A 288,358-nucleotide genomic window follows, 5' to 3' on the forward strand; every position below is an offset into this window, starting at 1 on the left:
ATGAGAGTGCCCTAAGAACTAGTGGAGCTTCTAGACACATACCTCTTCTAGTATTTTCTTCTTTTTTCATACCGAGACTCCTAAGTCCTAAAAAATAAGCTAATTCATTTATAGACAGGCTTTCTGAAGGGTTGTCTGAGGAAGACTGACTGGCTGGCATTGGAACTCTTCAGAAGTTTATGGAAGTCTATGAAGGCTCTGAGTTGGGCTGTAGTGGTTTGTGCACTTCTAAAGTTTGTGACTATAGAAGGATGTACTGGGGAGGGAGTAGTGGAGCTGCCCTGGTCTCTTTAGTAGTCTCCTGTAATTTGCAAGTAGATTTAGAGACTCTGGATTTTTCAGGAAAGGGGGAATAATAATGGAGGCGATGCTAGCTATTTTTGCAGTACAACTACCTTGTGCCATGATCTTGGCTGGTCAGGCCCAAGAGCAGACTTACATTATGGACAGCAGGTACATAATGGTGAGTACAGACTGTCATTTTGACATCTTCAGAACTGCCCTGAGGACCTTTAGTACATGACATTTGCTTACAGCTCCTTTTTCAAATGGTTTTGCTTCTGGTTGGCAGCATAGGAGTAGGAGCTTGAAGTACCAAGCAGAAGTGGGAGATACTGGTAATGTGATCCCTGACATTTGACCGTGGACGATCTGCTAACAGTCCCTATGGGGCCTGCTCTGTACCCACCCACCAGTCCTTGTCTTGTTCCTCTCTGCTGATGGTAGGTTGAAGCTGTCATTTCCCTCGCTGGACTTCCAGCTCTTTATTCACTCTACTGGTCCTATCCCTTTCTATGGACTGAGAGGTGTACCGGAGTTTGCTTGGACAACGAGTGTAGTATAACCTGGAGGTGTAGAGAGGGGATCTGTGTGATGTTCAGAGCTGGTGACTTCAGGTAGGCACGGGAAAAGGGAGAATCAGAGAGGTCCCTCATCCATAATCAATTTTCTGTCTGTACAAAGCCACAGAAAAAAAGCAGTCCTGCCAGAAAAAATGACTTACAAAATTTCAGTTTGTTTTCCATGTGGAGCAAACCAAGGTAATTTTTAAACTGATGCTACAACAGAAGATCTGTGGCTATTTACACGAGTCACCTGTGAATGCTTAGGGATGTCTCAGTTCTTGTCAAATGCATACATTGCATATGGTTTCTGGCATTGCTGGAGAGGTGTGCTTTGCTGGACAGATGAAGCTTGGGTGCTAGAATGGTCTTTCTTTGCTGAACAGCAAAGTAGTCTAACTGGGCTACAGAGAGTGTCTATATTCCTCCTTCCTTTTCCAGTTTCTGAATTGAAATCTGGTAAGCTTAATGGAAACACTATCTATCCCCTTATCTTTGGAGAGATAGGCTATCTGCTCTTTAACCATTTGTTCCACTTATTTTTCACAGTTTTTCCATTTTCACTACTTAGTATAACAGAGTTAAGCACAGATTTCTAAGATTTGCCTTCAAATTCTCAGTCTTCACAGGAATGACTTACAGATGTGATTCACTTGCATCTGTGTAGTTCCATTGTGAAATAGCAGTCTGTCTCCAAGTTTGTGCTATTCCTTTCTAAATTGTTGCTGATTACCTCTGTGGTCTGATTTCATGTTAATTCCTGCAGTCCTGAAGGCTACTGATGGGTAACTTCAGCAGGGCTTTGTGGGGCTCACCTTTTCCTGTGGATGGCCAGGGACAATGAATGACAATGAAAGATTATGCTCTTTTCCAAAGGATTAATCAATCATGATACAAAGTGAATTTATAATTTTTTCCAATTAGATTCTAAACAATTGATAATAGAGCAATTTCATTCTTCAGGTGGGAGACCTCCTAGAAGAATAGAAAGTCTTTGAAAATTTAATTCTCTCTGGGATGGTCTAACACACCACGGACCTTACAAGCTTCCAGGCTTAATGAGCTTTCCTTCCAGCTTGCCAACTCTAATTAAAGGGCAATTCTGTTTCAGTATGTTATTCTATTAGCTTGCATAAAATCATTCACATTTGCATGAGCTTGTCAGACCTCATATTCAAACCTGCCTCGTCTCCTGAATGAAGTAGGAGATTTCCTTTACTTTTACTCTGGCCATCATGGTCTTCTGAATTAATTGTTCAAATTCTTTGCTTCTGAAACTCAAAACCTGACACGTAAGTGCATTTCTCATTAACATGGTGTTTTGCTTGTTCTGGTGTCACGCTGCTACTTTTCTTCATGCTGCATGGTAAGATTGTTTCCTACTCAAAAAAAAAAAAAAGCAAGCCAAAGGATCTGGGAGGCTGTCTTTAAAAAAATGACTGACACGACATAATGGCACAGATGTATTGCTAAAATATTCAGTATTATATATTCTCATATTCACAGAAAAAATCTCATTGAATTTAGGTTATTCTCTTACTTCATTTACATTTTAATGGGCATTAGTATTAGTTATGATTATGACATATAATCCATAAAGATAATACAGAAAATAGAGTCATAGGAAGCCAAGAAAACTCTTCCTATAAACTCTTTGTAAAGATATTGGCCTTTACTTTGAAAAATTGGGTAATAACAATGTAAAACAATTGGCTGTCGTTTTCTTGTTATATATATTTGTTTTCTTTCCTTCCACGATTAAAACATTAACTAGAAATAAAAACAGCAGAATTTGTCATTCCTCTAGTTATTTCCATCCAAAAAATTTTCAGACTACTTTACAAATCATACACTTTTACTCAATTGATATGTAGCTGCTTTGTAGTGAAGTAGGGTGCTTATCCATATAGAACAACTTTGTAGATATGTTTGAGGCAGATACTGCAATATATTGCATCAAATGTCAATTCTAGTGTGATTTTTCATGTAGATAAAGCCTAATTATCCACTTTAATTTTAGCTAGGGCCATTCAGCCATACAGTTAATTTGTTCCTACTGCTTTGTTATATCTGAGTGCTTCACTGGACGTTAATGGATTTAACTTAACAATACCATTGAGATATGGCAGTATGATGATTAATTTTATTATGCAAAGCAGAAATGAGACACTGAGAAACATAAGATCCAAATAAAAATCCATTGAGAAAAGAAAATATTTGATCAGCTTCAGCTGGCCTTGGATCACACCCAGGATTATATATGAGGCCTGGAAGGACTCTATTGTTGGCAAACAGTCTCTTAAGCAAAAAAAAAATTCTATTGTGAAAGGATAATGGGATCTTTAAAGTGATATGCCATGTAGTTTGAAACGCCAAGAACACTGAAATGTCAGTATTTATACTAAACAGTCACCAAGAAAAAAAATAATATCATTAGTAGTTCTCTCCTGAAAGAAAAAAACAATTACACTGGGACAGTTTTTCTTACTATTTTCTAATTGAATAGTAAAGTATTTGAGTTGTGATTACAAACAGAATTACTGTCTCTTAAGCCTTCAGGTGTCTATTATCAGCAAGGAACTCCTACAGTGACTGCACCCATACATCTCTCAGTACAGTTGGTTTCACTGAGAAAAACCATCTCCTCACACCAAGAATTCTTACAGCATCTCTGATAGAATGACTGCAGGATTGTTCTAACATTAGTGCACAAAATACTGTACCACAGGTTGCTGGAAGTGTTAAACTAGCAGTGTATTATATTTCAGCTGGTATGATTTAGCTCTTAGAGAATTTACTATTACATATTGAGCATGACACTAAGAAAATTCTAGAATTTTAGTAATTTTAAGGATTTTTTTCTCTTCTTTGGTATTTGGAATTGTAGTGAGCTTTAGTATAGCCAGCTCCAGCTTCTGTCAGGATTAAAAATCTCCCCAAAGCTCAGTACAATTATATGTATCAGTGAAGACTACAGCAACATCCATTATAAATTCCCTAATGAGAGAGGTCAAACAAACTCAAACCTTCAGCTCGAGGTCTCATTATGTACTATTACTCAAATAAACTCATCTGTTGGGATGCTCAGTAAATAAAAACATTTTAATAATTTTTACTCTTAAGGGGAGAAAAAGGCACAGAAACCTTGATGTTCAACTATATGGGATTTCATAATTCTAATGGATGGATCTGGACCGCTGTAATGACTCGATGATACTGCATAGCATTTTGGTATTTCAGCTTTCATAGAATAGCTGTTCCAGACCTGTTCTTTATGTTACTGCCCGCCTGATGTCTGGAATGAAAGATGACTCCTGGACACAAGGTGCTTCTAAGGCAGTTGATCTAAGAAGCAGCTGGTTAGTGTCTGTTTCTGGTCATCACAGCATGTTTTATGGTGCAGTTGTTCCCATTTGGCCATGTTCTTTAGATGTAGGATTATTTAGCTTTAGTAACCAAACCATCCTGCAGACAAAGCTTTCACCTTCCAGCTCACCTCAGTAGTTCGTTTATTCCTTTCTCTTAAATTTTCCGTTCTGCATGGAGAGTCATTTGACACATCCTTTACATCATAATTCTGGAAATGTCCGAATAGTAGTTTTCCTTTTGGTTTGAATATTTGTATGTTTGCTAAGCAATCAAAATTATTCTAGAGTCAGACACAAAAAAGGCACAACTCTTCCTCATGGTAATCAGTGTGAGAGACCTGAAGAAAGAGCTGTTGGTAGAGTAAGAACAGGTCATTCATGTTCTAACACAAAGCAAATCACCTTGAACTTTCATCTTAAAAGTCAGAAATTGATTTCAGATTGCTCAGCGTATTATTAGACAAAATTCTATAAACTGACCCTTCTAAGAAGGAGACTTTTCGGTCCTGTCTGTTCCAAATCAAGCTCTTACACAAGCACTGAGTTATGAACCTAAATGCTGTCATCTATAAGCAGAATTTCAGCTACGTCTTGTAAGTTATTCCCATATCTCATTATAGTTCTTCAGTTTACATACTAATTTTACTGATTTTTTTTTTTGGCAAAGTCATACTTATTTTCTTTTCTTTTTCCCCTGTGAATTAACATTGCATATGCTGCCAACATATTTGAAAAAATTATTGTGTGGCCTTCTCTCACCTGTGTATATCTTAACCTGCTTAGATTAAAACTCCTTGAAGTGATATTAAAGACTAATGCCAGGCCTTTTTCTTGAAGCAGTCCGAGACTTCGGTAACTTTTTATATTTAATATGTAATAATAAAAATCCATTATCCATTCCAGTTTTGGTAAAACAACACTAATAATGATGAAAGATTATATGATTGCTTTATTTTTGTAAATACCCAGAAGGTTCAAACCCTCTGAAGTCTAAAATCGTTGTGTGCACAAAAGCTATTTTAATATAAATTCCAGCACTCCAAAGAATGGCCTTCTTTCTTTTTTTTTTTTCCATCACAGAAGAGACTGCCTGAAATGAATGAAAAGTACAGTTAGGGTGACTGAGGTCTGAAGTGGCGTGACCCAAGTGTCTGTAGTGAATAAGCTGGCCAAGGCTCCTGCCTTGTACTTTGATCAGCAGGTGAATACAGAATTATCTCATTTCAGCATGCAGGTGTGCTGAGACAGTCTCTTAAATGACTTCATTATGTAAGCTATTAATTAATACCTTGGTAGATAACTGCAACTGGAGAAGCATAGGTTCTTACTGATCTCCTGTGTAATTTCAGGTTTAAACAAATCACAAAATTGTGAGGGGGGGAAAAGAAATCTTTGGCAAAAGCAAAGAAACAGTGAGGTGAAGATTTAGTGTGTTGTAAGCCGGTAGAATCTCTTAGTCTTGGTTCTGTAGATACCAGCTGGGTTTCAAGTGCTAGTAACAGTTCAAGTGGTCTCCAGGGATAGGGCTGCAGTATTTCCCCTATGAACCATAAAGAAAGGGCAATGGATCTGCACAAACCAATTGCTAACAAACAAAATCAACCCACTGACTTCACTCTGGATGTTCCAAACATGAAGAACACAACACACAGGAAGCCCCTACAACTTCATGACAGATGTACATGCAGTGAGTGTTAATTCCTGTCTATGAGAAGGTTTGTAATACTTTTGCCACCAAAGTGGATGATGCTGCACACTGACAGAAGATTTAGGAATTACAGAGAGTTGATTGTAACTGGCTGTGGATGATGTGTCTGTTCATCCCCAGCAGTGACTGGACACATGCTATGCCAGGAAAGCTGTGGTAGAAAGTCCTGTGTCAAGCCCAGCTTTCATCCATTGATGGTGAATTTTGGAGCTGTGTGGATGAGGCTTTCTGGACACAGGCACCTTTCCTCTCTGAATCCTCCAGTTCTGCCCTGTGCTGCCAGGAACTGGGGCACAACCTGACTGAAACTTGCACTTTTATAGGTTTGTATCTTTTAGTGAAACTTGTTTATTCCTTCAAACCGGTGATTAAGTGTTACAAGGGAGGATCCAGCCCAAGGGCATTTCTGTCTTTGTGGGTTTTGTTATAATTCATGGGCCAAACTCATCTGAATACACAGCTCCCAGGTTGCCCTGTCTTATATTAGTTCAACAGCTTTTTCTGTTCTGAAAATCAATTTCTCCTTACGCATAACTCCAAATGTCCTCTAACATTTATAACGACAGACGTGCCACTACTTCAGCAGCTTCCGCATGTCCTTCCTCTCTCCTGGCAGGACTCCTTATGTACCCCCTGTCTCCTGGCACAACTCTGCTTTCGAGAGTTAGCATTCCTTTCACTGCTCTGTTTAGCATTTCCATTTCATCATTAATAAATGTCTGTTGTTCAAGTTCTGTGGTGTCCCATTAATCATCCAACTAAAGTTACCAGGTACTTTTTTTAACTCGATTCAATTTTGTCCCCACTTGCTCGTGCGCTGTCACTTTGACTGTGTTTGAAAAATACCTGGCGTCTGCAGATTATTTTAACCAAAGATTTCTGCACTTTCATCAAATTGGAAGGAATGCAAGTATTAGCAAAATACACTACAAAGTTCTACCAACCTTCACCTTCTTGACTCGAAGAAAATTCAGTTGGAAACCAAAATGTGCAAGATTTTAAAACTTTTAGAAATATTCTTCCAGGTGAGAAGCAAAAATGTAACGAACGAGAACAGATTCATGTGTTTCTCTATTCTCTGACTTCAGTCTGAAAGGAGTTCTTTCATTGAATTACAGATAGATCTTTGTCCCTTTAGAAATAACAGTTGTAGGTTTTCCATATTATCAAAACTTAAAAATTAATTCCAAAGAGGTGAATGATCTAAGTAGTCCACCTAAGAATCTGTAGTCTAATGTAGTGTTTTTCTAGTACATAGTGGAATTTCCTGTATCTGTCTGAATATGTTTTAACTCCAATGGTAAAATTTGAGAACTGACCCCATTTTCACTAAAATTGTTGAAAGTGTAAATCATTGTAAGTAGATGAGTGTAATAGATGCTAAGAATACTGTATTAGTTTTATGTACTTTTATTCCTAGATCTGTTGGTGCCTTCCAGAGTTGGAGATACACAACTACTTTTTAGTAGTCAGTCAACACATGTTAAAAATGCATATAATAAAGCATTGAATTTTTATCCCAAAATCATCATAATAAAATCCAGAAGATAATGGTAACTACTTCTTAAATTGAAGAAAAAGTTAAGATGTAGCAATGTTGAGAATAAAAGGGATAATAATTTTCCTCTGTCCTTTTCTGAATGTTAGAACTCAGCTGATATTCCTGCTAAGAAACAGAAAAATGCTTAAAACTTTCTCATAAATGTCCATTCTTCAGTTGAACTGGAAGTCAAAAGATGCACAAGCTTAATACACTTTGCACCCTTTTGAATTCAGGCACAGAGTAATAAAGAGTAGTCCTTCCTACTCATTTATTGACTTCTTTACTATTAAAAGAATATGTAGATGTTTTTATGAGCTAAATTTAATTCAGAACACTTCTATGGTCTGAATAATGCTAAAGTTTTATGCTTTCCCCAGGAATATAATCTGCTCATGTGTGCCTGAATGTCCTTTTCATATGCATGAGTGCTCACAGTTTGCAGCGTCAACAAATTAATAGTCTACACTGCCTTTTCAAAGTTGAAGCAGAGACACATGAGTCACTTTACTATCAATTCAGGGATTGGGACTGCCAAGTTGCTACCAATAAAGTAATTTCCTAAAACCTTAGCGATCGTGGTCTAAAATTTATCACTGTCTTTGTGTAGCAAAACATCACTTTTAAAAGGCAGAAGAAAAATAATTAGAAATCTAGAGACGTTTAGATGGCAATAGCAGAGCTCCTTGAAGTAATGCAATGTATAGGGAGAAGATATGTTGACAGCGGGGGAAATAACCTCTAATTTTTATGTATTTTATCTAGGATCACTAGGAAGAAACGATTTTAAATGGTGATTCATCTGCAGTATTATAAAATCATATTATGGTTCAAGAAAAACTTAAATTGGATCAATCCCAGATACAGTTAAGGTAAAATTGTCTCTTCATTGACAAAATGTCTGGTAAGAATAAGCCTGTAGGATCCTGCCATGATGCGACTACAAAATGGTTCTTTCATTTAGGCCACTATATTAACAAGGTGTTCTTCAGTTACTGACATTAGAAAAGAAGCATAAATTATATATATATGATTTTTTTCCTGTTAATGTTAACTCTAATTTCAGCCGGAATAGCATTTTCCTAAAGTTATTAAATGCAAAATCTGCCTCCTCAATTTCATCTCTGATAACAGTACGATGTACATCATCTGCTATTTTGAAAGTTTTCAGATATTTGTGGCAGGTCCCTTGCCCTGGTGGCACAGCATCAATATGTCCTTGATACATTGTCTTGCCTAGAGAAGATATAGTCACAAAAGAATATGAGAATCAACCCCTAGTTTATGTTGAAAGGCACTCTACAACCCCCCTGCAAATGTAGCTCTGGGCATATTCTTTCCCTCAACCCAAATGCTATGCTGAGCCTTGGACAAGTTACCTTTGCCTTTCCTAAGGCTAAATATTCCTCAGGGATATTTCTTCCGGCAGCTTTCTGTCTCCTCTGGCAGCCTCCTTCCAGAATCCCTTCAGCTGTAGCTGTGTGCTCTCTTGCTCTGAACTCCATCTCCAACCATATGTAGGTTATCATACCCCAGGGGATCCCTCTCCCTCCAGGAACCGAATATTCTCCACCAGACAGTTCTAGCATCAGCCCTTGGCTGTTTGTACATAATTCTTTCCCGTCCCCAGCTACGTACGTAGCTCCAAGCATTCCCTCTCTTTAATCTTCACACTCACCCTAGGCTGAGCCATAGGGAGCCAGAGGCCTTTGATTCATCCAGAAACAAAATGCTAGTTATCTAAAAATCCCCAATTTCCTTTGGCAACTCTTCTCTGTTGCTATTTCCTTTGTAGCTCGGGGCTTTCCCTTCCTCTCAACCCTAAGCTGAGACTTAGACAAGACACCCTTTGTCTTCTCACTTCCTCACAGAGAAGTCATTCTTGTGTGCTTCATTTTCCTCTCACAGTCCCTCTCTGGCTATATTACATCTGTAGCTTGAGACTTTTTCTTTCACCACCTAACTGTGGGCTGAGCCACTGGTCAAAATTCCCTGCTCCATCCAGCGACTAAACCAGTAGCAGCTCTAATGCTGCTTAGTTTCTGGGGATCTCTGTGGAATATTTTGCAGTACGCTTGTGTTTATGCATGTCTGTGTATAACACACCAGAGATTTAGGAGAACAATATCATAGAAAACATGAACAGTTCAGGGTATTTGCTATCAAGACACTACTAAGAAAATAAAACAAAACACATCTTGCTATACTTTGGAAAACTGAAAGTCATTGTAAATTTTTCCTACATGTCCCCCTGCCTTTTTTTGTTGTTATCATTAGGTCTGTATTGCCAGACAAACTCCACTAAGATTTACTCTGCACATGAGCTCGGTGATGCATCAGTGAAAGCTGTATTAATGTGAGCAGTAAACAGGGGTATGGAAACCTGTTACATGTGAGAAATTGCTACACATGACTCGTTGCTCCCGCTTCTACATCTTAAGTTCACATTAAAAATTACCTTTGCTCTGTTGTTCATGAGACTAGCAGCACAAAATGACAAAAATGTCAGTGAGGCTTGAATAGTTCTGTCAGATTGGCCCCAAGGTAAGAGCTTCTCCTGATCTTCATAAGAGAGGCTGGATTTTAGTTTTCACATCAGCTGCCGTTTATGTGAATTGTGTTTAAACTTGCCCCCTGCTTCAGCCGCAAAATCTGCATTTCACCATTGAGATTGAATCAAGATACTTAGAAAACCTTACAGGAAGGCTGGAAATGTGTTTCATTCTCTGAAACAATTTCTTATAAGAATTTGAAATGGGACAATCTCTAACTACACTGGCATTGATTTCAGTGAGAGACCATATTCAGAACCATCTGGCAATTGCTCTTTATTTACCTAGGAAAAAGGGCTTTAAGACCTGCACAGAGGTAGACATAACGAAGACAGGCCCAGAAAATGTCTAGATTTAGGACATATGTCCTCAGATTCTATATCAGCTGCCTCAGCTGATATATGGTGTATTTTAAGGTATATCCATAGTGCACTTAGGGTTGTGGAGTGCACTCAAGGAGGCAGAAGCCAAACTCACTCCACTAAATTAGGATTCAAAGTTAAGAGCATAAACACTTTAGGTTTGATTAATTCTGGGACACCAAATGAAGGTGATCCAGAAATGCTTCTCTCTCTCCATTAACAGGCTGGAAGACTTTAATGATTATGCTTTTAACTCAGATATGTCTTAGGTGTTTGAGTCCAGAAGCCTGCCTCCTCGTAGAAAATCATGTACAAAGTACTCAATAATTCCTTTTTTTTAATAGGCAACATTTTTTTGTTATTGTTAAGCAAAATTTAACGATGATCAGGAATTGCTTCAGGATATAGTTATTTTGAACTTCCTCATTATTTAAAATAATTTGCTGAGCTACTATGACTGCAATATTTTTCATAAGATTTCTGTGTAAAAAATGAGTTTTGAGGATGAAACGTATTTTTTACAGACACTTCCATGAACTCCTGCAATGACATATTGTATAATGCTGAAATACTGTACGTTCACTCAAGAAGGCTTCTTCCAGGGAATGTGGAATTTCTTCTGGGGGATGAAATGCCTATACTGACTAAACCCTAAAGCTTAAATGCACAATTCTTTCTCTGGGTATGAGGGACTATAACCAAATTTATAAAAGTAAGTTAAAATAAGCTTAGTCAAGCCATTAAAACAGGTCTGTTATTTAGGCACCAAAAATAAATGGTCAGATTTTTCAATACCTTTTCTGTCAAGTGCAGAAGAGTGCCAGACCATTACCCTTGCCCTTTTTTGGGATGTGAGAGTTGTGGGTTGCTATACATCTAGGCAGGAAGGAAATTGTATTTGGCTTATTAAAATCTTGATAAGTGACTATCGTATAAAGGGAGATGTAATATCACCATTTAATTAAAAGAAAATACCCAGTGCTATATTTGTAGGGTTCATGTTCAGAGAGCATATTGAATTGGCATAAGAGAGCTTGTGATGACTGAGGTAGACCTGGGGATCTACAGAAATATAACTTTGGACTTCTGGAGACTTTAATGTAAAACAAACAAACCAACCAAAACAAAGCATCAATAACAGCAAAACCAACCAACCAAACCAACCAAACCAAAACCAAACCAAAACACAATAACAACAACAAAAAACCCCCAGCATTCTTTTGCTTGGCTATTTGGGTGTTCTGTCTAGGTCACTGAATAGAGAAAAGTTGGATTTCAATCCTGAAGGGTACGAAGTACCTCTTAGGTTATTTTCTTGGAATTATTTTGTGAAATGACAGTGTTAAATAGCAATATAACCTGAACTGTCTTCAATCCCGTGGAAAGGTAACTACTATATTCATGACTCTTAAGTGAGCTATGCAAAAATTACATAACAGCTTATATAGCTGATCAATGCAACTGTTTTTCATCCTTCTTTTTATTTTAGTTGGAGAAACATGTTAAAACACATAGACACAAAAAGAGGTTTCCTCAAGTTTTAAAATAATGATCATTTGTTTCCAGATTTAACTGATATAACTGAATAATACCTAATAGAAGCAAATAGAAGAGGACAAGCGAGGTATGATAGCAAACATCTGTGTTCGTGCAATACATTTCATATTAATGAATCCCAGCAGAATCCTCACAGGAAACTCAAACCATCATTCCATGGACTGGGAAAGGTGAATCTCTGTCCAGTAGGCAGAGGAACCGGGAACACTTTATTAAATCAAGAGCATTTCTATCAGAATCTTTCTTCACCAGTTGTACACAGGCACATATGCATGTTTCCACTCTTCTCATATATACGTATTAAAATCCAAAATAAAGTTGATAGATGCTACAATAATTACAGAGAATGCAATGAATTAGGGAATATCACTGGTGATTTTTTTAAGAGTCTGCGTATAGGTTTTTTTAACTTTGGGGCACACATTATGATTGCCTAAGGTCCTTTCTACCCCTATTTTCTATGATTCTACAGTTAAATGCTATTCAAAATACGTTCTAAAAATACAGAAATTTTATATGTGCTTATACAGGTAGTATCTGAGAAGTAGAAAAATCTGTGGATAATAGTACTAAATTATGTCTGAATTGCCCTGGTACTTAACGTAATAAGTACAACTATACACATGCAAGTATATACAACAATAATGCACAATAAGCACACACAAATTAATGTTTTCAGGCAGCTACAAATTTATACTTAAGCTCTTTGTGGCTGACCGATTTGTATAACTTGATACCGTAAATGAGATTTAATGAAAAGGTTGAGGGTTTTTAGCATGTATATATTTCTAAGGGAGTATTTTCAAAATGTTAGATACTATAGTGAGAAGATGAGGAGTGTAGAGCGCTGCTGTTTTGGCACAGTAGATGATACAAGTGGAGTAGACTTATACTTTTTATTTTAAACAGTTAGTGATCTAAGTCGTAACTTTAAAGGAAGTATTAAAAGATCGAGAGAAATCAAGCAGACCTAATCTTCGTGCAAACTAGATGTACTGCAGACAGGTCACTTCATTCATTACATCTGTTTGAAACTATCTAAAAAGCAAGTTCTAAACCAAATTTGTGAACGATTTAAGTTTAAATATGGTGAAGTGAGATTTTTATGCTGTATAAAAACGTGTTTCTAACATCTGTGCTATAATATGTACCTAATGCTGCTGTTGAGATTTTATTCCTCTTTGTTCCCATATGAAAAAGACCACTTTCTTTTCTAATATCATCTTGTAATAGGTCTGGCTTCATTTTATCAGTGTCAGTGTACTAAGCTATAAAATACGTATCCACTTTATCTTTATTATAATGAGGAAAATAATAATAACAGATTCACAGAAATTAAAGTATCTTTTCTCTACTTCTGAACTTAATTTTGTGCTGTTGAAGGTCTTCTATCCTGCAACTCTTGGGAAACACTAGAGAATTTTAACCAGTCAGGTTTTCTCTTCTGATAATTTCTGAAAGAAATAGGAAGTGACTCGTGAAATGTTGATACCCCAACATCATACTAGCAGATCTTATAATGCAGCATAGTCAAATAAACCTTTAAATGAGTGAACAGACACTTATATAAAAATCTTTTCATACAGAAGAAAAATATTATATTTCATGAAAAGATGGGTATGGATTCTGAATGCTAGTGGAGACAATGAATCAGTAAATTGTAGCACCTCATTGCCTGGGGTAAATTTTATTTCATCTCTGACACTGATGGTAAGTGAAACGAGCTTGTTGTTTATATGAGAAGCCATAATGTCATGGGGGTTTTTTTCTGTATTATACCAAAAGAGAGTAAATTGCCAGTGGGTAATTTCTATTTTAAATTCTTTTGTCATCATTTCAACACATGAAGTAGAGCTGAAGATGTTAACTGGTCTGATTCCTGAAAATATTGAAGGAAAACCTTAGTTATGTTGTATATTATAAGGTATACTTTTCAGGTCTTTACCACTCTAATTATTTATTCCCTTTTTTAACTGATGAGGCTCTCAAATGTGGTGAGCTAGGTACATGGGGGTGGGTAGAAGAGAAAACCTGCATGCTAGGTCTCTTATAGCCAGGCAAAACAAAATGCACAAAAATGTGTGTTTGAAACCACACCGTTCTCTGTAGAGCAGAAGAGCTTTTGAGAAATCACCTCCACCCATTTGAGATTCCAAAATCACTCCTTAGAGTAGGCATCTGCAGCCATTCTTACAAACAGATGAACAGGGCTTACTGTTTTGTTTTAAAATGTGGTGAAAGAGTAGTGGTGATGCTATTGTACAGGGTGTTTCAAAAAAAGAACACTAAAATTATTACTCTGCGATGAATCTTGGGTTCATCTTTTTGAAACACCTTGTATTTTGTTGGTAAAATGATTGTCAGACAGGAGGTAAACTTAGTTCCTATGTTTGCCTTTCTTTCCTCTTGGATGACACTGCTTAGCATGCAGGTCTGAGGGAAAGACATCTGCTCGGTAATGGATGGGTCAGTCTCAGGCTGTGGAGAACCTAAGACCAACACTTTCTGGATGGCACTTTAATTATCAGGAGGAGATCTTTTGGAAAGTTAGTGACTGCAACTGCTTTTTACATTGTACATATTTGTTAGGTGCTGAGGGAGAACAAAAAATGAAAGGTTGGGATTTAGAAGGAGAAAAAAAAGAAGATACTTTCTCTATACTTTTATTTCTCCTCTCTGATAACTGTTGAATGTTAACTAAAAGCAGTATATACTGGAGCTTGACCTGTATGCTCGAACATTTCAGTGGTATTTGGCTGTTGAAGTAATAACTAGCAAGAAATACCTAACACTACTGGAAAACTTCAGAAATAAAAGATGTTCTAAAATATAAAAGATATCAGCAGATACCAGGATACTAAACAAAGCAAGTAAAAATCAACAATTTAGACAGGAGATGCTGTATTGACTAAACACTCTGAAAAGAATCAGGGTTTACATTTGCATGTTAAACCTCAGACTGAACCTGTGTTCAAACTTTAAGCTGTTGCTTTTCACATCTTTTAACTGCAGCCTAGTCTTGAGCATATAAGCCCTGAAAACCACCAACCCATCCAAATTCAGATGGGTCCTGAAGATGAGTCCTACAGCAACACAAATGTCCATCAACAAGTTAGTCCAAGGGCTATTTAATCTAGGTGCTTTTGTTCTCAGACGGTTACTGGCTATTTTTGCTGTGAATTGTCTCCTATTTCCTACCAAACTCATTCACAGGGAAACAAAGATTTTTCAGTCTTCCAGTACTTTTCCATCTCTTCACATTTCTTTCAAACGTCTATAAAAGCATTAAAAATCCCTCTCCTTAAACTTGGAACAACCTTTATATAAAATTGACAGTGAAGTGCTGGCTATGTAGCAAAAGACAATCACCTTTCTTTTTAACAAAGAAAAGCTGGTTGAAAAACTTGTAAGTCACTTTTCTCTCCCTCCTCCACACAGATGACTCAGCCTTAACTGATTGTGCTGACCCCTCATACTCATTAAGCTGTGTGTTAACCTGCCATTAAACTGAAGAGCAGAGAGGAGGGTTAGTAGTACACTGAAGGTACTTGTGGATATTGCTACTTCTTCCCTCGGATCTAGATACTTGATTACATCTGTTCGATTGAATGCTTATAGCCTAAGCTAAAACTGTAGCTTAGGAAGCAAAATGTTTTGCCATCTGCCTTGGTGGGCAAAAGCTTTAAAGTTGTCAGGGGGAGGCAAGAAGCAAGGGGAAAGCTCTTCTGAATTTATTTTGAAAAGAAGACCAAAAAATTAATTCAGACCTCCAAGCTGGAGCTAATACTTATGGTATACCTACAGACTGGTTCAGAAATAAATGACTTTGTGAAAATGTCTTAAACTGGTTCACTCTATAGAGATTTCTCAGTGAGTATAGAGGATCATCTATTTATTTGTCCTGTAGAAATTACTGCAACATAGCATTAAGGCAATATTTTCTAGACTTAAAGTATCTCAATATTAGATTAATATTAACATGTTATTTCTGTGTAATAATAGTTTTACAGTCTTTTTGAAGGCTTACAACTCTTGTTGTAAGCCTTATAACATTTGATATTTCGGTATCAGGAAGCCATCTATGTAAATTCACAAAACAGTGAATTGAACTAAATAACAAAGTTCTAGGAAATTTTTGCTGTTTCATCTGCAACCACATTTCTGTGGAGATAAAGACTGTATTTGCCAACTCTACTGTCTTTGAAGGCTGGCTCCAAAATAGTTGTTTCTTACTGCACTCTTTTTCTGTATCTGTGGTGGCTGCACCTCCTTTCCTGCACACCACCCCCAAACAAAAACCTAAACCAAACCAAAAAGCAAGCAACCAGCCAACCAACAACAAAAACAAAGAAACACAAATGAACAAATAAACCAACAAAGTAAAAAAAAAAAGCAACAAAGAAGGAACAAAAAAAACCCCACCGCACCACACACACACACACACACACAAAACCAACCAACCAAAACAAAAACCAAAACAAACCAAGACCACCAGAAACTTCTAGACTGATGGACCACTGTGGTCATGTGTATGCCCCTTGGTCAATAGACAGGGCCCTTGTCCAATGAAATGCCTCAATTGAGAGGAATTTGTAGGCCACTACCATAAATGACCACAAGTTCACATTCAACTTAGGGTATAAATGGAGCCTGCTGGAGATCCACTTTGAGCTGGTCTTCCTCAGACCAGTAGATCTGCAGTCAAAGACTCTCCTTCTTAGATCCAGGATGCCATCTAAGGAAATTTCCCCAAGGATTGATACACCTTGCCTTATTGGTGAGTGACTATATCTTCTGGGTACCTTTGAGAGTCGTCACTTTTTGTGAGTGGATAGATGTGCATTTTGAATCATTATTCTAACGTTTTGGGAATCCCTTGACTCTGAATTGGTTGTGTAGTAATTGAATTCCTAACTGGTATCCAAATGTGTGTTTTATAATGTTGTCAGGGTGCTGAAAGATTTTGAATAAACCCCGTTTCTAGTTGGTGCTCTGCTAAACAATTCTGGTTAGAATAAAGTCTGTTTGGGGCTTATTGCCTGCCTAAACTGTTTTTTGAGTGCTCCCACAATAATATCTCTACTGACTCAGAGCTAAAAGTTTTGTTTTCACATGGTAGTACTGATGAACTGATAGGTAGTATCTTGTCTCTGATACTCTGCCTCTGATACTGAGATTGCAGTGCCTCACACTTTGTCAGAATTCAAATGCTATTGCTACAATAAATAATTCCTGCAGCTGCCTGGAGAGAACCTCATGTCTGGTGAATAACTTGTATTTGAAATTAAACGTAGGTATTAAAGCAAAGACTTCAGTGTCTTTAAAGGCTCATACCTATATCTTCTGTAGTTGACTTCAAAAAGGTAATTTATCTGTTGGTAAATAATTTTCCATCCTTTTTGCCTGTGTTTTGACACCTAAGCTACATTTTCCCTAGCTATCACTTTGAGCACTACAAGTTCTTTCTTTCCAGACAAAAAACTAAGTGCAAACACAGTTCAAGTACCTCGGGGTTAGTGTCTTTCAATTATGATCATGCATTTGTTTGGGGGAGTCCTGAGCCTAGAAGAAATTTATCTTTTGAGATTAGACTCAAAGCTGAACATCACAGTATTTCATTAAGTGTATGTAAAAAAAAATGCTATTGGAAAGTAGTTTCAAATGCAATCTCGGGAATTCACTTTTGTTTTCTGTATAGCATTAATACAGACACAAAATTAGCTGCGAGTATGGAAACGGAGTGGATGTCTTCTATAGAAATTCCTCTGTTTCTTTGAATGAGAGACCTGAACAGGAAAAATCAGGAACTTCTGCAATGAGCAGCATTCATACAACTGCCAACTTGTGTTGTTACATCCGTGTGTATTTGTCTATCTTCTATATATCTTCAATCTATCTTCAATGTGTAGTAGGAAAATAAACATATGACCTCATGTGCAGAGCAAATATCTCATGAAAAACAGATGCAATCACATACATAGTTCAGAAAAAAGTGGCATAACCAAAAGTATCTTCCGATCAAATTCACTCATTATAAAAATAAACTTCTTCTTACTAGAAGAGCAGTCATAGGGCAAATTAAAGGTATAGAAAGTTTTGTTAGAGCTGGCTATAATGGGAACACATAGGAGAATGACCTGTAAAGGAAGTGTCAAATTGAGCATGCAAAAAAGAATTTGTTTTATTCAAGCTTGTAAGGTATTTCTATCAAATTCAAATGGCCTTTGCTTTTGACAACATAGTGTTATTTTAGTCCCAAAAGGCAAAAGCCTTTTATTGATATCCATTATGAACAAGCATTTAAGAAGCAAGAATACAAAATATTTTTTTCCAGAATAAAATGCAATAATGATTTTTAGGGATAAGACTTCTAAGAATTAAAATTTATGAGTGAAAAGAAACAGAGGTGGACCAGATGGGCATGAAAAGTGTTCAGGATGATGCAGATAAGACAGACCTTGTAATCAACAAACTGGATCCTATCAATGTGTATAAATACCTGATGGGAAGATGTAAATTCTCAGTGGTGCCCAGTACCAGGGCAAGAGACAATGGGCACAGATTGAAATACAGGAGCCAAGGAGAAGCTGAAAAAGAAGCTTTGTTTTCTTGGTGTGAGTAGGATTGGATGAACTTATCTGAGAGTTCACTGACACAGAATCACAGAATCACAGAATGTTAGGGATTGGAAGGGACCTCAAAAGATCATCTAGTCCAATCCCCCTGCCAGAGCAGGAACACCTAGGTGAGGTTACACAGGAAGGCGTCCAGGCGGGTTTTGAATGTCTCCAGAGAAGGAGACTCCACAACCTCCCTGGGCAGCCTGTTCCAGTGCTCTGGCACCCTCACTGAGAAGAAGTTTCTTCTCAAATTTAAGTGGAACCTCCTGTGTTCCAGCTTGAACCCATTACCCCTTGTCTTACTGTTGGTTGTCACCGAGAAGAGCCTGGCTCCATCCTCGTGACACCCACCCTTTATATATTTATAAACATTAATGAGGTCACCCCTCAGTCTCCTCTTCTCCAAGCTAAAGAGACCCAGCTCCCTCAGCCTTTCCTCATAAGGGAGATGCTCCACTCCCTTCATCATCTTTGTTGCCCTGTGCTGGACTCTCTCCAGCAGTTCCCTGTCCTTCTTGAACTGAGGGGCCCAGAACTGGACACAATATTCCAGATGAGGTCTCACCAGGGCAGAGTAGAGGGGAAGGAGAACCTCTCTCGACCTACTAACCACTCCCCTTCTAATACACCCCAGGATGCCATTGGCCTTCTTGGCCACAAGGGCACAGTGCTGGCTCATGGTCATGCTGCTGTCCACCAGGACCCGCAGGTCCCTTTCCCCTACACTGCTCTCTAATAGGTCATTCCCCAACCTATACTGGAACCTGGGGTTGTTCCTGCCCAGATGTAAGACTCTACATTTTCCCTTGTTATATTTCATTAAATTTTTCCCTGCCCACCTCTCCAGCCTGTCCAGATCTCGCTGGATGGCAGCACAGCCCTCTGGCGTGTCAGCCACTCCTCCCAGCTTGCTGTCATCAGCAAACTTGCTGATAGTACACTCCATTCCCTCATCCAAGTCGTTGATGAATATATTGAATAGTATTGGTCCCAGAACTGACCCCTGAGGCGCTCCACTAGATACAGGCCTCCAACCAGACTCTCCCCCATTGACCACGACTGACCACCAAAAAGGCAAGCTCATGCAGTCTCTTCCCAGCCCACTGTCAGCTGCCTGCATCTTTTTCTTTGTGCTGGAAGTAGTTTTCAGGCTCTTGAATAAACTAGTAGGTGACAGCATCAGATTGGCTTGGGGCTGGATGAATACCAGGGCAGAGTGCCTGGCAAAGAGAAGGGACTACAATCTCCTTTTGCTTAGCAGCAAGCTATTAGATCTTATTTCAGATGTAGACATAGAAAATTGCAGAGCCTCCTGTCTTTATGAGCAATACAGCCTGTGTGTAGTTTCTCTAGAGAGCCAGTAGCACATCAGGAATCATAAGTTTAGTAGTATAGATTTATGATATTTAAAAGCTTTATATTAAGTACATTTGATTTGATAAGAAGCAGGCCCAACAAAGTAAAAAAGGAATAACAATACAAGGTGAGTCTATCAGTGGCACTCACCAAATATATTTGATCATCACTAGTTAGATGTGAAACAGGGTTATAAATGAATGGCTTTTAAGCATGAATAGAACCTAGATTCAGAAAAATACATAAAGGACACTTGCATGGTGGTCCTGGCACTAAAAAGCAAGAAGTGGGATTACAAAGAGATGAAAGTCACTTAGGAACAGGTAGTAGGTACGGCAGAACAGATCCACAGAAATTAGGTCATGGGATCTGAAAGCTGACATGTGCCTTGAGAAGAAATCCCAGATTCAGAACTTGCAGCACAGCTGAAGGCTCTCTCTGTCCTGAAAGAGTGGGTCCCTAACACTGACTTCTGGGACGGGTTTCCAGTGAAAGGCTCTGTTTGATTGAAAATATATTGTTTTTTCTATTTGGAAAATTTATCAGAAAACAGTGCTTAGCCTGAATGCTAGACTTTGGATGCAATTAAATACATATTTTCTATGTTCAGCTGCTAATCTTAGCTGTAGTTGAAGAAAAAGTAAATCTTGAATTGATCACCTGAAGCTTTCTCCATAGATGAATTCCACTCAAGCACTCCGTGGAAGCTGTGCCTTAGAGATTAAAACGCTGCTCTTCTAACTAACGTTGCCTTAAACAATCAAGTCTGAGGGCTGATATAACCATGTGGTAAGCGCTGGGAAAGTGTTGCTTCTAGTAGGTGCTGATGTTTTTCCACAAGGAAAAAGTACTGAGAAACTTCTAGAAGTAGTTCTGGGTAATCCAGAAATGTCACATTTTGTCATTGACTTCAATTTGGTTTTAGTCAGGTCCCAGGAAATGCAGCATTAGAATAATATTCAGATGCCTCACACACCTGGAACACAGACTTGCTAGTGTCTGTTACTAGCCTCTCATACACATTATTATATTTAATCACTAATACTGGTCCTGCCTCAGTGTTTTCAGTAGAGTGGATGGCACAGTTTATTTCCAAGTATGTGTTCTCTTTTCAAAGGAGAGATATTGCTGAAAGTCAGCTCTGTTTCAATATGGCGTAAATCTATTGTCTTGAATAAATTTACACTGATACAAGCAAATTGTGACAGGAGATGTATAATGCATTTCAAAGTCTTCTTGCACATTTAAGCAAAATTTTCCCCTTTCTCCTGCTTTTGGAAGCTTTCCTATTTTAAGGCTGGAGGAATTGCCGTTGTTCACTACTGGTTCCACCTGCAGAGTGTATTAGTACAGAATCTATTAAAGTTGGTGTTACGGACCATAAAAAAGCATTAATGTAGGCTGAAATAATGGTAAACGAGGTTTCTAAGGCTGACTGCTAGTTTTGATCAACTTCGGAAGTGAGTTTCCTTTTCAGTAGTTTAACTAGATGAAAGGTGGAAGTTACTTAATAAATTGGTCAATGGGAAAGTTTTCCAACCATAACAGTAATTAGTTCTTCTTGGTCAAGAGCTATTTGACTAATCATTAATCTGTCCACTAATGGGTAGACATTCTCTGGCTTATTTTACATAAAATGAGATTAAATAATCACAATGGTCCCATCTAATCTACCATAAATCAATGGGTAGAACTGTTCTCTTAATCATGTCAGAAATAATCTCAATATACTTACAAATAAAATGGCTTTTAATCAGAAAACAGCTTTCCAATGCAACTTTCATTTTTGATTTTGTGAATTTCACTTACTTGTGAAAACAATGTAAACCAAGATAATTTACTGTCCCTTTCTCTAAACCTTTTTCTCTGCATCTACATGGTTCTCAATGCATTTCCAGATTTGCTTTGTAGCTAGGATTTGGAGTTTTCAAGACATATAGAGGAGTCCACACAGAAGACAATGTTATGACTTTTTAGAGCTATTTGCAGCAGCCTTTCAGTGAGGGATCAGAAACATCTACACTGATTGATATGTAGGAAACATTTAAACTTTCCTTCTCTCTGGAACGCTTTTCTTACTTTCACTGCATTATTTTGCTGCTTTATCACACACGTTTTCAGTTTTCTCTCTCCTCCCTGGTTAACTATCAAGCATTCACTACACATTGTCTTCTTTTCTTCCAGAATGTTTCAGTTTATGTATTTGAGCACAGAATGGAAGAATTATAGGTCCCATAAGTTGACTTCAGGCACATTTATTGCTGTTGCACTTACTGAGGATTGGATTCACCACCACAAGGCATGGAAGTGGTTGACATCCTACTGTAAATAATTTCAGTTTAAAGTAATTAGTGTAAATTCTCTACGGCAAGATCCAGATAAGTGAGCAGGAAGAAAATTAATGGAAGAAACAGTGATAAAGTGATGGAAGAGATTAAAAAAAAAAAGATTTTGAAAAATTCTAACTCTTTTGTAGAATCAGAGACAGAAGAGAACATTGGCTTAAATGCACAAGGATGAAATATTTCAAATATACAATAAGAATTCTATCTGTAGAGGATTAAAACAAAAGCATCTATACTACTAAATTAAACATGAAAGACATGTAACTGAAGTTACTATAAAAGAGAAATGCAAAACTATTCATAGGAGCTCATTTTTGTTTGATTGTTTTATTTTTTTAAATTTACTTTGTTCATTTTACTATTCATTCATCCTTTGAAAGTGGGAACAGTCGATTTCTATGGGAAACAGATGTGGTTTTACTTTTTTCTTTCACTCTCTCCCCAGAAATATCTAAAACTTAAGGAAACATTCTATGGAAAAAGGATGGGGGAGGCTCCAGCTAGAGATGGAGAACAAGTTATACCCTTTCTTTTGTTAAAAATTCTCTCTGTATTGGAATTACAAATAGTGGACTTGTTTCTCACTTAAAGGACAGTGGTGACAGGCCTGTGGTAGTCAATATAAATAACACAGTGCAGCAAAGAAACAGGGCCAAAATGAGAGCTTGGATAAAGGAGCTCCAGCTAGTAACTTAGTGGACAGGTCACTCTTAACTTCAAGTCCATGATCTAAAATCTGTCTTCCAAGGACAGTTTTTACATCTTATCTAAATATTGCTTACTGTAAAAAGCATAAATAACTTGCACTCCACTACCTACCTTGCAGTTACTCATTCACTGGAAATAACGGGTCATTGGTTTGTAAAGATTTTCTTCCTTGCAAATACACCAGAAAATCTAACACCTGAAAGACCAAATACCAAAATACCGATAATTTCTTTGAGTCTGAGACTTTGGGGTTTGGGGTGTGAATGGTGGCAGATGTAATTCCAGTAATAAGTTGGTATCTCAGACTTGGATGGGAAATGTAGGACATCAAAGTTTATGGATGAATTCAGTAGTCATAAAAACCAGCAGACCGTAAGGAGCCTGAATTTCTGCACAGCTTTTAATGATGCTGCAGGACAAATCTTCAGCTATTATAAATCAGCCAATCTTATTGTGGAATGAAACAGACACCAAAACTACAAGAAAAGGGTTAATTTGATCTTGCTGTTAGGGATGTACAAGCTCTTCTGGGTTCAATAACATTGTTTGAATACCTATGAACAAGATGATTAAGACGATCAGCTGGCCAGAAAGGGAACCAGATGAAAAATTATTGAGGGCAATTAGTTTATCAGATGGACCAAAGCTGAAAAATACCCAGAAGTCTCAAAAGATTGGGGGACCAAACCCATGTTCTAAGCTGGACAGGAGTCCAAGCAAGACAGCAGTCAAATTAAAAGATACTGTGAGTTAAAAATGAACATCTGAGAGTTGCTGTTGACTTCAGTTAATTCAACGAACACGCATAGTGGGGTTTGAACTGGAACTAGTGGCATTATACTCCTCTTTGTGTTCTTCTCATTGCTGCTGTTTCCTTCACTTACCACTGAATGTCACGTTACACAATATAAGTGCATATTTTACGTTATGAATACATCATCAGTGACTTTAGTCTCATAATACTATGATGAAATGTTTTCTGTATTCAAACATATAAAATAATTTTTGGATGATGTAAAACAGTTTTGCCTAAATTGTTTTTAAAAGACGAGATGGAGGCTGGAAAAATGTCTTATTGCTCTTTAGGATTAAATAGATATAATTTACCCCATAATATAAATTTTGAACTATTTTCTATTTTTCAAGATACCGTTTCCTGCCTGCATATACATCTACTCTATTCTTATAATGGCTTTTTATTTATTTTGAAAGAGCATTTTCTTATCTTGTCATATTAAAGGCTTTTTGCAATACAAATACCTGGATGCCACTAAAATGCTTTAAGAGATTTATGACTATGAAAGCCTTATCTTTCTTTTTAAAGCTCATTTTATTTTTTTGGTGCTGCCTACAGAAGGTAAAATACATGTAGATCTGCCTTTATAGAGTTTAATGGAGTAAAATCAGCATTTACATTCTGTCATTTTATTTTTAGTATACACTAAAATTATTTCTACGTTTGATGGAATCAACAGATTGTTACGTAAAAGTGTTTTGCTTGCTCAAGTTCAGATGTCCCAGTTTGTTCATAATCAGGAATCTGTCTCTATGCTGTGAGATCCACAAGCCTGAAAAGAAAGCACCTGCTACCTTCCTAATTTCAAGAAAAGTGTTCTTTTTGTTAGAACCTATTCTAAAATAAAAATTACTGAGAAAAGACTAATGAAAAGCCGCTCTCAGGTGTTTCTTATTTATGCATTTGTCAATCAGCTGATGCCTGTTTGCTGTATTTACATACCAATATAACAACTTTTTAAAATGCATTATTTCAGCAGTGCCAATAAGACCACAGACTAGTGTGTAAAACACTGTGTAAATCATTTGTTGGACGACCAAGGAAAGATCTTGAGGCTGAATTCATAATTTACTTGGGAGTGTTTATGTCCTACAGAGGAGCAACCATTATGGTTTAGTGGATAATATTTTATATTTGCAACACTCTTGTAAAACCTATTTGATGTTTGCTGCAAGAAACAAATTATGTGAGGGTGTGAAAATCTAAGTTTACATTTGAAGGGGAAAAGGTAACCTGAAGGCATAGTGGCCAAGTCATCTTGGAATAGATTTAAGCGTTATGCCTCTTCTACAAGCTTCCCTGTGTACAGCTTGTGTGCCTGAATGTAAGAGAACCTTGTTCCTGCAGCTGGGAGCTCAATATGTGTGACTGTTCTGCCAGGTATAAATGCTGGCATGCTTTTACTGTAAACGGATTCATTGGAGTTGTAACCCGAGTTTCGAGAATTACTTAGGAACAAATACAGTTAAATTCAGGAATAGATTTTAAAGAGACTATTTTAATGTATAGGTATTACAATTAAAAAAAAATTGCTCTGCCTTTCATGCCTGGAGCACAACAAAGCCTGACTGATTTCTGTGCATGAAGGGAAGAAGAGAAGCAGCAGATAATAGTATCTGAATTACTACTTGGATAAAGTAGGAGAGGAGTAGATGTGAACCATCAGCTTGTGCTTGGCTTCTATCTAATCCCACTGTTTGACAGGAGTACAGATGCAGAGTGCTTTATTGGGTGGACACATTTGCTTGAGAAGGTAACAAGCCACTATGGACTCCTTTTAATCTTTGCTGGCAGTAGCATGGATAGCACTTATCCTAAGAAGAAAAAAGATAGACTTAACAAATATTAAAAGTGCTGAAGAGGGCTGGCATGAATTCCTTCTTTAAAGGGCAAAAGACTGCCCTAAACTATAGCTCCTAGTGTCAGTAGCAAATTGTGGTTTTAAAATGTCTCAGACGTTTTAAAATATAGTGTTCAGTAGGAAATATAAGCAAGTCTTAGCTGCCGGTCTTCCAGGTTGCAATGTGAGTGGATACTTGGGCCTAAAAAGTCATTTTTTGGATATTTTATTGACAGATTACTTTACATATCTAGAAAATAAAAAATTAGCTCTGAAGTTATTATATATAAACCTGGTGATATACCTTAAATAGTAATAAAACTTCTTGAGGTCTTGACCATCAAAGATATTAAAAGCAATCTTTCCTACCTGGTACTTTGTAACTGTTCAGCAAAGACACACATGCCTAGTTTTTCTTAAATATCCAAATAAAATCCTCCAGCCCTTTAATGGTTTCCTTCTTTTCCCTGAATTCCCTCCACAAGTTGGAGTTAGTGAGGTCTTCTGCCTCCTTTTGCCACAAATACACACTTGACGTAAAGCTATGGGAAACTTCAGGGTTCAAGTGCAGGATGACCTTTCTTCATACTAGAAAGAACTGAAGTTGGTATTTATTTTGCGGTCCAGTATCCTTCCAAGATGTTTCAAGTTTCTTTGCTATCAAAAGTTAAAAATGGCAATCTGAATGATATAATCCTATTCACATTTGCACTTAGTAAACCATACAGAAACAAATGAATCAAAAATCTTTTATTTTTTTTTAATACAATAGCAATTTTCACTGTTACTCATTGAGAGAGGAGGTTGTTCCTTTTTATTTTTCTTTTAATTCTTTCATTTTAAAGAAAAAGGGTTCATTGAACAGTTCTATTCACAAAGACAGAACACAATAAAAATTTCATTTAGGAAAATTTAATATACAAATATTTTACATGAGACTATTCAATTATCTTTTCCTATCCTGACAGCTGTCCATTATTCATAGTGTATATGGGTCTGAATTACAACCAAGGATCTGAACAGTTTCAGCCTAGGGAAAGCTGACAGACATGCTTGAATTTTAATGCAAATGTCGTATATTTCTCCAGTGAGTTCCACCAAAGCTAAGATACAACCCGTACTTTTCCAAATTTTAATAAGCTAAGACAATCTATAATCATTTCATAGGAGCTTGGTACCTTAGTGCTTAATGGCTTCATAGTTCTGTAATTCCACATTATGTGTCATCTTCAAAGGTAAGAGGACTGATTGGCCAACGTGAAAACCAAAAGATTCCTTACTTAGCAGTTAACATTATTTTGATACTTTAATAGTTGGTGGATGGGGTATCTCCAGCCCCAGAAGTCTGCAGTCACAAAATCAAGGCCTGTGGCTTTTGAAATTTTCGAACCACGAGTGTGGTAGAGCCATTTGATCCGAGAACCAGACAGCATCTATTCCAAAATAACCCTATAAAATAAATGCGAGGAACTTGAACATGCACCATTTTAGTCTACCAGTTTGCTCTTTTTGTATTGATTGGTAATATATAACATATTAACGGTGTACGTCGAAACCTACAGGAATGCAGTACGTATGTATTGGGGGAAAATTAAAAGGTTGTGTCCTTTTAAAGACAGTTTCACACAGTGCAGTCTGAGACTTACTGGTGGTTTCTCACCAGCAGCACCTCCATACAAACCATCACCCTTTAACAAAAAAGGTCTTGCTGGGCACTGAATTTTTAACTCTTCTGTTAAAGAGCAGAGAAATAACAATATCAGAACAAGAGCAGTTATTTTTCTTCTAGTAGTTTATCAATAGAAATAGTTACTTTGTCAGCCAAATTTTAAAACTGGGTACTAATCTATGAAATAACTGCCCCTTGTCTATGTATCACTGTGCAAATATGCATATTGCTAAATGACCTTTGTGGTTAAATTTAGATGATCACTTAAGGAAAAACTGTCAGTTTCATTTAATTTTTCTGAAGTCTTTGTCAGTGCATTTAAGGATCTCAGTCACCCTGGAGTGTTACCCAAGGTACATGAATAATTAAGGAGAACTTATAATGGAATATTTTGAAGTACCTGTTTAAAAAAAATCCAAAAAGCTAAAATGCATTGATGGCATGTGATTAACAAAACAAACTTGACTAGTTACCTCTTTCGCAGTCCCTGTTGCCTCTTTTTGTTTGAAAGTTGTTCCTGAGTGGTTTTACTAAAACTATGCACTATTAATGCGCAACTATTTTATTACAGATACTGTTTCGTCTGTGTTTACTCTCAGAGACTTGAGTCAAATTTGGGGGCAAATTTTTATGAAGTGACACCTCCTAAGATAAATGATGCTGGGATTTTTTAAAGGTAAATGTTCGTGTAATGAATTGGTTTTACTTCTGTATATGCAAAAAGACAATCCTTTGTGCCTTAGAAAACAGGAAGTCACAGTAAATGTTTTCCTAAGTAATTGAACTTCATTTACCAGGTAGAAATGCAATGCAGTAGTGATATTTACCACATCAGTGATTACAAGGCAATTATAAAATCACACCATCTCATTAAAATTGATGAGAAATGCTATACCTATAAGCGATTTGTTAAAAGTATCGCTGTAGCTGATAATTTTACAAAGTATGAAGTGAGAAAATTAGCAAGCTATGCTTATAGTAAAACCAGGAACATTTACATTCTTCGAAACATTACTTGCTTGTATTTTTTTGAGTGAGAAATCACAGGAAAGAATTTACAATTAAACTGGCTTTTTCCCACTAAAGTTGTAGTAACAGGGCCACTTAAGATCAAGGCCTTCCCTGAAAATAGTTCTGCATATTTCACATTTCTTTTAACAGTTTTTCAACAGCAGCCACTATCCTGATATACTTTTCTTTCTGGTTTAGATTAAAATTTCTATTTTTAAACTGTGCATCTATTTAGATAGGTTTTCTTAAGAAATTATTTAGGGTCTTCCATGATCTTAAATAGACTAAAATTATTCATTACTTCAGCTACAGTTTATTTAAAGTCTGCTGCAGCTCATAGGACTGTTTCTATTGACCGATACTGGCTTAGGCCTTCAGTTAGCTAAGTTTTTTGTGGTGTTATAATTGTTAGGGGTTGCTGAATTCTGTAGCCTTACAGGGGTGAAACTGCTGCAGTTCTCTGTTCCCTGGTCCAGCTTGCAGTGAGTTTGAGCATGTAAGCCTATGAATTTCTATAATGACTGCATTGAAAAAAGGATCACTGCTGAAATTTTTATAGAAAAGAACAATGGTCAAAGCTATATCTAAAAATATTCTGAGTTATGTTTCTATAAATGCACAAATGATTAGCCAAAGGGCAGAAATACTAGCAGTATTACCTAGCCAATATTTAAATTTGGAGTCATTGTAATTATTCACAAAGTTTATATGACAGTTATTGTACAAATTTAAATGACTAGCAAATTGAAGGAAATTGTAGTTTTCTTCTAAAATTCCAAAGCAGAAACAGCAGCTAAACTAAATAGATTATTATTTTAGATGTCTGGTCAGATCTAATACATAGCTAATTAAATTTTCATATCAGATTAAGTAAATTAACTAGAGAAATTAACATAGAAAGTTCAGGAAAATGTAGGGAATGATGCTATCTAATAGTTCCCTTTTAAACTTGTTAAATTTGTTGTTCGTTCAAGAGTTATAAAGGTGACACCTTGTGGTAATCAAGAATTTTGCTCCAGTATTCATTAGCCACCAAAAGGGTGTTTTAAACTGCCTTTTCTATGTATACAAATGAAATAATGTTATAATTGAATCACAGATTTGGCCAGTAATCTTTCACTCTGAAAGATAATCATTATGCATCATATTAATGCTATTTTAGATTCAAAGTATCTTAATTTTTAAAAATTAAGCAATATTCAATTTGATTTTTTTTATCTTGCTCTGACGTTTCTGTAATAATTTTAAATCTTTACAGTACTAAGTGGATTTAAACACTGCTCCTCAAGTTCAGCTGAATGTTACATTTGCTCCTGGTTTAGGTGAACACAGAAAGCACAGAAAACATGAGTAATTGCATCAGATTAAAGAAATTGAGAAAAACTCTAAGAGAAAAGTTGGAAAACAAAACAAAACAAACAAAACCCCTCCCACACACAAAAAACCCAAATAAGTAATTTCTCTGAGTAGGTGGCCAGATAACAGCCAAAAAGCTATTAATATTGGTGAAAACAAAAGTTAAATGGATTCCATCCTAATGAAATTGTTCCCCCAAGAAACAACATAGAAGAATTTGAAATACTGCAGGACATCGAGCAATTTATTAAGGGAGTAACTAAAATGGGACAGAATGATAATCTTCATTCTTACTTTTAAAGCCCTCCATCTACAGGGAGGAAAGATGAAAAATAAAGTTGATGTTGAGTTAAGAACACTGTAACAACCTACTGAAGAAATAACGCAGAAAGGGATAAAGAAAGATCTTTTCAGATTAATATGATTTTAGGACAGGATAGATAAGAATTTTAGTTAAACCTGAGGATGTTTTGTGGTATTCCAGTGCCCCATAATAAATGAGTCTGTAGTTCTATTTGAGAAATATTATCAGGAATTTTTATGTGACAGCATTGCATAGATAGTAGAATGAGTAATACTATAGTAGGTGTAGATACTGATGACTGTTCCAGCAAAACTTACCATTAAATATCACTTAATCCAACAAATGGACAACATCACAGGATGATATGAATATGATTATGAGTTGATACAAATTAATTACATTGGAACGATAAATAAAAGAATATCTTTAAATCTGTGACACAAATTAAGGTGGAATGAAGTGAAAACTTGCAAAGTAGTCAGTTGTACGTATGGTCACACTGTAAAGTCAGATCAGTTTGTTCTTCTTTCAGTGAGGGATTAGGCAGGCACAAGGAACTGCACAGGTGGTTACTGTGGAGCAGCTGACATGCTGGATTTCAGTGCATAATTTATACTTATCCATATACCTGTTCTATGAGGCTCTCAATTTCAAACAGCAATCTTTTTATTCATCAAGGGAGCTAATTAGTAGAATCAACTCGTTAAAGAAGCTCTACAAGACTGAAAATGGATAAAACTATGAGGAGTCAGCATCTCAAGCAAAAGTGATGTGGAGAGAACTCATATAATTGGGTCCAAGCTGATGAAGTGCCAAACAATTAAGCTGATAAAATACATGGATCAGAAAAATCTTCTGATCAGAGAAAAACCATTGTCTCTCAGAGGTCATCTGAGAACTGACAAGATTCAAGGAGAATTACATATTGCCACTATACTAAAATAAAAAAAAGTCTTTTCTACTTCATATTAAAATAAAAATAAGCTATTCACATTCAGTGCCAGAGTCCTATTCCTGCTACCCAAAGAGTGTCCAAACTGACAGGTGTTATGTAGGATACAAAGAAATCAGTCAGCTTCCTAGCAACTAAGGGTAGCGAAGCATCGACCTCATTGTGAAGTTGTAAAATCCAGAATAGGGGGTAGGGTTCAGGGCTGTTAATCATCTTTCTCCAGTGAATAGGCTTAGTGCCTCAAATCTGCTTTTCAAAGGAAAAAAAAAAAACCAAACAGCCACACATTTATAGGAGAGCCAGCACATCCAGGAAGGGAATAGTCTGCACACCTGCTACTGATCTTTGCTTATATGAACTCCCAGCACATTTCAGAACGACTACTCTGATCCAATACAAAGAAGAAATTGGGTAAATGGCATAATTTACAAGAATCCCTAGTGGCTGCAGCCATGGGAGCAGAATAGCAAAGCAGCATCAAATTATGTCCTCTTCAAAGGTCAGTAGGTAAATAGTGATATGGCATTGTCATAAGGCAGGTCTTTGTATTGACTTTCAGCTTTTGACTGTCTGATTCAGCGACCGTCTCACATCAAACCTGGGCAACTGTGCAGCTGTCAGGCATAGAAGTGAATAGGTTGTGCTGTGGACGATAGCAAAGACTAACACACACGCTCACAAATGTATCAAACATGTAAATTGCTGAGAACTCAGGCACTTCTTACACGATTCTGTCACCATCACAAAGGCAGTCACCAGTATCCATTCTGAATAATGATCTTACTTAACATTTCTACTGATGGCTGAAGAATAGAATAGGAAAATTTGAAGCAGACGAATGACAAATACTACTAATAAAACAGCACTGTCAAGAAGAACTGGAGAAAATAGAAATAATACAACTGAGGCAATGAGTATAGAGTTTCAAAGTACAAGGTGGTGTACTGGCATAACAGTGAGGAACAGCCTTGCCATCAAAGCCTCCCAGCAAAGTACAGCAGCTGGAAGCATCTCTGTGCACTAATTAGTCCTGGAGTGACTACCGCTGAGATGCAGCTGCAAAAAAGAAGGCTCAGATATTTCAAACAGGTGAAGTACTTAGCAGCACCAGGAAAAATCTAATTGAAGTCAGGCAGTTTTAAATAGTCTTGGCCTGATGCAACCTACTGTAGGATGCTTAGAGAATAGATGAAATTATTTGAATGTAGTTAAAGGATATCCATGCAGGTTGGGACATCTATCAAAGACTGGAGAAGTCATGTCCTCTTTAAAAAGTGAGTGTGGATATTGTTGGGTAGAAGAAAAAGGGATGGTGTTTGGATTCTAGCTATGAAAAAAGAACAAAATAATAAAAATGTATAAACCTCAAGAATTATGTAGGTAATAGATCTGTGCTACTTTTCAGATATAAATGATGATAATCTAGCTACATTTTTGTGTTAGGCTAACAGATTTACTAGACAACTGAATTGAGTATCTTTTGGTTATTTTCTAGTTCAGGTAACAAATGTGGGTGTGGCGGTCCTTAATTTATCAGACAAACTGTATTTTCTCTTCTTGAATAGAAGTAACTAGATGTTCCATCCTAAATAAACTAATAATCTCAAATTAGGTATCGGTGCTCCTTGGAACAGAAGACAAACTCTTTTTGCTGTAGTTTCTAAGAAGTTTCTCTGAAAAAAGCACTTTGCTATTTTTCCCTATGGGCTGATTTCTATTTTAGTTGATCAACTGTGAACCACACCTCCCAGATGATTTCCAGCATCTGTGTACTGTTTTTTCACAAAGCATAACAAATGCTTGTTTAGACCGTTAGAGGTGTGCTGTTATATGTTGTTCTGCTACAAGTTTAGAGTTAGAAATAGTCTTCAAATATCACATTTGTACTTGCTGCTGGGAAAAATTTTGTGATTCAGGCAGCTGGTATACATGTAGGTTTGAAGCTCAAGATACCAGTAGATCAGTCTGGGGCTCATCTTCTGCATGATTTCCAGCAACTTCAAAGGAATGTGGTTAGTCACTTGAGAGAAAAGAACATTGGAAAGTTCTTTATTTCTTTGTGCTTTTGCTCTTGGAGGTTTTGGCTGCTATATAAACCAGGGTGCACGCTGCTGTAAAAGTTCTTCCCCAAGGTGTTGCTCAGGGTGTTTACAAGCAATTATTTTTCAATTCTGATTTTTAGGCAAGAGTATCATAGAGATGTTTAAAAAAAAAATATTGGAAAATGTGTATGTAGTTTAACTGTAATCCCTATAAAGTCAGATGGGGTACTGTGAAACTCAAAATCCAGCTATAAATTGCTGGTAATATCTAGCTAAACAGAGAAGGAATTTGTCTGGTGCTTGGTAATACCTACTCTGTATCTTAATCTTTTAGTTCCTTCTAACTTCCTAATTATTATACTTGAGCATACTCTATTTGTCATTAGTCTGGGCCAAAGTGAGAACTCCTACCTTAAGTAATGCTGGACTATTTGAACCCAAGTCAACAAAGCTGTCAGCAGAAATGTGATCAAAATCCACTGATTGCTTCATCTGCTCCTCCCCCAGTGTATTAACTTAATTAAAATAATCACAACAGCTAGAATAAAGCTGTAAGTGTGCTATATCTTGTTCAAATAGCATTTGCATTAAATAAACTGTTGGAAGAGGTGGTTGCAAAGTAAAGCCGTGCCAGAACTGGCAAGTTCCATCATTAAGACCCTAGCACAAGCCAACATTGAAAGCGTGAATTATAATATTGTTTTTAAAATAATGCGTGCTATTTTTGCAATGTGCTTGTTCATAGTTCCATTGTCTTTTAGCAAGCAGCCATTCTATAGCTCAGCTTATTCATTATACAGCATATGATCTCATGCTTTATTTATCATATATTATTCAAAATCTGCCTCTAACAGAGTTATTGTTAGTTTCCTTTTCTATAACTGACTTCACCAAACAATGTGTATTTCTTGAATGATCACATACGGTGGTAAAGGAAGAAGCTATTTTGTGGCTGTGGGTCAGAGATGCAAAGGCATTAGTGCCAAATCTACTTGGTGAAGGAACACTTGAGATTTTTTTTCAGACTATGTGTATTTTGTAAGTCCCAAATGGAAAACTCTTTGGTTTCAGGTGTATTTCTGGCTTTTGAGCAATTCTGTAAACTTAGCTATGGGTGTCATTCAGGCAACACAGAATGAACACAACCTAGAACGGTCTAATCTAAATGAACTGCTCAGCACCATGTCAGAACCACTCTCTGATACAGATTCCAAAATTGTCAATATAACATTTTTAAACAGTGAGTTTATTGTGCTTTTCCAGCAAACTCCTACCTCATAGTGTCCCCTATTCCTACTAGTGCAATGAAAGAATTTACTTCGTTGCTAGAAACACTCCAGTCTGTTACTTCTCCCAAACAACTTTGACAACTTCTGTCCCTGTGTGGTTGTTTACAGTTCCACTCTTTTAGTATGATATTACTAGGTCAGCTAAGAACCACTAAGCAACAGTAGGCAGTATTCTCCTTGCATCTAAATACACTCAGCTAAACTGGGTGATTTGGGCCTGTTCTTGGGTTCCCCACAGCTTTGAACATTGATTCCAGCTGCCAGTTAACCACATGCATTTCACTTTTTGATTTCATTTCTCACACATTTTGTACCACATGGAATTTTATACCACACTACCATTTCTGTTGGAACAGATATTTACTATTTTGTGTCCAAGACAGAACTCCAAACATTTGAGTTCCTTCCTCTGAAGCATAGTAATTCCAGACTTCAAAGGAAGGGTCATCAGAATATGTTTTATTCTCTAAAATCTTCAAAATTACAGTTATTTTTGCAATAGCAAAAAACCACTTGAATAACTTGGCTAGAGAACGTAGATTTCTGCCACTGAAAAGTACTATTTAAGGGTATTCTAACAAGCAACATTTCAGCTCACACTGATATTTGAAGCTTGGCAAGCGAAAAGATGAGCTCTTATAATGAAGAGACCTAAGAGAGTCTTCATGACAAACACTGATATCAATCCAAACTATAACTATTCAATGTTACTTTTAGTATTCAGATCCCACCTGCTAATGGAAACACTATCTAAATGAGGACCTTTGATGACAACCAAATGACAGCTGATAAATGAACTTGGCGTTCTGCGTGTGGCTTTCAATATCTTACTGCTGTCATCAGTCTCATGACCTCAGAAAAATACTGTTGCCCAGAAAATAAGATGAAAAGGTAGGAGTTAGGAAAATCAATGAAAATCTTTTACAGGAGACAGGTACAGCTGCATGCTGCAATTCCCATACAATCCTTACTCGGGCAAGCTGCCTAAGGTAAAGATTGCAAAATGGCAGAAGGGTTGCTCACCGCTTTGTAAAGCAAATAAAACATTTGCACGAAGTCATGAGTCGCATTAGGAGGTGGGTGTCAGGGCCCTGTTTTCCCCCTGACCTTCCTGAGGGTTTGGCTGCCTGAGCTCAGGGCAAACTTACAAATAGTGCAGCTGAGGGCTTTGAAAGAAAGAGCAAGAAGGTGCATCCTTGGAGGCTTGCGGCAAGCAACTTTTCCAAGAAGACTGAGCTGGGGCTGGGTCTCCTCCTTCACTTGGGGCTGCTGAAGATCTTGTGGTTGATCCCTGCCTGAGCTATGCTGCAGTCGTATTGTGCCTGTGCCCTGGTGATCCTGATTCCATGTGTCAGCTGGAGCATGGCTCTGCTCTGTCACCACAAGCATCCCTGGTGATGGGGGCTTTGGGCTCCCAGCCCTGCTCCCTCACTGGGGAAGGTGGGACAAGCACTGGCTGGCAAGGTCCTGCTCTGTCACTGTTGCTCTGTGTATGTGTGTGCATCTTTGGGGAAGCGTAGGATGGGAGTGGTGTTTGTCATTTTCCAGAAAAGTTTTTAATACTGTAGACACCCAAAATCTCTGTGATTATAAAACTCTTTGCAGTTCTTATTTTTTCTGCACAGTTCTCAAATCACATCATGGTCTTTTATACTAAGCAAGCTGCCTCTTCCAAACATGCTTGAAAAATAAGTTTTTTGCTCCAGCTCCTATAGGTATTTCTATTACATCAATTTCAGAAATAATAACAACAGATTAACTATTGGTGGGATATACTGCTGAGCCTCTCCCAAAGTTGCAGAAGCTGTTCAATTTCAGTTTTATCAGCTCATGGCTCAACCTCAGCCTGCTGATAGGTTCACTTGCTATAATAGCATGTTTCCATGCTCTTGATAAAGTTGTTTCTGTAATATCATATAGCTGGAAAATTCCACAAGTCCTGTGCTAGTACTTTCAGTGTTGTCTTCCAGTCTACGTATTGGCTTGTACTGTGATTGTACTTCTTAATTCATGAATAATAATTCTAATGGTTTAAGAAAAGCCAAATTTTGTTTGTATAAAAGAGAGTATTTGCCTACTTCCCCTTAAAAATAGATCCAGATTGTATTCATGGGTACTGCTTGTGAACACCCTCAAGCACATCTCCCACAGGAGGGGGAATGTCAGAGAAGTGCCATTACAGAGAAAAATAAACTGTTAGCTCTGCTCTGTTCTAGGGACTGAGCTGTGGTGAAGCAGAAGGGGAAATAAAATCCAGTCACACAGAGAAAATTATCTATGAAACTATTGTTTCCTTTTAAAAAAGGAAACAGTAGTTTCACAGAAAATTTTGAAGCTGTTTCTTCAACAAAAGAAAATTAATATTCCTTTCCTTGAAGAAGTGAATTTGCACCATATGTTTCCATCTGCAGTTCCTCCAGAATACAGATGTGGGTGTAGAACTGCAAATTATCTTTTTTCTGCTGAGATGTTTCAGCCCTGTAGGAGTGTTTGGAGGCAACAGGATGCACGTCACACTTTCAGAAAGTCCTTTCCAGTCCTATTTCCTTCAAGAATTTTTACTCCCTTTTAAAGTCAATAGAAGATAAGTATATAAAACTGAAAACGAAATCTTGAAAATGTTATTTTAAAACTCCATTTTTTAATTAATAGACATTTACCTCCTAGACTCTGTTATTACTTTATAACCTGAAAATACTCTACAAACCTGTAAGTTCCTCAGAGTTGTTTGTTATTTCTGTGACAAGTAGCTCTACAATATACATAGAAAAATAAGACCAAACCAAAAATTATAGCCGACTATTCACAAGAACTTGGAAAGGCTAGAATAATGTTGAGTCTAGAGTATATGCTGAAGCAAGCACATTTTATGCAGTCTAAATACATTCCTATTTTGTTGCAGTGACTTGCAATGAAACAGCTAAGAAAATATTTTTTTTGTGGACATAAATATTATTCTATTAATTCTCATGCCTAAAGGCTAAAGTAGTTTCTCACAATTTAGGATGGGATTACCTCACATAAATGAATTGGGATAAAATGGAGAGGATAGGATTTTTTCTGGTCTAGAATACGACAAGTACACCTAAAAACTGCATATAGAGCAAGGTATTTCTTTGGCTGACAAAATGAAGCTTCATAGCCAGAAGAGACTATGGCTTCATGACTTTCTATGTAATGTTGGAATTAGGATTCTAGAACATTCCTTCAGGCACAACAGTTAACTTGGAGCTAAATCACAGTTTTCTGTGTATATGGAACACCCAGGCCCCACTATGATGCTCCTCTGCAGTGTTTCCCAGGAGTTGTTCCAGGGGTTAACCATCCTCACTTGCAATGACATTTTTTTTCTCTGAATTTCTCTGTGTTCATCTGTTGTGAATTAAACTGAAGAGCTGTATAAGCACTCTTCTAGCTGCTTAACTCATCTCCATCCCTTAAGACAAACAGAGCTTCTCGAGGCTTTTTTTTCTATAGCACATTTTATGTCTTCTACTGCTTTGAGTAATTCTTTTAGTGCTTCTTTCATCTGTCATTCTTGTAACTGTAACTCACTCAGAATCAGGGCTTTGAGCTCAGCTTAGCGCTATAGCAGCATCTCCCTCTAGATGTGGGAGCAATTCAGTTGCATGTTTCCAGCCTCTCTGCCCCACAAAATTACCCTGCAACTCTTTTCCTCGGCACTCACTATTGCACCCCCTTCTGTTATTAGGGTCCACGTGTGCTTCTGTGAACTGTTCTTGTGCACTGTGTGTCGAGATCTCTGGGGAAATACTCAGATGTTCACGCTGATGTCAAAGGAGAAGAGACTTGAGTTGTGTCTCCCTTGTCTAAGTCCTGCCCGGGGAATCTCAAACTCTTTCATATTGTAAGAATGGCCTCTATCCTCTGCTTCTGAATGCACGTATTACCCTATTGAATTTTTCCTTCATTGGTTGAACCTACTTTCCTTGATCGCTCATTGAGCCAACCACAAAATTTATCAGCATTCACTGAATTGGTTTTGTGCCTAGTTCTGTAAAAATATAAATAAATGTAAAATCAGTCCTGGAAAAGTGTGATGAAAGAAAAAGAGCCACTTGGTGATATTCCCTATTTACATTGCATGTTGAGATCGATTTGCTACTCACCTTTTAATCCCATTAGTATGTGTCTCGATGATTTTTATCAAATGAATATATAATTTCATAAAAACGATACCAGTTTAATTTGACAGGATCTATTTTCCATGTACCCATGTTGATTAGCAGTAATTACATTATCCTCCTTTATTTGCTTATTACTTGAATCCCATATCAGGCTTTATATAATTACAACAATCTCTTAATACTGGCAGTATGAGACCTTCCACTGATGACACTCGGATTATCTTCCCCATCATAATGCGAGGTGATTTTTTTCCTCTAAATCAGGGCTGTCAAACTCATTTTCACTGAGGCCACATCAGCCTCTCGGTTGCCTTCAAAGGGCCAAATGTAATGGTAGGACTGTATAAATGTAACTACCCCTGCATATCATAGAATCACAGAATGGTTAGGGTTGGAAGAGACCTCTGGAGATCATATAGGACAACCCAGCTGCTAAAGCAGGTTCACCTGGAGCTAATTGCACAGGAATGTGTCCAGATGGGTCTTCAATGTCTCCAGAGAAGGAGACTCCACAGCCTCTCTGGGCAGCCTGTTACAGTGCTCTGTCACCCTCAAAGTAAAGAAGTTTCTCTTCATATTCAGATGGAACCTTCTATGCTGAAGCCTGTGCCTATTGCCCCTCATCCTACCGTTGGGCACCACTGAAAGGAGTCTGGGCCCATCCTCTTGACATCCACCCTTGAGATATTTATAAACATTGATGAGATCCCCTCTCAGCCTTCTCTTCTCCAGGCTGAACAGACCCAGCTCTCTTAATCTCTATTCATAAGAAAGGTGCTCTTGACCCCTAATCATCTTTGTAGCCTGCCGCTGGACTCCCTCCAGTAATTCCTTATCCTTCTTAAACTGAGGGGCCCGGAACTGAACACAGTACTCCAGATGTGGCCTCACCAGGGCAGAGCAGAGGGGGAGGAGAACCTCCCTTGACATGCTGGTCATACTCTTAGTGCACCTCAAGATACCATTGACCTTCTTGACCATAAGGGCACATTGCTGGCTCATGGTTAACCTGTTGTTGACCAGAACTCCCAAGTCCTTCTCTGCAGTGCTGCTTTCCAGCAGGTCAACCCCTAACCTGTACTGGTGTCTGGGGTTATTCCTCTCCAGGTGCAGGACTCTACACTTGCCCTTGTTGAACGTCATCAGGTTCTTCTCTACCCAGTCCTCCAGCCTGTCCAGGTCTCGCTGAATGGCAGCACGGCCTTCTGGTGTGTCAGCCCTTCCACCCAGTTTGATATCATCAGCAATCTTACTGAGGGTGCACTCAGTCTCTTCAAGGTCATTGATGAACAGGTTGAACAGGACTGGACCTAACACTGACCGCTGGGGAACCCCACTAACTACCCACTAACCACCCACAAACCCCACTAACTGGGGGAACCCCAAACAGACTTTGCACCATTGATCACAACCCTTGGAGCTCTGCCATCCAACCAGTTCGTGATCCATCTCATTTAAATGTAACTACTCCTACATTTATACAGTTCTAAAATTACATTCAACCCTTTGAAGGCAACCGTGAGGCTGATGTGGCCCCCAGTGAAAATGAGTTTGACATCCCTGCTCTAAATATTCCAGATAGATGCTTAAATACCCATTTATACTGTTCACTAAAATGTTATGATAGTGTGAACAAAATAATGAATTGAATAATACCCTGTCTCATGTTTTATTTGTGAAAGACTTGACCAGAAAGTTCAGAATTACTTTAGTCTGAATTGTCACAGCCCTGGTAACTTTTCATACTAAAAAAATCTTTCTGCAATACTTCAGTACAGTAAATTCCTTTGGTAGAAAAAAAAAATGGAATACAGTCCAGTCTTTTTTCTTTATTCCTGAAGATTCTTACATTGTTGTACTGGAAGTTGTCATCTGAAACAGTCAATGACTAAAATTTATGCAGCCTTTATGCAAGCACATATACCATGAGGAAGAGCCCCACCTACTGCACAGACTACAAATTAAACTTACTCTTGAAAGTTTTTCAGATGCACCTCTCAGAAAAAGCAACTGGCCTTAAAGCAAGGGAGTAAGAGGAGGATGGAGGCAATCTTGGTTACCTGTTATCTGCTTCTATCTTTCTTCTAAGAATTTAAGGCTTATCGTGCCATCACTATTTGTCTTTATACATAGTGTAATATCCTTATGCATTCAGTACCTTGAACGTACTTCGAAAATTTGATTTTAATTGTCTAAAAATTGTCAGGTCTCTGGTATGTTTTGCCTACAAAATATAGTTCAGTGAACATAGTTGCCTCTGCTATACATTTAAAAAAGAATTTCCAATATTTTCCACATCTACAGCATACAAGAAAATACTTTTCTATATCTTATTGTAAGTAGACATCCATTTCTGGCATGCAAAATACCAAAGGCAAACCTGTGTAAATAACACAATGAAGAACAAATTCATAAATTGAAGAATAAAGTCACCTGGACATTTTTATCCTCTATGTACTTATTGAGATTAATTTAGTCCAACAATTGTATTGTTTTGTTTCCAATTAATAAACCAGCTTGGCATAGCCTAGGTCTTCAAACTGCTGAAGAACTGATATTCAAGTGAATTTATACTTCTGCTTCTGATTTTGTTTTGCTTTGATTTCATTTTAATAATACAATATGATAAATTTTGCTTTGTTCATCACATTCCTTCATTAATTTTAATGAAGTCATAGCATTTTTTAATAGTGAGAAGCCTTTGAACATAGTGGAAAATCAGTATCTATAGGATAAATGAAAGTCTTTGCAAGGTTCAGTGGTTCTAATTAGAAGACTGAATCTAATACATCCCTTTCCCTGAGTGGTATTGGATTTTATAAATGATTTATAAGATCTGAAAGGGCAAAATAAATGTAAAACACTTATTATTAAGTCTATAGATTTATGTCCTCTGACTTCTTGAAAAGAGTGTCTCAATTTATTTGAATGTATATTAGCTTATCAGGAAATTTACTGCTGTTTCTGGAATAACTGTTTCTTTTTCTGAACAACAACTTTGTTGAAAGTTTTTTTGTTTAAAGATCAGTGAATATTTAATATCCTTTTCTAAGTAGTTTCTTTCCTTTGGAAGATTCTCTTGAAAGCAGATGTTTTTCTGAGATAGGTCTTAAGCATATGATTAAAGGACTGAGGGGCATCCATCTTCTGCCATGTGGTTATCACTAGTCAAGTTGCTACTGTTTTAATGATGATTTTCTCAAATGAAGAAAATAAACTCATTTTTTTTGGTACTGCTATCTGGGGAATGATTTGCTGGACTTTTATCTGGAAGAAATAAATGTAATACTTATATCACTTTAGTATTCACTGAGTAAGATCATTCTGTATTTCAGTGAAATCTTTGAGAGATATATATGGACAGGTGCTTGGGGCGAAGGTGAGAAATATGTGAGTGCTCCAAGATAATGATACTTAATGATTTTGAACTGAGAATTACATATATTCACGTTTTAGTAGTTAATCTTCCTTGATATTTAGTGATTTGGTGTCATAGAAAATTAAGTTAATAGTGAAGAGGCAGAGGCAGAACTCCCATCTGGTTGTAGATGCAAGAGACCTACAATTATATGTAGGAAGCAAAACTTAGAGCATATTACAAAGAAAAAGAGCTGCGGGTTAGATCTTCATCTACTAGTGGTGCACAGTGAGTAATATTGGGTAGGGACATGGTCCTAAATAAAACCGCCCGTATATAAATCTGATTACTGAGTGGGTTTCTTTTCTGTTAAATATTATTTGTCAAGTTTTTATCTTTCATTTAATTGTTTTTAGAAGATGGTGGGGAGGGATGTTAATCTTTCTAAGTTCTGAATCCAGAGTAGCACTTCTATGCCTGATAGAATGTTTTGTACAGAAACAGAGCTATGAGGTGGTTAACACACCTTTTTTCTTATTTTTTCCCTGCAAAACTTCCAAAGGGAAAGTGTCTGCTAGGAAGAAAGAAAATATTTCTTGAACTTTTGGCTGTTAAAATTCAATACTTCGGTTCAAGCTGAACTGTTTATCGTTGAATAATCCATGAAGCATCTTGAATCATCTTTCCTATGTACCTTGAACATCTTTTTTGTAGGGTGGCAGAATTTGGTGTACAGGGAGGATTCATTCCAGTACCAAGTGTTTGAACACGGTGTGAAGATGGAAGGGAACTGCTGCTGACTCATAGCGGTTCATACGACTTATTAAATTCAGCCAGAGTATAAAGTGAGTTGAACTGTCCAAGTGACAGCATCATGCCATGGAAAACTACCTGTGTGTCAATGGTGATGTTAAACTTTTCTGTGTGTAGAAGCAGGGCTGATAGGCTGTATCACATACTCTTAAGAAGTAGCAGAAGGTTGAGCTGCTCAGTAAATTTTTTCCCATGCCAATCTTGGCATCTAGGGTAATTGGGACAGTGCTGGGAGATTACAAGTGTTCAAAATGGAAATATTCTGTGTTTATACTGCAGAATAGTGGGTAATAAGTTCTCCAGACACAAGCTTTAGTTTATACCCTTAAATAGCAGTGGCAGAAAGTTAAGAACAAATGTTGTAGGAAGAGGTATTGTACGTGGATGGGACTGCCATCTGGAGAAGACTTTTTTCACTGCAGTTTTCATTAAAGGTGCTGTGTATTCAAAGAGAAAATTCCAGCAAGAATGAGTTTGTTTCAGAGGCACAACATTTGTAATCGACAACAGTGTCATATGCTGACCTGCTTACAATTGTCCGCCGTGTAAATATGAGTGTTTACATGAAGATTTCAGCTGTTTTTTGAGACTGGCTTGAACAAGAGAATTTGAAGATATGCAAAATAAGGCTGTTACCATCAGAAGGAGGCAGAATTAGACTTGCTTATGGCATTTTCCGTAAAGCAGGTTATTTTCTGCATGAACAAGGAAACTTATTACTCTAACTGCTTTGTTCATTTCTCTCAAAAGAGGAGACAATTTTTAGTTGTTTAGAATAAAAATGCAATAGAATTGCTTGCCATAGATAATATTTGAAATTTGAAAGGCTTCCTTTCCACATTCAAAAATTAAAATAGCAATCAAAAATACATATACATTTAAATTCTTATGCCCAATCAGATATTCAGCCCGTTCTTAAAGTTTTGCATTTTATTTCTTTTTCCCAAATATGTGTATTGAATTCCATCATACCTTTTCTAAGGTCATTTTTTTTATTTTGATGCTCTGCTTAACCTTTGCTGTCTTGGTGTCATGTACTTAGAGTGTATTATTTATTATGTATTTTACTACATTAATGAAAGTGTTTAATAGAATTTGATCCTTGATGGTTTTCTCCTTTTGTTCCCTGTCACATTCCATTTGCTTCATCATCTTAATTTGTATTTATTCTCCTTCTTGCCTTAGGGATTTTTTCCAAGTCAATTATTACCCCTTAGGCACTTCCTTTTCTCTTGGGGATACTCCTCTCTTACTGAGCTCTCCTAAACACAATTGACTGGCTAGCTTTGCATTAGCACTCTACAGTGGATGCTCCTTGATCCACTTTCTTTAATTACAGTTGGGTTTTTTTTATGGTATATGACAAAGTTAATGTTTTACTGTTAGTCTTTACTCTGTTGTTTTAAAGCATATCCAGTATTATGCAATCCTGATGTGCAAAGCCAAACTGCTGTTTTTGTAGTGGTTCTTTGAAATGCAATGTGGGCAAACTGTTCAGGAAAGAAAAAAATTGTTCAGTGCAGGTGTTGCAAGACCAAATGCTAAAAGACAGACCTGATACTATATACAACTTTATTCCATGAGTAGTGTCCTACTTCCCTGAGGGAAATGTTGAATTGAATGAGAGTATTTGCCTGGCTATGTAAGAAGATGTACAAACATAGTGTAGTTCAGCTTTGTTTTTAGAGTGTTTGAACATACAGCTTCACTAAATTTTTTCGAAACTCAGGAATGTCAGACACACAACATATGATCAATGTCCCTCTGGTCTAATTCGACAATGGCCATAATCTACTGCTTCAGGAAAGAATTTCTATGGCATGCTGTGATGACATATTTTCCTAATGCAGAGTTGTTAGTGATACAGTTTGTCCTCAGAAGCGTGGCCTCTGAAGCATCCCCTAACGTAACCCTGGATGATATTCTTATTCATGTGGACATCTTAGGCCTGTGGAGCTTCACTATTGTCTCTGTCAGAGTCTTATTGTGGCAAATATAGTTTAGGGTTTTTTCATTTTTTCCCATCTTCCCCTTAACAAAAAATATCTGTCCTAAAGTGATCCCTTCTTACTATCATGAGTGTTATGAGTACATTAAAAAAAAAAAAAAAATCTGGTTTACTTCTTGCAGACACTATATTTTTCAAGTTTCTAAGTAATATCATGGGAGTGCAAACAAATGTGATTTGAGCTTGCACAAACACATGGAGTTTGCCCAGACCCCCAGTAATTGTTACAGACTGAGATTGTGCTCCACCTCATTACCACTCCCCTGCAAACATGAGGCTTGGATGGACAAAGAATGACCAGAAATTAGGTCTTTAATTGCCAACTGTCTTCAGTGCACTGGAACATCAAATTCCAGAATCTCTAAATTTCAGTTTTCTCAAACTATCAATAGCGTTGTTTTGTTTCAAGGCAAGTCACAAAACCACTCTCCTGTTTCACACTTTTGGAGTTGCTGTAATTCGGGCTATCTAGTAAGACTTAGAGAGGTTTTGTAGGATTTGAGATCCATCAAGTGCTGGTGATTAAATTGGAAATGTAGCTTACAAAGAGAAACTCATTGCAGAAAATAAAATTGGCTGCTATCCCATCTTAATTTTGAGTATAGTAAAAGAAGGAAGTCTGCAACAGATTTTGGAGCCCTGACAGCATCAATTAGGAGCACAAAAAATAAGTCAAAATTGTACTTTAGCAGACTACAAAAATATTGCAAGTGTAAAATTTGCCAGAATAAGCCTTCTGCTGTGGATTATCAACTCATTTGAAAGATTTCACTTGAACTTTTTTGACTTAGAGGTTGCAGACTAAGAGGTAAATTATATTTTTTCAGAGAAAAGGGGAGAACAGCATTCTTTAGTTGATTTTTTTTTTCTTGATTCAAAGTTTAAAATTCATGTGAAAGATAAATTCACCTTCTTTCATATCATACAGACTTTTATGGCAGCATTGTACCTCTATGTTTTTTCCTCTGCTTTATTTTATAATAAGGAACCCTTCTGTAGCCCAGGGGTGGACTTAGAGGGCTGTGGAGACACAACATGTTTTAAACTCCTTTTTGCAGTGTAACAGTGTGGTGGCAAAGAAGAAAAAAATGAATACTTGCCATCCCATTGCATGCCATCATATGTTTTCTAATTCTAAAATCATTATAACAAATGCATAGTTGAAGCACCTCGTGAAAGCATGTTCTCAAAGCATTTTTCTCTGTTACATGTAATCTCTATTCTCCCTGACTCGAGCATGTAGAAGACTGTAATAAACTGTCTGTCGAGGAATCAGCATTTTATCTGGTGTCACTGAGAGATTCTGTACTGTTTCACAGTCAGTAGCTGAACTTTAGCACAAGTGGAAGCAGCTTCTGAGAGCTATTTCCACCATTAGGTTTTTTTTTTTTTAAATAAAAAAATAAGTACTAATGGGTTGTATTGTAACAACAACCATCCTGGTGGCTTCTGGGGACTGCAGATGTACGGTAGTGCAACCGCATCCTGTCCTTCTTCTGCCACAGATATTTTTATTTCATTTCTCTGACCATGAATGGTGGAATCTTCCCTTATTGAACACATTCCATTGCTGAACACAACATTGAACCACTACCGTAAGAAAGATTTGGAGTTGTTTTCCACTTCTGATATTGGAGCCTGTACCAAGATATTACCAAACCTGTTAAAGCTGAAGTAGGGTTAATCAATTATGTGATCTATTTCCAATATTAATTAATCTAAGAATATACTGGTTCCTTGCACTTAATTTAAACTTCTTAACTTTTTTAATCTTAAAAAAAATCAGACTAATATTCTATATAATATAATTTTTTAATATTGCTCTTGCTCACCTATTTTTAGGTAACAGAATGTCCATTTACTGAATGAGTCTTCATATCCCAGACATTTGTTTATCTTCATCATGGACTAACATAATAAATTTATGTGTCAATTTTTTTAAAAAAAATCTTCTTATAGATTAAATAGGAATTAATAGAAATTAGCTCATATTTTTTAAAGTGTTAGATATGGAAATTTAGCTCAGCCAAGCCATATAGCAACATCTAGTGAGCTTTGTGGGCTTTTGAAGATTTTTTTTTTTTCCCATTCATGACTCGAATAATTAATATACAAATAAGTTGTTTAATTGTTTAAGTAGTTCAGAAATAGTTGACAGAAATGGATCAATTCTCATGGAAAAGAGCTGAGTGACCTAATCCAAATTGGATCATGTTTCAGCTGAAGGACGCATTTTTCTGTCCGTTTCGATGTACCAGTAATAATATTTTTGTTTTCTGCTCTGTACATCTCTACACAAAACTGCTAATGATAGTTCTTAAACAGAGTTTTCATATCTTTTACATCAGAGTTTGGTCCTGGCAGGGCCAACCAAGGTATCTAGGGATAACAAAAGGTCTGTGGTAAATACCTGATGTTCCAAGAGTCTCGGCGTGAATGTGGGGAAGAAAGCATTCAAGGAAAAGATGAAAATGTTTAGCTACCTTGACTTTAAACTATGGAAAAACACAGTAACATAAACGCAAATACTGCCTCCAAAAAGTTGTAACTGAAACATTTTCCCCTCCCCCCAAATTAAAATTGATATGGAAATCTAAAATGTAGTATAGAGAATCATTATGTTAGTAATATTTGAATGAAGTATAGGTGTTGATCTATAAATGAGAAAAGACAAAGCTATTTTAAAGCTGTTTTGTATCAAACATTGTGGTAGGCAATTGTGGTAGGTAATTGTGGTAGGCAATTCCCTTCTGAGAGGGACGGAGGGCCCGATATGCAGAGCTGACCCTCAGCATCGGGAAGTTTGTAGCCTACCTGGAGCTCGGATCAGGGACATCGCCAGGGCCCTCCCCAAACTGGTGCGCCCAACGGACTATTACCCCCTACTGATCTTTCAGACAGATGGGGAGGAAGCGGCATCCCGTAGTCTGAGGGGAATGAAGAGAGACTTCAAGGCCTTGGGACAAATGGTGAAAGAGTCTGGGGCTCAAGATATCTTCTCTTCCCTCCTTCCATTTTCGGATGATGATGTGGGACGGAATAGAAAAATTGAGTCCGTAAATGATTGGCTTCGGGACTGGTGCTACAGGCAGGGCTTTGGGTTCTTTGATAACGGCTGGTTTTATAAGACACCAGTCCGGTCAGTGATATGTGGGAAAGGTTTATCCCACAGGGGTAAAAAGATGCTGGGACAGGAATTAGCAGGGCTCATTTGCAGGGCTTTAAACTAGATTTGAAGGGGGATGGGGTTGTAGCTGGGCTTGCATCAGTGGGGCAGCACACTGGAATCAATAAAGACCGGGAGGCCCCCCAGGCCCCTAGGGTGAAATCGGTGTACTCGGCTCGCTCCCTGAAATGCCTGTACACCAATGCGCGCAGCATGGGGAATAAGCAGGAGGAGTTAGAAACTTGCGTTCGGTCAGGAGATTATGATCTGGTGGCAATTACAGAGACATGGTGGGACAGCTCACATGACTGGAATGTGGTCATGGATGGCTATGCCCTTTTCAGGAAAGACAGGCCAGCCAGGCGAGGTGGTGGAGTTGCTCTTTATGTGAGAGAGCAACTGCAATGTATAGAGTACTGTCCAGGTGCGGTTGAGGAGCAAGTTGAGAGTCTGTGGGTGAGAATTAAGGGGCAAGCTGGCAGGGGTGACACTGTTGTGGGAGTCTATTACAGGCCACCAGATCAGGGTGAGGAAGTTGATGAGGCCTTCTATGGGCAGCTGAGCGTGGCCTCACAGTCACAGGCTCTGGTTGTTATGGGGGATTTTAACTACCCTGATGTTTGCTGGAAGGACTACTCAGCCAGCCAGCCTCAGTCTAGGAGGTTCCTCCAGTGCATTGACGATAACTTCCTGATGCAAATGGTGGAGGAGCCGACTAGGAGAGGTGTGCTGCTGGATCTCGTCCTCGCTAACAAGGAGGGTCTGGTCGAAGCAGTAAAGGTGGGGGGCTGCCTTGGTTGCAGTGACCATGAGATGGTGGAGTTCAGAATCTCCTGTGGTGGGAGCAGAATACCGAGCAGAATTGCAACCCTGGACTTCAGCAGGGCCGACTTTGGCCTCTTCAAACAGTTGCTGGAGGGAATCCCGTGGGCAAGGCTGCTTGAAGGTAAAGGCGCCCAAGATAGTTGGTTAACTTTCAGGGACTGCTTCTACCAAGCTCAAGATCAGTGCATCCCGACGCGCAGGAAGTCAAGGAAGGGAGCCAGGAGACCTGCGTGGTTAAACAGGGAACTGCTGGGCAAACTCAAGTGGAAGAGGAGGGTTTACAAATCATGGAAGGAGGGGCTGGCCACTTGGGAAGAATATAAGGCTGTTGTCAGAGGATGTAGGGAGGCAACTAGGAAAGCTAAGGCCTCCTTAGAGTTAAACCTGGCGAGAGGGGTCAAGGACAACAGGAAGAGGTTCTTCAAATACATGGCAGATAAAACTAACACCAGAGGCAATGTAGGCCCACTGATGAACGGGGTGGGTGCCCTGGTGACAGAAGATACAGAGAAGGCAGAATTACTGAATGCCTTCTTTGTCTCTGTCTACTCTGCCGGAGGCTGTCCTGAGGAGCCCCGTACCCCTGAGGCCCCAGAGGAAGGCAGGGCAATGGAGGAGTCTGCCTCAGTTGATGAGGACTGGGTTAGGGAGCAATTAAGCAATCTGGACATCCATAAATCCATGGGTCCAGATGGGATGCACCCGCGGGTGCTGAGGGAGCTGGCTGAAGTCATTGCTGGACCGCTCTCCATCATCTTTGCCAAGTCTTGGGAAACGGGAGAGGTGCCTGAGGACTGGAGGAAAGCAAATGTCACTCCGGTCTTCAAAAAGGGCAAGAAGGAGGACCCGGGCAACTATAGACCGGTCAGCCTCACCTCCATCCCTGGGAAAGTGATGGAACACCTTATCCTTGGTGCCATCTTAAGACATATCAAGGATAAGAGGGTCATCAGGGACAGTCAACATGGCTTCACCAAGGGGAAGTCGTGTTTGACCAACCTCATAGCCTTTTATGAAGACATAACAAGGTGGATTGACGATGGCAGAGCAGTGGATGTGGTCTACCTTGACTTCAGCAAAGCATTTGACACCGTCTCCCACAGCATCCTCACGGCAAAACTGAGGAAGTGTGGACTGGATGATCGGGTAGTGAGGTGGACTGCAAACTGGCTGAAGGAGAGAAGCCAGAGAGTTGTGATCAATGGGGCGGAGTCTGGTTGGAGGCCTGTATCTAGTGGAGTGCCTCAAGGGTCAGTTCTGGGACCAATACTGTTCAATATGTTCATCAATGACTTGGATGAGGGAATTGAGTGTACTATCAGCAAGTTTGCTGATGACACCAAGCTGGGAGGAGTGGCTGACACGCCAGAAGGCTGTGCTGCCATCCAGCGAGATCTGGACAGGCTAGAGAGTTGGGCGGGGAAAAATTTAATGAAATATAACAAGGGGAAATGTAGAGTCTTGCATCTGGGCAGGAACAACCCCAGGTTCCAGTACAGGTTGGGGAATGACCTATTAGAGAGCAGTGTAGGGGAAAGAGACCTGGGGGTCCTGGTGGACAGCAGGATGACCATGAGCCAGCACTGTGCCCTTGTGGCCAAGAAGGCCAATGGCATCCTGGGGTGGATTAGAAGGGGGGTGGTTAGTAGGTCCAGAGAGGTTCTCCTTCCCCTCTACTCTGCCCTGGTGAGACCTCATCTGGAATATTGTGTCCAGTTCTGGGCCCCTCAGTTCAAGAAGGACAGGGAACTGCTGGAGAGAGTCCAGCGCAGGGCCACAAAGATGATTAAGGGAGTGGAGCATCTCCCTTATGAGGAAAGGCTGAGGGAGCTGGGTCTCTTTAGCTTGCAGAAGAGGAGACTGAGGGGTGACCTCATTAATGTTTATAAATATATAAAGGGTGGGTGTCACGAGGATGGAGCTAGGCTCTTCTCGGTGACAACCAACAGTAAGACAAGGGGTAATGGGTTCAAGCTGGAACACAAGAGGTTCCACTTAAATGTGAGAAGAAACTTCTTCTCAGTGAGGGTGACAGAGCACTGGAACAGGCTGCCCAGGGGGGTTGTGGATTCTCCTTCTCTGGAGACATTCAAAACCCACCTGGACGCCTTCCTGTGTAACCTCACCTAAGTTTTCCTGCTCTGGCAGGGGGATTGGACTAGATGATCTTTTGAGGTCCCTTCCAATCCCTAACATTCTGTGATTCTGTGAAACAGATTTTTACGTCTTTTAAAAGAAACAAGGGGTTAAAATATTGCCCCAACTAAATCTTTTAAACATAAAATGGCTAGAATGGCTTTGACAAGCTCATTAAAATTAATATGAACATTTCAATGGTACAGGTTAGCTGTCATAAATTATTCAGGAGAAGAAATTACGCCATTCAACAAAGCATGCATTTTTTATTGAAATACAAGCAAAATTTTAACTACCAGCTGATTTCCGTTTCACCCTGAATTACTACTTTTATCTTTTTGGGGTTTCATAACAAAATCAGTTATGATAAACACACCCTGTATTACAGCATTGTGGATCACTTAACTTTATTACATAGTGTAGCCATGGTTACCAGTCACTGGAAAAGAAAAGAGACAAAAGACTTGACAGCAGTGTATTCTCAGCCATGAAACCATAAATCAGGTTAATTTAATGTCTTTTTAGACATGAACTGGGGCTACTAGTTGCTTGTCATGTTTAGGTGTCTGTATGTGTGTCTGTGCATCTAAACAGTGCATATCATGACAAGGAGTGGCAATAGCCCACTTGCAGGATGAGGTGCATTGAGCAACTGGTATAGAAGGTATGTTGATGACTCCTGTCCAGTCTATATCTGTATATCTAGGAACACAAAAATGGACAGAGAATTCCCCTCCTTGTGACTTCAGTTCTCCACTGTTGGAGAATGCTCTTGTAAAATCTTCCATGAACTTTAAAAAATGCATTCTAAAATGTTTTGGATATTGTCTTCTATTAATCCTGCTGGAAGGTTGTGATGATTAGGAAAGTACTTCTAATTCCTAATCTATATTTATGTATATGTTCAGGAATTAGTACTGCGTTTATCTAACTGAATATAATTTTTTGAAGTCATCCACGGTTTTCCTTTTCTCTGGCTAGAAAAGCTTTTTTTGGTTTCCTTTGGAGATCTCTTCTCCTTTTCTGTGATCTTTTAACTATTCCTTCTCTGCAGAAGGGCTTGGCAGAGAGAATCAGCACTTTAAGTTCATTCTTTTTGAGCATACGTGAGCAGAATGATGCACCATGCTGCAGAGGAGGTCTCCTCAACCTTTTCTAGATTGGCATTGACAGTTTGCTGCCCCCTTAGAAATATTTTCTCAGTATATACTGGGACCGTATTTACTTTTGGCATCACAATGATTAGAAAAACCTGAAGCTCTTGATTAAAACTCACAGTGCTTATACAGTATGTAATGAGTGAAGACTCCCAAGCAAAGTCTGAGGGCAGTAGTTGAGTAGAAATGGTTCAGTAAACCTATAGTAGCTTTGTTGATGTTGCTGACTCGATGTAGTTTTACCTTGTGACCTTCCTTGTTTTGTTCTAAACCACTCAGCTCAGTGAACAGCTTTTTGATAGCATTTGTTTCTGGAAGATTTCAGACGATGGCCAATGCAGTTAAAAAATAGCAGAAGGCTTTCAGTGTTTACTTGCAGACTGACAAAAATCTAAAACTTCTAGGAGTTTCTGTGTGTGTAAACAGAGAGATGAGCTAAAATATTCTTGAAATAATTTGGATTTAGTTTTATAAGTACCATAAAATCTGTTATTGTATCAACTTAATTTAGTGCTTGACAGACATTTTCTGAAAAACTTCCAGATTTTTTGTAGCATCTTGTTTTCTCTGAGGATTGACATTTCATCAGAACTCCATAAGAAAAAAAAAAAGAAAAGAGAGTATAAACTGGCTATCTCCATTAGGGATCATTCCTTCACCTGAAAAGTTTGCTAGTTTTTGAAAATGTTTTGAAGTATATGAAACAGTAAACTCTTCTGATATTGTTATGAGCTAATATAATAATTTCCTCTTTCTAGATGATCTTAACAAAGTATTACTTTTAACACTTAGAAAGAAAGCATTCTTATTTCTGATTGCATAATATCTGCATCTTAAGTGATTTACATCCCTTCGCCTCAAAAGACTCTAAAAGGGGGTAGCTCATTGAGAGACAAGTGAATAATGAACAATCTTTCAGGAATTTCTCTTCCATTATCTTACTGAAATGTCTTTATATATTGATCTCAGGTTTGAAAACACTAGAAATAGGATCTTTGTAGAAGCTCTTCTGCGACATCTGCTGGCTACATTGGCACTGCCAGGATAATGCTGGCATGTAGTAGTAATAGTAGTAATAATAATAATAATAAAAGCCCATCTGGAACCTTTTCACTCTGTTAAACTCTTTCAGCTTCTGCTATGTAATTAGTCTGCTCTGGCTATAATCTAACCAAAGGCCAAAATTAAAATGGTTGATAACATGGATTCCCCATCCCTGGAATTGTTCAAGGCCAGGTTGGATGGGACTTGGAGCAACCTGGTCTAGTAGATGGTATCCCTGCTCATGGCAGAGGAGTTAGAACTAGATGGTCTCTAAGGTCCCTTCCAAGCCAAACCATTCTATGATTTATGGAAGTCATACTATCAAAATTGGACTCCTAAATAGAGTGCAATGATGGTAAAGGTTCTATATGGATTTTAAAGTACTTCAACAAGTTGAAGAGCCATCATTTTTTCACTTAGGTAGCTGCAGCACAAAAGGTCTTAAAAGGAACAATGATGTGGTAGGTTTTCAATGGACAAAAAAAGGTCAGTTAGATCCAGGCATGTAAGAACCTGTATATGGCTTTGGAAAAATCTTCTGTTGAGGCGATGTACCTGCTGTGATATCAAGAATTTATACATGTAGTGAGGACTTCAAAAGCATATGATTTTTTTACTGAAAGACTAAGAATAGGGTCTCAATAGTAATGACAGTGTTGCCTTTCATTTATCTATAGATAAGGACAAAGTCTTACACTTGCATAACATATTATAGAATAATTTTTCTTATATCTATGATACTTTCATTGTTCAGGAAGAAAGGATGAAATGTGGACTCTGCCTCTCTATTTTTGTGAGCTTTACTATGATTTATTACAACATTACAGTAGATTGCTAATTTATAAGCCTTTTGTTAACTTATAATAATATATGAGAAAATTTTTTTCGTATTAGTCTGTATTAACAATGGGAGCTCTTCAAGTTGCCACATTACAAATGAAGTTTTATTAAAACAAGACATTAATAAAGTAATAGAAGGACTAAGGCAATGTTTTTCAGTTTATCAGAATCTTGTAATGATACAGGCTGTTGCAAAAGCTGAGCTGGGTCTTTGGGAGAGGGAATGTTTGGGATTTTTTTTTTTTTCTGTAGATTATGTTGTTGTGACGACTGAGAAAGACCATTTAGTGTTTCCTGGGAGAAGATGAAATACAATATGAGGAAACCACCTTAAAATTGCACTTTCTGTTTTAGAGTTTATCTAGTAATCATATTAATGACTTTTTCTGAAGAAACAGATTATGTCTATTCATAAGGAAACTTGTCATTCATTCTTTTCAGCTTCATAACATTCATTTTGTACGATAATATTCAACTCAATTTCGTATGAGCTGAAAGAGGTGTGTTTGCTCTTTTCCAAATGTCTACACTACCTAGTATTATTAGGAGATGTCCTAAATATAATTTTGGAGCATCATGCAAAGACTTTATTTCTACTGATACCTAAATAATGATTGCATATTTAATGGGTAGGTAGAGTCATTAGAGAAAATATTCTAACATCTCCATGAAAAAGGAGACTTTGAAGGAGTCTCAGAACAGGCTGATACCTGGTATTCGTTATTCACACATACATTCAAGATCTTCTACTGCTTAGAACCAGAGGAATTGCAGATAATGTGTTTCTTTGGTTGACACCTTCTCTGAGATTCACCAGAGATGCTCAAGGAATTTTTGTTGTGGAAACATGGAAATAAAGGAGTGGTTTCAACTGGGCTATTTTCTGCCAGGTTCCTGAGTGCCCCTGCCCATTCAGGGGTTTAGCTTGCTGCACTTAAGATTCACATAAATGAGTTGTTGGAAAGAGCTGGAAGGAACTTCTACTCTGGCCATTTCATTTCACTTGGGAGCAGCTTTTAAGCTGGTATTCTTGTGCTTGAAGATGACTTTGCTACAGATAGTTATTTCTGTGAAAATGGTACTTTTCCCAGTACTATAGAAATGATAAAATAATTCATTTTTACAAGGGGCTTGTTGGATGGGATATTGATTAAATGCCATCTTTTTTTTTTTTTTTAATTAAACCCATTTGTTGTATTCAACAGCCTACTGATCCTGCTTATTGAGCCCTGTTTCACTAAGAGAATTTTTATTTTAAATGTTGAATATGCAAAGTCTGCTTTATACCTTTGCACTTCATCAGCCTCGGATACTGTTGGCAACCTATGCTGTAACAATGACAGAAAAGGAATACTCGTGTTTCTTCCTTTCTTTTTCTGCTTCAGTATTTAAATAATTACCATCTCTACTCAATCAGCCAAGTTGTAGTTGTCTAACTGACTTCTTTACGAGCAACTGGCTTCTGATCTCAGCTCCTTTTCTGTACAGTTGCCTTCTCTGTTCAGAAATAAAACACAGCATCACCTGTTATTTACGAGTAGAAAACATACCCATTCTAAGCAATAAAGCTCAGATTTTTCTCTCAGTACTGCATATTTTTTTCAGCCAATGAAAACACATAGCACAGAAGCAGATTTGTCCCGTACAGAGCCACGAAGATGATTAAGGGAGTGGAGCATCTCCCTTATGAGGAAAGGCTGAGGGAGCTGGGTCTCCTTAGTTTGGAGGAGACTGAGGGGTGACCTTGTTAATGTTTACAAATATATAAAGGGTGGGTGTCACGAGGATGGAGCTAGGCTCTTCTCGGTGACAACCAACAGTAAGACAAGGGGTAATGGGTGCAAACTGGAACACAAGAGGTTCCACTTAAATATGAGAAGAAACTTCTTCTCAGTGAGGGTGACGGAACACTGGAACAGGCTGCCCAGGGAGGCTGTGGAGTCTCCTTCTCTGGAGACATTCAAAACCCGCCTGGACGCCTTCCTGTGTAACCTCACCTAGGTGTTCCTGCTCTGGCAGGGGGATTGGGCTAGATGATCTTTCGAGGTCCCTTCCAACCTCTAACGTTCTGTGATTCTGTGATATAGACCACATTCTTTGCTACAGTTTGATTGCAGTTCAGTGAGTGTAAATCTCACTGAGGGAACCCTTTCGTTTAGGATACAAGATTTGATTGAATGAAAAGCAAATGACAGCTTTGATGCTATATAAGAAACTGGATTTTCCATAGCAATGGTTCAGTCATTTCAGCCTGTGACTGGCACTTGCTGTTTGGAAAGAACCAGACTAGTCAGATATCCTTCCTTCTTTAAGGCTTGAGGGTCATCTCAATTGACAACCCACTGTTCCTCCCTTTTTGACAAGGTCTTTTTGGATTCTGCTACAGCTTGATTTCAATTTACTTTAGCCATGAAGAACTACATTTTGGGATCTTATTGTTGCTGATGTCATAGTTGTGTTGCACAGAAGGCCACATTTTGGTCTGAAACCTGTTTTGTTTGGAGGTTTAGTTTATGTCCTATGAACTTTAGAGGGGACAAAATCCCTTATCTGACCAAAAAAAAAAGAAAAAGAAAAAAGAAAAATGTGTCTGTATATACATCTTTTGATTGAGACCTAACATGAAGGAAAACCCCCATATTCCCTCCTCCTGCCAGAAGTCCCTGAGGCCAGGGAGACCTAGACAAGGAGGGTGCTTCTGTGGACATCTGGTAGACAAAGAAAACAAAGTAGGCAGGAATAAACTTGTTTGTTTTGCAGGCATTCTTCATATAATTTTTTGTTAAAATGTGCACTTAAAATATGCTTTTTGATTAAAACGGGGGTTTTTTTGTGAGCTGAGAAAGTGTGTGCTCAATGTTACCCATGCTCTTCCAGGAATAATGTGGAAGTGGGAACAAGAGGTGTGAAGGTTTCCCAGAGCGGCAAGTGGAGAAACCCCCAGGATGAGGCAGAATTGGTGGAGGACATGAGGAGGGAGAGGAACACAGTAAAAGCACATCACCAACCAGCTCAGCTCTGCGGGGCCACAGCAAGAATAGTTACTAGTTTCAGACTGTAAATAAGAGTTACTGCAAGACAAGAAAAATAACTAGCAGGGCTAAAGCTTACCTCCTCAGAGGAGAACATGATTGTTATATTAGAAATGGTTGTTAATTTTAAAATCTACCTTACTAGTCTTTTCCCAATCTTTAATAAAATACATGGTTTATTTAGTCACTTGATTAGTGTTTGCTACCAATAAAACAGAGCTTTTGACATAAGCAAATTTAATACAATTTTACCATTCCGTTAATGTGAAAAATAATCTCAAATTCCTGGGAAGAGAAAGCTGAATGCAGTTGTTCCTGTTGTATAGATGTTACTGAAATGCCCACAATTCTTGCTGCTTTGCATTAATGTTAATGACAATGTACAGTGTAATTTACTTTTTAGTCATTTAGTTAGGTCTTTAGTTTTTAGCAGTGTTTTATTCACATATTTTTCACCACGTGAAAGGCATTATATTTTTCTTAGACACAGACGCCATCTTGTGGCAGAATGTCAATAGTTGTATTAAAATACTTTTATTCTAGATCAAAAAATGAAGTCAAAATTTTTACAATATTTCCAGTATTATTTGTAGTATCATCATACATTGAAGCAGGATTGTAATATATGCACATTCTGACAAGATCTACTGAGCATGCAGCAGAATCACAGAATGATAGGGATTGGAAGGGACCTCAAAAGATCATCTAGTCCAATCCCTCTGCTGGAGCAGGAACACCTAGGTGAGGTTACACAGGAAGGTGTCCAGGCGGGTTTTGAATGTCTCCAGAGAAGGAGAATCCACAACCTCCCTGGGCAGCCTGTTCCAGTGCTCTGTCACCCTCACTGAGAAGAAGTTTCTTCTCATATTTAAGTGGAACCTCTTGTGTTCCAGCTTGAACCCATTACCCCTCGTCTTACCATTGATTGTCACCGAGAACAGCCTGGCTCCACCCTCATGACACCCACCCTTTATATATTTATAAACATTGATGAGGTCACCCCTCAGTCTCCTCTTCTCCAAGCTAAAGAGACCCAGCTCCCTCAGCCTTTCCTCATGAGGGAGATGCTCCACTCCCTTAATCATCTTTGTTGCCCTGCGCTGGACTCTCTCCAGCAGTTCCCTGTCCTTCTTGAACTGAGGGGCCCAGAACAGGAAACAATATTCCAGATGAGGTCTCACCAGGGCCGAGTAGAGGGGAAGGAGAACCTCTCTCGACCTACTAACCACCCCACTTCTAATACACCCCAGGATGCCATTGGCCTTCTTGGCCACAAGGGCACAGTGCTGGCTCATGGTCATCCTGCTGTCCACCAGGACCCCCAGGGCCCTTTTCCCTACACTGCTCTCTAATAGGTCATTCCCCAACCTATACTGGAACCTGGGGTTGTTCCTGCCCGGATGCAAGACTCTGCACTTTCCCTTGTTATATTTCATCAAATTTTTCCCCGCCCAACTCTCTAGCCTGTCCAGATCTCGCTGGATGGCAGCACAGCCCTCTGGCGTGTCAGCCACTCCTCCCAGCTTGGTGTCATTCAGCAAACTTGCTGATAGTACACTCCATTCCCTCATCCAAGTGGTTGATGAATATGTTGAATAATACTGGTCTTAGTACTGACCCTTGAGGCACTCCACTAGATATAGGCCTCCAAATAGACTCTGTCCCATTGACCACAACTCTCTGGCTTCTTTCCTTCAGCCAGTTCGCAGACCACCTCACTACCTGATCGTCCAGACCATGCTTCCTCAGTTTAGCAGCAAGGATGCTGTGGGAGACGGTGTCAAATGCTTTACTGAAGTCAAGACAGACCACAGCCACTGCTCTGCCATCATGTATCCACCTCGTTATGTCCTCATAAAAGGCTATGAGGTTGGTCAAGCACAACTTCCCCTTGGTGAAGCCATGTTGACTGCCCCTGATGACCCTCTTATCCTTGATATGTCTTAAGATGGCACCAAGGATATGTTGATTCCTAAAGAGAAGGAACTGATGACAAAAGATGTGATAGCAAAATGTGTCAGGGCACTGAGAAAAAGTGTGATAATGTTTTCCACTAATAAGTAGCCAGTTTTGATTAAAAAAAAAAAAAAATCTTTATTTGTAGAAAATAAAAGAAAGTATGATTATGTCACAGTCAAGGACTTAAATTCCTCATATATTCTATCTTGCAATTAAAAACAGATAATCCTACAGGATGAGATTTACTGACTAGAATAATCAAACTAATTAATACAATTCCTCTTTATCTTTCGCAATGCAGTTTTCTCATTTATAGTAGTAATTTGGAAATGTTGCAAATATATGATCACTGAAAAGAAAATATCCAGACTAACACTATGTATCACAATTAAGATTTGTCAGCAAGACATACAGAGATTGTAAATAGTCTAAATACTAATAAAGTCTAGATTAATAACATTTAGATTAATATTTAAATTTTGTATTATTAAAGTGGTGAGGGGAGGGGTTGAAAGAGGAAAATAATTGGTGCATTGAATCCAGAAGAATAACAATACCTAAAAACTAAGTATGCACAGGCGGCCTTGAAGAAAGAGCTGCATCTGTTGCACATTACTGGAACAGCAGGGAAATCGCACAAATGTGACAGCCTGTGTAATCACAAATTGATATTTGTGCATGCAAATACCAGGCAGTCAACTTTGTCCCAGAACTGTGTGATTCACTGGCCCTTGCCAGCTACTTTGAGCTTTTAACAGAAATCTCAGTTTAGCATTTAGAGAAATTTTTGATGTCTTGTATGAAGTGAACTGCAATATAGCAGCAAGTAACAGAAGACTGGAAATTAGAATATTATTTCAGTAGAAATGCAGTTATAAAAGTCCAACCCTTCTATTGCTCTGACTTTTAAAAATTAGGGTAGTCTTACTTTGCATTCTGGAAAGAAATCAACTTTTAGAGACTGGAATATACGGCCAAGGATTGCACAAATACACCTGGTTTATCATCGGTACCTTCAATACAATAACTCAGTATAATGAATAAAAAAAGGAGAAATAATCCTTTTTCCAAATTTCATGGCAACCTTCAAAAGAAAAAAGTTACCGTGATAGATAAAAGTGTGGCAACAAATCCAGTAAATTCTGATTAGATATTCACATATGGTAACACTGAAATCTGCTATGATATTCACAAGGATAAAAAACATTCACTGAGAATATAAAAGTGAGGATTAATTACTAACAAACCTGAAAGTAAGAAGAAATTTCCCCTGTGCATCATAATGATCTATTATGCTTTTGTCTGAAGAATCTGTTAGCTGTTATTACTGGATGTAGAGTAATCCATATATCATGGAATGATTCATATGATTTTGATAAAGCATATTGAATAGTTCCTAGTGTTTAAAGTATGCAGAAATATGATTCTATGTCAACTGAGTATGGTATGTGCAAACAATTGAAGTCCTTAGAAACCTATGCAGACCAGTCTAGAATCCTTCATGTCTATGTTTTCAGTATCTCACTTCTCCACAGAATAAATGCTCACTTTTAGCAAGTAAGGACATTGCTATTATACTTTTCTTTAGTGAAGTAGGTTGCAATGTAACAAGTAAATAAGCAGTCTGATACCTGATTGGTATCCCTGTCACTTGTTCTTCCAAAAATATCACAGAACATTCACACCTTTCAACAAGAAGAGAAATTGGGCTGTTAGTTGCCAGTGATTCTGTCAAGTGAACACTTTATTTTGCCACTTAAACTGAAGTTCTTCTGAAAGATCACTTCTGCCACTCTTCCGCAAATAGCGAGACAGGAGCTGCTGTTTATCAGCCGACCTTGGAAGGGTCTTTTTCCAGCAGCAAAGCAGCTCATAGATCTGGTGTGTTAAATTATCAGGGCACTTCAGCTTAACAAGCTGAAGTATGCTTCGCCGAACAGGTAAGCACAATGCAAGTAATGATGTATTATCTTCTGCAAGCTCTTCTGCAAGCCAATATAGCAGGTTGTCCCACAGGGCCTCTGAAGGACAAAAAATAGTAAATTAAGAGCATTATTCTTCTGCTATGTAAATCTTTCTTTCTTTCGAAAAGCTTTCTAAACCTGGAGGCTCAGTGGGTGAACTCCTCAGCTGAATATGGTTTCGTTTTTATTTTAATATAAACAACATCAGTTCTTATTTCTAATGCAATTTTTGATAACTGTAGTGCGAAATGAAGTTAACTTAGTCAAGAGCAGATACAGCAATGGTCTATAAATTTGGGAACTGCATGGGGAATGCTAGCAATAAAATAAAAGGGTTCGGGTATGTCCTGTGACTAATACATCAGTTATCCTGGAGCTTTCCGGTACAGACTGAATCTCCTTATACAGAGAATTATATGCAGTTCAACTACCTCACCACAACATTTTCTTAGAAGAACGTTTGCATTTCCTGGTAAACAGATCACTTTTTTTTTTTTTCTTTTAATATCTTTTAACACATTAACTACTTGATTCCTGAATGTGGCATTTTAAAATGTCAGTTACAGCTGAAACAAATCTTGACATTTAAAAAAAACCTAGCAAACATAACTATTATTTATATTGATATTACTATTTTATGTTTGTGTTCTTACCTGATGAATCAGAAGAAATTATTTTTGTGCTTTGTGGACGGTTGATCATCTTTTCATGCTATCAAAGAAAATGTGTTGAGGAAAGAGAAATTACTAAAATGATTAAGGGATGAGGCATAGGATATGGGTGGATTGCAGTAAATCCGCATTTAAAATTCTACCTACATACAGGATTTGTGTCATTATTGAAAACCAGTTAACACCATCAGCAGGTAAAAAGCAGTATACACCTATCAAAATAATGAAACTAAGTCTATTTATGCCAGATGGATATTTATTGCATCTTATTAAAAAGTTTATAGTTTATGCAATTTTACAAACGTTTGATCAGCAGTATTATGTCATGACTGGTGAATAGAAACTGTATAGAAAATCCATATGGAACCTTCCTTTGTACATGAAACAGATTTTAATTTTGATTACTGCATTAACTTTGCCTTTCTCTCTCTGTGTTCTTACTACAATTGTGTGCATATCGTCCTATTTCAAGGAAAATAAGAGTTTCTAGGTATGCAGTAGCTGTTCTTAGGTCTATGAATCTGTACCTATAGTTATTCATTTTACATAGTTCAACTTTTGATTATAAATCACTAAAAATCATCAGAATTCAAAAGACAAGTTCCATTAGCAGGTACAGAGTTCTTCCTCTGAACGCTGGAGAGAAAGCAAAAATACTTTGTCCTTTTCTCCCTATGACTGAGAAAGAGGAAAGCCTTGTGGCCTTTATTTTTATTTCCTACTCCATATAGAACAAGAGATTACTTATATAAGCACTAAGCACAAGAAGAGATTAATTTTTATCGAATGAAGTTCAGCTCTTTTTTTTTTGTTAAAAGCTGTAATTTTCCTCGTCTTTTAGTGTTCATGTGACTTTCGTCACACATTCAGTCGTATTACCTGTCAATTTATGCACAGCTTTCCCTGTGAGACTTGCTCCAGGTTTATTCACTGAACTTGTTTTCTCCATTTGTGAATTAAGAGCATGAAACTCTGACTGGATAAATTATTTTATTCTTCCTGCTGGGCATACTGAGCCAGAGCCTTGCTGAGCTTATCTTAAATACATTCCTAATACAGACTTTATATATTGTTCATTATTTGCAGTGTTTCATATACATTGAGCTACATATCCAAAAGCTGAATACAACTGTTACCTCTTCACCTGTGGATTAAACACCTTTTCATGAGCCATCTCGGCCAGCAGTTTAAGTGTGCACAGGATGCACACTAGACACGCTGTGTGGCAGAGCAAAACCATCCTGGGCTGTACTCATCTGTACTCATCTGCAGATCTGTATCTGCCTTGTCTTGCCTCCTTCAACAGCCATTCAGTTACTGGGACATGCCCTACTGAGAATATAGCCTAACGTAGCTGAAAAGCCCTCAAAGGGAGTATAAAGCTCTTCCAGAAGGGGGCATTGTTTTTCTTCCAAGACAGCTTTCTCTAGCTTTGTTTAATTATGCTTTTATATTTAAACTTATTTTCATTCATTAATGAGAATTTAACACCTCAAAGGTCTGTATGAGATTTTCGAAATTATTGTAGATGAACTCAATTACCCACGCATTGCCTTTAACCTGAACCACTTTCTGCTACTTAACGTTAAAATAGTAGTAAAATGATAAGAATTGAGAACGAGTATTGTCTAGAAATAGTGCAATTATATACAATGCCTTAGATCTAAAACATTGAATCTGCGTTTAAAGATTAAATATCTGTGGTGAAGCACTAAATTCACCCACGGTTCAGCTGTGCTGGCATGTGGCCCCACTGTTCTGGCTGACAGCGTATGTAAAATACTCTCAGTGGGCAAAGCAGTTTTCTACTCTGGGAGACTCTTCAATTAGCTAAGCAACTGCCTTTCTGAAGCAGAGGATCACATGCTATTTTGTTGTTAGACAGTCATTAAACATAAAACGTCAGCAGAATAGTAATGTGATAATGATTGTATCTATTACAACAAACTCTTTTTGCAAAGCATTCTGATTTCAGCCAGTAACACTGAAGTACTCTGTCAAATGGCCCTCGCAGACATGACCAGACTCTAGTAGCATATCAAACAGGACAGACAGAAAAGGAGAAATTAACCTTTTAAACTCTTTAGCCCAGTTTCACGTAAATACAACTGCTTTGAAATCAGTAGAAATATCACTGATGTGCCCACACATACTTGACACCGGAAATTAATCCACTGTATTTAACCTGCATTGAAAATAACAGGTTTGATCAACCAGTGCTTTCTAATGCTGAGGAAATGAAAGCTCCATAAATAGTAATTGTTAGTGAAGATCAGCTTACTTCTGTAGAAATGTAGCATGTTTAAACTAATAACTGATGTGAATGATTCTAATTTTATCATCTCTCGGGGTGGGGGACGGAGGAGGGGAAGTGCCAAAACTTCATTTCATTTTGCTGAGAAAATTTCTATTGTTACTGGCAACACTGAGTGTTTGTGTTCTCATGTGTATTATAACTAATCTGCTAACGTGACTAAACTAATCTTAAGATATTTATTAACTCAACGAAGTAGTAGAAATGTAAATAGTCTTTGCTGTTCTTGCGCTGCATTTACTGCTGTTTTGAGGATTTTGTTCCCAAACCATGAAAAGTTCTCCCAGAATACTGGAAGGAAGGAAGTCCATCAACAATGCTACAACTTAGAGTTAACTAATTACTACATGAGAGCCTTACTGTGACAACTGAAATTCTGTAAGCAGCTGCGTTAGTGTGAGCAATACTATAAACAGCCCAGCGTTATCGATAGGTCAGATATGAACACTGAACATTATGTTTTGATATGTTTGTGAGATTTGTGGCAGCTTAATTGCTGTACTGTAGTAGCAGACATGATAGAAACTAGCAGAGTTGAAGGATCATTGTTTGGGTCTATATCTATGCACATGAGTGTGATCAGGCAGTTTTAGGTACTTTGGCAATATATATTAACAACATCAGCACATGAGTAATTATGGGCAGTGCCAGTCTTGGTTCACATTACATGAACATTAACACAAGACTTGTACTTTAATGAAGTGGTAAATAACAATTGCATTTGACAAATGGCTGGTATAGTTGTTTATATAACTGGTGAATTAAATTTCTTCATAACTGTGTTTTCTCATCCAGTTTTAACTATTTCCTTCCTTTTCTTGTACTCATTAGAAAGCCCACCTAGATGTGAAGATATATATGATTCAAAAATGTTGATCAGATCATGGACAGCAAAAACAGGATAGAAGTTCTTACGTTAATTTTTCTGTCAGTGCTTTCATCACTGTTAATAATTTTAGAACACCTAATAAGATATGGTAAGTAATTAGGATTTCCTTTTCATTGCTCTGGCATTTAATTGCATCTGGATCATTATGTTGAATTTATGGTTCTGTCTCTCTTCCAGACAATTTATTCTCTAGCTCAAACACATTTTTAGCTGCTGCAAAAATCATATGAAAAAGAGTTCACCTTCTGATTATTTTTGTATGTAAAATGTATGTTATTTTATGTTACTGGTTACACCTGCCACATGCCAATATCATTATTCTGACATCCCATGAAAGGGGATATAATAATTCCTTTTGCAGTTCCTCCATAATATTCATAAGTGTATACAGTGTTCCAACTTGTCAAAACTGCCTGCGGTGTTGTCATCAAGGTATTGTCTTCCTACCTAGAACCACTCCATGTTTCTGATCACCTTCTTTCTTTCCTTTTCTTCCAAATCCTCTTACTGAGTTGTGTGACCAGAACTGCAGAGTGCAGTCATGATGTGGATGCCTCATAGATATATGGTATAATCTTGTTTTCATTTTTGTTATCTAATAATTTGGGACATTCAGCTTATTTGCTGCTGAATGCTCTGGAAGTTTTCAGAGAGAAAAATGAGTAAAGATTTTTCTTTTCATGGTAATAGCTAATTTGGAGTCTATCAGTGCAAAATCAGATATGTATTATACTTCCATCCCAACAAAACACAGCCATTGGAATAATCTCCCCAGGGGAGTGGTGGATTCCCCAACATTTGTCACTTTTAAGATTCAGCTGGACAAGTGTGCTGGACCGTCTTGTCTAGACCATGCTTTGCCAAGAAAGTTTGGACCAGATGATCCTTGTGGTCCCTTCCAACCTGTTATTCTATGAGTCATACTCTGTGACTCTTGACAGACAGCTTTAGTACTCTGAATATTTTGTACTGTCATCACACTTAACACTTAATTATTCAAAAGTTTCTGATGAATATGTTAGCATGGATCTATGTGGGACTTTATTGCTAATCATCTTCGTTTGAGAAAATCAAAGAGAATATTTTTTGCTCTTAAAATTTCTGTGAGTTGGTTCAGTATGGAATTCAAGCTTTACTTGGCTGGAAGAAGGTATGAACAACAAAACAGAGAACAAGATTGTAACTTTGTGTTAATGAATGTTACATACCAATAGACAGTGTTATGGGTGAAACTACCATTTACCTTGTGTATTTATATACTGATAGTATTTGTTGTATTTATGTATGTATATGTTGTATTTAATTTACTAATTATTCACTAAAGTCAAATAGTTAGCTTTTATAATTTTTCCAAAAGATGGCAACTAAACTAGCTAAATTATTGAGGAATATTTCTTCTCTATTAAAAAACCTGACTTTACCAATTTTAAATTATTACTCTGGATGGATGGAAGATGGATCAAAAAGTAGGAGGGTTCACCAACTATAGCAAAGCATAACATTTTGTGTACTAAGATGACTTGTAACGTAAGGGAAGATGTTATTTTGATGCTTCATTCTATAGAGAGGTATTTTATTCTGTGCGAGACAGAAAATACAAATCACATAATGAAAAAGCTTTCAATATGCAAATGTTTTCAAACATTTCAGTCACTTTTTTTTTTCCTAATGAAGATTATGACTCCTTTGAAATGCTCCTCCAGAAGCAAAAGAAAAATTATTTTTGAGATGCTTCAACACTGATTTTCTGAAGTGATATAATAACACTGTCTCTCTAAGCAGACTCTTTGTACATCAAACTGTGGTCCTCTGCGATTGAACTGATTCAGTTGAAAGTATAGATGTAGAAAAGCTATTCTCAAAAGTTATCACCATTCCTGAGGTTTGACTTCATTTCTAATTTCTAATTTACCAGCAATTATCATATTATACAGTTCCTCTGTTTATTTCCATCTAAATTAGTAGGTTGCCTGGGTGCTACTGTGTGCTTACATATATTATATATTCCTATACATTTATAAAGACTGGCCAGACTTCAAGATCTAAGCCACATTGGGAAAGAGGAAACACGGCCTTAAATTTAGTAGGAGAAAAGGAGTAGTCAGAATTATTTGTTTTGAAAAGTCTAAATAGAACATTTAAGGACTAATATGTATAGCAGTAGACCATATATGCCAAGCCAAATCTAAGATACTTGGTAATTATCTTTGTGGTTTAGTACAAATGCAGTTCAGTCCTTTCAATTTTATTCTTATTATGCAGTAAGATTAAACAAAAAGCAACAATGGGATGGAAGCTAGGCACGTGGGTGGAAGAAAAGTGATGCTAAGGGTGTAACACAGATTGTTGGGTTTTTGGTGGGTTTTGTTTGTTTGTTTTATTTTTTTTTAATTATCTCACTTGACGTCAAGAGTTTGTATTTCCCACTCTGTGAACACTGCCCATGGGATGCTAGCCCTGTGAAAAAGCCAAGTGCTTGAAAGCATGTGATTCTCTGAAGAAAACTTACATTTTATATGGAGTTAGTCACTAAAAGATCTGTCTTTAAAATCTTCTGCACTTAACTGTTCTTAATTCTTAATTTTTACTTGGCAGAGTGGAGATGAGAGAGAAATAAAGAGCTATACTTATGAAACAAAAGATGTATATGCAGGTGATAGCTTAAGGAAAAGTGAAGTTAAGTGAATTTAAAAAAAAGATACTACTGCTTGTCACCAGAGATTTAGACCAAGTGTTACTGTACATATTTTGATATTAAAATGTATGCAAATTTGATAACAGTAGTCTAGCAGCAGCATTTTGTACAATATAGGGTGCTCATACCTAAGCTCCTTGAAAAGATTACAATGAGATTTCATTGCAGGAATATTAATTTATGTTGGAATAGTTGTCGCCGGAGATCAAGACAATTGGCCATGTGGCTGTATTGAAGACGCTTATCAGGCATGATAGGAGAAAGAGTTTACATGAACCATTTAATGGTCCTACTATTTGCGATTCCCAAAACAAAGATATAAGAAGTATATAACTAAAACTTGAGTAATAATTTCTTAGGGCCATACCATTTGGGGAGAGCAAATGTGTGAAAAACTACTGCTAAACTTTTTTTTTTTTTCCCCATGCTTGTGCTTGGGTGAGGGTCCCTCTCACCTGCTGAGAGAAATTATGAGGGTTTTTGTACATTGCTGATGGACCAGAACTGCTCCATCAGTGAGTCCTGTGTGTATCTGTGTAGCAAAAATCATACCAAGATCCTTTTGCCTAATAAACATGTGGTAAGGGAAAAAGAGAAAAGTCTCTAACATTATCAAATGAGAAACCCACCTTTGGTAACGTTAGTGCTAATTTACACAGTGGAGACTGGTGTTGATATTCACCACATAGCAAGGTTTGTTCCCATTTCTTGGTTATCATCTCTCTGGTAATTTTATAAAACACTGCTGTTCCTTTGTAATGAGGTGAGCTGTGGTTACCGTATTCATCCACTTCTTTAATTTGAAGATCCAGCCTAGGTTTTCTTTGTGAATGAAAAATCAGCCTGTAGACTTCTGCAAAATCTTTTCCATTCTCTGCAGTTCATACAAAAAACAAACCACAAAAAGCACCATGCACACAAAAGCAAAAAACCAAAAAATTATACCGTATTTAAATGTGTAACATCTAAAATAATTCATTAGGGTGAGTCAAATAGAGCTAATCACATAACATTCAGTTGTTCTTTATCATTACTATTACTTTATATTGAACATCTGAGGTTCAAACATTTCTGCCAGGCTGCTTCAGTAGTTGAAATGTCTTCATAATTAGCTGTCTTAGCCTCTGAATTGTTGGCATAAAGAACAAGTTGTGGAGGCTGTGCTACAAGTTGAAAAGTAAGGAGGGGGAGATAGAAGGGGATAAATTACGTAACACAGAGAGAAACAAAAGTAAAATGGTGTTGTGAAAGGAATTAGAAGTACATACTTTCTGGTTATTTAGGATGGATGTCTATCTGTAACAAAATGAATGGGGGCAGGGAAGTAGGTACATTTTTAGGATTTGTAATTCCGTTTTAATTGATACATCTATAACATTACTCCTTACATAGATAAGCAGGCATTCCTTAGCGGCTGGAGGCTTCTCTTTTTGAAGAATAATCCTTTCTTTAGGGTAAACAGAGTTTTCAATGGGAGAGTTTATGTATAAAATGTTCGGAGGGCCCAATATATATTCATTCTTTACAAAACTGACAGAAGACAATATATATAATTTTATGTGAAATTTTTTCTGAGGCTTCTTACCTCTCTTTAAGCAAATCTCTGAATAGTGGCAGCCACTGCATGGAATTTCTGAGGCTGCTAATAGAAACGGCCTAACAGCTCTCATCACCTCAATTCATAGTGCAACTCACAAAACCCAATATTTTGCCCTGGATTGCAGCATTTAGTCTGACTTTAAGTGAATTTCGACAGATGAAATAGCAGACAGTTTCTCTTTTGTTTGGAATCTGTTTAATACCTATCAAGTGTCCCGTTTAATTCCTATCAAATCTTCTTTATATCAAAACCCCTTTGATGGAATCCTGTCCTTTTGAAATGTAAGATGAAATACCAGCAGTTTCTGAGGGAACGGGTTGCACAGAGTGGCAGAGGTTGGAAGAGATCTCTGACGATCAGCTTGTCCAACCCCCATGGTCAAGCAAGGTCATCTAGAGCAGGTTGCTCAGGATCTTTTTCATGTAATACACTTTATTTTTCAGTTAGAGCTGTTTCCCATGTAGTTCCATGCACCTATCATTTACAAGAAGTAAAACACTGAAATAACTAAACGTGCTATGACTAACCACAATCTACTAATGCTTGCATATGGTATTTCTGAACAGCTGAGGTGATTGATAATGTTCATCCAGATGCATGTATTAATTAATTACCTTACCTGAAGCAAAAATATTGCCTCTAAATCTAAAATGAATCTGCTCTCCTTCTCTTAATGAGAACTGCTGTGTAGGTTCTGGGGGTCCAAAGTAGCCCTCCTCATGGAGATTTTGAAGTTCCCAGGTCAATTCTTTGGATGCAGATAGCAAAACTACTATTTTATATGGGTTTTCTGTTTTCTGATACAGTATCACATTAGCCATTGTGCTATAAACAGCTTCTTCCAGAGCCTGAGCAAAGAGGAGAAGATACGTGTTTTCCAGGAGGAACGAAAGGCGAATAACAACAAAGCTGTATTAAGAAAAAAAAAAAAAAAGTCAATAAAATGAATAGCTCTCTCTTAAATAATTTTATCAACTGCTCACAATTTATTATGCAAAATAATAAAGAGCACTCCTGTCCCTGCATATGACAACCCCACAGTTCACACCATGTGTCTGAGGACATTGTCCAGTCTCTTCTTGAACACTGTCAGGCCTGGGGCTGTGACACCTCCCTGGGGAGCCTGTTCCAGTGCTTCACCACCCTCTGGGGAAGAACCTTTTCCTAATGTCCAACCTAAACCTCCCCTGGCACATCTTCCTGCCATTTCCTTGGGTTCTGTCACTGGTCACTAAAGAGAAGAGTTCAGCGCCTGCCTTTCCTCCTCCCCTTGTGAGGAAGCTGTAGACCATGATGAGGTCTTCCCTCAGTCTCCTACAGGCTGAAAAAAACCAAGAGACTTTAGCCGCTCCTCATACGGCTTCCTCTCCAAACCCTTCACCAACTTGGCAGCCCTCTTCCAGACACTCTTCAGTAGCTTTATATCTTCTTTTACACTGTGGCACCCAGAAGTGCACACAGTGCTCCAGGTGAGGCTGCATCCAGCCTGGCCTTGACTTTTTCCAGGATGGGGCATCTAGTGCCTCTCATACAAATTTTAGATTAAAATAAGATAATATTTCCTAATGAGAAATTAAAAAAAAAATGTTTTTTTCAGTACTAAATCCCAGCTAAATTCCATTTTCAAATAAAGATTAATATTTGCATTTCCTGTTTCAAGTTTTGTTTATGTTACATTGTGTACAGCCTACAGATGAAAAAATATTTTTAAAAAATTATATTTTCTGTAATTATGAATAACAAATCTAAATTATCTTATACTTTGAAGTGGAATAAAGAGACGCCGGCAAGTTAACAATGAATAGTGGATTATTTCTTAACTCTACTAATTTCCATTGATCCATATATTTGGAAGTAAATATTTTAGTAAATAAAATTTTATTAAATTATTAATACATTACCTTTCTAAATGCTCATTTAGTTCAAATGATACAAGCCCATTCCGTGCATTCTGGATAATAACATCATCAAACACCTTCCACCCCTCTTCTTTGTTTCTGTGACCTAATAATTTCAAAGTATCACTGATATTCTCCCCATTTTTTCTCACAGAAGCACTCACAGCCCTGTAAAGCCAAGGAATCATAGGAAAAAATGTAATGAAAAATGTACCCTGCAGAAAGAGTATGCTTGCTTTTCTAGCTCTGCTTTACCTTCTGCTTTGCTTGATAACTACATGTGTTTTTCCCACCTTGCTGAAAATCTGCATCTAGAACTATACTCCAGAGTATGGAAGTGATATAATTGTTAAGAGATCTTTTTTTTTTCCAGTTCTCCAGAAAATGTTTTAAAAAAGGAAAAAGAACAGTTTCTATCTAAATTAATCTAGTTTAATCTGTCATTTAATATCATGCACAGTGATGATTATGGATTGGTTTTAAGTCATTAACCAGTATTTACATTCTCTAGAATCAGATATCTAGGCAAAACCAACAAACTAGCAGAGACCTTTTCATCCAGAAGAAAATATTGCTCAATAACCACAAAGGAATTTAGAAAATAAGACAAGACTGCTACTCATTATCTGTTTCAACAAAGAAAATAAAAGTAGCTTCTCTTCAAATCAGGTGATTACTTTGATATCACATTCATAATCAAGCAACTGTGACATGGCATGCTCTGGCTAATTATACTAATAAATGAAACATGAGGTTTTCAGTTGGTTGGGGTTTTTATTGTCTGTGTTTATTTGGTTGGGTTTGGTTTTTGTTGTTGTTTTGGTTTGGTTTTTGTTTGTTTGTTTGTTTGTTTCTTACAGAAAAGCCGATAACTTTGGCACACACCTCTGCTTGCCTGTTTTTTAAAACTGGATGTGAATAACCCATTCACCTCAAATGCGCACCCTGTGAACAATCCAAAAAAGAAAATACACTAGGCAAGACAGCCTAAGCATTTCTCAAGCATACAACCTCAGCCTACATGCAAATACAAGAAAATGTTGGCATTGTTTCCTAAGGAATTCATACAGAAATAAGTAACCAAGCCAGGTTTTTTTCGTGGATGTGTTTTGACTGAGAATCTAAAGTGACATTTAGACTGGTATTAAGAACACAGATGCCACGAGGGTACTACCATACAATAAAATGCTTCTGGCACAGGAAATGAAATTTGAATCTCCTATAAACTTGTATGGGCACTGTTCCCAAATCTGAAGTTTGTGATAAACGTGGATTTATAGTCTAAGAGAGCAGTGTGAATGTAAGCTCTTCAAAACATTATTTGAGTTTTTCAGAAATTGAAAGTTAGAATATCGTCTGACTTCTCCATCTGTACCTTGCCTATTTTCAAGTTAATAATAATCTTGGCATGTAGATGAATTTTGAAAAAGCTAATGTTTAGCACAGTAGAAATAAGCTAACTCTTTAATGATCTAAAGAAGTACTTCACAGCTGACTCTTGCCCCAAGCTAGTCCCTACCAAGAAATCTCAGTAAGCTTTTCTGAACCTGGATTTACCCATGGTGACAGAATGATGACAACAATCAAATGGTAAGTTCGGATTGATTTTTTTTTCCTGCGTGAGATGGTAAAAACACCATTTCTTGTGCTGTCAAAATAGATAAGGTCAGCTTTGACCATTTTTTCCACCAAAAAGTTTTATCACTCTCCTGATGTTCACGATGGATAAATTTTAATGCACTGCCAGTTAACAACTGAAATGTAGAGATTTTTTCAGGTGCCCTCATGTTTTAATGATTTTTAAGACATTCCAAAAGGTCTAAGTTTGAGAGATTTTGTAGGGAGTGCTCTAGAATAATCTGGGCCTTTACCTAATGCGCAGTTGCCACAAAACTGACTTACTCCAAATCATTGTGTCAGAAATTTTCACTCAGGTAGCTATTGGAATGTGTAGAGATCAGAAAATTCAAAGGCCAGGGCAGCCAAACCACCGACTGGTAAAATAATAATCACAGCAGCTTTGAGATGTGGTTATTCTCTATGTTCAATGTTTGGCTTTGGTGAAAATGGCTGAACATTTCTTGCTGAAAAAAACTAATGCATTTTTCATCCTGACTCCTGCTAGAAATATAGTGGCCATCGTATTTAAAGTTTATACATCAAATGTTATGTGACTTTCCTGATGAAGCTATAACATAAGAATTGTAGGGATTTGCTCTAGTGTTTCTAACAATGTTTCTAAGTATAGCAGACCGTATTAAAGAACTAACACATTTTTAATACAAAAAAGTATTCATCAGCAACTGTTGAAATGAATTAATTTCAATGTTTAGAAAATGCTGAATTAGTAGCGAAGTTGTTCTTACCAAGAATGGTATGCCGTAGCAACCCTCTTTACTGTAGCACTAATGGCTCTTGTATGTTCTGTCTCATCTCCTTGCCTTTTTTTTTCTGGGTTTGGAGGACAGGGTAGAGTAATAGTGACAGAGCTGTTAAATGTTTGGGCTGAAGGGTGCTGGACATAAACCAGTGCACTAGTAGATACCACTGAGTGGTACATATCGTGTCTTGCTTTCAATGTCGAAACCAACGATGGTTCAATCGGCTGAACCTAAATATGGGAAGCAATTGTACAATTAATTTACAAATGAATAAACCTTCTCTTACATGCCTGTGTTTTTTTGTTTGTTTTTGTTTGGTTGGTTGGTTTGAGGTTTTTTGTTTTGTTTTGGTTTTGGTGGTTTGATTTTGTTGCTTGTTTTGGGGTTTTTTGTAATAAATTTATTTATCTTTTGGAATCAGATTAGACTATTACAGAAGTTTTAGGCTCTTCTCTGTAACCCAGGAATAACCCTACCAATGTGTCAGCACTTTATACAATGGACAACCAACTGCTTAAATGTCATAAAAAAATGGAACCTTTACTGACTAAAATATTGTGATTGTTTTGTTCCTGCTTTGTTCCTGAGCTGCCTCAGAGTTTGATAATTTTCTAAGGTTTTACAAATCTCTTTTGTTTGGGATTTTTTTTTCACTGTTAATTTTAGATTGTCTACCTCAGAATCAGTGTTTTTATAAAGGAAGGGGGAAACACATGATAACTGAAGCAAACTTTTGAGATTATTCTCACCCTAAAACTAAGAGATTACAAATCCTTCTGTTGCACTGCCTGGTACAAATGATGGAGGTCAGGAGAGGAAAAATTGTTCCATTAACTTAAACACTGGGTGAAACAGTTGAAGTTTGGAGTTGATGCTTATGTCATTATTGAAAACGACTGAATTTTCTTATGTTTAAAAAAACAAAGTTAGATGGTTCTTCCTTTTGGCTAGACATATCGTTGTCTACTGACAACACTGTGGTTTCAACAAAGTTGACAGGAAACCTTTGCTGTGTGTACAGGATGTGGAGCTGCAATCACTTTTCACTTCTAATAGTGGAACAGGTTGCCCTTTAACATTATTGGCACCCTTGCTTCAGAATTGATCAGAGAACAACTTCTGGAACAAGTATTGAGTATTTCAAGCTCACCTTTAACTGCATAGGTGCTGGAGAATTGAATGTTCCTGGATGGTAATAGAAAGAGATTCTAGAATCCATGCTCAGTTTTTGTGAGAGTCCTACTTTTGGAACAGTAAATGTTTCTTTTTTTAAGCATGACAACACAGAAAAAACACCCAGCTGATAAACTTTCACTTCCGCAAATGTTTCCTGCACAAGGAGAATGTGGGGTTAGAGTACATTGGAGGGAAAAGAAACTGAATTCCACAGTGGATTAGCAGTTTGAGAAGGCAACATTATTTCTAGAGCAAGGTGTGAAATGAAAATAAATTGACTATTATTGCCACCTGGATGCCCAGTTATCTGGTGATCTCTAGTCATCATGTGATGTCATTAATATTCCAGTGCTAGATTGGGGTGAAATGAAATGAGTTGGTAAAGTGGGTGATGAATCTGGACCAAGGCAATTCTTCTGCAGTTAAAAAGCCCCAAACATCCTGTGTTTCTCTGAGGTGGAGTCTGGACTGTTACACACAGAATTGTCTTAGTTCTCTGTGATCTGAATGCAAAATAATTACCCTTAAATTTTACTTTTATCAAATAATGCAATTTGCAAAAATCATGAACCATTACTCAATCATAATCATTGTGGGATCAAGCACTTGCCTAGGTTTTAAATAGAATTATTTGCTGAGAAAGTAGGAAAAGTTCAATTTAACCTCACGTAGTGGGCAATGCGGCTTAATAATGGAAAACTTTGCTTGTATAACTCAACAGAAGCTTAACTGGGAACCTGGAATGATGTTTTTACGATGCTCAGATAAGAGGTTACCCACCTTATGATTTCCTTGGTATCCCTCCAAAGAAATAGGAGTTAAGTAGTTTGATTGAAAGTTCACATCAGTCACCTTCACCATAATCTCTCGATAATTTCCTCTGAAGTGTGAAGTGAATGGAATTGCAATGTTGATAGGGAAAGGGATTGTTGTCTCATAATCAGAGCATTCAATACTGATGACATTGCTGACCAGCTCCTCAGAATCATCCACCACCAAGGAACTAGTGTCATTGACTATCTTACACTTCAGATTCTCCAAAGCACTTGCAGGGGCTTTAATAAAACAAGCTACTTCATTCTTACCACTGTCTTCCACTAGAAATCTGGAGAAAAAGAACATAATATGTAACTCTTTGTGTTTTGGGTGGGGTGATGTCTTGTATTTTTAATTAAACACTATGATATAATAATGTGCTACATTGTAGCATAAGCAGATAATGCATAAAAATATATGTTTATGAGTAGAAGGGAAAATAAGGAAAATTATTATGTTTAGCTTGTTTCAGAACAGTTTACAAATGATTATAAAACTGACTTACTGGTGTCCTTTCCTACTGATTTCTGACAATTTGAGAATTGACTGTCCATGACTCAGACCCTCTCTGGCATTAAAAAAAAAAAATGCAATCAAATAGTAATTTACAGTTTACTTTAGACCAAATGGAAGATCTTTGTTGCACATGCTTAAGCTGTAAACTGCTATTATGTTAATGCCCAGCAGCTGTTCAATACATGCATATTGAGTTTCTAGGCCCACAGATGTTTATATGTATGTTAATAAGTGATAATTGTGTACGTCTGTTCCTAAAAAGAGTACGTGCTTACTCTTTGTTCCTCCAGTGTCTAGATTTTTGTACTTCTGAATCATTCATAGGATACACAGCAGTAAGATCACATCTTTGTGCTGCAGATGTGAAGGTAATTAGATCCTTCCTACAAATCTCATTATGTGTTTCCATTTTACTGTCTTCCATTGTTCTTCCATGTTCTTCACTTTCTACCAATTTTGAAGATTCTTTGACTACTGTCTTTTTTATCTGTTCAAAATTATTTGTGACAGTTCTATCGTAAATATCTTTCAATGTCCCAGATAGAATGCCTTCGCCACTGCTTGTACAAGCACTTTGAAAAGCCTGTTCTGCAGAGTTTTCAGTAACAGAGCTGCTTCCATGAGGTTTATATTTTCTGTTGCAATCTTTTTTCTCTATGACAGAGTTTGTTAGTAGCCTGTGGTCACCATTTTCCTTTTTCATTAGAGATTCCCTCCTAACGTCCTGTTCTTGAGCAGATACACCTGCAGCTAATGATGCAACAATGTCCTTTTCTGCAGTTTCAGTTTCTGTTGGGTGGAATTGATTAACATTCTGACTTTCTATCTTGTTCAGGGAAGGAGTTCTTAGGGGTTGCTGACTGGGACTGGAAGATCTTTGCACAGACTCTGTTGCTTCTTCTTCAGGATAACACACATCTCTTTCTCTAGAAGCATTTTGAGCAGTCTGCATCAGAGAATCATCATCTTGTCTGCAGCTAGCAACATAAAGTTTATTTTCTGCCTCTTGAAGGTGTGAGACTGTATTTATCAAATAATTCTTCGCTTTCTGCAGACAATCTATAATTGCATTGTGCTCTGAGGAAAAAAAAAAATCCGTAATGAACCAAATTTTGCTATGAAAAGCAAGCCAAAATTGTGAAAACTTATACAAATGCTGAATGAATTCCACCTAATTCCATAGTGCCATACAATACATGATGAACAATGTATTTCGTGGCTTCCATTTCATATTTTTGCATTTATTTCTATTCAATTTAAGTAAATTTCTGAAGAATTGACTATGGACAAGTACATTTGTGTATCTGTTCAAGTACAACTGTGTATTTGTTAAAGTACTACTCTGGTAAATCTAGTGAACACTTTTCTAGTGATCAGACACTAGCTAAATTCTGACAATCTATCTAAAACATGGAATTGGCAAATAATAGCCAAATCAATTTGAGAAGAGGTTTAAAACTAAACATTAATTTTTTATATATATATATATATCTCCTAAAATTGAATCCTGCAAAATTCTAATACATGAGTCTTTAACAAAGCTGTTATACATGGGCTCAATCTTAAACATGCTTAGCAGCTTTGACTTTTTATGATGGAGAACAGAGGATAACACAAAACCACCAGCATGTGTTCAATACTGAAGTTCAGCAGTTTGTAGCATCCAGTTGTAGGAATGATGAAGGTTGCTCTTGCATATAACTAAAAATGCTTGGTGAAGAAGGAAACAGAAAAAGAACACAATCACTATGTGACATCCATGTAAGATTTTATTTTTAGCTTATTAATTTTTGATTCCTCTTTTTTCTTAACACCTTTTCTTAGAAATCCTTCTAGATGTCCTCTTAAGGATTTCAGATATATTACTTTCAGCTCTCCCCTCACCTTACGCTGTCAGTCTCTGTAACAGGAACTGTGTTTTCGTTAGTTACACATATTGCAAACCTCTTGGAAAATGTTTTGCATATTTCCATTTGCTGCATGAGATCCTGGAAAACTTTGTTTTTCAGGCTAAATCCAGTCAAAGTCAATACAAATAAGAATATTATACAGAATGAAACACAGTATGGTGTGCTCTCCACTCATAACGGATAGAGACACACAAGGGAAGGACAATAGAAAAGGCTGATTCAAGTCTTATGGGAAACCAGTGGCTTACATTCACCTTTTTTCAACAATATCGTATGAGGTAAATCAATAAGTCAAGGTTTTCAACTTGGAAAATAGTTTCATTGAGTAGGAATGTCATCAAACACCAATGTGTGATGTTACATGATCTCTAAAATGTTTGTTCTAAGGTACTGCTGTTTTTATACAGCTACTTTTACAGTAGTGAAGAAGAACTTCTAAATAGTTTATCAGGGCTGACAAATAAAACAAAAGGATTGGAAATAACATAGCTTCTTTTGCATGAGCGGTTTTTAAAGATCACTTCCCAGTCTCACTGAAAGGCAAAAATGCCAAAATTAATCTGTTTCCTCCCTGGATTTTGCATTCTCTAAACAGAACAAAAAAACCCCCAAACACATCATACAGCTCTTGAAACTTGCCTAAAATTAAATTTGAAGATAACAGGGTCATTCAAAACAATGGCATTCTCCTATGCTGTGAATGTGACTTTTCTAATACTGCAAGTGCTTAAAGCCAAACAAAGACATGGCCTTATAACTCTACACTACCCTATGGTGTTGCATGAAAATACACTTTTGGCATTCTGTTACGAGGTTAACCTTGAAATAAGCCTTCTTTTGTGTTACTCCCTGCCACCATTGCTTTTCTAACACTTTGCTTTTTGTGCTTTTTTGATGTTCGATAACACAACAAGGGGAAAAGGTGGTGGTTTTGGTTTTTGCCTTTATTTCTCACTATCCAAATCTGTTTCAATCATCAGTAAATTAAATTATTTTTTTACCCTAAGTCAAATCCATTTTGCCCATGATGGTAAGTGATTTCCCTCTCTTTATACTGAGCCAGGAGGTTTTCCATCTTATTTTCTCTTCCTGCCCTGTTGAGGAGGGAGAGTATGTTGCTGGGTGGACATCTGGTGTCTGACCAAGATAGACCCACCGAAGTATAATATACATAGAACTTTGAAACAATTCTGCTTATTTAATTTCATTTATATATATATTTTTAAATAATGAGAATTATGAGTCTCATATTGAATCTCATGTAATAGACTCAAAAATAGTGTGATATAACAGTTGAAATATTAATTAATTTGGTCTAATGAATGACTAAACACTGAAATACTAACAAATTAAAACTAAGGTTCCCCAGCATCATCACACAGCACAACTTAGCTTAGCATCCAATATACCCAGTTCACTCTGTCTACAGGTAAGTCCCTCCATACTTGCCTGGACTTGTGTTCAGTTCCTTGTGTTTCTCATGGAGAGCACTCAGCAAGTGGCAGGTATCTTTAATACTTTCCATAACATTCTTCAGCTGCTGGCTGAGAGATCCGCTCAGCTCTTTTGTTAAACACATCAGTCTAAGTACATAGTCCACTATAACTTCATTTTCCAGATCACTTTTCAGAAGCGCATCTCTCACTAGCAAGTTCAGGTGCCAGATTTTTTCCAGGAGTTGGCCTGATTTGCCTGCAGGTGTAATCTTACCTTCAGCCATTTCTATTTTATGTTCAGAGTATACTGCTACAATTCTTTTTTCTGCCCAAACACTTCCACAAGGTGTTGTCCTTGGTTCAGACTACACCACTATTTAGTGTTTGTAGCCTAAACAGTGTTTAAAATGTTCTGTATTCCACACACACTGACAAATCAAACTCTAGATCAGAAACTCTGAGTTGATGTTGACTATTAAAAAGTTACTAGGTGATAGAAAGGCGTGGCTGTCCTGTAACTACGTGCAAGGATTGCTAAGGAAGGCCAATGTAACCATGAACTTTTAGGGAACATTATGTGACTAAGTTATGTTGAAGTGACTTAAATTTCAGGAGCTCTGAGCAATTTCTCACTGCAATTGCTGTAAATTATCAGTACGTATGAAAACAATCTAAATCGTGAATTCGTATTTTACAGTCACCAACAACAAGGAAGAGTTTTCATTGCAAGCTAACATTAAATGCAGTAAGTCGTTTGACACCATTTTGTGACAACTGTATTTCATTTGTTGTTCAGAGACATCAAATAGGTGGGACAGGTCCAAGGTACTGTGCAGTCTGGATGATGTATTTGAATTATATGTAGGTTTCAGCAGTAAAAGAATCTACAAATCTAATTTTGTGATTAGTAAAAATATTTATTAGTAATAGACATGTAAAGAAACTTGCAATGATTTCTGGGGTATGTTTATATAACAGAGGAAGAAACGTAAAGAAAAAGCAGTAACAGCTAAAAGGTCAAATAACTAATGACTGAAAAGAAGTGGGGAACAGCGCTGACATTCACTTAGTGATGCTGGTTCGCATCGTGCTGTGCTAGGGGAGGACAGGCCTGAAACCCTCATTAGCAGAGTTCTGTACTGGGCTAAGTCTGAAGTATCACATACAGCAAAAATATTCTATAGTTTAAGAAATGTACTACACAAATTGTTGGTACAGTGGCTTTCCTACCAAACATTCCTTTTTATGACCCATGATAAATATAATTAATGCAGCTTTAAACAACAGTTAAAATGGGACTGTGATATAAAAGCTCACTGAAAATTCCATCTAAGCATTGCAAGAACTAATAAGATAATCTCAGCAGAGTGCTTTGAAGATGTAAAGCATCGTATAAATGTTAAAATAACAATGAAAGATATAAAGTGTCTTTAATCAAACGTATGAGCAGAAGCCAGCTGTAATTATTAAATTCAAAAGGAAAGTTCCTTTTGACTCATTATAGTTTGCTTGATCACACTGAAAGCATACTGCATAGCTAACACAAAAAGGTATGTGAATCATTAACCTATTTGCTGTTTCTGATGGCCCAACATCTCTACATTTTCCCAAATCATTCCTGGTAAAAAAGGTAATCTGAAAAGAACATACACTTTCATGTATAGAAAGTTTTAAATGTTATCTTCCTACCCCAAAATTTTGGGATATATAAGGAAAAAAAAAAAGAAAATTAGCAAAGTTGCAATATTGTATATTTACAGTATTGTATAGACAAACTTCTTGGTGTGAGTCCATATTGTTCCCCTAACCATAGTATAGCTGGATTCATCAGCTCTGGATCTTTTCCAATATATGTGTTTGCTTAGATTACTTCAGACTAAATCAATTAGTGATGTGCAGATGTGAGTTATGAAAAAAGACAATAGTTTGAATAAAGGTAAAAGAAAAACTGTAACCTTTTTATGTGAAATGGATAATAATAAATAGACTCGTTATCAGAATATGCTATTCATTGAGTGTTGTAAAGCTTACAAGAAGCTACTACAACACACAGTTTTAGAAGATATGACAAGAACTTATCTGTATTCATGTTCTTTATCATAATCAAACCAGGTTTTTTTTTGGTTTTGTTAGTTTGTTTTGTCAAAAAATTATATATCCTCCTGCTTCAGTTAATACATGCTATCTGGATAAATTTTCTATGCATATTTGAAAGAAGACAGTGGTTAGTTTGAAAATACAGTTGTCCGAAACATGTTCAAAAGGAGAAGAGAAACTATTCTGATTTTTTAATAAGTAGTTGAAATAATTCCAAGACTTAGAGAAAAAAAAATTATATTCTTCTTCTCTGTAACCATGAGTGAAACATGTAAAAAAATAAGCCTTTGCAAAAATATGAAGTACTACATAGTATAAGGGTCTCCAAAATTATAGAGTGCTCTGTATAAGAATTTATTGTAGAGGCAATTAGGTAAACTACATTATTACTGAAACAGTTACTACACATGTGCTGCTACTGGGAGACATATGAATTTTAAACACATGATAATACATCATACATCGTGACAGAAAATGAAGTGGCAATAGCACTCAAATGACAGTTGATTCTTCCAGCTTTTTTACTCTTCGGCAGTAGTAAAGAGCATGCATATTTAGGTTGTCTGGTGATCAATATTTGAAGGTCTTTAAATTCAACTATTCATATAGCAAAACCACAGTTTTAACCAAAAGTAGCTCCCACACCTTATTTTAATTTCACTTCCTGTGTTGGACTATGAAAACCTGTTATTTGTGATATTTTGCTACTAATTCACCATTTCTCCTTACTTGAATAATGATAAATTATTCAAGTAAGGAGAAATTATGTACATGGGATAAATGATGTACATGGGATTTCTTAATCTTTGACGCTCTTTAGTGGATAGTCTTATGATTTAAGGCTTTTGTTCATGTACCATGCTGGCAGGTATTAGACAATATAAAGTCTTTGGGAACAATCAGATGTTTTTACTTGACACAAGCTCTTGTCCAAGGAGATCCAGCTGTAGGTCCCTGCATGTACTCATAGGCCCTCATGGTCCAGACCAGCCTCACCTGGTGAGTGGAGATGATGAGCTGAGCTGTGCTTGAACCTTTCTGAACACTGCAGAGTGTGAAAGTAAATGTTGCTGATAGGAGTAAAATATAACCAGAAAACATGAAAGGTAAAGAAAGCACCAAACATGAGTCATTCAGAAATGTTACAGAAAAGTGAGTGTATATTCTCTGAAAATATATGACTGCCTATATTAAAATATGGAATAAACTGAATAAGATACTGTAATTGATGACATAAATGAAAGAGGAAGTCCTTTCAATGCAATATGATAAAGAATCTAGTACAAAGGTTACTTAAATAGAATTTAAACCACACAGTTAATGCTGGAGTTTTACAATCACTTTAAGCTTTTACTTTTGTGAAGTTAAATTCAGCCTGGGTTAGTTATCTGAGATGATTACTATGAGGCACACTAGCTAAAAAGAGGAGGTTGAGACAGCAGGAATAAGTAGACTTGATTAGGGCAATATTACTCCATTCTCCAGCAGAGTCAACTTTAACAGCGAAACTACAGTTTCATCTTTCAGTTTTTACTACAAAGTCCTGAGCAGAAGAAAAAAAAAGACACACAGACACATGCACACACACACAAAGAAAAGAGAGACACAAAGAAAACCAGTTCTGAGATATGAGAAGAAGCTCAACAGATTTGGCCACTGTGGGTCGCCAGGCTCACTGGAAATCCTTGCCTAAAATACATACTTTAACTGAGAAAGAATCAGTCCCATAGCATTAGGATGAAGACACAAGCTATCATGTTCAGCATTACATATAGACATCAGCTAATTACGCTTGCACTAACAGGCTCAGAGGAAAAGAGACATGGGTGTCCTGCAACTTGATTGTCAAAAAAGGGCCCTCTGCCTGGGTAGGCAATATACAGGGAAGAAAATGAAAATAATTAGAAGACAATGTGTAAGAAAGAAAAGTGCAAGAACAATTGTGATAGATGTAGAATTGTCACTAGATTGTATCTTTTCAGGTCTTGGGTTTTGTTTTTGTTTTTTGTTTTGGTTTCTTTTTGTGGTTTTTTTGTTGCCTTTTTTTTTTTTTTCTGTGAAAGAGTTTGACAACAGAGCTGTGCACTTGTCCTCGGAGCTTAGTTCTCCATTGAATTTCACCTTTCTGGAGAGCAATCCTACTCTTCACCAAAATTATTTCAGCAAAAAAAGACAAAGTGGAAATTTTGCTCTGTTCTTGATTTTGGTTTAAAACAATTCCTGTTCCTCATTTACTTTCACTTTTAACTATATTATATAACTATTCAGAGAATTCTTAAAAAAGAGAGCTTTCATGTCCATATTAAATAGTGGCCTTGGATGCTGGAGGAAGAAAATACAAAATTTAGAAAAATAGGGATCAACATATACATTTAAATTAAGTTATAATTTAGCAGATGTACATGTTGTTTTCAGAATACCTTAATATTGTTGTATAGCTGATAACAAAAGAAGTGGACTTTGCCCTGCTAGGAAAAGAGATTAGACTGTATGATGCAGACCCAGTAAGTCCTACCTTTATACTCCATATATAATGCAAAGTTCAGTATGTGAAAATAAACACGGTTTGGGGCATTTATTGATCTATTAATATTTGAAAATATGTGTAATGGTTTTTCTTCCTGCCTCTGGCATTCTAATGCCCAGGGGAGAAAACAATAACAGTATAAGAAAACCAAAGAAAGTGCTATAGATGTCCCATGCTATAGAAATTATATGCTCAAGTGAATGGTTCATTTAGCACTATACCATAGTGACCAGTGCTGGATGTTTTGAAGAAAGTCATAACCCCCTTGAAATACATAATTATGAAATAAGATGGTTAGAAAAGGTATATCTCTCCTAGCGCGATCACAGTACCTGACATTAAACCATCTTAACTATGAATCATGTGCATGGGCCTCACGTTAGGAAAGGCAAAGCTCCAGAGTGTAGGAGGGAAGAAAGTCTGAGCCTGCGCTAAACCCTGGTGTGGGGCCACCTGTGTACCTATGTTCACTAAAAGGCAGCATAGTGTTCTTGACCTAAATTTGCCATTATATTTAAGTTAGCTTCTGTGGGGATTTCAGGTAAACAGTGTTGAGAAAACAAGCCACGCTCAGCTGTGCTGGGGTAGAAATAACACACAGAACAAGGGATCAGGGTGCAAACTGGGTTTTTCTCGTTTCTGAGCCTGATCTATGTGAAACTGCATAGGTGCAGACTTCGGTTAGCTTTGTGATCTGGGAGGAGGGGGAAAAAGGCAGCTTGTATTCTTTATGTGTTCTCTTTTAGTTCAGTTGTTGATAACTATTTGTAAATAGTTTGAATAATATTGCTTGGGAACAAATAATAATCTATGCACTGATCAAAGACAAAAAGATTGTAGACTGAGACTTTATGAGTGATCATCTTTGGTGGGCAAGGTCCTCATCTTTGGAACGGCAAGAAGAACTTCTCGCCCATCTAATCTGTCCTTTACCACTTGACCACAGACCTACGAAATTTAGCAAGAATGTAGGGGAAGATAAAAATAACAATATATACTTTGGAATCCATATACTTTATTATCCCATTTACAGTCTTCTACAGGAGATGGACTTGGGTGAAAACCTACTCTGCCTGAAATACAGCCTGAACTGTAATATGCATGTCCTATACCTCCCTTTTGTGAAAGAAATACAAACCAGTTTTACTGATGCTTCTCTTAAAATGGACAATTCCTTGTAGGCACGGGAGAAGTGAGATTCAATGACAGATATGAAGAGAAAGTAGCCTTGTCATAGCCACTAAAATATCCTAATCAGTTTTCATTACATTTTCTCCATGCTCATTTAGACCCTTGGTGCACTGTGGAAATGGCAACAAAGGGTTTCAGTGCATTAATTTAAACTAGAATTTCCTTTATTTTAAAATTTATTTCCTTTTAATTTGGTTCTGTATGCATGAACTGTGAAGGCCTCCAGGATTCTAAACATTCATAAACAAGTGACGAGATTTTTATTGCAGTAGCTAAACCAAGTATGCAATTTGAATTCCATACCAGTGTGCATAAAGCAAAAAGATTTAGTCAAGGTTTTGGTCTTTCATAGTTTTTTTTTTTTCTTTGTGCATACAAAGTTGAGTTTTCTTGAATGGAGGCTTTATGTGATACACTGTCTTTCCAACTTTTTTGTAAGGAAAGGTCAATATTACCACTGTGTCCCTGAAAGGTCAGAAACTTGATTAACTTTACCAGGAGAAGATCGTAATTTCCACAGCCTCTCTGCTGTTTTGTCTCATAAGATTAAATAATAACCTAATTATAGCCTTTGGGAAAAAATAATTATTGAAAGAAAAAATGCCTGTTGATGTGATCAGCAACAATATTTTGTAGTTATTAAACAAGATTGATGTTGGTTTAATGTTAGCATTTAATTATATAAGAAAAACTGTAGGCTTTCCTATTCAAAATTGAAGTGACACTTCTTTAATTGCAATTTTAATTAAATTTTAGAAAGCGAGAGGCTGTAGAAATATGAAATGAACATGTTGTTTTCACTTGATGGTATTTCTTTTCCTAATGATGAAGTCCCAATCTCCATTACACTGCTGCCCTCAATAATGGAATTAAACCTTTGTTGCTCTTAAGAGATATCCTTAGTATAAAGCTATCCTTGAAGGAAGTATTATATTTTCTTAGTAGGAGGATGTGAAATAGATAGAGAGAACCGTAACTATCTGCATATAGAATGGTGTGATGTGACTAATTTCAGCAGAGGTTGTAACGTAAGCAAACTATTTGAATGAGATTTCTTAAATGGCAATCTAATTCAAAATTGTAGGCAGAATACTTATGCCATCCTTCAATTATGTAAAAAAGCTAAGGCTACTGGTACATCCAGTACCACCTGGTACTCCCCAGGTGGCTTTTAGCATTTTGCATTTGAGGTTGTTTCTCAATTTGTTATTTCGAAAATAGACTGAAAACTAATGAAACTGTATGTAAAATGGGATGTATGTAGTAAAACTTCAAAGACTTGATACTTCTCAGCTTCTAATTTAACCTAGTAACTTCACAAGAAATTATTCATGGACAGATGGGGTATCTTCATTATGAGTTCGCTATTAAAGTATTGTTTGTATATACAGTAAACCTCCAGTTTAGTCTCTTTGATAGCATCAGAGTTCTGGGGAGTGATCCAACTATCAAGAGTTGGTTTCTTTGGTTGGGTGAAAAACAATGAGGAAAAGAGAAAGCAGAAGAAAGATAATATGCTTAACTAGACCTAAATAATAGTGTGAAATGATATTGAACTATATACAATTTTAACTGTGATTGCACTTTGGAATTTTTTTCCCCTAAAAGTAGTTCTGTGATGTCTATTATGTTTCTTTACTTTCTATGCCAAATTTGCTCAAGGAACAAGTAAAATGAAAGAGGGAAGGATGTATCTGAGACAATGACCTTTAAGATGAATAGCATCTTTAGATGTGTCATATGTAGTTTCTATAGAATGCAAGCAAGCCAATTCTGTGTAGATAAAACCTTAATGATGTGTGATTCATTACAATTCAATGAACTGCACAGAAGATGAATATGTCTTTGCAGGGAAGTTCCTCAGAGGGATTTATTTTCAAGTTTGGTTTTTGTTTTTTTTTTTTAAGTTTAGGAATGCTCTATTAGCCTTCTCAAAGCTGACAGGAAGTCATACCAAAGTAGCGAGGTCCCCTAAATGAGAACATTAGTAAAGAAATAAAAAGGAACTTACTGCATGCTTTGGAGCTGCATTTGTATTCAAAACGAACTTGAAAACCTTTAAACACAAGCGAGAGACACTAGTGTTGGGATAAGGAAGTTTGAGAGCTGACTCAAGGCAAGACATGGAGCGGGTTAGTCCAGGGAAGCACCATGTTTTGTGCTTTGCCAAAAAGGCAGTAAGATAGACCTTCCTCATCTTCCAGAAACCTCAAGTCATCCCAGGGTTGTATTTTGAATTGCCATCTTTGTGGACTCCCATTAAGAGTGAGGTCAAGTTCAATGTTTCTGACTCACTCATCACCTCTATATGAGAGGTGCTTTTAGAGCACGTTACTATTGGTTTATCAGTTTTTTTATTCTCAGAAAGATTATTTCAGTTAATTGGAATAACTTCTTGCATTTAGAGGATTTTGCATTTGCAACTGAGTTCAATATGCGATACATAAGGCAGAAAATTCACTGACAACTTAGAATTGGTAAGGGGAAGAAAAAAAATCAGTATATTGCAGAAGTAATCAGTAAACAGTATATTACCCTAATCACCCTATTATATTAGCTTTATGTCATTTGTTTCTAAAAGTCATATGTGAGTACAAAATAGCTTGCAGTGCCTACCTCATGAGTCCATCAGTAGTTCTAAGAAAATGGAAACTACATTAAGGTTAAACATATAGCCATTAAAGAAAATACGATTGCAAAAGCCACAATCGTTGTGTTGTCATACCTGTGAAGAAGGACATTAGCTAGTTTATAAAGAGAGAGACTAAAAATACAGATACATCATATGGTAAAGGGATAGGATGCTTCTTGGACATCAGACTATTATACAATCACGTTAAAATATGGGGTACGGGTCAAACTGGCTTAGAGGTCTGAGTAAAAACATAGGTTGGTGTCCAGTGAGACATACAAAAGTAACTGACTTATAATGCACTGAATAACTGGCTGAGAGGAATTCCAAGGTTACAGAAACAGTTGATAGCAAGTGCAAAAACGAAACGTGGATATCTCAACTCTTGTGCTTATTCTTAACCGCGGTCCTATCATTTTTCTGAAGCTTTGCAGCATTTTTGTCTTACCCTATGTGAAATGTTACCTCATGCTACAACTCTGCTTGTGAAAATTGTAATGCATTATTCAATTTCCAAGGTTAGTTTTCCTGATATTTTATTAACAATAATATCAAAGCTATACTATAACGGTAGTAGCAGTGAATCTCTAATAATAAAAAGCCTAAATATTCACCTGCTGGTTGTTTGAGACGTAGCTAACATTTCATTTCTTATAACACTTCATTAGCTCCAAAACCTAAATATATTTAACTTTCTCAACACCTTGAGGACACTGGTAGATGAATTTTATTACCTCTTCTTTAAAGGGGGGCAAATGAAACTGAAAAGACTGCAGAAGACTGAATTTAAAATTTAGACATTGCTACTTAGCTTGGACCGTGTTCAACGGTAATAAAGATGTGCTATTTTTACACAGAGAGAGAAATAATCTCATTAAAAGTCAAAAATATACTCAGTTCTCTGTATTTTCAGACAGCTGAAAAACGTTGTGTACAATATCAGAGCTACTTGTAGGCCATCCATAAAGGAAGGAGTAGCAGTTGTTTCCCCCAGTTTATCTTAGCAATTTTCTGTTTGTGCAGCTAGCTTTGAAGTTCTTAAATACAATAAATATGCAGCAAGTGGAACTGATCCATAGTTTTAAAGACATATACAAAACCCCCCCACAATATTTGAAAACTGGAAAAAGGCTGACTAGCTTAAATCAATTACATTACTAGCTTAATGAACTACAAAAGATGTGGCAAACATCAACTTTGAGTTGTGACAAACCACAGAGATGGACTGTTGAAATCTGAGGTAGCTTAATATTCCAAGGATCAGCTCCTGTACAGTTTAGATGATATTATGCCATCTTCAGTTAAACACAGACTTACATGGTTATTCTTATGGACTGCTAAAATAACCAGGCCAATATCAGTTAATAGAAAACGAGGTTATTTTAAAAGCTTTTGTAACCATAAGTCTGAGCTGGAAGGCAATTTCTGCATGTTCACTATGAGTGACCTTCTTGTACAGTCAAAGGTATTTTAGGATACAAGAGGCCTTAATGCCTTCCAGAGGATATGGCAAAAGCCTTGCAACTTCTTATAATACTAATCTGAAATTTTATCTTCACCTACTAAAAAAAAAATAGCTACCTAACGTTTTTTCATTATAGCAACAAACAAATTCAAGGGAAGATGAAATCATCAGGTAATAAAATCTCTGCAGTTTTCAAGCCTGTAAGCAGATTTTCAAAACTCCAGAATATCAAGAAGCCATAGAATAATTGTATGCGTTATGTCATATCTGAATTACATCAGAGTTCCTAAGATGTAATTTCCTTTTAGATTTTTGTAATTTTTTTTTTACCATAGTGGTAGAAAGCTGCCATTCCATGCTCTGGTGGAGAACTATATGCTGTAGATAAAGCAGAGACTTGAGAGCCTTCTTAGAATCCGATCAATTATGCTACTTTATTTCTAACAAATAGTAAAACAGCATATAGGTTTGCCTGATCCTGCTAATGTCATTCAGATATACACATAAAGACAAGAAAATCCCCTAAAGCCCCAAAAGCACAACATGGCTTAAAATGAACTTGTGTATATTGCAGTTTTTCTGGACATAATGCAAACAAATATGTAAACTCAACTGAGAAGGTGTTTCAGATGTTTAATGCTTATTTCTTCCCTTCCTTTCCCTCTCCCGCCCCTCCCCCCCCCCAACAACGACAACACCACCCACCAAAAAAAACCCCCCAAAACCCAACAAAAACTGGGAAAAAAAAAAAATCTCAGGTCTTGTGGTCTTCTGTTGTGGTTAAGAAAAGTAAATAATTCTGGTTGAGACACACTGTCAGAGCACAGTGTCATGTTATGCTCTGAGGGGAGATGCTACTACTGCACAAGTATTAAAATGCTGCAGGCAATTTCTTTTGGTGGGTTCCATGTCAGACTCTGACAGTTGTTTTAAAGACACGCACTGAAGGGACTCTGGTCTTTGCTGCTGGCCTGCTTACATGGGCAAATCACATGGAGCTCCTGGAAGAAAAATAAAGGTGAACTTTACAGAAGGACTAGGGAGTTTCTTGACAGAGAAGAGCTCAAGGGTATTAATCAATAATCACAACTTAAGACTTGCAGGAAAAAAAAATCAGCCCATCATAAATTGCCTTTTTTTTTTCATGGTAAGATAGGCTTTGCAAAGGGGGCAGGTCTTTTGTCGTTTACAAGACCTGAATCTTTCAAATATTTTAAGTTACTGTGGTTAAAATTCCTTTTCTAAGTCAGCATTCATTGGCATTCTTACTGTTCTGAAAGGAAGCTAGGCTTAGCTGGAAATCTTAGGCAAATCTGTGATCAGATGAGACTGTGAGTCACTAGGTTACAATCCAGAAAGGCTATGACCAAAAAGGGTGTTAGTATGCTTACCTGAATCACATCTATGCACTAACTTGGTTTGGAAACATATCAGTCCCTTTGCAAATAATTGGGAATGTCACTGAGACAGCTCGGCAAAAACATTTTTAACAAAAAGTCAAGCAAGAAGATAATAAATTTCTTTAGGTTACCTAAAAAGGCAAACGCAAGTGTTTGCACTGGAACAGAACTTGCTTGCCACAAAATTTGCTTGTATAATGCAAGTTTAGGAGGTAAAATTAACAGCATTTTTTTGGTACACTGATATTTAGGCATCTAATAATTTGGACTTGCAGCAGGATTTTCAGAAGTGCTTTGGCACTGTTGGAATTGGCTCTGTAACGCTGAACTTCAAACTTGTAATTGTTTTGACTGAGAGTTGAAGACTAAAAACCTTGTTTATGTTCAAAACTGGGATCTTGAAACCTCAATTTACCACCATGGCACCAACAGTTTTTAACAACCTTACTAATAGTAAGGCTATTTAGTAAGGCAGCATTTAGCATGTAGCGAGCAGTCTTTGAAGCAGGAAAAAGAACCCAAGTTTACTTGCTCCTAAATGAGCACTTTAATTACTGGCCTTTATTTCACAGTAAATCTTTGCTTCAACAGAGTGGCAGACCTCCGACTTCAGCGACAACAGCGTGAGCCTTCTGGTCCATCCTTGGATTTAAATAGAAAAAAATCAGAACCGATGTATCAAGAGGAAGATTCAGATGTACAGCGATGGAGTATATGAAAGTACTTCTCAGTCTCATTTTTTTTTTTTTGTAACAAAAAGCTAGTTTCAGCTGAGTGACAGTAATTCACAGATGTGGGCGACTTCCTAGAAGTGGGGAAGTTACACGCATTACCGAAAGCTTGCTTATTTATTTATTTTAAAGCAAGTGATCATCACTCGACAGCTGTGCCACTACTGCAAGGCAACGCTGCTGCCTCGCACCTGGAGCGCCTGCCCTGCGCGCGGCTCCGTTCGGTGCCAGACCTGGGACAGGGAAGCCCTTTGCTGGCTGGCGGCTGCCAGGGGGAAAGGGTGGGAGGCAGGGAGCCCCACCGCGCCCCAGGCTGCGGGAGGAGACACGGGACCCTGCGAAGCCATGTGCCGGGCCGGCAACCGCCCCCCCAGCCGGTGCCGACGGCTGCAAGCGGGCTTCCTCCTGACTCCTCAAGAAATATGCTGCCCGGCGAGCACGCCCTGAGCAGCCGCCCCGGCGGCCCGCGGGCGGAGCGGCGGCGCGGAGGGGCGCGGAGCGGCGGCCGCTCCCTGCCCGCGCCCAGGTGCGGCCGCCTCCTGCGGGAGCGGAGGAGGGAGGGGGGAGCTCCGCGCCGCGGGCGCGGCCTGCTGGGGAGCAGCGCGGGGGTGGGGTGTGGAGGCAGGAAGGAAGGAGAAAAAGAGCAAGAAAGCGAGAGAGCAGAAAGGGAAAAGAAAGCTGGAGCAGTCAAGAGTCCTACTCTTCCTTCTCCTTGCCCCTCTCTCTCTTCCCCGTCCCACGCTGCTTTTCTGTCAGAGGTAAGCTATCCTCCGCGGGGCGCGGAGTTTGCGAGGCAGAGGGCAAGGGCCGCCCGCCTGCTGCCCGGTGCGCTGAGCGGCGGCCTGCGCGGGCGGCTCCGCGGGCCGCGCTGCTGCGGGCTCGGAGGTTCTGCGGGGCCGCTGCTGTGGTGCTGGAGGTCGTGGTCCCGGCGGCCAGCGGAAACCGCGCTGCGGAGAAGTCACTTTAAAGTTACTGGCGAGCTCGGGGGCGAGGCTGAGTGGTTTGGTACAGGGCATGTCTCAGACGAGCGTCAGATATCAAAGGTGGCATCTGACAAGAAATAGCTCGTAGGCAGGTAGAAGATGAGGGGTGTATTTTTTTCCTCTCTTGTTTTCTTTTTGGCTTAAATTATTTTAACGGTCTGTATGTAAATGTCAGAGTAAGGAACATTATTATTGTATATTTATTTATGAGTCATTTTTGTGAAGTTAGACATAAACAGACTTCTTGTTAGCTGCCAGTATACTTCTGGAAATTTTGCCAGAAAATGCAAGAAGTTCCGTTTGAGAGAGTCAAAGGATGTCCTAGATAGAAACGACAAAGTGAATGATACAGCACCCAAGTGTTGCCACAGCAACTTGCTAAAATGTACTCTGCCAATTCCACCTTTAGTTTGCTTCTTAATGCCATGCGGTACCTTACTCCAGAGTCTCTCCACAAGTTGTTCCACTGGAATTTCTTGCAGTATGAGGTTTGGCTCTGAGGAAGAGAAAGCGATTGAACTTTTCTCTGGAAGAGAAATGTTCTGAAATAAGGTAATTAAAAAAAAAAAAAAAGGACATTTTGACAGAGAATGTGCTTAAAGGTATTTCATAATTATCCACTATGTTGAACTACACTTAGTAGCTGCTTGCGTTTAGAAGGGGAACAGTTCTGTTGGAATTGTTGCGATCAGTTATCTTGCTCTGAGTTGATCCAAATGTTAATTCATTAAGTAACCACTTTAAAAAGGTCATTTGAGGTTGTGGTTTTGTTTTTTTGGTTTGTGTGTTTGTGTGGTTTTTTTTGTTTGTTTGGTTTTTTTAGTGCAGTCAGTATGCTGATTGCATTATGTAGATTTTTGGAGAAATCTTTCATGATCTAGAACAGGGATGTCAAACTCCTTTTAACCTGGGGCCTCATCAGCCTCGTGGTTGTCTTCAAAGGGCCAAATGTAATTTTAGGCCTGTATAAATGCTGGAGTAGTTAGAATGTTTTCTAGGCCTGTTAATCTTGTCAGTTTGTATGCAGTCAAGTACTCACTACTGGTGAGTTTCATTCTGCTCTGTGGTGAGTCCTTTAGTAGTGTTTCATTTTGGGTTTTTGGGGGATTTTTACCTGTTTATTTAGATCTTAATCTAGTATGTGGTTTAGCAGAAGTTGAGGACAAGCCTGAACTTGCTTCTATATGTTGAACTGATTGCTTAAAGTGTGATTATCTTGCCATGCACTTCTAAAGGTTTGACACTTTCTTCAGGCTAACATCTGTAGTAATCTAAAAAAGGGGAAAAAAAGAATCTCACTTAAATTATTCTGTGTTCAGCTATATCCTACTGTTCACATTTCATTATTAAAAGTTGGATTGCTTGCTTGCTTCAAGAAAGATTTGTCTATCTTCCAATCATTTTTGTTTTGAAGAATTTTCAACTTGAAAATCATAGAATGGAAGAATCACAAAATGAATTGATATGGCTTTTCAGAATGTTGATTTTTGTATAACTGCTATAGCACTTTCCTGTTTTTAGTAACTGTGTTGAATGCTGACTTTTGTCTTGATTACTCCACGCTGGAGAATACGATAGTACAGCAAGAATCTGTTTCATTTAAGAAAGACGAATTCCTCCCTTTTTTTTTTTAATAGGATGTATGCAACCATGTGAACTACTGTTGAAAACTGTTGTTTACTTAAACTGCCATAGTGGTACAAATACGGATGTGAAAGTGTATGCATATCAATGTGTATATAACATATATATGCATTACATATCTAATGCCGTATAGATATTCTTTACGTTTTTTATTACTTACTCAGCAATTACAGCTATAGAGGAGTTTAAATTAGTTTTTAATTGATATCCATTACATTGAAATATATTAATATAGTGGATAAGGTGGTCCTTGAGTTCTGCTTTTCTGTATACTCCTTGAGTTTAAGCCTTTAGTAAGGATAAAACATGGTAATGGTAATATAAGAAATGATTCAATATATATGTTCTAGCCTGGGATAAAACCATTCACTAATGTGTGTAGATTGTTTAGCTGTTTACTACTTGAACTTTTGAGCAGTCAAACCAAAACAGGAGTCAGTGTAACCCATCGCTCAGACCCACAAAATATGTGTGACTGTGAACTTACCAGTGTCTAAGCAGCTGTATAGGTAGATTGAATCAATAGCACGTCTTTATAAATCTTAGGAGATGAGTCCTGAGTTGGAAGGGACCCACAAAGATCATCGAGTCCAGCTCCTGTTCCTGCATGTGACAACCCCACAGTTCACACCATGTGTCTGAGGGCGTTGTCCAGTCTCTTTCTGAACACTGTCAGGCTTGGGGCCGTGACACCTCCCTGGGGAGCCTGTTCCAGTGCTCCACCACCCTCTGGGGGAAGAACCTTTTCCTAATGTCCAACCTAAACCTCCATGGCACATCTTCCTGCCATTCCCTCGGGTTCTGTCACTGGTTGCCAGTTGATGGATGCATTGACACCTTCTACTGTAGATTACTACAAAAAAAAAAAAAAGGGCTTTGGCTTTTAGTAGTGCTGGCATTTTGTGGTCAAAATGTTAGTGAGCAGTTTCTTCCTTTCTCAGTCTGATACATAGTTTGTTTATAAAATACGCTGCTAAAAGTAATGGTGCTCGCAGATTTGGAAACAAAGTTTGTTCTGTGCTAGGTATTCCTCTGCTTTGTTATGTGGTTTATACAGAGATGGGTTAGGATCCAAATCACTGATAATACATGGCTATTTGAGTTCCTGAAGTAACAACACTGGAGATGTTCCAGAATAAGGTGTTGGCAAAGCTATTACATGTAGAAAAAAATAGTATTTAGGTATTGAAAAGAGTGTGTGAGTATAAATATATGGTTATATTAAAATATATATTTATTTATAAATAGATAACTAAAAGCTACTTTCCTAAGCCTCTTTTTTTTGTTACTGCTCAAGATAGAAGGATTGAGAGAATGATGCTGTCTGAAGTAAACATTAAAACCTCAGGGAAAAAAAGTACCCAAACACCACCATGAAACCCAGAACTGCCAAGGAAGGTGGTAATGGCTGAGATTACCAAGTGCAATTCCAACATTAAAAGGCTTAGACTAATAGGCTAATGTTGCAGGGGTTTTATACATGTATGGGTTTTTGTTTGTTTGTTTGTTTGGTTTTTTTTCATTAAACATGAAAGACTCTGTTCTCTGGCACAAACAGTGCCTGCCTGATACTTTGTGCCCACTTTATTAATTTCTGTGCGAATTATTTATCATTCTGTACTCAGAATATATATTCAACTTCTTAAGAGACTACATAGTTATAATTCTATTTTTCAGGGTTCAGAGATGGGTGGAGGCCATACTGTTGAATTCTATCTTTTATAGAGGCTTACGTGAAAAGCTTGAGGAAATGCTGATGTCTGACATTTTTAAAGGAATGATTTGTGTTTAGATAAGTACTCGGGTTGGGAAAGGACAAAGTTAAATCTAAATGCTGATTGTTAATCATTTTAGCTTAATCCAAGGCTTTTTGAACTTAAATGACTCGAGAGTGAGGGCTGACTCCCTAATGAACTTCTTCTCTCTTGAGAGGTTGATATCGGATTGGCCCATAGAGTTCTCTGTCTGAAAAGTTATAATTGCATGAATTTCATACTCAAGTCGTTTTTCAGACTTGTGGACAGTGATCACAGTGATAAAAATATTACCTCCAAAATGAAGTTAAAGAGATTAGCAAGAATCCAGAGACTTATTTAAAATAATGGAACATTTATAGTAAGTATGCTATGTTGATTTTTTTTACATCTTTCAGAAAAATGCAGGCTTGCTCATGTTTTTTTCCTCTTATTATGCCATATATATGTGGTGTAAGTATAGAGATTTGCTTTTTCCCTGTTTTTCATTACCACTTTTTGAAAGTGCAGGAGTAATAAAGATATTTACAGAATTTTGCAATAAAAGACTTCTAGTGATTGAATTAGTTATTTAATAATGTATTTCATAATCATAATATATTGCAATCACCAATAGAAGTGATAGTAATTTAATACATGATATTAAATTTATGTTTATTTATATGTGGCTTGAGGAATGAGGGGGGGGAATAAAGATTTATTTATGACTGTTTTTCCGAGTAACGACTTAGTTGTTCAAAAGATACTGGAGAAATCTTACAGGAAGAGGTTTTATCCTTTATTGGAGGAATTGATACAATACAAAAATAGGCAGTCTCTTAAGCTTCAATTCTAGATCCTAAGTAGTACCCTTTTTGTCAGGAAGCATTTTGAAGAGTAAGGTATCAGTACCCACTGCCATGGATATATTCTGGCCATATAGTTTCTTTCTAACTGCTATATAAGTCTGTTCTACCAAAGCTGTTCAACCTTTTCCAGGCTGCTTAAGGCTCGTACCTGCATGCCGGGACAGCTGCCGCAGTCAGCAGGTTTCCTAAGGCCAAATTACCCTTTATACAGGAAGAGGGAAGTGAAAAAACCTGTTGATTGCTGCTGATCTTAAACCTTCTATAAAGAGATGTGATTTCAGGCTGTCTCAAACACTGTCAGAATGGTAGCTTCTGTGTCTGCTTTGGATTCTCTAAATCGTGAAATTAGATATGGTCTTGAAAGAACAACTCAAATAGGTGGAATCTGGAGAGTGCAAGAGCTGAGTTGGAAAATACTGTGGGAAAACTGTCATGGGCACATGAGATGCCAAATGTCCCTGCTGTGGAGGCCAGAACTTGCCTATGGGGTAATGCCCCTGCTGCTGTTTGTGACCAAGGGAGAACTGTTTCCTTGGCCGAGTTGAAAGCTGGTAGTTACCTGTTTCCTGTTTGCCCTCGTGACAGGGCTTTGAAGGGCCTGCTCTGCAAGGCGTACTTTGATCGTCTCCTTAGCTTTCTGGCTGTAGTTATTTAAACAATTAAGGCACTTCACTCCCCCTCAACATGCTCAAGTGATTCTACCTTTGTAAGCTATTTTATTGGTTATGGTACTTGTTCAGTCGGATTCTCAGTTGAAGAGGGCTTGAACCCACAGTTCACATAGAATGCTCTGACTCAGTCATTTTTCCTTTTGCCTGCTAAAGGTGTGTTTCTGTGCTAAAAAGGGGTTTTAAGGCTCAGAAGATAAGAGAGTAGAAGCCCTATGCTGTAGTTATGTGGTGCTAGTCTGGGAATGGGAAAGCTCTGGGTTCCAGCTCTGGTCTTAGATTACTTTTTCTCCCCCTTATATCTGAGTACTGTGTAAATAAAAGTGTGTGTATAGATAAGTGGTTCATCTCCTAACTGTTCATCTTAATGTTAAATACTAGGATTGTATGTTTTAAGACTGTATAGCTTGTGCAGAGTTAAGACTTTGGTTTCTCTATTCTCTTTATGCAGGCCAAGATAAAAGGACAGAGAGGTTATGCTATTTACCATCTTTGAAATTTTCATATGTAAGCAATTTAAAAATATTACTGTACAAATGACAGGAAACCTTTCAGAATTTTATAAGTGATCACTCTGAATTCCGGTGGGATTTTTTTTTTAATGCACTTTTTCTTTTCTGTAGATTTGTGGTCTTTAAAAAAAAAAACAGTTTGCACTGAAGAAACTTGAAGACATGCCTTGAAGAAACTGATATTTTCCACTGGCTGGCCGATAACAAATTTAGAGAGCTTTGTTGCTGGTGAATATGCACGCATCCTGACTATATTTCTACATGACTGTGTGGGGCAATATTCGGGATGAAGCGGCCATCATGTCATCCACAGGCAATGGCACTGATATTGAAGAATTCTTGGCCAACATTAACTTGGGGCAATATCTTCCTAACTTTAAAGAATGTGGCTATAAAGTTGTGACAGATTGTGTGGGAATAAATAACAGTGTGCTTCAGCAGATGGGAGTGTTACCAACAGGGCACCGCAGAAGGATTCTTAAGCAATTAGATACCACTCTTTCAAAAATGCAAGGAGATTCTTTCTTCTGTGAAAATCTAAAAGACTCGAAAGATTTAGAAGAGAAGCAATGTCTGTCCTTGGATCAGGAGTCTCCAATACGCAATTCAGGTGTAGATGGGACTAGGTTGATACCTGCAACATTGTCAGAACAACTTAATAAAGCTGACATTGATAAAGAAAGGTTTGAACTTGCAAAAACACAGCAAAACTTATCTGGGGCAAATGATGATAGTGTTACAAATGTGGATTTTTCTAGTTTATACCAGAATTCAGACAGCATACGAAAAGCTGTCAGTCTAAGTGGAAGTATTAAGATGAATTCTCAGCCAGAGACACCACTGGAAGAGGCTGCTGCATACCAAGCTGATGAGCACTTCGCTGGCTGTTCAGCCTTTCATGATCCTCCTTCATTTGCTCATTCATGTGAGACAAAACACAGCGAAAACAAACATCTGATGTTTGCAGATGAGCGTGATTTGCCTGATAGTGAGCCAAATTCTCCATTCTTTAAGTTTGAAGGAGAAATGATAGACAATGACTTATATGATTCTTGTACACAAAACTGCATGAAAGTATTTCCAAGAGCAAGCCGTTCTTTTATATTAAGGCATCGACCTGTACCAGAAATTCCCGAATCAAGTAAAGTTCAAGCTTCATCAAGGTAACTGCTGTTCCTTTCTAATAAAAATTTTCTATTGTAATCATAATTGTAGAAATTTTGGTTTGGAGTTTCTCATGGCTTTTTTTATGTCATTTTTCTGTGTGGGTGGTGGTTTGGTGGTTTGTGGTGTGTGTGTGTGTGTTTTTTTATTTTTAAGATATGTGCTATAAATACACTGCAAAATTGTGACAAAATGGTGATTTCAAGAGGACTAAAAATTCACCTCTAAGAATAAAAATCTGCTCTTATGATGAGATAATAGTTATTGTGAAACACAGGTATTCAGGTTGTATCTTAGTAACTTTTAGGGTTGTACCTTTCAAGAGATATGGTTCTTGGAAAAAACAAGTTTATTTTTTTTTCATATGTAAGTTATAAGAAAGATCTAGGAAGTTCTACACAACTACATGTATTAATGTAGTTTTATCAAAAAGTGGGGCAAAATTTAGAAAAACCTTTTGGTCTATTTTTGTACATTGTATGGTATAGCCACTGTGTAAACAAAGCAGGACGTATCTGATAAGATTGCATGCATGGACATAACAAGACGATTACGTGAGTCTTAGCCTTAAAGCACATAAAATTTATATGTAAAGATAAATACATTTTTTTGTTTTAAATTAGAACATGATATGATGTGGAGGAGGAAATTGCGTTATACTGTTGGTCTGAAGCAAGAACTTTCTTCAAGGTGGCTCTTAGATTAATTTCTGAACTGGCTGTCATTTAAGTGTTAACTCAGAGAATGTATGCAACCAGTTTGTCGTATTAGGTATTGGCTTTTGCTGATGTTCTCATAGTAACAAAAACTTAAGCTTTAGTGATGATCGTAGTATAAAAATATTTTTGAGGCACTTCAGCAGGAAAAAAAAATGTGGAAAAAGAGAATGGAATGTTTATAAGGATGGTTCTGTTCTCACTGGTGAGAATAGTATTGGATGGAGTCCAGTAAAGTTTGTTGTGATAAATTACATAGTAGAGTTTTTCATTTTTTTTCCCAAATATTCGTGTGATGTGGATGTGGATTTTTTTCTTCCTTCAAAATGGTTGAGTTCATAATTTGAATCCACAAATTAGTGAGTAGCAATTATTGTCTTGAATAAGCATTAGTTGTTGTAGCTTGTCTTGGAAAAATATGATGGAATGGAAAGGGAAAAGGTCAGATGTTAGAACTTCACTCCAGGCCTGTCTAAATAAAAGTAATATTGTTTGTATGCTAAAAATAATAGGCACTGAATTTGCAGTTGATCACAGTATTACAGGCTGTGTAAATGAAGAATATCTCCCCACAGATTAATGTGTGATATTTTTTTGTTCTGTAAACTGTAAGGTTTTACTTATCATGCTGGTTAAGTGTCTTAAAAAGAAAAGAAAAAAATCATGCAAAGACATATGCAAAGTTTTGTCTGTGTAGCCATATCCAAATCATTAGGTTGCACTTTCTTTTAGTCTTTTAACCCCTGGCTATGCCTGGAAGGGACATGTCTCAGAATGTTTTGTATTTATCTTGTCTTTTTCATCTGCATATCTCAGCAGTTAGAAGCATCATTAGCAAGATTAGTGAGTTTATACATGCCCTAAATGCAGAGTTTTCCCAACATTTAAAAGTTTCTTTTAAATTATTGGAAGAAGTCAGTATTAAATGTTGTAATACAATTGTTTATTTGAACAGATGAAGAGGCAAAGATCCTTTTTAACAATTAAGAGAGATTGTTGTGTGTCTTAGAAAATGTTTCCTCAGTGCTTTCTAAATCACCAAAAATTTCTGCTTTTTGAAAATTAAGTATGAATACTGTTCAGTGGGAGAGAGCAATACATTGACTTTTGTAGAGTGGTTATCTGTACTTCATATAACGAAGTTATTCCTGCTGAATAGGAATCTCATCCTAAAAGATAACAACTTATAGTAAAAGAGTACACTTAATGTCTTCTGAGAAACAAGCACTCAGCAGAGAGTGTATTTGCTGTATTTGTAGTCTTTCCACCATTGAAGTAAATCCTCCAAAACCCAGGCTATTGGTGATATATGACTGGGTCTCTAACTTCATTACTTGCCATTTTGATTTGTGAGCTCCAGCTTATTTTCTTAATCTTATGCTTCAGTTGTAACAATATGGAAATCTTGAAGGGCAAGTAGCAGTTTGTCTGAGGAAGATCAAGGCTAAACCAGAACTTCAAAGCAGAACTTAAATGTCAAAGAACTGTTCTTGATAACCTTGCTGAGTATTTTTTTAGAGGCAAAAAATTAATACAGAACTTTAAAATGGCAGCTTGCAGCATCTTTAACCTCAGGAAAGATTGTGTTTTTCTTACAGAATTGCATAGACAAACATTCTCAATTGATGTACGTTGATAGGGGCTGGTTTCATCCTTGTGACACTGTGTGAAGGCTTTTCCAGAGAGGCTGAGAAATCCTGCTGAAGTCTTCTGGGAAACTCAACATTTCCTTCTAGTTGTGCATGGATATTATTAGTTAAATTTTTATGCAAGGAAATACTTTTCTCATGATCTCCTATGTGCCTTATGCACAAAACGTTCATATGGTCCATCTCCTTGTACGCCATAGTAGTGCTGTGACCGTGTCACTTTTTTATTACCAATGATGTGCTTGTCTCTCTTCCAATTATATCCCTGTGCCTCATTTGTATTTCTGGCTCTTCCCTGTAAAACAAACAAACCACACCACCCTCCAACTCCTAACTCACAATAGCACTAAAAAGCCAACCAACCAAAAACCACCAAAAAAAACCCCAAACCAAACCACACAAAAACCAGAAAACAAACAAAACAAAACCAACAGAAAACCCACAGCAACCAAACAAAATTAAACAAAAAAATTGTTACTATTACACAGTATTCTTGATAGTGAGGTCATTGTGCAGATTGTAATAGTGGTTTTCTTTGGTTGGAATTGAAGTGATGCGTAATTATGCTAGATTCTTGTCAGCTAGACTTTTCCGTCTTACAACATCATGAGTTTTCTTGATACAGAATTAGTAAAGATCACTCTAAAGGTGTTTCAAAGCGCTGGAGTTGCTAAGGGGATTGGAAATCATCTTTAACAATAGAAATGTGTCTAAAATGCCATTTTTAGACAAAGTCATCACCCTTTCTGAGACCCTGCATTCCGTATTTAAGTGAGCAGTCTCAAATCTTTAATATGGTTCCCCAGGAATGTTATGGAACAGAGCAAAAGGTTAAACAGAGCGGATTGGAAGTTTTGTGGTCTCTCTTGATACTTTAAGTGACTTCTTCCATACAGACGTGAGTGAAAAATTGAGGCTTTTATAAGACAAACTAGGGAAAGTAAAGTAATGGGTGAAACTAATCACTGATGTGCCTTTAGCTCAAGATTAAAGATAATAAGTATAGAGATAGTTTTAGAGGCTTTGGATGCTCTGGATCATGTCATTTAGCAGTCAGGTGAAATAGCTACTGTTGCATCGTTCAGAGCAGCAATGCATTCGAAGAAAAAGCTTAAGTAGATTTGTAACATGGTAGACCTGTTTGTACAGAATGCTACACAGATAAAATTCCAGACTGGTGAACTCTGTATACTTTTAGATTTTTTTCATATTCCCTAACTTTGTTACTTGTATTAGAATCCTAGAATCTTTTTGGTTGGAAGAGACCCTCAGATCATCGAGTCCAACCATAGCCTAACTCTAGCACTAAACCATGTCCCTAAGAACCTCATCTAAATGCCTTTTAAACATCTCCAGGGATGGTGACTCCACCACTTCCCTGGGCAGCCTGTTCCAATGCCTGACAACCCCTTCCATGAAGAATTTTTTCCTAATATCCAATCTCAGCCTCCCCTGGCACAACTTGAGGCCATTTCCTCTTGTCCTATCACTTGCTACTTGGGAGAAGAGACCAACACCCTCCATGCTACAACCTCCTTTCAGGTAGTTATAGACAACGATAAGGTCTCCCCTCAGCCTCCTTTTCTCCAGGCTAAACAGCCCCAGTTTCCTCAGCTGCTCCTCATCAGACTTGTGCTCCAGGCCCCTCGTCACTCTGCACTCTCTCTAGTATTTCAATGTCCATCTTATGATGAGAGACCCAAAACTGAACACAGGATTCAATGTGCGGCCTCACCAGCACCGAGTACAGCAGCACAATCACTTCTCTAGTCCTGCTGGTCACACTATTTCTGATACAAGCCAGGATGCAGTTGGTCTTTGTGGCCACCTGAGGACACTGCTGGTATTGTTGAGTAGTGGGATTGCTCTGGTTCTTTATTAAGAGAAATAAGAAGAAAAATAGACCAAAAGTAATTCTGGAAAATATGCTGCTCTTGGGGGAAAATATAAATAAATATATGATGGTTCTTGGCTGAGCAGGCACTACTTGTTTTTTGCAGCTGGCAGATCCCATGGTTGAAACTTCTTACTTGGTGCTGATATATATTAAGAAATAGAATCTAAAAAAATAAGTAGTCAAAATTGCTTATGAGATGCCAAAGCTGGTGCTGGTGTGTCTCTCTACTCTTGTGTTCTGTCACACACAGCAAAGTTTTTAGGAGTGAGAAGCTGTTGTCTCTCTTTTCCTATGGTCAAGCATCACTGTTAATTTACCTTTGCAAAAAGTCGAGGAAGCCCAATGCTCTAACACAGCATGCTAGAGCACTTTTAACATGTCTGCATTATGGGAGGGTTAGGTCTTGAGATAGACAGAGAATAAAACATGTTTTGAATGAGTTTGAAAACAAAAGCTTCACTCATTTAAAACACTCAGCAGATGAATGCCAGTGAAGGCTTTGAAGCGTTGACTGCTGGAACTGACCTCTCTCCCTCACTTTCTTTGTGAGGTGACAGTAGTATGTGGAATAAAGCAGCTCAGCCCAGTGCGAAGTGCTCCCCTTTCCAGTCTCAGCCTTTAGCAAGACCAGTCGCTGCCTCATCACACCCTTTTATCCTGTTTATGTACAAGGAAAGGGCGGTGGGGAAGAGGATGCAGCCTGAGCCACATCCGGTACCTCTTCATATATGAAAATAGTGGGTCTTAATCTCCATGGCTGTAACAAAGTGCTAACTTAATTGAAATTATTGTGTCTTTGTAAAATTGGCACACTTCGTGATTGGCAGACTGCTTGCACTGTACGTCCTATAAAGAGAAAATAAAGAAGATCCTTAACCTGAAGAGGTATTAAATTTTGAAAATGGTTAAGGAAGGTCATGATTTGTGTAGATATAAAATTTCTTTCCATCTTACTTGCCCACGAAGAAAAATATGGAAGACTTCTATCTTTTAATCTAGGTATTCAATTTGTACAATAACTATCTATTATATTCTACTGAGCGCTGACAAATTATTATCATTTTGTATCTGGCACTGTATGTTATTTGTTATACATAATCTTTCAAGCAGATAGTCAAAGTAAGTTCTATTTATTTTATATCTTGAGGTAGTTTTTACTTGACAGAAGTTGAACTTTTGTTTTTAAAAAAGACAAAAGTTTTTATTTTTGATTGCTGGAAAAAAAAGAATACAATTTGCTTATTCGCAGGTTTTCTTCCCATGTATGCATATACATAGGTAAATAATCAAAAAGAACATACAAGTCCTGAAAAATATATGAATTAAAAAAATGCATGTCTTCGTAAGCTGATTTGTTGGTTTTCATTTCCTATTGAATTTATCTTCACTTGTTGCTGTTACTGTTACCCACTTTTAAATCCAGCCACCCTGAAACTCAGTGTTTTACATATGGAAGAAAACCATTATTTTTAAAAGCTCTTCGGCTTAAAGCTGCTTATCTGTATCTCTGATTTATTTTAATACTATTAATACAGTTAAGAAAACCTGATCTAATGATAAAAAATTTTATCTGTATTGAAAAAGTTTGGGGATTTTTTTGTAAGCTTAGCAGGTTCTTTAAAATTAGGGTTAGTATGAATGCATGAAGTTAGTTTGCTAATGTAACTTCAAAACTACATCAATTTTAGTAAATTGTCTGAAGAAACAGACTTTTAAAGTATTTGCTGTGTATTTTTTGTAATTATAACTTGGGAGAGTAAACAACTGAGGAGCTCTGTTGATATAACCTGGATAACATTTGAAATGTCAAATAACTAAGTTGTGGCTTCTGTATTGAATTTAATAATTTGTTTGTGGCAGATTTAGGCAGGGATTAAAAACAATATGAAATAGAGTGCATAAGTGTATGCCTTCTGTCATGGAGAAACATCAGCCTGCCATGTAGAGTAATTCAACTTGGACTTAATGGAACAGTATTTCTGAAGTTTTGAATATAGCTAATCTTAAAAGAATAAAATTTCTCAATCTCTCTACTGGGGAAACAAAAATTAGTAATATTGATATTTTTAATAAAACATCTTTGTCTCTGATGGATGGAGGATCTGCCAACTGTTAGAAAAACTTCAAGGATCTTGTATGGCATTTATCAGTCAATGAACATTCTATAAGGATACACGAGGATCTATGTCACTGTTATTTCAAGCAGAGAAAGTGAAATTAAGAAGAAAAAATGCTAATTATTCATGTTAACAGGGGAAATCAGAGCTTGGCTGAAAACACCTCTAACACAGACGACTAGAGTAGTGAAGATGGGTTAGAAATGTACTAATTCAGGCATATTTGTTCCTGTGTTGTTATTCTAAAGCTGCTGTCTTGGCCTGAAATCTCAATAATAATAATAATTTTTAAAAAATGTGATCTTCAGCAGCATGGTGAGTGCCACTATACATTAAATTGCTGGAATACTTAGGGGCTAACACAACACCAATAATAAAAAAAATTTTCTGTTGTGTGTGGGGACACATTCTTATCTATCTACAGAATGCTCAGCAGTAGTCACAGGCAGTTGCAATGCAATCTTGCCTGTGACTCGGATTGAAAACTTTCTGGGAAAAAAATGACCTTAGCAAATCAAAACTTACAGCAATTTTTTTCAGTGATTGAGAGCATGTTTTGTCTGGATTTCCATGCCCAGACTCCCTTTGACGTTAATGTGAAATTAGATTTCATGGTACATCCTTCTTTATATATAGTAGTTTTTAATCAGTGTGAAGGAGAAGGATGGGGGAAGAGTGGGGGATCTTCGTACTTCTCAGAAATCTAAATGTGTAGTAAGGTTAATTCAAAACAAACAAACCAAACTCAAGATGTGTACTAGGATCAGAGAAGTAGTCAGTGTCATAAAGGGAGGAAAACACATTGTTGGGTGAGTTTTAAATTAAATCAGAAATTTTCCCAAGGCTTAAAAGTGACCGTTTCTATATTTGTATATAATTTTAATAGTTTAACTGCATAAGATGTTTTTGCTCCATTTCTGGGAAATTTCACTTAATATTTTCATTTTTTGCTTCATTTTGTTCAAGTTCCCTTCAGAGAAGAAGAGGTGTGGATCTTGTAAATATTTCTGGTGCTGGGAGGCAAACATCACAAAACAGTGAGTTAAGCATGCTGATATTTACATCTTGAATATTGAGGAAAAAGAAACCTCAGACCAGAAGTTGTCTAAAATGGATATTGGCTTTCTTATTTTAAGAGATATTGGGCATGTGGAAGGTCTGGAAAAATGATGTATGTAATAGAAGAGCATTTAAACGGTTCTGCATTTTTACTTACTTTTTGTTTATGAACTAATAAATTGAAAATTAGAAAATCCAGTCTTTAAACCTCATTTAGTTTAATATATATATATATTTTAGAGTAAAGTATTTTGAGTTTCTAAGATGAGATACATATTTCTTTTTTTTAAACAGAGTTAGCTTTTTGTTGAAAGATATAAGGAGCATGTTCCTGACTAATGCTGCTTAATTTTTTAGTTACTGCTTATAGCTCCATGAAATTAATTGTATTAAATATTTTACTAGAAGAATTTAGAAATCTTTTGCGGTCAGTTGTAAAGAAAAGTTCTTTCATACTCTGTAGATGTGTCTTGTTTGAAGTTATGTATATTAATTTCGAGCAAATACTTGGTGACAAAATGAAGACTGCACAAATGAGTTTTTGTTGTGTTAGTTGTTTTTTGTTTGGTTGGTTTTGTTTTGTTTGTTTTAACTTGATGCAGGATAGGAAAGAAGAAAATGCCTGTATGCAAATTATATCCGAATTATATAGTAGTAGTGTCTGAGGGGGGAAAAAAGGTGTCTGGAGTTCTGTTAGAAATGGGAAATAGCTGCTCCTTCAAAACTTTTTCTGAGAAGGACAGAGAAATCACAAACAGAAAAATCTCTCTCCTTGTTCGTTTTATTAGTATTTTAATAGAGTATTGCACTGTATGACTGTGTTTTGGTTTTGTTTTGTTTTTTCTCTTAAAGAAATTTTTGCAGAAGAAAAGCCACCCATCATATCTCCATATGGGGAAACCTTTATTTGTGACAACCCTAAAGATGCTAAAGTAAGTTGAGAAGTCTGGATATCTTCCCTTTAGTCTATCTTCACTTTAATTTTCATATTATGTATTTTATGTTACCCTTAATTAATTTTCTTCTGCTTTTTCATTTCCCAGTACCTCTTCTGTCTTTTTAGGTACTTGCAAAATGTTTATAATGTAAATATTTGTGGACTAGTGACTTTTCTTAATCTTGAGAGATACTCTGGACTGTTCAATAGTTATAGGAAGCTGTGGCATGTGGGGTTTTTTGGGTGGTGTGTCGTTGTTGTTGTTTTGTTTTGTTTTTAAAGCAATATAAGACAGATAACTGACCCTTTTTTTTTATGCCCAGGGCTGCCATATCAAATGCAAACCAGTCAGTTACAGGCAATTGCAGACCACCTTGATGACTCCCTTTTACCTTCTTTGATACAGTGGTATATTGTAATACTTTGTGCCTAAGTGAGGTTAAGTGGTGAATAACCATTAGAATTGACTAGTAAAGGTAGAAGTGGCTTTTCAGTCTTCTGATAGTTGCAGATCAAGCCTGGGCATCTCTACACAGGCTTGAGTATATCCTACGAAAGCAGCTTATGTGTTAGCTTTGGTGATCTAATGGTCTCTTTTGGCCATAGCCTTTTTTAATTCCTGTATATGAAAGTTTTCAGGACTTCTGATATTTTTCATGCATTCCCTAACCAGAAAGTCACTTTTGCTGTAGGATTCTCTGAAGCAAGTCACTGTTGTAAGATTCTCTGAAGTGAACTTTTTTGTTGAGGTCAGTAATTGATGGTGTGAATGCCATAGAAGGCATGTGGGCAGACTTTGGAATTGTGTGGAGATCTGGGAGGTAAATTAGCTTACTGAGGCATCCGCCAAGTGCCGTGAATCCCAGCTCCTGCTTCTGTCTCAGCAGGGTGCAAACCAGAAATTGTTGATTCTGTGACTGCTTATACTTATTCCAGCCTATTTCAAGCTACTGAGTTAGAGAAAACAGTAAATTATTCTTAGTTTCTCTCCTGGTCTTCACTCTAATGTTTCAATTTTTAAACTGTTTTAAAATATTGACTAAAATGAAAGCTACTCAAATGGATGCCTAGGATTTTTTTTTTTTCCCAATTTTAATTTTTTTAAGAATGGATCAGGGAAAATAAATGGTTCAAATTTCATCTTCTAATGGGGGTGGTTTTAGAAGCATAAAAATATTCTCTATTTTTGGTGCATACTTTATTTTCTTTGGAAATATGTTGTGCTTTTTTAAGAAGGTATGCATAAGTTCGTGTCTGGTTTCTCCTAGTTCTTACCTGCATGCGAAAGTGGCTTTTGAGCTTTTGTTTTCTTTCCTTGTGTACAGTGTCTTGCCTGTGCCAGTTACTGTTGTCTGTGCCAATGTCTTTAGAAATTCAAATTTAACTTCTTTGTAATGAGTTCAGTGGGATAAGGAGGTTTTTTGGAGAAAGTTCCCTAGCCGCCTTGTTACTTCTTAGCATTAATTCTGTATATTTCATTGAAATGATTATAAAAAAGCATACCCAGTAAGGTTGTAAGCAATCTTTCTTATCTTACAAAGGCACCAAATACAAAAATACCATGCTGCTAAACTGGATTAACTGCTTGAAATAAAATTGTTATTTCTGCTGGTTGTAGAATCATGATTAATGTGGTTTATTATAACATGCCTTCCCTGATCTGAAGATTTGAATGTTAATTATCACTTTCATGTAAGTGAACCATTTCTTGAGTTATATTTATCACACGCCTGTTGGAAACTTCATAGTTAATTTTGGTTCCATTAGAACTGAATTGCAGACAAAGGTCATAAAGAACCATAAAACAAAGGTCCTAAGATACATTTCACTTGCAGGTTTTTTTTTTTTTTCAGTAGGTATCAAGTATCCTAGAAACAAGCAAGAAGGTTTAGATAACACTGTAAAATCTCGGAGATATTAGGGCTTGTGACTGTTACTTTGTTTTAAAAAATAACCTTACACGAGAAAACATAGAAAATTGTTATAGAGACTAAGTGTAGTTTGTTCTAAGGGCTTGTAAGTTGGCTGTTACCCTTCTTCCTGTTTCATTGGTGTAAAGAAAAAAAAAAGGCTTTTATAGGCTTTTACAAAGGGAGTGTCTGTAGAAATAGGTAATGAGTCACTACAGACTGGAGGTAAGTGAGCATAAGAGAAGAAGGAATTAAGGGTTTAAGGAAAATATACCTTTGACTTTGATCAGGAAGAAAGACAGCTAGAAGCAGAAACCTCTAAAAGGAAACAGAAGAAGGAACTTTTTTATTATACTGATATTAAAAAACCCCACAAATAAAATTCCAAATATTTTAGAGCTGATTTATTGTTGTGTCCAACTGAAGAGTCAAGTATATTAATTCCTTCACAGAAAAACTGACTTCTGATGAGTTCAGGCCTCTAGAGTAAATATTGGCTTTATTTCTTGCTTTAGGCTGTCAGACCGAATTAAACATGCGTGTTGAGTTCAGTAAGCTATGTGAGCTCCAAAGCATTGTGACATTGTGGAATGCTGGCCAGATTGCAAATCTTACCATTTAAAAATGAGAACTCTTAGTATTTTAAAAGGAGGAATTCATCTTTATGGACCTGTTATAAAATTGTGTTGCCAAACTGTGATTCAAGAATCAACCTGAGGAGAATGGTTTGACATTAGCTTTAGTAGAAGACTAAGGCAGTATCTCTTAAAGAAGATGCCTGTGCTGAACAGCATTGGGTCTTTGTTTAATGTAGTCTCAGTCCCGATACTCTTTCTGCAGTCCATGTTTCAGCAATCAGCTTTTCTGACTTGCTGTTGTGATCAAGGCTACCTGTTAGAAAAAGCTAAAATGAAAAATGCGTCTGAATTACTTCCTGATTGAAAGCAGAGGATTTTTATATAGGGTTACAAGTAGGCAGTTCCATCTATCTGGGATCCAGAAGCCAGATTTTTTCCTTAAGGGTAGGTGCTTCCTATGCATAAGAACAGTATATATTTAGAGACAGTTTCTGTGTAATATATGTACCTATCTTTTGAGAAATACTTCTCTTATAATGGAGAAAATGCTGCTGCTGCAGGAGAGATGCTGCTGCTAACTACCATTGTATAATACCTTGGAGGTTTGCAGGAGGTGGGAGATAGGAGTTTTGTCTGATCTTGACTCTGAGCATCTTGTAGAGCAATTTTGTAAACAACGCATTGGAAATGCTTGGGTTTTATTTTGGGTGAAATATGTCTTTGTGAGCAAATAGAACTCCCGGTCCCCACAACCTGTCTTAATTTGTGGACTTCTACATTTTAAAATCTACTAACAATAGAAATGCGTTTTTGATTATTGCTTGGAAGTTCTCAGGCTCCCTGAATTCACTTGCCCAAGTGCTGAAGATTGCAAAGTGGACACAAGGAGGACATAAAACTGTTATAGTAATGGTTCAGGAGAAGTAGAAAGAGGTACTATGACATAGCTTCAGTGGGTATGGTTTGTGGTTGCATCCTGATAAGCAAATGAAGATAAAAGATACTGACCATTTTTACTCTGAAGATGCTTCATGGGTGATATTAACAACATCTTGACTGTTACAGAGAAGTGAGACACTGCCATTTCCCCTCCTTTTGGGAAATTCTAGTCAATCCAAGCATCTGATAAGCAGTGGAAAGGTTGCTTTTGAGTTTTCTGTTTGGTTTGTTTGCAAGGTGTATGGGTGTTTTGTTGTTGTTATTTTTTTTTAATCTAATCCTTAGTTCCACAAAATAATTCCTACTGTGGTGTGTGGGTTGTGGTTGTTTTTTGGTGTGGGTTTTTTTTTTTTTTATAATGGATCTTACTGGCAGAGGAGAGAAGAGTGTTCACCTAGGTTTACCCTATCATCAGCCTGTGATTTACACAATTCTTGCTGCAGTGTACACATACATAGCTTTGGGCTGTGTGCTTTTTTAAGCTTGCCTTTTCATGTTGCCAAGGTGCAGCCCCCAAGTACAAGATGAGGTACTGCTGCTTAGAAAACAAATGGCAACTGTTATGAAAGCTTATCCACTTTTTTTCTGCCACCCTTCAGCTTTGTGACATACACATCAAAGCTTAAAGGAGTAAATTAAAATCCTTCCAAGAGAATGCACAAATGCACAAAGATGTTCATTTTTAGGATTCTTTTTTTTTTTTTTTTTTTTTTAAGGAAGCAAGATGAGTATTGAGAAGCTTAGCAGTGCTATAAGATTGTCAGATCAAGTTTAGGAAGTGTGAAATGTAATGTTCTTGAACAGCGTTAACCTTGACATTTTGTACACTGCAAGCATTTTGTGATAAAGATTTCTAAACAGACATTGCTAAATGTGCCTTTTAGGAAGAAGAGCTTGGCAGAAAAATGCAAGATGTATTCATTATGGCTGAGTTCAGTCTTTCTGTAGGAATTTGTATTTACTGTTATTTTATTTCTAGTGTACTGTGAATACTGTACATTTAATTTGGAGGAATATTGATATGAAAGATAGACTAGCAGTGGCAAATCATAAATGGTATACTTAACGTGCATGCAATGCATGACTCTTGAGCTTAGAAAATTTCAGGGTGAAAATAATACTCAATTGTACCTCAAGAAAAGTCAGAGCACTGTTTCTATGCACTGAATTTCTTTATCTAGTTTGTCTGTATCAGGTATTTTGGACTATGCTCAAATGTTTTATATGAGTTTTATTATGTAAAATGGAAATATTGAAAGTAACATTTCTTGAAATACTTTTAAAACCATGATCTTTCAAGTGCATATTTGAAACTATGGCAAAGAACAACTATGCTGTTTAGGTTGGTTTTGTGTGTGGTTTATGTCTGGTAATTTAGACATGACTTACTACTTTGTTACCAAATGTTGATTACAAAATATTTATTTTCCAGGAACATCATGGAAATGAACTCCTGGCTTGTGAAAATAAATTGGATGTAGAAATGAATGAAGAGTATTCTTCTTACAAGAATCTATGGTATTAAATAAAAGCTATAAAGAAATTTAAAATGTAAAGAGGAAGGAGTTTTTTACTGGTATCACAAGTAGATCTCTACCTCTGAAGGTGCAACCGTGACTCTATTCATTTTTTTTTCCCTATTTGAGCTTTTACCCCGTGCTCTAGGAGACGAAGTTTGGCTCTGTGGCTGTCCTGAGACTGTCTAACCCAGGTTTCAGAATCTTTTGTGGATTTGGAAGATGTCTTTCTTTTCCCCAGTCAGAACAAGGAAGACACAAGTTTTATTTTTGTATGTCTCCTAGCTAACTGTGTCTGAGCACTCTCATACTCTATATGTCCTCATTAGAAAATAAACCCGAACATAAACCAAAGAACTATTCTCTACTCCTGTCATGAGGCAGTGGCCTGTGGTTTGACAAAGTGAGAGCTGATGTGCTTCTTAAGTCTCCACTCTGTACCTGGCTACTGTTGAGGTGGGAGAGGGAAGAGAGACATGATACTGCAATTCCTCCAAAGTATTAGAATGAATGAAGCTAGTTTCCTGAGGAAGGAAAATTAATTTTAGATTTCTGTTCAGGCTTCTAAAGGAACCAGCAAGTGCGTTACCTTGCTACCAGTCCTGCCGAGTAGAGAAAACAGAATTCAATATGGTCAGTTGTAAGTTAGACTGTGTTTAGCATGTCTGTGGTTATCCCAGTGGTTTAACAAGTTATAAACATACTATAAATACGTCTCACCAATATTTGTTCTAATTAATAGTCTTATGTATTTGTTCATTGGAGCAATGCATTAAGGGTAAAATGCACTTTTTCTTTCTAGTTCCTTTAATAATCAGGAAGAGAAGACAAAGGAATTTGCAAGGAATGAATCCCTGGCTCTGGAAAACAAATCATTAGCACCAGAAGAATCTGAAAGCGAATCTGTATATTCTGTTGTGGAACAATGTTCTTTGACTTTAAAGAAAAATAAAGCCAAAATACACTCAGCATCTTGTAGCAAGGTACAAAGTGGAGATACAGATTGCTTGGTCAGTCAACAAGTTCATTTTCAGCAATTTGGTGGAGATCAAGCTTCGACTGGAAATGAATCAATAACACCGTATGCTTGTTTTTATGGACCATCGGTAAAGAAGGTTAAAGCAGGATGGCTGGATAAATTATCTCCTCAAGGGTATGGTATTTCCAGTGATTATTGTATAGTTGTGAAGGTGTATGTTTGCATGAAAGATGTTAGTTTGTATTTGGTCACTGCTTACTGTTTGTGATGGGAAAGGAAAGAGAACCGTTTTCGTTGCAAGAGCATAGGGCTCTTCTGAATTCTTAGTTTTTAGTGATGTTACCTATTCTAAAGTTTATTTAGGAGGTACGCTCATAAAAATGTATCTATTAAAAAACTTGATTACCACTCATGAACTGTAGTAGGAAAATACAGAATTAATTTGTAGCAATATTTCTAGTCTGCCCATTTTTGCTGATTTTCTGTGGGCTACGAAGTAAGTGAAACCAAACTCTTCTGAAATACTATTTTACCAATTTGGCCATGGACGTATAAATTAATAATTACCAGAGATCCTGTTGGTTTCAGGATCATGCATGTAAGTTGAGCTTTGAGTTTAGAAATGCATGTAGGGTGAATTGTCTCCTAGTTTAGTTTATGGATGTGCCTAAAGTTTGATGAGAGGAATCTGAGCCCAAGTCTTGCTTTAAGATTTGAAGTAATGAAACGAAGAGAAGAACACAATAGAAAGAGAACACACTCTTTGCCACATTTGCAGGTAAAACAAAACAAAACAAAACTTATGTTTAATTTTATTTTTTTAAAGTTTTTTAGATTGTTTTATTTTAACTTACTTTAAATTCCAGCTCTTTTTAGATTGTTTTACGCTAAAGAGCACTCTGTTATCAGATTCCCTTCAGATATACTTGCAAAGTCTGCTGAAATTCTTCTAACCTCCTCCTTAATAAAATGAGTAGACTATTCTTCATTTTTAAATAGTAGTTTCCAGTTCACCAGTTGTTCTTATGGCTTTCTTCTGAATTCCTTTTTGTATTGAAAGTGGCATAATTTTAATTTTAAGTGTATTTCTGGTCTTCAGTAGTAGTTAGCATCTAGAAATTAAGGGTGTTGTCCTTGTTAGTGCTGTAATACGTCTATTTTACTGCAGTTCTACTCAAGCCTTATTAGTTCTGCATCGTTTGTTCTTAGGACTGTATTTTTAGCTACACCAGAAGGTGATATTAAACTGTTTGACCTTTTCGTTCATTATTTGTTGCTACAATTATCATCACTACTCATCGAAGAATACAACAATTTTTTTAAAATTTAATTTTATTTTTAGTTTAGTGACAAAGTTTTTGAATAAAATTGGTTGAGAATACATTCTGGTTTGAGCCCACTGGAAGGAGCTCTATTGTATAGCAATTTCTTTTTTGTTGTTGTTGTTCCTTTTTGAGAGTTCTGATCTAACAACTTATTTCTTTGATTTATGTTGATGCAGTGATACATTGTTCAAGCTGAATAACAAGGCATAAATCTGGTTTAATAAACCTATTTTATAGAATTTCAATCTGCTGAAACTTTTTCTTTTTAAAATAGTTTCAAAACTTTCATTCACCTTTATGGATTGTCATTGTTTACTTTTGCTAAAGAATCGAAGTATAATTATACACAGAGTCAAAAGACATTTTCCCAGTATAATAGGCATTTGTATTTTTTTTTTTTTTTTTTTTAAGAATTGTTAGTGTATTGACTTCTCAGAGAGCTGCAGTTAGCTTTAATTTTTGTTTTATTTCACTTACAGGACTTCATTTTTTTTTTTTTTTTTTAAACAACACTTTTGGCAGTTAGCTAATACAGTGATAAAAACACTTGCTTCCAGTTGACTCGTGTTGTGCTATTTGAAGGATCAGAGTTGCAAACAAAACGTGAAGGTTTTAGATAAAGTACTATGCGAGAATGTATTATTTGAAAAAGACAAAGAGTTAACCATGATATTAGTACTGGTTAGGACTGAGTAGAACGGTTGCAGGATCATTAACCTTGAGCCAATGATATTCCTTGGCTAAATTTCAAGGACTTCTTCTTAAGCATTGTTTAATGAATACAACTTTTTGGGGTTTTTTGTTCTCTTTCTTCCAATACCATTTCTCAAATATCTGAAACCAACCAACCAAAAAAAAATCATCCCTTAAAGCACTGTCATATTTTATTTCCATCCCTGCCAACTGAATGTTTCTTCCAATGTCCCTTCTTCTTTTTATAAAGCTCCCATTTACACTTGGCACTTTGTGTCTCCTCAGGGTAATGAATATATACTGTTTTCTTAAATTGCCACCAATTGTGCATTTAAAGTACAGCTTCTCTTTTTATTTATCTCACAATAAATTGTAAAGCCATTCAGTTTACTCACATTGTATGTGGTACTTGGGTTCACTTTTTCTTCCCTGCATCATCTTGAAGTTTATTGACATTTTAATGGAAAATAGATTTTACGTTGGCCTTTCCAGCTTATGAAAGATGATGATTTATTGTAGTCATATAATACAAGTTAATTAAGCCAGAGCTGCTATTTGATTAAAGTTTTGATAAACTATCACAGTCTACTAATCCTAAAGCAGAGCACTCATTTAGCAGGAAAGGAAATAATGTTGGGAAAAGGGATGTTAGAGTGGGGTCTTGTTCTTGCTTAATTAACTTGTTTAATAGATTTTAGAATTGAAACTTTTATAGATTATAACTAATAGGCTGTCAACATTATTAATGAGCATAACAGAATACTTCAGGTTCATGTAAAACTTTTTCTTAGGAGGTCCTTATAGAGCACGAGTTAACAACGAACTGAAATAATCAAATGAGCTTCTCATTTATGATGTCTAGTTAATAACACAGATTGAAAATGAAATTTTATGTTGTTCTTGTTGAGTGATTTGGTGTGACCGTTATTTATTCATTGGCCAAAGAAGAAAGAGTGTTCAGGAGATATTGATTACTAAAGATACCATAGCCTGTAAACAGAGATGTCCTCCTTATAAACATGATAATGAGATGGTCATTTTAGGTTCTCTGCTTTCCTTTTTGGAAAGTATTTTAAAGAGCTTGTAACACTTAAAGGTATGCTTCTGTGTTCAGAATATTCTTTTGCCTCCAATAATAATAGTCAGTTCTCATCATTGATAGCTTCAAGCAAAAGTACATCATTGAAAGTTCTTTTTTCCTCTGTCACTTAAGATGTGACACAGAGAACATGGAGAGGAAATAGAAAGGAAACTGAATTGTTTAAAAACATGAGACACTGATTTATAAAAGAAGACCAGTAATACTGCACTTCTTTTTTCCAAATATTTTTATTATATTTGAAAAGAGCATTCTCCTTTTGAAAAGATACGGTAGGGCTAAGATCTGTTTTACTTTTCAAAATGTTTAGGCTGAAACACAGGAAGCTAAACATGATTTGTCCTTTTCATAATTTGTGCTTGAGACATTCTTAAGAGTCAGCATTAACTTGTGTTTATAGTTTTAAACATTTTAATTTTTTGATTCACAGCAAACGTATGTTTCAGAAGCGCTGGGTTAAGTTTGACGGAGACAGCATTTCTTATTACAATAACGAAAAGGTAAGTGACACGTTTCGGTCCTGTTTCCGACAAAATGCTTCTGTGTAATACACACATTACCATGAAGAAATTCAGAAATAATTATGCATGAATATTCACTTAAAATTAATTTTAAATTGCAAAGTATTAGCATGAGACATGATTAAATATGTTAATGTGTCCTTGAGATCTTCACGTGTTTTTCATCCTCTTGTTTTCTGGAAGGGCTTGCATGCCCGACCTTTTCAGGTCAGTATCACCAGAACTTCTTACTCAGCATGGCACTGTGATATCAGTGCCTGTTCTTTGTTTCTGTACCTAAGGATCAACTCTTAACAAAATATTTGCAGACTCATAAGTTGCTTTGATTAAAGTAGCTCACTTTTGATATGTGATACAGAAACAGATTTGTAAATCCTGCTTTTCAACAAAATGTGCATTCCCTCTATGAAATTGAGATTTACAAAAGGCTTATTTGACCTTTTGATACTACTTTTTCACAACAGAAACTGCCTGGGGCTGGGGGCGGGGGGAGGGAACTGGAATTGTCTTTAAACATGGCTTTCTTTTTAAAAAAAGTTGTGGGTTTTTTTTTTCCCCCTTTTATTTAATACACTTTAAACCACTACCTTTTTTTTCTTTATGATTAATTAATTTATCCCCCTGAAGAAATAAATAACTTCTTAAACTCAAAAGTGATAGATGATTGTATAATATGCGTGTTTGGTGGAGGTGAGTTTATATACTTGTGTGTTACCTGAAATGCTGGAAAGCATTTCCTGTTGAAGATACATGTTAAATTAGAAAAAAAATACAATTTCAGGTAATAGTTCCCAAGTAGTAGGGTGGTGTTAATTAGTAAGTGTCCTATAGATGCTTTACAATATGCACACTCTTAGACTTATTTTAGCAGATTATGGAGGGGAGGGTGTAGAACTGAAGTAGGAAAGACTGCTTATTTCCTGAGAGACCAGAGAAATTAAGAACATGCTCAAAAAATTATTTACATTGATCTTTATGCCTACTGATTAGGAACATGGAACAATCTGGTTTTACTTGCTTGCTTTGCTTTACTCACAGTAGAATATATGATTTTGTAGATGAAGGGAACAATGGAATAACATTGGGATTGCAGTGACAAAAAACGTTACCCCATTGTGATATTCATCCCAGGGCTTCAGAGGAGCAGAAAAGCAGGGTTAGTCATTAAGAAAGACTTGGAAAATACAGCATTGGGATTTGCTTAATACTGTCTGTAGCGTAATTAGCGAAAGAATTGCTAATACAGAATTTTAAATCTTGTATCCGCACTGGGGATTTTTTTTTTTTTTTTTGAAGGGCACTGGTAAAGTTACTTGGAGGTCAGTTACTCTAGAATAGTACTTGTTATGCATTCATCTGTCGTAGGAGATTTCAGAAGTCTTCCTTTCTGCTGAGGAGAATATTTGGTATGTCACATGATACATCGAAAGCTGCATTCTCTATTTAATAGTTCTTTGTGGTAGGTTAGACTGTCAAGAGCTTGCAAAAGGCTTGGTCTGAAGCCTTTTTGTCTCACTTTTCCTGGAACCTTAGTACAAAACCTCACTCCTGGGACTGAAAGAGACGTGGGTTGGTCTGTGTGTATCTGCAGTTTGACCAAACCTGCGTGTCTGACTTGTTAGCCCGATGAGTCACATATGCTAAGAACTTTGTATGTTTGAGAACTGCGAGGCCTAAAGCAAATTCTGGGAGCAGAAGATTTGGTGAAACTCTTGGACTAGCTTGCTGAGAGGAGGAAAACATAGTTGGTTATTAATAGTTCTCTGCACAGTGAGATTGCATTGAGCGGTCAGTGGCATCAGTGGGCAGCATGAGGTTTTGGTACACTGGTGTCTGCTGGATCACTGCTCCCACCCCCAGAGCATCCATATTGCCTGCTAGATGCATACCACCATGTTCCTGCTGTTGCTTATGTGTTTTTTACCTTGGCATAGTAAGCAACTATTTGCAGACCCATCAAGACCTGCATGCAGCTCAGGAGCCAGTTCTGGGGAAAGGAATTGTTACACAGTTCACTGCAAGGCAGCGGGTCGTTCCTGCTCACTACGTGGCTAGTTAGCTAGCTATATATTTAAATGGGGAAGTTGTTGTTTTAACTTTAGATCCTAATTGCAAGATCTGTCTATCCTATTGTGTGTTCAAGGATGTTCCTGCACAAACAAGCACGTTATAAAGGAATTGCTGTAGTTTTGGTTTCATGTATCAATTAAAAGTAGTACTCAAAAGGAAACCAATCCATACTCGGATATTTTTCTGATTAGTACAAGCAGAGAAGGGTAGACTCAGTGGAGTGAAACTGTTTATTTTACCCAGAAACACTACTGATATTAAATAGCTCTATTTGTCATTCAAATTAGGAACTTGAGAGGACTGAGGTTCTCAAGAAGGGGTAGTGTGCTACATGGCTAATGAAGAGTGAAACAAGTGGAGGATGGGGAGGGAAGACACGTTCCTGAAAATGTGTACTTAGCCCATCTAAGTGCTTCTCTGATTGATTTATACCTTAATTTTCTAAGTATTTCACTAACATTGATCTAGTTGTGTGTCAACTTCTAATTGATAGGGATCTCTAGGTCATATCTGCATATATGAAAAAAAATAGTTTTCTACAAACAGCATCTGACCTAGGAACAATTTTACTTGAATCTGTGATGCTGCTCATTTCTTCTTTTAATATGTTCATGGTTGCGAGCAAGTGGATGTGGTCAGAGCAGCATCCTGTGTGGTTTTGTCATAACAGAATGTGGTTAACTAAAGTGAGAGCAAACTGAAGAAGGGAAGGTAGAATTTGAGAATTCTTTTCAGTTACCCAATAAGTACAGTTCTTGTTTCAAATTTCTTCCTACTTTGGGCAGGAGAACTCTAGTGCTCTAACATGTACTTTATAGTGAGGCAAAAACTGCTGATTATGTTGAAAGCTTTTATTAAAAAAAAAAATCTTATGGTCCCTGACAATTATATTAGTGCTTTAGGAAAAAGTCTTGTCTCTTCATGTGGAGAACTTAAATATTTTGTAGTGTTATGTTGCATGTGAGCATAAAAAAGAAAAAAAAATATCACTGTGAAACAGGTGAATCATTGTCATTCTTGAAATCAACAATCTGTTGTGGAAGGAAAGCCAGAGCAGCACAAAATGATGTTTTCCAGATCTTTTAGCCCAGCTCTGAAACACACCTGTCAAGGAAGACTCCACTGGGCTGTATTTGAAAATAAAAGTTTTCATTAAATCAGTTGATATCAAAAAAACTTCCCCCACTAGAAAATTGTTCTGTCAGATAATTTTTAGCAGCCCTAAAACTAGTCTACATGTCTCAGAGAAGAAATATCTGTGACGTTTTTAGCTGTGTTTGTTTTTTTTTTTTCCCTCTACATTCTTAAGTAATTCACCTAATTTCTAGTCTGGAGTATTTCAAAGAGAGAAATTGTATCTTGATCAACAAGAGCTTTTTAACAACAGGCATTGTTTCTTGCACATGAAAGAGAAGCTGCTGCAGAAAAAAGATTGAGAAATTATTATGGTTTAAAATGTATGCCTCGGAGAACAAAGCTTTAAAAATGATGATTGTTTAAATAGCAAACCCAAAACTATGCTAAGTGTAAAAGGAAACTGACTTTTTTTTAGGCAAATACAATAAAATAGTTGTGACTTTCAGAAGTCTGAATTATTCTCTTACAGTACCAAATACAGCCAGTAGATGCCTGCAAACACCATCATATAATTGTATGTGAACACATTTAGAAATAACATGTAATACATTTGCTGAGCCATGATGAAGGATCACTAAACATAATATCCGTCCTTATTAACAAATCTGTTAAAATCTCTCTTCTAACAAATATAACCATAATGAAAATAGGTGTGCAATGCTAAGATCATTCTGAGCGACAGAGTAGTTCTTGTGTGTAATTATAGTAACGTGCTCCCATGTATTTCTACTTATTTATTTGCTAGACTGCATTCACTCATGTATATTAGTATCTACAATTGAAACAACGTGAGAGTGTGGATTTCGTGAAAATCAGTAGCATATTAAATTCGGTAAACAAAAAAATGATCCTGTGTATATCCTTCATGCTTAGCATTCACAGTGGTTCCTTAAGTCCTTGTATAAAGTCTATTATAATAATTTATACTTTGGGAGGAAAGTTATTGCAGTCAAGTTCTTTATGGGGAGCTGACTCTTGGACTATTACTGCATCTGGATCATAAATCTTAGCAGTATATCTGAATTGTCTTAGTCAGAAAACCAATTGATCAAAGCGTAGTGAGGACAGGAGCAGCAGTGTTAACTCTGGAATCCAGGAATTATGGAGAAATATTTCTGAAGTGTTGCATGTCTGCTTGAGTTTTTTGTTTGTTTTTTCCCCAATATGCAATACTTGAGTTAATTAGGTTAAAAGACAAGCCACTTGGATAAAGTACTTGTAGAATTCCTTTTTCCTATATAGCTTTTGTGTTCAGTTCAGTTGTCCTGGTTCCTAGTTGGAAATTAGCATCTTTTAGGAAAATTTGCTCTGATGCCAAATGATGTTTTTGAGGGATTGTTCTCCTCCCATCTCATATAGCAGAAAAATACCTGGTCCAAACTAGAGGATTCTTGTTAGTAATGACAGGGCAATGGATTTTTCTAGAGTGATGACCCCCACCTTGAGTTAAAAATTAAGGATAAAATCAGTGAATTTACTTTTCTTATTGACTAGCCACTGAAGGAGTGGGGAAGGAACAGAAAGAACATTTGGAATTTTCTGCCTGGAGAAGGCACAATTTTTTCCCTTGTCTGATTCTATTCTACAGGTATCATAATTATATTTTTTAAATGATGCTTCTGTGACATAGGCAATGTAGCTACTTTGGCATAAAATTGTAAATTTTGTGTAATACTTTGCAATATTAGTGTCATGAGACTATTCTTGAAGTCGTATCTTAAATATATACATTCTATCTCACCATGGGATTTTACTCTATTTTAGAAGGCAGTAGGTGTGCATAGACCCAGAACAGTGAAGCTGGTGGTGTGTAGGTGGTGGTTTACTTATTGATGCAGTTTTACTAATAGTGTGGTGAACTTCTAGGAGCACAGCCTGTGCATGCGAACTTCCTGAATGTCATGGCAAGTAATATTACCTGAGAGACGTTTAACTCCCTGAGCGTTTTTAACTATTTCTATTGCATTTTTATTATAGGAAGTGTTCTCAAAGGGAATAATACTGCTCTCTGCTATAGCAACAGTGAGAGTTCATGGGGAGAATAAATTTGAAGTTGTCACATCCAATAGGACTTTTGTCTTCCGTGTGGATAAAGAAGGTAAGTAGAACATGTGTAATTCTAATGATTGCCGAAAAGCTGTATGGTCACTGCTGATAAATTACGTTTGTGAAATATAACTTGTTATATTAGCAGAAATATTTCTGGAATCTAGCTCTTTTGGGCTTATAAAGCGAAACTGGAGATAACTGTAAGCTTTGTAAGAAGAACTGAAATTGTTGGGGAATGGCTTTTAAATACATTAAAATTAGAATACTATTTTCCAACTCTTCTGCCTCCTCCCCAAAGATGAAGTTTTCTGGATGTTCCTCAGGTCTCACTGGCAGCTCTTACAGCCTGTGTGCTCTTAACCATCTTTTCTGAGTCACCACTTGATATAAAATTGACAAAGAGCAACAAAGAAGTTGATGGCTTGAATGTGATGCTGTGATCAAGGGAAATCTGGGATTTCCTGTGTGTCTTTATTTGCTGTCATATACAGTATTTTCAGGGATGTATTGATAGAGAACACCAGTGTTAATTGTAGCAAGCAAGTTAGTATGCCATCTAATTTAATGTTTTATCAACCTACAGCCATAATGCATGGAATCAATGTCAGTCTATGTATGACTTATTTCTGGAAACAAATAAAATGGAATACCTAGAAAAAAATGATATGTATTTACAGCTGTACATGCCAAAGCCATAATAGTTAAGGGTCTCTCAGCATTTCCATTATCAAATCCCATTTTTATGGGTTATAGCTTGGTTGTAAACACTTGCTGCAGGCTGTAACAGGAGTGCAGCATCAGTGAACAAATCCTTCTTATCAGGTTTGGCTCAAATCATTTCAGGCATTTTTATGCTCTTAGCTGAGTTTAAAAGTATGTCTATTTTTATTATTTTTGCCTTTCTCTTCCAAATTTATTTTTAACTTTTTTTTTTTTAATATATATAAATTGGTACATAACCATCTTAGTGCAATACATTTTGTAGGGCCTTAATTTGCTTTATGGCCTGTTGCTTTTGAATATGAAAAAAAAGGTTAACAGATTATACTGACTTATAAAATATATTCAGAGCAACCACTTGTTATATATGAAATTGCGTTTTCATTTAGTATATAACCATCTTTGGACATAGTGACCTGTCTGTAAAACTGTTCACTTAAGGTTAGAAATGTGTGTTGTATAAGTAATTTGGTAAGTAGTTAGGTGACAGCAATGAGTTAGAGCATAATCTGCTCAGATAGAGTGAGACTTTCTTTAGCTGGAGTGAAATACTGTTATAAAAAACCAAAACAACTTTTAGAGTAATTTGATACCCTTAATTATACTGAGATATTCAAGTGGTCTTTTTAAAGTACTTAAAAAAAAAAAAAGCACGTATTAAAACAAAACTACTAAGAGGAGCACCTGGATCACCTTCCCTGTGCTAGTCTGTTGGGCTGCTATCTTCCTCTTCAAACTGTTTTCTGATGCTTAAATTCATGTATTTGTTCCTTCTTACACAGCATTTGGCAATGATTCTGTCAACTGGAGATATACCATGGATAGAACTTCCCTTCCCTCTCTGCCCCCACCCCAATGTATTTTATGACCTGAATCTTTTAGAGCAAAGAATTGAAATATTCACGATGTTTCAGTTGCATGGAGCAAGTCTAATTCATTCAGAGAATTCAGCATTGAAGTATATTGATCTTAGTCTGGTGAAATGTCTGAACATAGTGAATGAGACTGAGTGGAACTTTATTACTTCACCTACTTGTATTCATGTATTTGTAAGATGTTAAATTAATAATGCATGCACAGATATTCAAACATGCATTTTCTTGATTACACAGTACCCTTGACAATATCAAGCTTAACCACTACACCTTAATGGAATACATTGTCAATTGCCAAATGTTTTTGCTTAAAAGCATGGCCAGACATAGAACAGCATTGGCAATGGCTTGCTTCTTTAGTGACAGATGATATTTAGGCTCCCCGGTTTTTGCTTACATAACTTCTATAGTTCTTTCCTATTGATCTGACTTCTAGAAAGTGAACATACCACTTACCACGTCAGTCTTTAATCTGTTTGGAATTAAGCATCTTAGTAGACATGGTTTTAAGAATCTTGATCATCGGTTTGTATGTTGATTGTTGGGAATTAATTGAATGGCTGTCTTTGCTAACATTTCCACTGAAACAGACTCTCATGTTATTTTTATTTACACCTCTTCTTCAAGGTGGATGTTCTCTCTGTGGTATAGCTATACCATCAACCAGCATAACATAGTAGGAAGAATAGGAAAACCAGTATGTAGAGACAAATTGAGCTGCTGCATAACCATGTATCTTTGTCTAATTTTTTTTTTTATTGTTTAGAAGAAAGGAATGACTGGGTTAATACGATGCTCAATGCCTTGAAATTGCAGTCTGATAATAAGTCGCAGTCTCGAACTTCTGTCACCCCTGAGAAAAGTGGATATCTTGAGCTGAAAGGATATAAAGCCAAAATCTTTATTCTACTTCAGGGGAGCACTGTGTGGATCTGCAAAAATGAGCAGGTAAATTTTTCATATGCTTTTTGTGAATAAATACTTATAAAGATGATTTAACTAGTGAGTTGGACGCTGATGGCTCTTTGTGAATAGGTGCATTTCAATATAAATGCATATCTCTTTATGTAGTACTTTATTGCTGCAATTCTCGGAAGGCTTCAAAAAGCAGGCGAAGTATCATTATGTCTATTGTACAATGGAAAAAATGAATATATAGTGAGGTGAAGTGAAAAGCCCTGAGTGTCACAACAGGTGAGTGGCAGGACTGGGATTAATTCACTCTTAAAATGTATGCCATAAGCACTCTACTAAATCAGAAGGCTTATTTTGTGCATTGGTTTCACTGCCCTATAATATAATGCTCTTTAAAGGGTGCTATACAGAAGTAGATTTAACTGGTACTTGAGCTACATGTTCAAAACTGATGATCTTTTTGTTTTTAAGAACATAGATTGGCCAGTTTCTGTTGTGCACTGTAATATTTTAAGAAAATCCCAAAATCTAGAGTGTTTTGGGCATGAATGTATTATGATATGAAGTAGTTAGCTGTGGAACTCTTTAGAATGCTGTAGATAGGGGATAAATGGGAATAACTGGGTTCAATGAATGGCTGTGTGGAAGACATATCTATTGCAGGACATTAAATGGAAGGTATTATTTTTATGTGAGAAAATTGATGACCCACAAGTAGCTGGAACCTGGGAGGGCATTTGGGGGGGATGTTGTTACATGCTTGCTTTGTTCTCATTTTCTCTCAAATTTCTGTACAGAAACTCCTGTTTCAAACATGACTGATCTTTTAGTAAGACTCGTCATTTCGGAGTTGATCTCACGTCTTCTCCTGTTATCCTCTTAAGTGTGAAATTATTTAGATGTGCTTGAGGGACCACATAATGTTCAATATTTAATCTTACTATTTTTTCCCAGGGAAAGGCAGGAAATTTGAGACTGAGAAAGAACTTTTTTTTTGTTTTGTTGGGTTTTTTTTTTCCCCTATGTACTGTGCTCCAAGAAAGTTTTACTTGTCAGGTATATTCTTTGAGGTCAGTCAACAACGAACTAATCAAAAATGTGATGCAATTTATGGATTTATATTGTTCTGTGGCTCTAACAAAACTCCACAAATGATTTAGATGTAATATTTTACCAAAAGTGTGTTGGCCACATGTCATTTGAATTTAAACCTGCAGCATGTGTTTTCCTAAATGAGCCACCATGGAGTGGAATTGGTCTTCATAGTTGAGCACAGCACTCTTTAGCTATACTGAAATCCTCAGTCTCAATTGTTGCTGCCAGTTAGTTTGTGTATTTAACTAAAATTTACAGCTAGAGGTCTTTAAGAAGGAACAAAACCAAAACACAAATGCCACCCCCTCACCCTCAAATTCTGTACTTCACTGAGGTTTCCTTACATCATTTCAGTGGAAAGAATCAAGTTGTCCAATTTACTTAACAGCCTCTACCTGTGGGGTGACCCAAACTGTGCTGCGATGCTCAATGTGACTGCTCCGTCATGGGGTTTCGAGGTATTTCATCAGTAAGAGTCAATGGAATGCATTCCCATCAATGAGAGTCAAGTCTTTGTGGATGTTCATCGTAATGAGCCATATTTACCTTCAGAATCAATACTATATTCATCTTATGCCCCTGAATACTTTTGGGTGCTCCCTTATGGATGTTCTGAACTTTTTGATAAGGGACAAATGTGGTACTTCAATGAGGCATATGGACTTGTGGACCAATTTCCCTTCCAGAGTGACAAGTCATTTGAAACTAGCTATGACCCTCTTGAGAGTCTCAATACCAGGCATCCAATTTTTGCTTTCTTGCTTTTTTCTTACTCTACCTGCATATAACCATTGGGAGCATCTTTCCTGCCTCTAGTAGTCCTTTGAGCTCTCTCTGTTGCTATTGGGCACTCCCAGCTCTACTGCTATGCTGAGTCAGTTTTTCTGACTGCCTATATTGATACAAAACTGTTCCAGAGCCATTCACTGTTGAAGGGTTTTTGATTGCTCTGTTATGTTTTCAAGATGGAGATCGTGTTTATGTAAAGTAATGTAAGACTGCTTACCCCTCCCCTCCATCAAGTCCTTTCTTCCAGATTTTTTTTTTTTTTAATTATTATTTTGTGTGTGAACGTGTATGGTTTCTGTTTCTTGTGTGGCTGTATGGTGAGTTGTATCAGCTCTGTGCTTTCCACATCATCTGATTTCAGTTCTGCTTTAGCTGATCATGAAAGCACACCCCTATACAGCCTTTCTACTACATGTTTCTTCCCTTCTACTACGTGGATGCTCTGCAGAGATCATTGACTGCAGTACAGCAGAAGGCAAATGAAAATCAAGCCCTGAAACAGAATGAAGGTTAGAAGTGATACCAGCCTGTCAGCTCCTGTGCGTATGAATATTACAAACAGTGGTGCAAAACCAGCTTTTTCTTTCCAAAGCTTATTTACTTAAAACAAAAAATATCAAATGATCCTAAGAGGCTTTATTTTAGATCCTCCATTTGAACAATGTCTCTTTCTTTGTGTGATTTCTGGCTATTTGGCAGTCAGAAGAAATAGCTTCTGTCTTTAAGCTTTCATAGTCTGTAATTCTTCTCTAGGTACTTCTTGTGGTTTTGTTTTTTTTTCAAGTTAAAAACCAAATTATTTTTACTGCAGCACTGAAAAGTAACCCAGTAATACAGCATTAAACCATTAGAGGGCTCTGTTGTTCTAAAAATATTTCCCCATCTCAAGTTTGCGATTCAGCAAATTACCAGGCAAATATGTCCGGGGTCTTCTTAAATCCTGTTCATATTGGAATTCACATCCATACTAGAATGACTCCCAGAGAGACTTAGAGGGGTTTATAATAACTGCAGTGCTAAAAGACACCTATTTAGACTTCCTACAATGTTGAAATGAGATCGGATCAAGCTGATTCATTGATTCCTATTAAACTTGATAGAGGAGAGTCCACTGTTACTTTAAATGATTGTTCTTCATTGTTAAAAGTGGAGAGGATCCTAAGCCAAATGCCAAATCTGGACATAACCACCATGAACTTTGTGAAGTTCAGATTGAGATCAGTACATCATGTCTCAGGCCCATTTCTAGTTAAAAAGTGATTGGTTTAGCTTGAGCTTCTGGCAGTGATAAAGTGCTAGTATGAAACCATCAATTTCTTTGACTCTCCATATAGTGTGAATTTTTTGAACTTCCTCTCTGGAGCAAAAGTGAAAAATACATCGTACAAAATCAATTTGTTCAACCTGCAACTTGCTGAAATTCCCATTTCTATTTCAAAATCATTCGTGCTTAAATAAAAACATGTCATCTGATCCTTCATGACAACTCAAACATTGGCTTGAAATGTCAGTCTGCTGTGGTGGTGCCAGTGATAATCTCCCCTCTGTGACCATCAGAAGGGCTCTGACAGGTGTTTCCCCGGTCTACTAGAATATTCCCCCTTCATTAGGGTGTATCTAAAGTCAGGTAGTGCATACGTGCCACAGTGTTTGCACCAGAATTTGGCTTTGATGAAGATAATTCAGGATGCTCTTTGTTACTGCTTTGGGTGGTTCTGAAATAGATGTATTTACCTGGGATATTTGAGGAAACTTTGCCCCATGTAAAGACTGGGAAATGGTATGTGTGGCTGTGTGCCATAATTGTGACTTTTTTTCCTTCCCGTGTGACTCCAAGTTAAAGATTGAATAGCGATGAGTATTCTCTCTGTTATGTACAAGTAATTGTATCCATTTTTTATCTAAAACCTCTCATTTCATTTTGGCTCACTGCTTTTATTGATTTCAGAGGGTTTTTTTGTTTTGTCAAAGATCGAAGTGATTTGCTCTGTGGCAGATGGAAATGTTTATTCATGTCGAGTGAACCAGTAAGAGAGTGCCTAGTAATTTTCATTTCCTCTCTAATGCTAATGGTGCATTTAAAGCAAAACTGGACAACATCAACAGATGTATTAGAAGAAATAACATTAAACATGTAGAAGATGGCAAAGGGTATGATAATGTGGAGAACTGATAAGGAGATAGATGGAAGGACAAGATGATTCTTGAGACTGGTGTTCTGAAAGAGATGAAAGTGATGTGAAGTGGAAGGGATGTGTGCAACTATCTGTGCGCCTGTTCTTACCTCTACTAAGAAACATAGGCTTAAAGGGGAGTGCTTTGAGCAACCTGATCCAGTGAAAGATGACTGTGTCTGTGTGGGTGGTTGGACTAGGTGATCTTTAAGGGTTCCTTCCAAGCCAGACCATTGTATGATTCTGTGAAATCCAGTGTCAGAAAAACAATGTGGTTGGGATTCAGGGGCAGACTTATAAGTCTGTGACTTTTCAGTGTGTAGTGATGGGAATTTAAAATGATCTTCTGCAAGGGGATTGTTCATTAGGAAGTGTTCTGATTTTTCCCCTGGAGAAAATGAAATCCTGATTAATAATCATGAACATGATGGATGAGAAAGAGAAGCCCTTAAAATTAAGTAAAGGATGGAAAGTGAACAGAGAAGAACAGTTAAATGAGGTCCTGAAGATGAGTAGCAGCGATTGTTTGTCATGCTGAAGCAGTGTGAGAAAGCCTTTTTGATGTATTTAGATTCTTCATTGTATCATTGTGATAATATGTGTGAATATAAAATGAGCCCAAGGTGATGGCAACAGCAATATGACAGAAGAGTTAGTGGAATGTAAGTTGAGTAGAAAGCAAAACAGTTACTTAAAGATTTTGAGATCTAATGAGGAACCCTGAGCAAAGCAGCTGACAGTTTTGGGAAAGAAGCTAGAGAAAGACATAGGGGATTAAAAGCAACAAAAGAAAGCAGGAGGTGGAATGGGAAGACCTTTCAGATAGGTGGTGAGAGGAGAGAGAAATAGCTGATATGCACTGAGGTGGGGCAGTGAAAGGTGCAACTACTGAGAATGAGAAAACAAGAAAGAGTGTTGTCTGTGTCGTGTTCCTTATGTTGCGCATCCTTGTCCTCTCTGCCTCAAGAACACGTCTTTTTGGAGATTTTCTGGTGATAAGCTGTTGTTTGTAATAATAACTGGGAAGCTCTCTAAAGAAGGAATTCTCTACTTGGTTGTCGCTGTGGACTACGATTCTATGTTTACAAACATATGAATGAGCCTGGCCTGGAATGCCTTTAACAGGTGGAGGTGACAGAAAAACAAATGAATGTTTGTCCTCCTTTGTCCATGTTTGATTTATTCAGGTTTTACTTTTTACCTCAGAACAATACAAATCTTTAGCAAGATGTTAAAAACCAAAACAACCTAAAACTATACCAAATATATTTGAGGGGAAAGATTGAATATACTGTTACACTGGTGACTTGAAGTGGAAGCACATGATCCAGCCTCTTTCAAATACAGTTGTTTGCATCAAGCTGTAGCTGGGATGATAGATTAAGGTCATATTCCTAATATTCCAGCAGTTCCTTGGCAAGAAATTCATTCAAATCTTCCACATTCAAAACCATGGCAAAGATAGATTGCTGTGCATGACAGCAGAAATGACTAAACAGGAGATATGTTGAATTTTGTAAGGAATCTTAAAAATTTCCTTTTTTTTGCTTGTTGTGCAATACAAAATTAATGATTACAGGAAATTGTGTTGACTGGGGCAAAGGTTGTTGTTGATCTGACCATTACTTCTTCACTTTTCAACTAATAGCACCCCTCCTCCAAAAAAATATTCAAAAAATGCATTTAAAATAATATGCTATTACATTAAGGTGGTTGAATCAGACAAGAAAAATGAGTCAGTGACCACCTTTACAAGGAAGATCTACATCTTTACATTTCAAAATAATTTTGTGCGATGTTGAGTGTATTAAAGAATTGGGATAAGGACATGAACAGGAATTCTATCAAAGAAAATTTAAAAAATGTTAAACTCTTCCTTGCGAAGTTAGACTTTGGCTCTATGAGGATTTTATTTTTCCTGTTCATTTTTTTTATGCTATTAAGATCTCATTGAGATGTAAGTACACCTAAAGCAATCATGAACCATAGTAGAAAGCCAGATGCTTCCACAGTGTTCAAAGGCTTCGTGATTGATTGGGGGTGGAGGGTAGGGAAGGAGGAAGGAAAATAACAAAGTTCTTAGCTGCTTATTAATGCTCAGTCAAGCTTTCTGGATGACTAATACATATACAGCTAGCTACCTTGATCATGTAAAAATTAACGGTGAAGAAAAGTAGGATTTGTTTGAATATTGTGAAGAAAAATGTTTTACAGAGTGGCACAACACATGCGTAAACAATTTGAAGGAGGTTTTATATCTGCTTGTCATAAGGTTATAACACTATTAATGCAATATCAGGGAAATCTGTATTCCTCTAAGAGTACTGGAATTACCTGAGAGCATTATCCATCACTACACGTTACTTGCATTTAAGAACTACTAGCTTTGCTTCAAATCCTATGGTAAAATAATCTATTGGATCAAAAGCCCTATAATATAGGAAGTAGAGCACCATTATGTGTACTTCCATTAATAATGGTAGACCAGGTCTGCATTTATTGATTTATTTTAAATCATACGAACAAGTCATTTCTACATTCAATGAACCTGAAAGATTGTATAATGTGTCCATATGTATATAAACACTTAAGTAATGGTGTGGGTTTTTGTGTGTGTGTGCAATGAGAAAGTTTGAGATGACAATGAAACTAAAAAAAAAAAAATATTTTTCAAGAATAGTTAGATCTTCTTTCAATAGCTGTGGACTTAAATGTAGCTAGAATGTTATTTTGCACCTAGTTGATTCTCGTGTTATTGTAAACGTTTCAGTCAATTCTTATAGGAAACATGCTCAAATACTATTCAGTAGCTTTGGTTTGCTGTATCTCCTTTAAATTGTGAGCAACATAAAATTCATTTTTCCTATGCATGCTTTTGCCATGTTTGAGACAGAAGTAACTTTAAATATACCAGTGGCAAAACTGATTACTTTTTTTTTTCTTTTTTCTCAGCCTGCATCCTTCAGGTATTAAACTAATTTGTAGAGCTGAAATATTAAAATTTAGGTAAAGTTACAAAGCTGTTACAACACTGAAAAGCAGAGCATTTCTGAGGCAGAGTAGACAACATATCCTCACTGAAGTGTTCATTCCGTAGACTTAAAGATGGGTACACACATATGATAGTGTATGTGAATTCAGTTTCCTAATTAGTTAAAAGTACCATGCTATGCCATTGAAAATTTTTAATTACATAGTATATATCTTCTGTCATCGACTTGCCATTTTCAAAATGTTACAACTCAATTAACTAAATGTGGTTTATGAATTTAGTCTTTAATTGGTGTGGCAGAGCTCAGACAAATAATGTCACAAATGGATATTTCGGGGGTTTTTGTACATTGCCTATATGATAAAGAGCTAAGTTATATGGCTATACTTCTGTGAAAACTAAGCTTAACGGAGAGGTGAGACTATTATTTTGTCCAGTCTGAAGTGGAAAAGCAATGTTCTTGAAGACCTTAGGGTTTGCCTAATCTATGATGAGTATGATCAGATGAGCACTGGCAGTGACGTTATGATGATTAAAATGTTTCCTTGGTTGCAATACTAAATAAAAGGGATTAGCATGCACCAGCAGGAGCCCAAAGAGTATGCCTGCAATTCATTCATGTGCCTTGTGACTGATACTGTAATGTCTAGAACCCTGAGCACTTAAGAGCAGGTGATTGATCATAATGCGTTCAGCTTGCAGTAGCTGAACAAGCAGGAAAAGCACAGTGTTCATAAGGAAAACTGTCTGGCATTTGTGGATTTCTGTTGTTCCTTCATGACGATTTTCAAGATTAGGTGGTCTCACTTCAATATCTGTGGGAGTTCAGCAGAGTAAGGACCATTGGAATTGTTTAAAATGCCCAGAAATTACAGTAATTATTTTTTTTTTTCTTCTTCTTTTTTCTTTTCTTTTTTTCCCCTCCTTCATACACTTTCACCTCCCATCACTGCTCCAGAGCTGTTGTCTTCTGCACAGTATGCGCTGGAGATGTGAACACTATCTTTGCTGGCAGTGAAGGGAGATCAGGTTGGAGTTACTATTGGACTACTGATAAAATAGGCCATTTGAGTTTTCATCAGTTATGCACAGTGGATGGTTTAAAAGTAAGCATTATAAAGATGATCCTTAAAATACTGAGAACTTTAATATCATTGTAGCTTAAATTATATTTTAATCTTTTGGACCTCAAGTTGTTTTTCATTTGTGCTGGTTTCTCTGTGTGGTTTGTAGCAGTATGGCATTGTTCAGATAATAACAAAGCATTAGTTTCTGTACTCCACTATCTGATGCCTACAAACTTTGTTCTAAATAAATGCACCATCCTTACAGCAAAAGGAAGGGAATTTATGATTTACAGCATAGTAAGAATTTGGGGAATACCCCAGTGTGCTTTCTCAGCAATAATTTCTGTCTCTGGTTAATAAATTGCTAGGCCAACAAATTTGAACTTAATCAACTCAAACTGAATTATTGCCTCATGTAACACTTCAATGCCATTGATAGTAAATTAAATTCCCCCTCTTAAATATTTTGCATGCAAAATAATGTCGTTAGAGATGGTATGCTTTAAATCTCATTCATTAAAAAATAAATATCTTGCAGATATTTCCAGAAAACTTCACTCACAAGTTACTTCTGTCTCAGTATGTGAGTCAGACCTACCCCAGAGATCCACCAGAATGATTAATAGATATCTAAACACTTTTAAAGAAATATTTGAAAAATGTTACATGCACTGAATTGCAACAAAAATCAAGCTTTGTTACCTTCACTTAAGGCAGAAGGTTGCCAAAACAATTGGCAGTGGGCAGCTGGAGGACCATGTGAACAGATCGGGACAGGGGTTGAGAAGGAAAATAACAGAGAAGATGGAAAGCAATGATTCAGGCAATTAAAGGTGGAAATAATCTTGTTTGTATTTTAAGTGACACCTAGTGACATTAGTATGTTTTGAGCATTTCAAACAACTGGTTTTGTTTGGGGTTTTTTGTCTTTTGGGGATCTTTATGTTGTACTTTTGCAGTATTTACAAGAAAAGTTGCTTAAAAAAAAATGTCGAGCCAAAGAATGCGATGGCTGATGATTGTGTTTCACTCATGAAGATAAACACTTTAAACTGTTGACTTTGCCAGTCCTTTCGGGGATTCTGGTATCTAATATTTGAGTATTACAGCTCCTGTCCATTTCTTTATTTAAGGTGAGTTAAGCTATTAAAAAAAAATGCATGGCTGTCTATTGGATATGACTCCATTTTGATTATGGCAAAATTGTTTTTTCTGTCTTGTACTGTCCAGAGTTTTCAAATTGTACATATTTCAATAGTCTGCCTCTAGGCAGAGAGGAGTCTATATCTACTGCATTTGTCCATGTTTATACATGTCTACAGTCTAAGTCCAGTAGGCAGAGCTGTGTTAGAGATATGAGTGAGGTTTGACAAAGGTCTTGAAGCAGTGTGGCTGCATTAGTATAATTAATGTGGCCTATTATGCTGCTTTCTGTTCCACAATCAGCCTGTCTGGCACTTGTTTGAGAGGCTTTGCAGGACGTTGTGTGATGATGAGAAGTGTGATGTTTTTTCTAGCCGAGGGCTGTAATTCCTTGCCATGGGGTCATGAAGAAGTTCAAAGGCAGATAAAATGACAGCAGTCAGCAACAGCAGCTCAGTTCCTGCAACACAGGAGTAATTGCAGCCCATTATTACAATTGACTCTCCCTTCTCTCCCCTGAAGGAACTGAGCAGCTGCCAATTTACTGGGCTGCAAGAAAACTGATGAGCCAGGAGATGGGGGTCATAGCCAAAGCTGAGAAAATGATCAAGGCAAAATTCATTAGTCGAGTAGCCATAAGAGAAGGAGACAGTGCGGGCTGGTTGTCACTGGTGCCCAGGTAGCAGATGGATTCTGACTCATAGGTTGGTTTGTTTTACCTTGCACTTCTTTTTTTTTTTTTTTTTTTTTCCTCCAAAGAAAAGTGAGGAGGGTTCTAGCATCTTTTGTCTTATTTTGTTTAAAACAAACCAACCACACAGCAGAGGTACCTGCCATTGTTATGTGACTTACCTGGAAAGGGCTTCTTTCAACTTGAATAAATACATCAGTTGTTCCTCTATGTATTTTCTGTATACTCTGTAATCATTCCTGAGCATTACTTATTTACAGGTTGCTCACTCTCCTTCTACAGCTAACATGGGTGATATATAACTTGCTTTGCTTTTTCTGTTTTATCTAATGACAATGTGCAGTTGGTAAAACTTAGCCTGATTTGAGGATGACCTTAGGTACTTTCACTTGCTCACAGTGAACGTGTACAATTAGCAGTGTAGATGTGAAACCTGTGTGTCTTTATTGGGGTTCTCAGCAATAAATGCTAATGTAGAAAAAAAAGGGTCACATCCACACAAAGCTCTGTTTCAGAGACTCTATTTCTTCATCTGTCTCTCATTGAGGTGCAGAATATCAGAACATATCTTTTAATATATGCAGATGGAGCTGTAGTGGAATTTTACACAGAGAAGAAAAAATAAAGGTTAATAGAGTGCACTGTAGGTACAAAACCGGAAGATGTTATCTCATCACAGTTCTGCATGATTCTGTCACGCTGGCTGTTCAGGTCTTCTAATTGTGCACGTCTTTCATCTGGAGACCTAAATTTCATTCTCCTACACTGCAGGCAGGTGTATTTTAAAATCAACCTTAAGAAGCCAGCGCTGATTTTGTTCTAGCTGCTTGTCCTTCTAAATGGAAAAGTTACAGATTGATTTTCAGTATATACAGGGCAGTTTAAGTAAAGCTGTTGCTTGTAGGGTCTAAACACAGATACCTGGGGTGAATCTCCAGCTCTGTGAATGTCAGTTGGAGCTTTGCCATTAATGTCAGAGTTGCCAGTTTCCCATTTTAGTCCTGTATTTTGTTTCATTCCAGAATTCTTGTTTGTCCTAATTTCTGAAATAGCATGGTCATGCTGGGAAAATATACCTTCTCCCCACTTCACTGTGTCTGCAGATTGCAGCTACCCATTCTTGCTGATATGGAAGGATTTTTTGGGAAGATTTTCTGTTCTAAAAAATCATTGTAGCATGTTACAAGCCTCCTCACCTACAATTGGTACAAAATGCTGCTGCAGGGTTTCTGAATATCCTGAAATGGAGCAATTTTATAATTTTAATTCTAGTTCTATTTTACTGTTTATGAGATTCTATTTTACAGTGTTATCTGGATCAAGCCTTTGCAATTTTGATGCAACTTCTGTGTGATGAGGTGTACATGTATACTTTCAGTTAGGAGCCAGAACAGCTTTTTCGTAGGTGTGCTTCACCATGACATGAAGTGGATTTGGTTTGCTGGTGTCTAGGCCAGGATGTTGCTGTTAGATCAGCCCGTAAATCGGTGCTTCACTTTTTTGTCACTTTCCATGAACAAACTGCCACTGTATGTGCTGTTCCTTACTAGTCTCGGATTAGTAAGGCATCTTCGGTTATCTGAACATAGTAATATATGTATGTTTTAAAATAATGTTTATTTTTTATTATTGCATGATTTTGAAGGCTGTTCATGGAAGAAACAAATTTGTAAACTTGTGGAATGTGAAAGTTAAGCTTCTATTTGCTATATTACTCAGAGTTTAATAATGGTTTTAGAATCACAGTTTAAGTAGTGATCAAGGCCTGTTGCCCCACCCCAAGAATGTGCTCTGAAACAGAATTAACATTACTATTGACAAGTTTTGCCTTTTCAGTCTCTCATTAAATTCAGATAAGCAAGATTTATTTTTTCCTTGTGTAAGGAGATGGATGGGAGTGAGAGACCTGAGAAATGAAAAGAACACAGGAGCCAGGTGGAATCATTCTGCTACAAGGAAGCCAGGTGTCTATAGCTTTTTCTGGGTACTACAAGACCTTCCTGTATTGTTTATTGAGTGACAACGGGAAGCTTGGTGGAACAAACAGAAGATAAATGTAGAAATGGTAAACAGAGAGAATTTTTTAAAGATCATGTAATTCCTACTGTTCTTTCTGTCAGCTAGCTTGCTAGTTAGTAACACAGAGTATGAAGGGTATTTGAAAGGAGTATGTTATGGCACTTTTTTAAGGATTTTTTTTCTGTTTGTTTTGGTTTTTAACTTTTAGTTTGTCACAGTATGTTTTTAGAGTATGATTGCTCCATATTTGTATAAATAGTTTGTATTTTTCTGTTGAATGTTAGCCTTTGCTTCTCATTAGCAGAAAATAGTTTCATTGCAAGCTTGAATTTATTTGATTTTTATATAAGGTACTTCTAGCTCATGAGTTTTGAGTTTTGGAAGACTTATTTCTAAAAATTTAGACTTATGTTAATTAAGACAAAGGTATTTTGTTTCAGTAAGGCTATATTCTGGATCCAATCCTGACATGTGAGTATAGTGCAGATGTTTTAGAGCTGGACCTCTGTTTTACTTTTCGCTATCATAAAAATATTTGAATAGCTTCTCAGTTATTGTGTGGGGCTATTCTTTGAGTTGCAAATGCCTTTGATTAAATCATATAGCTGCTTGGCTTTAGTCATTGTAAAATCAAAATTTAAAAAAAATCACTAAAAAGCAAAGGCTTTTACATGAACTCATAATAAAAATTATTTATGATGAGTTTACTAGGAGTTCAGTAAACGCGCTGAAGCATTTAATACTCTAGTTATTCCAGTATTTAAGTACTGAAAAGTAGATTGCTTATTTGTAAACTGCATTGATTTGTGAAACTCTCTTTTACATATTTACTTTTATACTAACTGTTTTCTTTTTACTAACTGTTTTCACTTATGGAAGTGAATAGCTGCTAAGCAGTAGCTCTATGTCCATTAGTTATTTTGCTTTATGAAAAATCAAAATACTTTCTGTGAATTCATCAGCTATTTTCATCTTGGTCTGGCTCAGAAAGACAAATTACTATATGTGAACCTAAAGCCAGCAGAAGAAAATATTTTCTTTAAAACAAAACCAAACAACCAACCACCACCTCCCCTAAAAAAGCCCCAGCCAATGAAACAGAACCAAACGCTCTATTTTTAGTTGAACTAAATGTAAGGAGGATGTCTTCCAAGGAGAGTGTATTGGGTTTGCATGGCAAGGCATTGGTAGCGGAGGGGCTATGGGGTGGCTTCTGTGAGAAGCTGCCAGAAACTTCCTCTGTGTCTGATAGAGCCAATGCCAGCCGGCTCCAAGATGGACCCACCACTGCCAAAAGCTCAGCCCATCAGGGACGTTGATCAGGCCTCTGGGATAGCATAGTTAAGAAGTGAAAAAAACCCCCACAACCGTGTGCAACAGCAATTGCAATGGGAGAGAGGAGTGAGTATAGGTGAAACAGCTCTGCAGACACCAAGGTTAGTGAAGGTGGAGGGCAGGAGCTGCTCCAGGCGCCAGAGCAGGGATTCCCCTGCAGCCTGTGATGTACACCATGTTGAGGCCGGCTGTTCCCTGCCAGGCCATGGAGGTCCATGGTGGAGCTGAGACCCAGCTGCAGCCCAGGGAGGACCCCAGACCGGAGCAGGTGGATGCCCGAAGGAGGCTGTGATGCTGTGGGAAGCCCACGCTGGAGCAGGATCCTGGCAGGACCTGTGGACCTATGGAGAAAGGAGCCCACGCTGGAGCAGGTTTGCTGGCAGAATGTGTGACCCTGTGTGGGACCCACGCTGGAGCAGTTTGTTCCTGAAGGACTGCACCCTGTGGAAGGGACCCATGTTGGAGCAGTTTTTGAAGAACTGCGGCCTATGGGAAGGACTCACGTTGGAGAAGTTCATGGAAGAATGTCTCCCATGGGAGGGACTCCACGCTGGAGCAGGGGGAAAAGTTAATCCTATTTGGATGGCACTTCAAAAAGTGTTGAAACTTTTTTTTTAATGAATCGTGCTTTGTAAATATTTTGAATTTTGCAGATGGCTTGGAGACTGGATTAATGAATTAAAAAAAATTCAGAAAACTTTCAAAAACTTTAAAAGAGAAATTATGAGTTTCTACTTGTGAAATAAAATATCATAGAATTTTATGTTACTAAAGTAGGAGACAGTAAATAAAATATACTCTTATATATACAGTGAAGACTAATAGTCTTAGCACCTTACTGTTTGCAGTCAAAAAGTAAAAGCATTGTGTGTGCTCAACAACAGTTTTTACTGGTCAATGTCATATTTGCTTATCTCCACAGGTAAATTTGGATGAAAGGAGGATCTCCATTATTTGGAGACTCATTAGGAGATCTTTGCCAGTGGAGATATCATACCAGTTTTTTTCTGTTGTCTGGTGACAACTGTACAAAAAGGTCTATGAAGAGGTTCATAAATTTTGCATGACCACCATTCTAGGTTTTAAAATATCACAAAAACATTCACAATCTGTCCTTCCTTTAAGAGTTGAAACATTTTGTTAGCAGTTTGTCTGGACTATGAATATATAACAAGGTCTTCCATGTGTTTGTAAAGCTTCAGCAAGAAAATTATAAAGATATGAATTCAGGAAACCATAACTGTATGTGGTACTCTTAAAATACACAGATCCCTCCGGCCTCGAGAGAACAGTCCTGATAAATCTTCTAAGAAGGATTCCAATTGTGAAGCACTTCCAAAGAAAGTCCAGATGGCTACTTAAAATTTTAATAGTAACAGCTAGGTTTAAGAATGGCATTGTCTCAACAAGAGGTGCTCTGGGTCCTCAGTGCAGGGGAAGTGTTTGAAACTGTGTGGGTTTGAGATGGTGGCTATAGCAACAACTGTTCCTTCTAAGGGGAAAAAAATGGCATAGGCAGGTGGAAGGGTCCAAACAATAGAAGTGAGGAAAAATGAGGAATTTCCAGGTTTGTCATATGTTAAACTGGCATCCATTGAGGGTGAAAAATGTGTGAAGAGTAGCAAGAAATGAACTCTGAAATGGAATGAATTTCCATGTGTTATGAGTTATGTATCTTAAGGAACATGATTGTCTCTTCTAATACGAGGCAGTGTTATAAATGGCTGTTGGAATTAGAATAAAGGTGAAAGCATTGAATATGGGCTGTATTTGCTCATGACAGGCTTTGAATTTTATTTAAGTGTTTATTTAGCTGCACTGTCTTTATGTCATGATGTTTCATGAAGCAGCAAAAGCAAAGATCACAGCCCAGGCAGGCTGCAGTTGCTTCAGCATCTCTAGCTAACAAGATGCTGATTCTCGAATGAGCTCCATGCTGCCGAGGAGCCCTGCTGGAAGGGAGTTACTGTAATTGTTCAAATTGGAGCTTTGTCTGCACTTGGCTGTCACACTGGGACGTGGGGTTGGCAACAGAGAGCAGTTTTGTCTCTCTTGCTTGGTATCTGTCAGGGTATTTGGGAAGATAGCAAGGCAGGTGTTGTGTGCAGTGTTACCAGCTTGCTTTTGATGTCTTGTGCCTCCGATGTGAGACTGTGGCTTTCCCAGAATGTTGAGTGACAAGAAAAAGAAAGCGTGTGCAGACGGAATGAAGTATGGTCTGAATCACACTTTCTGTACCTCAGCTGAACTCTGAATTGTAGAATAGTTGAAGAATTCAGTCCTTTTGTTATTTTTTTTATAAAGCTGCAATGCAAATGACGGTGGCCCCTTCAAGTCACGAACTCTACTTTCAAGTAATAGCTTTAAATTGCTTTGTATTAAAATGTACAGCTTTATGTGGAATTCAGTTCCTTACACTGATGCAACAGCTCACACAAATTGTTTCAGAAATAATGAAAGGGTTATTGAACCATCACTAAATGGCATGCATACAAATTAGATCTAATGGCAATGCTTGGTTGCAGCATGTTTGGTTTTTATTTTGTTTTTTTTCCTCTCCTTTCAGCATGTTTCTGCACAAGTGAGAAACTTATGAATATTTGGCATTCTACCTTTTCCTCTCTGTTGTCATCTTTTTGCTTTGATTTTTGAGGACTAAGATATTGAAGCTTTTAATTAATGTAGGTATGTATTTGTTTGTAGCTGTTGTCTTTGAATGTCTCTTTCTAGATTGTATCATCTTGTCTTCATTCACTGTGACCATATGCTAAAGCCTTTCCTTCTGGGACTGGAGGGGAGGGAAGTGGTGAAACCTAAGAGTCCGTATCCTCTGCCTTACGTTCCTTAAATCTTGCTAAGAACTGAGGTATTCAGTGGCTGCAATTATGTTGAATTTGTCTGAAGCGAAGCATCTGTCTAGAGTAAAAATTTGCTTGGCATTAGGCAGGGAGACAAATGCTCTTGTGATTACGTAAACTTCATTTTGGGGGAGAAGTTAGCTAAAAACCAGTGAAAATCCAAAGAAAATCTGTGTGAAATAACATTACCATGATTACAGATTTGTGCACCCACTCTAAACATGGGAAGACTGGGCTTATTTCTAAAAACTTAATTTCATCCATTTACAATTTACAAATACAACTTATTGTTGTGCAGTAGATACTATAATAAGATATTTTCTTCCACAGGATTCCTACTTAATTCAGTGCATTGTTTATTTAATAACTATTTGATAATTTAAATTTCTTCTCATGGAGTAACCTGTGCCTTTTTATTGCACACTGTTGAAAAATGCCTTACAGAAAGAATCATTCACCAGTAAAGTAATGTTCTGTGAGGAAATGATCAGTAATTGGTGTGTTTTGGCTATTTGAGGAATGATGATTAATTCATTTTTCATCAGTTCCTGTTAGGTAAAGGAACATGATTGTCTCCTCCATATGACCACACGGTTCCGAGAAACAGAATGAATGATTCAAATATCCATATATTTTGTGTTCTCTGTTTTCTCTGTCTTTTATGGGGGCTTAGGAGGGAATAGTTTTCTGTCATACCATACCAGTTCAAAATATTGCTTTCATAGGTCTCAGTTGAAGTTCCAGTTGCTCAGCAGTTCTGCAAATCAAACCCTAGAGCATAAAGTCAGGTACTAGGAAATGAAAATATACTGTGAAATGACTGTATGCTAAGGCTTTTGATTTACACTGAGCAGAAACAGGCAAAGTCAAAGATAAGAGCTAACTCTCCAGGATAGTATTCAGTCACTTTAATTATGTGATCCTCCTTTTTTTTTTTTTTGGATTTTGCAGCCTATACAGGAAGGGAGCTTTCATTTTCATATGTCCTAGATCCATCCTATACAACAAGCAAGGCATGGGCTTGAAGGTGCATAATCAACTGATTTAAAATTCAAAGAATCGTAGAATGGTTTGGGTTGGAAAGAACTTTAAAGACCGTCTAGTTCCAACCCTCCTGCTGTGGGCAGGGACACCTTCCACTAGATCAGGTTGCTCAAAGCCCCATCCAGCCTGGCCTTGAACACTGCCAGGGATGGGACATCCACAGCTTCTCTGGGCAGCCTGTTCCCGTGCCTCACTACCCTCGTGGTGAAGAATTTCCTCCTTACATCTAATCTAAATCTTCCCTCTTTCAGTTTAAAGCCATTACCTGTTGTCACTACATACTGTTATAAAAAGTCCCTCTCCAGCTTTCTTGTGTGATCCACTTTAGGTACTGGAAGGCTGCTCTAAGATCTCCCCAGAGCCTTCTCTTCTGCAGGCTGAAGAACCCCAACTCTCTCAGCATGTTTTATAGGAGAGGTGCTCCAGCCCTCTGATCATCTTTATGACCCTCCTCTGGACAACACCAGTCCCAATACCAATGCTACCCATCACTGGTCTCCACTTGGACGTAGAGACATTGACCGCAACTCTTTGAGTGTGACTGTCCAGCCAATTCTTTATCCACTTAGTGGTCCATCTGTCCAATCCATATCTCTCCAATTTAGAGACAAGGATGTCGTCTGGAGACAGTGTCAGATGTTTTGCGCAAATCCAGGTAGATGACATTAGTTGCTCTTCCCTTATCCACCAGAACTGTAACCCTGTTGTAGAAGGCCACCAAATTTGTCAGGCACAGTTTGCCCTTAGTGAAGCCATGTTGGCCATCATCAATCACCTTCTTATTTGCCATGTGCCTTAGTGTAGTTTCCAGGAGGATCTGCCCCATGATCTTGCCAGGCACAGAGGTGAGGCTGACTGGCCTGTAGTTCTCTGGTTCTACTTTTTTTCCCTTTTTAAAAATGGGGGTTATGTTTCCTCTTTTCCAGTCAGTGGGAACTTCACCAGACTGCCACAACTTCTCAAGTATGATCAATAGTGGCTTAGCAACTTCATCTGCCAGTTCCCTCAAGATCCTCAGATGCATCTCATCAGGTCCCATAGACATATGCACCTTTGGGTTCCTTGGATGGTCTGGAACCTGATCCTCTCCTATAGTGGGCAGTTTTTCGTTCTCCCAGGCCCTGCCTTTGATTTCTGCTGCTTGTGTGGTATGGCTAGAGCACTTGCCAGTGAAGTCTGAGGCACAAAAGCTGTTGAGTAGCAGCCTTCTCCATATCTTGGGTAACCAAGTCTGCTGTTTCCTTCTGGAGAAGGCCCACATTTTCCCTAGTCTTCCATTTCTCACCAATATACCTATAGAAGCTTTTTTGTTGCCCTTGATGTCCCTGGCCAGATTTAATTCCATCGGGGCTTCAGCTTTCCTAACGTGATCCCTGGCTTCTCAGACAAGTTCTCTGTATTCCTCACAGGCTACCTGTCCTTGCTTCCACGTTCTGTAGGCTTCCTTTTTGTGTTTGAATTTGTCCAGGAGCTCCTTGTTGATCAGTGCAGGCCTCCTGGTGTTTTTGCCTGAGTTCCTTTTTGTTGGGATGCATTTTCAGACCGCATTAGGAAGACTAAGAGAGAGTGCATATGTCTTTTACTGTAGTGGTTTTTATTTCAGTCCATGATACATAACTATCTGCTAAAGTCTATATTAAAAGATTTTAGTCTGTGATGAGGGATGTAAGTCTCTAAAGATTTGAAAAGCCTGATGAAAGGTAACTGGGGAGGCTAAGCTGAAGTACAGTTTAAAAGAAGAGGAAATCAATATAAACTTGCAGAGAAGAATTAATATCATCAAAGCAATTTCTGCGTTACTAGTCACTGTTTCTCAAACTCTCATACATAAACGTCTTAATTTTTCATTAACATGGAAACAAATTTTTCCCACCTTTCTGTTGCAGAAATTAGCCTTCCTTACTAGCTGGAAAGGCTGAAATATATACCTCTAATTAAGGAGGAGAGAAACTACGGTTGCTTTATCTGAAGGATTCTAGTTACTGGCTTTTAATCTCTCTGGAATAATTTGATTGTTTGAGGGGAGTCAAATGCCATGGGGTTAGAATGAAGGAAAAGTCTACATCATGATAAATTGTTCAGGGAATTCTCAGCTCTTTCAGAAATAAGTCTTAATCTAATTGTCACAAATTTTGTGGTGGCTTCCCCAAAGCAAACCTAAAGAGCTATTGCAAATAACAAAGGTAAATTCGAGGAAACATGTAAGGTCGTATTTTGGAACTCTGATCAGAAATATTGTGATTAAAGGTCAAGAGCTTTCTATGTATGGGCAGTAGGACAAGGGTAATGTTAGAAATATGAATGGGCTATTTGTAAATTAGTGGTGGGACGGTAAGATTGATAGATGTTTAAAAAAAAAAAAAAGGCATGTGCATGTATAAACACATGTATGTAGTATATTTTTCTTGTATTATCTGGTACCTCTTACCATTATTGGAGCCTTATTACGTAAGGGTGTGCAAGATCTGACAGCTGAAGACAAAAAAAGCAAACGGACCATGATCTCTTAATTCACAGAAAGGAAACTGACGTGCAGTGATAATACTCAGTTGTAGCAACTTCCAAAAGTGCTTTTCTCCCAGCATACACCGGTACTATTTCTGTACTTCAGAGTTATGTACCTCTGTACTTCAAAATATGCTACAAATAGATATTTACATATGTATGTGTATACGTGTGTGTATGTACAGATATATTTTCTTGAAATTATGGCAGTGATTTTCCTTGCTGTTATCCCCTTAGTACTCCAGCAAAACACTGAGATAAAAATATGGACTGATATTTCTAATGTGAAAATAGTAGAGTTAGTAACCTTTAAAATAAAACTTAGGGTATATTTCAAAGGGTAAACTTGTAAATGTGATTTTAATGTGATTTGGGGGGGGGGGGGGATGGGGGGGAGAGGGGGAGGGTCTCCAAGATATTTTCCTGAGGCAAGTTTGTGGGGTTTTCTTTGTTTGTTTGTTTCTTTGTGTTTTTGTTGTCATCGTCGTTGCTGCTGTTGTTATTGTTTTTGGTTGGTTGGTTTTTGAGTTTGTGGGTTTTTTGCTTGCTTGTTTTTTTTTTTTTTTTAATCAACTTTATATAATTGTGGGAGTAATGTTAGAGTCATAAAAGACAGCACATATAAAGGCATGATTAGAATGGCTAAAACAGTGTAAGTTGAGGAGCACAAGTAGCAGCTCTAGAACTCCTGTGTTCAGATGAATTTTGGTTTGGCTAAACCAACAAGAATATCAGCCCAAGTGTTACTAGTGCAAAACTGAGCGGGAGGGTAAAAATGAAAAAAAAAAAAAAAAAAAAAAGTTTTATACTGTTCAGGGAGACAAAGAGTAGTTTTGTAGAGGTCTGTTCATTAATTGAGAACCACAAGATTCAACCTCTGATTACAGAATTATTTAAGAATTCTGTAGACAAAGATGCCTAGGCCTGTGTTTTTAAGACAACATACCAAAAGTTACGTGTTTAGCAACTCTGGAAATTAGACTTGTTTAGATATAGCTGCGTGATTTTATTCATTCATTTACTTAAGTTTTCCTTAACTTGGGTGTTTATTTCCATGTGTGTAAACCAGTGGCGATATATTAGAAAAGGTATGAGACAAATTTTGAAGCTCCTTGAATTTCATCTGGAATAGAATTGAAGTCTGTCTCAGGGTAGCTTTTGCCTGTGAAAAGATAATACATAACAGAGTAAGCAATTTTGTACATGGATATGCACTTTATAGATACATGTTTAAAAAAATTAAGTTATCATTTCGCAGTTAATATACAGATGACAGGTTTTCATAGGTTATGTCTCTTTCCGACAGGGGTGGTAACAACAGCAGAACTCACACATTATAATCATTCCTCCTTCAAGATGGAAAAACAGCTTACCAGAAAGCCAGTACTCATCTTGTAGTTAACTGCTTTCCCCTATTAGTATTTTTAGCCTTCAGTTAACTGTGCTGTTTGGTGAATACTTTTGATCTATTATTATATCTGTAAAGAATTTGGCTTTCTAAAAAAAGCTCTAATTGTCAACCCAGTTTTCAACCTTTCTTCAAATTCGTGAAGATTGTGTATATATAGACATTTAAGACATATCTATATTTAAAAAAAACCAACAACAACCAAACAAACAAAAACAAAACCTCAGCTTTCTCTGTGTATTTTTGAATCTTCTTAAGCTTTTCTTCATTGGTCAGAAAGTTCAACACAATTTAATCTATCTGAAACAATGAGCTTTCAATCTGTAGAAGAAAGACAATTCTTATTCTGAAAAGATACTGCTTGGTCTTGCTGTCAGTACATTTTGTGTAGTGCTTGAATGGCCCTATTGTCCTCTTGTGCACTCAAAGTGAATGAGTTTATCTTTCAAAGCGGAGCATTTCTTTCTTCCCTGTACCAATTCCCACTTCTGTTTCTGAAGGAGAGAACAAGACTGCACTCCTGAAAGCATATAATTCTGAACCTTGAAAATTAGATTCCAGTGTACCTGTCACTCTCACAAAGCCTGGTTTATGCCAAGTGTTGTACTGTTACCGTAAAGAGTTTGTTTGGACTATTACAGAAGTAACTTCATTCTAATGTACCAATGAAATTTGTTAATTTGCCACCACCTTCAGTTCTGAAAAGTATATTCCTCACTTCTAATTTCTTAACCTTTCTGACATTGCTCACACTAAAATTCAATACTGTAATTTCTCATGCATTTGCTGAATTTAAAACATAATAGTTATTCTCTCTTCAGTGGGATTGTTTATACACTAGGTACGTGTGCAAATTTTGGAGGATTGGTGCTCCAGCTAAAGGTAAAGACTTTCAAATTCATGCATTTCATTTCTAGAGGGCTTTCTTAGTTCTGCATTGTTAAGTCCAGTACAACAACGTTTGGTGTCTGTCTTCATAAACATAACGGTGTGTGGTCTTCGGCCTGCAGGCCGCTTCCACGCAGCCTGCTCCTTTACTTCAGGGGAAGTGGGTGCAGCTGCTTGAAGGCATAAAAAAAGAAGAGACTGAAGGGAATATTGGGTAGAGATTTTCAAGAAGGAACAGTATGGAATAGGTAGATTAATAAAGTTTAGTTCGCGTCTCTTTTCTCTAGTGTCATGTAATGAAATGCTTGGTTATCAGGTAAAAAAAAAAACATACCTGCACGAAAGGCACTACTTTTTTGCACAAGTAGTATTTAGGAAATTTTTGAAGTAGGATGTTGTGGAAGCCTCAAAGCATTAATTTGTTGAAATTCCTTGAGAATGTGGCTGTCAATGGTTAGTAAGTATGATGACTTTGCTGCAACTGTTTCTTCAGAGATGTTCCGAGCTGGAAGTCCCTAGATTGCTGGAAGCTTATTTGGGAAGATAAGAATGTACACTTTCTTATTTACATTCTTTTTATGACAGTTGCCAGTAGCAAGTGCTTAGAGGAAAGCTAGTGTACTAGTTGAACTTTTGATCTGGCTCAGTATGGTAGTTATTATTGCAGTCGTCTCCATGACTCATTTTTTACCTTCAGTAAACTGTAATCTGGACCTAAGAGGATATTGAACTTCTATTAGTTGTGGCTTTTGGCAGTTGTTCAGCTGTTATTTAATAAATAGAGAATACATTGCATTGCTGTTCAGGTACAAGTATAGTCTTGTTACCTGTCCTTTAAAAATCAAGACTTCTTAAGGACAATTATTTGAAATAGTTGAAACCAACAAACAAAACCTGTATCCAAGTTGCACCTCAGAAGCACAAACCATTTAATTCTAGAAAGTTAGGGGGTTGTTTTTGTTCTTTTTTTAAAAAAATTATTTTTTATTTTGCTCGTTTAAGACAGTGCTGCTTATAGAAACAAAAATTTAGTGTTTTTCTATCCTCAATTTTTTTTTTTTTACTCTATATTTCATGCTTCTGTTTTTCTCACTAGTGATGTCTGACTTCAGAATGCTTCACAGCTATAGAGCATGCTGTCAAGTTCATACTCAAAAAGAGATTATTCTGCCCACTCCTTTCCCATAGAACTGATCTTTGAGGATGAATTAGGGACTGTGTAGGCTTCACAGAACTCTCTGCTCTCTTCTAAGGCAGATGTGTCAGTATGAAAACCATTGATTTATAGGAAAATGGGGAGATGCTGAAGATGAGAGTAGAGAATAAAAATGTCTGTGTTACAGGGTATGAGGGTATAAGAAAAGTGGAAATATTAAAAAAATATATTATATGAAGAGTGGATAAGCCAGGGTACTTGTTGAAAAGTTGTTACTTTTTAAAGGTTTGTGCTGAAATCCACACCTGGGATCTGCACCATTAGTATCAAATGTAACCGAAGTTAAAACAAAATTCTTAATAAGAAGTCTGGCAGGGAAACATTAGCTGACTTATCCCACACTACATTTAATTAGTGGAAATTAAAGCATTTTTAAAATATCATATTAAAATGGACACTATAATATTTTTATTTGCTCATGCTTGTAATAGGGGAATGACGTGAAAAGAGTTTTATAAATTATCTTCTCCACGTGAGCTTTAATGCTTGCAACATTTGAAAATCTTATGAAGAGAAACTTGCCAGTGATGCAGGCTTAAATATGTATTTACTAGAAAAACAATCTTCTCTGCACAGGCAAGTGACTCTGAAGCTTTTCCTCTTCGGTGCTTGTATTTTTTTTATCCATCCATACTTTGTGTGAGAGGTAACTTAGTGAACATCTTGCAGATGGTAAAATGTGTGGATTTGGCTTATTGCTTGGGTGATGTGTAATAGGTGGTTTGCTTTTTTTTTTTTTCCTGATACAGTTACTGTTTCCAAGAAGTATGCTAATATTTCCAGAAATTAAACTCGTGGAGTGACTACCTTTAGATGAACATCTAAATCAGTTTAAGGAGCAGATACTGATGGTGTTCCAAATACATCAGAAATAACCTATGTGCCTATCAGTGTTTCCAAAATGCATGCATTTGAGAGAGCCTCACAAAAGCTCATTGAACATTTATTTCCCAACTGTATTGATGTAAGATTAATTTTTATTTTAAGTACATTGTTCCATACAGGGGACAATAAATATTTTTTCTTGTTTAAGAGAAGGCAAAAAGGCAAAAATACTTAGCATTTCTAGTATGTGAGTCACAAATAACCTGTTGTCTATCATAGCTGCTGTATAGGACTTTTTTTTCAAAGACATGTTTGACATGTTTAGTTCATGTAATACATCAGAAGCATGAGAAATACAATGTTTAAGAAATAATTTTATACATAAAATATTTTATTTTGTGTTATGTATGCTTAAACCGGGCGACGCTGGTGTCAATAAGAAGGATTTAGATATATAAACATTATTTAGTCACTAAAGCATGATTTAAGCTACATACTTCCATTATTTTGGATCCACATTTTAATGCGGTCTGTTATTTAACCTTTTTTTCCCTTTATTAATAGTTACAGTGTGCAGTTTTCTCCTACTAACAATCAAGTAAGGTCATTCTAGCAATTAGAAGCATAGTGTTTGGATGAAATTTAGTATAAGTTTATTTATACTTTAATGAATTAGAAGGAACTTGCATGTTGTGGCCAAAATCTGTATTACTGACCTTGGATTTTTGGACCATGCTGATTTAATTTTTCTATATATGTTTGATGCTTGAATGGTAAAACTCCGAACTTTTATTGTCTTTTTCCTAGGATTTTAAAACAGGATTCGGTATCACTTTAATCCCTATGAATGTGGCAAATGTAAAACAAGTGGATCGGACTGCAAAGCAATCTTTTGAAATAATTACTCCTTATAAAAGCTTTAGGTGAGAACTTTAATATTTACATTACAAGATATGCAAATAACTAATGAGCTAAAAAAATACCTGCTTCGTGCTACAGTGACATATCTAGTTTGGATAAAAAGGTAATGCTTTTATCAAGAATTCTCAGCATTAAAAAAAAAAAAAAGGAAAAAAAAAAAGGATTTTTTTTTTCCTTTGTTTAGCTATGTGCTTCATCCATTACCTCCCTGACTAGATATCCTATGCCCACAGATTTGTATTTTTATGTAGCCGCCTTTGTTCATTCTGTGCAAGGGCAGAAGGGAAAAAAAGAAGTCACTTTAACAACTTGACTCCATCTTAAAGAATAATATAATAATATAATAATCTGCAGTACTGTATCCATTTAATATTAAGCATTTTATTAGAAAAGAACCCCTCATGTCCCTGGCCTTGTAGACATCCTCCATTGAAATCAGTAGAAAGTTTCACTGTGGCTGATGCTGTGACTTGTACTGATTTTCAAGGCAATAAAAGTATATGCTAATAAAAGCCTTTTGTTAAGTGTTGTAGTTTTTGTTAAGTGAAATCTGAGTAATGCAGGAGAAGCAGGAGTCACTTTGTTCTCCTGGGCTTGCCAGTTGTTAGCCAAGAATTTCCTTTCATTCTCAGTCAAGTAGACGAGCAAGTAAAGTAGTCTTGATCAGTGATTTGAAGCTGTGGCTAGTTGGTAGGTAGCTAGTCCTTTGACTTTCTCTAAGCCATGTTGGTGGTTTTCTTATTAATTATATTTTTTAAAATATCAATTTAAATGAGAAGCAGGTTTTTGCTGTTGTAGTTAGCAAGTTCATTTTTACTTCTCAGTAACTCTCTGTGTTTCCATAGCTCATTCTATGCTTTTGTTAAAGTTCCGGTTTTAAATTTAGCGTGTGGTACCATAAAAAGAGTAACTCAGGAATGTACCTTGAATGCGACAAAAGGTATTTAGCTAGTAGTGGTTTTGTTGAAATATGAACACAAAACCAGGGAGTTTTCATTGACTAAAACCACAAAATAATACATTCCATCTTAGTATCTATATCTGTGTAGAGGAAGATTTTTTTGACTGTGATTTTGGGTGTAAACGTAATAAATAAGAGAGATTACAGGCTATGTCTAATTGGGCTTTAAAATGAAGATCAATAACACAGAAAAGTCAATTGTTTCAGCTTTACAGCAGAGTCAGAAAGAGAGAAACAAGACTGGATTGAAGCACTGCAGCAATCGATAGCAGAAACTCTCTCTGATTATGAAGTAGCTGAGAAGATTTGGTTCAATGAGTCGAACAGGAGCTGTGCCGACTGTAAAGCTCCCGATCCTGACTGGGCATCCATCAATCTCTGTGTTGTCATTTGTAAGAAGTGTGCAGGTAGAGTAATTAATGACAGCCTGTGTGGCTTCTACAAAATGTCATATTTGCATATCTGTATATGTCCTTGAAATGGCTTTTTTTTCATTTTTCTTAGTGCCATCCCTGTGAAAGTTTTGACAAAAAGTGAACTTTTTTTTAATTATACCTTATGTCCTTGTTTTAAAGCACTTCCATGCGTAAATGACAGGTCTTTAAGGTGATTGGTTTCACTCAGATGAATAACCCTTTGCAGTTACTGGAAATTAAGACACACTAACACTTTGTGGGAAATGGCTGGCTTTTGCCAAAGGATGCCAAAGGATAACAATTTTCAGTGTATAAACTCGAGGTACTAATTCTGTTACATCAGCACATATTTTACTGCCAACAGGGAGAGCTTTTCCAGATACTACTAAAAATTTAGTTCTGTCATGTTTTGTATTTAAATATGTATTTAAGCAGTAGATTCAGGGAAAGTTTAACTCTAAGCTTTTGTTCTAAACAAACCCTTTCAAAAGTATTCTACATTAGACACCTTACTTTGTTTATTCGTTACTGTCAAATACAATCCACTTTTTCAATTTTGGAGTTTTTTGGTGCTTTTATTTTTGTTTAGTTGTCAAACCCAACCCTTTTAAAAACAGCAGTTAGAATAAATCTGTCTTCTTTTTTTTTTTTTTTTTTTTTTTGTTAGCAAAAGTAAAACCCAGTTTAATTGCTTTAGTTAAGTAAAAATACTCTTGGATTTTCAGGACAGCACAGATCTTTAGGACCAAGAGATTCAAAGGTCCGGAGTCTAAAAATGGATGCCAGCATTTGGAGCAATGAACTTATTGAGGTATGTTGTAATATTCTATTAATGACTCTTTGTTACATCCTGAAATCTACTGTATGAATAAGAGTTATTTATTGTTTATCTCACAAGAAAACTGAACATATAGCTGCTAAATAACTGTGGTGTTCAAGTAAATTTGATGTTTTCAGGAATAATGTATCTTTGTGTCATTCAAAATACATGTTTGTTTTTATAACTACCTGTACAAATTCTCGTAGTATTTCTCCAAGCATCTAGATTTTGGGGGGAAAAAGAAATAAAATTCTTTTGGAGTGCAATCATGAAGGGCAATATTGGGAAGGAGAAAAGAAAGGAAACTTCTCACCACCAGTTTAGTTGCTTGGGGTATGAAAAAGTGGTTCCGATAGTCATCAGTGTTTTCCTTAAAACATATGCTAGTCTTCTCTGAACTTTTACTGGTATTTTCTAATACGTATTGAAATATTATAAGTGGTTAGCCTTGTGAAGCTTAGTTGCTATTGATGGTCAATGACGGTGACAGACTTATTCATTTCTAGATGACCATAGGCAGTGATTGAGAGAAGCTTCTTCCATCTCCTGCAGGCAATTTTCTTTAATAACTTCTTTTTTGACTTTTAGCAGCTGAAAACTATTTAGAGGTTAGCTTCATATCCTTCATATTTTTTTTTCTTGCACCTCATCCAGCTTTTTATCATCATTGGAAATAAGAGGGCAAACAGTTTTTGGGCAGGAAATCTTCCTCCAGATGAAGAACTACATATGGATGCCCCTGCAGAAAAAAGGATAGCATTCATTACACAAAAATACAAAGAGGGAAAATTCAGGAAAGCACCTTTTTCCTACAAAACCAAGGAACAGTTGAATAAGGTAATACTAGAATAAGTAAGCCTGTACCATACCTTTGTACTGTATCAGTGTGCAATTTGGTCATGTTAGACTGGTGAGAAGTAAATTCAGAATCCTGAGTGACATTTTCACAGAGGAGAATAAGGGTTGTTTTGGAGCCTTTACAGGAGTCATTTAATGATTTCTTAGTTCCTATTTTTTCAAGTTAGTTTGCTTGCAGAAGGTTGTGGTACCTATTTGGTGCCTGTAGTATGTCTTCCGGAGCTGTCAATGAATGTGGATCTTTATTTTTCCTCAAATGCACACTCTAGGTATGCAAATTCCCACTTCACTTCTTTGGATTCCTTCTTTATGTGTTTTAGATATCTTATATGTCTGACATCTGACATTCCAGTACATTAGATGATTCAGTGTTATCAATGGTGAAAGTAGCTCGTGCATGCTTATATAGTAGCTTGTAGATAATTGGAAATGAAACAAGCTAAAAGTAAAGATGGAAAATGTGTGTTCTCAGTGTTTCCTTTTACACGAATAACACAAATTTTTTACAGTTATAAAGTGGAGAAGGCTAATTATAATTATAAATTTCTGTGTAATTTTTCATGTCCATGTGACTGACTTCAAATATCTGTTGATTTCGGAGTCATGGTTGTTTATGGTGTATGAATATAGAAGAGTTTAAAATGCATATATATTACAAAGCTAATGCATTCAATTACATGAGTCATTGTCTCAAAGGGTATGCAAATATTGTGGAGAGGCTGTAACATTTATAAGTTGTTATGATTTGAACTACAGAGGTCTCATTTTTTCAGTGGCTATTGTGTCAAAAAGGAAGTGTTATTTTCTGTACGTTTTCTCAGTTGTGTGTTAGTTATACACTTAAGAAGTTAAAATAAGTTGTCATTAAAACACCTCTAGCCAAAGTATTGAACCATCTCACTGTATAACTTCTATTTAGTTTTCTGCATTTCATTGGAATTGGGAAACATTCTTAGGCTTCATGGGGAATTCTGTCTTTCCCAAATAAAACATTTGGATTGTTTTCTGTTTATTGGTAGCAGTTGTGCGAGAGACTTTATTTAAGATTATAACTGTGGACTAGAAAATATAGCTCTGTGTTTTACAGGCTTGATTTTTCTGAAGTCTTTGGTGGTGGTGTTTTTTTGGGGGGTGAGGGGGGTGTCTGTCAATTAATCATTTCACTACCGGTGAAAAATATCAGATGTAGTCGTCAAATCTCTGTCAAGCCATGAAATTACCGTGTAATGAGGTGGCCGTTGCTAAGTAATTCTAGAACTTTTACTGGACTGTCTGCCCTGTCATGTTGTGCCGACTGGATGCTTATATGTTTACTAGAGCAGCTGAGTTTTATAGTAGTACTCTTCTTGTTTTTAGTGACTTTTGCCTTAATTATTTCAGAACAAATTAATTTAAAAAAAAGGTTTGTTATACTTGTTTGTCTTCATGTGTGCAAAAATGAAAGGAGGCTGGTTTAGGATGTGGTGAGATCTTTAAATCTCAGGGAAGATGACCAAATGTGAAGATACCCTGAACAATAGTTGCGTTATTGACTGTGACCATAGTTTTGAAAAACTACCTGTGAATTTCAGTTGGTTTCCTAGTCGTAGAGTTCAAGGATCAAATCTTGTCTATTTGGTTGAACTTTGCAGGTCTGCGATAATTTTTTTTTTTTTTTAGTAGTTCGGTGTGTGAAGCAAAATGAGGGGGAATTTATCATGTAAATAAATAACAAGTTTCCACTCCAGTTGTATTAATTCATGTTATCCTTCCCAAGTGAAACTTGTGTCAGCAACAACTTGCAGGGTTGGGGTTGCTTATGTTTTTGGGGTTTCTTTTTCTGTTGTTGCTCCTTTTTTCCTAGATTTGGATCATACTTCATGACTCTGGCTATTTCTATGTGTATGACCTTTGAAAATGCAGGGTAACAGTACTGGAGGTGCAAGGATTTGCTCCTAAGCTACATGTACTTGTTGCCAATAGCTTTCTAATTTAACCAGACTTATTTTCCCCCTCCAATATAAGGCCCTGTGTGCTGCTGTAGTTAAACAAGATGTGCTAGAAACTCTGATGTTGCTGTTTAGTGGGGCTGATGCTATGTGTGCAACTGGAGACCCTGTTTACAGTACTCCATACTTATTAGCCAAGAAGGCTGGACAAAGACTGCAAATGGAATTCCTGTACCATAATAAGTTCTCAGGTAGGATATATTTTCTTTGTTTTGATTTTCTAATTTTATATTGAGCAAAAGGAGAGGAAAGAAGGAATTCAGAAGAAAAATTGGCATTGAGTTGAACAACACTGGTATAGTGGAAGGGTTGTTGTGATGGCATTAACTGTATTTCAGCAGACAGTGTATGTAATTGTGTACGAGTTGTGTTTTTTTGCTCAGATGTCAAGTTTAGGACGTAAATAATAAAGCAGTCGGTGATAACTCATACCCTTATTTATAACACAGAAGAAAAACGTCATTGGTTCTGCCAATATTGTCAGGCTTTTAGCAGAAAAAGTGGGTATGTGCAGTTAACATGTATCCGAAATATTCGTTTGGGGCTTTGTTTTTTCTTAAAACTAATTTAAAGTGATAACCTACCACTACTGCACACAGACTTACCTGTTTTTTCACACACTCTTCTCCCAATATAAAACTCACCTCTTGAACCTGTAATATGGTCTGTCCCAGGCTCAGAGCACATGATAAACTTTGGCCTTAAAAGTCAACAATTCTGGTTGAAGTATGTGACTTGTTATGAGGCTCTTGAAAACAGAAAGCCATTCTTAAAAATAGATACATAAATAAATTGTAGTGTATGGATGTGCCTAAACTTACCTTTTAAAAGGGCTGTACAGAATCTGAAGCAGTCTGGGAATGAAAGTTGACATGCAGATTTACACTGGAAAAGATTAGGTATGCTGTACTGCAACCAGCATTGTGGACACACTCCTGGACCAATTTCCCCTTGTTTCATGCCACTCTGCAAAGCAACACTGTTTAGGCTGAACAACAGAAGTTTTAGTGGGAAACACAGGAACGATTTCGGGCTTTCCAGAGCAAACATGGTGCCTTAGTTCTGCCTGAGCAACCCTCTGTCACAAGGCACTGGATTGCAGGATGCTGAGCTCAGTCACTGTGCAAACGTGCAGCTCTGGGTTTTTGCTAGCGGTGCTCTCAAGTGGTCCTAAGGCTATAGAGAGAAGTTTGCTCATCTTGACTCTGTCTTTTCTACTTGTAGCCTTCCAGCCAAGGCAGCATCACCATATGCTGGTGCTAGTGTTTGTTGTTCTCTGAAGAGAAGGGCTGATAGTGATTCTCTGAGATGTCTGTCTGCTGCCAGAGTTGATAGTAGACTTCTCCATAAGCCCTCAAGAAAAACAATTCCCTTCTGTCGAAGTATGTTATGTAAGAGTTGAAAAGAAAAGCTCAGTACACCACAAGACCGTATGTTAGATTACATTGGCAAACAGTAGTAGACAATGACAATGTTGTAACAAATGTGAACTGATTTTTTTTTTTAATCAGTATGTAAGCATTTTACTCTAATTATAAAAATAAATCAGTAAGGTGTATCTCTCTTGTGGTAAAAATATTACAGAGCAACTGCATACCTGTAGATGCACAGTTAGAAAGATCTGTGGAGAAATGGTTATAACTGATATAACTGAATTTCTGTATGTTACTTACTCCTTTGTCTTTCAATAGATTTCCCAAACTATGATACTTGTTTTGAAAGTGGCTTCTCTGAAGATTCTTCACATTCCACCTTTCTTTGTGAATTCTTATACAAAGTTTCTTCTAATACTGCTAAGCTTCTTACAGAGAAGAAATTAAAAGAAGGTATTTCACTTTTTCTTTGTGCATTTGAATATTACATGAATATGTATGGTTTGGATGAATTTGGTTCTTTTTAACTTCTTGCATTACTTTTTAAAAGATAAAATGTCTTTGATATAACATATCCTCTTTTGATTTCATAGACCTCTTTCAGATAACAAAAATAGTAATTGTCCTGATCTCTTTATTCAGTGGTTGACAGAGGAGAAAACTGAACGACTGAAAAATTATTCAGTTAACAACACTTTTTGATAAAAAAGACTACTTTAATTATATTAGATGAATGCTACTAACTGACAAAAAGTAGTTTCCATCTAAAATTAAAAGACTCCAGAAATAATTTAAAAATATTAGTGATGTTTTAGTAAGAGTACAAATGGCTAACACCTAGCATGTTTCTCAAGCTCACAAATTTTAAAAGTATTCCAAGTGGAAATGAGCACTTCTAACAACTTTATAACAAATTGGGCTTTGTGGGGTGAAAATGTGTGTATATCACAGTAGATATATATGGTCTTCAGTATATATTGGTCTTCTGTCTCTTTTTGAGAGAGATGTTATCAGATAATTTTCCTAGCTTTTTTTTTTTTTTCCCTTTTTCTCCCCAGTTATGTTCCTATATTTTTCTTCAATCTAAACAAACAAATGATGTGGATCTTTAAAATCTGGGCTGATTTATGGTTATTTCTCCTAAAATCTTGACATGGTATCCTGTGTCAGTATATTCATATTTTTGTATGATTATATGTATATCCTCATGGTGTATGCCTTTAAGACCCTTAGTGGAGATTAAAGCAAGTTAACTCCTATTTGATTATGCTTTTGAAGTATCTATGTTAGCGTGGGTCCAAAGTCTTCAAAGCATTGGGCGATCAACAGAACTGATACCCGATGATGGGCATTTCCCAGCAACTCTGCAGTTGTTAACAAAGACAACTGATGTGGGAGAGGACTGCTGCTGGACAGGACTGCCTTGACAAGTGTTCTGAAGCCTCAACACTACTTGCTCTAAGTGCAGACCTTGTCTTCTGTACTGTTGGTATTTCCATATATCTAGGTTCATTAAAAAAGTTTAAAGAAAAAAAAAACCAAAACACTAAGAGAAGTAGAGAGCAAATACAAGGCAATATGACTGGTCTCTTCTAACACAATGGTAGTTTAGAAGTGCACTTTAAGTTTGTAAATACCTGTATAGATTGAAGATTTAGCTAAAAATGCTCACAGAATCTGTAATACTCTGGGGGGAGGTGCAGTGAGAGTGAGCATCATAGAAGAATGCCTGAAAAATACTTACGAAGAAAACCCTCAGACAAGAAACAACAGAGTTTTGACTGTTTTCCATCATAAGTTGTTAGTGGACAGAAATGAAGCTGTTTTGAAAATTTGTAGTCTATTGCTTAGTATTGCACTTACTACTTGGAGGAACACGCAATAAATGGAAAGAAACCAGATTTCCCTCAACTCAGGTTTTGGCATCTGCAATTATGATAGTGTCTTGCAGATGGTAGATATTCTGCTGTTTATTTTTTGGGGTTCTTTTGGGGGCAGGCGTGGGGAGGTGCTGCTTTTTTTTTTTTGGCTTTGTTTTTGCATTAATGGTGAGTTACCCATGTATTTGTCAGGCCTGATGGTTCTGGGATGGATGCTTTACAGGTACATAGCAAGATAGGTTTCCCTGACCATTTGCAGTACAAGAAAACAAATGACAAATGGGACAAGGGAGGAAGATCTAATAATAACATCCTTTCAACAACAACAAAAACCCCTGCAATTTTGAATTAGAAACTGCTCTTGCCTGAGGACTCTAATATATCTCAGCCATGTGTAAGAAGTATTATGACAGAAGTGGGGTTTTTTGCTATTTAAAACATAGAACACGTAATCTGTTTTCTGTATTGATTTTTTTTTTTTCCCCCTACATCAAGAACTGGTTTTACCTTTATAAAATCTCATTAACATGAAGTAATATGGGATATGCATATTGCAGATTGTTGGGAATAAGTGGTAATACTTTTTTTTTCCCTCTTACTGTTTTCAGAAAATAATTCGATGGTTAGAGTACTAATATGTGGGAGATAGTTTCAGTTCCCTCCTCTGCCTGTAAAGATGCAAATAAGAAGGCCACGTTAGCCAAAAAAGTGGCCTAGCTGTTTGCTTCTAGAGAAAAGAAATAAGCTCTGACTTGCTGTGAACTGAGTTCTCACTGGACCAAAGAGGGAGCACCATTCTCTGGCTGGGGATTACAGCACTTATCTAAATTTTGGGCCTTGTCCCAAAGTACATTAGGATTAGGGATTTTTTTTTTTTTTTTTTTTTTTGAATGCTTTTTGTGGAAAAGGCCAGAATCCTGTAAAGCTGTCTAACCATTAGAGTTAAGTTCTTCCTCAGTGTTCTGAGGAAGGTGGCTGTTAATTAACAGCTGTTGATCAGCAGGAAGAGAGCTCAAACGTTGGTTGTATTCTGATGCAGTGGATCAAAAAGTAAAGGTTAGAGGTTTACTGGCTCAGGTTTAACTTTTGGCTTCTGTTTTTAGTGTAAAACATTTTATGGAGCCCTCTTAAAAGCTTTGACAGACTTTAATGAATATTGAAGCAGTGAGCTATTTTGTAGAATAGGCTTTGAGGGATGGGAGGGGGAAAGCTGGGGGACAAAAAAACCCCTAAACAATTGAAACATCCAAGTTTGGTGCTCAACTCTGTAAATCTATACATTTTCAAATCCTTTATCTTATGTTTATTTTACTATATAAAATACTTATTTAGACAATAGATAGAACTAGATAGCAAGTAGTATGATACAAATAAATACTACTAAAATAGTACCAAGATATTTATAAAACATGTATAAATCATAGATCAACTAGCAGAAAAACTAATTGCATGAAACATCAGATTATATACTAAGTAAGTATTGGCTAAGTACCACTGCAGTTTGGGGTGTTGGCTGTTTGTTGTTGTGGTTTTGTTTGGTTTTTTGTTTGTTTGATTTGGTTTTTGGTTGGGTTTTTTGGTTGGTTGTTTTGGTGAGTGTGTGTGTGTTTGTTTTTTCCAGAGATTTTTTACAAAATTCTCATAAAAACTTTACCAGAATATTTGCACCTGTATAGGAATTTTAAGACTGTAGAAATAAACAGAGTATTTTAAGACCTGCTTCTCTGTAGCAGTGAGCTCAAGATAGGTGCACCTCAAATTATATTCTAAGAACTAGATGTAAGATAGAATTAATGCATTAGTATTTTGAGTAGCAAATAGTCATTAATATTCTACGTCCTGTGCTGTATTCATATTTTAGGTGCATAAGAGGGAGTAGACATTTGGTCTTAATTAAATATGCTAAATAATACTTTCAAGTTCTGCAGATTTTTTTCTTCCACCTTGTATTTTTTTTATAAAGTATATATGACAATTACTAAATACTCCAATATATCTAGTGCCAAGTTACTTGAAGATAGAATTCTTAACTAGGTAATTTAACCATTGCCAGAAACTGCAAATTGTTACACGTTGAAAGCACCCTACAAATGTTAGCATTCTGTAAACTACAGTGTTGCTAAATGAATTTACCCTCGCCAGGTCTGTATGTGAATCACAACAAGAGAGATCTCCAATTCATTCTAATGTGAACATGCCATCCTGAAATGGCTGTAGCTCCCGCCTGTCTACAATACATCCATTTATCTCCCCCAGTATACAGGAATAAATTCTGTACAGTTTCATTACTATCTGACGCTTGAACCTGCAGTAGGAGAGAATTGAGCTCAATCACTGATCTACCTAGAAAGTAGGCAGACAGTTTGTCATCCTCTACTATTTTGGTAGCATATTTTTTTTTTAAAAAAAAATCAAGTTATATAACACAACTTCTGATAGGGTTTTCCTCGTGTTTTCTAGTAGTGTGCAATGGATACAAGTTCTGGCATGTGTGACATTGTTTTTTCTAGACTATTTGAAAGGCTTAAATTGTTTTCCTTGATCTTGTGACAGTGAGTGGACACCCAAGCACTACCAAACAGTGGAGGACAGGTTGGCTTGGTTTTGGCCTTTAGTTCCAGTAACGCGAAAGAAAGAGTAGCCCTTTTTTGGTGATGCACACTGTGATTCACTTGCTCATTTTGCTATCGGCTCTTGTCAGAATATATTGTTCTAGGTAGCTTCCAATGTTTCTAACTTAGCGTGTTTTCTTTTTGCTTCCTTAACTCTCTTCTGCTAAACATGTAACATGGTATTGTGTACTAGCTCTTCCCCCATCAAGGTCTACAGCAAGTGAAAGGTCTATATAATGATAAAGTTAACTTATGAAGTGATTCAGTATACTCATAAAGTAAAAATGTGTGTGTTATTGAAATATTCTTTTATTGAATTACCATGTGCTAGAGTTTCTGTAGGTTAAGTAGTATCGACACAGACATAGATTTCCTTGCCTACTGAAGTCAATGAGACTGAGATTTCATCATAAATGTATTAATTACAACAGAGCTATGCATTCTGTGAGGCAGCTTCTATAGGAAGAGGTAATTTTTATTATTAAGCCAGCTGACTTTTATATTATTTCTTTAATCACAGATTGCAACAAAAGATGGTGCACTCTGGAAAGTGGCTTTCTGAGCTACTATGAAAATGATAAAACTACCACTCCTAATGGTATGATTGACATCAGTGAAGTTATCTGTCTTGTAGTACACAAGTCAGACTTCTTTTTAAATAGAGGGTAGGTTCTGAAATTAATATTTCAATAAACAAACTCGGGTATTTCAAAGATTTGATTCTGGGTTTTCAGAGCTGTTCATTTGTTCCTGAATTTTGAACATGTGATTTAGAAAAGAGGGGGGAAAAAAAAAAAGCTGAATTGTTTTATGCTGACTTCAAGAAGTAAAGTGCTAAGTGGTATTTGGGGATTTTGTTTTTTCTTTTTTTTTTATACTGACATAATGAAAATGTTAGGGTAATTTTAAAGGGCAGCATAAATTAGATACATCTGTTTCTTATTAAAACTGTAATGCATATCCTCAGTGCTTAAAAGGTTACATGATGATAAATTGTACAATTAATGCTCATTTTTCTTTCTGGGATTGACCTCTGCCTGAAGCCAAAACTCTTGCTTTGTTTCTTCCTGATAATAATACAGCAGATTAGAGGTCTCCACTATGCTTTTGGTTTTGGTCATAGATCTATCGGCCTTTGAAACCCATTCTTTGTTCTGCAGCTGAGGACAACACTGTAACTGTTGAACACTGTATTACTTTGAAGATAACATTTTTGTGGTCTTATTTTTCTTTTAAAACTTAATTCATATCCCGTTTATACATTTAAAAACATCTTGGGGAGATTCATCTAAATCTGAGTTGCATCCCAGTGATACTTGATTTCTTGGGGGCAACATTTTTGTTTAAATTATACTTTGGATCTGTCTAACAAACTCCATAACACTTCTTTTTAAATTTATTTATGTGTGTGTGTGTATGTAAAATAAGAAGAACTTTCTGCAGTATAGTACTGTAATGCTTGTAGATACAAAGCAAAAGTGTCTGCAAAGAAAACAGGGTATAATCAGTGAGCTTCTGGGAAAGGTAATGGGAAGAAAGGACTTCAGCTACTACAGAGACAAAGGGCATTCAGAGGGGAGAAATCCTGAAACCTGGTGATGCCTCAACATGCTGTAAAATACAGCAAAGATGACCTTCACTATTCTGCAGTAGCATAGCTTTGTGGTATCCAGAAAAAAGAAAATAGCACTTTCTTCTGCTGTCATTGAATCTAACCTGTTGCTTCCTACATCTCCAAATGGTTCCACTTCAGGATAATACCTAAATACTTTCACTTTTAGAGAATGACTAACTTCCTGTGCTTTACCTGCAATTGGGTAGTTTTATGAGAAACTTCCCTAAATTTGATATTTCACGTAGTGAAACAGTCCTTAAAATTTCTGTTCTACTAGTCAGATTTAAGTACTTATATATGATTTTCAAAGTGGTTATTGAAAAATGAGAGAACTGAGTCATATTCAGTTCTCAAGATTTAGACAAATCTCAAGCTCCAGCATTGAAAGGTAAAAGCATACTCCATCTGTTTGGATTCCAGGGAGAGGTTACGTATGAAATCACACTTTAAATCATTGAGCCATAATTTATAAGTTAAAGGCTGACCCTAAGTCAAACAAGATATTTATTTTCCAAATTCCTCCCCAGTTTCAACTGGTTTATTTTTTCTTATTTTACTATCCTATTAATTTTGCCATCAGTTAAAAATGGAAAAACAGGATTTATCTGTTTAAGTATGATATACTTCTTAAAATGAAAAAAACAAGACACCCCCTGCCAAAAAAAAACCCCAAAAAACCAAAACAGAAACAAAACAAAAAAAATAACAACAAGAAGAAACAAACAACAAAACAAAACACCAACTGTTAAGAACTTCTTGAGCTACAGCAGCTTCAAAGGATAGTAATAAATATGACAGAACCAAGCTCGTCTACTGTTATGAAGACTAAATACAGCTGCCTATTTCCCCTTGCTTGCTTTAGGGACATCTTTACCTTTGAAATCTACTTAATGTCGGAACGCGTTTTTTTATTTGGAGCTGAAACTGCATATTCACAAAGAAAATGGACTTGGGCAATAACTAAGGTAACGCTGATAATTATCTTTTCCAGTTAGGCCTGGAGCCTTTGCACAAAGAATAAAGTGTCATTGTTAGCTTAAAATCCTCTGAGAAATCATTTGTGATGAACACAGATCTATCTTGTGTGTAAAGGTTTTCTTGTGCAGCAGGAAGAAATAACTTTTGTGATTTAATATTTGAAACGAGATAATAAAATAAAATGGAAAAGGAATTAAAGCAACATTTTAATGCCAACCTTAAGAATATATTAAAGATGCTCTAGCATAAAGACATAAACTGTATGAATTTATTTCAGCTAAGTTGTTTGTGGTTTCAATTCTATTCTTTTATTTGCAGAAACAGAATTTATAAAGCAGTACCATATTTTATACAGTGCCAGATGCTAATAGTCCCATTGCTAGTTAAATCAATTGTATTTTAAAAAGTAAAAATGTTTGAATTGTAGAGTATTAACGGAAAAAATGTTATGCTTGATTTTATAACATAAATTTAGTCTGTATATGGGTTTATAAATGATAAATCTGAAAGTCTTATTTCTTTTACTGTGACTTTCATCCTTGAATCATATAGATTTGCAATATCTTGATTTGTTTTCTTTTAGGGGAAGAGGGTTTTTTTTCTTCATCTGACTCACCCCATTTTCTTTGGTAGCATTTTGTTCCCCCTGTGGCTGAATGCTTATTAGAGAGAGACTGTGACCTGATTGGCCAGCTGTACTACAAAGATTGCCATAACCTGAATCAGTGGAGAAAAGGCTGGTTTGCTATAGAGAAGTCGAGCCTTTATTTTTGTCTTGAAGTGGAGAATGCTGAAGAAGATTCCATATATCTAAGGAGGTTGCAAGAACTAAGTAAGAATTTTGCTTAACATCTAGAATTCAGGAAATACTCTATGGAACTTATTTACTGACAAGGACATTTCTATTACATTTTAAAGTCATAAACATTAGGGAACTCGGTATCTAATCCTTTGCATGAGCCAGATTCTCTTCCAAGTCTGATCTAAATATGAAGGTGTTAAAGTTCTGTCTTGGATTTTTTTTCCCCTACTTAGTGGCACATACGAGAGAGATTTTTCACAGCTTCATAATGAATGAAGACAATTTTTGTTCCAGTTACAACAGTATCTTTCTTACAAGAGAACAGAACTGAATAATAATATATGACCTTTTGGGATTATTGTCTCATATTTTTGGCAGGGCAGAAATACTCGCTGCGGAGCATGTTCTTGAGTTGATTGACAAGCTTAGTTTTAAAATACTCAAATGTACTGGAAAAATTATAATTATCTTGGAAAACTATTTCACAGACTAATAGACTTTTCTTTTTTTGATACTAAAAATATTCTTAGCTCAATATCATGACGTAGAAAGATAAGAATATTTATACAAATGGTCTTCTATGACTAATTTTATATCATTGTCTGTAATTATGCTCTGAATCCTCTTTAAGCTTATCTGCCCTACTTGTTTTTTATATTGAACAAGCCAATATGTTGTGTAGGAAAGTAAAAATAATTGGAGATTTTATATTAAAGTAACATAGAGAAGATAATTTAGCTCTTTATTGGTGATCTTCTTTGTAAATGCTGTCAGATCGTGGACTGTTTTGCAGGAACTTGCCTAAATGCCATTGGAGTTTCTACTGTTTATTTACTGCCACATTGCATTTGCTATAATGCAATAACACCATGAAGGTGGTTTTTAATCAGGAGTATTTATATGCCTCCAGCTATCTCTTAAATTGTGAATACTTTTTGGTCTTGATTCAAAATTAAAACGTTAGGCAGCAGGAGAGCTGTTTTGCATGTTAGTTTTGGTAATGCAACTGCAATTGCTCCTACCCTAATCATACAAACATCCAAAATCTCTCTGTATCTCAGGTATAGAAATGAAACACACATTTAGCTTAAATGGGTTTTTATTTTTAAATATTGGATAACAGAGTTGTATTTCTTGCAAAATTCTGCCTTTTCTCTGCTTTCTGGTTTCCCCAAATTAGATCTGCTCCACTATTGAGACTGAATTGTATAACTGAAACTTGCCAAATAATGAATCATCAGTGGAAGTATAGTCACTTATCTTTTTGGTGTTTGACTCAGGAAATGTAAATGAGGTCACGAGTATGTGTGATACAAAAACATCAAAAAACATGCATCAGGATATGTTTATTAAGCTTCATTGATTTTCAGGACTTTACTGTCTCTGGGAACTAGTTGAGATAAGATGTGGATATATATAAGACCTAAACTTTGAAAGAATTAACTTTTCAGAATTTTGAATTAGTAAACAGGTTACATTTACTTTACCGGTTCTAGTATAGTGCACAGTATAGTTTTATATGCACCGTTACTGGAAACTGTCCAGATGTATTTTCTGTATTACGTATAATATAGGTGTTTTGCCAGCTGCTTTATTAGCATGAATAGCATAAGACAACATAAAGAATGGTGGCAGTCATCTTCACAGTATAACTCACGTTATGTTATTGTAAATACCTGCAGCCATTAGGGTGCAAGCAAGTTAATGGATTAAAAAATCCAGCTTACTTCTGAATCATTATGTCTTCTAAAACTTCTATTTGCAAGTTTAATTTTAGTATCATAAAATACTGTAGCATATTTTCATGTTAAAAAGTTCCTCTTTAACCTTTCTTTATAATTTTCTGTATTTTTTTCTTTTAAATGTGAGTATATTGTGGTATTTTGCGGAGTTTTGTTTCTATTATCAGCAGCATTCTTTATTGGAAATGTTTAAGAATTCCATGTTCCTTTTGTCACTGAAGGCAATTTTGAAAAAACATATCAATATGTGCATGCATGTGTTTATGTGTACATCTGTGTAGAACATGAATGTGTATGTGGTTTCTTTTTTCAGCAATCAGTAGTGTGATGCAAAATGGAGAGAAAATAGACGTCCTGCTGCTTGTTGAAAAAGGAAGGTAAAGTTCCCATCTGAATAAAGCTTTGATCTGCTTTTATATTGATGTCTTAGGATTCTTCCTGATCAGTCATGGAGCTTTTTCACTTGCGGTTGCTGGAGAGTAAATTTGCAGACTTTTTAAAGGAGGGAAAGTCTTTGTGTATTAATTACGTTTTATGTCTGTGTCAGGAAATGCTAACAAGTACTGCTTAATTAAAAGCAGTTTTCCCACTGAGAAAATTATTCCCAGTCAGATTAGTCTGCCAATAACGGCTCCTTCAAAAGGACCTAACTTCTTTTACCCTGTAAAGAAAGAGTACCTCTTTGGAGTATTTACCACTTCTCAAATTTTTTGTCACTTATGTCCCAGAATTCTCTGTCTCATTCTGTGTAGGCTGGAATTGAGAGGGTATGTATGAGTCCCCTGGTTAGTCTTATTGTAAAGTCTGATCTCATTTAACAACATACTAGCTAGAAAAAAAACATACTTGTGAAGCAAACATGATCTGTATCTGTTTCCAAGTAGGTAATATTCTGCTAAGATGACACTGTCAAATATAGTGATATGGGAGGCTGAAACTTGAAGTGAGGTAGGGTATTTCTGCCTCATATATGGATACAAATTTAATGATGAAAGTAGAATTATTGAAAATAATTCTTATTTTGTAATGGGTTGGTTTTTTTTTTTTACTTCAATGATTATTGGGCAAACGTCTGTGTAGGATGTGGTGCAGTGTTTACACAGTCTTCTGAACAGCCAGTAGCGGGTTAATAAAGGAAGATTGCTTTTCTCTTTGTTGGAGAAACAACAACAACCAAAACCAAACCAAAAACCCAGAGGTATGTTTGACATCTATTCAGAGTTGGAGGAGCTTTTTGGAGACACTAATTTTAACTTTTGTGTTCTGAATTTTAACTCTTCCTAAGATACTATTGAAGTTCTAGAATTCAGTAAGGTGGTGCAGATCAGAAACAAACACTTTTGCCTGTTGTTTGTTTGTGGTTTGGTGTTTTGGTTTTTTTTTAATTTTATTTTTTTTTTATTTCAAAGAAAGTCTTTGAAAGGTTCAGCATTAAGTAAGATGCATAGACCAAGCAGGGAACCAGAGGTATCCTATTCAAGCTGCAGTCCAAGAGGTTAATACAAACTGTGCATTTGGTTTCATAGATATCAGTGCTGAGCAAAACCTCTAGCCTCAAGTTAGCTTTTATTATTTCTTTAACTATAATATTTCTGTCAAGTGAGGGTAGGTTTTCCCTGAACTGCTTTATTAGTTTAATGGAAATTTGGAACTATTTGAAAATAATTTCCACAGTGGCACTGGCTGATTTGTGGTGGCCATGAGTATGTTTAATTTTTTTTCACTGAAGACTTCCATGAAGAATTTAAATGCATAGTGTTCACATTATCTTAACCGTTCAAACGCTGTATGGATATATATAAGCCTTGGCATAATGATTCTTGCATAGGATATTACTCCAAAAGTATTCAGGTGTTCAGCACAGCTGCATGATATTGCATCTTGCAGTGATAAGAAATTTAATGTGTGTGTGTGGGGAAAATGATTACATATTCAATCACCTTCATCTTTAGACTCAATCATTGTAAATGGAAACAAAACCAGCAAACGTCCTCCTGCCTCTCCAATCCCTAGGTAAATGAATTAATACTGTTGAGACGTCATCAGCGTCAACTAAATGATATATCATAGTTTCTAGGTTTTCCTGTTTTGTCTTTTGTTTTATAGCAGTGCTTGTCTAATGCAAACTTTGGCATAGAGTAATCACTTGGAAGAGACCCTGTATACTGATCTATTGACGTATTTCACGTTAATTTGTTAGTCACTTAAATGCAGGATAAATGAGAAATGGTATTGCAATAATAAAACAAAACAAGTAAGATTTTTCTAGAGTTAAGAAAAATTTGGGGGGAAGAAGAAAAAAAGGAAAAAACTCAACCAAACAAAACCCACCAAAACAAAAACAAACCCACAAACACCAAAAAGCCCCACAAACAAAATCGCACAACAAAACAAAGCAAAACAAGCAAAAGACCCAACCAAACAAAAAATATGTTAAACAACCACAACCATTTTTGCGTAAAGAAATAAGTGTGGTCAATGTCTTACAATATCTTGCTAAATTTTATTACAAAATGCAATGAAAATACCTGGAGTATTTTTCTACTGAAGCTCATACTCTTCTTCTGCTGGTTTTATTACTAGCTTCAAACTAACTTTCCATTACTTACAAATATGCCTTTTTTTCAAGTCTCAGTCATTGGATTGATTAATTAGGGAAAACCATACTTTGCATATATCATATACCTTTTTCGTTGACACTTTTTCCATTGGCTACTGTAGGCAAAAAATAAGTTGTCGCAAACAGACTTCTCACTGAAGCGTGATTTCATACGCAAGCAAACAGTTTCAGAATTATAAAAACTTCCAGGTCTTACTGCTGAAATAATTATAATGTAATCAATCTGTGAATTCTGCTGTTCATTTATTCTCTGACACGTTCCATGAAAGAAGACTAGCAGATCAGAAATAAGAAGTCGTAATCACACTATACATTGCAGAGCAATAGCATATCATGACAGGCTGATCTAGGTTAAAACATTTTCATAACAACAGGACTGTTTCTTTTTTGAAGATTGTGGTTATTTTTGAAGCTCAGTTTACTTCCTAAATTTTCACAATAATCCTAGACTTTTTGTAATTCTAGTTTATATTTTTCATATCTCAAAGACGTTTCATGTTTGTCTTTGGGTATATTTGCTCAAGTGAATTAGAGAGGAACATGGTCCCTTTCATGTAGCACTTATTGAAATTTTATTGCGCTCTGATCTCTCTTGCCCAAACTATTAGAACTGCCTCTAACCCAGCTGGAAGTCCTGACTTCTCACAATACTGTTTTCTTATGCAATAACCACATGGTCATTTGCCTCCTCTTATGTTCTGCTTTCATAGTTAAAATGCTTTTTGACTTGCTAGAAGTGGCAAACCATTTTCTAGATTTCTGAGTCTGACACTTCCCCTGCCCCCATCACCCAGAGATGTGCTCTCATTTGTTCCATATTCAGTTTGGGGTTTTTTTTCCCTTTGATCTCTCCTATCTATTTGGAAAATTTGTGGTGACTGGTGACATTTGATCTCTTGTTGCCATCCAAACAGAAGTTACATACTGAAGAAACTATTCCTGTGTAGTTCAACTGAGGTCAAGAGAGGGATCTACACACTGAAGAGAGGAAAGGTGTTTGAAAACAACTTTATACAGTAATTTTGAAATATATCCTCTATATATATAATTTAGTGCAAAATCTCTAATGCCATACTTTAAAGAAAAACAGTTGTGCAGGAAATTCATTTTCAAATATTTCTTCTTTTTTTTTTCTGTAATCATTTAGGCTCTCTCTTAGGTGTCAGTGAATGTTTTCAGACCATAGTGTAATCCAGATGGTGGTGCTTTTTTTTTTTTTTCCCCCTGTTACACTTCTTTTGTAATTAGCTCTTTCTTATTATAGATAGTAAACCTTCCCTACATACTGGCACAATTTTTTTATGCTGATGGTTCATCAATTACAATGCTTTCTCCTTAACCCTTTGATCGCAGTAAGATTTCTTGTAAAATGCAGTTATGAGCACAAAATTCTGGAATCCAGAAATAATCATAGAATGGTTTAGGTTGGAAGAGACCTTAAAGATCATCTAGTTCCAACCCACCTGCCATGGGCAGGGACACCTTCCACTAGACTAGGTTGCTCAAAGCCCCATCCAACCCGGCCTTGAACGCTTCCAGGGATGGGGCATCCACAACTTCTCTGGGAGCCTGTTCCAGTGCCTCACCGCTTTCACAGTGAAGAATTTCCTCCTTATAGCTAATCTAAGTCTTCCCTCTTTCAGTTCAAAGCCACTACTCCTTGTCCTGTCACTGCATGCCCTTGTAAAAAGTCCCTCTTCAGCTGGTAGAGCAATGTGTGCTTGCAGCCTAGAAAGCCAACTGTATCCCAGGCTACATCAAAAGAAGCGTAACCAGCATGTCAAGGGAGGTGATTCTCTCCCTTTATTCTGCTCTCGTGAGACCCCCATCTGAAGTACAACATTCAACTCTGGGACCCCCGACATAAGAAGGACATGGACCTGTTGAAGCGACTCCAGAGGAGGACCACAAAGATGATCACAGGGCTGGAGCATCTCTGCTATGAAGACAGGCTGAGAGAGTTGGGGTTGTTCAGCCTGGAGAAGAGAAGGCTCCAGGGAGGCCTTATAGCAGCCTTCCAGTACCTAAAGGGGACCTGCAAGAAAACTGGATGGGGACCTGCAAGAAAGCTGGACGGGAGCCTGTGGATGCATCTCGTCAGATCCCGTAGACTTGTGCACCTTTGGGTTCCTTAGATGGTCTCAAACCTGATCCTCTCCTACAATGGGCAGTTCTTCATTCTGCCAGGCCCTGCCTTTGGCTTCTGCAACTTGGGCTGTGTGGCTAGAGCACTTGCTGGTGAAGACTGAGGCAAAAAAGTCATTGAGTAATTCAGACTTCTCCATATCCTGAGTAACTGGGTCTGCTGTTTCCTTCTGGAGAGGGCCCACATTTTCCCTTGTCTTCTATTTATCACCAATGTACTTTAGAAACTTTTTTTTTGCCCTTGATGTCCCTGGCCAGATTTAATTCTATTAGGGCTTTAGCTTTCCTAACCTGATCCCTGGCTGCTCAGAGAAGTTGTCTGTATTCCTCCCAGGCTACTCGTTCTTGCTTCCACTTTTTATAGGCTTCCTTTTTGTGTTTGAGTTTGTCCAGGAGCTCCTTATTGATCCATGCAGGCCTCCTGGCATTTTTGCCCGAGTTCCTCTTTGTTGGGGTGCATCGCTCATGAGCTTGAAGGAGGTAATCTTTGAATATTAATGAGCTTTCTTGGGCCCCTCTTTCCTCCAGAGCTTTATCCCACAGTACTCTAGTAAGGAGATCCCTAAAGAGGCCAAAGTCTGCTCTCCTGAAGTCCACGGTAGTGAGCTTGTTGTGCACCCTCTTTGCTGGCCTGAGGATCTTAACTCCACCATTTCATTGTCACTGCAGTGAAGGCTGCTCTTGAGCTTCACATTCCCCACCGGCTCGTCCTTTTTGGTGAGAGCAAGGTCCAGCACAGTAACTCTCCTCTTTGGCTTCTCTATCACTCGGAGAAGAAAGTTATCAACATATTCCTGGAACCTTCTGGTTTGCTTATGCCCCCCTATTTTGTCCCTCCAACAGGTATCGGGGTGGTTGAAGTCCCCCATGTGGACCAGGGCTTGTGAATATGAGGCTGCTGTTATCTGTCTATAGAGGGCCTCATCTGCTTGGTCTTCCTGGACAGGTGGCCTGTAACAGACCCCCACTATAATTTCACCTGTCTCTACCCTCCCTTTAATACTGAGCTGTAAGGTCTTGGTCAGCTCTGCATCCATCCCCAGGCAGAGCTCCATGCGCTTCAGCCAGTCAGTCACATAGAGGGTGAAATCCCCTCCTCGACTCTGCTGCCTGTCCTTCCTAAAGAGCCTGTATCCTTCCATTCCAACACTCCAGTCGTGGGAGCTATCCCACCATGTCTCTCTGATGCCAGTGAGGTCATAGCCCTAATCTGAACATAGAACTCAGATTAGTGAAAGGACTTGTGCTTCCACGATGATGTGCTGGACATAAGACCCCTAATATCCTTTGAGGAAATATTGCTGACCTTTATTATAAATCTGTAATTATTAGTGGCATTTCCATGCTTTAGTTGCAGTTTAATTATTCTGATATAATTTCATAGCAATGCATATCTTAGTACTTTTGTTTTCAGACATCACTTGAAAATTGTTGGAGGGTGCTGAGTTGTGCTGTTGTCTGTTCCTCACCCTTTCTTCCTACAACCCTTACCCGGAATCCCTTAGTATTGCTGCTTTCCCAATGCAGAGCTGTGCAACAAAGCATACAAACATAGCTAAAGCTAGGGGACTTTGCAAGGTGGGTTAAAGATAAGCCTTTGCACTGTTGTGGGTGAAGTGTGCTCACATATGTTGTTTGTCTGACTGCTGGTGCAGGAGGATGTGATGGTAGTCCACAATAAAGTTGAAAAGACAACAATACCTTCCTTGATGTTGAGACTAGGTGATCTTGGACTGCTGCTGTCATTCGTGCCAATTCAATTGCCTCAATTTGCTAAGGCAGAAACCTACATTGATGGGCTCTCTTATTTATTCCAGTACTTAAATTATTAATTTCTTGCTTATGGACTATATGTGCTTCACACTTAACAGAGCAAAAACTCTGCCATTATTCACCGTGTAGTCACTATTGCTAACTATTCGTTATGAACTGTATGCTCTGTATCAATTTTTTAACTGAAAGAAGTAGCACGTATATAAACATCATGTAGAAGGCGCTGAATTTCTATTGTGTAGTAGGAATGCATTTTGGTTCAGAGCCCCTGCAACATAGTTGTTAGTCTGCCTGATGGATCTTTGTAAACGTTGCAGTAAAATTCTTTCAAACATGATTATTTCTATAAGATTAGAAGTACTCTCGAGATTGTTGTTCACTTTTGTGACACATGGGACATCAGTATGCTTCAGCCTGTGTTTTTATGCTGAGTCTTAAGCCTTGCATTTAATATAACTTTAAATTTTGATAATAGAAGTTAGTTCAGTGAGAAATACATGTATTTGTTATTACTACTGTCTCTGAAAACTGTGGAAGGGATAATGACATTGACTTGAAAAGCAGAAGCTAGATCTGAAAAGCTGTCTCTGTTACTTCAAGAAGTTCTGTAGAAGACTGCTGCTGTGCTTTGAGGAAAGTTGTACTTTTCTGCTGGTAACTATTTCCCCTTCCCTTTTCATACAATCTTCCAGTTTTATGGAGATCAATAAATGATTTCCAAGTAGGAAAAAAGTATTGTTTAGTTTGGCTGAAAGTTAGTTAGGATGAGAAGGAATGCTTAAATTTCTTATTCATACGTTGTTGTATGTTTCTGTGAGCCTAAGTATGCTCTTTCTCTGCCAAAAATATTGCAGTCCGAGATGAGCTTTCTAAGCCACTTCCACAGCAAATTGACTAAATTCTGAACTGTGTCTGGTACTGGTTTCATTTCCTTTTCTCCCTTCTTCTCTTTTATGGTGTTGTAGTAAATGCTGAAGTTGCTTTTATCACTTATTTGACTTTTAGGTGACTGCTCTGGAGATTTTTGACTGGGCAAAGTTAATAATTGTTTGGAAAATAATTAGTTGCCTTTCATGAACAATCACAATTCCACAATAGCAGCAAGATTTTTCATGTTTATATTTTTTAGCAGCAGCTTCTCTTTCATGACTGTGGTGGTGCTATAGGACTGCTACTTAAATAGATACCCTATATTCTTTGTTAATTATTCCTCTGTAATTTGAATTTAAATCAACAGCTTTTCAAATTTTAGAAAACAATTAGAGCATCATCTCTGGGTAGTTCTTGGTAGTTCTGATACATTTTTTTCTAATTTGATGCATTGAGGAGAAGATGGGAAGATACATAAACTACATGATTTAGACTTTCATATCTCTGTGAAAAAATACAGATAAGTTTAAATTACCTTTGAAGTTCAATACACTACTGCATTTCCTCTCTCCTCTTCTGGTACCAATTCATTCATATACAGCAGAGTTGCCCTTTTCTTGTTTAGAAGTAATACTATTTTCACTTTACAGTATGCAGCTTCCTGTACCTGTCCTAATTCTTTAGATAACAAAAAAATAATCTCTTGAGACTTCCATTTATCCTTTTGCATAATACTGTAATGTGAATCCTGCTGTTCTGGTGTTGGGAAGCACCATAAATATTTTATAAATTATAGTCCTAACCTCTGCTGATCTGTGAATGATAGTACTAAAGGAATACTGTAACATGCACTGTCAGACTCTTCCACTCAGTTCAAGCTTTTTCATTTCCTCTTGCATATGGCTACAGCAATACTGGAGGATGTCAGTGTGATGTGTTGTTTGGAAGACATTGGTTGAGAACCACCCTTATAGGATATTTATTCTGACAGATATTCAGGGAATATTTGTAAGTATTGAATTAGACACACTCATTTTTCTGTAAAAATTTATAGCTTTATGCAAATTATTGTTTCTTCTTAATGGAACAGAGAGGCTGAGTGTTTCTACTAGCCAGGCATGTGTGGTGGTTAACATGACTTTCAGACTCTTGAAGAAGTAGAGACTTTTTAAGAAGGAGCTTCAGTAAGATGAAATATTTTAGTGTCTCTTATTCTGCTGCTGAATGGCTAAGTCTGTGTGGTGGTTCCTGAGAATACTTCAGATCCTGTGTCTGTGTGTGCGCGTTGACTGTATCCTCAATTCACTTCCTATCAAGATAGGAATGCTAGAAGGAAATGTTTATAAAAGTGAAATGGAAAGATGCTACTAAAAAAATTGAAATTAAACATTCTGTCGTTATATAAAATGCTTTGTTGTATTTTTTTCCTAAATAAAATAATCAAAATTAAAGTTTGTTTATATTTTGATGAAAGTATTTTCATAGAAGTTCAGTAGAACATTTTAACTTTTTCTAATTAGCAATTAAATTGTCATTAAAGAAAATCAGTCGCTTACATTTCTTCACTGAGAGACAAAGAGTATGTATGTATGCAAGTTTGCTTGCTATTTTAACACTTGAAACAGTTGTTTGTTACATATATGCATATGGTGGACATATACTCTTAAACTTTTCAATTCTGGAATTGTCTCTTAGAAGCTAGCCTGTCAGGGGTAAACAGAGGAGACCATTGTAGTATGTTTAAATAATAAAATCTGAACAGGGCCACGCTTTGAGATAAATAGGTAATTCGAGTGTTGCATTTGTTTATTCTACCTCAACTCTTAGGTTTTTCATACATGTTCCTTAGCTCTGTGGTTTCCTGTGGGGTGATCATTTTGATCCATGTGAAGGAGGGAAGTTCAATATGTCCCAGCTTCTCCACAGAAGTGTGGGGGGGTGGGAAATAGAGAAGATGGAAAGCCTTTTCAAGTATCGAAAGTTGTCTCTAAATCTGTTTCCCACTTAGCTTTGATTTGAGCTTATGAATGCACAGTGTAGGAGCAAGACTGAAGAAGAATAAATACAATGGTGGTCAGGTCCTTTCACAGAGTTCATGGATCTTCTTTCATTGTATTGTGACACTGCTGGTACAAATGTAATTGGAAAAAAAAAAAAGATGCTGTAACAATAGGCCACCACCACAGCTTTATGAGGTGGAAGGTGCCTTGATGTCTTATTCTAAGTATTTCTTATCTTTTCCAGGTATCTGCTATGTTACTGTAGTACAATGATATCAGTTTTATATTTCTTTCCTGCATTCAAAATATTTTTGTACTTTTCAGAACACTATACATCCATGGCCATACGAAGCTGGATTTCATGGTCTGGTATACTGCAATTGAAAAAGCAGCAAGTACAGATGGTAATGCATTACAAGATCAGCAGCTCAGCAAAAATGATGTTCCTATTATAGTGAACAGCTGTATAGCATTTGTTACACAGTATGGTAAGTATAGTGGATTTTATTCAACCTAAGATCATTTCTATAATACCTAAGCCCCCACACCATCAGATCTTATTGAATGAGTTTATATATTACCTAAAGTAAAACCATATTCTTCAGTATCCTCACCACTCTTTGATGCAATGTTGAAGTACACTGCGACACATCTGAGAATGGGCAATTTGGGGAAATACAAGTTGGTAGATGCCCTTTACTGACACCTTCCAATTTTAAAAAATGATTTGTTTGCCTGATGTAGCTCAGCCTTGGGGTCCAGTGCCTCAGTGCAAAACACTTCAGCCCTGAAAATAAGCTACATGAGCCAGGAAAGGCAATGGCTTCACTGGTCAACACATCATCTGGGAAGCTGATATTAACTGTGGAGCTGAGTTCAGTCTTAAGGCTGCTGTTTTTTCAGCATAATAACCTAAGTCATGTAGTCAGTTACTGCTTGTTTAAGTAAATTTTACCAGCAGAACTTTCCGTAGCATTAGATCACATGCAGATGATGTCTGCGTCCTTTTTACTACTGCAAATTCAGTTTTCTTGTGAAATGCTAAATACACATCAACTCTATACAAATCTGTTTTTAGGATAAATGTGTCTATAACCTCTGTCAGTATGAGAGAGACTAATTTATATTTGAGTGATTGAAGTTTAAATAAATAACTTTTGAATATGACAACACTGCATTGTATCTGGATTACAACTATTGCCTGAAACCAATAAAAAAAATGATTTTGTTGGACTAGTTTTTAATCATTAGCTATAGGAATTTTTCTAAGTATAGTTTGCACTGTTTCATACACTGAAATGGTGTGAAAGCAGAGTAATTATGTCTTCCTCTCAGAACATTCACGCCAGTGTGTTCTAAATTAAAATTCAATTTCCTAATGACTTTTAGATGTGTTATGTTTCTATTGAAAATATGTTTTTTTCAGGATCAGCATTACTGGATGTTAAAATACTCATTTGAAAGCTGAAGGAATTATTTGTATGCATTACTTGCATTTATACATGTTTTTCTGTCGTCATGGTAAAGGATCCGTCTTTAGTTGTGGTCTACAGATGACAAACACTATTGGGTCCCACAGCTGTTCCTGACAGTAACAACACAAGAGCAGTGTCCAATAGTAGCGCTTGTGGGCATTACAGGAAAGGCGGATTGCCAGAACATAAGATATGATTTTGTAGGCATCCTGGCTTCAGCTGGGATAGGGTTAATTTTTTTTTCCCTAATAGCTGGTACAGCGCTGTATTTTGGATTTAGAATGAGAATAATGTTGATAACATGCTAAAGTTTTAGTTGTTGTTGAGCAGCGCTTACACCAAGTCAAGGATTTTTCAGCTTCTCATACTATCCTGCCAGCGATGAGGTTGGGGGTGCACAAGAAACTGGGAGGGAACACAGTTTGGACAGCTAACCCCAGGTGACAAAAGATGTTCCATACCATATGACATCATGTTCAGTATATGAACTATGGGGAAAATTAGCTGGGGGCTGCTGGTTGGGGACTGGCTGTGTATCAGTCAGCAGGTGGTGAGCAATTGCATTGTGCATAATTTGTGGGTTTTTTTACATTCTTTTTTTATTATTATTTTCCCTTCCTTTTCTGTCCTGTTAAAATGTCCTTATCTCAATGCACAGGTTTAAATTTTTTTCTGATTCTTTACCCCATCCCACTGAGGATGGGGGTGAGTGAGTGAACAGCTGTGTGGTGTTTAGCTGCCTGATGGGTTTAACCACAACAGAAGGTTTTGAAAGAATACTTAATTTGGCGGGTTGCATAAGAAAAGCAGGGTTTTTTTATAAAATATTATTCTCTTTCAAGAAATGTGGGGAATGAGGGAAATACCTCTACAAAGAGACAACAGGACTCCACATCTGTGCTAACATCTTCCACAGGTTAAAAAAAAAAATAGTTTTGGTTGCTCTTATATGCAGTAATTGAAGGTACTCTTGACTGTGTTTTAGACTATGAATTTTCTTTTAAGTTGGCTTTGGGCTTTGATGTTTTTAGTTGTTAAACACAAGAATAGTGGCTGCCTGATGTCTTCCTGAACATGAGAAAAAATCAGATAAAAAGGAATACTTTTTACTAATCTTGAGGCTTTTAAGAGTGAAATGTTTCAGGTTGGGTGAATACCATAATGCTTTACTGAGTCTCAAGTTGGGTTGATTGGTACGGTAATAAAACAGTGATAGTTTTGCTCATGAAAACAGCTGTGTTTATATATAATACAATACCAGTCATGAAAATTTGATTCTTTTATTGTGCCTTTTGGAACTATTGTTTTAGGAAGTCCTGAAGAGATTTGGGAATTTGAATTGCCTGTAAAGTATTCCTGAAATTGCAACTTCAGGCTTGCTTAATATTATTTTGTATATTTTTGCAAAGAGGTCTGGTTGTGTTGTCCCAAAAACAGGGTTCCATCAAACAGAGGGCAAATAAGCCAAATTGTAGCACACAGGGATGAACATATTGTTTATGACAGAGTTGCATAAGTCTGGATGCTGGAATAAAGCCAGCATGCCACAAAGAAAAGTAAAAGCCATTATATACGAAATCTTATCACTACTCAGGGCAGTCCTAAAGAGCCAATTGGTTACACATTTGCATATTGGTTATGTAATCGTTTTAGCGTATAACGAGCAATGTTCAGGTAAAGGACATTTTATCCAACAGTCTTGAGATGTGTTAAAACAAGGCACAACTACTTCTGCGGGCTTCAAAATGTCTGAAGCTGCGAGGTCAGTAGTGTCTGTAGTTTCTGATTAGGTGTTTTGCAAGTCACTCTTATCTTTGTTAGAGGAGCAGACTGACCTAAAACTGAGAGGATTTACATATCTTTAGGTTAGCAATTGCAGACAGGATTCATTCTTTTATGTGGTAATGACTACAGTTGGGTGTAAACAGACTGGGCAGTGTTTTTACTAAAAAAAACAAAAGTGTGCAAAAGGCAGGAGAGATTTTAGTAGTAAATAGGATGTGTTTGGCAGCCAGATATGCTTTTCATATAATAATGTTTGGAATATTTCTAAGAATTCTTGATTTTACACTTATTTATTTTTCTGTTCTGTATTTCTGTAACTTAGGTTTAGGTAGTAAGCAGATCTACCTTAAGAATGGTGATTCTTCCAATGTGGCTGAACTGCTGGAAAGCTTCAAAAAAGATGCAAGAAGTGTTAAACTAAGAGCAGGAAAACATCAGCTTGAAGATGTGACTGATGTATTGAAAATTTTTCTTTCTCAAATAGATGACGCACTTCTCACTAAAGAACTTTATCCATTTTGGATCTCTGTGTTAGGTAATGTATTCAATAACACTCAGTACAAGAAAGGTTATTAGGTACATTTTCAGTATCAAATTTGAAGGATTTGTTAATTACTTGCCCTTTGACCTAGATTATTTGATAATCGGCAAAACAATTATAGTGAGGAAAAGAAACGCCGAGAGCTGGGCTGCAATAGAGTTATGTTAGTCTGAGATGATTTTATTGCCTTTAAGTGAATGAGAATAATAATAACAAATAGCAATGTTTCCTTGACAATATATCTGTAAACAGTAGACCAGGATTGTACAGTGTCGTAGTTGGATCAGCTAAGGTAAGAAGTGATGATTAATATTTTGTGGAGGCATTTATAGTAGAATTGAAGAAATAGATGAACGGTAGGATAGGGAAAAAGCCTGTACTCTGTCTTTTGACCATATGCAGAAGGAGCAAAATCATAGAATAGTTGGGGTTGGAAGGCAACTTTAAAGGTCATCTAATCCAACCTCCCTGCAGTGAGCACGGACATCCTCAACTAGATCAGGTTTCTCAAATGTTGATGCTATCATCTGCATGATAGTTAAATGACAGGCTTGCTGCTTAAATTCTTCAAATATCTTTTATGAACATTCACACAAAGTTATTGTTAAGGAAGTTTGTTTTTCCTAGGTTTCCTGAAGCAGAGATTCAGCCACAGATTCCAGAAATTCTTAAATAATTTATTTATAAGATACAGTGTAGAGCAACTCGAGCTGGGTGCCTCTGGTAGAGGGACCTCAAATAAAGAAAACCTGGTGCAATTATACACTTCCAATCTAAGCTTCTCACCCCTTGTGTGTCAGTTCTGACCAACTGAAAAATTAGTCTGGTGTCTCCCCATTTTTCGTTATATCTCTTCATTTTCATCAGGCAGGCCATTTCTGATCTCTGCTGATAGTCATTTGTCTTTTACTGACCAGACTAGACGTCAATCAAAGTCCTGACTTTCAGTTGCTATTTTGCACCTGCAGCTGGGAAGATAAATAAGTCCTTGGCAATAACTGAAACGATCTTCTGTGGCTTGACTTCTTATGGACACACTGTTCCATTCCTTTACTTATCTCTAGGGATGTAATTCCTGTTGACAATCTAAAGCTCCTTCATTTTCTAGCTTGAACAGTCTGTGGGGCCCTTTTTGCTTAACAGGCAGAAAGTCTGAAAGTTCACAGCAAACTGAGTTACTTATGCTAAGAAAGTTCTATATAAGCAGGGTACCAAATAATTATTTTTTTTGCTTAGAAATATTAATTTAATCTGAAAGAAAATTTAACTAACTTCAACCCAAACTGTAACCTGTAAGGTATTTAAAACATGAGGATGTGTGTCTCTGTGTGGTTGAAAACGGAATGATGAGGTTAATAAAACTTTAATTAGTTACTCATTACGTAAATGATGATGATCTTACAAAACAGCTTTATTTCTATTTGTTTCTATATTGCAGTATATATAGACTTCAGGAACTCTTTCCCTCCCAAAATGTGCTATAAAATTGGAGATGATGCATAGCAATAAGACATGCATAGGAAAAGCTAAGAACGAACATTAATTTCTGCTTTAATGCATTGAAATTATGTAGGCCTCTTTGCTGTGTGGCAAGTTTTGTCTTGAAAAAAAGATAGTAAAACCATATTCCTCTGATTTGCTTAAGTTCAAACATATGAAGATTGCTTTAATATGAACCACTAGAAGTCTGGGAAATTCAAGTATGAATATTACACATTTTTGACCTCTAACCTTGATTTTAACAAACTAGAGGAAATAATAACAAGAATTTATTCTCTTACCACAAGATTGCTCTCATCTTATTAGAAATCAGAAAAAGTTGTATCTGTAGTGGTTTAGATCCAAGTTAGCTCTTTTTTGAAAGTGCATCATGGTGTGTTACAGAGATTTAACTTCCTGATCTGCACATGGGGATAAAATTCTGCTTAAACTTTACAGCAGAGAATTCTGTCCTGTTATAGTTAAGGGACACTGAAAGTACTTGTGGGAAGACTAAAAACTCTTAAGAAGATAGAGAAAAAGACCTTTAAACTGTGGGGTTTTTGTTTATTTTTTCTTCCAATTACTGAAGAAATAAAACATAGTGCAGTACTTAGTGGAGTGTGCTAGCCATCACCTGGAAGAGGTGAAAGTTCTGCTGTGCTGCTGCTTTTCAGAAATTTGAGTGGAGCAAAGGACTGAGAACAAAAAGATAAATAAATACATAAAATCTACATTAGCTTTGCTTATGCCCTGGGCAGGATTATGCTCTGTAGTATCTATGCAGCACAGGCATGCAGACTTAAGTTGAAGGCAGAGAGCTGGGACTGTGTCTCAGATACTGGAATTCCCATCATTGGCTCTGCCACTGTTCAGCTATGTAACTTTGTCCAGTTTGTTCACCACCCTTCCCCCTTTGCTCTACTCTCATCAGTCTTATATATTTGGATCTTTAAACTACTTTGGGCCTTGAGACCCTTTTCAATAAAAATAACAAAGATTAAAAGGTCTTTTCGTGTCTCATCTCTGGGAACTCTTAGACGTACATTTGCACTTGTGCATACGCAGGGCACTCATATGTATACACACACAAACTACAGATTACGTACCTTTGAGAGGAAAAGCAATTGTTCTCCTGGGATTTAGTCTTAAGCTGTAGCAAATGGTGCTTAAATGTAGAACTGTCTCTTTATTGCTGATGCCATTTTCCTGAACTGGTGTACAAAATGGACTTTGTTAATAGTATAATAGATTGTCAGTATTACTTTTATGAAGAAGAGCTTGATTGGCTAAATTGTAATTTTAAATGACTAGATGATGCTGAGAGTTAATGAGAACTGCTGCTGTTTTTTGTGTGCATTGTTATTAATGCCCAATGATGATTATTTTCTGACAGATACACAGAGTGAAAAGGAACGTGTGAGGAAGTATGGAGCTTTTATTCGGACACTTCCACCAGTGAATAGGGCAACTTTGGCTGCTTTAATTGAACATCTTTACAGGTCAATGCAAATGACACACTGTATTGGAGAAATTCTTGTAATGTATTCTCAGTATAGCTCTACCACAAACGAAATGTGGCTTGTTTCATTAACTAGTAAGCATCAAAAGCTTACCTAGTTGTGATGATTAATTGTATTTGATTCCCTTTAATTTATAATGTGTTTTTTCTTTGATTGTATTTTTTAGCAGTAGATATCTATAAATATCAATGGGGTGGAACAGCCTTACAGCGAGAGAGGGCTGCCAGTGTATGTGTCCAAGCAGGGTAATTTTTGATGTAGCTTCTTTATACAAACTCATTTTTCCCAGTCTGCTAGTGTTCCAGAGGATTGTTGCAAATGGTTCTTGAAATTAAAAGATTTTTTCAGGGAAAATGTCCTTCTTCAAAATCTGTATTCACCTAATAACTTTGAGAATTAGCTGCCCTTTCTGTTTTTCACCAATACTTCATTTAGCAGCTGAGATAGCAGTACAGTATCCAAAATATAAACTTGTTTAAGCAACAAAGGTCATTTCATAGTCCAGGTCAAATAAGCAGCAAATGCATAAACATTTTTGTGACTTGGATTATTCTGATGTTTCATGGTTAAATGTTAATAGTAATGGTCTATATTATACAGGATATTTCAAAAAGATGGCCCTAACTTCAAAGATACAGTGATTTCAAATTGGGTCCATCTTTTTGAAACGCCCTGCATTTTACTATCTGTTGAACAAGTCAAATCATATTCTTGATGAATTGTAGTGGGTAGAGAATGTGTAGAACCTTTTCTTTACAGGATATTGCATTCAGAATATACGTTACATAGCAGATGTCCTTTAAAAACTATTTATACGATTATTAAATTGATTGCTACCATTATTGGGATAAAGATTATATTAAGTATTGTGTTTAATGATATTTCTAAGCATATCCAGCTCAGATGTACTCTTATGCTGTAATATCTGTTCTGAAAGTAGTTTGAATTCATGTGTATAACAGCCATAATTCTGTGATACTGTAAAATATTTGCTTCTAAAAGAGGGGACATCATGCAAACAACAGAACTGATATGAAAATTTTACCATAAAGAAAAAAACTAAGAAGAATCTCATTTCTTTCCTCATTTTGTTTGATCTTGGATCATAAGTTTGCAGGATATACTTACATAACATAATATAGCGAAGCTGTATTTAGCATTGATGCGGCCTCAAGTACTTTGTGCAGTTCTGGGCCCCACAATTTAAGGAGGATGTTGAGGTCCTTGAATGTGTCCAGAGGAGGGCAACAAAGCTGGTGCAAGGGCAGGAAGGAATGTCGTGTGAGGAAAGGCTGAGGACCCTGGATTTGTCTGGTTTGTAGAAAAGGAGGCTGAGGTGCGACCTCATTGCTCTCCACAGTTTCCTGAGGAGGGGACGTGCAGAGGGAGGTGCTGAGCTCTTCTCCCTGGGATCCAGTGACAAGATGTGTGGGAATGGTTCAAAGCTGCATCTGGAGAGGTTCAGACTTGATAATACGCAGCATATTTTTTACAGAGAGAGTGGAGATACACTGGAACAGGCTTCCTAGAGAGGTGGTTGATTTCCCCAAGCCTATCAGTGCTTAAGAGGCATTTGGACAATGCCCTTAACATCATGCTTTAACTTTTAGTCAGCCCTGAAGTGGTCAGGCAGTTGGAGTGTTGTAGGTCGCTTCAACCTGAACTATTCTGTTTTTATTCTATTCTAAATAATTTTTGTATCACTTGAGATAAGCTTTCTTTTCTGTAATGAGATGTGAGTTAAAGAATACAAAGAAATAAATAGGAAAAAAAGAATAAATATTAGATTTTTTTAAATTGCATTTAATGAAGTTATTCTTTTTGAAATGCACTCCATATTCTGTAGAGGAACCTCAGACAATTAAAGGAACAATGAAACCTTCTAAATACATTTATTTTTCATTCAACAGGGTGCAGAAGTGTTCTGAAATAAATCATATGAACCCTCACAATCTAGCCATGGTGTTTTCCTCATGCTTATTTCAAACTAAAGGCCAAACTAGTGAAGAAGTCAATGTAATTGAAGATCTAATTAAAAATTATGTGCAACTTTTTGATGTAGGTATCTTTATCTTAAAGTGTCCTAATTGTTCACCTGTTAGATGTGCTAAAATATAAAAATCTTCTTAAATATGATCTTCCTATTAGTTACACTGTCTGGGGATTTGCAGAGCTTTAGAACTCCAAATCGGTGGACGTTGTTCTTTGTGTGCTTTCAATTTTATTTCCCATCTAGCTTAGCCTGTGTAGGAAAAAAACTGTATTCATAGGATTGCTGTGAGCTGCTGTTTTCTGAAATGGTGCATATTCTTCTTGCTTACACCAGCATACCCATTTTAAGAAAACGTTAAGATTATAGCTATAAGAAATAATACTTCTATTCAAATTGAATGGGCTTGATCAGAACTGAGACATGGAAGAATTCGGTCTTAGTCTCAGAGCTGTGGTTACAATAAAGACTAGAGAAGGTGTTTGGTTCCTTAGACCTAGAAAGAACATTAAATCCAACTAGATAGAAAAGATACTACTAGCAGCAATTCGTATTAGCTATTTTGGTTTAGAGCTTGCTGCACCACTGTAACATTGTTTGGCAGTTTTCCTTGGAGTCCCTTCTCTTCTAATATATATTTGGTAAAGTTTATAGTAATAAGTCACATCAATGAAGTGCTATTTCTTATAGAATATTTTGCATAGCTGCTTCTATAAGAATGTGATTAACAGTGTTGTTAATTGTAAAAATATTTATTATTGTTACATTGTTATTAATTATTTACTATTGTTAGATGTAACCATTCCTTTATATTTATATTTGTATTTATCTGTGTTTATTATATTAAATCAGTGTTTTCTAGTTTATGTTGTAATTTTTACAATAGTTCCTGTATACTTATTAATTGATCAAAAATTATCCTTTTTAAACAGATAAATGAAGACCAGGTCAAACAAATGGATATAGAGAACAGGTTTATTACCAGGTGGAAAGACACTCAGGTCAGTGGCAAATAACAACTGGTATGAAAACAAGTTTAACAGAGACTTTTGATGTTTAGAGTTGTTTTGTTTTGTTTTTTTTACTACCTAGTTTTCTAAAGGTAAGTTTCTAAGTTTGTATAGCGACCAGTGTTGTTAACTACAGAGCTGAGGGAAATAAAATGAAATCAAAGAGGAGGCACAAACTGATAAAGCAAAACAGTTCTCAGTAAAGCATACTGTGGAATTATGTTCTGGCCTGAGCACTCAGATAACTTCCAGGTTGTTACATGCTTTTACTACACTTCATAAATTGTACTAGAAGGAAGTGGTCAACATTTGCAAGTGTGAAACTGATTACCTGTCTCTTTTTAAAATTTAAACATGCATATTAAATACCTTCAAGTGTATATTAATACTTTTATTATTTCATGAGCTTTGAGTATACTTGGTCTCTCTTCAATAAAGTTTCATGATCCCTTTGAGCTTAAAGCATGTGAATCCTTAGCCGCATCCTGTTTTGTGACCATTTCTAGAACCCCAAAGCACAAATATTATTTGGGGAAGCTTCAGACATGTACTAACAGTCAAACCAAAATTCAGGATACAATATAAGAAGGTGGGAGATGTTATGCCACTTATTATGATCTTGAGTTCCAGTCTTACCTGTAACAGCTTTTGAATAACTTCAGAGTGGCAAGAAGCAACAAAGTGATAGCGTGTTTCACTGTCTGAATGGTATTTGTGTACAGTCCGAATTAAAGCAAAAATTGGTAAGTTTCATAACACTACCAAGGTGGTTGAATGAAGTGAGGTAAAAGGAAATGTAGGGAGCTTAAAAGCTTTTTCAGAAATGTGAAGTAGTGGAGGAGAAGCTTTCAGTGATTTTGGAGCTTTAGGGCTTTAGAAACTAACAGAAAGGTAGCAGAAAAAACATCTATAATGCTTTTTCTGTTGCCTGCCTTCCCCCTTCCAGCAAGGATTTTGTGGTACCTTGTAAGCCGTACTTGCAAGACCCTGTCTTCTTAATGACATGTTGAAATTGCGTGTTTTGTGAATTGCTATCTGGAGTCTTATTTTTATCTTATTTTCCCTTATTGTCTGGGTCAGAGTGGCGTGAAGCTTTCTGACCATAATGACCACCTGTGAATGTGCATACAGAAGGTAGAATGCCTATTTCATCCTTTTGGTGCGTGGTGGGGAGTGACCCAAGTCACTGGGAAACATTTTAAAGTTTATTTCTAGTGTCTATCTTGCAGAATAGAAATATCTGCCTTGGTTATGGAAAAACAAAACAAAACAACCCAAATTTGATATCCTTAAGAGCATGCTGCAAGGCAGGGGTTGAAGTATCTTTGATGGAATTTATTAATTCTGGTGTCCATGAAGAGGACTTTATTGAGATTAGAGAACACAATTTTGAAGCCTAAGATAGTGATAATGCTTAGACTTTTAAATACATTATCTTCTGTGGTTTTAGAACAAAAAAATTACTTGTTACAGTTTATTACACTATTAACATTTTCTAAGCAACTCTGGGAAGCTGTAATGCTTAAATGTTTGCAATACCTTCTGGAAAATTTAAAGAGATATTAGAGGACTTCCATGAATAGAGAAAGAGATAGTGGAAAAAGTTCGATTAGACAGTGATAAAAAGGTAGAAAGGAAACTGAAAGGCTGGTGAATTAAATAATATAGTAGCAACTACTGGCTAGGTCGGTTTGTCTAGAACTGAGGCTTTGATGAATATAGAGGAGACCCAGATAAAGTGTGTATTTAAAGAAATTCCATATAGTAAGTCTGACCAAGCTGCCATTAGGGTTCTGGTTAGGGTTCCAGTTAGGGTTCCAAGAGCCACAAAGCCTACAGCTCCAGGGACACTGGGGCTGCAAAAGCCACGCCAAGAGGCTGTATTTTTCTGTATTTTTTCCACCCCAGATACCGCTGTGAAACCACCTTTATGAGATTTATTGTATTTAGATGGGTGCCTATTGAAGAAAAAGAGACTTGCCTTTTTTTTTTTTTTTAATAGAAGTATAGGCTTTCTAAAATTGGTAAAATTCTTATTAAAAAGCTTCCAGCACCTGAAAAACTAGTCTTCCAAATTTTAAACTTTATAATCAAATTGGAACCTTCATGAATAATTGAACATTTTTGGACTGGTTTCCCTGGGACTCTCCAGGTTATTGGGAGGCAGAGTTACAAAAAGATTCAACCATGATTTTAACTGTTCTCATTTTGCTCTCAGCAAAGTCTCTAGCATTAATAATGATCTTCCTGAATCAATGGTTACACCTACTGTGCTAATAGACTCTGTCTTGATTCTCATAACACACATGGCTGAGCTTTAAATTGTTTACAAAAAATAGTAATATCATTTAAACATTAAAAATGAAACAAAATCTGCTACCTCATGACACAATTATCGTAGAATCGTAGAACATCTCAAGTTGGAAGGGACCCATAAGGCTTATCCAGTCCCAACTTCCTTTTCCTTGCAGGACTAACTAAAACCAAACCGTATGGCTAAGACTGTCTTCCAGGTGCTCCTGAACTCTGACAGGCCTGGACCCGTGACCAGATCCCTGGGGACCCTGTTCCACCTCTTCCTAAAGTCTAATCTGAACTTCCCCTGACGCAACTTTATTCCATTTGTCTAGGTTAGAAGAAGCCTGTTGAGATCATCTAGTCTTATTACACTGCTGCTCAAGCATGACCTCTTAGAGCAGGTTGTCTGGGACTGTGTTCTGTCAGATTTTGAGTATCGCCAAGGATGGATCCTCTCTGGTCAACTTTTTCCAGTGTTGGCCCATCCTCAGAGTATTATTGTTTTTTCATGTTCAGATTGAACTTTGTGTGTTTTAATTTGTGAACAATGCCTCTTGTTCTGTCACTGAATGTCACTGAGAAGAGTATTTCAGTTTTCTTCATTCCCACCCATCAGATATTTGTACATGTTGGTAAGATTCCCCCCAAGCCTTCTCTTCCATAGGCTGAACAGTGTCAACTCTTTCAGCCTTTTCTTATATGAAAGATGCTACAGTCCTTTCATTATCTTGGTGATTCTTCACTGGACTCTCCCCAGTAGTTCCATATCTTTCTTGTACTGAGGAGCCCAGTGCTGGACACAGTACTCCAGGTGTGACTGCACCAGTGCTGAATAGAAGGGAAGAATCACCTTGGATTTCCACTTTTTTAACTTCATGAGGTTCCTCTCTGTCCAGTTTTTCAGCCCATTGAGGTCATTCTGGATGTATCAGCCACCCTTCCCTTTTCACTACTATTTGCAAACTTCTTGAGGATGTGCTCTGGCCCATTATTCAGGTCATTGATGAAGATTAATGCTCTCCTGGCTGTCCAGCCAATTTTCAATCCACATTACTGTCTACTTATCTAACTTTGTCAGCTTGTTGATGATGATGTTATGGGAGATACTGCCAAAGACTTTACTAAACTGAGGTAAAAAACATCCACTGCTATCCTTTCGTCTACCAGTATCCTCATCGTAGAGGACTCTCAGTTTGGTTAAGCATGATTTCCCCTTTGTAAGTCCATGCTGACTCATCCCAGTCACCTTGTTCTCATTCATGTGTTTGGAAGCACTTTCTAGGAGGATTTTCTCCATCACCTTCCCAGGGACTTAGGTGACGTTGAGCAGCGTGTAGCTCTCCAAATCTTCTTGCCGTTCTTGAAGATGGCATCGATACTTGTGCTTTTCCAGCCTTTGGGCACCTTTCCCAGTCATAATGACTCTTCAGAGATAATTGAGATTGACATTACAGTGACATCAGTGAGATTCCTCAGCACTTGTAGGTTCCTGAAGCTGTAGGCTTTCTGGCTTTTGGAACCCTAACCCAAACCGTAATGGCAGCTTGGTCTTTGGATTGAGGTCTGCAGCACGATCAAGGGCTCAGATGGGAAAGGTTTGGAGGGAGCACTGTAGGTGCAGTGCCGTGCTCCTCTTGGCGTGGCTTTTGCAGCCCCAGTGTCCCTGGAGCTGTAGGCTTTGTGGCTCTTGGAACCCTAACTGGAACCCTAACCAGAACCCTAATGGCAGCTTGGTCAGACTTACTATATGGAATTTCTTTAAGTTCTCCTTGACCTGGTTCTCCTTTACTAAGGGTAGTTTTCCTTGCTCCAGTCCCTCTGGTTTCATGGGCCTGGGATTCCTGAAGGTCAGTCTTACCAGTAAACACTGAGGCAAGGAAGGTATTGAGTACCTTGGCCTCTTCTGTGTGATTTGTCACCTGGTCCCCTGCCCTATTCAGCAGTGAACCCATGTTTTCCCTCATCTCCCTTTTGTAGAATCCTTTCCTGTTGCCCTTCACATCCCTTGCAAACTTCAACTCAGGGTCGGCCTTGGTTTTTCTAACCTCATTCCTATATAATGGGAGAGTAGCTCTGTGTTTTTCTTGGGTTACCTGCCTCTGCTTCCATCTCTTCCATGCTTCATTTGCGTATCTGTGTTCAGTCAGGAGCTTATCCATCCAGGCCTCATTAAGTAGAAAGGGATGATTTGCGGTGATTTATAGTACTTAAAATTTGGAAGGCAGCAGTGAAAGGGCTTCTGATTTTATTAGATGGTATGCAACTGTCAAATTTGTTCTCATTCATTCTAAACATGTTGCTAGAAATGGCTACTTTTAGTTAGTTTAGTACACTTGTACAAGCAGAACTTACAAAATTGAACAAAATGGCACTTCTTACTTTAGTTTAAAAGGATGCATTGGGAATTGTATCTGAACATATACATTTGAAAATGGTTTTTTTCATCCCACGGGGAAAAAGTTCTCCACAGAATGTGGTAAATAAGTGCTAAGTACTTAGATATGGTGTATGAGAGTGTCTCAGCTGGACTATAGAACCTGTCTGAGCCCCCTAGATATGACATGTCTCTTATATTAAATTTCACTGAATCATGTTATCACCTGGTTTTATCTGTAAATTTTTGCTGTATTCATCAAGTGCTTTCTCATATAATTTCTAGAGTAAGTTATTACGCCACAACTATGATTTCTGTATCAGCATTGCTGATTTTATGGCAGGAGGCCTTGTATTTGTGTACCACAAAGAACTGTGAAAGTCCAAAGGTCGTAGGTGCACAAGGGCTAACCTTACCTGAGGTATAGAAGCACTCCTGGACTTGCTCTGTGATCTTGGGACCCCAGTTGCTCAGGGAAGAGGCCTGACTGGAGTGTGCCCTGGTTCTTTCCAGACCCATGCTGTTAGGTTTCTGATGATATGAATACAGACATCGTATCAAGTAAGAAGCAGTATTTCCATTTTAAGACTGTAGTGCAAGGCTCCTGGATCTCAGATATACTGTTCTGTCCCAGGTCAAGCACTTAAGTTACTTGTGAAATGGGTAGGGAAGGGAGATTTGGAGTCTTAACAATCAGCATGCGGCATAGAAAGCCTTCTGACCTAGCCAGTAGCTGGGATGCTGAAGGAAGGGCTCTCTTAAATTCTCCCTTTTTTGCATGCCTGAACATGTGTGTATCAGATACTGATTCACAGAGCCAAACCATCATCCTAAGATAAGATACTTTCTAAAGAACTTGAACATTTTCTTCCATTTTAATATGCAGATGAGGAATGAGGAAGCTAAATACTTCCTTGAGCAAGGTTAAGGGCTGACCTGAATGCATTTTTCCTTCTCTTGAATATCTGTGGTTACAGTGTGGTACAGCTATTAGCTGCAGTGGAGTGTATTATTTCCCTTGTATCTGATTACACACCTATACAATCCTTCCACAACTTTACGATCACCTGAAATAACTTAGAGCCTATCTGTTGTGGCACTGTCTTAGAAATGTGAATTCAAATCATTGTGTTTGACAGTGGGCTCATAAACAGTATATCCAGGATGAGTTTAATGGTTAGATGGATTGAACTCACTGGCTTTACCAAGGTGGCACCAGTCCTATGTAAGAAAATATACTTTAGGAACCAAGATTATTTTAATAGAAAAGGTTAATTCACTGTATCCCCATGTGTGTGATTGTTCTGAGGATTGCTATTGTGAAATTAAACACAGAAAAATCTTTTTGCATTGCTCGAGACTTTATGTGACCAAATACTTTGGATTTCCATATGAACTGTAAACAAAGGAAAAATATATCAGAAATATCTGTATGCTAGAAAATCTCAATTTGAAAGGGTGACAGAAGACTTAATTATTAATAACAAATTTTTGTAGTGAAGTAACACCTTTTTCACTCTCTTCTAGAAATATTTTGCTATTAAGACCTAATGAAATATTTTATGCTATATTGTTTGTATTGTGTGTGCAAACTGGATTTGCACTGTAAATTATGTACATTGGTTTATGACTTTATTCTTTCATATAGACTTTAATGGCATAAAATGGAAAATAATATACAGAATGATTGACTTTCCCATTTCCCAAACAGGACAATGATCTTGATTGTGGTTGGCATTCTTCTCCCTATAAAGAAAATAAGTAATGCAGAATTCTGAACAAACTTGATCACTGGGGCATTTTGAAATTATGTATCTGCAGTGATTTCAGATTCCTACTTGAAAACATGAATTCTTAATATCCAGTACTCACTTTCACAGCCTGTTATGAGGAAAATAGTAACTGAGCTGCTAGGTCTTCTTAATTAATCTTTGTCAATATTGTATCTGAAGACATAATGAAATGCTGAGCTTAAGGTAGAAAATGTTTTTGTATCTTATCAAATCATTGGTATCTCTACCCTGTATAACACTTCCTGGAAAAAGAGCCACCAGAAATCAAGATAGCAAACATTAACTCAGGAGACCTTAGTTGTTTGGGAGCACTTGTCCCCGAGATAACAGCCTTTTTCTTTTTAGGTTTCTAAACAAGTGATTAAAGTTGGAAGAAAACATCTGCCTTTTAATGGTTGATAGACTGAAGTCTGAACTCTTTTTAAGGGCAGGGTCTGCAATCTCTCTTTTAGGTCAGCCTCTTACCCTTGGAATATAACAGCTGAGGAATGGAGTCCTCAAGAGCCTGACTGTCATTTGTAGCAATCTGATTGTAACTGTGAACATTTTCTCCCTCTGAATTAAGCTGTGGAAGATTTTTTTGCCAGTTGCCATTTTTCTGTAGTAGACATAATTAATGTAATTAGTGTTTCAATTTAAAAATAGATTTTTCTGAAACTCCATGTGCACATAACATGTGAAATGGATGAACGTTTAATGCCTGGGACCACTTCAATGCAGAAGGGAATAATTCTGATGAAAGGTGGTACATTTACCGTTATTTCAAAGTATTTACTTTGATCAGTAAGCCCACTGATTAAAGAAAATTCATCTAGGTGGTTACAAGGATGTTTTGAGATTTTTATATATAACGTTTTCTCTAGAAGAATTCAGTATTTCCCTAACTATGCATGGTGTTTTCAGTAGGTTTGCTGGGGGAATACGAGAGCTCAACCTGGACTAAGTGCTATTGAAAAAGGTCAATGTTCCTCATTATATTTTTCATTTAAAAATTCTATCATGAGTATAAAGTGCATATTATTCATAATTTCAGAGGCTAGATTACATGGATGCCTACACTTTGTATTTTGCCAATCTTGGCTATATAAACTGCTTTTAAACTGCTGTTGTTAAGTCCAAATTAGCAGTGGATGCTTTTATTAACACTATATAAGGAATAGCCAGAACCTAGCCAGTTGTCATGAGCTGGTTTTGCGAGCACAGACCTGAAACACAATAGGCATTTCAGAAGAGAAGCAGTGGTAAGTTGGAACCCTGTAGCTTTAACTTGATATCTTTCATTATTTCAGTGAAAGAAAGAAGTGTGCTGAAACATTCTTTTTCAGCTGCTCTACTCCCTCTGTCAGTAGCTACCACCATTCAGCCTGTAAGCAGTTTGCAAGACCATGCATGTGGAAGACTTGTATGTACAGACCATGTAGCATGGAATTGACCTTCAGGCTCATGCAGGAGAGGTAGCTCTTTGGGAACTTTTTTGGATGGGCTTTCAGTTCCTGTTAAAACTGATGACATGGTGCAGACCGAGTGATGTTACATCATGGGTGATTGACAACTTAGGCCTCAAGCATCTACAATTAAGAATTGTGTGTAAGAATTCTTTCCATTTAACATCTGATAGTCTGACATTATTGCATCAAAATGTGTGCATATTTTGGGAAAATCAATGATGTGGGTACTTAATACGTTTGGGTATATAGCTTGTTACAGTAGTGTTATCTCCAGGCCGGTGATGCAGTGTTCAGAGAACAACTGAACCAAATTTCTGCTGAAGGCCCAGAATTTCTCGTGTCTGAAATGTCACTGAAGTTCCGTTCCAGGTGGCACTTCATTAGCTGCTCTTCATTTTCTGTCCACCATATACTTATGCCAGCTGTTTCTATTTGCTTCTGTAATTTACATCACATTTTCTCTCCATACGCTTGTTTACATGAGCCCAGTGGAAATCAAATGTCAGCTTCATTCTTATTTCCAACCTTTTTCTGTAATATCATCTGAAAAGCAAATTTTACAACTAAATGAGCTTTTTTTGAGTCTGTGCCACTATAATTAAGCAGCTTTCTTCAAAGTAGCTTTGTAGTGTTTTTCCTCACAAATGTTTCCATTAGTTTTCTATTCTCAGAGGCTAAACTAACTTTAAAGACACCATTTTTCAGAATGTTAATGTTCTTTAAAATTGAGTGCTGCCATTTATTTTTCTATAGAACTGCAATTTTAGCTTTTTGTACATTAGTCAAAATGTATCTTAAAGCTTGCCCGTTTCTGTCATTTTTTCTGTATGTTATCTGTATATGGTACAGGTTTTTTACTTAACCTCTTCTGTTGATAGTCATATATAAATAAGTAGAATCACTATGAATACAGTTCTCAAGACACAAATTGTTATTGTTAATTTGATGATTAATTGTTTTATTGGCTTATTTAAAGGGTATGCCTCCTGAAAGGTCCTGTTTTCTGCCTTATTTTTTCTTCTTATGCTCTGATCATCACCATGGACTTAGTTGTAGAAAATATTTTTAGTACTGGGATGAATTATGATCTCTTGAAGATTCTTATGATTAAGCTACAAGGGAATTGGAGCAGGCAAAACGTGAGACATATTTAACTGTACAAAAATAATGTCTCATCCACGAAGACAGTTTTATTGCCGTAGATAAGCAAACCTAGTAACAATAGAAAATACTAAATTCTCATTAAACAGATTTTTCTCCTTGATCATAAAAAGTTGGATTTACTGACTTTCCAATTTCTCTGTAAGTTTCGTATTGTTAGATATTCTTAAATTATATTTGTTCATATTGAGTATATTAAGCGATTATATATTAAGTAATACATTTGCTTTATCATCTAATTATTCCTCGTGTTAGCAGTGTACATAAAGTTCAGATGTCTCTCCAACAGATTTGAAGAGCTATAATTAACAAGAGTTGATATCAAGAGCACTTGTTTTGATTCCTTTTGTAAATATGTAATGGCAAGTTTTCATTGTGATTAATAATAATAAATGTAGTCTTTGTAGGAATTAATTTTGATTACCTGGATATGTACTTATGGCTATATCATTGAAATATTCTGTTATTTGTATTTTTTCATCTAATTTTTAACTGAATCATTTTAGTTTGGGGTTCCCATCCTTTTTCATTATTTTAAATTCTGTTCATCTGTTTTGGCTGTGCTAACAGCTAAATCAGGGTTATGGATACTGGCAGTTGAAGATACAAAGGTATCTCGTGTCTTAGACATTACAGTCTAAAATATGAATTAAAAATTTCCACTTATTTCAAGTCTCTCATAGTTTTCCTCCTCTTGAATGTATATTTATAATGTGTGTTCATTTTGTTTGACATGATTCTGTTGGATTTCCTCCTGAATCTGTGAATGTTTTTGTTTATTTGGGTGTTTGTTGGTGGTTTTTTTGTTTTGTTTTGTTTTTTTTCCTTAAACTAATCAAATAAAAGTGAATGTAGTGCAGGTTTTCTCATTAGAGTCAACATTTGGACTATTTTTATAGATAAGTGGGTGGGAAAAAACCCCAAAACTTGACTTCAGTAGATTCTAGCAAATCAACTAGATGATAATTGTACTTCTCCTATTTAAAAGGGTACAGTCTAATTTTTTTTTGTTTTGTTTTAGGTTTCCCAGGCTGGAGATTTGCTTATTGAAGTTTACGTGGAAAGAAAGGAACCAGACTGTAGTATTATAATCAGGGTTAGTGTATAAAATTGATACAGTGTTTTTACTAAGCACTTTCTCATGAAGTATACCAAATCTATTTTCATATATATACATGTAATTACACGGTGAAAGTATTAATTTGTATCTATTACTATTTTTTCTTTCTTTTCTTTTTTTTCCTTTTTAATTTACCATGTTGGATAAATTTTGTGAAGACTGATTATTATGTATTTTTAAGGAGAATGTTATGATACAGTTTTAAAGAGGAGATATGTTCCTTCAGCTTTACTGCAGTATACAGTGGTATAAATTCTTGCAGTCCCATGGGTGCAACACAAAAACTGTAACAAGTACATAGTGAATGCTGGTTTTATTCAATAGTACAAGGCCATTTAAATGACCTTCCTGATTTTTCTCTTAGCTGATGGCTCTCTGCTTTCCTTGAATGCTAAGAAACCAAAAGCTTGTTGTTTACTATAATTGAGATTTTTCAGCCTTGTATCTGATAGTGTATTTTAAACACACTCATTTCTGTCTAGTAGTCCTCTATTGTTTGGATGCTGAGGAAAAAACTTCCATTTTTGTAATGATAAAGGAAGAAGGAAGTAGAAAATATAGGGGAATGTTGGGGGTTTTTTTATGTTTGTTTGTTTGTTTTAATGTTATACCTCTCTGTTTCCTTTTTGTTCTGTTCAGCATATGACTCACAAACGCTTCTGTTTGTACATATATGTGGTATGTGGTACACACAGATACACGCATACATGCACATAAGACATGCTTTATTCAATAGGAAAAAAATGGAAATATGCATCGCTAAGATTAAAAAATGGTACTTCTGTAGTATTTACCTTCCCACACCAAATAAAACATACCAAGGCTTTTTTTTTCCTAATTTTTCAAGGGTAGAAAAAAGGAATTTCAAGTTACCAAATTGTCAGTCAGCTAAAAATTATAACTTCAATTTAATGGAACAAAATAAGGAAAGCATGCTGGAGTCTGACAAATAAATTATGGGTTTCCAACTTGATATATATGCCTTTTTTTTTTTTTTTAGTCAACTGCAGGGAGGAGGATTTGGGAAAAAAAAAAAAAGCCAGAAATCTGTAATTGTAATATATTGTTAACTGACTCAATTTCTATTACAGGTATCACCTTTGATGGAAGCAGAAGAATTAACTAATGATGTTTTAGGAATCAAAAACATTATTGCCAACAAAGATGATATCTGGGCTGCTTTTGAAGTGCTTGAAAATGGAGAACTAGGTTAGTGACACTTAAATTTATGCATGTTCAATTTTGTTATTTTTACTTTTCAACACTTAATCAAAAGCGTAGCTAAAGAGTTACTAAAAAGTTTATACAAACAAAACAAAAATTAGCCTTCAAAGCCTTGTCTTGTATTTAGTTATTGGGGTGTCTGCATGATTTCTTTCTATACATTGTCAGAAATAATGTGATGAATTGTTTTAAAATGCTTATAAATTGGGGGCTGAAAAAATGTTCTTTATGTTACTCTGCTTCACAGTTTGTTAGTTATCAGCTATAGGAAAGTAGGTTTTACTAATAAGTCTCATAGAAGAAACTTATTTTCACTAGAATGTCAGCAGTTGATTTTATAAGGAATAATGTTTTTCAGAAAATGAATTGTGAAAATACATGTAATATTTAGGGGAAAGGACTTTTTTTATTATTTAGTCAATTATTTTATCTGTGTAGATGAAAAAGGAGGCATAAAGTGTATAATCATGTGTTTATGGCAAGTGGCATTATGGTGTATCTAGCAGATAGCATCTAGCAGAATCTTGAAACATTTGTTTTAAATATGGTTCTGCTGCCAACAAGAGCAAATATCACATGGTCACAATATTCATGAACTGTAAGGAGGTTTTAACATTGGGAGTGCTTTATGCGTGCTGGAACTTGCACTATATCATTAGAGGTACTTAAAATAACATAAAGTGATAGAGATTTTTTAAAAATTAAAACGTATTTTAATGAATACTCACCAATGTTATCTGATTCTTGAAGAATCCATGGGGGACAAAAGTATGCTTTTAGTAAAAAACAACGTCTATATGCACTTCATAGTAAGTTGCTGCTCTTACTATTTTTATGTTACAGTAGCGGACTGTGAACTAGTTTATTTCTATAGCAAAGACACCTATTTTCAAGCTAAAAAAAAATTTAAAAATTGAGAAAACTAAGATTACTAGATGTTCCAAGATTGTTTGAATAGTTTTATTGTACTTGATTTTCAGATGCACTTACAATAATCTCTTCAGATTTACTAATATTCCTGATACACCGAGTCTTGACCTTGGCAGTATCAATAACGAGAATGGAAGTGCATTTTTCCCTTTTGACTTAAAATGAATGATCCTGATCCCTCTTTGCATCTTGCAGGTTTGTGGTGATGCTGTGTAGAGCTGTAACATAAGAGAACTTTTCCAGATTCTCAGATGCATGCATCAACTGGCAATGAAAGCTAGTATCTATTATTTTTAGAAGAGTCCTGGTAACTCCTACAAGTACTCTAAAAATCCTGTCTTTTGACTGACTAATGGAAAAAATTGAAGACAGAATTTTATCATCTTAAGCTTGATATACAACACTTCCAGGCAAAAGAAAACTAAACTAGACATTACCAAGAGAACATACAAATAATTACAAAAGATAAACCCCACAGTAGCTTCTTGAGGTATTTGAGTGCAACAAGTAGTATTTTAGTGTGGGCTAGAAATGTCGTCTGAGCTAATGACTATGGAAGATCAGCAAAATTAAGCTTAGAGTAAGACACTACAGGCCCTGTATAATGCAATAAATACTGACAAGGGATTAGAGTATATCCCATTGAAACAAGAGTTTCCAACACAAAGTAGAAATGGCATATCAGTGTCTTAAAACCAAAACAAGCAAAAGGCAAAATAAATAAAGTCCTAATCAGCACCTGGCTCCTGTCAGTAGAGATTATGTTGATAAAATATGTACTTCATAGGCTCCTTTCTGGAAGAGTCTGTGCATCAGAACAGGTGAACTGAGTTAATATTGTTGAAAAATAAAAATACTACATGTAGTAAGAGGCACTTACTCAGGAAGACTCCTGGGGGGCTATGGCTGAATCTAGCAGATTTTCAAAAGGCTGAAACACAGAAAGTAACAGAGAAAAATAGTCCTGTGCAGTCTTTGGTCCAAATTTGACACTAAAGAACTAAAAAATTGAGTCTTTGCTACTTCAAGTTGATCTTACTAGCATAATTTAACAAACACCATTGAACATTACGTAACCTAAGGCATTTACAAATAAGTTGAGATTCTGACATGTCATGACAGAAACAAAGTTTGCTTATTTGTTTCAAAGGTACATTACAGTGTCTTTGTGACAGACATGAATTTTCTGCTTCTCTTCCTGCCATGGTCTGGTACCTATCCAGTGCATGGTGGTATTAGTTTGTTACAATTCATCCTGAAGTTTTATGAGAGTTATTTTACTTTTTAATATATACTTCCCTAAAAATGAACCCTGAGAAGGCAAGAAAATTAGAATCTTATATTTCCGAAAAAGTAATTTTCTCCTGATAGTTAATGTTGTTTAAGGTGAATATGACTGATTTTGGATATTTACCAGCATATGATGACCTAAGTAAAAGGGTAATTGGATGTATGTGTTGACTGCTTCCTGTTCAAAATACTAAAATTGCAATATTAAAAATCAACTAAATTATTTGCATATGGAAAAGTTGAAATAATTTATAACTTTATCTAGCCTAATGCAAACTGTTCAATACCATATGCTTTTACAAAATAGGGTGCATATCTTTTTTCTAGTAATTCATACTTGATAGTTTGTAAATGAGGTGTGTTGCCAGTAAAATAGCTAATGCATTTCAGCATGATGATTTATGTACCATGTAATCCATTATGACAGATGGTCTTAAATGTAACTATAAATAAAACAGTAGGTGTTTACTCTGAGAGTGCTGGTGTTCTAGGAAGATGTTATGATTTGCTAGTGTTTCCTGCCTTTGATTTGTAAAGTGCTTCTCCTTAAAATTGATTTTTCTCTCTTGTACAAAGGCAACAAGTTGTTTTAACTTTATTGCAACAGGCTCTGCAATTTCCCAAAAGTTGAAAAGATTTTTTTAAGTTTGACCATTTAAAACAAAAGGGCCAGAAGAACTGGTCTTATGAAGCGGGGATTGAGCTGCTGTCTGCAGAATGGTATTTTTGTCAGGCTGCTTTGCTTTGCTGCTTTGTTTTTGCATCCAAAAAAAGTGGTCATTTTTTTTCTGTCCCTTAAGTGTGTTATTTGTGGCTGCCACTTTCCAAAGCTCTAGTGTTCAGGTGTTCAGGAAAATATGTTCTGCTAGAGTGTAATGCTGGACAGTCCCAAAGCAGCTGTTGACATTTCATATTCATCTACCCTAGCAGAAATGAAAAATGAGATTATGGTGGCATACTTTTCCCTTCGGTACTCAAGAGACACAGGGCCAGACCGCCTGACCCAACCGTGACAATGTCACACAGGTGTGACTTTCCAGGAGCTGTACCCAGCTCTTCTCAAGGCCTGACCCACATAAGTTGGTATACAAATGGGAACTCAAAAACTTTTGGAGAAATCTCTCTTTGGAGATAAAATGACACTTGGATCCACTGCTTGAAGTTGTGGCCTGCAAAGCCATTGTTGAGATTTTGTGGGGGAAGTAGCTCTTTCTATATAGTAGGTTCTTACTGCTGAGCAGGTAAAAGCCTTCAGGTGTGTGTGTGTGTGGCGGGGGAAAGGATTAATAGAGAGGGGAACTGTGCAGTCTCCCTCCATCCACATCAGTTTTGTCTCGTATGATACCTCAGACTGTGCTGCAGTACATGTCACACTTGGATTTCTGCTGGATCTGGTCATGCAGATTTAGGGACTGTTTGCAAGATCTTCTGTTCTTTCATTTGGTAGATGAACTGGCATTTGTATGGAGTTCCGGCTGGACTTTATTATCGCTGCAGTTTTTCAATCCTGTGAAACGGTCTCAGAGTTTCTCTTTCAGGACAGATGATACCTATCAACAAACGTGTGTTTGAGCAACTGAAGTGTTGAAGTGCATGCATACAGTGTAATCATGCATTCATCTCTTTGGTATTTTAATCTTGCTGTACTCTTTGTATGAAGCTGGAATATAAAGGTGCAAGTCTGGAAATTCCCTGACAACAGCGACAGGGAGAAGACATAGTAAAACAACATACTTTTCCCTTCTAGTTAGAGGAATGTAATGAAACCAAGACTGTCTCAGTCTCCTGTGATCCAGACAAATTAACAGACAAATAATCTATACTAGTTTCCCCTCCCTGCCCTCACCTCCCTTTTTTTCTCCCCTCACTGTAACTGCTCCAAATTCTTTGGGTTTTGATTGCAGAGAATTGGTAGCTGTGATGATCTATTTCTGTATTGAACCTAGGCCAGTGACACCCAGTATAGCTTCAGCTCTCAGTGCTGTTTGATCATATTTAGATATGCCCTGTGACAGTCTCTAACTTTTGAATTTAGTTTGAAGGCAGTGTTTTAGTGTCTTTATGTAAGAAAATATTCATAACTAAATACGAGCACATTTGGCTACTGCTTGTTTAATTTGATATTCATTACGTGTGCAGACCCTGCCAAAAAAGGTGTTGCTGCAGAAAGTCAGTGAAGTGCCTTATTGTCTTATTTTGAAAGCAGCGTTCTTCTTCTATAGTTCAACACAAATGAAACAGTGTTATGTATAAGTATGTGTAATTTCTAAGGGCATCCCATCTTTTTTTAAATTTATTTCAATTTTTTTTTTCCCCTCCGGCATTTTTCAGAACGTCCTCTGCATTATACAGAGAATGTACTAGAACAAGTTCTTCACTGGAGTTCACTTCCAGAGCCTGGCACTGCATATCTGATAATAAAGAGATTTCTAACAGCAGACATGATAAAACTCTACAATGGTATGTATCTTTTCTAAAATTTAGATAATTTGTGTGGGGACATAAGGATGGCAATTATTTTGTAGCTGTTCCACTGGAGGAAAGTGTCCCAGAACATCTGAATTACTACTGCTTTATAAAAGTTACTGATTCACCAAGGCTTGTGCTGACTTCCATATTATGTTTATAATTGAATTCCATGAATTTCCTTTGTTTCTCTAGTTTATGTTAGAATCTTACAGACTAAATCACAATATTCCTGACCTTTTTTTTTTCCTGTTACCTCAGAGCTTTATGCCATAAGCACTATTCTCCTTTTTCTTTCAGAGACTTCCATGGCATTTGAAATAATGTTGATTCAATAGTGAGTCTAAAGGAATAATTCTCTTGGCCTCATTTCATCTTGGCAACTTGTCATTTTCTTCCCTGTCAGTGCAACTTCTCCCATGTTCTTTATACATAGTATATTCCCCTTTTTCGTTATTATTATACTCATACTCATTTTGTCCATTTAAAACTATTTTTTCTTGAATAGATGTATATTTTTTTTCTTGTCTAGAAATCAACTTTACTTTTCAAGGAGAAAAAAGTCTTAGTTGATTTATACTGATAAGTTTCAGTAAATTCACGGTTAGTTTTCCACTTTCCACCAGATCTTTATTTGTTCTCTCTTGACAATTTATTCCATAGCTTTTCATGCTTGTTGCAGGAACACTGTTTCAAGCGCCGTTCAGAAGGGCAAGGTGTGCATTATATTGTAGTGTAAGAGATACTCAGTACAGCTTAGTTCTATTTCAAGACCCTTTTTCTTCTCCTTACCTGAAAATTTCCCACATTAAAGTTTTATTTGTTAGAAAAATAGGAGAGAATAGATTCACTATGAAGTGTGTGTATATAGGTCCTTGAAGTTTTATCAGTAAAGAGTTGTATAATTTGAGTGGGAAGTATTGATTTCTGAGAACAGGAGCTATTAGTCAGAGATATTTGAAACACAATCTTCTAAACCATAGGTAGATCAATCCTGAATGGATTGAGTGCATATAGTTCCTAGTAGCTGCAAAGTTCTAGAAAGTTTTGCATGTTTTGTAAAGTTTATATCTGGAAAATCATTCTGAGTAGGACACAGTTATTTTAGATTTACATTATGAAATACTGGCTTCTAAATAATATAGAACATCATCAATTTAGAGGATTATTATTTTTCCTCCTTCAGGCTTTTCTAAGATGTTTTGAAGTATCAAGTGTATTATAGATTTGCTATGGTGGGAAGGCTGTGAGGTTTAGAACAAGCTTTTGCAATGTTGAGAACTATGTGCAGAAATTCAAAACTTTCCAATTTGGTACAGACGTGGAAGGATCATGCTGCTCTCATTTGGTATGGTTAAAAATAAAAACAAATAAGCACAACAACAACAACAAAACTTGTGATTGTGTGGATAAGGACTGGTATTCTATTCTGAATATGAAATAAATATTCTTAATGGCAAAGGAATATGTTAGAACTTTTTTTAATTGTGCATGTATATTTGCACTTATAACTGAGGCAATCCGAGTAACTTCTGATTTAAATTTTTGAAATGTATTGATTCTGGCTTTAGATTCTATCTTAAACTCTAATAAAAATACTGGGAAATTTTCTTTTGAGATTCTCCTTTCACAGCTAGCATGCTGATGAGAAAACAGTTGGGTTTATTTGATGAAATCAAAGAAGTTTATTATCTTTTCAATTTCTATTGTATTTTTAAATGTTTTTCATAACTTCACTTTGCACTAAGATATAAAGCAAGAGGGAATTAGATTTGCAGTTTTTAATTATCTTCCTTTTGTGAATAATTAGGGTTACTAAAAGGAATAATTTAATTCTGACTCTTTAAATGGCTTGTTTTCAGCAAATGTGAAAGATGAGATTGAGATACAATTTTTCAAGTTAGTCTCAAAGTCTTTCTACACTGTACCAATGATAGTAGAATCTGATTCTGAGTTTTGAAATATAGCCTGTTTTTTTAAAATGTATTTTAATATTTATTTGCATAACTGGATGTTTGAGACTGGATATCAGTCATGTCCTTTTTGTGCATGCACAACCATGCACCATGCATCTAATGCTTTAATGCATTTTTCACTATATTAAAATGTTGGGGCAGTTCCTACATGGTCATGTGTGGATGTCATGGTTTAACTGGCAACTGAGCACCACACAGCCACTCACTAACTCTTCCCTGGTAGGATGAGGGAGAGAATCAGAAGGGTAAAAGTGAGAAAACACGTGGGTTGAGATAAAGGCAACTTAATAAGTAAAGCAAAAGCTGTGCATACAACCTAAGCAAAACAAGGGATTCAGTCACTACTTCCCATGGGCAGGCAGGTGTTCAGCCATCTCCATCATGTGTAATGGTTATTTGGGAAGACAAAACGCCATCACTCCAAACATCCCCTCCTTTCTTCTTCCCCCGCTTTATATGCTGACCATGACATCATATGACACGGAATATCCCTTTGGTCAGTTGAGGTCAACTGTCCCAGCTGTGTCTCCTCCCAACCTTTTGTGCACTCCCTGCCTTCTCATTGACAGGCCATTATGAGAAGCTGAAAAGCCCTTGACTGCTCTGTTAGGCCCCACTGTTTAATACGGCTTAGTAACAACTAGAACATCAGTGTGTTATTGACCTTATTCTCATACTAAATCCAAAACACAGCACTATACCAGCTACTAGGAAGAAAATTAACTCTATCCCAGCTGAAACCAGGACAGTGGAATAACTGTCTAGAGGTTCTTTAAAAAAAGAACAATAAATACTGAAATACAGGTAGTTGCAAAACAGTACCGTGCAATATATTTGTAATATACCCTGCATTTTATGGTTGTTAGTGATGTTTCATGCAAGTTCTTAATTCTTCCTTGTCACCTCTCATACTTACTTCGTACATGTCATGGAGTACTTGAAGATATTGACTGTTCATTTAGCAGAATGTATGAAGATTGACAAAATACATAATTTTGATTAGTACATGTTACAGAAAATGTCACTTTCAAAGCATGACTACTTGTGTAGTTAGCTGTGTCTGTGTAAAACCACTCTTCACACATAAAAAAATTAGGCAAACAATTGAAGTCGGTCTTTTCTGTATTCCTGTCTTTCCTGATCAAATTAAAATGTATTTTTTATGATAGGATTGTTGCACTACTTTTCAATCTGCTTTTTTTAGCCATTCTAATTTATAAAACATGTATGTTTTTGTATTATTTTATCTAGATTCTTAAATTGCTGAGAACATACTGAAAACATGTAGTCTCTAACATTGAAAAACTTCAATGGTTCTGGTATTTGTTTAACTGAAAGCTTTTTCAGTACAAAGTTAAATGCTTTATAAAGCTGACTGCAAAGTTGTGGTTTGGGTTTGGGGTTTTTTTATGAGTGGGCATTGTGGGATTTATTTTAATTAATTTTACCAAATAAATGTGCATTTCTGTGTATATTTTGACTGAAAAAAATCATGACAAAATCAGATCTTTATGGAAGTATCCATGTCATGCTTTTGGACTTAACTGCACATTCTATTCTGAAAAGGTTCTTTTAAAGTGTTTTGGTGGATTCTTTCCATGTTATCTTAGAAGTGAAACAGAGAAGACCTCTTCCCTTCCCAGTAGTTAAAGTCATAATGGTGTCAATATTTAAGAATACCTTTATTATTAATATATAATATATATTAACATATAATATGCATTTAGCTATAGTATATAATTATGTATTTATATATTCTATATAATTAATTTGATTTTCTTTCTATATGTAAGATAACAACAGATCAGAGGAATTGTAATTTTAGTCTTTTGATAAACAGTACTACTAGCGGCACTTAAAAACTAGCAGCTTCCATTGTTCTAAAATCTTCTAACAAAATGCTTTTTTATTTTCTTGATAGAGAAAAATGAGAAAGGTAGTGTGAAAGCAGGCAATCTGAAGTACAAAGAAGAACCATCAAAACTACTGTCTGGAAACAAATTTCAAGAGCGTTATTTTGTGTTACGGGAAGGAAACTTGCTTCTTTTTAAGGATATGAAGGTACAACAGACAAACTCTTCACCAAACTATTAAGCACTCACTTAAGCTTTCTTTTTTTGTACAAAAAAAGAGAAGAAAGGCAAACAAATCAACATTTCTGATATTAAATGGCAACTTTTAGAGTCTGGGGTTGAAGTATGATATTTTTATCTTACTATTTCACAGATGCTTTAGTAAACTGAGTTTGTGTCAGTTGTGCACTTAGCTGTTGTAATTATGCATTACTATAAGCTTTAAAATATAAAAATAAATCTATGTTTAGGAATGCACACAGCTTATGTCGTGACTGAGTTTTTTGAAAACCTATTGTAGAGAGCAGTACTAGAAGTAATATAGAACTTAAATGAGCTGCATGCCATTTTTTTCTTGGTATCTCACACAAAGCCTATAGAAATTACAAGCAATGGGATTCTTATACCTACAAGTGTCATGACAGAAGAGATTATAGGAAGCAATAACTCTCAATACAGTAGCAAAATCTTCCCCTGCTTACCAGCAACAGTTTTCAGATGTATTCTGAGTCCTCTGAAAACTAGTATTGATAATTAGATACATCTCACAATGACAAAGAAGCAAATTTAAGCATACTTAACAGCATGAAAGGTTTAGTTTTAAATATTTTATGAGAGTTTTCTTTAAAAAGTGGATTTGGGTATATGCAGCTTGTATCAAAGTGTGAAACTAATATACATTGTGAACTACGTTTTCATTTAGATTTGATAATTTCTGGTTTCTTTTTTGTTTTTGTTTTTAAAGTCTTAAAGCGCTTTTATTGTTGCTGACTGCTGGTTTTGCCTATCTGGAAAATACAGACATTTACTTACTGACCTTTATAAAGTACTTTTTTTAAAAACAGATCCATTGCTTGAGTAAGCTAATGCAAAAGAAATATTGTGTTTTCTTGTGATACTGTGGATACAATCTTAATTAGAATGACCCCAGAATGTCAAAAATAGTGTCTCATAATGCAGTGCTAAAACTCAAATTGGCACATATGGGAGAATAAATTAATATGCCCATAAAACCTTAACTAGTATCTTGGGAAGAGTTTATGATAGTATTGTTGTACTACTTTTCAATCTGCTTTTTTTTAGCCATTCTGATTTATAAAACATTAAATTCCCAACTCAAGTAGAGTTTTGAACAGTGTTACTTTTAAATGGCTTTACATTTTTTTTAAAAGCAAATGGAAATACTATTCTGACAAAATAGTGTATATCAGTTTGTTTTGTTTCCTTTTGAGATGTTCATCTACCACTAATAATCTTGGTTTAATTTTAGTCATATTTAGAAATGAGTAGTAGGAAAGCTTGACATTGAAGATGGGAAGTTGTATTTAATAAGACTGCCTGTACTAATTAATTTATAAATTCTCATTAACAGCGAATTAAGTTTGTATATGGAGGTGGAGATACATTCTGTTAAGTGTTTTTCTCGTTCAAGAGCAATTATCAAAAAAGTGAAAAGTTTCCATTATATTGTATGTTAAATTACAATATTGTGCTAGTTGACTGAAATAGCATACTGCTTTAATGTACTGTTATTAAGAGACAAGCTCACACAGAGACAAATGTCTTCCTTAAGGTGCATTTTTGTGAGAAGCATACTGTTGTTTAACTAAATAATGTGTTTTGTGGGGGTGTTTTTTTTTTCATCCTGGCAGTACTGTTGCTTTGAGCGAGAAGTTACACAAGAAGACAAATGAGAAAACTGTTGTGCGGTGTTTTGGTTTTGTTTTCTTAAATGTTTATGGCTTCTCAGATTCTGTCTCTTTTTCCCCACACTGGAGTGTTAGATATTAAAAGCAGTAGAGGGAGAAATTGAGAATCCAGGATATTATGAAGTAATTTTATGTACTAGGATTATGAGATTTGTTCAATAATTTGGTTTTGGGTTGGGTTGGGTTGGGTTTTTTTTTTTGGTTTTGTTGTATTTTTTTCCTAAACAGAAAGTTAAACCACTTGACGTGAAAGTACTAAAGAGGTGTGATTGTGTTCTGTAGTATAATAGCATACATACAAACTTCATTGTTTCCTTTCAGCATTTCATGCTCCAGGTGTGTTCAGTTCTCATACCTAGTATGGGTATTGTAGGTTGGCTAAAGGTAGCTTATTCAAGAAGGAACAAGGAAGGAAGGAACTTCTGATCTGTAGCTCAACTTGCTGTTCACAGCAGGGCTAGCAACTGAGGTCGGAACAGCTTGCTCAGGGCTTGGTACAGTTAAGTCTTGAAAATCCCCAAGGATGGAGATTGCACAACCTCTCTGGGCAGCCTGTTGCAATACCTGACTGTCCTCATGGGAAAATTTTCTCCTCATACGTAGTCATCTTCTCATGATGTGAAGAGCCTCACTTGTTTTTTTTTTTGATAGCTTCCTATAGGTGCTGGGAGGCTGCTGTTAGGTCAGCCTCTCCTCACAGGGCAAGTGTTGCAACCCCAGACAGTTTGGGCTACTGCTGAACTTGCTCCAGAGTTTTTTCTATTGGGAGGCACAAAACTAGGATACAGGACTGCAGATGCAGTCTCACAAGTGCTGAGGAGAGGGGAAAAATCACTCTCCTCAGCCTACCAGCTGTGTTTCTGCTAACAGAGCCCAGGAGACCTTCTTTGCTGCCAAGGTACACTGCTGGCTTATGCCCAGCTTGCCATCTTACCAGAACCCTCAAGTCCTTCTCAGCAGACCTGCTCTCCAGTCTGTGTCATTGGAGGGTTTTTTCCTTCCCCAGTGCAGAACATGGTATTTGTCATCATTGAATTTTGTAAGATTCCTGTTGACCCATTTCTTTGTCCTATATAGGTCCCTCTGGAACTCAGCCCTGCCACCAAGCAGACTGATGGGTCCCCTGCATTGTTGTGCAAACCTGATGCTTGACTCCTCCAGGTCATTGATGAAGATGTTAAAAAGGACAGGTCCCAGGATAGACCCCTGCAGTACTCCTCTTGTCATAGGTCCACAGTTAGAGTATATCTGATTAACTGTCACCCTCTGAGTCTGATGTCCACCCATGCAGACCGTAACATCCTGATTTGGGTAGGAGAGTATTGTGGGAGACAGTAGGAGAAGCCTGGATAAAGTTGAGGTAAATTACATCCACTATTCCCTCGCATCCACAAGTCCAGTCATTTTATCGCAGAAATCAATCACGTTGGTCATGCTGTGTGTTCTCCAGTAGCACAGAAGCATGCTCCAGAAAACTCATTCCAGGATGACTGATGATGAGGGTGGATGCAATGTTTTCCTTTTTCCAGTTACCAGCAGTTGCCCCTGATCTCTGACACTCCTGAGATGGCACAGAGCAGCCTTTCAAGGATGTCAGCCAGCACACTCAGAACCCTTGGATGCAGCCTGTGTGATCCAATGGACTTGCATGACTTAAATTCTCTCAAGTCTTTCCTGATTCGATTCAGTCCTCCTCTGGTACAGTTGTCATTCTCTTTCTTGAACCCTGTATGTAAGTGTAGAGGCCCAGGAGACTTTGCTGGTGTGAAGACTGATGCAAAGAAGACATTGAGTTACCTTAGCCTTACCTGTGTCTGCTGTTGCTAATTCACCCTCCCTGTTTAGTATTGGGTCTACGTTTTCCTTGTTCATTCTTTTATTACTAATGTACCAGTGTGGAAGCTCTTCCTGTTGCCCTTAATGTCAGTAGCAGATCAAAATTCTAAATGAGCTTTGGCTTTCCTAACACCATGTCTACACGTCCTGAGCAGTGTTTCTAAATTTCTTCCTTCATAGTCTCTCCCTGCTTTCACCTGCTGTATAATGGCTTTGTACACATTGGAGCTCCACCACGAGCTACCTATTGAACTGGGCTTGTCTCCTGATAAATCTACTAGTTTTCCTGACTGTTGGAATGAACTGTTCTTTTTCTTGGACAATGCTGTCCTTAAAGACTTACCAGCTTTCCTTAGCTCATTCATACTTCAGAGTTGCCTCTCCCATGGATACCTACCTATCAGTTCCTTGAAAAAGCCAAACGTTGCTCTTCTAATCTTTGTGGTCTTCTGTTGTCTGCTAACTTGTCGTCTTTTTCACCCTCAAGATCTTGAGCTTTACTATTTCATGGTAACTATGGCCAATACTGCACACTATCACATCCCTGACTATTTCTTCCTTGCCTGTGAATAGCAGATTCAGCTGTGCATTGCCCCTTGTTGGCCTGTCCAGTTCTGGTGTTAGGAATTTATCCCTGACACCTTCTAAAAACCAGCTGGATTGCTTGTGTCCCACTGTGTTGCCCTTCCAGAAGATAACAGGGAGAGCAAAGCCCTGTTTTCTCCATCCCCTGCTCCAAAGAGTCAGGATCTATTGTCCAGAGACTTCCTTGGGTTGTTTAAAGGCTTCATCTGCTTTTTTTTCATCCTGATTGGGTGGCCTGAGGCAAATGGGTGGAGAACTCCATTAGACGAGTGGCCAGGTCGCAGAATGCTGGTCCAAAGGACACCAAGTTTAGTCCTCACCACCACCTTAGGACCTGGGAGTCCTGGTGGACAAGTTAACCATGCCAGCAATGTAGCCTTGTGGCCAAGAAGGCCAGCGGTATCCTGAAGTGCATTAGAAAGAGTGTGGCCAGCAGGTCAAAAAAGGTGATCCTTCCCTTCTACTCTGTGCTAGTGAGACCATGTCTGCAGTACTGTGTCCTGTTCTAGGTTCCCCAGTTCAAGAAAGACAAGGAACTACTGTAGAGAGTCTAGCAAAGAGCTACAAAGATGACTAAGGGACTGTAGCATCTTTCTTACAAGAAAAGGCTGAGAGAGCTGGGTCCGTTTAGCCTGGAGAAGGTTGAGAGGGTATCTTATCAATGCTTATAAATATCTGAAAGGTGTGTGTCAAGAGAATGGAGCCATACTCTTTTCAGTGGTGCACAACGATAGGATAAGGGGCAATGGCCACAAATGGAAACACAGGAAGTTCCATCTGAATATGAGGAGAAAATTCTTTACTTCGAGGGTGTCAGAGCACTGGAACAGGCTAGCCAGAGAGGTTGTGGAATCTCCTTCTCTGGAGATACTAAAAAGCTGCCTGGATGCGTTGTGTGCAACCTGCTCTAGATGTGTGTGCTTTAGCAGGTGGGTTGGACTAGATGATCTCCAGAGGTCCCTTCCAACTCCAACCATTCTATGATTCTGTGAAATACCATAGTATTGTCCATCCCGCAGAAGAGCTCCTTTAACAGAGGGCAACCCCACTCCTCATCTTCCTTGACTGTCTCTCTCAAAGAGCTTGCGTCCTTATATTACAGCACTCCAGTTTTGTAAATTTTACCACCACATCTTCATTGTTCCAATTGTGTTACAGTTTTGTGCCTTCATGTGGACCTCAAGTTCTTCATTAATCTGCTTCCTATAATAGTGATTGACAGACTTTGTTAATGGAATAGAAAGAGAAAAAAAATGTAATGATCTCTTAGAAAAAAGGGGTGCAGCCCATGAAAGAAGTCTAACTGTAAAGACAGCCATGTGGCATTTTCTCTTTTGCACATTCCTGATACAATAATCAGAATCTTATTTTATTTGCAGGCTAGCAAACCTGAAAAAGTGTTGCCTGTCAATTCCATGAAGCTTTATCTTGGAGTGAAAAAGAAAATGAAGCCACCAACAAAGTAAGAATAGAAAAGAAAATAAGTTAAAACGCTGTGTAGCCAGGTACTTGTAGTATCCTCAAGAAAGGGGAACATAAAACACTGTGGAACAAGGAGAAGTCAAGAAGCCAGTTGAACTATGCTGAATTAAATTAACCTCCATAATATTATTTGTTCTGTTTCTGTCTCTGTTTTTGTATTCCATGTTAGCTCTTCTCTGCCAGGAAATTACTTTATTGATTGGCTTTTCTTAATCTTAAATGTATTATCTTTACGGATATGTGTGCTGCTAGCTCACTTAGTTTTGTAGTATGTGTCCTGCATTTGATTGGTAGACGCACCTTCTTTGCACCAAGAAGAAAGAGACAAGAGAAAACGAACTAGTCATGGCCTTTAGTGACAGTCCCTGTTGTTCAGTAGAGGATTTTACTTTTTCTGGATCCTTGCTATTTTGATGTTTCTTCTTCTACCTGAAGACTACAGTGCCCTTTACAAATATCAGTGACTATGTCTCTGGAAAAGAGTAGTGATAAATGACACCTGTTTTTTCTCAGATGTTTCCAGTACTTGTTCGGTCAAAGCTTTGAGGCATGGAGACAATGTACATAGGATCCTATCCTAAGGGAATTCTAAGTTGGCTGTAGCCTTTAAACAGATCTGCTTGAACTTTTCCTTTACAGTTGGCACATCAAAACGCCCCAAAATGGGGCGGGGAAAAATTTAATGAAATATAACAAGGGGAAATGTAGAGTCTTGCATCTGGGCAGGAACAACCCCAGGTTCCAGTACAGGTTGGGGAATGACCTATTAGAGAGCAGTGTAGGGGAAAGAGACCTGGGGGTCCTGGTGGACAGCAGGATGACCATGAGCCAGCACTGTGCCCTTGTGGCCAAGAAGGCCAATGGCATCCTGGGGTGTATTAGAAGGGGGGTGGTTAGTAGGTCCAGAGAGGTTCTCCTTCCCCTCTACTCTGCCCTGGTGAGACCTCATCTGGAATATTGTGTCCAGTTCTGGGCCCCTCAGTTCAAGAAGGACAGGGAACTGCTGGAGAGAGTCCAGCGCAGGGCCACAAAGATGATTAAGGGAGTGGAGCATCTCCCTTATGAGGAAAGGCTGAGGGAGCTGGGTCTCTTTAGCTTGCAGAAGAGGAGACTGAGGGGTGACCTCATTAATGTTTATAAATATATAAAGGGTGGGTGTCACGAGGATGGAGCTAGGCTCTTCTCGGTGACAACCAACAGTAAGACAAGGGGTAATGGGTTCAAGCTGGAACACAAGAGGTTCCACTTAAATGTGAGAAGAAACTTCTTCTCAGTGAGGGTGACAGAGCACTGGAACAGGCTGCCCAGGGGGGTTGTGGATTCTCCTTCTCTGGAGACATTCAAAACCCGCCTGGACGCCTTCCTGTGTAACCTCACCTAAGTTTTCCTGCTCTGGCAGGGGGATTGGACTAGATGATCTTTTGAGGTCCCTTCCAATCCCTAACATTCTGTGATTCTGTGATTCTGTGAAAATGGTCTGTAAATCTCAAAGCTTAGTTCTGTTAGAGAAAAAGTTGGTGGTGTCTTTTTGTTGTCTTTTTGTTGTTGTGGTGGTGGTTTTTTGTTGTTGTTTGTTTGTTTTTCTTTGTTTTGTTTTGTGGGGCTTCTTTGTTTGTTTTGTTTTGTGGGGTTTTTTGGTTTGTTTTTTTGTTTTTGTGAGTTTGTGGGTTTTTTTCTGAGTTAAGCACAGAATGAGTAGGACATTAGTCCAAAACAGGAATAAAAAGATTATGTAAATGACTCTTTGCAAATCAGTTCTTTTCTTGCCATTTATTTTCAGTCTACTTTCAAAAGTAGATTTTTGTAAAGTCTCTTCTGGATCTCCAGGAGCGTCTGTGTTTCTTTCACCTCAGAAGCTTCATTGTGCACCTACTCCCTTTGTTCTAACAATTTTTAAATCTCTGTAGGCTCGTATGATTCCTTCTGTTTCTAGTGCAAGCCTACCTCTCTTCCTTCTCTGACTTCCACACTGTAGAGGACTCTTTGCTGGGCACCGTCTTTGCAGTTTTACTTCCCACAGCTTTCAGAAAGTAGAGCCACAGCCAAAATGAGGCAAGTAGTCAGCCGTCATCTGCAGGGCTTGGCTGTAACCCTTTGCCCAGAACAGAATGTTCTTTACCTTGGAATCAACTGAAGAAAATGAGCAAAATCCATCATGAAACCCACAATTTCATTCTAGATTTGCAGTAAACATTTAAACCTTGTAATATTTTTTTTCTGCTTAAAAGAGCTACATGAAAGTAATGTTTCTCTGAACTTTGAGGAATGTGTCCCTGTCTTGAGTTTCTGGAACTAATTTTTGAAAATTTTATTTGTTTCAGCTGGGGACTTGCATTATTTTCTGAAAAGCACCAGTGGTAGGTAAACGCAAAACACAGGATTGGTTTAACTTCAGTGTTTAATATTTGTTGAAATGTTCAATTTCAAAATAAGAATGTATGACAACTAATGGGCATTATTTTGCTTGCATGTTGACTTTTTGCTATGTTTTTCTTAAATAATTAAACAGTCCTAATTCATATGCTTTGGTAATCTTTTGGGGTTATGTGTCTGTCTCCGTTCTGTGGCCATAAAGCAAATAATTTTCATAAATTTAGTGACAGATTTTAAACCTATGCATGTGCTTTAAATGAAGCACATGCATTGACTTGAAAGTAAAGTGATCATTTGAAGTATTTATATTTCCCTATCTTTTTATGTGAATGTTAATAATAAATATAGACAGCATTCATAAACAAATGTAAGCACTCTTTGAAGTTGTTTAGAAGCCTATTCTTTAATATGTTTAAGTGCAACAGGAGATTTTGTTGTTTTCCTTGTTAATTATATATTGCATTCTAGGTATATATGTTGTGATGGACAAGATGCACAGATGGAGTGGATGATCAGCATCTTTACTGCACAGGTACTAATCTGATCAAAGAAATGTAAATTTTACTACTGTTATGAAAATCCTATTAAACAATTATATGTATGTGTTATGGATATATTATAAAGTTGCTATGCCATTACAGTTTCTGGAATACTCAATGTAATAAAACTGCAAAAAAATGGGTCTTAGTCTACGAAGACTATTACTTAAAATATGATTTCTATATGAAAGCTGAGTGCTTTGAGAGTAAGGGAGAAGAATGTTACATTCTGGCATTTTTTTTTTTTTCTTCTTTTCCTGCTGTGTTGTAGAGAAGTTGGTTAAAGAAAGACAACTCATTTCCTTTGCAGTAAGAAACTCTTCTGGATGAAATTCTAGCCATTGACCTGAAGGGTGTGTCTGTGTGCCACAATGCAAGAATGCTATTTCTTTACTTACTAGTTTGGATGCTGCGTGCAAAGTAGTCATGAAAGAAGAGTGTCCTGTTTAAAAACATAGTGGTGTGAACTAGCCCTATTGAAGAGCTGTGACAATACAGCTGTATTTCTCTGGTGTCCAGATTAGCTTAGTTAACACTGACGATTCATTGTGTTGGACAGGCATTATCCTAAATTAAGTAATCTTCTGTTTGCTACTAGATTGTGAGTAGGGTGTGCATTTGAGTGCTGTATAACACATCCTTGCAAATGGAGTTAATATTTACATAGGAGGAAGCGGGAGTAAGAGAGATGGGAAGAATTCAACCTGACAGGAGACTAAAACGTAGTCTAAGATTTCAAAAGGATTTTATGTCAGATTTTTCTTGTCTTTCCCATAGTGTTCAAGGAACTTTTGGGAATATCACTGTCAATAAACATCACTAGATGTAATATTACCTTTGAGTTTTACGTATTGCATAAGGAAGACTAGGCACAAGACTATTGCGATACATACAGGCTTTCTAAAACAGAATATGACCTTCACATATAGTAGTGCTAGAAGTATAATGCATGACTTGTAAGGAAGACTTTCAAATTTTTTTTTTTCAGCTCCCTTAACTGAAGTAACTATTGCAGTTTCTATGGAAACAGCCACTGGTCCAGGCATACATCTCATGGGCATAACATGAGCAGTGTCACAACAAATAGGCTCAGAGGTTATTGATATAGGCTACTTAGAAATAACTCATGCAAGCCTGGTAACTATTGAAGTCCCTTTGACGTGAAATCACAAGAAGGGTACTCTATTAGGATTCTGATCAGGTAGTGTGGTATGTAGAATGGTCCTCTGACAATCTAAATAAAAAACAGAGACACTGCTCAGTGTTCAGGATATTTTTTTCTAATAAAACATTAAATAATTTAATGTGCATTAAGAAAAAATTGCTATGAATTAATACTATTTTCTTAAAAAACTTCATTCCAATGAATAAACAGTACACTGAATTAGCAGTACTAATGAGCTATGTTCACAGGGTTTTTTGCTTTTGGTTTTTAGAGGTTTTTTTGTGGAATTCATTGTGTTTGTGGTTTTTGTTGTTTTTGTTTTGTGTGGGTTTTTTGGTAGGTTTTTGGTTTGGGGGTTTTTTGTCAGCATTCTGGACATCAGTAAATTTGTTAGTCTTTGAACTACATGAGAAATTAAGTGCTAATGATGCAGATTTGCCGTTGTCGCAGGGAAGTGATTTAGGGTTCTGCTTACTGCAGAACAATGTTTAGATTTCTCAAAGAGAAGTGCAACTTAAAAGAGTTCGGTGGCAGGTTCACTCTGTTATTTACTGCATGGGGGAAATATGCCAAGCCGAATGCTGCTTACCTTCTCTCCAGGTGCCTGTACCTGTTCACGAAGCAAATTTTCAGGTGTCTTACCTCCCTGTTAACTGTTTGCTCCAGAATCTGTGCTTTAGAACTCCAGAGGCAAACTTTCAGGCGAGGCTTGATGCCCATCATGGTGCAAACTTTCAGGATTCTTCTCTGCCTGATAACTGGTTGCTCCGGAGTCTGTATTTTAGAGCTCTGAAGGCAAACTTTCAGGGGAGGCCTGATAACCATTTGCAGAGCAGACTTTCCAGAAACAAAATTCTCAGGGGAAAAGAAAAAAAAAAGAGTAGAATAGTAGGAGGGCTGGCTCAAGCTGGGTACCTGCGCAGAGGTCCCACCTGAGTATAGAAAACCGTAGACTTTTATATCTTTACAGACCATTCATACCATGATTCAGTCCAATAACAATATTTCACTTTGAGGTCGTCTTGCTTCTCATTAGATCATTTTCACTGATCTCATATGTGCCTTTGTTTTGTTTAGCTGTAGACATTGTTTATGGTCCATAGCTTTGCAGGTTCTGTTTTGTCTGAATAAATCCTTCTCAGTGAAGTGCAAAACACTTGCAAGTGTTCAGCATAGTTTGTAGTTGCTTTTGGTAAATATGAACAGAACTTTACAGCTTAAGATTTCAGCAAATCCAGCTTACTAAGTAACATGAAGCAGACAGTATGTTAAAAATCATTCACCCTTATACTTCTATATGATTCATTATATTTAGCGTGCATTTACTTAGGCTAAATTATTAATATTAAACTTAAATTGGGCTCATCCACTGACCTGTGAGCAAGAAAACCATTGCCATACACTTATTTAGCAGAGAGAGCTCAAAGTAGGCTCACCCAGGCTGTCATATTTACAGAATAAAGTGGTTGACTCGTAGTCAAATTGCATACAGTAGGAAAAGTATGCATGAGACGCCCCGCACCCACAACTTATCAGTGTTCAGTGTGCCATTCTGCTTCCTTGTGGGTTTCCTAAAAGGAGTTCTTGGCCTGGCTATGGCCCAGGCCTTTGCCTCCCCTGGAGCCTGGACCAAACTGCTGCTGGTTTGGCTTGGAGGGGATTGAGTGCATCCACCACAGCTGTATTGTTCTTATTACAATCTACTGCTTTTAAATAGACACTGAGCCTTGAGAATGCAATGGCTCACGTTGCTAAAGCTTACTATAAGATCTCCAAGTATTTTGTATCATACAGCAGCAGACTATTATTATCACATTATCCCATTTCTAATACAAAACTGTAAATGTCAACTGAGATTATTTCTAGTTAAATTTTCAAATCGAGGCCATCTTTAGAGAAGATAGGTTGTCTTTTACCTTATCTGTTATCACGGTATTTGGACACCTTTATGTTACAGAGACTGCAGGCTGCACATTTTGTCAGTGGAATAGGTTAGATTACAAATTGAAAAATACAGCAAAGCAGGTTTTGAAGTGTGAAGACATTGACATTTAATGATCCACTGCAATTAGAAGGGAGATAAATCCGTGTTACTGTGCTCCTCAGTGCTTGAGCAGAATAAGATTTTATTGGTAATTAATTTCAGGAAGATAGTATTACTATTGTTATGGGTTTTTTTCCTCTTTTCTGATAATGCTTATTCCTGTAGTATAAATAGAGCAGAGAATATAAATAGCAAAGAGTAGGTACCACTGTAGCTAGTAACAAGACTACTTTTGATACAGAAAGTCAAGATAGCCCAGAGGTTAATAATCTTGTACTTCAAGCTGGTAAGTGCTGAGGAGGTTTGCAGGACGACTATTGTTTCCTTAAGTTCTATGCAAAAATCATCCTGAGAAGTATGGCTGAAACTTGATTCTGGAATTCTATAATAGTTTTGTACTAAATCACTTAATAGCATCCAGAGCATACACTTGGAAGCAATTAATTGATATGAAGATGGACACAATAATATTCTTCCAGTTCCATTGCCTTTGATCAACTAGAGAGAGGCACATTACATTACCATGAGGTGCAGTTAAGCAGATAGGCCAAAACTATGAATAAATACATTTATTATGTGGCCTAATACACTGCTAGTATTTCTGATATTCTTTCCCAGAATTCTATTTTAAGAAATGCAACAGACACAATAGGGAAATCAGGCTGCTTAACTGACAGGGATAGTTTCCTTAAGCTTGCTGAGAATTAAGGGAAGCAGTTTCCTTCAGAAGCTGACTTAAAGCTTCTCAGTCACTTTCTAAATTGTATCTGTTTCTTGTATCTTGGTCCACAACAAACTGATTTTGGTTGGCAAGACCTGCTCCTTCAGATAATACCTTCCCAATGTTTCATTGGAAGAAAATGTTACTAATGGTCACTGGGGAGAACTCTTAAAACAGACTTTAACATCACCCTGGTCAGCACCATTTGTGAGAATTTTTTACTCCATAAAGAAGTGAATCTATAGTAATACTTTTTCTAAATTTGGAATTGAAGCTTCTGATTTCTAGATTGCAATTTTAATGGTTTTTTTTAAACACTAACGCCGTTTTTACTTGCAGACCATCTGCAAGTATGATCACAGCTCCACAACTGTGGATTTTTGTATACAGTCTTGAAGAGTCTTCCTGCTTCATGGATATGGAAGATTGAATACCATTTAAAAAAAATAAAGAACACTGAAGATACTGACACCTGTGAAAAGAAATCTATTACAGATTTGGACAGCGTCACAGAATTGTTTAGGTTGGAAGGACCTCTGGGGATCATCTAGTCAAATTCCTCTCTTCAAAGTAGGGTCACCTAGAGCAAGGTTGCTCAGGGCTGTGTCCAGTCAGGTTTGAATAACTGGAGACTCCGCAACCTCTGTGGGCAGATCGTTCCAGTGTTTAACCACTCCCACAGTAAAAAAATGTTTTTTTCTTATGTTTAGATGGAATATTCTTGCTTCCTGTTTATTGTAACTGATGCTTTAGATTAGTATTTTGCCAATATTTGCATGAAGCATTCTCGGCTTTCGTTAGGGCTCCTTTGCAGTTCTGGCTTGCCAGTTTTCCTTTGGAGTTGTGCTCATTTCCTGTCGTGCACTCATCTCCAAGCTTTAGAAACTGTTCTTCTGTAGGCCTCGTACATCCTCGTTGATTCACAGAATCTCATGTTGAAGCTTTTTTTAGGAAAATCCTTTTCCATTACCTTGTCCTCAGAGCTATGTTTCCGGTTACCGTTAACATCACCAGAGAATTCTGAGCTACAAGCACATGTACGCAGATTTCTGCATGTGAAATTCTATGTGGTCCGCTAATGAAAGTTCATTATATACCTCTTACAGAAAGAGCTTTTAACCTTTTATTTGAAATATTCAGTTAATGATTTTTTTTTCCTTCCCTTCTCTTCCCACTTATTTTTTTCACTCAGAGTGAAACTGCACACTTTGGAGTTCTCCCCAAAACTGACCTGCTTCAGTAGAGCTAAAGCAAAGGCTATTATTGAAGCCAGATCTGCTTGTTTGTAGATTATGATTTTGGAGCATTCAGAATGTCAAACCATTTCTTTTTGGATAACACATGTTGTTACTGTTTGTAAAGCAATTATTTTCTCCTAAATTATTAATATAAATTTTGAAACACTTTTTTGCAAATTGCAGTAATTTTATTTCAGAAACTTTTGCTGGGACTCCTGAAAGCATGCTTATGTGGAATTTTGAAATTGTGAATCAGGTCAATGTGTGTGTCTTGATCGATGATATTTTCTTTTCTTAGAAGATAATTGGAATAATAATATGGAGCGAAGATGGTCAATACATGAAATTGTATAGAGACATTTTGGTTCTGTTCACTCGATAGTGTCCAGCACTTAGAAAATATTAAAGTAATTTCAAGCACCATAGTGTTTTCCCCCTTATCCAACAGCAGGAGGGCATAGTGTTGTACAACAGATAGCTCTTTCTGTAAGAATTTTACATACTAAAGAATATTGTGTATTTATGTAAGTCAACATCAAAAATAAGGAATTCTTTTGTTTTTCAGCATGCAGATACATGGCCACCTGCTGGAAAAGCAAGAAAACAGTCTATAACTAAAAGTCCAAAGGTCGGGGGCTTACCACTCATTCCCATTCAACAGGAGAGGAACACTTGCAAAATCAGAGCGAGTACAGAAGTAAGTGGGGTTTAAACTTGATCTAGAGTTTCTAACCACAATACCGTACTTTTAAATAGTTCAGTAATAATGAACTTTCTAGAGATGGATAAATATAAAATGTAGATGCTCTTATGTCATTTTCATTGTTTTGTTATTAAAGGAGCAGTTAGGACAATTTAATGTAAAAAAACATTGTGACCTAAACTTGTGTCACTTCTTTGGCTGTTGAGTAAATCAATAGTAGATTTTGTGTGTGACTGTGTGTGATTGATGATTTTTGAACAATGACTGTTCATTAGAAGTAAATAGGACTTTTAGCTGGAAATACAATGCACATTATTACAGTGCATGTGATTAGTTTTATTTTAATAAGGTACTTGAAAACTGTTCTGCATGGGTATTCCACCATATCTTCTGTATAAAATAACTGCACTGTTTTAGTTATCTGCTCTGTGAATGTCGTGGAAAAGTTCAGATGGAGCTGACTGTAATACATTTAAGTTGTTCTTCATTGAGACTAATATTACAAGAGAATTTAGTTACAACTCTTTTCAGAGACTGAGCTGTGTCACTACATTATGCACACTAATGGTATATCTCAACCTTACCATATTAGCTTGAGGTGAATTTCTGGTATCTATACAGGGATACTGATGCCTCTGGGTAGGACTTATTTGCCTTACTTCCAGCTAAGAAGAAGTGATGATAGTGGAGGTGCTGTTCTGCTTGGGAAAAATAGTGGTAACTAAACTAAATGCAGCAGAGAGTAAGTGTTGAAACAGAACACCTTGGTCCTTTGACTGTATGCAGTTGAGATCTCTAATGCATTCTTCGAGATGGCTATAAATTCAGACGTTCTAGGATAAAGGGTTTTATTGGGCTTTGAGCTTCATGATTTAGAATCTCTAATACCTTATAGTACTAGAATTATTTTTTATTGTTATTTTTGTTGATAATATGCTTCATTAGGAAGGACTCTAATGTTTTGTACCCTGCAACACAGGAGAAGTCTGCATTTAAACTTAAAAGCAGAAGATCACAGCCTTTATTTATGCCATGACTAGATCTAGAGAAGTTTTATGCAATGGGTATTTGTATACTTTAGGAAGGTTAACACAGAATTATATGATCGAAAATAAAAACTTTTTTTTTTTTTTTTTAACATGGAAACCCAAAACTTTAATGAACAATAAAACAGTGGTGGGAAGTAAATATATGATATGGTTTATTAAGGAGAAATATCGTACAGCAGTGTAGTCAGTAAAGCAATAGGTATCCATTTGGAGACTGTGCCTTCATTCTTTCCATATATTTGTAGTACTTCTCCAACAAGCAAAAATATCTCCATTTTTAAGCATTGGAGAGTAATAAGGGAAGCAAGCATTTTCTGAAAGGTGATGGTTTATGAAAAATGGAGGTCTGATTACAGATCAATGCATAAACTTGTAGTAGAAATGGGATCAAAGTTATCTTCATATAGGCAGGAAAACAGAATGAAAATTTTACAGTGAAGAAAGTGACATCTTTGTGATGTGAAGACAAGAGGAGAAAAAAAAAAAAACAAACCAGAAAAAAACCCCAAACAAGCAAATCAAAACAACAACAACAAAAATTCACAAAAAACCCCAAAACAAAACAACGAAAACATGTATGAAAAAAACCCAAAAAACGAAGCAACAACTCAAAGATATCCACAAACCAACAAGTTTGTTATTAATGTTCTATGCTAAAAAGTCTATATTGGATGTCTACTTTTTTCCCATTATTGGAAGTAATTTTATTGTGTCCTAACGAGAGAAATATATAATACAGAAAGTTCAGAAACACTGTAAAACTTCAAATAACAAATAGCATCAAACTATTTCCATTATTTCTGCACCACTTGCTGCATACGTGGATCATGCATTTCAATCATGCATATTTCTCATACAGAATCATTTAACTTACATAGAAATACATTGCTGTATGTCTGCAGTAAGTCTGTGATTTTATTTCAAAATATGGGAAGACTGAGAAATTACCAAAAACTTTTTTTCTTTCAAGCTGTAGTCAAAAATCATACTGACATAGTAGGTTATACCTGTGTAGCGTTTTGAAAGGAACAGTATGTCACAGCGATAATGAAGGATGCAGATAGATAAGGTTGCTCTATATTTTCTTGCTGGTGATGTGCAGAAAAAGGAAAAATGTAGTTAGTTGTACATAATATTATCATCATTTTTTCATCAATTGTTTTATTAAGGGGCTGAAATTTAGAGGCAAACAGCTGCTTCTAACATGAAATTGTTGTTTTTTAGGTTAGGGGTTATTGGGGAAAAAAGTATGGAGTCCAGCAGTGTAATTTATAGCATGTGACTAATGGTGGATCAAATGCTAGGAAATAATATTATCAAGAAATATAAGCTGGCAGCTTTTTTCACACGTCATAATGATACGTTATTTTTAAGGGAAGCTGTTAATAACTGTAACTGTTAGTGTTCTAATTTGAAGAACAGAATTTCACTGTCAGTTGAATAATCTTACAATGCAAATGTCTGGAATTTAGGATTCCTGTATATACTGAATCTACTTTAAAAGCTAAAAATGTTGAGTAGTAGTCTGTGTTAAGGGTCTACATGCCAATTTTTAAGACTTTGTCAGAGGAGTAGGCAATCTTTAAATTTGATCTGTCCTGTATTTGGTCTGTTCCTACTCTGGCTATGCCCAGTTTAAAATGAGAACTATACTGACTTCAGAAGTGTAGTTGATGTTTTTCTTCTCAAAAGATGCAAAATTGAAACTTGATGTAAAAAATTCTGTAAATAGAAGATTTTTGCTCCTGACTGAATTTCACGAGTAATTCTTAGTTTGCTGAGCAACAGTGCATAGCTTGGAATGTGTTACTGTGTTTTCTGAAAGGTACTGCATGATATTTACATTCCACGTTTTGCATGCAGATTTTCACAGATAGTCCTTTTGTTATTTTTTTTATTGATTGAACACGAGTCATTGGTGATGATCTCCCTGTTTTCTTGTTCATGCAATAACATTATTTTAAATGGAAAATTAGAGCTTTTTAAAATACTTGGCAGAACAGAATTCCCCACATTCATAAGTCATTGAGACACTTCCTCAGTTGCCCTGAACTTTCTTCCACTGCATATAGCCGAACACATTAAATATTAGAATGCTTCTTGCTGGCTTAGGTGATAGCAGGAGATTCTAAACTGGTAGCAGTTGCTACTGATGGCAGTAGAATTTAAAGGAGTCTTCAGGCAAGCTAAAATCTGCTGCATAGCACGCACCATTGGTAACCCATGCAGCAGTATGAACTCTTGCCTGCATTGTTGTTCTGGGACTGTTGTGGGTGGGTTTTTTTGTTTGCTTTGTTTTGTTTTTTTGCTTGTGTTTTTGTTTTTGGTTTTTTTGGACATGTGATGGCCACCGGTGCTTCATTATTAATGAGTAGTTTTCATTCTTGGTGAATGCAAATAGAAATACCAGCCTCCTTAATGCTAAAAGTGATATCAATAAAATAACCCCTCTATCTGCTCTTTTAAAAATTGTGATTTGTGTCACCCAAATGTTTGTTTATTTTATTATTGAACAGATGCTAGCTCAGGTGAAATTTCAAGAGACTGCACAAATTTAGACATTGTTTTATAGCTTCGATCTCTTTAATGTAAACTCATTTAATATTTATTGTTTTTCTTCCTCCCCAGTAACTAATTTGCTGCATCGACACTCATTTTTTGTAATGGGTTTATGTTTGCTGTCTTCATGAAGAAAGAAATGTCACTTTAAATATAAAGGCAAATAAGAATGGCAGAGGAATTTATTGTATTCTGTCTGCTCCGTTGGTGTGGCAGTAGGCAGATCATTCATTTTGTGAAAGAACCTTATAGTTCTTGAAGAAAATAAGGCCTTGGATTTCTTTAGTGTATGACATCTTTGTTGACTACTAGAAGGTACTCAAAGCTGGGGGAGACTTCGGGTCTTTTTGTCTTTCCTGTGTGACACTTGTTCAGTTTGGCTGGATTTTTATGGAGTTACTCATCCATAGCATATGGGCAAGTTGTCAAATGGAATTTTGTTACCTCATGTATGTTAAAGCAAGTGTGAAAAAATATTCAAACACCTAGAGAAGAGCTAGTTGAGATACATCTAGATGAGTGTTCTAGTTAGGATCAGGAGTGTGCTTTAGGAGCAGATCTTCCAGTTGTTCCCATTTACTGTGTTCTGCTTTGTATTGTGGATTGGTTCTGGAGCGTGTGAACTTGGATTGCTTTCAGATGAAACTGAAGTTGAAGGTATTCTGCAGGAGCATATCTAATGCACTACAGCCAAAAAATAGGCCTTCTGCCAGGAGGAGAAAGCTAAAGCAAAAAACCAAAACAAAACACAGCCCTGAAAAATAGTGTTAGTGTGGATGTCAGGTTCCCAGCACTTCTGTTTACTTTTGTTTCACTGTACAGATGTGGTCCTAATGGGCCACACCAGTTGCAAATTTAGATGCAGCGTTTGATTTACCTTTCATTTTCTGCAGCTTAAGAACCTGAAAATAGTCCAACAGCATGGAACAGTTGCATTGCCATCAGTTTGTTGTTTTATCTGAGTTCTTAGTATGTTATTTAAAATTACTAGCCAAAATTTGAAAAAGCAGCCAGTCTTTATAATTTATCAAGGAGTACTGAACAGCTGCTGAGAATGTTTATGTGATCATATAAAATTATCTTTCATACTTTCATGTAGCTCAGACATTAAGTTGGCAAAATTGCAAAATTCTGAGTTGTGTTTGTTCAATTTAAGAATTCTGGGTTTTTAAGAGTATATGGGTTTGCTGTAAAACATGAAAACTTAGTCTGCTGTGGTAGAATGAAAAACCAAATTGTAAACACATGAAAATTAATGACTTCATTGTCATGGTACATTTAATTGAAAGATTTATGGAATTTTCAGAAGTATCACTAATAGAGAAAATATTTCCACTAAAAATGCTTGCTAATTATTAATAGCACAAATTGTTGGAATTTAAAACTATTAACTGTGCTGTCTCAGCTTGAGTTAAATTGATTTTTCTTTTAAACTTATGTGAAACTAATGAGCAAAAATTGCAGTCTAAATATTTAATATTATGCTAATGTGAATGATCTTCTCTTTGCTCGTTTGCTCAGAATATAGCACTGCAGTCTGGGAAATCAAAATTTGGTGAGCATCATGAAAATGACTTTCTGGAAGATAGAAAAAACTTGAAAGAAAAAGCATCTATTGTGGCACAGTGTTTGGAACGGAAGGAGGAGAAGGTGCGAAATCATGCAAAAACACATCGGAACTTGATTTCTGTTGAGGATGTAGGTGCAGGGATGACTGACCTACACCAAAGATCACACAGGGCACCGAAGAAAAAGAAGAACAAACCAAACAAAACTACTTTGGAATTAGACAACAAATTGCCATCAAATGTGATTCAGGAACTAAATACAGTGCTTCAGAAGAACAGAGCACTTCATGATGAAACTTCCAGCTGATATCCTGTCTCTGAAGCTAATATATATAATATGTATGTAATATGTGTCTGTATTCCCTGGACAAAAGTTGTCTTTTTTGGATGTTTGTACAGTGCAGAGGAAATATAATTTGTTTATACGCAGCTGTTGATTTTGTATATGTGTATGCCACGTTATAATTTAAGATTGAGCAGGGAGAACTAAATATATAAAACCTGTAAAATTTGGAAGTTTTCCTGTGCAGTGCAATGACACCAGGGTTTTGTCTATTATTTTTTTTGTTGCAGGTTTTCTTTGATATAATAATTCTAAGCTCTATCAAAAGCTTTTGCTCTGTTTATATTCTGTACTATCTTTTAAATACTGGAAAGATAACTTTTTGAAAGGAAGACAAGATATACACTGAAATTCATACAGTTGGCCAGCAATATTTTTAATTGTGTAACACTATAAAAATGAGTAATATCTGCTTTGAAAAGTGATTTTTGCATGGTGTTTGTTTTGTTTTGGTTTTGGTTTTTTTTAATTTAAGAATAAAATTAGTACTTGCTTCCATAGATTTGTGGTCCGACAGAGTGGCATGTGAAAGAATCAAAAGGGAGAGGAATGTAGTAGATAAGACAATGTGTTAGTTCTGACATCTCAAAACTGTGTCTATACGGTGTACATCTGATTATGACATCTAAGGAATGAGGGAGAATACTGAGGATGACAAAAATAAGTCTTCAAAGCAACGTCTAATTTAAAAGGGTATATGATCTGGAAGAGTAGCATAATTTCTTTTTGCTCAACAGGCTGAGGTGATAATTTAAACAGACCTTGGTTAGCTCAGGCTGACAAAGGCAGACTGTTCTGTCGCTGTTTGGATAGAGCTTGCTTGGCGCTGAGAAAGTTGCTGGCATCTGATGAATATACAATATTCACATGAGAAATTAATTTCCGTAACAAAAATGGTCCCCACACAAACATATCTATCAGAAGGGTGCTAACTTAGTTAAGAAGTGCCAGTTACTAAATGGGTGAGTAGATTAACCCTTCCCTTTACCATGAGGAGCGAGGTGAACAGTACGCTGTTTGCGGGGACTAAGAAGTGCTTGTGCTACAACTGTCGTACGGATCACCTTCTGTGTGTGAGGACAGGTCCCAAGGCTGAGACAGCCTCACCTCATTTGCTGCATTCTGAGTATGTAGGCGGCAGTTCCTGAAGACACACGATGTACTACCCTGCAGCTGCTTTAGTTTTTAAGCCCCGAGTTCCTTATATCTAAAAATCAGAATCTGGCTTCAAAATACCTGTGCGAGCTATGAAATGGTTTGGTTTTCTTCAGTTGTTTTGTGGATCTCACTTTCGCTTGTCCCATGGGATTGCTTCCTTCCTCGCTTATGGCATATCTGTTTTTACTGTGTCCCATAACAGCTGGATGGGCAAAAGGCACTGCTGTCCTGAGGCTGTTTCCAGTGTTGCAGGTGCTGCCTGGTTAAGCAGCAGAACCAACAGAGCAGAGAGCTAATGAGCTCACACTGCACCTTTGCTTCAGGGGAGGCATTAATAATGGCATCTGCTTTATTTTGTGGCTGTCACTTTTGTGGTCTGATTAGCCACTCTGCCACAGATTTTCACCAGCCTTTTAAGAACTTAGTGATGCCTTTAGTGTTCCTCAAGTTTTATTGGATTTGGCCAGACCTCTTAGGTTAGAAAAGAGAATTTTAAACTTTTTAAACTTTGAATAAAATAAGTGGTTTGTTGAAAATTGCTTAAAGTAGTGTCTTAATTCCTTAAATTTTCAGAGGAAAAATTAAATTTAATCAGCATGAAAGAATTTAAATTTTTATTAATGGATAGTTTTGAAGCTGCTTTATGTTACTGAATTTCTTCCCGTAAAGAAGCAGTATGCTCACTTATCCTGTCTTCTATTTTTGGTAGTCACAGGTGCTGTAACATTTCTCACATCATTTACTTCTATTCTTGATTGCATTGAGCAGCTTAATTGGAAAAATAATTTGTTTGATCGAAGAAATCAGACAAATGACTCAAATAATGTATCTGGCAACTCTGCTAAGAAGTACAAGGAAAATGAGATCAAACTCAAATATTTTATCATGTTTTGTATTTATTCATCTGGAATGTAGCCCTGACAAAGCAACCTTAGTCTTTTAGACTTCGCGCTTACCATATTTGACCAGTTGTTAAATCTGAGACAAGTTTGTAGATTTTTATTTTCCTAGTGTACTATTGACTGGTTTGCTACTTTTAATTTGTAATTGAGCCTCTTCTAATCATTGAGGCTCTGGCTCAAGAAAGCATATAAGCCTGAACTTAAATTGCATTGACTAAAGCTGATGCTTAATGTTAATAAGCACATTCTTAAATGCTGATTTGAATCAGGGCCTAGTGCCATCAAGAGAAATTACTTTCTGACTGAGGCTGGACCTGAATATACTGTTTACAGTTGTACTTTTATTTGCAGGTATTTTTCAGTATTGAGTTAATGGTTGCTGTATTGTTTATCTCTTTACTGGGTTCTTAAAAATGACCTTTACCTCTGCTGAAAGCCTCGTGCATCATTTAAGCCTCTACACTAATGGAATAAATGGAGCAATGGAAGGGTTTCGTGCATTGAAGTATGTCTGTGAAGAAAATGTTTTGTGTGTTTTTATTGGATCTAAGGACTACAGAAACATTTGTTCTATTTCAAAAGCATATCACAGATAAAGTATCTGTATGGCTGTTGTTAAAAGGCCCTAAAAATCAAGAAGAAAATATGTTTACTAAAATATGTTTAAATTTGGGGTTGTATGTGTGTATACACATTCACTCTGTACATGTGCATGTGTGCGTACAGTTATGTGCACATCCACAGAGATACATTGAATGGTGACAATGTTAACCCAAGGAAAATTTATTTGGGAAAATAGAAACTAAATTTGCAATGAATTATTTCAAATAGCTATCAAAGTTTTGGACAAATTATCTGATATATCATTGTTGCACTAGAGATTTCAGACTGATTTAAGACCTGAAGAATAGATGTTTTATTGCAGTACCTTAATGGCTGCTGATCTTTTATTCTTCCTCTGTTATGTTGTGGAATGGTAAAGGAAGAGTAACTTTCAGACAATAAATAGTAATTATTTGAATAAATGCTATTTCTCTAAAATAGGCAATGGATTTTTTCAGTAAAAAATTAAATCAATAAAAATGTTTACAAAAATATCTCTGTCTTTTCATATTGAATAGCCTGGTGTTTACTTTCTGATCAACAAAATTAAATTAAATGAGAGACAAGTATTTTATGTATGGATTATTAAAGTGGGAAGACTAGGATTAAAAAATTTCAGTAAATCTCAGGTTCATCTTTACCACCTTAGACTTCTGCAGTGAATGTAGGTGTAAAGCTGACATGTAAACCTGATTTATGCTAATTGTTTTAACATAGTGCCTGATATCTGTTTGTGTGTTTTTTCTCACATTTATCAGGATTGCGGAAGGAAATGACACCAAACCCGAATTAAAAAATCTGGAATCTGCTTTATTTTTTCCTTTAGTTGAGCTGATTGTTGGCTACCATATTGGCATTTTTCTTTGAAACAGATCATTTTCTGAGATATTATTTTGGGCTACCAGTTCAAAAGAGCAGTTCGAACAGTTTTTGTCCCCCAGCAGAGACTGCGTTAGTGTGGGGTCAGTTGAACCAGATGAGATCTACAGAGTGAGCTGATGCAGAGCTTGCCTTTACTGTGTGACTCAGGTTGGGACACAATTTCTACATTTTAAGGTTTTGCAAATGTCATCCAAGAATCTGTCCAGAAGGGGAAGGATTTCCCCAAAGATTCCTTCAGTTAACTGGGAGGGTTTGGCCATGTCATTGATTTTTTTTTTTTTGTTTTTTTTTTTTTTTTTTTGTTTCTTCATTGTGAAGAGCTTTGGGCTGTTGTGCCTAAAGCGAGTTGTTAGGATGCCAGAGGCATCCCTGAGGCGCCTTCCATGGCCACATAGAGAAGTAGTTTTGGACTGCTCTGCAGATACACGTTTATCAGAGCGCCGAAGTTACAGGAATTTTATCTAATTGCTATGATTCTTGTCCCCCCTGACACAGTGCTGGCACAGTTTGTGTTCCTATGAGTGCTACCAGGTTACTACCAGCTCCACATCCCAAGTTCCAGGTTAAGGAGTCTGGGAAAAAACTTACGTGCTCTGCTGGGGATGGTGGTGGTGCCAGCAGGAGTCAGGAGGTAAGGGGTGCGTGTCTCACTGGCTGAGATACTTGGTTATGAGCCTACCCTGTCATATCACCTTTATGAGTTTTTAATCCTGTTGTCCAGTGCAAGCTGTTTCAGGAGGACAGAATGAGGTGTCAGACTGTTGCTGTCATCTGAATCAGAACAACTTCGGTTGTGTGTGAGTCCAAATGGAAATTGAATTTGAAAAACAAATAAAAATACAGAAAACCACACCCAAGTAAATACTGACTCAAGTTCTTGTTGCGAGCACAGCATGCTCTAAAAATACATTCAGCTTGTGCTATTTAAGGCAAATCTTCAGTTTCTATAAATTACATTAGGAAACCTGAACTAGGTATGTGTGGGATAGAGAAAGATTACCTTGATGGATGGGATATATTCCAAGTTGAATGGTTTGAAAAAATATGTACTAACTTGCAAAACTGAGCCTATTGCAGCAAGATTGACTGGCAAGATTCAGAATGCTTAGATATGGTCTGTACAGTATTCCTGCTTCTGTGAAACTCTGTGGTGTTTCAAGCTAAATTGTGCTCTGTAAAAAAGGCAGGAAGCCTTACAAAGTTTTCTTCAAGTTTCACACTAGATTTGAATGTTGTAGTGCTTTATTTGCAACTTCACTGCAAATGGGATCTGTCTGCAGCTAAGTTAAGGGGAAAAACAGTCCTGCTATTTTAGTTCTTACCACTGCTGTAGCCTAACTGTCTAGTTATTGTCTCTGCTGAAATTTCTTTGCGAATATTCCTGTTATGCTTTGCTACTCATGCTTTACTAGAAAACCATGGCAATCTGTCATACTGGAGAGGAAGAAGGACGTGGATGTTCATGTCACAGTTGCAGTAGGCAATTGTTATCTTCCTCTGAACTTCTACTCTTGCAATGTACTTCAGGTTTTTGGAGCGCTTTAGTACTTGCTTGGCCTACCTGGCCTTCCTGCTTATTGTTCTAGACCCTATTCAATGTCATAGACTCTGGAACATCCCAGGTTGTCTTCCATATACATTCTCATTCTGCTCATTGGCTTGATGTGGTTTTGCTCTGGTTTTCTAATTTGTGACTCAAACTTTAGCCCTGCTTTGTGTTTAGATCCGATGACATCTCTTGACTATTGACTTTGGCTTTGTTTGCGGATGGTATGTGCATTATGGTCAAGCTTGCCTTAACCTTTGTCGTAAGTCCTGGTAGAGGTGTTCTCAGTGTTTCACTATAAAAGCATTTCACTGAGCTGGCCAAGAGATAGAGGTTTTGATGTTGACAAATAGGTGTTACAAAGTTCTGTAATTTATTTCTATGAATGCCTCTGAAGGTCTTCTACATACTTACATTTGTATTCCTCAGCAAATTAGAAGGCAAACTAAAGCAGATGTACTCTGTTTGCCTTTTTAAATTGTTTTAGTTCATTGCCTTGATGATCCTATAATATGTGTTGTGCCTGGTAAGAAGAATGCAATTTCTTGCAAATTATACCTTTGGTTACATAAACAGTAAAGCCTTTTCTTTCAAAATTTAATTAGCATTGGTTTGTCCAGTACTGCAGACTGCTTAAGAACTAACAGGTCTGAATAAATTGAGGTTTGTTTTACATATGAGTTTTAGAACTTGTTATTTTCTCCCCTATCTACATTCCAATATGTTCCTTTTTAAAGCTAATAATTTGTTTGTATCTGACTAGTTTTACTTTTTGTGTCTATTTAAATTACAGTGTGATTGAAATATAATTTCTTCAAATAGGCTTTAGCCATTAGCCTTTAGTTTGGTGTGTCTTAGTAGTTTCACTTGTGATTGGTGTCCAGCACTTAATTTGTTTTCGGGATTGTTGGTTTTCTTCCACTTCTTACTCATTCATCTTATACACAGGAACTTTTCAAGCTCACTGGATGATAAACATCATAAATTGCCTATAACAATCTTAAGGTCTTCCTAGGCTTCTTTTATAGGTAAAACATTTTTCACATGAGGATCCTTACAGGCTTTCCTTCCAGAGAAACTAGGTTTCATGGGAGATAAAACAACTTTTGTGTAGGAGAATATGTCTTGGAGTCTTGTTTAAATAACTGAGTGAAACAACAGTACATTTTATCCATATCCTGGAGGCTGTTGGTTTAGTTCACTTGCTGTCACTTTTTGATCTCGTATAGCACAGCTTAGACAAGTAAATGAGTTTTGAAAATGTTGGCATAGGATCTGTTCTAAAAACTAGTGTACAGAAAAAAAAATTAAATATATGTAAAATAGCAAGAAATCCCACCATTCGCTTAAGAAAGTTTTTTTACTCAGTAAATAGAAAAATAAGAGTTAATTCAGGTTCATTGGTTTTTTTTCTCCCAGCTTTTAAAGAAAAGTTCTCACTAGCTTGAACTTTCTATGAATTTTCAATATTAGTGAGTTTCATTTTGAAACCTTATCTTCCGAGACTTAAATCTTGATAGAGAGAAGTTACTAAATGTGAAATATTTTTAAAAGACCTTTTATGAAGGTCTGTTTTCCTACAAATTAGCTACATCAATGCAGCATTAATTCGTTTAATGCTCTCTGAATGGGATAAATACATATCCTGTGATGATTATTCATCTTTTCTAATGTCGGTCATGAAGAATTTGGAAGTTTCTTATAGACGACTGAATTCATAAAAAATGCAAATTTAGGATATTTACCATTTACTATTGGAATTTGTCAAAACGTCCTGACAGCATTAGGCAAAATATTGCTATTGAAATTCAACAGTCATTAATATGTTGCTTACTTGAGTAATACAACCTTAATTTGTTACAGCTATTGATGATGAAGTAGTTACAGGGAATCTGACATTTCTGCAGTTAGCAGTCAATTTATGTCCAGTTGAGTCTCTTGTGGCCATCTCCTCTTTCTCCAAACTCATTTGGTTTCAAAATGACCCGCATTAGTTTAGAATTCGAAATGTACAGCCAGAGATTCATCTTGAAAATTCTATTTAAAAAAAAAAAAGAGCCTCCTCCTTAATGTGTTTGCACAAGGTTCCTATATAAAATTATTTTTGAGAGGCATATAACAAAACAGAGGGATGACACCCATGCCGAAATACATATCAGTTCTGCTATAGATGAATACTCTTGGCTTTAGAATTGCTTTCTCCATCAAGTGAGTGAGGGTGATCAAAATAATATTTCAAAAGGCTTGAATCAAGGTGAGAAGTCATTGTCAAGAAATTGCATCTGTGTTTTGCAAAAGACTTCAAAGATAAATGTCCTCTCCAGGATTTCACCATTTTTTTTATTTCAGAAATTTTAAAAAGGCCTCAAATGTAGTTTAAGCAAGTAGAATTTAGGACTTTCTCCAATTCCCTTCCAGCTTGTGAACACCGTAGTCCAGACTTAGGCCTTGTTGGTATGCATCTGGTCATGTGTTTTTTACTGATTGTTGCTGATTACTTCTCTGCTGTAGCTTTTGGAAAAATCATTTTTAGGACTAAACTGATCTGCAGAGTTCTACAATTTGTCTGGTATGTCTAGAATACACAGCTAGGATGAGAAAGGTGAAAACCCCTGCTCTATAAAGAACAAAGTATTTTTACAACTTTGAGCATGTGCTCTGGCCCGTACCTGAGATTTGCACTCAGTTATATTTTTATTATTTATTAAATGAAGAGTGGTCAAATTGTGTTCTGTTGCACTCACATTCCCTTGTTTTTACTTAACACCTATGATGAGAATCTTCCTTAGCCTTGCCTGTTGTCAGCTCTTCAGAGCTGAAAAATAAGGAGTAAAAATTAAAGGCAGGCCAGATAGGTTATTGCCTCCAAAAGCACAATATGTTGCCCATTCTTATAAATGTTTTCAGCTTCTTAGCTATTGATGTCCACCTTTCTATTCCCTGATGTATGATTAGTGAGAAGAACACATAAAAGTGTATCCCATCCCCATGGCCATGCAAGACACTACCATAAAATCATAAAATTATTTTCTTTTTCTTTCAAGTTATCTCTTTACAATTAATGAACTGCAAAAAGAAATTGCACAGTAAAAGGATACTACCTGTGCAGCTGGATTTATGATTAGATCTTAAAGAGAGGGCCAGTTTATATGCTCCTTGGATTGGAAAAATCACTTACTTTCTCCTTTTTTTTTTTTTTTTTTTATTATCAAGATAAAATGTCTACTAGGGCAACAGGAGGAAAAACTCTGAATGCAAGCAAAATAATATAGGCTTTACTCTGAGGAAAAAAATCTCATTAAGATTCATATTTATATACTCCATTTTCAGACAATAAATTTAAAGAAGCTAGAGTCCACATCACTATCTGGATTTAATAACAACTTCTGAACTACTATGTACACAGAAACTGTTTTCTTTCCCAGAATCAGAACTCTTTTCCATAGATTTCTTGGAACAAACATCGGTATCTAGATTTGTATGTTGAAATTAATTGTTAAATTATTTTGCAATCAATTAATTCAAGTTAATTGACAACTGACTTAACCACGAGAAAGCTTTACCATACAGACAAAGTTACCTAACACATTCATTGTGCCATACATTTTTTGCAATTGAAAAAAGAGTCATGTTACCACTTTTTATGGTCCTTTTTAAGAACAAATCTTTACTGTTGTGTTCACTGACATTTGTGTGCACTTTATTTTCAGATGCAGAACTCCAGATTGCAGTGGAAAAGAAAAATTTCTCATCGATTTATTGAGTGTTGCCCTAAACATTAATGGGTGAAGGAGGCGTGCCTCTTAAAAGAGATTTCAGAATAAGGTGGTTTGAAAGCAATAAAAGTTCCCCAAAAAGTCACATCTGCATCTTCATGAAAAGAGTGAGGTCATTTTTTTCTGATTTACAGTTTAGTTCATGGCCCCTAAGGTTCATGTCCAGTACATTAGGCATGTTATAATTGAACTGTTGAGAAACAAATTAAAATGTTAATGAACTGTCTTCCCTTTGGAAGTAAACTCTAGGTTTCTTATTACCAGCACTGCCAGTATTCTTGATCTTATTGTCTAATTGACACTTAATGGCTCTCTCTTGGTGTCTCTAATTTTACATAATTAATGTGCATGTAAAATGAACCTTGTAAATATTTTGTGCTCATATACCACATGCTGAATAATGTAAGCAAGCTGTTACAAGTTGCTTATGTTTGCCCCTTGTAGATTCTTGATCTCAGAACTTTGCGTTAACATGGAGCTAAGAGGGAACAGTGTACCAGGCAGCTCACCTTGTTGAGGCATATAACCCACAAACAATGAAAAAAATTCTAAAGGGCAAAAAGATCAAGTAGGTTCTTTTGGTTTTCCCGTATCAGTGCAGACTAGTGAATAATAGATATCAGTTGAAAAATCTGCTATATCTCACTGTTCTACAAACATGTCTCTCTAAAGTGATTGCTTTTAGCATCTAAACATCTTGCAGGTGGCCACTGTGGCAACTTACCAAGGTAAAACTTGTCCATGCTTCTAAGTAATACCTAATGAAATTATGAAGTATAGGATATAAGATTAAAAATAATGAAACATTTTCTAGCTTGTTGAAATTCTAATGAGGGACTCTACTGAGAGAAAACACTCTTTCCAGTCTTAAGTATGGGCTGAGTTTCCAGAAAATGACATATCAAGTCACTAAAGAGAAATTTGTTATGTATTAATGAATCAATTTTTGTTTCATGTTTTGTATCAGTCTTCACTCCATAGTGCAGAGTACTATCTCAAAACTATTGTATTTGACAACTGTGATTAAAGAAATAAAAATTTTCTCGCCTTTTTATTTTGCTGTTATTTTTTCATATTTAATCCTGCTCTCCCTGTAAGCTTTAGTGAGTTTAAAGAACTTTAAATGAGACAGGTCAGGGTGGCTTAGCTCTCACAGAAAATAGATACTGTAAGAGTGTTGTCTTTTAACAGCTGACGTTTTTAATAAGCTGTTTTCCAGCTTGTAATGCTTGTAATATACAGTCTGTTTCATGGAAATCAGATAAAGTCTTCATTTTTTGTTATTGAAGTTAGAAAGGGCTTGCTTATCAGAATTCTGTAACAGTTCTCTTTCCATCTCTTCATTTCTCACCTGCCACTGGAAATTACATAAAGGTTTATGAAAGGCAGGTCCTGTTTGACCAACCTGATCTCATTCTACGACAAGGGGACCCACCTAGTAGATGAGGGAAGACTGTGGATGTTGTGTACTTAGACTTCCGTGAGGCAGGCATTGGAACAGGCTGCCCAGGGAAGTGGTGGAGTCCCCATCCCTGGAGGTGTTTAAAAGGCGTTTAGACGAGGTTCTTGGGGACATGGCTTAGTGCTAGAGTTAGGTTATGGTTGGACTCAATGATCCTGAGGGTCTCTTCCAACCGAAACGATTCTATGATTCTATGAATCTAGGTCTGTGCAACAACCTGGCAGCTATGATGCCTTATTTTGATACATTTTTCCACACTGATTCAAAAATGATTTTTAAAACAGGGAAAAACTTAAATAAATAAATATGGATTCAACTTAATTGAAAGAAAACTTAGGGAGTCCTGACTGCGACAAAGCTGTTTGTAAGTGTAAATAAATGGCAGTTTGCTGTTATGTTTATTACAAAATCAAGGAAAATTGTTGTCTACGGGACTGGTGACACACAAGTTTTTGCTTATATGTGCATATTTGTGAGTGAAAATATTTAGTTCCCTTTGCAGTTCCCCAAGTATCTCTCTAATGCTAGTGCCTCTGCTGCTGCTGTTAGTTGGTGTGTATTAATATGTGGGTATTAAATGTATTGCAAAGCTGCTCTTTTGACCTTATGTTTAACCTGATTGCAGGTTTGCTGTCCAAGCCAAGGGGATCACATTCCTGTGGAATGACAGCCTGTTCTTCAGTACTGGCTCCATTTTCCCCTTTTTCCATGCTTCCATTCCTGTGCTTCATAGGACTATGGAGAGAGAGGTCTGTCCAGTCCCACTGCCCTCATTCTACTGCCAGAGTGAACTGGGACCTTTCTTTTTTTACCCAGACTGGGAAGCTGTAACACAGCTCAGTTACTACAACATTGGTGAGAATATTAAATAACATTATGGGGGAAAAACACTAGCAGTGATTTTTTTTTTTTTTTTAAACAGTAATGCAGTGATGAGTTACAAGTGCATTCACTGTCTTTTTGTAGTATGCTGAATTTCCTCAACATACAATGAGTCAAGGATATAACTCATTTTTTCAGTCCCATAGAAATTTTTGTTGACCCGTGTGTGACAGAAGGTAGAAAAACTGTCCATCATTATGGATTATTTTGTTATTAAGAACAGAAGAAGAAATAAATATATTAAATCAAATTGTTCCCTGCACCCGTCTCCCCTCCCCCTCCTAAATTCCCTTGGCTGCAAAAAGCAGTGGCTGTTTGTGAAACACTTCAAAAGAAATTTTGTTTTACAGAAATTTGGTCTCAGTTCTCCATGACTGTTAAATTCTGTCTTAAAGTGTTATAGAACTATCATTGATCAGTGAGTAGTTAAACACAGAATTATTTGATTATTTTATTAGTTATAAATATTTAAAGTTTAATGATACAAATATTTAAGTAATTTGCTGAAATGTGCATTTTCAAGGTGTTTTCTTCAAATGGGTAAATCAGCACAGATCAGACCTTAAATCTAAATTAAAGACAAATATTATTCTCGTTTACCAAAATGAAGTCGTGTCTTCATTATAGACATACAAGTGTTAAATAATTTCATGTTCACCAAAAAAAAAAGTATTTTAAATTACAGAAAATTACACTAGCATCCTATAAAAATCAGTTCAAGAGAAAAGTGAAATGGAATTCCTGGATAAACCTTTTTTACTTCATCCCAGCAATATAATTTGAAGACCTGGTGATAATATATTTTAAGCTGGAAATTTGATACCTTTTTTTTTTTTTCCTCTGTATTATAATTGCTCTAGGGCATGTTCATCTCTTCTGATGCCTTACAGTGGCCTAATATGAGTAAGGTCTGAATAAGAATCTAGATCAGAAACAACACTTCAGCTGGAAAAAAAAATTTCTTACTCTTTGGAAGGCATTATGGTGAAGGACTGAGGCTGCTTTTTTGATGAATATTTTCTGCTTTGCCTGCAACTTCCTAACCTTAAAGAGAAGGTTTATGTAAAATTATGAAAAGCTGTTTCCACTGTATATAGTTGCTGCCAAGAATCAATTTATTTTAAGGTTATTTTAAAATTAATTTTCTCAACTTTGTGCTGCAGAGGTAGAGTTCAGGATAATTGAGTCACTTGGAAATTTAGGCTTTCAAACAGTTCCTTTCTTTCATACTGAATGTCCTGGTTTTAACTCCAGCTAACAAAGATTTTGCAGGCTTGGAACATGGGCAATCTACTCCTGTGGAGCAGAAGATAATTTTATTTCCTAGATTTCTCTGCTGCAATATAAACAATAACAAATTTAGATAAGTGGAAGTTGCCTGCTGCTAAAATGAGCAATGTAGAGTTTATCCATTTTCCACAATGAATCTGGACACTAAACAGAGTTAACGTTTTTTTCTCCTATTTATTTTTTTTTCTTTAATACTGCACCGCTATTTTAAATAAATACCTTTACACAGAATCACAGAATGTTAGGGATTGGAAGGGACCTCGAAAGATCATCTAGTCTAATCCCCCTGCCAGAGCAGGAACACCCAGATGAGGTTACACAGGAAGGCGTCCAGGCAGGTTTTGAATGTCTCCAGAGAAGGAGACCAACTACTGAATTTCTCTGTCACAAAAAGGGTTAATGAAAGAGATGATTCTGTCAGGTTTTGAACTGAAGGGAATTCAGCTGTTACAAAACCAAGTAATATTACCCTCCTCCCTCCCCCCTTGACCAAATCAGTAAGTATAGTAAGTATAAAAATAGTGTAATACTCTATAATATTAAAATTGATAGCGCAGGTGTTTCAAATATTTTAGAAGAAAATATGCCTATACTTATTCTTTTATACTAACAGCATATTGCTTCACATATAATCTGATCATTCCACATACATTGGCAAATATTCCTTAAGTGCAGAGAAGGTCTGTAAACCTTTAAAAACAGTGGTGCATAAAATATTTTCAGATAATTATAGTGCAACTGCTTGCAGATTTCCAGTTACAGGTTGCAATGCGAATTGAGGCTATGGTCATATTTTATATATCACAGGCATAAAATTTGTATTTTGCTAAGTCTTACGTGCGAAGAGGTTTTAATCTCATTTTACTTTATAAGTAATGAACAAAGGTGAGATAATTATGTCCTGCCATGATTAGGTGTACTGGTAAGGGTGACACATCAATCCTAACTCACCCCTGTAGCAAATAGCATCATGGATAATTTCATAGTCAAAGAAAAACATTTCACAACTTACAGTCTTTCAGCACACTTCCATTTTAATATTACTTTCAATACAAATTAAAAAGGAGGAGGCATTTTTTGGCAAATGAACAGTTTTGCCTTATTAATGCTGAGTGGGAGAGGAAAAGCAGCTATTGACAGGTGAAGATACGTATCCCACCATATGGGTTCTAATGCTTTAATTATATTGTTCTTTTTCTTTTTATGGCAACTTTTAGTGATAATAATTCTTCAACTAATTAAAGACCAGCTGCTACTTAGCAAGCTAGGCACCCAATTAGGAATCCAGAACCTAGTAAACAACCTTTACTGCCAGCCTTGTAGTTGAATCACCTCCTGTCACTGACATGGAAGTCTTTTTGTAGTTGTTTTATAAATGCACATTTTAGTCATATTGACTGGCTCTGCTGAATGCTCTTCCTTGAGAGTAGTACAAGAATCTGACATCATGTTCACTGTTTGTTTTTTTTTTTTTTTTCAGAGTAGCCTGTAATACTTTTTGAGTTTATATAGATATATATTTTTAAGTTTACCGGAAATTAAAAGACTTTTTTTTTGGGAAAAGTTCTACTGAGCAGAAAAACAGATAAATTTCCCGCATGCTGAAAGCAGTTTGCCCACAGCAACTTCCTGCTACTCAATGATAGTTAGAGAAAATACGTTACTATTTCAGATTGAAGTTCACTTTTTCCATGCAGTGTACATTCCTATATTTGGTCTGGCTGAGATAATGGAATCATAGAATAGTTTGGGTTGGAAGGCACCTTTAAAGGTCCAGCCCGTGGGATAGAGTTATTTTTTCCCATAGTAGCCCTCATAGTGCTGTGGTTTGTATCAGTAGCTGGAAAGGTGTTGATAACACGTGTGTTTTGGCCACTGCTGAGCATCGGGGCTGTGTCTCCAACATGCCCCCCTGCCCTCACCAGTAGGCTGGGAGTGGGCAAGATCTTGGGAGGCAACATAGCCAGGACAGCTGATTCCATACCATATGATGTCTGTCTAGCAAGAAAAGCTAAGGGAAAGGAGGAGGAGGGACGGCATTTGTTGTTATGTTTGTCTTGTGGAGCAACCACTACAGGTACTGAAGCCCTACTACTCAGAAAGTAGCTGGACATCACCTGCTGATGGGAAGTAGAGAATGAATCCTTTGTTTTCCTTTGATTCTGTGTGCAGCCTTTGCTTCTGGTTTATTGAACCGCCTTTATCTTGACCCAGGAGTTTTTCTCCATCTTATTTTCTCTCCCCTGTCCTGCTGAGGAGGGAAGTGATAGAGCGGCTTGTTGAGCACCCAGTGTCCAGCCAGGGTCAACACACCATTAGTCCAAATGAATGCAGCCCATGTTTATTTTGCCTAGTGTTGTAGAGTAAATAATTAATCAATCCATATATGTGTTGTCTGGACTTTCTGCAGAACCCTTTATGACGAGCAGCCATGAAAAAGTAACCTGTGTAACTTGTCCTGTTTTTCTTCTCCCCAGTCACTCTGAAATATACATTTAGTTATGAATTTATTGGCAGATACAATAGGGAAAGGGAAGAAAATTTGCAGATGACAGAATCACTTAGGTTAACCAAAGCTAGAAAAAGCTGAGTGTAAGTTCAGGTGCATAGTTTTGCATAAATGGAAGGTGATTCATTGAAGGAATAGTTTGAACATTTCGTATGAAATGCAGCAAGGCACCTTCTAGGCCTCTCAGGAAATAGATTTGGTGCTGTAATGAGAATAACAAGCTTCTATTTAATATACAACCTTTCTCAAAAAGACAAAAATACTAGTATGTTTCAAAATAAAAAAGGAAGTAGCTACAAAATGAAGTTGACAGCTTTTCCATGGAGCTAGTGCTTGCTTAACTAATACTGAGGAAAAAAAAAAAGCATCATTAAGAGAGTTAAAGGAAGAGTACAGGCATTTTCCAAGCATGAAACAGACACTGAGAAGTCTTGGGCTATCTAGGTTGAAAAGAAAGGGAAGGAAAATGTTCATAAATGAACAATATGAGAATTTCCATAGATTTGATATATGAAGATTTACACTTCGTAGTTTTAGTGATGAGAAATTAGTCATGTTTTCACAGCAGACTGGCAGATGCAGATGTTAGAGAAAGTTTCCTATACATATGATAGCCAGTTCCTGTGGCAGCCTCTGCTTTTTTGTCTTTGTTCTGACTTTGCAGGTCGTCAGCACAGGAGAAGAAAGGCAGGATTCATTCTCATGGAATGAAAAGTAGATTTTTCAATAGAAATACAACACATTAAGTCTTGAAATTATTAAAAAAAAATTGTATCTAGTTCTTCGCAACATGAGAGCTCTGCCAAAAGGAATGGCTCAGATGAAGATTTTAGGAGGAATAGATGCTTTTATGAACTATGAAAACATCCATTTGTTTTCAAAAGAGAGAGAGAATTGAGTTACTTTGGAGAACAATATAGATACTGTTGTATGTTTTTACTGGAAATTGTAGATTCTAGTTGGTGGATTAAGAAATGTCACAAAGTTGCAAGGCCAGTGATGAAAATCATAGTTACAAGTGTGAGATCAGGCAAGTTTCCCAGGCTCAGATTTTCACCTAAAACCCCTTCATGCCACTGATTACTGTCCTCCTACACCACACTCGATATCCTTTCCTTCCTCCTAAGTTTGCTCAAGAAGATTCAAGATCACCTGTTGTATTATTTCCTACCTCCTCTTGACACGTGTGGATGGTTAATTTTGCACTGCTCTACCCACCTCTTCGTTGTGCTCAAAGTGACAGAATTGCAAGCAGAATAACTCCATTTGTGCTTCTCAGAAACCACCTGGCATCAAGGCATCTCTTTTGCTGTGTATGAGAACTAGTTTATCGACATCGTGCAACAACCCGTTCCTGATTCCTTACGCTGACTGAACCAGTAGGTGTTTTAACCTGTCTCTCCTGAAAGCCCAGGCTTTTATTATGCTGCTGAGTTTTCTTGGAACCTTGCTCGTAACAACAGAATGAAGAAAAAATGGAAAACAACCCCCCAAAAAACTGTGGTAGAAAACTGGTATTGGGAGTGTAGTTTTCCCTTTGTGCTTTGTTTCCATGAATCTGGGATATGAACGATGGAGCATTATCCCCAGGATTACACCTACTTCCTGAAGCTGCTCTTAAATGAACTGCTAGTTGGAAGGCATGTTTCTCATAGTTAGGATTAGATTAAAACTGAAATCAAGGTATATTTATCAGATCTGGGTTTGAGGCTTCTCAAAGGCTTTTTGGCAGCTTTCTTTTCTGAATTACTCTTGCAAATAACATTCTTTTAAATAAAAGTATTCTGAGCTTTTGTGAGACATTCATAGCATTAGTGGTACTGAGTGATGTGAATGCTAATCAGCTGTTTTGCAAAGTTAAATAACTTGGCCATTTCCCAATATTATTTTTCAAAGAATTGATGAGCTTAGTGTACTTTATGGATGTTCTGCCAGTAACATTTAATTTTGTTTCTTTTCTTTTCTTTCCTTTTCTTTTCCTTCTGGTAAGCCAAATGAAAATAAGTTTAAAACTGTATCCAGGTTGTATGCTTTCACTTTGAATAGGTGGTAAAAAGAACTTATAAGCATTACATATTTAAATGTATTGTTGACTTATTTGATTACAAATAATGTTGATTTGTCTTTTCTTCTTCTCGTCTATCCAAAATGACCAGATAAGACTGAAAATGTGCATTTGTTTGCCTCTGACAGCCAGTGTTTAATTTTGGTTTTTTATCTATGGGTAGTCTTTCTACTTAGGAGTAGAATTTATTTTTGTCATTAGTTATATTGTGGCTTTACCCAGAAATGTCAGTCTTAGTGTTCTAGAATATGTGCAAATACGTGGCATGGGGGGTGATGGTGGTGGTGGAAGAATCAGCAATAATGTATATTGAAAGGTGAATTTGGCATTACAGAGATGCTAAAATCGCTCTCTAATACAACAGAGGGAAAACTAGTCAAGTCAAATGCAATCACTTTACTGGTATTAAGACAGTTAACTCCAATTGACTTTTAAATACTTCTGACATGGGAACGTAGAACTGAAAGGGTTCTCCTGCATCGCTGTGTCCAGCCTCCTACAATTACTGTTATAATAAAAAAAAAAAATACAGACCAGAGCACCTCTCTTTCCTCCTCTTGCACTCACACTGGAGATCACACACTGGCCGCACTAAATGGTAAACCAAAGACTAGTGCTGCTTAGCCAAAAGTAGCAATTTAATGGGCACAGGGAAAAGAAAATGAAATGTGTTACCAATTGATCACATGTTGAGCTGACTGGAAGGTATAACATACCATGTGTGGTGAAGAGAGATTTAAAACTCTTTTTTTCTGAGACAGAGGAAAAATTTTTCCAGACTAAAATTTTAGATGACCAAGAAATGTCAGTAATGACCTAGAGATCTTAAAAAAACCCAAACATGTAGCACCATGCATCTTGACCTGCCTTTATCTATAGATGATCTCCAGTGCTTCATAAGAAGTTTTTCCCCTGGTGAAAATCAAGAAAAGGAGGGGAATCCTTTCTGCAATGCAGGCAGTTGTCTTCTGGCACTACACAGAAAGGAGGTTCATCCTTGTGCTGCAAAAACAAATGAGACAGCACAACTTTCTTTGGCTGATTTCAGCCTTTTCCCATCCTTTCAAATAAAGATGTACAGGGGTTGACATCTTTGTGCAGATTAATGTGGAAAAAGAGGTTTGTGGTCAAACTGCAATTACAGCTTGCACAGCTTTGATTTTATTTTCCTAAATCTGACAGAAATCATTATACAAATTATAGAAACTCTAATTCATTTGTGGAATAGGAAAAAAAATCATACAGAACAGTATTTGTTCAGAGATTTGCCTTAATTTCTTGTTCAATGTCCTTTTCTGGCTTTTTATGGAGGTGGCAACTGGGATTGCTATAATATTTTATCTGTCATTTTTTTTTTTTTCTGGCTATGAGCAGACAGAAAGGCCTGGTTGTCCAGGCTGGGAATGAAGAGGCTACAGTTTCATTTGGAGCCCCAAATACTTATAGTTTGTCATCATTATTTGTATTGCTTCGTTCTTTCAGACAGATCTTGATGAATACACAAGTACCTTTATTCATTATCGTTCTAGAATAGAGCAGAGATTACCAGCCTGCAACAGGTAAGGAAGTCAGCCTGCGTAAGATACTGGAAATAGGTTATTAGTAGTGCTCAATTTTTCTTTCAAGTAGCAGGATACAAGATAGGCTTTAGACCCTCAGAGAGGACATTTGAAAATATCAGTTATTTATACCTAATACCCACTTCTTCTTGACTTAGTGAAGGCTTCGCTAAGAAATGCCTTCTTAGGAACTCTTCTTGAAGGACCTCTTAACCTAAACTGCAGTTTGGGTATAGCAGCTCTGGGCTGATAAGTTCCCTTTCCACCAGAAGTCTGAAAGTGTTTGCAAAATGTGCAGTATTGTTCCTTTGCTCAAGTGCAGCTATTGTTATTATTTCCAAGACTAAAATATCTTCACATATTTTAGACATCTTAGTTAATTTTCATTCTTACTGTATTTCAATGGGAACAAAGCTAAGTCAGCAGTCAGCACTTTACAGTGCATCTCCCAGAATTAGAATAGCCTGCAAATGAATTAAGGTAGAAGAATAGAATACAAAAATCATAATTTATAGCTAGGAATTCAAGGATGATCCTTGAATATCTTTATTGCTTTTATATTGTTACATTATTTTTGTCATTTATGTTATTTTTCCATGGGATAAAAGAATATCTGATTTTTCTTACGTAAACAGTGACCTATTCTATTAATTTTTGATTTTCTAATAATAAAACGTAATGCTTTCATTTCAATTTCAAAGAAAATTTTCTACTCTACTTTTTTAAAGAAAGTAACAACAACAAAACCTCTAAAGAATTTTATGTCATTAGAAAAATAAAAGAAGCGTGGTCTGCCAAAAGAATTGTTCTACTGTTGCAATGTCTATTCCAGAAAAAATAAAGAGAAAAAAGTTCTAACTTAAGGATTGGCGGAAGATCAACATTTGTGTTTTAATAAGAATATTTTACAAAGTATTCTTTCATTATGAGATAGAAACTCTGTGCATTTCAATATAAAGACAGAATAAAGTCATAAAAGGAGCTATGGATTCCTAGAATTTTGAAAGGTATAATGCATTCATGATTCTTCTTCCATATACCACTGGTATTAGAAGTTCATACGTAATGTAAAGCAAAGAAAGCACCCAAGCATACTACTAAACAAAAAAATAATTCTTCTGCTTTGACATGTGTAAGTCAGGAGAAATTATCTTTTTTTAAGTTGTTCCTTTAACACATGCAAGTGACAAGCATTGAGTACATCTGTTCAGCTGACAATAGAGTTTTGTCACTGTGATGACAAACGAAAAAGGATTGGATTAATTTAGTTATAAAGAGATTTACATTTCTCTGCTTCTGACTTGTCTCCACAAGACTGATGAATTAGAAATGATAGTTCCTTCTGAAGCCACCATTGTAGAATGAGCTAGAACAATTCCACTCACTGAAATATGTATCATATATCTGGCATGTAAACCCAAAGAAAGTTCCTTCTGTTATTAACTGAACTCCCAGGAGAGCATAGAGTTTGTATGATGTATGGCCTTATTATGTTGCTGGAGCACAGGAACTCTGCTATGCTGTTGAGTACAATACCTTCACTATTTTTTTTCCTGATATGCTTTGGCACAGTTAGCGGTGGAAGGGATGATGTTGCTATCAGTGCAAGATTCAACAAGTTTCCATGTTTTTAGAATGATATAGAGGGATATAATTTGAGCTTTTTACAAAGTACACTAAACAGTGGCAAAGATATTCACTTAACTGTTGCTTTTCATGTAATATGCATTGACTAGTTTATAGTCTGAATTTTACGTAGTATCACATGCAAAATTAATTGGTACACAAGCTTAGTGGTAACCTGAATGTCTGATGGATCATTTCCTGAACACTCAGATAATGTTAAAAGATCAACTTAACAACCAAAAAGTGAATTATAGAACACAAGATCTGAAGAGAAAGAATGAAGTAATTCAGAAGCATAAAGTTGTCACCGAAACAAAATGACAATAAAGGCTTTGTGGAAGTAAAACTAGCAGTTTTCAAATATACTGATAACTGCGAAATATCTTCTTGTGCTTCCCAAAGATGGTCAGATGTGACAGAGCAAGTAAACGAAAACCAGCAATTTACACCTACTGGCTTTACTCTCTGAGTCAAATTGTAGCTGCAGAAACCCATACACTTATCAGATATTAAGACAGCATACCAGTATAAAAATAGCTTGCTATATTAAAAAAAAGTTCAGAGATTTAAGAAATGATACTTTTCACTGTTGCTAAAAAAAAGGGCAAAACAAAAACCACACGAACCACATAACCACAAAGGTCAACACATCTGATGCCAGTTTCAAGTTCCCTGTCACGTTTACACTTCTATCTATAGTGTTTTTGTTAAACAGCAGCATTTTTATCTCTTATTGCAATGCAGTTGGTCTTTCAACAATATACAATAATTGCACAGCTGGTTCCCCAAATTATTGTTCTTGGTAAAAATATGCAAGCATTACAGCCTTGATTGTGTACGTGCTGTGGTCCTGACTGACAGCCGCAAAAGCACAACATGCAGCAAATACCTCCAGAGGGCTCCCGAGGTGTTTCGAGAGTTATGACCCTATTTCTTTTCCTTAAAAGGTTATTTTTCTCTAACAGTGTTTTTCTTCTGAGTTTCTTATTTCCCTTCCTTATTTTTTTGTATTATTGAATGTCATCATTTTTCTCTCTCATTAAATATTTCCATGCCTATTCACGTACTTTGCATTAAAATTTCCTCCTGTTTTTTTTTTTCTTCCTTTTTGACTCCTTTTCAATATAGATCTGAACTTCAGTCTCTTCTGCCATTGTCATAAAAGCAAAACCTGAGATCTGTTTGCTGCTGTGTAAAGAATAGTGAGGGTGTCCTGCTCTGAGACAGAGTTTAACCTGTGAATTCAAGGTCTTCCTTGAGCCCAAACCATCAGCATCAAGAGAGGCATTATTTCACACGTAGCCCCATCTTTTGTACATCTTGTTCTTTGCTGTCTGGTTTAGTTTATTTATGCTTTCCAGTGAGTTAAATTATAAACCTTATTGGGTGTATTTCCTTAGATATCCAAAAGCATAGCTTTTGAGCCCTGTCTTGCTCTTTTCCAACAGTCTCCCTGTTGTCAGTGTGTAGTGGGAATTGGTACTTCAGACTGAAACTTTAAAGGAATTGATACCTGTTCTGGCATGCAAGGAAAGGGTAAGTACTAGTGATTTGATGCAAGCTAGGAATATTTTCTGTTTTCCTGTGAGGTGTAACACTATGCCACTTTGCATGTGTGTCAACCACGTAGGCAGAACACTATACTGAGAAAATATAGGTGTTGTCTGTGTTCATTTCAAGAAACAGTTAAATAAAAAGTATAGTTTGCTTTGTCTGGACCTGCCAGTTTTCAGAGTTGAAAGGCAACTGAAGTCTGAATGTGGTCCTTTGGGATGAAACCCTCGTTCCACTGGAGCTGGTTGAAGTTTATGCATTGACCTAACCAGGGACCTGATTTTGACTTCTACCTTAAATATGTCCAGGAAGAGTAAAGTGAAGAGTAGAAAAGTAGTTTCAGTCTAATCTGTACCATCAGGAAGCATACTGTATGTTCTGCAGCTGGAATAAACCGCAAATAGAAAGTATGAAAAGACTAATCAGTAGCTGCATTTAATGAATGCAGAGTGTCATAGCAGCACAATATGATGATATAATTTACATGAATGTATGGCATGAAAAAAGGCCACAGAGAGCTCTTTTTCAATTGCTCCTTCAGCTATATGATAAGGAAATTCCTAAGGAAAAAAAGAAAATGTAGGGTTTTGCTGAAGCCTCTTCAGTATTCACATGAAGCACATGGCAAAGAAGTTGACCAGCAGCATTGAATGCTGATAATGAGAAAATTGAACCAAATTTAAAGTTCATTAAACCCAATTGCACATTTGCAATAACTTAATATATATATTATTTATATACACCTGTAGGTACATATGTATACATATACATACATATATACACACATACCCCTCCACAAAAAAACCCATCCAAAATCTAAAAAACCATTATGGTGTCAAAGCCACCTCTGTACAGAAAAGCACATGATTAAGTTATGTTGGCATGGTAAACACCTTCATGAAAGGACTGGAAGTTAAATTGCTTGTGTGTTCATTTTTGACCTCACATTTATTTAAGCAGGATGGCCTTAATCTCAAGGAAATGTGATTTTTTTTATTATTATTTTTTTAATCTTTAGATTTTTGAAAGCAAGACAGTTGTTTCAAGCACACACATTTGTTTTGAGAGATGAAAATGCAGATTGAGTCAACCAAGAAGGCAAGAGGAAAGAAATTTACTATTATTCTTTCAAGTGAGTGATGTGAGTAGTACAGGGACTGTACATTTGAGTATGGTGTTTCCCCCTTCTACAGGCCACTACATTGTCAAAATGTGACACTGACCTTTATTAAGCTTATGATGCAGTGCAACTTCCCCATCCTGTTCTATAGGATTTTTTTTGTCTTGCCATTTCCCACCTTGGTGTGAAAGATTTAAAAATACAGGCACTCTTTAGCTTCAAGAGAGGACTGAGAAGGACGTTAACTGTCTCAAAATACCAATGCAGCTACTGCAACGTAATAAAGAAAAATCTGTTATTTCTATTTATTACAGAGCAATAAATATTGGGCTAAATTAAAGCACTTCTGGTTCAGTTCAGAGGTCAGGAAATTTAACAGATGCTCATGAGGCACCACAGGTTGCCTGAGGAGTTTATGGAGCCTCTGCATACAGCTCTAACAAGGTCTGTCAGGACTGAAATAGCTGAGGGTGACCTCTCATCAGAGACACACCAGGTTATCTTTCCAGCTCCATTCTGGTGCTATGTGTAGACGCAGTGCTGCTACTATATACCATGGTCTAAAGATTAACAGAGGGCTTCAGTGGTGCTCATATCCAAAAGGAAGAACACCTCTAGCATACAGCAAAAGAAAAAATGCCTATTTAATTGTTCTTTTGGCTCATTTCTATGTTATTTTTAACACTGTGAAAGAATGAGGTAAAGAAAGAGTATTGTCTAAAGAAAAATTTAACTAGTATAGTATAGAATATTAGCAAAAATAGATGCATGGTAAAATACATTGATAAAAGCAATATGTTTTTTAATTAGACAATAAGCAGTGTTTTATTTTCTCATGTATTCCTTTAATAAATTTTACATACAATTCATGAGGTAAAATTTGTTTATGAGCATTTTTCTAGTATTCAAAGCTCTAGAGCTTTTGACTTGCTTTGGTGGGGTATGTGGGTCATGTATTTTCTTTTGTTTTCAATTAGCTTAACTTTAGGAATCAGCATAATTCTCATGCCATTCATGGCATTTTTCGTGCAATTTTAATAATAATATTTATACCAAAGCCAAGATTTGTTCTTGTAAATGATTTTTTTCATTTATTGGTAAATTTACGTGTCCTTAACTACCACTGCTGTGAGCTTGAGCATGTGGGTCAAGGCTACCAGCAAAGGAAGTTTTATATTTATTTCCCTTAAAAATTCTTAGGAAAACTTCTTCATATATCTTTGGGTGCTTTAAAAAGCCCATAAGACTTTTTTTTTTTTTTTCTTTTGGTAAACTGCTGCACTTGAAACAATTGAACTTGGTTTTCAGTTAGAAGAAAATAACTTTCTTGCATTGAGAGAGTTCTTATTTTAATTTGGGTTTTTGACTTGTACAATAAAAATTGTGTTAATAATATTCATAAAACGCCATCCCCCTGATTTCATAAGGATTATTACTCTGTTGAAAGTAATGAATTTAAAGAGAGCTGTATTTATCTGCTTTTCTAAAGCACTTATCTAATTCACTGAGTGCTTGTAAATAGATCTGCCAAGCACCAAACATCAGAAATGATAGATGAGATACCTTTTAAGATCTAACCAACAGACAAGACTTCTGTGATGCTACTGATTAAATTAAAAAACCCCAACAACAACAACAAAAAACCAAATAGACAAAAAAACCAACCCCAAACCACAACAAACCCACAAGGCAGAACAATAGTAAGGATCATATGACAACCAGAGGAATGGATAGAGTATAACTAATTTATCTTTCTCCCATTAGAGGTGTAAAACTATTGACCCATTTACACAGATGATCCTCTTGAACAAATACTAATTTCTGGTCATGTTCTTCTCATGTATTACTTCAAAACTGCTAGAAAGCATGGTAGAAACAAAATGAAGTCAGCATTTCAGAATGGGCTAACCTGCTTTTAGAAATTTTATAATTATCAGCAAAGGGAGGTTTATTTTCATAGATCATGTTTTCCTGCCAAATGGCAAACCAGAAGAGAAAATGGCAAGGTAAGTACAGGTTTATGCGGAGAAACTAAACTAAAATGAACGAACTCTGCTGCTCCTTCCTCCTCATTCTGTTCCTCTGCTCCACGGGGGGTCTCACCCACGGGAGACAATCCTTTGTGAACTGCTCCAATGTGGGTCCTTCCACAGCCTGCAGTTCTTCAAGAACTGCTCCAGCCTGGGTCCTTTCTACAGGGTACAGTCTATCTGTTGGGGCATGGGGTCATCTGTGGGCTACAAGGGAATCTCTGCTGAAGCACCTCCTCCTCCTCCTCCTCCTTCACAGACTTCACCTGTGTGTCTGCAGGGCTATTTCTCGTTTCTCACTCCTCTCTCTCACGGTTGCCCTTTCTTAAGGAGCACCCCCATCCTGTCTGGGGAGCTCGACTGTGCCAGCACCTGGCCACCCACACCTGGGAAGTACACCTGACTTCATGAAGGCTGACATCTGTGGTCTAGGCTGAAATGCCACAACCTGCAAGAACACCCATCCCAGGAAAGAAATGGATGAGCATCCCACTAACCTTAAACTTCGAAATGACAAATCCTCAGTTGCCTTTGATGTACATATGTTGGACAGATAAACATACAGATATGTTTATTCATACAGTTTATTCTTGTGTAATTCACCATTTTCATTGGGGTTGCTTAAATATTTAATGTTAAAATATGTTTATTGTTTCAGGGTGGGACCTTCATTTTTTCATCTGCTGCTCGATACCGTATAATGCCATGGCAAGGTGAGAGGGCTGGGGTTCTTCCTCACCAGTGCGGTTTCTTCTGCACTGGCAGACTGCTGGTTTGTTCCCTGGTCAAATCTTAGCTAGAGGCTAAAATGTCTTGCTACTAGCCTGTCTGAGTGTAGGCTGCCTCTTGAGAAAAGAGAGGATGTGGAGTCTTTTTCCAACACCTGAGCTTATTCTGTTCCTCTCGAATTGGAATTATACTTAGTATTCTATTGTTTCATTATAATTTTATACTGAATAGCTTACAGGTTCAGCACAGTATTACCAGGACATGCTGGAAACTAGTGTTTCCAATTCATAATTAGAGGAGAATGTGAACTACAGTAGAGATTTAAATAAATTATGTGGAAGGTGCTGCATTGCAATGTCTGTGAAATCACTTTCAGGCTCTTTAAAAGCAAGTTTTTCACTGAGTTTGTGTTTGGATTTCATGCAAAGCATGTTCATTTATCTACAAATGAATCCTAATGAGGAGCCTTTCAGGTTTTGTGATGTGCAAAAGATTTCTGCAGCAACTGAAGCTCCTCACATATAAATCCTTTCTTACCTTGTTTCAGTGGTGGCTCCTCTGATACCAGAAATGAATTTTTCACATCTGACTCCTCAAAGCAGTTGCTAGCTTAGTAATAACTTTTCAGCACCTGCAAATGCCTTATTAGAAACACTTTCATGATTCCCCCATACCGCTGCACCAAGACTTAGTTACTGCAAAAATCTTCAAGAATTTCTCTGCAGTCAATTTTATACTATATAACCCAATCTATCTAGAATTTTCCCCTTTGTGTAAGAATATATCCCTGGACTTTCTGTAAGTTTTTAAATATCTATAGGGATTAAAATAAAATTATATTATTGATAGGATATACTATTCCTAAGCGTATTTAACAAACAGCACCATTTCTGTCAATAGGAGTGAATGTATTTATTTTTATTGGTTCTATATTTGCACTTAATTTTGTGCTTTTGAAACGGTTGTGCGTATTTTATTTAATGGCTGTATGGTAACATAAAAATTCAGATGAGTAGGAAAAGAGACATGACTGTTATTTCTATATATTTAACTGATACTGTAAACCAAGTTTAACCTTTTATTATAGTTTATATCAGATTTATAGTCATCATAGTCCAAGTATTTGCATGATTCTTGATATATTTTTCATATTTTGGATGCCATCTTGAGAAATTCGACTCGTGTTTCATTAAATACAAGAAAAACAGTCTATTGGCTTCCACCAGGTAAGGCAACAAACAGAAATGGAAAAACAAAACAACCAACAAAAAAACCCAAACAAATTAAAAAAACCACAACATATTCATAAATGTCGTTCCTTTCCCCTACAGACATACTCCATCAATCTAGGTGTTAAAATTCCGTAATATAAATCCTAGTGTAGGTATGTGATTCCTGTTAAAACAAGTTTCATGATGTAAACAAAGTAGCTGCCTCAAAATGGAATTTCATAACTGGTTAACTAACTTGGAAAAAAAAAATGACAAAAAATATTGTCTGAGGTACAGACCAAAAATGTTTGTTGTATGCAGCTCAGGTAGTAGAAAAAAAAACGTTTTCTCTGTATCTGCCAAATCAAATACTTTTTTGAAAGTATCAGAATTTTAGATTTAATTCTATCATTAACAAAGCAGAGAAACCCAGTAGCCTTAAAATAAGATAACTGCCATCTCACTTGATGGTTTAGGGGGCTGAGGGGAGGTGTATTTATTTGTTTATTCATCTATTTATTAGTGCAAAGAGTAAGTATGTAAGTACTTGTGTGATCCAAAACCCAGGAAGTCCACTTTCCTATTAAAACATTTATTCTAATATATTAATATTTCTGTATTGAATTATAACTACTTCTGTATGCTTGTTATAGTTGTTGACGTCATTTACTTTTAGGTAGAAGGTTTGACTTGCTCTAGGGTGAAGAGCAATTCAGACTGTTTGCTTTTCAGGCAAAACTGAGTGGCAAGCAAAATTATTTGTGTCAGCACTCTTCTGGACCTGATTTGAGGTACCTTTGTGCTGCTTTCCTGTGGTGCTGAAGCTACACAGAGCATTAGGATTTCAGATGAACAACTGTTTCTAATATTTCTGGCTTGGCTAGCAAGTGCCTTTTATCAGTGTGTAGGTCACTTCAGATTCCATTTGTGGTGTCCAAGGTTATGCTGAATATTGCTATAGTAAGGATCATTCCCCATCTCCTAAGCCCAGCTACAGTCACCGTCTCACAGCTTCATTACATTTCCTTGTCAGAAGGAGACCTGAGCATGGTTATAGCACTTGCTTCTCTGCTTCTGCACAAAAAGCGTCCTAGGAACAGGAGCAGTAATGTACTCCACAGAAGTGGGAGTCTGTGTGATCTGTAAACTGCTATGTTGAAGTGTTCATTGGAAGACGACAGTAGATGCAGCCTAACTGTCCTTGTGCACTGCAGGTTGCTATTATGCATCTTGAGGTTTTAATCCTAGAGTCCTCTGAGAGCTGGAATGCTGCTAATATACTCTGCTGACTAATTTTCTGACATTTATGTTATGTTGAGCATCTAATTATCTGCCACTTGACTATACCAAAGATTATGACAGAGTTATGATTTCTACTTGATTTTTAAAAATAAGAACTCAAAACTACAAGTATCCATTTTGTATGTGGTACTTGCGCATGCATGAGGGAGTGGGGACAAGTGTCCTTTTTTTTTAAAAAAAAAAAAAAAAGTCTTCCCATTGTTTATACCTCTGCATATAGCTTTGTTCATCCAAAACTGAATGACAAATCTCTGAGCCTGCTGCTTGGTAGACTAGAGCTTACTGTTAACTAAAGTAGCCACTTCTTAATAGATACTTGTTTAGTCAGGAAGGAGAGCTCAGCACCGATAGAGGAGAATCTTTGCAGGAAAAATAATGACATTTTTGAGGAAATTATTACCCACCAATTCTAAAATCAAGTTACTGTTCATACATGATATTTTGGCTTACAGAATGGAAAAAAAAAAGTACATAGCTAGTAGAGAAAAAATAATAAAAACTGGCACTTTCATGTGCTGAAGAAAAGTTCGGGAGATATAGAATTAGTCAAATGCTTTCCAAGGTGATGAGTCCTATCAATTTTAATAAAACTGAAATAATAAATGATATAATAAGCTGTTAAAATAGTCTAGTCATTCAATCGCGTATATTTTACACTTCAAACAGGCCCCTAACATAAAAGTTTCTAGAATTTTGAGAAGGTCATTACTGAGTACAGTCAGATGATTTAAATGTTGATCTGATCTGTAACTTAGCTAAGTGCACAGCACCTCATGAAGCTTTCAAAGCTGAACTGCTCTTTTTGACTAGGTGACAGGGGAAGAGAGAGCAAATAACAATACATTAGTATTTTCAGCTCTGCTCTTCTGCAGGAATGGTACTGCATATCTGTCAGTTACTCATGTCTGTTTTCTACAAGACCTTAGCTCTGACTGGACTAATGTGTTTTTGTTTTAAGTGGCACAGGAGGAAGAGAAGGCAAACCCACTTTTTTCTCTCTGAGAGCTAGTAAGATTAAGTGATGTGGGCCGTGAGGTCTTAGAGACAGCATACAGCTCCATTTTTGTTCTTGTCTGCCAAATGAAAAAAAAATCCCCCAGTCTTTCCTGAAGAATAGTTTGCAAATAAACTAGAGTTGGTTGCATTTTAGAAGTGATACGCATGTATGTCACCGACTTGGATATCTAAGGTGAACAAATATAAACCACAAATTTTTCACTGTAGAATAAGCTGTGAATACAACAAGGCTGGTGAACACTGCGAAATAGTAGAGAAAAGTACAGAAACATAAAGGATTTCTGAAGCTTTACAAACTAAGGACTTCTTTTTACCCTTTGCGTATATTTTTTATTGCTCAAGTGATTATTCTCTGGGTGCCTCTGCTTGATGAATTGATGAATTGGTACAGCACATCTCAGCTATCATCCTTCTTTTTTCTACACACTCAATCCTAATAGATTTGCATCAGTAACTGAAGATTTTTTTGGTGTTAGTTGTGCTTGGAAAGGGCAATTTAGGAGAGGATCACATTCCAGAGCATGGCCTATTGCATATGGTAATTGGGTAATAAAGCATGGGTCTGTCAGTAGGAATATAAATACCGCCAGACATAATTGCCATTCCCTGTTCTTGTAGTCCTTCAGAAAGCCTGTGGAAGTGGAGCAGCTAATATGCTTCAGAAAAGCTTCTTTTTTAATGTACATCATTATTTCTCTCAGTTTTATAACTCTTAATTGGGAACTGTAAGATGATTCCTTAAAGTATCCCCTGGTCCTGTGGGAGGATAGAAGTAAGGTGGCTGTTTTTATTTAGATCTAAATGTCACAGTTTCTCATAGCCAATATTTTATGTGCTGAATGTACATCTACACAGCCATTCATATCTGAACCTCTTCTCCAATGGTCAGGTGCGAGTGTTAACAGACAAAGTATGCTTCAAAGTGGAACTCTTGAAGGAATAACTTAGCAGATATTAAATAAAAATGCCATGAGTCAGTAATAACCAGTGTCAACGACAACTGAGTCAAAAATGACAATCCCATGAATTCAACAATTCCAAACTAGCAAACCCCATCTTAGCAATATGTGTCTTCTGTACTTCCTACACTCCCTCATGATATAGCCAGCTCTCTCCAGGTCCACAATATATTTAATCTTCCTCAGTGATTCCTTCTGATAATATTTCTGGATCCTGCTCTTGTTCTTTGTTCCCTCTTACTGAATCACCAGTCACTTGCTATATCCATTCATCATCTCTTGCTTAATTCCACTTATCAGGCACCTGGGTGTACCCTTCTGTATTGATGCAGAGCCTGTGGGTGCTGACTGATCTGTTGATTCTCCAAACAGCACAAATGCAAAACACGCAATGCAGCCTCTCCTTTGTCCATCGTCTGCCTTTCATGCAAAAACTTAATGCCTTTAGCTGACCCTGAGCTGTGTTCTCCAGTGCAGGTGGCAGTCCTCAGCTCCTCGCGTCCGCAGCGTGAGTCCTGGCTCCTCATAGCACAGAAGATGGGAGTTTTCCTTCGCCCTCGGAGAAGGGGATGATGCGCAGCTGGATTTCTTACAGCCAGCAAGTGGGCAGCTGGGCTGTGCTCACGTATGTACGTCTTCTAGTTTGGATAAACCCTTTGGAACTCCTCTGTCAAACGGAGTCAGACCTGGAAAACAAGATCAAAAATGTGTGAAGAGCAGAGGAAAGGAAAGAAAGAGTGATATCACAAGAACTTAATTTCCTGAGGAAATAAGATTAAAACATAGACTATGCATCACATCTGCATTAGATTTACTTGATGTTCTGTAAGATTTCTTTTCAGGAAACTGGTCAAAAATGAAAAGTAGGGCTGATAAGTTTCTGTGTGAGAGCACTTTCAAAGACTATCCGTTAAAAATTTATGAAAAAAACCCAAGAGACTACACAGAAAATTCAAACTGTGAAATTCTACACCAACAGACTATTTTCAGAAGAGAAATGTCTCAGTGTACTCTCATTTCAGAATACGATCTCCTTTTCATAATTGCTGTCATATTCCCCCATAATTCCTATTTCAGGCTTTTTCTGAATAATATCACAAGACAAACAACCAAGAATAACATTTATACATAATAAATTACCTGATAAGGTATCCCTTTGGGGTAGTGGCCCAAAGGGAATTGTGAGGTGATACCATAAGTAGCAAACATAGCAAATAGTAGAGTAAGTAGAAAAATTAACTTTTACTATCTCCAGGTATTTTAAACCCCTATTTTTGGGAAGAAATTAATCTCTTGTGTTCTTTTTCATATTTACAACACTAGATAATGTCCTCTATATCTCTACAACAGTAAGCGATGCCTACTTAAAATTTGCTTAGTCTATATGGTAGAAAGTCATTTACTAACATGAACTTGAGTTCTCAATGACAGATATTAAAAATACAAACAAAGAACAATAGCATTTTATTTTGTACGAAACTGTTCCTATCTGATCAATAATGTATTCCTTCTTAATTATTCAATATTATTTAGTGAAATTTTTATGCCTACTGGAATATTAATATGATTTAACAACTGTAAATACTCCCATTTTAATTAAAATACTTTAGCAAAAGTTGGATGAGAAAGTTTTGATGCATTGATAGTCATGGCAAACCAAAGTAATCCATTGAATTGCAAAATAAAGACAAGGAATTATAAAACTGCTAAGGGACTGCAGGAAAATTATCTTTATAAATCATATACTTTATTTTTTTGCTTTCAAACTCTATTGTATATACAAATGATATAACTAACACTTCCTAAACCAACCTGGTTTTCTATTTATTTTTCATGTGTTTTGTGTAACATTTCTATTACTCTGAGCTTTTAGGAATAGAACATGCTCCTGGTTAATGCTGTTGAATGGCAATTTCAGATCTTCAGGAAATCAGATTTTCTTTTAACTAAAAAGGTTCCTTCCAACTGGAAAATATTCTAGATGAGGTATTCCTGCCGAAACTATGAAAGTATTAATAAGCTCCTGGATATGTTTCATATAACAGTGATAGCATCACTGAGCAGACAACCTTCACTTTATGGAGGTGCTTCACATCCATGGTGGGCTTCAGGCTGTGGCTGCAGTTCTGGATTCACTGATCTTGATGGCAGAAGATCTTCTGAGGGGATCTCATTGCACAGCTGTGCAGGCAGAGGACGTCACTGCAAGTCCCCTCTGCTGACCATAGCTGCCCATGATACCTGGGCAAACATAGAGCAAGGAAAGGAGAAAAGAAACAGCTAAGAAATTCTCTAGAAGGAGTCATGATAATGTTTGCAGAGATTTTTAAAATTCTGCTTCATTATAATACCATTATATACTTAATTATCAATTAAAAAAAAACCCAAAAAAACCCCCAACAAACCCAAATAACCTCTCTCTCCCCCCAAAACCTAACTAAATAACACTGCAGCATGATAGATAAAGGAAGTTTACAAGATGCTTTCAACAAGGTATAAAGCTAACGAAAGCATATTGAGTCTGCACAACTCCCAACTCTGCGGCTGCCTCTAGGAGGTCTACCTCAGGTAGTGCCTCATCGCATCAAATCATCTCACATTGTTGTTAGTGCTGTGCGGGGCTGTTCTCATGGTCAGTGTGTATGCTTAAGTTACTTTGGTCAATGGGTCCTACAGCAGTGTGAAAATATGAAAAGAGAAGAAATATATTCATCAGAAGGGAGATAATCACAGAAACAAAAGCTAGGGCAAAAAAATTGATTGTATTGTATTTTCCCTTTCACTATTCAAATAGATTGCTGTTCCATTGCCAGAAAATGGCTCTTTTCACTATAACAGCATCTTATCTTCACAGCTTCATGTTTCAAACTTAGGCCTTACTAAACTGCTACACTGATGGATAGGAGATGATGTTTAAAAACCAGATCAAACTAAAGCAAACAGAAAATTGATATTCGTCTTTCACAGACACAATATTAGGAGTAAAGCAAAAGCCAAACCAACTTAAAATGGCAGAGCTTATGAGAAATACTGTGAACTGTTCAGACATATCCTAAGTAAGGTAGGCTGAGCTGTCCCAAGCATGGGATGCCCTGTGTCAGGCTGCATAACCTGCTTAAGTCCACACTTGGGCAGGAATGTTACAGCATTTCATACAATTTCTTTTTAATTTTTACCCCAGATTTTTTTTTGTTCTTCAAGCTATGCATAAAAACGAAGTACTGGAAAAAAATAATAAGCTCTAAGAAGTTAGCTGTACAGGACACCAGTCTACTAAGTGAGACCAATGACCCTAGCCTGCAGTGTCAAAAAGTGATGTTATTTGCAGAACGAAGACGGTATCGTATCCCAGGTTATCCCCAGGGGACATCACTTTTGGCTCTTCTCTATCCCATACAGAAACTATTAAGTCTTAACCCTTTGTTTCCGATCTTTTAACCAGCTTTCAACTGAAGAAATGACCTTTCGTACATTAAAATACTATAAGCACGGAAGCTTTGTTCCTGTCAAAATCTTTTACTGTAGAATTTTTCCAACCACTTTTGAAAAATCAAAATAATTTATGTCCACTGAATCTTCTTTATCCGCGCATGTATTTACATGCTCATAAAATGATGGGAGGTTAGTGAAACAGTGATATTCTCCACAAAGTCCATACTGACTCTAGAGCTCTTCTTTATTATAGATTCTTCCCTTTTACCAGAGATGGTAGTCAGAGGCACCAGTTTACAGTTTCCAGGAACCTCATTCAGATCTTGAGATAGGAAAAACTGCTGCAAAACATTCCTTTTCATTTACTTATTTATTTATTTTTCAGGCAAGATTTAACAAATATTTAAGGGTTTGCATCAGTGTTTCCATGAGTTGCCTGGAAGCCCCTCCAAGCACTCCTATATCTGAGGTGAAATGAAAAGAGAAAAAAGGCAGTAGAGGAGGAACGAGGGGGAGGAAGGGAAAAAACCAATTCTAATACCCTTTGAATGTTCCCCAATTTTTAATACAGTGCTTATGGAAAAACTAAAAGTAACATCTGTAGCACAAGAGCAGTGGAGCTACTGTGTTTGTTGTCATTAAGGTTTAAATTCATATATACTGCAATTATAGTTAGCAGTAAGCGATATGTGCAGGAAGCATATCCATTTGTTCAAATCCTGCAGTGTTTGCCTATGTGGGAAACCCTGAGAATTCTAATTTAAGGCTTTGAGTCACCTCTAAGATAGGGAACTAGAGTTGTTTGTTATAAAGGGAGGAAAAATACTGTAATTACTTTTTATGCCAGTGTCAGCATCTTTAATAAGTATCTCCACTTTCCTCAGCATGTGTACTAAACCTTGATGCAGTCAGTGTAGAATAAATTTGGCGCTTCTTTGTGCTGTTTTGTCCTTTCTATTAAAGTTGTAGAGCTAAAACTGAGACAAAGATGCTATTTTCTAACTAGTGAATAGGAAAGGTGGTTATTTAATTTATTTGCAGCACTATCACATACTTAACACCCATCAGGTACGGATTGTATTTCTTGTAGAGCGCTCATCTAATAGTCATGCACAGTAGGGAAAATATAACATTGGACCTAATGTGTGTTTTTTCTGTTATTCTGATACTTGGTAAAATCTCATCTGTTCTACAGGTGTTGACCTCCTTTTTCCTTCCAAACCGTATCAATGAATAACATAATAAGTTAAACTCAGAATAACTATTCCTAACTTCAATCTAAGAATTTTTTTGCTTCTTTTTCAACCTGTAGAATCACTTATGTGACCCTAATCTTGTCTCCTTATTCCTGTTTCCCCTTTTCATTTAACCTTTTCAGAAAAAATCTCATCTCATTTTACGCCTTGCTTTCTCTCAGGTCTTAGGCTGTCACAACTCTAGCAGTATTACAACCTCAATAGCCATGGTAGTTAGTGGATGGCAAAACCAGTAGCAGTTAATTTGAAGGAGTTTCTGAATAAATGACCAGATACATTCACACTGTGATCATTTAGTCTCTCCTTTTCAAAGTACAGGCTATAGGTCTTCCTCAACTTTCCACCTGCAATGAAGCATACGTTTTAGAAAGCAGTCAGTCTTGATTTTTAAATTGCCAACAGAAACCTATGTAACCTGCTCTAATTACTTCCCCTAACAGTTAAAAATGTGTACCCGATTAAAAGGCTGAGTTTGTCTAACTTCAGCTGCCAACCATAGCATCTTGTTCTACTGCCAGATGCTAGGCTGAAAGCTCATTATCAATACCATTATCAATCTAATTGATCTTTTGCTGCAGCTTCATGTTTAAGCTCTTGACCGGCATTTCTAACTCTGCTGTAAAGTCACGTGAAGCATTACTCACTGCAGCCAGTCATTTGGGGCAAAACTCTCCCCAAGCATTTACTTGGAAAACTGGATGTGCAAAAGGTGCAACTAGAACGAATGAGTCTGGTCTGCCAGTGAGTAACTCCTACATTGTTCATGCTTTGCACAACTCTAAATGACTAAATGAAGTACATGCAGTGGAAAATCAGACCCCCTGTTGTTTTTTTTTTTTTTTTTTTTGGTCTAAATGCTAGAAAGCATGAATTTAAATTCTGAACAGCTGTCGTCTTTGACCATATTCCTGCCCCCTTTTTATTCGCTATTTACAAATATTCATGTGAACTTATTGTTTCCAAGGATGTTTGGGGAATAGCTACTCTACATATAGAGGCATGTATTTGCATGCAAATTGGTATTTCTGCAAAAAAAGATTATTCAGTCCTTGTGTTTTTCCATTTTAAAGCACTTCAGCCAGCCAACCAATCAGGGAACAGAAACAAACTCTAACTATTAGATGACCATTGGCATGCCCTGAATAGAGAGTGGCAAACAACTGAATCCACAAAATGTTTCAGGATTTTTTGGCTGTCAAGTAGGTCTAAATAATAAGTATTTTCACAGAAATAAATCTTTGTTTAATGAACAGAACTCTCTACAGAACTTGTTTACTATGAATAATTTCCTCAGCTGTTCCAGAAGACAAAAATATTTTTAACCACTTCTGATACTGGAAGAATGCTATTAACCATCAAAAGCTGGTCTTTGGAACAGTGTTGGCTTTCAAATTTTGGTGCCTGCTTGCTTTCCATGCTCCTGCAGTGCACAATCTTATCTCTTTAGGTCATCACTTTCATTCACTGAGGCACTGGAAGCAGAGCAGGTAATAGTGCTTGGATAGATAAAACACATTCTCAGTACCTCTGTTAAAATATTAGGACTGCTGGTCTGGAGTGTTCAGACTTGTTCAGGAATTTTCAGTTCACAGATGAAAGTACAAACTATTTGATATTGATACACATGGTGACATCTTTGATAGGTACAATAAAGTCTTTCTGCTACACTTGTGAGTAGCTGCAGGAATATATTTACAGCTCAGGGAGTGAATTTGCAGATCTGTTTCTCTTTCTATTTACAGCATGAAAAGTGGTGTAATATTTGTTTTTGTTTTAAGTCAGTGATCTGATAAACATCTTTTTCTTTTCAAGTGGGAACAGAGAGAGCAGAAGGTGTCCCCTAAATATCCATTTTAGAGAAATGTAGATTGCATTTGATTAGCTTTTTTATCAAATTAACAGGAGGCCATCCTTTGTGAAGTAGACAAGATTATAGCCTTGTAAAATGTGGGGATGAGATATTTCTCTAATTTGCCCTTTAGCTCTTTTCTTTTGTGAAAATCTATTTTTCACTGCCTGGAAATTTTAAGTTTTTCCCAGATCTATTTTAGAAACTGGACAGACCTTGTTGTCTTCCTCTTGAATTTTCTACTCTGAAACAAACTGTGGTGATGAACAAATGTACTTTGTATGCTCTTGGCACTGCCAGTAACAGCTTCAAACTAGAAATTAATTTTTAAACACCAGGCTTCTGTGACCACTGCACTGCTATTAAGCTCTCTGGCACAATGTTTAGTTTTATTCAGTCACAGCTGATGATAGCTTTTTTTTTTTCTTCTTTTTTCTTTTGTTTTATGGTGCATGTTACCTTTTCCCCCAAATTAATATTTAACTCAAAGTATATTGGAAAAATAAAAAAACCCCAGGCATATTCAAGGTTCTTGTGCCTGGTCAAGTTAGAGAATTCACTTTATCTGTAAATAATAGAATTTCAGTTTGGTTCAGCTGTTTATACCCTGGTGGAAAAACACTGTATTGACAATTTTCTGTTCCTTTCAGTGTCTGTCACACTGTGGAAAAGGCTGCAATGTCAGCAGACCCAGCATCTGGAACCTTTTAAAGGAAATACTTGAAAAGACAAAGCTAGATGTCTCTCCCAAACTTTGGCCCTTGGTTGTCTCAAGGAAACAGAGTAAGATGGAACATCCATTGCCAGCCTGGCCATTCTCGTAATCTTCTAAAATGATCCTCGGGGTCACAACTGTCTAGATTGACATCAAAATGAAGATGAAGATCTCTGATATGTAGTAGAAGAGGGACGAAGCTGATGAAGCTCAGATGAGAATTGGGAAGCCTACACTTCAAATGCACATATTTGCATCCCTCTGGGACTAGTGCTGCATAGGGTTCAAAATACCTGAGAATCAAGATTAAAATTCTATTCACAAATTAATCATGTCTGAAAGAAAGGATCTAACACTTCCCTTATGATTCCAGAGGGCAGAAGCCTAATACTTCTAACAAGTAAAGTAATCATGCAAATAATTATTTTTTTCCTTTTTTTTTTTTTTTTTTTTTGTTAAGTGTGGTGTTATTTCTACTTATGTTATTTCTATTTATACCACTAGGCTGAATGAACATGATGTAACCAAAGATTTAAATATGAATTAAACTGATCAGACTGCACATTTATGTGGAAAGAGCAGGTGCTATCAGTAACATATTGAACTTCCTTAAATCAGTGTTCTCCAACCTTTGTGGTAACATAGCCTGACAAGGACTATGCTGTTACTAAAAATATTCACGTCTCTCAGGCTTCTTGATTTTAACTTTTTAAATTTCCTGTGGCTGCAAGGGTGTTCTCTGTAAGTCATGGCTTGCTTTGAAAGTCTAAACACAATGCTCATTTATATTTTGTGTAAATATGCAGAAGAAAGCTCCTTGCAACTTGGAGTACTAAGGGGTGAATGAAATTCTGTCCCCACTGAAATCAACAGCTGTTCTGCTTCTGAGGGTAGTCTAGGTCAGATTTCATACTTGTCAATGGGAACAGAAGATGCTTTCTTTGACTTCAGTAAAGTCCAAAAATTCAGAAAGTTATGTACAAAAATAATCTCTGCTTTGATTTTGGAGTTCCAGGGCATTTATTTTGTTTAGTGTTAGTTTGGATGTGATTTTCAATTTCAGAAAATAAACAAAACTGGAATCTGTAATTGAAAATAGAAAATAGAGAGCATACAAAATAGCTTCTAGAGAATTTTTGGAGGTGTGGTTACAGGAGCCCAAATATTTCTATTCTGTTATCTCCCTTCTGAATACTGGCCTTTAATTGCATCAAATACTTTGCTAGTAGTAAAGCAAGGTAATTTATATATGTTATTATTGTTTCTGCTGGAGAGTAAGTAAATGGCAGTATGACACTCTGTAGCAGCTGTGATATGCTCTAGATATTTCATACATATTCTAATTATTCTATAAACACTTTTTTCTTTTTTTTTTTTTTTAACACCAGTATACCAGGTAAAATATTCATGTGCTGTGGTATGAAAATAAAGAGGTATCTTAGTTCTTTATTTCTGTACTGTCAGATAACCCTTCATTTTGTATATTTAAATTTCTTGTCCTTCCATAATACATTTTTTTCCATCCGATGTGTAATAATCTTCAGGAAGATTTTGCCTTTATGTTGCTGATACAGACTGTCAGATTTTTTTTTAAGAAGGAATTCATACGAAATATATTTATACTTATATACAGTAATAATAAAACTAGAAAAGTGTCATTACCCTTATGGTACTGTATTGATACTACTTCTAATGCTAAAGAAGGTTCCAGAGTTTTTGAGGCCATCTTTTATGGTCTTTAATATTTTATTCCAACACCAACACTGAAGGAAGTTTTAGTTCACACACATCAATGGTTTTAATGCAGCAACCTTTTCAACTGGATCTAAGACATAAAAATTCTTTAGCTTGCTTGGGAGGCTTATTCAACACTGTGAACTTCAGCTCAGCTGAATCACAATGTGGCAATGTAAAGCAGCCTACAGATAACTAAATTAAAAATATAAATAAAAAATTCAGAGCTGAAGCCATTGTGGAAAGTTTGCCCTATGTAGAAGCAAAATGTTGGAATGCTCGAATAAGTTATTGTTCCATGAAGAATATCATATTTCCCCCTTCCAATTTATTCTGAATTTAATGAAAGCCGAAAAATATTGAGCCTACAGTTTTTCTGGGATATGATTAAAATAATGCAACTGTGAGGCTCCCAGCTTTCTTCCTTAGCACTATCATTGATTTGCCAGGAGGCCACTCAGTCTCCTGAGTTTTTATGTCTTGTGATCAGGCCATGAGGACTATTATATTTGAGAAGCGAGTAACTATTCTGTATGTGTTTACTTTTCTATCTCGCCTATATTTTGGGATGATTACAGCACCTTCTAACTACTGAATACTTCCTTGAAAATGTGCATGTCATAATATTAAAGTATCTAGTTCCTGCCATAAAGCCACTTTTAAAATAGATTAATCTACAGGACATGGATTACCTGGTCTGGAGGGCTGGAGAAAGAGTATGACTCGCCAAGATGCCAGGAGAGGAAATACTTGTGCTAATGAATGCACAGTTATTATTGAGGTTCTCAAGTATTCTCTGCAGCCACATTTTTGACACTTGCTTCCCTTGCTGCAGAAGGAGAGTTTAGTGTACAGTTCTATATTTCATAGTGATGCAGGTACCGCAACTGTAGGTTCCACTAAATGGCTGACAGGCCAAGGGAGAAATGGTCACAGTGAAAGATACCCCCCATTGCATAATACCTATGTCTCTGTTTCTAGATATACCACCCGAAAGGAAGAGACAGCTTATAGTGTTTTATAAAAGACTCAGCCATCTGGCAAACAGTCAGCTGGATCTGACTTCTTGGTGAGGACTGTAAGTTCCTTATCTTATCACATGCAGATGGTGGACAAGGAACCTGTGTACATCATTTGAAACCTGAGAAAGGACCTGAGCTTGAGACCGATGCAGCAGAATAAGATGAGAGAAGAGACCTGGTAACAGAATTTAGAAGTATTAAGACCATGATTACTCCAATAGCATTTTTCTAAAATTTTCCTTACACACAACAACAGAGGCAATAGCACTGTAGGGCTATGAAAAGAAAGCAGATACTTCCTATTCCCCACTCATAGATCCTCCCCCCTCAAACTAAACATCTTGTGTAGTGTCTGAGGAAGAAAACAGTTATCTTTAGCAAAAAGCCCATCCATTTTCTTCCCATTAACATAAGTAAATGCCTATAAAGAGTAGATTTTCCTGGAATATTATAACACAGATTTTGGCTGTTGGTGTATTTATGCCCAGAAACTAAGACCATGTAACTAAGTTGTGTCGAGTTACTGAAAACAAAATACTGTTTCAATTTAAAACTGCATGGTTTTACTTAATGCATGTCACTCTGAGACAAATTCTAGTATAATTTGCTCTATTGTATCAAAATAGCATGGTTAAATGATACTAAATATTAGTAGTCAGTATCAGTCATTACTGTTGTGAAGTAAAAAGACTCGAGTGGCTGATGACAAAAACAAGGTATCTGATTATATAGGAATGCCTGCCTGAGGATTTAATTAAGCGATAATTGTAAAATGAGGTAGTGAATTGCAGTTCCTTGGCCCAGCAATCATGCAGTATGTTCCTCCCATATAGCTGGTATGGAACAGTATTAATTTGCAAGAGATTTGGGAAAAGAAGAAAAATAACTTATCCTTCTTTTTTTTTAAAAAACCCCTCAATTTTAAATTAAAATTCATTGTAATTAAAATAAAGGGTCTTTCAAAAAGATGGTCCCAATTTCGAAGCAGAGTCATTTCAAATTGGGTCCATCTTTTTTAAACCCCCTGTATTGTACCATAATGAACAGTTCGTTGTTTTGAGGATCTGATTCTCCTTTTGTATTTTTTCTAATAAGTGTTTTCTTACTAAATTTATGCAAGAAAAATCCTGAACTAATCCTCAAACAATCTCTGATGCCTTTCATTGGCTGAAACACAGCAAGCGAGATTTAAGGTCCACTCATCCTGAACTATCCTACTGTGGTGGGTTTTTTTTGTTAATTATACATCTTTCTTTGTCTTAAGAGCTAATGACGAACCACATTTATTGTTCCTCCTTTGTATAAAGTATAATTTTTCTAGTGTAAGCGGTTATGAATTGAAATGTAAACTTCTCTCTTCTAGTCTGCAGAGGAAATTTGCCATGGGGAAGTGCTTTGTTTACATGAAGTACCTGCTAGCTGCTAGATTTTTATTTGCCAGTAATAACTAGGGCAACAGCATTTCTGGGGTGACAGACTATAGCTGTCAAATATTCTTTTGGAAGAAGTGATCACATTTCTCAGCATTGGAAAACTATAATATAAGGTCAAGGAGGTTTTGAAAGGTCATAGATGCTGTTTCACTAAGCTACAAAGGAGCTGATAAAGCAGAGTGTTGGTCTAGCAGAAATGCTTCCCAGAGGGAAGTGTTAATCAGACAGTCCTTGGCAGGTAGAAGGGCAGTGGGGAGAACGCTTGGAGGGGAATGTCTCCTTGGAACAGTAACATAACAAACCCTTTTTTTTTTTTTTTAAGTATTAATTATGAAAGCAACCAACTTTTTTGTAGAAAGTATTTTGGAATGTATATATTTTAATAGAGATTTGTAGACTGTTAGACATTTTTGTTAAGAAACCACATAGAATTTAAGCTTATATCCATGCCATAGAATTCTGTTCTTACCATCTGTCAAGCAGTAATAGTTTCTGAGCTCTAGTGAGTCATTTTTTGGTTGAAAGAATCTGGAAATTTTCTTAGCCTGCCTTGCTGTATTTGTGTTCCCACTTTTGAAAAGAAGGAATACAAAATAGGCAGACAACCCCACTTCTTAGGAATCTCAGCCAGAACACTAGAATCTGCTTCATGGAAAGCAGCAGTATCTCCAAAACTGACTGATGTAGAGAGGAAAAAGCAGACAGCATTTTTTCAAATTTCAAAACTGTCTTTTTAAAGTTGTTAATATTTCATTTAGACAAGGATACTATCCTGTTTTCTAAAAAGACAAGATTGTGTGACTGAACTTAAAAATCCCACAGGAAGAGAATATATGTAGGAAAATGTTAGAAAACCTATTGGAAAGCTTTCCTTAGCATCAGCTTACTAACAAAGCTACAGTTAGAAGGAAATAAGATTTTTTTTTTTTCAGTTTTTAAATGCATGTCTATTTTTTAGAAAACCTAATTTATCTGTGGATTAGGCCACCTGCTCTGCCGTTTTAATCTTTCCAGTCATAGAATTATGTGTTGTTTCACTTTCAGTTGAAAGTTTGGGGCCTGGTTTTCAACACTCTGGATTTTAAGTTACAATTTTTAAGCTCTACCATCAACACTACACCACCAAATTGCATATGAAGGCAGTGATTCAACAAATACTGTTCATCAGTCTGAGCAGGATAGTGTTTACATTCTTTGGATAATAAATGATCCAAGGAGAGTTAGACATGTACACATATAGCGATTTGTCTATATATATATATATATATCTTTCTATATATATTCAGTAGTCCTCTGGTGAAGAAGTGATCAACTTCATCTTCAATGAAATAAATAGTTTGTGTTGTCACATAGCAAGTGAAACTACAATATCAGGCAGGAAAAAATCCTAGTAATGGGTAGCCTGAAAACTATAGGTAATTTAGATGTTATTGCTTTCCTTATACACCATGTGGGAACACACTTTAGTTAGCCATGCCCTAGTGCTTTGAAAGAACTTTTCCTTTTCCATGTATTTCAGTTAATTCTGCCTACAAACCTTAAGAGACAGCTTGTGCCTGCAAGAATTTCCAGTCCTTTAGTGTTGATTCACTGGCAAGATCAGGGCTTAAGAAGAAATGTGAATGCAAGCTTATAGATAATTGCTTACTAGAAGTAATATGTGTGCTTATTTTTAGATAATGGAATCCTACTAAAATATTAATATTATATTAATTTAATATTGGAGTTAGTATAAGGTTGTGTTACATGTAAGCATTCCTTAAAGGCTTTCACAGTATTAGGCCAAGGTGCCATTTTGTATTTATTAATTGCCTTCATTTTTCTTTCACCTTGGCTGCATATGTTACTTTTAGCATTAACTAGTAAAAGTCTGTATTAAACCTATATGCAAACAACAACTATTTGCAAACATCATGCACTGCATACTGTTCATAACATTAAAAGACATTAGTAAAAAGAACACCCCTCTCCTCCCCGCCTCCCAAAAAAAAAAAATTGGCTTAATCCTATTAAACCAGATTTGCTTAAGAGTTATTCCTAACATGCGGTGGGCAGACTAGACAAAAGATGAAGAAAACGCAGCTTTAGTAACCGCATCGCTATGGAAAAAATATTGGCCGCTGGGTGTCACTCTTGGTCCACGCAGTTTTGTACAAATGACTTTCTTTGGCAGGACAAATGTTTCTCGTCCCATGAACAGCAGGTGCTCTCTTAACTGTTTGAACATCCGTGCAGAGAAGAAGAGTGTCTGATTATGGAAAAACACTCTTTTTTTTTTTTTTTTTTCTGGTGAAAGCTTTCTCTCTTCCCCACCTTTGCTGCTAGTTAAACTTGTTGAAGACATATACAAAAATGGAATGGTAACGATTTTTATTTTCTTGTGAATTGGAAGGTTGCTTTTCAGGGTTCTGTTATAAAATTCAAATGCTATAAATTCATACAAGAACACACAGCAAAAAAATGAATATCCAGCGAAATTCACTTTATTTAGGGCTTTCCATTTAAAATCCTCACCAAGGCATAACAGGTTTTTTCCAAATGAGTCCAGAATTCATGGCAAGTAGAAAAAAAGATGCATGTTCAGAGGTCAATAAACCAATGCTATACATATCCAACAAATTTGACATCTAGTAACAATTCAAGCAAATGATATCCTTACCTTTTTGGCACCTAGTTATCTGCTAGGGTGGTAAGATCAAAAAGGTACTAAAAATGTATGTGAAGAGAGGACTGATTTTTTATTAAATAACTGTAACGCTAAAGGACATATCTCAGAAACCTGTATATATCAACTCTTTGAACAGGCGATTAGCTTATACACGTCCTATTCCTTTCAGCACTACGATTTGTACTAAACTGGACAACACACTGGGGCTAGGTTATAAACTTAAATTTCTTTTGCAGTATACTTACTGCTAAGCAGAAGTAATAACACAACGGACATTTTTCCAGCCTAATAGAACTCTTTTTCCTTCCCATATTCATTTTCCCCACTTGTATCCCAGGTTTGTACATCATCTTATTGCTTCACATTCTGTGTCATGTTTTTAAAGACAAGGAAGACTAAACAATGCAATTCAAAATGTGATTTTAAACCCAAAAGTATTTATTTGTTTTCTTCTTTCTCTTTTCTTCATTCTTTTTCTTTCTCCCTCTTTCTCTCTTTTTCTTCATTAATTTTTGAAGCACCAGAGAGTGGAAGCACTGTATAATCTCTACAAATACAAATCCATCTTCTTAATATGAATAATCAGAGATAGGACTTTATAAGACAGTATGAGCTGTTAAGAAGCTAAGACTGACCATTTCTATATGCTACATTGTTTTGTGAGCTATTTTCAGAGAAATATTCCTACAAAGCAACACACCCATACGAAGGTCATGTTTTCCCAGAGCTTTCCCTCTGAAGGTTTGTCAGTTGTGGTAAAATTACTTCAAGGAAGGCTGTGGGTAGATTGTGTCCAAGTGGGATTTCTAAACTATAACTACGGTGTAATCAAAATGTTCTTTTGATTCAAAAATTGCCTTCAGTGTTTTATTGGAGATCCATCATTTGTTTGGTTTTCATTGATTTTTTTTGTTTGTTTGTTTTTAGCATATCTTTAAAAAATGCAGAGGTATTTGTGAACTGTCAAAAGGACCATGTAATTATTTTTATGTATACAGCATAGTTTCTTCTGTTTAGACAAATCAAATATACGTTCTTTGAAAATGCAGTCTTTAATACCAGGGCCACCAGTAAACAACAGAAGTACATAAAAAAATATTTTTCAAGCAGTATATTTGTTTAGCAGTGTTTCAAAGGAAGACTAATTTACTGATGAGAGAGTTCAAAGAGGTAAGAGGATGAAAAATAAAACCCCCTAAAGCTAAACTAGGAAGAGATGAATTAATTCTCATCACAGAAAAAGCCTGAAAAAATGGAGTGATTTGAAATCAGTATCAATGGGCTAAAAGAGAGGTGAATATGAACTTTTAACTTCTACCCAAATTACCATTTATACAAGTTGCCTGTGACTAAAGAGATTTTTGGGGAATATTAGAAATATTAAAGCTAGATAATTTAGTAACTGATGACAGATGAAAAAGACATAAACATATATATATATATATGATAATGCAATGTTCAAAAAAAGAAGTTCACATCTCCAGGAAAAAATGATGATTTCTGAGTTAGTTATGATTTAAGAGAAGTGTATCACTGCTGCTGAAACCTGAAGCAATATGAGATAGATGTTTCTGAAGTTAAAGATCTTAGAAAAAAAATACCGTATCACTATTTTACTTATTACTACCTCAGCTTCTAAACTTGATTTGTTGTTTTTTTTGTTGGAACAGCAAGACCAAATAGAAATGTAAAAGAATATCTGAGAAGGAAATTTATTGTACAGTGAAATTACTATCTGAGGAATTCCAAGTCTCCTGCCACAACTTCCTTGAGAGAACTGGAACGGTTCTTGTCTTCGGTATGTTTCAATGTCTCCAGCCACAAAATTAACAAGGTACTTCAGTGATGAGGGTAATATACATGCTGGTGTGTCTTTTCAGATAAGAAGAAACTTTGTAGAGTAATGGATAACATACAGCTGTTAAGAAGTAGTTCTATCTTTTAGTTCTGTGTTGTAAAATATCAACAAAGCAGAAAATATAACACATAAAACGATTTTCCTGCGGAATATACTAATTCATGATCTGTACTCAGTTATGTAATATTCTTTCTCCCCCTCCGTTCTGCTCTTGTGAGACCTCACCTGGAGTACTGCGTTCAGCTTTGGGGCCCTGGCATAAGAAAGACATGGACTTGCTTAAGCAGGTTCAGAGAAGGGCCATGAAGATGATCAGAGGGCTGGAGCACCTCTCCTGTGAGGACAGGATGAGAGATCTGAGGTTGTTTAGAGAAGAGGAGGCTCCAGGGAGACCTTATAGCTGCCTTCCAGTACTTAAAGGGGAACCTACAGGAAAGATCCAGAGGGACTCTTTGTCAGGCAGTGTAGGAGTAATGTTTTAGCCTGAAAGAGGCCAGATATAGATTATATATATAATATTATGAATAAATTCTTTACAGGGAGTGTGATGAGACACTGGAACAGATTACCCAGAGAAGCTGTGGATGCCACATCCATGGAAGTGTTCAAGGCCAGGCTGGATGGGGCTTTGAGCAACCTGGTCTAGTGGAAAGTGTCCCTGCCCGTGGCAGGGGGATCCCTTTGAACCCAAACTATTCTATCATTCCGTGTTCCCTATCTAAGGTCTAAGAAATTAAACAGCCTATAAAATGAGCAAAAAAAAATTTTATTCTCCTTGTAAACTTCAAATATCAGAGAGAAAATAATAGATAGCTAGAAATATGATTCCTATTTTATATGAACTTAATTTACTGGGGTTTGGCCTGTATGAATTAGAATTTGGCAATGAGATTTTAAGATTTGAATTACTTCATGTTTCTTGGTTTATGCTTCACACACACACACAAGGTCTTAGGAAAGACATTAAATTGATTAGGCTGACAGAAATAGGGAAAAAAAAAGCCTAATGCTAAAAATTTACCAAAATTGCAAGTAGACTATCCTGTTCTAATATACATTTTGGATATCTTCGTTTCAATGGCAAAATAACAAATAATGCTTTTATATTTATGTACCAGTTTCCTCTGCACTTGCATTGCAGAGTAAGGTCTAAAATACAGGAAAATATACTAAGTAGACAAAAAAAATATATATATTTATAAATTCTGAAATCCTTGTAAGCGGTAACTGGAAATATATTCTATATGAAAACCTACAGATTATTTGTATGGTGGAAAAAAATTAGATTTAAATGATGCAAGATTTTACCACTGCAACTAGAACAATACTGGGGGGGTCGAGGAGGTTGGATGGTGGGAAGGCATTGGGGATAAGTAAATGCTACAGTTGCAATCTGAGCTGTCCCAGAATCTATCTGTTAATGAAAAATAAGAACTATACCTAACCCGATGTGAAAGAAAGATTTACAGAATGAGAAAAAATAATTCACATGGAAACACACACCAGAAACATTTTTTTCCCCCACCGTTAACAGAAGAAAAAATACTGTATTTCTGCAAGTTAAACTTGTAACAATTGTAAAATTGATGACTAGACTGGAAATTTTTCAGTATTATCTTTCTCTGTGTGGAAAATAAGTTTGGTAAGACCCTGTGCTATCCTCTGTGCTTTTGTTGTTTATTAGGCACAGATACAGATTTTCTGACTGGGAAGAAATGGTGGAATAAGAGGTGCCTATGAAACAAATAGCTGGGCAATTGCAGCACTGCTGCTCTCTTGATATTCTCATTAAAATCCACCTTAAATAAAAGTAAGTATTCCACTCTTATCTGGTTTGCTATTAGTAATAAGCCACTTCAACAATTTTTCTGCATGTGTCTTCTTAAAACATGTGAGTTTTAGTAATACAATTGATATATAGAAACTTAAAATTTGTATTAATCTTTTATTTGCCCTTGTGAATTATATAAAATTGCCATTTCACTGTGCAGTAACCTTAGAAATTTCAAAATTCCACATTTTTAAAAACATAATAAATACATAGCAAATATATTGACCCAAGTTTATAAATCGCAATGTTAAAAACCTATGCCACTAAATTTCCATGGTACAGAAATAATGGTGGTTGCAAATGAGGACCCATAGGCATGCAATGGAAAGCTTCACTGATTTTTGGTTGTTTCATTGTCTCCAATGATATTACAATATTTGCTAAAAAAATGAGAATCGATTTGTCAGGAAAAGTTTTAAAAGTGCTGTGATCATTGAAGAAGTTGGATGAGCAAAGAGGCAGTTTCTGAAGAGCATTTTCTCTCTCTCTTATTGATGCTGAAAGAGTTTCTAGATCAAGGAAAATGACATGAGATCTTGTACGTGATCCATCCATCAACTTTAGACATCTTAGGCTTGTTTTGTGAATTTGGTTGTGTACTTGGTCAAGTGCTTCTTTCTGTTCTGTTGGTATAAAATCTGTTTTCTCCTTATGCTTTTGTCCTAAATGAATAATTTAAGCAATATTCATTGTTCCATGTTGTGACTTTATGTCAAGATTGCTCCGGTGAATACCAGTGTATTTCATTTGAGAGCAGGAGAACTGCATGATGTCACTTCAAAATAGATTTGCTAGTTAGATCTGTAAGAGGTAATACCTGAAAGATGTAGGAGGGAGGGGGGGTCAGTCTGGATACTGTCACAGGTAGAAATTTCAACCGCTCTGTAGATTTAGAATTACTCTGTAAGATTTTTTTTTTTTTTTTTTTTTTTTTCCTGTCCAGGGGAAGAATTACGTTTTTAATGTGCGTTTCACATTAAAAGGAACATCCAGTCTTCTATAGGATTTCAGTTTATTAGGAGTCAACATCAGTACTAATTCCGGATTCATTCATATATAAAGATTTTTCTTTAACTCTAAGCAAAATGAATGAAGGCTCAAAGCATGAGGATTCTTAGACCACTGGTCAGACTGAAAGTTGGGATTATTATTCCACAAGATAGGTTGTGCTGAAATCTCCCCTGTTTCAAAATCTCCAAACTCGTAATTTCCTTCAGTCTAAAATCTAATTCTGCTTTCAAGAAAACTGTCAGAAAACCTTCCCTGACCTTAGGCAGTGAAACTTTCAAAGTAGCTATTCAAAATACCAGTATAAAATATCTGTTGAACTGAACTGTCCCAAACTCTATTGATATATGCAGTCCACCTTTTTCAACAAACCAAAGCAAATTCCCTCAACCCAACATTAAACTGGGGAAATAAAAATGAGCCACGTTTTTGCTGAGTTCTGAAACACAGCAATGCTCTCACCTTGGAAAATGGCTCTCAGTCACTACCCTGTAGTAATAACCAGGGACTTCTGCAATTAATGTGTGAATACCTTATTTACTCATAACTCATTTATTCATTCATAGAAACACCCACTGACCAGGTCAATACATTTTCTTTTTGAACTGTATCAACAATGCTTAGATATGCTTCTGTCAGATAAGTATTTATAATTTAATCACTGAGACCTTATTTCAATATTTCTCTTCAGACTAAACCCCACACTTTTCTGAAACCTAGGTGCTTCATTCTCCCATGGGCTTCTCTTCAGCCTATCAGCCTAAACTATCTGAGAGATGACATGCCTTTGCTCTGTCTGCATGTCTATTAGTCTCAGTTACAGCAGTATTGGGCCAATGTTTAGTGATTCTGAAAATCCCTTTTGAAGGGAATTTCATTCCACCTGGTCGAAATAGCTTTATGACAAAGGACCAGCTTCAAATGCTGTATTTAACCCTCTTCAGCTGTACACATGACCACTGAAACAATGGGAAGCATTAAACATTATTATACTTTGATGCAGAGAAAATGTTTTATTCCATTGAATGGTCCTGCATTTTTTTGTGCTTTAAAAGGTCCTCTTTTAGAGTGAATAAGATTAAATGGATAAAGCTGCTGCTATTTGAAAACGTAGTTTAGATGAGCTCTGCTTTTTCTAACAAAACCAGTTACCTGTGCTTCAGCTGCTGTAGAATTTCTTTCTGAGTATCTGTCAGAACAAAAGATTCAAAGGGCTGCAGTTTGCTGATACTGCCAACCATACTTCTCTACAAACTGATAATCCACTCAGGTGCTATTCAGCCAACTCTGACCTTTCATGAATGCACCTACTGATCAGTAGAATGCTTTGTTAACTGCTACAACACACAAAACCCACTTATTGCTTTGTTTCCTCCTAAATTAAACAGATTTTGTAAGTGGACTATATAAATAGTAATATTGTTGATAGATAGCTATGCTGAGGTTTCTTTGCAAAAACTGTCATTAGAGAACACATTCTGCCGCTGTCAGTTTCTGTAATTCTCCTCTTAAGTGTTTGTTTGCCTCAAAACAGAGGCTATGGGGTGTGGACAGAGAGGAGAATTTTGTCTGATGTGGGTGGAGTGATACAGAATGTGGAAGATGAAAAGAAGCCACGAACATGAGGAGAAAAAGGAAAGCACAGAAAGACCAACCAAAAGAAAAAACAAACAAACAAACAAAAAACCACAACCAAATCAAGCAGAAAGTGTTATGCTGCCCGAATATCACTGTCATAGGAATTCGAAATGATACAGAAAGAAACAGTTGTTTATGCTTGCAGAGGCCACAGCAGCAATGAGGAAAGCTCAGGTGTTTTTTTGGGAAAAAAACTTTCAATCATCTGGTGAAATCATGAAGACTGAAATGTCTTTGAGGACTATTGAGAAGTACTATATTTCTTTCTAAATTTTGGGGCAAAATTTTTAGTGACTGCCATGGTTATTTGCTGCTCTGACACCATAGAATAGCCAGGGGAGAGGGCCATTAATCTTGTGCACTGAAAAAAAAAAAGTATTTTTTTTTCTGGTGGCTATGTGAGTTGTTATTTTTTTCTTTTTCACAACATTAATTGTAATATATTTTTCTGAAGGAGTTGACAACAACTTTTTCCATATAAGGATAAAACAAAGTTAGGAAAAATAAACTCTTGAAAGAAACAATCTCTTCATGAGTTAAAACCACAATTTATTTAAAATTTAATGAAATGATTTTTAATGTATTTGTTGCATTTTGTCACAGCAGCAAGGGTATACATAATTTATATCTTGTTTAGAAGCCTAACAAATGTGTTTTCTAGAGATAAGGGGTCTGTTTCTAATACCAGTTATTCTTTGCATAGCATAACTTTTCTAAAAGGTTTATAAACATTACTTACAACTATTTGTTGATGCTGCTGCTTTTCTTAATTGTAGCCTCTGCCTTGCATGCCAGAAACCCTAATACTTATTCACTTCACTTGATGATCAGCAAAGATCAGCTTCCCTTCAGATAATTCCACAGATCAGCAGGGAATTCAGCATCCTGACACTGGACTGTAACCGTGCAACTGTGTTAAGGAAGAAACTCTAATACTTAATTACTGTTTACGGATATCTAGTTATCAAAAGCCTGGGTACGAGATACTTGTCACTGAATTTATGCTGGCATCTTTAGCTTTGTATCCCAGTAGTTTGCAATCTAGTCTAACGTATTACAAAACCAAGTGCCAAAAGGCTTTTATCAAATTGAACTATGCGGACTATTTTAGCTAGGTTTTCTAAAGGGCTTCATTTCTCCTTAAGCATTGTAATAAAGTGACATATTTTAAGGAGAACCAGCACTGCGAACCGAGCCCTTGAAAATAAAACATACTAGTTGTTGTACAGAATAAACTGGGTGACAACTTGGCCCCCCTGAATTCAGCAGCAAAAATACTCTTGATTTCAGTGAAGTCAGGATTTCAGTCAGCAGCATGGAAGCATTTTTAAAAACTCTGCTTGAAGTACAGTCTCTGCCTCTTATGGGGAGAAAAAAGTTGCTGATTATTATAGTGCTATCATCCTTTTTTCTTTCATTCTCTGCTCAGCAGTGCAATAACACTTACCGATGGCAAAATAGGTTTAGGAATTATCACTCAAGGAGATGAACGGCGAACTTGCATAGTTCACTCCTAGATCTGCTTCTGTTGCCGGCTGAACTGTGAGCTCTCACAGGCACCGCGGTGAGTGTTTCCTTTTGCAGTGTTTTCACCACGATAGATTCCTAAGTGTAGATTTTTCTTCCAAACGAGAGCTCATAGTGCAGTTACATGGACAGGATCTGATTTACCACACTGCTGGGAGCTAAACTGAAGTGACCACAGCTTGCAAGACGCCCTCTTGGTAACGTGCAAATTTAAACTTCTAAAGAGCCAAGTGGCCTTGAGAACAGATATGAAGTTCATCTGTTTTCTCTCTTATCTTTCAGGTTTCTGGTTTAGTGGTCTGCCTCTTAGTCCCTGATGATCATAAACAAGCCTCTGTGAATGCCTCCAGGTGTTTTTTCCTTGAACAGAACTGATACCATTATAACAAGTTATGCTTTGTGGCTGAGAGAGTGGGGTATTGGATTTGGACCCAGAAGGGGCAAAAAAAGTTATTTTTCCTCTTCTGTCACTGAGTGCCTTTGTGAACTTAGGCAAATAAGTTCACCTCAATCATTTCTTCAATGTGTAGAAAGGCAATAATGCTTCTTTATGAACAGAACTGCTAGTTCTTAGGTTACCTCAGGTAGAGCTCTGATAGAACACGTTCTGGCTGAAACACTGACACATACAGGAGGAAAAGTGACAGTTCCTGGAGACGGCGGTAACAGAGGAGATGTAGAGGTAGTAGTTCTTGTCCTTGTCAGGGACTCTGCAGATAATCTTGAGAAAGACACACATTCTCTTTGTCTTTTAGCTTCCAGAAGCATTCCTCTATTAAACAGTGGTGTTCTGAAGAGAAATTAATTAACTTTTGTGAGCCATTCATCTACTACAGAGATTGAAAGTAGAAGATTACTCTTTCAATTTTAAAAAAACAGAGGTACTTCATGTGAGAATCTATTCTCACTACAAGTGAGAAGCTCTCTTACAGAGTAGTTTACAATATGCTAAAGTTCCTTCAGAAATTATAGCTGAAAAGGAACTGTCCCAATAAAAATAAAGCTTCTATCTAGGGTAAAAGAACATGTACCCAAGCCTTTTTGAGAAACCGGGCTTTGTTTCTAAAATAGTCATGAGCAAAACAAGAAGCAATGAAAACTTAGGGAAATAGTGTAAAAGTTTGGCACGCGCACCTTCTTCCTCACCCTCAAAAGCATCAGAAACTTCTAGACCAATGGAACACTATAGACACATATACACCCCTTGGTCAACAGACAAGGCCCTTAACCAATGAAATGCCTCAGTTTAGGGAAGTTTCTAGGCCACTACCATAAATGACCAGAAGTTCAGATTCAACTAGGGTATAAATGGAGCCCTTCAGAAGACACCTTGTCAAGTTGGTCTTCCTCAAAGCAGTGGATCTGCAGTTTAAAACTCTTCTCCTTAAATCCAAGATGCTGTCTAAGGAAATTTCCTCAAGGATTGAGACATCTTGCCTTATATATCTTCTGGGTACCCTTGACAGCCCTCAATTTTATGAGTGGGTAGATGTGCATTTTGAATCATCATTCTAAAGTTTTGGGAATCCCTTGAGTTTGAATCAGATGTGTAGTAACAGAACTCCTAACTGGTATCAAAATGTGTTTTATAATATTGTCAGAATGCTGAATAATTTTGGATAAAACCCGTTTCTACTTGGTTTTCTGCTAAACAGTTCTGGCTAGAATAAGGTCTGTTTGGAGAATATCACCTGCATAAATTTATTTTTGGGGTGCTTCTGCAACAACATGTGTAGGTGATGAACCTCAAAGATTAGCTAGGAAGCTAATATTTACCTGATGTAATTATATTTTTGAGCCAGTTACCAAAATTTTGGTATGCTGTTTCATTTAAAAGGATGATTTCTTGATGCAAACCTGGACATATACAGTGAAAGTGTACACATTTGTGGTTTTCTCTACACATTAGAAATCAAACAACAGCAGAAAAGTTTTGTTTAAAATTTCAAATGTCTTTCATCTAGTCAGGTCACTATTTCACAAGCTTGATTTGTCAGTCTCTACCATTCACTGAATGTCAGTTTCTTTGTGTTTCTGCTGTTTTTCAACTTTCACATTATTATAAAATTACAATCCAGTTAATTATCCACCTAGGGTCTCATTATTAATATCTAACTATTATGGCATTATTAGAGTGCTAGGAAACTCACCACCCAAGTCTGCATAGGTTCTACCCCACAGTAGCCTACTAGTGCATGTTAGAATATGAAGACCATATGAAAGGATCTGGATCTCATAAGCTGCTTTTTCCATAGGTGCTGCTTGCAGGTTGCTCTCATTCAAAGCACAGGTCAATACCTGGATAAAGCCTGCCTCCAGGTCAGCAGGTGGATGGGATCCTGGCACATGTATTTTTCTAATGCATTCAGGCTCCATCAGCCAGCGCTCCTGCTCCAGAGCATCTGAATGCGTGAAGGTGCATTAACAGTGTTTATGATGGGTGAATTTGGACTGGAAAACAGACCTGGGCAGCTGTTTAAATGAGGATTCAGACTAACCTTGTCCTGTCACAAATCCCATTGCTTGGATGATAGTGCTGCAGCAAAAAATTGTTTGCGTGTGGGGTGGCTGTTTTTCAGCAGAAGAGGACTTGTGCCAGATTACCTTGTTCTCTGGGAGCTGGTCAGAGCTGGGCTGCCTGCAGACAACCCCTCCTCATCCAGGCTGCTCAGAGGACACCCCGTGCTGTGGGTACTCCAGCAGGGCTGGGTGACTGGTGCCAGCTCTCTCCAGGTCAGCACTAGCCAGCCCCTGGCACGTTCACATTTTTTCAGTTATCACAGAAAGAAGGAGCATCTAACCACTCCCTTATTCAACTGAGTAGGACCATAGTGTTCAAAATCTGTAGCTTCAAGGCTGCAATAGTGCGATATATTTACTTTCCCAGAAGATTTGTATGGAATTATTGTGTGTCTGCAGCAGTTTCTCAAATGACTTTTGATTCAGTAAGAGTAAAGTACTGATGTTTGGCTAAAAGAGTTTTAAAAAACAATGGAGGATTTTGGATATTCTGTTAATTTTTTCTCAGTATTACTGTCACCAACATAAATCTTCTGTTAAGACTGCCTGGGCTTTTCCCTGGCTGCAGAAGGTTGCTTAGCAACCTCCCTAGTTTAGTCATGTGACAAAAGTACTAGGATGTTGAAAAAAGTTCACATTAAAATTATTTTAAAAAGAAGAGGGAGTACTTTTCACTTACAGAATATACTTTCAGAATGACTGACTAGGTAAAAAGAAACTGGATTTGAATAACCTGAAAATTTGTCTTTACTTTGCTCTAATACTTGATGTGCAACCATTTACTGAACTCCAAATTTCAAGCAATTAGTTTTGAATTTTTACAGACAAATTCACTCCAGACTTCCAGTGTGCAGAAAAACACTCCACTGGTTGCTATACAGTGCAATCCCCCTTGATAACAAGATAAAATTGCATGTCTCTGCAAAGAGAATTAATGGCATTATGACATTTACTGAGCACATAAAGTACTTAAACACATCAGAAAATATGTGACTTTGTAAAGGACTTCAATTCTTAAATGTCAAACTGTCTTTAAAGTGGAAAATTTTTCAAAAGCCTATTTGGATTCCTAATTCAAAACAGTACATTCACTATCTATTTTTTTGAAACAGGTTTTTTTTCTTCAGAGGGTTGGTGCAGCCTCCACCACAGAAATTTTGAGCCAGTATTATTGCCTGTCATGTGTAATCCTACAGAATTTCAGCCAGCAAGGGTATAGTAAGGTAAGTTTTGGTTTTCAAGCTTGAATTGGATGAAAAAGTCTTGATGCTTTTTTCTTTTCACTATGTTAAATATTTAGTTTCTCTTTTTTTTTTTTTTCATGGAAACAAATTCAGAACTTGGTTAAAAATTCTATGTTACTATAGATAATGATGTTTTAGTATAGATAGAGAGAAAGGAAAACACCTTAATGTTAAAGGTCTAACTCAAACTTCCTTTGCTGAAAAAACTTAATTCTAATGGACATTTTGAGCAAGAGGGTGATATTTATGTTTGGAGTGGTTCAAATACATAGTTTCAGAAATCAGATTCATATGAAAGAATTAAAGAATTACAAAACTATTTTTTTTCTTTTTGAACTATATTTTGGCTAGATACAAGCCACATTGTGACTTCTTGTTTTGGGAAAAATTCCTTCCCCATTTGCAGGTATCAACAAAATAAAAGACTGCTGTTACAGCTATATGAACTTTTAAAATGGAAATTCATGCTGCTAGGCTGGTGCCTCCTTGTACAATTACATTGTTAATTTAGAGATGTTACCTTATTCTCTTCCGTTTCCTAACGCCACTCACTGAGCTGTTCATCAGTGCTTCTGGCTTGTGCCAATACTGGTTCTCTTGGAAGCAGACAGGAACTATAGCCTTGCTCTGCCCGGTGGGACTCTTTTTTCTTTCCTTACCTTCATTCCTCTCAGTTAGTCAGTCAGTTCCTTTTGTCCTTAGTTCTGCCACTTCTGTGTTGGAACAAGAATATAGTATTTTTCTGGCTGATGAAAGGGTGTGAATTGCTGTCCTAACCAGTGCCTTGTACCTGCCTCCTGAGCCTACACTGAATTTCCAGACAGGCATGTATTTTCTAGATATATATGAGATCTCGTTTCTTTTTATGGGATGTTACAGCATCATTAGTTTCCTCTTGATTATGTCTGCAAATCTACATTTGTTGTTTTTTAAAATCTAACAGGAGTTCCTTTTGCAAAAAATCTAATCTCTGAAATCTGAGAGACAACTCTGATAGCAGGAAGACAAAGTGAAAGGTGACAACCAGATTTTATAAACATGTGCATTTATTTGTTATTTGAGGCAAGGAGGACTAGCTACGAGGCAGGAATATCCCAGAAGCTTTATGAGATACTGTTTTCTTTTTGTTTTTCACATTTGAGAACAACGGTCCACTTAAATGAACAGGGGTCAAGAAAAAAGTACCGTAAAAAGACCCTTCTGAGTTGCTTTGCAGGATCAAATATGAGGATAACTGAAGATAGGAAATCCCCTAACTTCTCCTGTCTTTCTCATGCTTTAAATAGGCAAGGTATGGCATGGATAGTAAGATGACTATCTGTGATTTAGGAACACTGAGGAAAAGATATTTCTTATAAGCTTTATGCTACCCGGGATTCAACCAATACATTCTGTTTAGTTAGCATAACATTGATGAGTGGACTAAGAATGGCATAAGACTATTAATTTGCCAGTGGGTGGTCTGCGGAACACGCAAAGCTTTTATTAAGACTGCCTAAAGCTATAATGTGAATTGCTACCTATTTGTTCACCTTTATCCTTCACATAAGCATTCAGGAGAACTGAATGAATGTTTAAAAGGGCAGGAATTTTCTGTTGTCTCACAAGCCAGGGAAGACATACCTGTGAGGAGATTATGTGAGAGCAGACCCAGCTTTTCAATTTATGAAGTTAAAGGAAGCTTTATCAGGACAGCGTGGAATTTCATAACACTCCGTTGAATATATTGGAAGGGGCTGGAGGGAAGAGGAAGAAAAGCATATACATCACTGACATACTTCATCACTTCACATACAGACATCACATTCAATTAAGTATAGAGCTCTCTGTCAACAAACTTGACACGTACATCTAGAGAATGTCACCAACTCTCCAAAATCAATATTCAAGTTATGATGGACTGACAGCTTGCAAGCTGAGAGAGTGTCCCTTGATTTTACCTATTCTTGCTTCAGAACAGTACCAAGTCCTTGTAGTGTGAACAAACAAACTTAACTAAGGGATATGGCTGAGTACAAATCAAGAGTCAACAATTCATTCAGCATTAAAATATCACCAAACTGGTTAATGAAATTCAGATCATTAAGAAACTAGAATATAGTGCTCTTAAGGAATCTGAAAATACAAATTCTCAGTATTATTCTAGGAAGTGAAAGTTACTTAGGGATATTGCTAGTATTTTCATCCAAACTTAATTCTGTCCTACTGTACTTTGTGAAGAAAAATAAGACTTCATAAAACTGATAGTATTTCAGGAGAGATTTTCTTCGAGGGTGAACTAATAATGTCTCCATGACAGTGATTGTAACTATTGGATAAGTGAAGGAAGAATCCTTCAAAATAATTTCACCATCTTCTGCAAATAACATGCTTCTTAAACATCTACCTTTTATAGGTTTCTCCCATATGTTCTATACAGGAAGTAAATGTGATGCCAGGTTCAAGAGTTATTGAACTAAGTTCAGCCCTCCAGACAGAATTTTCGACTGAGAAAGTAAGGCAATATTCAGAAATTATAATACTTGTTTTCTGATCAGGCAGCCGCTTTAAACCCATTCGAAGCAAGAAAAACCTAGTGGATATGCACGAGTGCAAAGTACACAGGAACAATAAAGCAAAATGAAGTCACAGTTTCTTGACATACTGGCCTTTTGTTATCAAGAACTATTTCAAATACTGTTTTTCAGTAATATGGTGTGTAGAATAGTTTATTGTTCTCTTTTTTGTTTTCGTCATAATTTTTGTAACTGTTTGCCATAAACTGGCTAATCTTTATTTTTGACCTTCATGTACTAAGTAGAATTTTGCAGTGCTTGATGCAACACTGTTTTACTCAGTCTGCAGCTTCTTTCATTAAGGCATCACATAGCCTTTGCTGTTTACATGGACTCATGATGAAGATCCAAATGTCTATATGTATATACAAGATGATATACAGAAAATACCTGTATTCATTTTCTAATGCAGATTTTAATGAGAAAATACCACAAAGAAACATCTACTTTCCATTAGTAGTATTCCACCCTTTAATAAGCTGACATAAGCTGACACCTATGGAGGAGTAAAAATTATATTTGATTGTCTCCAGGCAAGTCTTTAAAAGGAAATATTTTTCTTGTACTGTTCTAGGATCCTGCTAATTTAGCGGCCAGGAGTTTTGTGGTCTGAAAAGTTGCAAGCATATTTACTGGAAAGACTTTAGAAACACAAATTTGTGAACATTTTGTACTCACTTAAGCTTAGAAGGAATAAAACGTAATCAAATAAAGCTTTTAAAATGTTCACTGAACACAGCTCCTTTAAATTTTCAATAATGCTGTTGCTCAAATATGATATTCAAACAAACAGAATAAGGCAGATTTAGTGAGTGCTGTTTTAAATTGAGAACAAAGAGGGGAGATTTTTTTTCTTATTTTGAATTTAAAGGCAGGTACCCAAAATAACATTTCAAGGTCAAACAGCAAACAAATTGCTGAACTGGGCACAGAGTCTGGATTTCCTGCTATGCAGTCTTGTACATCATCTAATAAATCACAGTAAACCTTTTCCCAAAGCTGAGCTCATTACTTTGGAATTATTAGTGCTGTAGCTTTTACTAACAAAATCTACTTCACCTATGGGTCAAAATTTGAAGGTTGACATTGTGATGGAAGTTTGTTTCAAACCACTTGATCGGGATGAAAAATCAAATGAAGGCTTCTTTAAACAACTCAGAAGTCTCTGGCTCTCATGAGGGGACTGTGATTTGTCTGGTGTATTCTGGAAGGGCAACACAGCAAGACATGGGGAACCCAGAAAATTTCTGGAAAATGTCAGGGATAATATCTTGACACAGGTGCTGGATAGGCTAAGCAGTGATGCACAGACAGATCTGTTGTTCACAGATAGGGAAAATCCAATCGGGTAGAATTAATAATGTTAGCATTGGCTACAGTGACCATGAAATAGTGGAGTTAAAGATCCTGAGGTGAATGAAGAAAACAAGTAGCAGAGGATTGACCCTGAAATTTAGGAGAACAACATTCAGATTACTGATGGAATTTCCTCTTCTTCTCCATTCTCTTTCCCCTTCTCCTTTCTCTCTTCCCCTTCCCCTGGAACCTGCTCCACGCCATGAGTGGAGGTAGTTAGAAGTATATGGTAGGAGTAAGGCTGGAATGCTGATAGCTGAGACTAGCAAAGCAGGGAATCTGAGGCTGCGTAGGATCTTTTCCAGATGGTTGTTTCTTCAACATCTGCTTCCTCTGGTACTGTGTTTAGCTTAATGTCTTTCGATGGCTTTGTCTGATGAAATGTAGATTGTCTGTATTTGATTTAGTTTTTGAGATTCTCTTTATACTGAAATCTTCTATAGACACTCCAAACCATAGTTCATTTGATGAATACAGACCAGACACTTTATGCCTTAAATGTGCCTATTCTCATTATTGACTAAAGGAGGGCTAATATAATAAGCTTAGAATACAGGTATCTAATATTAGGTAAGATAAATTCCATGATTATAACATAAAATTAAGCTGGGCTTGGGAAATTTTTTTAAGTCTCTGAATTACACTGTTTTTACACTTAAAGATTAGATCCTCAAACATAATAAATACTGTATTTAAACTTTGGTGGTAGTTTATAGGAAGCCAAACTCTCGGTATCTCCTGAGGCTGCTCCTTTGTAACAGTACATATTGTGCCTAGTATTTCTTTGCTGCAATCCCATCTTAATCATGCTTTGTAAGGACCATGTTCCTTCTTGTACCAAAGCATCCCTGTAGAAAGTAGTAGCATATTATTTCCTACCATACAGATGGAAAAAAGCAGTGAGCTAGGAAAATAATATGAACCTTATTGTGAGGTAAGGGAGAGATACCAAACACAAACTAGTCTTGCCTGAACCCCAAAGTAGAAGCAAATAGCATCATGCATACATCAAATGTGTCTCATATTCTGCTCTGTCTCCATTTACAGTTGGCAGAAGCAAGCTACAGGCTGTTGAGAAGTGCATAGAACATATCTGGAATATGTGATTGTTGTTTTTTAACTTTTTAAACTGGAACCTTTTTCAGATTTCGAAAATATTTGTGTAGAGGCAAAACCTTTTTCTTTTATGCAGACCTACACGAAAACTTGCATAACCAGAGCCAGGAATGGCTTTTCTCTATCCTGTAGTTGCCAATTTGCATAACAGCAGTGGTTTTATGGAAGTCTCGACACAAAATAAAACAACAAACGTTCATTAACATTCAGAATACACCTGCACACTGCTTGACTTTTTTTTTTTTCCTAATGTTGCATTTGTACATACACTACCTTCATTTTCACCAGTGGCTTTTTGGCAAAATAGCAAAGCAATGGAAATGTTACCTTTGTCAGAGGAAATGAGTGGACACTGTATATTTTGTCAAAGCTGGAAAATACTGGCCCTGTGGTAGGAGACAAGAAAAATAAAAGTACAAAACGGTGAAACAGTAGGTTCCAACTCATTGGAGCTCACTGTGTTATGTGCTTGAAAGGCTTTAGGAATTCTAAAAAAAATAAATATAACCGTGTTTGGGAAGCTCAGAATAGGAACAGATGATGTCCTTATCACCTCTCATTTAAATCCCCAGAGGCAGTACTGTTCAGTTACTTGCCAATAATTTGTTTATTTCCAGACACTTTTATGTGTCTTTCCTCACCTCCCCGCGCCCCCCCCACCCCCCCGCAATGTAAATGTTTGTAAAGAAATATTCACTGCTGGGTGGCGAATGGGTCCCACAGCAATGAGTTTACAGTCCTTGCTCTTTCATCATGTTTTGTTTAACTAGAGAAACCTAAATTAATCTTCCTGCTGTGAACAAATGTTTCTCCTCATATTGCTTGAATTTTGGCGGTGATCTTATGAAGCAGGAGAGTGAGGTCAAATGCAGAAATGATGCAAGAGGCTCTTAGGCTGTCTGTAATGGTCTGGCTTAAAAGCAGTAACGTCTTATATCCTTTGCCGGTTTCTAAGCATGGACATTAGAACAAATAGCGCTCCCTTGAATTAGAGTTCAATTTCTGCAGATGCCTCATTTACATGCAGATTTAACCATGAGGGTTACTGCAACATTTGCTATATTTTGCACCTCTTCTGAACTGTGACTTCATCATTTAAATGGGATGCCAAAAAAATGCCTTCCTTCATCTAAATGAAATCAGCATCTTCACTAAGAAGTGAGAGCATGTAGTGGTACAGAGAGAAAGAGACAGGATGTAGGATCATGTTAGTGTAAAAATCCAGAGAGTAGTTGATGCACTTGAGTCATATCTGGTAATAAACTATGCATAGGGTGCACAAAAATAAATAGAATATGTGAGTAATATATAGAGAAGTGAGAGATATGTGTATGGGAGAAAAGTTCAAAGGGAGTCTGACTCATTTGGAGGCAATCATAAAACCCTTCATGGCAGCAACACCAAAGGTACAAAATCATGTAGTTTATTTAATACAACATTAAATTAAAACCCCAGCTAGAGAAGGATGTGGCAGTTCTAATGCATTAAGCAAATTGTTTTTCTCTCAAGAAATAACAAAGTGAGGATCCACTTGAGTGACAAATAACTTCATTTACATTTGATTTGCTGTTTGTGGACAATAACGTGACAGAACTGAGGACAGCAACTGATCAAGATGCTCAGCTACATGCAGTGCTGGAAGCTTACATTTGTCAATTAAGTGCATTCATCAGTTGCAGATATCTCCAATATCTGCCAAGAAAGAAGGTCACAGGCAGGGTGCCTGCACAGGTGGTGGGTTGAAGTTATAGTAGTAGATGGCGAAGAGGATGTCTCTATCACATAGTGCTGGTACTGGCTTGATGGTGCAACCTTACTGGTGAAAGTAGTCCCAGAGTGAGGATTTCACTTCATAATCACATGAAATTATGCAATCTAACAGGGATTTTTTTGAGATTTGAAGAATCGGTGGCTAAGACTCCTAGCTATTCTGACTCCGTTAGAAGCTGTTAGGTAGGAACTAGCATTGCCATTACTGGTGAAAGCAACATGAGAAAGACTGCTTACCAGGAATAAACGGAATTAAGGGATAAAAAAAAAGTAGCTGGGCAGGGTTAGAATTAGGCTGTTTATGTCCCGTATGAATGTGCCAGATGAAGTATGGATTCACCAGGTTGCAAGAATGGTAATTGTAAACCAATAAACTTTATCTGTTTTATAGCTTGAAAAAGATGTGACATTTGCAGGTTTTTCTTTCTGCTAGTTTTCCTATAGAATTTGCTGGCTTGCTTATAGGAAGTATATACCCTTCAAATTATTTCCTTTCCCCTTCCAAACAATTTGTGACATGACCAAAATAAGGTGCTTGATTTGTATCACGTCTTTACAATGCTAACAGTGATTTTGCGGGTGATTTAGCTTACACTGGGTAGCAACTATAAACAGGTGCCTAACTAGCTAGGAAGAAGGTTTCTGTGTGTATGTGGGGGGATGATCTTACAGGGCTGTTTTTAAAGTGAAAGCAGTCACGGATATTCTGCCTGTGGTAAGGTCATGCAATGACATTGAATTTCTTTTCTGTGATAAGGGAAGACATTTATTGAGCATTAGAACAAATGGATGAAGGGCAGGGGGATAGTTTGACAGACACTTTCAGGCATATTTAGACTTCATGCCTGCAAAGATTTGCAATAGCTGGATGATACATCTAGAGAGTATCCATACAGAAATGAAATTACTTACAGTAAGCAGCGACCAGGTCCCCAATATCAAAATATCAGTTAAGAATTCTTAGATCCTTGTGTCTATTTTAGGTTTAGAGGATGTTTAAAACAGAATAGGATGGAAGCTATCACATACAAGGACAAAAAACCTCACAAAAAGTGAAGTAAAATA

The 288,358-nt window shown here is 36.7% G+C and overlaps 2 protein-coding genes across 2 annotated transcripts; one reads left to right on the forward strand and one right to left on the reverse strand.

Annotated features, from left to right (window-relative positions):
• Positions 1–60,434: 60,434 nt before the first annotated feature.
• Positions 60,435–79,253, reverse strand: DTHD1 (death domain containing 1). The gene is made up of 10 exons (XM_065633338.1): positions 78,983–79,253; positions 75,899–76,700; positions 75,072–75,396; positions 74,266–74,445; positions 73,101–73,345; positions 70,738–70,902; positions 69,456–69,745; positions 67,866–68,110; positions 61,321–61,378; positions 60,435–60,724 (listed from the first exon to the last, which is right to left on the reverse strand). Exons 1-10 carry the CDS (start codon positions 79,251–79,253, stop codon positions 60,435–60,437), a joined length of 2,871 nt encoding a protein of 956 aa, XP_065489410.1.
• An 18,429-nt stretch (positions 79,254–97,682) lies between these two features.
• On the forward strand, positions 97,683–226,282 carry ARAP2 (ArfGAP with RhoGAP domain, ankyrin repeat and PH domain 2). Its single transcript, XM_065633336.1, has 32 exons — positions 97,683–98,584; positions 105,931–106,001; positions 106,876–106,955; positions 111,820–111,905; positions 112,707–113,057; positions 116,431–116,500; positions 121,706–121,826; positions 124,139–124,320; positions 149,144–149,259; positions 150,426–150,625; positions 151,360–151,445; positions 152,109–152,291; positions 154,317–154,491; positions 155,992–156,126; positions 160,686–160,830; positions 162,643–162,745; positions 163,392–163,590; positions 165,616–165,679; positions 175,035–175,198; positions 178,293–178,505; positions 181,387–181,492; positions 183,424–183,571; positions 184,436–184,504; positions 194,609–194,683; positions 195,799–195,916; positions 200,483–200,611; positions 204,515–204,654; positions 210,175–210,257; positions 212,599–212,634; positions 213,119–213,182; positions 218,923–219,054; positions 224,190–226,282. Exons 1-32 carry the CDS (start codon positions 97,683–97,685, stop codon positions 224,541–224,543), a joined length of 5,100 nt encoding a protein of 1,699 aa, XP_065489408.1. The 3' UTR covers positions 224,544–226,282.
• Positions 226,283–288,358: the final 62,076 nt, after the last annotated feature.

The sequence above is a fragment of the Caloenas nicobarica genome, chromosome 4 (genome assembly GCF_036013445.1).
Source record: "Caloenas nicobarica isolate bCalNic1 chromosome 4, bCalNic1.hap1, whole genome shotgun sequence".
Lineage (NCBI taxonomy): Eukaryota > Metazoa > Chordata > Aves > Columbiformes > Columbidae > Caloenas > Caloenas nicobarica.

What these genes read in the sequence shown, in the direction of transcription:
- DTHD1 (XM_065633338.1), bottom strand. Translation starts at nt 79,253, where the DNA reads ATGGCTGAAGGTAAGATTACACCTGCAGGCAAATCAGGCCAACTCCTG. An exon ending in AGACACTGGAGGAACAAAGA is followed by an intron (nt 75,397 to 75,898) that starts GTAAGCACGTAC and finishes CTTTTTCTCCAG; the next exon opens with ATTTCTAGTGGAAGACAGTG. An exon ending in GATACCAAGGAAATCATAAG is followed by an intron (nt 74,446 to 75,071) that starts GTGGGTAACCTC and finishes CTCCTTGTGCAG; the next exon opens with GAAACATTTGCGGAAGTGAA.
- ARAP2 (XM_065633336.1), top strand. Translation starts at nt 97,683, where the DNA reads ATGACTGTGTGGGGCAATATTCGGGATGAAGCGGCCATCATGTCATCC. An exon ending in ACAACCCTAAAGATGCTAAA is followed by an intron (nt 106,956 to 111,819) that starts GTAAGTTGAGAA and finishes TTTATTTTCCAG; the next exon opens with GAACATCATGGAAATGAACT. An exon ending in CCAGGTGGAAAGACACTCAG is followed by an intron (nt 184,505 to 194,608) that starts GTCAGTGGCAAA and finishes GTTTTGTTTTAG; the next exon opens with GTTTCCCAGGCTGGAGATTT.